The sequence below is a fragment of the Stegostoma tigrinum genome, chromosome 10 (genome assembly GCF_030684315.1).
Source record: "Stegostoma tigrinum isolate sSteTig4 chromosome 10, sSteTig4.hap1, whole genome shotgun sequence".
Lineage (NCBI taxonomy): Eukaryota > Metazoa > Chordata > Chondrichthyes > Orectolobiformes > Stegostomatidae > Stegostoma > Stegostoma tigrinum.
This window is the reverse complement of record NC_081363.1, coordinates 44,313,996-44,559,641: the sequence shown is the minus strand read 5'-3', so window position 1 is coordinate 44,559,641 and position 245,646 is coordinate 44,313,996. Positions and strand designations below refer to the sequence as shown.

Genomic DNA, 245,646 nt, shown 5'->3' with positions numbered 1-245,646 from the left:
AGCAAAAGTATTTATTTGGTATCAATAACATTCACAATTATGTTCATTGTTTATGAGCCTTATATATGTGCTGCCCCTAGGTGACCCTTTAATATGTGCTTTGTATAACAGTGTCAATACTGACTGGCTTATTCAATGTAAAAATGATTATTTGGGCACTCAATTGAGAAAGTTTCTATTTTCATGCATCTCTACAATTCACCATCTTCAGAATAAGACAAAATAACTAGAAAGGCACAGCAGACTCGTTTCTTCTTAAAGGGTAATTTCAGATTGTAATAAAGTCTGAAAAATCAGACCATATAAATAAATTGGACTTCACTGCACTTGTTTTGATCCAACACAAATTAGGTTTTCAAAACCATTTTCCTTGACTCCTAAAAATCTCAATCCCAAAATTTTAGAAGAATTTATCTTTTGTCCTACTCCTTTTTTAAAATGTTTTAAATGAGGAACAGCGTACATTCAAATCAAGCACTCTGTGTGATCAGTTTCTGCCACATTTAGTGGTGCATGTATAAATGCCACGCCCATCTATGTTCCTGAGCCCAATCTTAAAACAGCACCTCTATTTATCTTTGCAATATTCATTACGGCTTCCTTACACTGACATTAATGCCAGGCTATGGTAAAACTATAAACTGCCTTCGCTGCAGATCCATGCCTATGAGCAACAAAATTGAGACTATAGCAAATTATTGATAGAACATCTTTCACAGCAAAGATTTTCAGAGTTTGGTCTATATTTAAGTCCACCACCAAAACTTGAAAAACAATCCCATTCTTGAACTGCAGAGTTGCTTATATACTGTATTATGATTTAAATTTAGCATCAATAACTGTTGCAAATAATCACAATAAAACAAGAAATTATAGAGAAATTGTGCTATTAATTTAATCCATGTTTTGAAACCCAGTTTTTCGAAATAAAATGAATTAGGTTCATTGAAGTTAAGCATTCCCTATGCAGTTGGACTAGCTGGACTTACCCACACCGTTATTTGACCAACTTAATATTATTGATAATAACTAAAGATGAACTGAGTTGGAACTCTGCTTATATTCCTCGCAATTTCAATGCCAGATTAACTATTGTCCTCCATATTAAAAAAAAATTCAAGAGCTGTTTATTGAGGCTTTGATACAAACAAATTACAGTGCACAATTATTTATAACTGATGAAAAGAACATTTCAAATGCACAAAATAAAGTTGTTATGCATACCACAGATTTGCACTGTCATTGTCAGTAACCATATCTAAATTCAATACCTGCGCACAGTCTTGATAAAGTCTCTGAAATAAAGAAAAACAAAATCTGGTTATTCAAATGCAGTCTTTGTAATGTGAATCGAATAATCTGCACCATCTTTCAGAAAACCAAACTTAATGCTGAATTTTGTTCATTTAACTTTCTGATACAACAGCCACATCACACGGAAACAATGAACCAGTAAATAGAACATAGAACATAGAACATTACAGCACAGTACAGGCCCTTTGGCCCTCGATGTTGTGCCGACCTGTCATACCGATCTCAAGCCCATCTAACCTACACTATTCCATGTACGTCCATATGCTTATCCAACGACAACTTAAATGTACCTAAAGTTGGCGAATCTACTACCGTTGCAGGCAAAACGTTCCATTCCCTTACTACTCTGAGTAAAGAAACTACCTCTGACATCTGTCCTATATCTTTTGCCCCTCAATTTAAAGCTATGCCTCCTCGTGCTCGCCATCACCATCCTAGGAAAAAGGCTCTCACTATCCACCCTATAAAATAATCAGAGGGTTAGATATGTTTCAATTAAGTCATCTCTTAACCTTTTTCTCTCTAATGAAAACAGCCTCAAGTCCCTCAGCCTTTCCTCGTAAGACCTTCCCTCCATACCAGGCAACATCCTAATAAATCTCCTCTGCACTCTTTCCAAAGCTTCCACATCCTTCTTATAATGCGGTGACCAGAACTGTACACAATACTCCAAGTGTCACCGCACCAGAGTTTTGTACAGCTTCACCAATAACCTCTTGGTTCCGGAACTCGATCCCTCTATTAATAAAAGCTAAAACACTGTATGCCTTCTTAACAGCCCTGTCAACCTGGGTGGCAACTTCCAAGGATCTGTGTACATGGACACCGAGATCTCTGCTCATCTACACTACTAAGAATCTTACCATTAGCCCTGTACTTTGCCTTCCGGTTACTCCTACCAGAGTGCATCACAAAGTGCATGACTAATACTATTTTCTATTTTGGTGAGTTTATAATTTACTATTCTGAATTGCATACAAAGTTTCAAAGACCAATCAAATTCGTCAATATTTACATCTCACTAAGACAGAAGTACGCAGTTACAACATTGGCAGAAATAGCAAATACATATTTTGTTCCAATGCTATATTGTTCAATCTCCAGATCCTTGTACTACATAGGTATCCAGGTCCCAATCAATGCAGTAAAGACAACATACCAAACTCCCCAGAAATCATGCTGGCAGCAGATCAATTGGCAAGCAGCTGTTGAACTTGAAACAAATGCTCATGGTCACTGTTTCTGAATGTCATATGCATTGTGTTTGAAGAATCAGAAATACCTGCTATGCTACTTTACTAATATTGTACAGGGGTCGATGGAGATAGGGCTGGAGAATGAGACTAGCTGATAACTGTTTTGGGAGCCAATACAGACACAATGGGCCAAATACCCTCCTACTGAATTGTAAATTCTATGATTCTTAGAGATTGATCCGTTTAAGATGATATTGGACCTTACTGATTAGCGAGTGAGCTCCACAACAGCATGCACTAGAAGACAAGAATGAGCAATTATGTCTATGTTAGTGAAATAAGTAGGAAAAGGAAATCCAGTGTTCAAAATCTAGTTACTGACAGTTGAAACGATGAGACCTTTTAAGTTTAGGAGAGCCTCTGGGAGAAATCAACTTGGTCAACTTCTGACAATTACGCTTCCTTTATCACATTTATCTATTAAGATGTAAACTTTATCTTTGAAGAATTAATATTCTAAATACGTAAAACGGTCCATTAATCTAACTAAAAGGTTACAGTACTGAACTGTTAACTTTATTTCCCTCTCCACAGATGTTGCCTGACCTGTTAAACATCTTCAGCATTTTCTGTTTTTAATTTCAGGCTTCTGGCACTTTGTAAAACAAAGTATTCTCTCATTTGCTTCAGAAGTTCATACAAAACCGATCTTTGTCCTCACTCAAACAACTGCCATTTTTAAAATGTTTTAATTTATTTGCACCTGTTGAACATTTCCAAACGTAGGCTGCACATGCTTATTTCTCTGGGCTTGTCACATAGGTTCATGACAAATTCTACTATTTGCCACCAGTGACTGATGTTTTTCAGTAAGTGGCAAAATGACCATGCTCAGCGGGTGTCTCAAAGAAAGCGGTCCACAAAGATCTAGCTATTTTAAGTGGTGTGGCTTTGACCTTTCCCAATGTTAGTTTCATTCTGGAATCAGTCATAAGAGAACTCCAGCATTCAGCACCAATGATGTCATCACAAAGCCAATACGTAAGCAGCCAATCATATTTGGGAATCATCACTACAACAAACTAGGAAGTAAAAAATAGTTTAAACTTTACCTTTATGCTATTTTTACAGAGAGTAAAACAAAGATTGGTCATACACAGAGGATTAAGTTAAAAGCTGAAATATCAAATTTAAAAACTACTGAAACATTTTCATGAATAACAAGGTGTAGAGCTAGATGAACACAGCAGGCCAACCAGCAGAGGAGCAGGAAAATGGACGTTTCAGGCCTGGACCCTTCTTCAGAAATCCTAGGTCTAGGTCCGAAATGTCAACTTTCCTGCTCCCGTGATGCTGCTTGGCCTGCTGTGTTCATCTAGCTCTCCACCTTGTTATCTCAGATTCTCCAGCATCTGCAGTTCCTATTATCTCTGAAACAGTTGCATTTTTTTCAGTCAGAAAAGCAGTATTTATAATTTCATATTTGATAAAAACCCAGTTACAATTTGTACAAAAAGACATAACACTTTACAGTGTTTTAAAGGCAAGACTAACAGCATAAAAATTGGAAATACTCTCAAATCATGTGATGTAAGATTTCCATCTGCAAGGAGTTCAACTGTACACTCAAATGAGGAGCAGATATCTAGTGGGAAAATTTGCAACCTCACACCTTCATAATGCCAAATCTATCAGATTAACACTCATTAGGACCAGGTGCTCAGTCTCCAGCCATTGTCTGAGTGCCAGCAACCTGGGTGTTTCTTTCTTGAGCTGCAGAAATGAGGTGATCACCAGATTGTGCCCTCCACTGTACTCTAGTTAACAAATCCAGGAGGCAGCCTTTGCTGCTGCTTTCTCTAAGGATATTTGGCTTCTTCATCAAAAGTATAGGATGAGATGATGTCCGAAGGGGCTCCTCTCTTCATGGCTGAAACAATGTAGATGCCACCTGTACTTGCAGGAAACAAAAGAGAGAATAATTTGTGAAATAGGGTAGAATATGGAGCATATTTAAAATACATTCATAGTGGCGATAATAGGAGAGCAGTATAGCATATCACAATGAATCATACTTGGTTGCTGGCCCAGCCAATGATGTCCATGTCCTGTCCCAGAGGTGAAATAAAGTTCTAGGCATCATTACACGAGTGGTCTCTTATCAACTCCCACTAAGGGAAGGATTTTCTCCTTCTAGAGTTTGTAGAGACGAATGTCAAGTATCCCATCATGCATCTTGGCTTTCTGCAATCTTGTGGACTGTTCTGTACTGGAAGGATACAAAGGCCCAAGTTAAGTGAGACGTGGGTGGCCCAGCTGTTACTGCTTGTGTATGTAGGGAAAAGGAGGTGAAAGTGTCCCAAGTGAATAAGTAAGCAGCACAGAGGGCATGGAGAGTTAGAGTCTGGTTGGTTGGCATTGTCGAGAGCTAGTGAGGGAAGACATTACATGTAATATTGAGAGTAATAACCATGAGTAGGTGGTTCCAATAGTAGCAGAGTTACAGTGAGTGAGAAGTAGCAGAGAGAAGAATGTGGCATTTACCTTCATGAAGCACATCAAGTCATTAACCATCTCACTCCTCTGGACCATGGACATCACACTGACCCAGGTGGCAACTTTAATCATACTGGAAGGGCCAGTGTTGTAGTCTCCTCTGATCCTGAGGAAAGAGGATAGCTGTCCTCTGTGCCACCCCATCCCGTGTGACTCCAGGTCCCCATTGATGAAGCTGAGAGTTAGCCTCCCTTTCTTAACCATATCTGGGTAATTCTTCACGTTCATGAACTATGAGGGTATCTCCTGACCGAAAACGCTTGATCCGGAGCACAGCACTGTTTTAAATGTGGCATCAGCTCCGAGAATCCTAGGAAGTCCAGCACTGGCAAATACTTTGGCCGCTGGCAAGTGCGTGACAGCATGAGCAGTTACAGGCGCAGTGAACAGATAATGATGTGAACTAGAAGAATTTCATGAGAAAGCTAGATGGAGCTCACAGAGAAAAAAACCCCATGGAACTCCGCAAAATTGATACTGAGCTGATTTTTGGTAAAATTCAGCCAGTTGATATTCCTTTGGAAGTTTTTAATCAAACAAGTTGGTAATTTAATGACATTGCTGCCATATTAAGTCACCATCAAACAAGCGACACTAAAAATCTGGCATATGAAACAGAAGGCTATGACTTATTATGATACAAAATAAGCTATTGCAGAAGATGATTTTAAGGCAATGAGTTTAAAGCAATGATTTTAAAGCAATAAATTTATTATTTACTTGTCCTCAGCATGTTGGTGGACAAAAGCTTACTTTTATTTCAGGAGAAATAAAATTGAAAAGAGCTACCCTGGGACGCTGGAAAAGTTTGTGTTTTTAGGAATAAAAATTTTTCAAAAGATATCCTTCAGAATAATTTTGTTAACTGAATCTTAAGTTTTGATTGACAGACTAAACTAATGCTAAACAGTAAGTAAGTAGGATTATACAAAATCATGACCTTAAAAGGCAAGCTTTTGGAATGGTGATCAATATTTTCAGCGGGAGGACTCTTGCCAATATATATTTTGCGTTCCTTTTCACTGGGGTAACGTACCGGAAATCAATAACTAATAACTGAAGTAAATGCTTACTTTATTATACCCGGCAACTGTGGGTCCTTGTAAATATCATTATGCTTGAATCCAAGAAATGCAGGGAATGCAACAAACTTGACGTCTTTTTGCTATCCGCGAATCCAGTACACTTTCATAGAGCTATATAAACAAACGGAAACAAAAACAGGAAAGACATTTATGGGTGATGTGGATTGAAATTGCTTTAAGCATTTGGTTCTTCTAAGCTCATCCTTTTTTAAGCTCGAGTTTTAGTTTAAAAATACTAGAATTGACTGTGGTCCCCATACTGATCCCAGAAACAATAGCATGCTTTACTTGTGATGCGGGTGTCTTGCCAAAGGTGTGTTTTTTGCTCAACTCTCGCTGCCCTCAGAAAATGGTGGTGGAATTTTTCATTGAGCTATTTCAGGCCTTATGCTGACTGCTCTCATAATGTTGTTATGTACAGAATAAAAATTATGAAACACTTTGAGATGTCTTCAAGATGTAACTTAATGGCCTAAAAATACAAGTTGTTTTCCTTTAAGCACATAACCTGATAGAGATGTTCAAAAGAGAAAATATTACAGAAAATACTTCAAAAGATCAAACTGGCTAAAGGTAAATTTAAACTGTCACAAACTATGACCACAACTGGAACAAAACAGATTGATTAGCTGATGCAAAATTGGGAATCATTTCAATATAAAAGTTGTGATGGGGTTGGTGAATAGATCTTTTTCACAATGAGCAATCTTGCGAACATTGTTACAGGCTAGTAAACCGTAAGTGCAAGAATAAAATTTCACTTTTGCTTTATTAATAATATTGCAAAACATTACATCCAGTGTACCTTTTTGCCTAACTCAAATGGTATAACATTATCATCTTCAGCATGCAGAAATTGACTGCAAAGTCAAAAGAAAAATTTGGTTATCACCAAGAAGCTTAATAGTATGGAACAAATGTACAAATTTACATAAAATCTTTCAATACTGTAAAATAAGTCATATCTAAAATCATACAGCTGAGGCTTACAGAGCGAAAGTATGAGTTGAGTTGCATGCAGGTTTTGAAGTAACTGTAGGTCAGAAGAGAATCAGTGGCTTACTTTGTGAATTAATCAATACACCAGTACATTTAGAGCACAAGGATGTGATCATTATTCATGTGGAAGTGATGACCTTATGATCAATACACTTGCAACCAAATTACTTCTCAGACTAAGCCAATTTGCACAACATTATCAGGTAGTCTTTTCTACTCAATAATTTTGCAAGGATCATAGGAAAATACAACACAACGGAAAGCCATTCAGCTCAATGTCCAGTTGAAAGAGATAAACTTCATCTGTAGCATCATTCCAGTAAATCTTCTCTGGACCCTGTTTAATGATTTGACATATTTCTTAAAAACTGATGCTCAGAACTGAACACAGCAGGTTGAATTTTCCTAACCCTGAAAAAAAAAGTGGGCAATGGCAGTTCAGTTAGGAAAATATGGTGAGTTCAGAAAAATAAGATTCTTGACATTGAGAAAAAAAGTTGGATTCTACAACTAGGTTTTGAATGGTGAGTGGAGAATCTTTCTCATGAGCAGAAGAGGCCTATTGCATGTCATTATTACTGATCACACTTCACTGATATGTATTTTCCTCTCTTCCAGCAACATTTCTTAACATAAATGGTAGAGTAGGTTTCTGATAATCCAACTAGGCATTTACTACTCCAGGCTTCCATTTTGGACAGTAGTCCCCAAGATTTCAGGGCATGCTACATGGACAGCAATTGCCCACATTCTCATGTTAGCATACAGTCATCAACCTCACCATATCATTATGGCTCATATCTAAGCAAATTAGAATACACTTCTCTGATTCAATGATACACTTTGGAGCACACTGGCACCTTTCAGTAAGGATACTTTAGATGCAGGGATAAGTTCCAACCTAATGGATTGAATAGGGTCAGGCCTCCCCACTTATACTTTTAGCATTCACTCACTTTGTCTCTATTTGGATGCCCATAGCATTTCTGCCTTGCCTTTTTTTTAAAGCACGCTTTGCAACTTCATTCAGACCTTGAAGATTCACTGTACTTCTGTCTTGCCTTGTTGTTTTGCACATACACAAAGTGAGGCAGCTTGTCATAGTTGTCAGCAGTGATTAGTCAAATTGACATATTGCTGTGTAGCATCATGCTACATCAATGTCACACTTATAACATGTGCCCACAACTTACAAGGAAGACACATTAAAATGTGCTTCAACCAAAACGGCCACATCGCCAAATCTGAGGAAAGTGGTCTTCAGTCAAATTAAGAGGTACAATCAAGGTACAGTCAATTAAGGGCAGCATATGACCTCAGTCCGGGGGCTTGGATATGGTCAGCCTGCTCCTTGGGATAGTTAGGGTCAGGCATTACATATCACTGCAGTCCAGGGGATTAGGTTATGGTCAGTCCTGCAGGTAAAGTGCAACCAGTCCAAGAAGTCATGGTTTGTCACCTGGGGATCTCATGGAATTCAATCAAGGATGTAATCTCTCATGAGTAAGGGCTGTCTGTCTAAATTGGTCAAGGAAGTAGGCTACAGTCTGTCCTGGGGATCAGGTTAATGAAAAGCATGGGAAGGGGGTAACAAGAATTGCTGTTGGGGATTGGAGGCAACATGCAAGGAGGCTGAGCAGACAATAATTATGAAGGGAGGCAACTCAGTTATGAAGGTGGAAAATGGAGGACATGGCTTACTGGGCAATCAACAGTCACGGCAAATCTGGTTTCAATTTGGGGTGTGCGTTGGCACTGCAGAACAATGGTTGGCCTGACTAAGCTGTAGGGCCAGAGCTCAAGACTAATGGTGGGAAATGATGACGTAAATGCTCAGTAGAATGTAGAAGCTCAGTACTGATGGCCTCAATTTGGAGTGCAAGGCAGAATGGAACATGTAGGTTGAGGGGGGTGATGACTGATTACACGCTGTAACTCATTCTGCCAAGAGGACCCAGCGTTCTCTTCTATCCTCATCTGAATCATAAATGTGCAATGGAATTGGAAGATGGTTGCAACTACACCTAGAGTGGATGGAGCAAATATGTTTTTTTTGACTCAGCACCCAGACTCTGCTTGTGAGCAATGTGAGGCCTTTCAAAGGGTAACTGCATTAATTAGGCACTTACATAGGTTGAAGACATCGGTAACTACAGACTGTAATATGAGATGTAATGCAGTGTCCAACTGTGTGATACATAAATCTTGGTGACAAACAATCTTGACCACATCACTGGGTGATTAGGTAATAATGAGATGTTAATATATGCAAATAGGCCCCTCACCAACCATTGTTGAGACCCTCCAGTCACTGAAACTGTCGTAAAAGAATGGACGTTTTTCTGAATGTCGAGATTTTTCAACTCTCATCGTATTTTCTCAACTGTCTCATCATTGCTCGTATCGTTCAGAGTGTTTGAAAATTCAGCACTAGGTTACAGGTTATTGCATCATTGTCTCACTTTACCACTCTATCAAATGTTAATCAAGTAATTAACATTTTACTCACTTTTCAACATTATGAAAGAAAATATTATTTTCTGTTATTGCATCCATAAAGAACCATTCAAATCCAGGAAAAAGATTGTAATACTGTAGAAAGAATAAACTGTTAGAGTAGTAAAAGAATACTTTGTTCTGTGACTTAAACTGGCTCACTTGGTAGGTCTTCCATATTTGAATTATAGACTGTTGGTTAAAGCTCAATGCTAACACCTGAACATTTAATTTGGCTGCTCAGCAATTTTCACATTAATTCCCACATTTGAATTGTTTGAAATAGAGGTGATTGAGGGAGCTGGTGCAATTGCCAGTGCCTCACCAAAATAATTAAGCAGCTATATTTAAACAGCATGTCTCAACTCAGACATTAGTAGATCACCATTCCTTACAGGTTTTCTCACATCAGCTACTCTTTCTGTCTTCTTAATGAGAATGCTAATCAATGCCAATGTTGCACTATATGTTCATATTTTTAAATCTGATTTTAATTTGAATGATATTGTCCTAAATAACTTTGTTTAAAAGTCCATGGCTCTCAGATTTTTTTTAATGGATTAAGTTAGACTCAAACTGAGGTGAAACTTGCTGCACTATCAGTTCTATTTTGAGACAACTGCAATTTTCCAGCATTGACACCATACCCAAGGAATAGTAAAACAAGAACAAGAGCGTACACACAGTAATGGAACCGGCAGAACCTCCACAGAACAGGAGGCTCTTTCTGCCTTTCAGGAGTTGTAAAAGAACAGAGCCACTTCAGTATTTATATAATTTAATTCAACTACAACACAATGTTTTAACATTGCTTGTAAAATGTTACACTGCAGAGACTGTTGCTGTAGCAATGTATTCTTGGGAAAACATACTTTTCACAGAAATGTACAAATATACTCAAGTTAAATCAGAAGAAATTAGCAAAATTTGTAAAAGCAGGCATCCACTTTTTGATATATAAAAGGCAAACAACTTGCTAAAGAAAATAGAGATAGCAAGAATTGCAGATGCTGGAGTCAGGGATAACAGTGTGCAGCTGGAGGAACACAACAGGCCAGGCAGCAGAGGAGCAGAAAAGTTGATGTTTCAGGTTGGGACCCGTCTTCAGAAATTTCTTCTTTGAAAAAAAAACTTTATTCAAGTAAATGTAACAAAATAAAAACAAAAAAGGCATTTTGTTATTGTTGAATTTCTAGTCTCCACACTTATGCAGATCTATGATACAAACAAATGTTCCTACCTACCACTGCAAATGGATGATGCGCTACTTCTTCTCGCATAGAGGTAAATGGAACTTCCAGTATGATAGCATCAGCTGGGCTTCCTATGTAATAAATCACAGATTTCCAGTGGAATATTTAATTCAGTCTTCCATCTATTTCAGTAGTAAAATAGTCAACATGTCTTCTGATAACTCAGTGATATAGTTCAGAAAGTTCCCATTAAATTCAGAGTTTGTAAGCAGCTAGCAAATCTTAGTCTAGCCAACAGCAGAATTCTGACAAAAAGTTATTGATCAGATATGTTAACACTGTAATTCTTTCCACAAATACTGACCTGTTGAGCACTTCAGATTTTCATTATCTGCAGTATTTTGCTTTTGCAATCATTAGATTGTCCTTGGTAAAGGGAAGAGGAATTCCATCTGGATTCTCTTTCTAATCCAATGACCCTTGCTACAATGTTCACATCTTAAATAAGGGAAGTATTGCACTGTGGGGTTAATAAACTGTTAAGGGTTTGTTTTTAATTTTCATACATAAACATACCCACTCAAGTGATCTAGTAAAAGGACACCCATTAATCCTAGCCTGGGAACTTTCCATCATCTCAGGAAAGAGGAAGGGAGAAGTCTGACAGGGTAAAGTTTTCTGATGTTTTAAAAATGTGCTTCATAATATTTGTAAAACCTTTCATCATTACATAAAATAAATTAGTACTACTGAGTTCTAGAAAATGTCATGCCTTTACCTTTCTCATGTAGGATTCATGCAGCATTTGTGGCAACACTAAATAAAAGGAAAATGTTGGGAATTCACTCACTACATGATAGTTGATATTTTCTACACGCACATGGTAACAAAAACATGTTCTGCTGCAATACTCCTTTTAAATCAATTCATTGCATAATTTTTACATTAAAACTACCAATTTTCATTATAGGTTGATTCATATTGTAGATAATTATTAACCAGCCTTACCATTTGAACCCAGACTGCTTTATTTCATTGCGTTTATAAGGCTTCTTTGTGTTTTATTCTCCAGGCACTGGTTACACAGGTACCAAGAGTGGTTTGCTGGTTGAGCAAAGAACACTAAGGGGTAACTGTACTACGGACGTTACATGTAAGCTGGCCAAGATGGTCCAGCCTCGGCCATTAACTGACAATGAGTCACAAAGTAATACCGTTTTGATAACTTTCTTGCTTTTGTTAATTGTTTCTTCTTAATCAACGTGTTCAGATATGTTACTACACAACTCTACAAGAGGTGAGCTTGAACGCAGGCCTTCAGGATCAGAAATAGAGTCATTACCAGTGTGCCACAAGACTCTTCTTTGTTTTTTTCTCATATTTTCTATTGAATCTGATGAGTGATGTTAAAAACACACCTCTGGAGCAACTGAGACTTGAGTCCAGACCTCCAAGTTCAGAAGACAGGGCATTACCACCATTCCACAAGACCCTGTCATTTGTTTTTGTTATATTCTTGTTACATTGCTTAATTGTATGCTGGTGGCAAGCCATTACAAGGGATTCATTTGTTTTTCTTTGAATAAGAATAACTTTAGATTTTCTTTTACCCTGGATTTAGTTCAATGTATGAATTCAGCCTCACACTTTGCCATAATGGGAACTGAACACTATCTTTGGGTTGCTAGTCAGGGACAATAAATACCACACCACTGGAGTTTGATGATGTGGAGATGCTGGTGTTGGCCTGAGGTGGACAAAGTCTGAAATCACATGACACCAGCTTATAGTCCAACAGGTTTATTTGAAATCGCAAAGCTTTCAGAGCTCTGCTCCTTCATCACCAGGTGTGAATTCTGATTGAAGTTTAAAATGGTTAAGGTACAATGTTTTTAAATGTATTACATATACTGACTAACATGTTATTTTTATGTTCTCCACCAACAACTGTGTTTCCTGATAATCAGAATCCTCCACTTTATATAGGCTTAACACACTAAAGGGGTGATGCTAATACCTCTAATATAAAATTATTGAGAAATAGTGTGAAATCAATACCCAAATCTAGATAACAAAATGTTATTGTATATTTTATATAATGTGTATATATGTATTCATCATATGTTTTAATGTCCTTCCATATACATAAAGCAGACTTTTAATACTTGCCCACTGCCCAGAGAGTGTCCCCATAGACACACAGGACTTTTTCCACTCCGAACTCTGGTCCACTCAAAGAGGTACAAAGAATCTTTGGTGATTCCTGTTTCACTAGGTTCACCAGTAGAGTCTGCCCACCCTGATACAAATTAAAATCAATACATTTTACTGCTTAAATTTTATAACAAAATAATGCTGTCTTAACTTACTAAAGCATTTTTCAAACTGCTATATTTTATCACTAAACTGTTCAGATTAAACCTGTTTAGGGTGATATTGCTATCAAGTAAAATGGTTCATGATAGCAGTTACATTTTATACGCTTAACTAACAGCAAAATCTTTCTAACATTAAAATTTTTCATTTTTACCTCTGTAGTCTAAGGCCAATGTGTGAAATCCATGTGCACTCAGCATCTGTGGAAAAAGGCACTTTGAGGCGTTCACTCAACCATAACCCCAAAGTAGCCTACAAATTAAGTCTATTCAGAACTGTTTATTACATTGCACTGCATTTCATGGAAAGTAAAAGATAATATATTATTTCATTTATCTATAAGAAGTGATAATATGGTCCAGCTCTCTGAATATATTGTCAATGTTGTTCTTCCATCAGTCATCAATGGGTAATGTAGGACAGAGTTATTTTCAATAATTAATCATTTTAAATTGATTAAGCAAATTATGAATCAATTTATATTCTGTTTGACTGTGACTTAGATAGAAAATGTTTCTGTAAGAAAGAAAACCATGTGGGCACAGATCAGACCATGGGTAACAAAGTGTAGAGCTGGATGAACACAGCAGGCCAAGCAGCTCCTAAGATGTAAACTTAGGCCAACACACGAGAAAATGTTTTGAGGTAAAAGATTCTTATATGCAAAGACACAGCTATGTTTTAAAATGGTTCCATTTTGTAACTTCAAATCCTGAGACAGGCTATGAATATATACAAATACAAATCTATATACATACGTGCATAATATTTATTACTTTGGAGTTAAGGTTCTGTAGTGAATCTTGTAATCTGGATTCATTTTAATCTTTTCAGATGTATTATCTGAGATAGTTGGGATGGTATTAGATTACTGAGACGCTACATATTCCCAGGCAAATACATAAATGGACTCATTAGTGTCACCTTACCTTGGTAAAATTCCTTATCTATGGAATTGGGAAGCCAAGAGACATAAGCCTACCATTAAGAAACGGTCTTGTAATGTGATTTATATAATCTTATGATATGATTGACATTAATTAATCAGGAGTCATTAGAAAGTGATGTCAGTAAGATGGGCCATTACTTTCAGAGAAACTAATATCGGTAGGAAACTGCCTAGCCAAAATAAGACTTACCAAACACTAACAAGTCAACTGAAGTTCAGAATGTCGCTGATCATACGCAGTGGGTAGTGGATAACAAAGGGTTAGTGAGGTCTGATTCTTAGTATTTGGATGCAAAAAGGAAGGCCATAGATGGAAGAGGGACTTAGTCAGTAAAACAGAACAGGAGACCTATGCAGTCAGTGTTGCAAACACTAGTATCCCAAAGTAGATAGGTTGTATAAACGCTGCTTTTATCAGTAATATACACTATATACCAGCTATCATAAATTTAATAAAATCTGTAACATTTGTGAAAACAGGTTTGCACCTGGAATAGGTCTTGTGCCTAAAGAATCCAAAAGACGTACAAGAGGGAGGCCATTCAGCTCATCAAGTCTGCTGTGCCATTCAATGAGATCATGGTTGATCTGATAGTGCTAAATATTTGTCTTTTACAGACTCAAATATGTTTAATGACCCAACCTCAACAGCCCTCTGCTGCAAATAATTCCACCGATTCACAACCTACTGAAAGAAGAAATTCCTCTTCATCTCCGTCTTAAATGTGTGACCCCTTATGCTCAGATTATGCCATCTGATCCCAGATTCTCCTACAAGGGGAAACAAGTGCATCTTCCTGCATTTTTGCATCTTCCCTGTCAAGTCCCTGAAGAATCCTGTATGTGTCAATACAGTGTCCTTTCATTCTTCTTTATTCCAACAAGTACAGGCACAATCAACTCAACCTCTCCACATAAAAATGTCCCTATATATCCATTATCAGCTAAGTGAACCTCTTCTGAACTGCCTCTGACGTTAATTTATCTTTCCTTTGATTAGTGGCAGAAAACTATTCACAGTATTCCAGCTGTGGGCGTTTTTTAAAAATCATGGGATATGAGTGTTGCTGGCTGGCCAGCATTTATTGTCCATCTCTAGCCGTCCCTGACAAAGTAGTGGTGAGCTGCTTTCTTGAACCATTGCAGTCCATCTGCTGTGGGGTGACCTACAATACTGTTAGGAAAGGAATTCCAGAATTTTGACTAGGCAACAGTAAATGAATAGCGATATATATTTTCAAATCAGGATGGTGAGTGACTTGGAGGAGAACTGGCAGATGGTGGCATTCCCATGTATATGGTGCTTTTGTCCTTCTAGATGGAAGTGGCCATGAGTTTGGAAGGTGCTATCTGAGGATCTTTTGTGAATTTTGGCAGTGCATCTTATAGAAAGTACACTCTGCTACTCCTGGTGGTAGAGGGAGTGAATGTGGTCCCAATCAAGCGAGCTGCTTTGTCAAGCATCTTAACGGTTGTTGGAGCTGAACCCATCCAGTTAAGTGGGGAGTATGCCATCAAACTCCTGATTGTGCCTTATAGATGGTGGACTGGCTTTAGAAAAGTAAGTTAATCACCGTAGAATTCCTAGCCTTTGACCTGCTCTTGTCACTACTATATTTATATGGTGGATGCAGTTGATTTCTGGTCAATGGTGAACCCAAGGATATTGATAGCAGGGAATTCAGTGACTCTAACACGCTTGAACATCAGGGGCAATCGGTACATTTTTATTAGTGATGGTCGTAGCCTAGCATTTGTGTGGTATGAATGTTATTTGTCACTTCTCAGTCTAAGCCTGGATATTGTCTAAATTTCATTGCATATGAACATGGCCTACTTTGGTATTTTAGGAGTCGTGAATAGTGCTCAACATTGGCAAACATCCCCACTTCTGACCTTATGATGGAGAAAATGTCATTGATGAAGCAGCTGAACATACTTAAGCCTAGGACACTCACCTGAGGAACTCCTGCAGAGATGTCTTGGAGCTGAGATGATTGATCTCCAACTATCATAGCCATCTTCCTATGCGCCAGGTATGACTCCAACCAATGGACAGTTTGTCCCGATATCCATTGATTCCACTTTTGCTAAGGCTCCTTGATGCCACAATCAGCTGAATGCATCAAGGGCCGTCACTCTCACCTCACATCTGGAATTCAGCTTTTTTGTCCATGTTCGAACCAAAGCTGTAATGATGTCAGGAACTGAGTGGCCCTGGCACAACCTAAATTGGACATCACTGAGCAGATGTTGCGTGATAACACTGTTGATGTCACCTTCCATCACTTTACTAATGATCAAGAGTAGATGGTAATGGGCTGGGTTGGATTCATCCTACTGTTTATGTACAGGTTATACCTGGACAACTTTCCACATTGTCAGGAAGATACCAGTGTTGAAACTGCACTGGAAGTGCTTGGCTAGGGAAGCTTCAAGTTCTGGAGCACAAGTCTTCAGTACTATTGCAGAATGTTTTCATGCCACAGCCTTTGCAGTATTCAGTGCCTCCAACCATTTTTTGATATCATGTGGAGTGAATCAAGTTGGTTGATGACTAGTATTAGTAATGCTGAGAGTCACTGGAGGAGACTGTGATGGATTACCTACTTGGCACTTCTGACTGAAGATTGACGTGACTGTTTCAGCCTCAACCTTTGCATTGTTACGTCCAGCTCTTCCATCGAGGATGGGGATATTTGTGGAATTTCCTCCTCTAGGGAGTTGTTTCATTGACCAACAGCATTCACAACTAGATGTAGCAAGACTACAAAGGTCAGCTCTGTCTATCACTTGCTGCATATGCTGTTTGATAGCTTCACCAGGTTGGCACCTCATTTTTAAGCAGGCTCGGTGCTGTTACTGGCAAGCCCTCCTACACTGTGCATTGAACCAGGATTAATCTCGGACTTGTTGATAATAGTTGAGCGGAGTATATGCCAGGGCATGAGGTGCACGTTGTGAGGGAGTACAATTCTGTTGCTGTTGGTGGGCCAGGGCAGCTCATGGATGCCCAGTCTTGAGTTGCTCATCTGTTAGAAGTTTGTTCCATTTAACACCGATAGTGCCGCAAAACATGATGCAGGTTATTCTCAATGTGAAGGCGGGACATTATCTTCACAAGAACTATGCTGTGTTCATTCTTACCAATACTGTCATGAACAGTTGCATCTGCAGGTTGCAGATGGGTAGGGACAAGGTGGATAAGTATGTTTTTCCCTCATTACCTGCTGCAGTCCCAGCCTAGCACCTGCGTCCTTTAGGTCCCAAACAGCTTAATCAGTGGTGCTGCTGCCTAGCCAGTCTTGGTGCTAACACTGAAATCTCCCACCCAGAGTATGTTTTGCACCCTTGTCACCCTTAGTGCTTCCTGCAGGTGTTGTTAATAGAAAAGAATACTGATTCATTCGTGAAGGACGGTACATTGTAAACAGCAAGTTTCCTTGGCCATGTTTAGCCTAAAGCCATGAGACATCATGAGATCCAGAGTGAATGTTGAGGACTCCCAGGGCAACTCCCTCCCAACTGTACACTACTGTGCCACCATCTCTGCTGTATCTGTTCTGCCTCTGGGTCATATCTAGGGATAGTGATGGTGGTGTCTGGGATATTGTCTGTAAGGCATAATTCCATGAGGATGACTATGTGAAGGCTGTTGCTTGACTTGTCTTGAGGCAGTTCTCCCAATTTTGGTACTACCTCCCACATGTTAGTAAGGAGGATTATGCAGCATCAACAGGTGGTCTGACTGATTTCATTTCTTTGAGACTTTGTTGTGATCAATATAAATGAATGGTTTGCTCGGCTTTTCAGGGGAATTGAGATTCAACCACACTGCTGTGGGCCAGAAATCACTTGTAGGCCAGACCAGATGAAGACAGCAGATTTCCTTCCCTGAATAGAATGATTGAACCAAATAGGTTCTTACTTTAATAGATAATGGTTTCATGTTCATAAGTAAATTCTTAATTCTTGTTTGAAGTATTTACTCAAATTCCACTATTTGGGTGGGACCTGGGTCCCCAGAACATTAGCTGGGTTTCTGGACTAAAAGTCTAGCAATAATACCACTAGGCCACCATCTCCTCTTGACTAGTCTGACTAGCACTTCTATAATGCTAGTAAGTCTTCCCAACTTTTATGTTTCATTCCCTAAAAGCCAACATCTGTTTTGCCTTCCCTATTACTGGAGTGCTAGATTTTTGAGATTCATGGACAAGGACTCCCATATTCTTGTTCAGTAGATTTCTGCAATATATTTCCATTTAAATAATATTTAGCACCTCTATTCTTCCTTCGGAAGTACAAAACCTCACATTTGCCTACTATATGTTCCTTCTACCAACTTTTTGCCCATTCACTTTGCAGACTCCGTATCATTCTCACCACTTGCCTTCCCTATTTTTATGTCATTTGCAAAAAGGCTGCAGTCTTTCCTCATCTAGATCATTACTACATAAGGAAAGACAATCCTTTATTTTTTCATACAAAATATCTAAATTACTAACACTGAACATGTAAATCTATTATCAATCAAGACAACACATTTGAAAAAGACATCATTAGGCTTAGGGCTGGACCGAGGTTTAGTACGCCAGACAAGTATAATGCAGTAAAAGGTAGGAGAATAAATTATCTTAATCGTTATAACAAAGAAATCCCTTAGCTCCTTGCATTTATTAGCAGCATAGGTTTAAGACAGTGATAATGAACTACTAAACAAAAGAATCTGGGGTTATTTTCACTGCCAAGATGATCGAAGAATATTGAGCAATTTTCGTAGAGGTCAGTGAAGCCTGACAGTATTCAATATGACAGATAATAGGAACTGCAGATGCTGGAGAATCCGAGATAACAAGATATAGAGCTGGATGAACACACCAGGCCAATTAGCATCATAGGAACAGGAAGGCTGACGTTTTGGGCCTAGACCCTTCATCATCACCTGATAAAGGGTCTAGGCCCAAAACGTCAACCTTCCTGCTCCTATGATGCTGCTTGGCCTGCTAAGTATTCAATATGAACCAGCCAGATCTCCTGACGAATGGCTAAGCCAATTAGCCCCAGCTATCATCAGCCTGTCCACCTTGGACTTGAGGGAGCAAAATGCATACCATATTTTGAGATCAACCAGACTTGGAGTAGAGATTTTAAATGAGGACCGGGACATAAAATATCAAAGTGAGTATTCAGTTGAGCAGACAGATCACTACACGTTATTGTAGTGAATCTAAAGTCAAAGGCTAGGCAGTCAAGAGTTTGAAAGTACAATTCTAAGTTACCTGAAACATGAAGTGTTTCTCTTTCTAACAATTCTAAAAAGATCTGCAGGCATCTGTTCTGGGACCTCTGCTCTTTGTGATCTTTATAAATGACTTGGGTGAAGAAGTGGAAGGGTGGGTTAGTAAGTTTCCCAATGACACGAAGGTTGGTGGAATTATGGACAGCGTGGAGGGCTGGTACAGGTTGCAATGGATCAATGACAGGATGCAGAGCTGGGCAAAGAAGTGGCAGATGGAATTCAACCCAGTAAAGTGTGAAGTGATCCATTTTGGGAGGTCAAATTTGAATGCAGAACACAGGATTAATGCAGGATTCTTGGTAATGTGGAGGAACAGAGGGATCTTGGGGTCCACGCTCACAGATCCCTCAAAGTTGCCATCCAAGCTGATAAGGTTATAAAGAAGGCAGATGGTGTGTTGGCTTTCAGTGGCAGGGGAATGGAGTTTAAGAGCTGCAAAGTTATGCTGCAGGTGTATAAAATTCTGGTCAGACACACTTGGAATATGGTATTCAGTTCTGGTCACCTCATTACAGGAAAAATGTGGAAGCTTTAGAGAGAGTGCAGAGGAGATTTACCAGGATGTTGACTGGACTGGACGGCAGGTCTTATGAGGAAAAGTTGAGGGAGCTAGGGCTTTTTTCATTGAGGCAAAAAAAGGATAAGAGGTGATTTGATAGAGGTTTACAAGATGATGAGAGGCATAGATGGAGTGGATAGTCAGAGGCTTTTTCCCAGGATTGAAATGGCTATCACGAGGGGAGATAATTGGAGGAAGGTATGGGAGAGATGTCAGAGGTAGGTTCTTCACACAGAGAGCGGTTGGCATGTGGAATGCGCTGCTAGCAGTGGTAGTGGAGTCAGATACCTAGAGCCTTTTAAGCAAGTCTGGGATAGACACATGGAGAATAGTAAAAGATAGGGTATGAGGGTTAGATTGATCTTGGCAGGATAATACGTTGGCACAACATTGTGGGCCAAAGGGTCCATCCGGTGCCGTACTGTTCTATGCTCAATGCAGCTATTAGAATAAACAAATTAAACATAGAATGTAGAACATTACAGCACAGTACAGGCCCTTCGGCCCTCGATGTTGTGCCGACCTGTCATACCGATCTCAAGCCTGTCTAACCTACACTATTCCATGTATGTCCATACACTTATCCAATGACGACTTAAATATACCTAAAGTTGGTAAATCTACTACCGTTGCAGGCAAAGCGTTCCATTCCCTTACTACTCTGAGTAAAGAAACTACCTCTGACATCTGTCCTCTATCTTTCACCCCTCAATTTCAAGCTATGCCCCCTCGTGCTCGCCATCACCATCCTAGGAAAAAGGCTCTCCCTATCCACCCTATCTAACCCTCTGATTATTTTATATGTTTCAATCAAGTCACCTCTCAACCTTCTTCTCTCTAATGAAAACAGCCTCAAGTCCCTCAGCCTTTCCTCGTAAGACCTTCCCTCCATACCAGGCAACATCCTAGTAAATCTCCTCTGCACTCTTTCCAAAGCTTCCACATCCTTCTTATAATGCGGTGACCAGAACTGTACACAATACTCCAAGTGTCACCGCACCAGAGTTTTGTACAGCTGCAGCATAACCTCTTGGTTCCGGAACTCGATGCCTCTATTAATAAAAGCTAAAACACTGTATGCCTTCTTAACAGCCCTGTCAACCTGGGTGGCAACTTTCAAGGATCTGTGTACATGGACACCGAGATCTCTCTGCTCATCTACACTGCTAAGAATCTTACCATTAGCCCTGTACTTTGCCTTCTGGTTACTCCTACCAAAGTGCATCACCTCACATTTGTCTGCATTAAACTCCATTTGCCACCTCTCAGCCCAGCTCTGCAGCTTATCTATGTCTCTCTGCAACGTACAGCATCCTTCGTCACTATCCACAACTCCACCGACCTTAGTGTTGTCTGCAAATTTACTAACCCATCCTCCTACGCCCTCAAACAGGTCATTTATAAAAATGACAAACAGCAATGGACCCAACACCGACCCTTGCGGTACAACACTAGTAACTGGTCTCCAGGATGAACATTTCCCATCAACTACCACCCTCTGTCTTCTTTCAGCAAGCCAATTTCTGATCCAAACTGCTATATCTCCCACAATCCCATTGCTCCGCATTTTGTACAATAGCCTATTCGGGGGAACCTTATCAAACGCCTTGCTGAAATCCATATACACCACATCAACCGGTTTACTCTCATCTACCTGTTTGGTCACCTTCTCAAAGAACTCAATAAGGTTTGTGAGGCACGATCTTCCCTTCACAAAACTGTGCTGACTATCCCTAATCAATTTATTCTTTTCTAGAGGATTATAAATCCTATCCCTTATAACCTTTTCCAACACTTTACCAACAACTGAGGTAAGGCTCACTGGTCTATAATTACCAGGGTTGTCTCTACTCCCCTTCTGGAACAGGGGAACCACATTTGCTATCCTCCAGTCATCTGGCACTATTCCTGTAGACAATGACGAGTTAAAGATCAATGCTAAAGGCTCGGCAATCTCCTCCTGGCTTCCCAGAGGATCCGAGGATAAATCCCATCCGGCCCAGGGGACTTATCCATCTTCATCCTCTGAAGGGTTTCTAATACCTCTTCCTTGTGAACCTCAATCCCACCTAGTCTAGTAGCCTGTATCTCAGTATTCTCCTCGACAACATTGTCGTTTTCTAGAGTGAATACTGATGAAAAATATTCATTTAGCCGCTTCCCCTATCTCATCTGACTCCACACACAACTTACCACTACTATCCTTGATTGGGCCTAATCTTACTTTCGTCATTCTTTTATTCCTTAAATACCTATAGAAAGCCTTAGGGTTTACCCTGATCCTATCCGCCAACAACTTCTCATGTCTCCTCCTGGCTCTTCTGAGCTCTCTCTTTAGGTCTTTCCTGGCTACCTCGTAGCCCTCAAGTGCCCTAACTGAGCCTTCACATCTCATCCTAAAATAAGCCTTCTTCTTCCTTTTGACCAGAGATTCCACCTCCTTCATAAACCATGGCTCCCGCACTCTATAGCTTCCTCCCTGCCTGACAGGTACATACTTATCTAGGACACACAGGAGCTTTTCCTTGAATAAGCTCCACATTTCTAATGTGTCCATCCCCTGCAGTTTCTTTCCCCATCCTACGCTCCCTAAATCTTGCCTAATCTCATCGTAATTGCCTTTCCCCCAGCTATAACTCTTGCCCAGTGGTATACACCTATCCCTTTCCATCACTAAAGTAAACATAACAGAATTGTGATCGCTATCACCAAAGTGCTCACCTACTTCCAAATCTAACACCTGGCCAGGCTCATTACCCAGTACCAAATCTAATGTGGCTTCGCCCTTTGTTGGCCTATCAACATACTGTGTCAGGAAGCCCTCCTGCACACACTGGACAAAAACTGACCCATCTATAGTACTCGAACTATAGTGTTCCCAGTCAATATTCGGAAAGTTGAAGTCCCCCATGACAACTACCCTGTCTCTCTCACTCCTATTGAGAATCATCTTTGCTATCCTTTCCTCTACATCTCTGGAGCTATTCGGAGGCCTATAGAAAACTCCCAACAGGGTGACCTCTCCTTTCCTGTTTCTAACCTCAGCCCATACTACCTCAGTTGACGAGTCCCCAGACATCCTTTCTGCAACTGTAATACTGTCCTTGACCAACAATGTCACACCTCCGCCCCTTTTACCATCTTCTCTGTTCTTACTGAAACATCTAAATCCCGGAACCTGCAACAACCATTCCTGTCCCTGCTCTATCCATGTCTGCGAAATGGCCACAACATCGAAGTCCCAGGTACTAACCCATGCTGCAAGTTCACCCACCTTATTCCGGACTCTCCTGGCATTGAAGTAGACACACTTCAAACCAACTTCTTGCTTGCCCGTGCCATCTTGCTTCCCTGAAACTTTATTTCGGACCACCCTACTCTCAACCTTTTCTATAGTCGAACTACAATTTTGGTGCCCATCCCCTGCTGAATTAGTTTAAACCTACTCGAACAGCCTTAGCAAATGTCCCCCCCAGGATATCGGTACCCCTCTGGTTCAGGTGAAGATCATCTTGCTTGTAGAGGTCCCACCTACCCCGGAAAGAGCCCCAATTATCCAAGAATCCAAAACCCTCCCTCCTGCACCATCCCTGTAGCCATGTGTTCAACTCCTCTCTCTCCCTATTCCTCGCCTCACTAGCACGTAGCACGGGCAACAAACCAGAGACAACAACTCTGTCCGAGCTCTCAGCTTCCATCCTAGCTAAATTCTTGCTACTTATCAAATAATGTTTCAATATTGTATGTATGATGAAGACATCTACAAAACACTGACACTTTTAGCTCCATATATTTAAGTTTTAAGAATAAAACTCTAAAGATTTAAAGTATAAATTATGTGGCATAAACAAAGGTATTTTTTCCAGAATTGATACAAAGCTAGAAAAATATGCACAGATGAAAGCAAAGTAATGTTTACCTTTATCAATTCAACTCTGTGTCCTACAGCTCTAAATTTAATCAACAAAATGTTTAATTACAACACAGAAAAAATAAATGAAAACACCAACATGTGAGTTTACTAAGCACTATTAAATGTAACACAGGTTCTGGTGGTAGTCTATTTATTAAATAATCATTTGTACTTTTAAAAATGGCATCACCTACTGCCTCCATTTCCATGAAGATAAACAATTACTGGATATCATCTCCCAGTGCAGCTTCATACCACTGCTGGTCCTTCCCCTTAGCTTCTTGCCACCTCTTATCTGGTATAGTAAACCTAGAAAAAAACATCCTATTCATAATGAAGGAAAAAGTATCTAACTCTGCTAACATTTAAACATTAATCATGTCAAGGCAACTGTTTTCTCGATGACAACATCCGCTTTCACATAATAAGCACAGTTAGCAAAGCCAAAGAATATGGCCAAAGAAATATGCTTTGACAAAAATGTTTGAAAGTGGTCACAGATGTAGAAAGGTGGAAGAAGGGAATGTAAGTGCGGGGTTATTTGACTATTGATGGTAAGCAAATACACAGTTGACCGGAAGCTGAAGAATGAAGAGCTCTGTGAAATTCAGTGTTAGAATGGGATATAATGTTGACAAGACCTGTAAATAATGACAACAGATTTGAAATTGATTCATTGGAAGGCATGATTACTACTGGCAACATGAACAATAATAAGTGAAATGGTTTTTAGTTTTAGGATAGGAGGAAAGCAAACAGAAGGGAATTGGGGCACAATATACAGTTTGGCTCAGATAGAATTGGGAAGGCAGGAAAGTCTGTGCCTAGTGAGAATGAATGTAGGGATAGAAGTTTTGACTCGAAGTTGGTGAGATAGAGAGGAAGGGAGGCATTGTTACAGAAGTGGAAATAGTAGTTTTAGTACAGATTGACTGAAACTGCAAGTTCTGGTCAGAATCAAAGAGGACACAGAATAAGCATGTGAGTGGCTAGAAACTGTGATGGAACTGGGGAAAAATATGCAAATTAACAGACTTTAGTACAATATCTTTTGTAAGTTAAATTGCAGAAGTTCTGGATCACGTGGGAAGGCAGCCAAGCAACAAATACAATAGCATAGATTGTGGCATAAAAGCTGACCTTTGGTGTTTCAAACATCTCTCTGAAATTTGGGTGTTGACTTATAGATGAACAGAAAAAAATGAACCATCAGTGTGGGTATAGGCAAATCACTTTTTTGACATTTAACAGAGTAATTCAAATTAAAATCAATGCGTCACATTTCAGTTTCAATAATGCTACAAGTCTGAATAAATCATAAGATTTTAAAAAGTGTCAAATTTACTGTCTTCCATAAACTGGCTAGACCAATTACCTGTTCCCCTGAAATTGTGCTGGAATCAAGAGCATGATGTGGCCCACTTAAGTGCATGTATAGGATTGCAGTCTGGTGATGATGTAACCCTTCTGCTGATTTTCAAGGATCCATTCTAATAGACAGTTCTCCAGATCAGACTTGTGTTCACTCCCAGTTCTGATGACACATTTAAGCCTGGACATCATCTTCAGTGTGGATTCCTTCTTCCAGTATTGAACAGGTTTTAACAAACACCAAATTCCCTCACTGCAGTTATTTGACAAGTTAGTATAAATATTACAACTTTTAACGTGAAACCACTTGCATATTCACTTTTTTTTGCAGGAAGATAAATTTCTGGTTGTCAACTGCCATGAGCAGTCTGCTCTATTTAGGTCTGTCCTAAAATCTCATGGATTTCTTGACAATACAACCCATGTCATCCACTTGATCCCATGTACCATTTAAAAGATTGAATATAATCCTGGACATTTCTTTCTAAGCTGAAAAATTGTTGATGACTATTAATGTAATAGCCCTAAATATGCATTCATTAGTTGAAAATGTTCTAGAGTGGTCAATTTATATAGAGGCAAAAAAAAACTGCAGATGCTGAAATCCAAGGTAGACAAACAGGAGTCTGGAAGAACACAGCAGGCCAGGCAGCAGCTGGAGGAAAGAAGCAGTCAATGTTTCAGGTATTACCCAATACCTAAAACACTGAATGCTTCTTTCCTCCAGCTGCTGCCTGGCCTGCTGTGTTCTTCCAGCCTCCTAGTCAATTTATACACTGACTAATCCCAAACTTGCATTTTTGCACTGAAAAATAGGGTAGTTTTATACACCAGCTTGACTTACATGCTATGGTCTGTGCTATGTGCCTTACAACAACCGTTAGGGCAAAGCTCAAAATTTTAAGCTTACACAATTTAACCGTACCCCAACTATATGCGTAACATCAATAAAAGCAACACAGTCAAGAATAGGTGGGGGTCAAAAAATGGAACCTTAACACAATCAGGATTATACAATCATAAAAGAAGCCAGTAAAGATATCCAGAGAGTTTGTTATAAGTAGTAGGAGAGAAAGAAGGAAGAAAGTGAATTTATGTAGCATGTTTTGCAAGCCAGAATTTGCCAAGATATTTCATAATCAATGATATGTTTTCAAAGTGTAATCATGGTTGTGATGCTGAAAATGCTGCTGTGAAATAAATGACCAGATCATCTGTTTTTAGTCATTCCAAAATGGAGGAAAGAGAGTTTTTGACAAATTATCCAAATAAATACTGCTTCCTACAAGATAACGATGCATACAACTGATTTCAGTCGTGATTCATGATGAGATCTGCCTCCATTTCCAACTGATTGCATGAGTTTACATTAGAATTGTGCACTGAGCTGTTTTTAATACTTTTATCCAAGTTGACTGTTTCTGAGTTAAAGAGATCAAAATCTGAAAATTCGTTGACACCGTGCCCGTTTTATAAACATAGCAAATGTACTTAAGTGCCCAATATGGTGTCCAATAAGTGAACATATTCTCCAAGCAGCAAGTACAATACCTGCCATATTGGAAGAGGCTGCAGGTTTAAACATCAGGCTTCGTGAGTAATGCAGGAAATAGTCCTTTTGCAAATGCAAATAAGGAGTCAAATGCCTGTTTAAGTACCCCTCCCTAAGTGCCTGGCCCACTGAGTTCAGGATAACCAAGTTTATCATGTAGTTTTCGATGGTTGCCTGTATTTGAAGGTTGCCACCAAAAGAATAATTTTTGAAAAAGATGTTTACATTAATGTGAAGTCAGGGTGAAAGGGTGCAGAGAAATACTAAATGAAATGAAGAACCACCTAAAGGTCAGAGGAAACATTAAATTAAGACCAATGTCTCTAGTCTCCAATCGTTCTGATGTATAGGATTCAAAATAATAAGTGAGATTGAGCATAAAGGTCTCCTGGTTTGAAAACATTCAGATCACTCCTCCTGGTTTTTGGACTATCCTAGATGAAAACATCTGTCACAATTATTTATATAACAATAATTCATACACCAAAATAAACATATTTTTAACATCGATGAATTAAATGCTTTACAAAGTGTAAATTTTTATGCAATTTTAATAATATTCTACAGCAATTTTAAAAAAGAGCTGGCTTAAAGACAAGGTGATTTTGTTTGATCAGTACACTTATCTATTAGTTTTTCTGTAGAACTTCAGTAACTGGAACTTACCAAACCCCAAATGTAACTCCTTCTGGAGTGAGGTATAAATTTAGAGAGTGTGGTTCAGTAAATAGTTTGCAGGCTGCTTAAAATCAATAAATGGACGTCGCACTGTAATAATAAAAAATAAAATCCCAATGACAATGAAGAATGCTGAGTCTAGCACTTACTTTTAGAAGCCTCTAACCAGCTTTATAAAAAAGCAACATCAACATTTCTCCTCACAGTGATGTGCTGAATTGATACTCTGAGCTTTCACTTAACTATCTTCAGGAATTATACTACCAAGAGAAAGTGAATATTATAAAACTGTAAATGTAAATGTAAAATGTGAAATCTAAAACGGAATAGATTGTTCACATTCACTGGAAGAAAGCCACTGGCCTATCCAATAACATTTTCTCAATCAATATTTTAAATTATTAGGAACATAATTGGATGCTGCAAATTGTGACTTCACTTCTGAATCCTGGATTCAAATCAAATAGATTTATTTTACTAAACATTGGATGTGGTTTTCAGCCCTTCTCAAATGAAAAGCAAATGTCATCCCATATTTCTTAATCACACAGGACTGATGCACACAATCAAGAAAATTCAAACTGAGCAAGATTGTTCTTACACCAAGACTGAGGTTAGGGTATTTTGAAGCAAAGTAGTTTGATTGTTTCTCTCCACAGATGTTGCCAGCCATAGTTAAAGCTTCAGATAATTGTCTGCTTCCAATAATCATATTTCTAAAGAGCTTTCATTGATCTGAAACAATGGGAACGGAGTCTTCACTGCCCTGAAAGTGACATGCCTTTCACAATCTATTATTAGGAAAATAGAGTGATACCCTAACCGTATCGCAGAAATCACATTCTCAACATCAGGAATAACATCTGATTCTCCAATTAAGTTTTGAATGCAAAATAGGAATCTCACGAGTGAGTGTCAGAGGCCTTTTTATTCATCCGACTGCACACCATTGGTACCTCATAATCTTACCTCATTGATAGGCTGTTTCCTATTCTCACACCCACTAGATAGATACCAGACAGTGACAATTCCTGACATGAAAATCACAACAGGTACCTGACAACTCTTGCTCAGTACTTGCTTCTCTAGGCCTCCAACTTGAATAACAGTCATCACATATCAGGGCATGCTCCATGGGCAAAAACTGCTTGCACACTCATCCACCACAAAAGTTGACATTAGACACGTACCAGCTTCACCACATCTTCATGGCACAGTTCTGACCCACTTACAATACAGTCTGCACTTTAATGCTGCATTTGGCAGTACCATGGCACTCTTATTGTAATCCTGCTTCTTGCATGCAAGACAAGCATTGAACTCATGGAAACATGGGAAACAGGAAACATCTTAGGCTCCTCATCTGCTCTATTAGTTTTCTTTTATTCATTGATGGGATGTGGGTATTACTGGCTGGTCAGCATTTATTGCCTGTTCCTCATCAGCCTTGGGAAGGTGGAGGAGAACTGCTTTCTTGAACCACTGCAGTCCATGTGCTGTGGGTTGACCTATAAATGCGGTTGGGTGGGAATTTCAAGATTTTGAACCAGGAACAGTGATACATATTTCCAAGTCAGATGGTTAGTGATTTGGGAAGGGAACTTGCCATGTGGTGTTCCCTTGCATTTGCTGCCTTTGTCCTTCATGATAAAGAACTTATGGGTTTGGAAGATGCTGTTTATGGATCTTGGGGAAATTGCATCTGTGTACTATCTACAAATGTTGCTCCTGAATGTCAACAATGGAGGGAGTGGACGTTTGTCGCTGTGGTGCCAGTCACACAGGCTACTTTGTCCTGGATGGTGTCAAGCTTCTTGAATGTTGATGGAGCTGCACCCATCCAAGTGGAAATCATTTCATCACACTCTAACTTGTGCCTTGTAGGTGATGAATAGCCTTTGGGAGTCAGGAGGAGAGTCATGCAGTATTTCTAGCCTCTGACCTGTTCTTGTAGACACTGTAGTTTATGTGGTGAGTCCAGTTGAGTTTATGGGTGCTGAAAGTGCAGGATTCAGTAATGGCAACTCCAGTAACTGTCAAGAGGCAGTCGTTAGATTGACTCTTACAGGTGATGGTCATTGCCTGGCATTTGCATGGTGCGAATGTTACTTGCCACTCGTCAGCCCAAGCCTGGACATTGTCCAGATCTTCTTGCATTTAAAGATGGACAGTTTCAGTATTGGATGAGTCACAAATGGTGTTGAACATTGTGAAATCATCAGTAGGCATCCCCACTTCTGACTTTATGGTGGAGGGAAGGTCATCCTTGAAGAAGCTGAAGATGGTTGGGTCTAGGACACTGCACTGAGGAACTCCTGCAGAGATGTCCTGGAGCTGAGAATGACTGATCTACAGCACCCACAACCATCTGCCTCTGAGCCAGGTACAACTCCAACCAGCACAGAGTTTGCCCCTTGATACCCACCAATTACAGCATTGTTAGAGATCCTGGAAACTATGCTCGACTAAATGCACCTTGATGTCAAGGACTGTCACTCTCACCTCAGATCTGGAATTCAGCTTTTTTGCCACATTTGAATTAAAGCTGTAATGCGATCAGGAGCTGAGTGGCCCTGGCAGAAACCAAACTGGATGTCACTGAGCAGGCGCTGCTTGATAGCGCTGTTAATGACATCTTCCAACACTTTACTCGTCTTGTCAGATACTTTTAGAGACTTTAAAGTGACTCTTGGACAGGCACATTGAGAACAGTAAAATGTAGGGTGTGCAGGGTAAATTGATCTAAGTAGGATAATAGGTCAGCACGTCATGGGCCAAAAAGCCCGTACTGCACTGTACTGTTCTATGTTCAGTGATGATCAAGAGTAGTGATGGGGTGGTAATTGGCTGGGTTGGATTTCTTCTTCTTTTTCTACAAAGGACATACGTGGGCAATTTTCTGCATTGCCAGGTAGATGCCAGTGTTGTAACTGTAGTGGAGCAGCTTGGCCACATGTGTGGCAAGTTCCAGAGCACAAGTCTTCAGTGCTCTTTCTGCGGCTTAGTTGGTTAAAGCGTCTGTGTAAACAGGCAATCCTGCATTCAAATCTCAGTAGTGCTTATACCTTACATTGAAGCAGCACAGTGGCTCAGTGGTTAGCATGCTGTCTCTCAGCGCCAGGGAGCTGGGTTCAATTCCAGCTTTGGACAACTGTCTGTGTGGATGTTGCGCATTCTCTCCCTGTCTATGCGGGTTTCCTTCCACAGTCCAAGGATGTGCAGGTTATGTGGATTTGCCAAGCTAAATTGCCCATAGTGTATAGGTTAGATGGATTAGCCATCTAACAGAGTACAGGGAGGGGGAGAGTCTGGGTGGGATGCTCTATGGAGAGTCGGTGTGAATTTGTTGGGCCTTGTTTCCACATGGTAGGGGTTCTGTGATCTGAGGATCCTGTGACTGTTGTCAAGGTCCATAGCCTTTGTGGTATCCAATGCTTTCAACCATTTCTTGACATCACATGGAGTGGATTGAATAGGCTGAAGACAGGTATCTGCAATAATGTGGACAAATGGAGAAGGCTGAAATGGATCCATCTACTTGGCACTTCTGGCTGAAGATTCCTGCGACTATTTCAGTCTTATCTTTTGCATTGTTGTAACTTTGAAGATGGGAATATTTATACATGCTCATCCTCCAGTGAGTTATTTAATTGTCTCAACTGGATGTGGCAGGACTGCACAGAATAGATTTGATACATTCGTTTTGGGCTTGCTCAGCTCTATCACTTGCTGCTTATGCTGTACGGCATGTAAGTAGTTCTGTTTGGTAGCTTCACCAGATTGAGACCTCACTTTAAGACATGCTTGGTGCTATTCCTGGCATGCCCTCCTGCACTCTCCAGTGGACCAAGGTTGATCCTCTGATTTGACAGTAATGGTTCAACACAGGTTCAACAGATTTACTGGGCCATGAGGTTGCAGATTGTGCTGGAGAGACGATAGTATATAATAACCAACAGGAGGCTTCATGGGATTTGGAGTCAATTTTGAGGACAACCCCCTCCCAACTGTATAGCACCGTGCCACCACCTCTTTTAGGACAGATGGTGGGGATGGTGGTGTCTGGGATATCATCTGTGTGGTATGATTGGCTGTTGCTTTACTTATCTGTGAGACAGCTCTCCCTATTTTGGCACTAGCACCCAGATGTTAGTAAAGATGACTTTGCAGGGGTGACTGGTTGTCTTTTCCTAATGCCTAGGTTGATGCCAGATGGTTGGCCTGGTTTCATTTCTTTTATTTGACTTTGTAGTGATTAGTGGCTTACTAGGTCATTTCAGAGAGCAGTTTAGAATCATGTGGCTCTGGAATGACATATAGGTCAGACCAGGTGAAGGAAATCAGCCAGCCAGATGTGTTTTTCCAACAACCAACAATGGTTTCATGCTCATCAATAGATTCTTAGTTCCAGAAATTTTATTGAATTCAAATTTCAACATCTGCCATGGTGAGATTCAAACCCTGGTCTCCAGAAGATGAACTGCCTTTCTGGATTCATAGTCCAGCAATAAAACCACTGGGCCATTGCATCCCTTCACTCACTTTACACCTACTTGGATGTTCACAGCATCACTGCCTTTCCTTGCCGGTTTACACTTTGCCCCCTCAGCTAAAGTAGAAATGCTCACAGTACTAGTCATCTTGCCTTTTGTTTTAAGCACAGACAAAGTCTTACATCTCATTATGGTTGTCAGCAGCCATCAGTCAATGTGGTGGACATACAGCTACACAGTACCAAACTGTGTCAATCTCATATTTGCAACACATGCCAGCAACACAAGCAAATATACAATACATGTTTCAATGAAATAGAAATGCCTCAAAGTCTAATGGATCAATGCACGTTCAAATCAAGAAAAACAGCTTTCAGCCAGGGGATTCCAGTACAGTATGTCAAGGCCAGCAGCTGGTATCAGTCCAGGGGCTTGAGCACAGTCACTGCAAGCTTGGAATATCCAAGGTAAATGGGTCCAGAGCACTGCAACATGTAGAGTGGGCCACGGTAATTTTATAAATCTAGTACAACCAGGCAAGGGAACTGTGCAGATATCAGATAGGAGTCTCATCAGTCTTCAATCAAGGCTGTCCATCCAAGGGCAGCCTGGGGACCATCTCAACGAGTGAAAATCAAGGCTGGGGGGATGGAAATGTTTGTGTGCTAGTCATCAGGAACCACTGCTTTGGTACAGACGTCAGTTCTGGTGATCAAAGGTAGTGATGATGCTTTGGGGGCAATAACTTATGAAGGTTAGGAACTCAACAAGTATGGATGTGGGACAACAGTGAGGACACAGGTTATTGCAGATAGAATGGTCAACAATGGTCCGAACCACCCTATTTATAAGGACTTGTTCTGTTTCTTAAATTTCCCATTAAGGTCCACTGGATCCATGACCAATGGATCCAGCAACACATGGATTTTTTGTTGTTTTTGCTGCAGTGTAACAAAGGTGCTAAGAAATAGGAAAGGAACTGGCGCCCTAGCAAGCCTGGGACCAGCAATAATCTCCAACGGCTACCAAATAGTGTCTAAATTAAGAAATTACAGCTGAAGATCCCCTCAGGACGCAGAAGTGTACAGAAGGCCCAGAGTCCATCTTCTTCAATGCCATTTTCTCCATATGAACGAGATGCAGAGCTGCAATAGATGGAGGATGTCCCAGCACACTTTCTCAGAACAATGGTAACCGATAGAGTGGGGCCTGCGATCTGAAGAGGTGGACGGTCACCCTATCCAGTGGTTGTCAAGGCAGCACTAAATATATATGCAACTAGCTGCTTCCACAAAGCCACTGGGAACTTAAGAGGGATCTTTCAATCTTCAATCCCCGATTGTATCAAGACTGCTACTGATGCAATTGTGCCAAATCACACTACTTCATCTCATTTCCCCATGATGAGGTCGATGCTGCAGCCTGGGCAGGAGACTTTGCCAACATAGCTGGCAGGAGTGGGATGCTACAATCTATGCACGTCACATTGAGAACGCCTTAACTGACTTTATCGATAAAACAGGATTGATTCCATTTGGTTACTGTACAAGTCGCTTACAAAAATCAGTACCACATCTTAAACGTCTGCACCAAATTACCTTGGAGGCTGCCATGATGCCTATATCCTTGACAACTCGCATGTATGTGCTTCCTTTCAAGAGCTAGATGTCTGACAAGATGGGTGTGAAAAACTAGGTCTACCCTCTTCAACTGTGGCTGATGACTCCATTACGCAACCCTTTGACAGAGGCTGAGTGTAGACAATGCAACCCATTCCCCCACCAGGGTCATCATGGGGCAAATGAAAGACCAAATGAAGATGAGTTTCTATACTTTGAATCATCAGGCAGCTTGTGTTTTAGCCCAAATCCAATATAATTCTAGGATGTTGTGCACTACACAACTGGAACAAAGCGAGGATGTGTTGGCCTCAGAAGAGTTGGGAGTGAGCAATTGTCTTCAAGGAGGAAGATAAGGACATTGAGCCAGAGGAACATAACTATATGTAATGATAGGACCGAGCAAAATTGAGTGCAACATACCAGATGAGACTTAATTGACCAATGGTTCTAATAGGTGTGAGCGTGGTGCAGCGATCACTTATTGATTGCAAATTTATTGTTGTTCAAAAGGTAAGGTAAGACGTCACTGCCTGGTCTCCGAAGCAAATGCAGTTTTTCAATCATTTAAATGTTTACCATTATCCAATGGTCCCACAAACAATGAGGTGATGTTAGTCTACCCTGGCACTGATGCAGGATTAGCATGTTCTTATACAGGTTCTAAAATGCGATTAAGCTTGGGTAATAAGTGCAGCTTGTTCTCAAATAGCAACACGTTTACAAATATGTGCTTGTATTTGCAATGATGTGTCAGCCATGCCACATGGCTGGTTTCCCTTCCACTACACACATTGTGAGGAGCAACTTCTGCTGGCAGTCAGTTTGAGTTGCGCCAGGGTCACTCAGCTCCCAACTTCATTGTAGACTTCTTCCAAAAATGGATAAAAGAACTGAACTCCAGAGATGAGGTGAGAGTGACTGCCTGACATCAAGGCTGCTTTTGACCAAAAATTGAATCAAGGATCCTGATCAAAACTAGAGTCAATTAGAATTAGGGGAAATCTCACCACTGGTTAGAGTCATATCTAGCATAAAGAAAAACAGCTGCGGAAGTTGGAGATCTGTCATTGTCAACACCAGAAAAACAGCACAGGAGTTTGCCAGGGAGTTACTTTTAAAACATGCAATGATATACCTCTGCAGTAGGTTGGACTTGAACCCAATCCTTCTGGTTCAGAGGTAGGAATACTACCAATGTGCCATAAGACCCTCAGTTCCTCAGGCAGTGCCTTCAGCCTGTTTTCAGCTGCAATTTTTTTTTCCCATGGGATGTAGGCATTGCTGACTGTGTCATCATTTAACACCCATTCCTAATTGCCCTTGAAAAGGTGGCTTCTTGAACAGTCACAATCCCTGTACCATAGACAGATTCACAATGCCACTAGAGACAGAGTTTCAGGAGTGTGGTTCAGCAATACTGAAGGAAGGACAGTATATTTCCAAGTTAGGATGGTGAGTGTCTGGAAGGGGAAACTTGCAAGTGGTGATGATCCCATTAATCTGCTGGCCTTGTCCTTCTAGATGGAAGTGGGCCTAGATATGGAACATGACTAGAAGTCTTGGTAAATTTCTGCAGTGAACCTTGATGATGGTACACACACTGCTGCTAATAAGAATCAGTGGCAGAGGGAGAAGATGCTGTGTCAGTTAAGTGAGCTGTGTTGTCCTAGATGGTGTCAGCTTTCCTGAGTGTTTTTGGAGTTGTATTCATCTAGGCAAGAGGTGGATAGTACAACACATTCCTGAATCGTGCCTCGTAGATGGTGAACAGGCTTTAGGGAGTCGAGAGAGGAATTATTTGCAGGATTCCTAGCCTCTGACCTGCTCTTAGAGCCAATATATTTATATGGTTAGCCCAGTTCAGTTTCCTGTTCCTCCTGATCTACTCTGCCCCTAAACTCTCAGTTCCCAAAAAATATTTAAAAGTTGCATCTTTTTGTCTAAATACTTTCACGAGCTCCTCACCTTCTCCAGTCTCTTGACAATTCTCATTGCATTCCAAAACCCTGTCCCTAACACACTCTCCTACATCATACTTCTGGATCACGGCAATTTACAATCTACACCCCAGAATTCCCGCATAATCAATTTGCCTTAACACTTCATTCTTCTTTATCAAGCCCTCCTTAAAACCCAAACTTTTGGTCTAACACTTTCTTGTTTGTTGCAGTGGTCAGTTGTATCAGATTGCACTTCTAGGAATTGCGTTGAGACATGGGTCTACATTAATGGCATTATGTAAATGTAACTTTGTATCAACACATTTGAGAAAGAAAATGGCAAACAAAATAGCATTCTTATTTTACACTGTAAAAAGATCACTAGAATGGATTTATGAAATTAATACTTACAAAAATTAAGATATACGATTTTTGTCACTGTAACAGGTCACATTTTGAAGGCAAACGGAATGGTGACATAAATAATGGCAAGAGTCAAAAAAATCAATTTCAGTTCGGAGCCACGGTTTCGAAGTACTCTGTTTTAAAAAGAAAAGTCCTTCCGTGAACAACAGCATCTTCAATTATAAAGGTAACTGATATTTCAGAATCAGATTACATTCATTTCAAAACAAGTTTGACCACTAGGTGGAATAACATTACTTTCAAAATGTGAAGACCTACATCCTAACTTTACAAATAAAATTGTCATAGCAGATCTCCATCACATGTCAGCATAAAAGAAAAATCTTTGTGCATTTGTCATATTTTGAAATATTAGTAGACATATTGAATTTACTGTTATTGATGGGTAATAATAAAAAAACCTTACATTGCTCACACCACTGTTGATACCAGTGACATCTACAATCACTAGAAATTTAATCTCATGCTATACAACTCAAAATATTTTCTCTGGTTTCAATGCAGAGTCAAAAGACATTTGCTCCCATTTTGTTCACAATTGAAGGGCAGCTTATACAAAATTTCACTCATCAACCATGATACTTCATTAAAATCTAAGTATATAATTACTATTAACATGTGCTGCAATTTGTGTTCACCGCAAATCATGCTTTCCAAAACAGGATATAAACTGTAGTTGCATCAGCACACACACTTGTAGGATAATTAAAGTATTTGAAGCTAAAATTCTTTAAAACAGCTCTATTATTGGCAGACATTGTGACAGAGAATGAAGTTAACAGTTTTTAATGAGTTCATAAAGAGTTGGAAACTCAGTTCAGGGTTAAATAGAGTTCCATAGATAATGTGGTTCAATCAGTTTCTTTTTGACTCCCAGTGATAATGGGAATTGCAGATGCTGGAGAATCCAAGATAATAAAATCTGAGGCTGGATGAACACAGCAGGCCCAACAGCATCTCAGGAGCACAAAAGCTGACGTTTCGGGCCTAGACCCTTCAGCAGAGCGGGGGATGGGGTGAGGGTTCTGGAATAAATAGGGAGAGAGGGGGAGGCGGACCGAAGATGGAGAGAAAAGAAGATAGGTGGAAAGGAGAGTATAGGTGGGGAGGTAGGAAGGTGTTAGGTCAGTCCAGGGAAGACTGACAGGTCAAGGAGGTGGGATGAGGTTGGTAGGTAGGGGATGGAGTTGCGGCTTGGGGTGGAAGGAAGGGATGGGTGAGAGGAAGAACAGGTTAGGGAGGCAGAGACAGACTGGACTGGTTTTGGGATGCAGTGGGTGGAGGGGAAGAGCTGGGCTGGTTGTGCGGTGCAGTGGGGGGGGGGGGGGGGGACGAACTGGGCTGGTTTAGGGATGCGGTGGGGGAAGGGGAGATTTTGAAGCTGGTGAAGTCCACATTGATACCATTGGGCTACAGGGTTCCCAAGCGGAATATGAGTTGCTGTTCCTGCAACCTTCGAGTGGCATCATTGTGGCACTGCAGGAGGCCCATGATGGACATGTCATCTAAAGAATGGGACAGGGAGTGGAAATGGTTCGCGACTGGAAGGTGCAGTTGTTTATTGCGAACCGAGCAGAGGTGTTCTGCAAAGCGGTCCCCAAGCCTCCGCTTGGTTTCCCCAATGTAGAGGAAGCCACACCGGGTGCAATCGATACAGTATATCACATTGGCAGATGTGCAGGTGAACCTCTGCTTAATATGCAAGGTCATCTTGGGGCCTGGGATAGGGTTGAGGGAGGAGGTGTGGGGGCAAGTGTAGCATTTCCTGCGGTTGCATGGGAAGGTGCCGGGTGTGGTGGGGTTGAAGGGCAGTGTGGAGCAAACAAGGGAGCCACGGAGAGAGTGGTCTCTCCAGAAAGCAGACAAGGGTGGGGATGGAAAAATATCTTGGGTGGTGGGGTCAGATTGTAGATGGCAGAAATGTCGGAGGATGATGTGTTGTATCCGGAGGTTGGTGGGGAGGTGTGTGAGAAGGAGGGGGATCCTCTTTGGGCGGTTGTGGCGGGGGTGGGGTGTGACGGATGTGTTGCGGGAAATGCAGGAGACGCGGTCAAGGGCGTTCTCGAACACTGTGGGGGGGGGGGGAAGTTGCGGTCCTTGAAGAACTTGGACATCTGGGGCGTGCAGGAGTGGAATGCCTCATCGTGGGAGCAGATGCGGCGGAGGTGGAGGAATTGGGAATAGGGGATGGAATTTTTGCAGGAGGGTGGGTGGGAGGAGGTGTATTCTAGGTAGCTGTGGGAGTCGGTGGGCTTGAAATGGACATCAGTTACAAGCTGGTTGCCTGATATGGAGACTGAGAGGTCCAGGAAGGTGAGGGATGTGCTGGAGATGGCCCAGGTGAACTGAAGGTTGGGGTGGAAGGTGTTGGTGAAGTGGATGAACTGTTCGAGCGGGTGCCCATGGCCACCCCCTTTGTCTGTAGGAAGTGGGAGGAATCGAAAGAGAAGTTGTAGAGGGTTCCATATTAAGCAGAGGTTCACCTGCACATCTGCCAATGTGGTATACCGTATCCATTGGACCCAGTGTGGCTTCCTCTACATTGGGGAAACCAAGCGGAGGCTTGGGGACCGCTTTGCGGAACACCTCCGCTCGGTTCGCAATAAACAACTGCACCTCCCAGTCACGAACCATTTCCACTCCCCCTCCCATTCTTTAGATGACATGTCCATCATGGGCCTCCTGCAGTGCCACAATGATACCACTTGAAGGTTGCAGGAACAGCAACTCATATTCCACTTGGGAACCCTGCAGCCCAATGGTATCAATGTGGACTTCACCAGCTTCAAAATCTCCCCTTCCCCACCACATCCCAAAACCAGCCCAGCTCTTCCCCTCCACCCACTGCATCCCAAAACCAGTCCAGTCTGTCTCTGCCTCCCTAACCTGTTCTTCCTCTCACCCATCCCTTCCTCCCACCCCAAGCCGCACCTCCATCTCCTACCTACTAACCTTATCCCACCTCCTTGACCTGTCCATCTTCCCTGGACTGACCTATCCCCTCCCCACCTATACTCTCCTCTCCACCTATCATCTTTTCTTTCCATCTTCGGTCCACCTCCCCCTCTCTCCCTATTTATTCCAGAATCCTCACCCCATCCCCCTCTCTGAAGGGTCTAGGCCCGAAACATCAGCTTTTGTGCTCCTGAGATGCTGTTGGGCCTGCTGTGTTCATCCAGCCTCACATTTTATTGTCTTTTTGACTCCCACTTTGTTTCTGACTTTCGCTTTAGGCAGTAAGCGGAATTTGAATTGCAGGCTTTCCCTGCTCTCCATTTGTCACATATTCTTCAATTACATACTTTCCTCATCACCTCAGAGGTTTTTCACCATGTTTTCTGTTTAGCACCAAACACTAAGTTTCATGTCTGATGGCTCACTGTCATTTTGCTTTTTTTTTGACTTTGCTATTTAATGTCAGGTTTAGGAAAACTAAGCTTTGACCTATGAGCATGTTTGACCAACACAAACTCTTAAGGTGAGCAACTTGTTGTCGGCTATAGGACTATTCTGCAAGAGAACAGAAAATTATCAAGCCTGCGTTGAAGAGAATCATTGAAATTTCTGCCCAGCTTGTTACCTAATGAACACTTCTGCAAAGATCTCGTCACAACATCATGATCCTTTTCAGGGCTATTAATGTTTAAAGAGGAATCCAAACAGCTTATTTTAACTAATAGAACTGTGCCACAAGATTTCATGGTTTTAAACAGAATCTTTCATATAACATTACGTTTTAAAGTTACAAATATTATGCACACAGACTTACTTATCCCATGAGAATTAACTTATATTTTATATCTTAGAGTTATTTACTTCTGCCAGAACCACTCAAAAATATGCCACAGTCCCCTGGAATTTACTTTAATTCTCCTTGGTTCCAGCTATTACAATTAGATAGACATTGGATCCCCACAGTGTACAAAAAGGACCTTTGGCCCAATAAGTCCACACCGACCCTTGGAGCATTCCACCCAGACCCATCCCCTTACAACCCACCTAAGCTACACATCCCTGAGTACTATAAGCAATTTACCATGGCCAATCCACCTAACCTGCACATCTTTGGACTGTGGGAAGTAACCAGGGTACCCAGAGGAAACCCACACAGACATGGACAGAATGTGCAAAACGCCACATAGTCACTGAGGGTGGAATTGAACCGGGTCCCTGGTGCTGTGAGGCAGCATTGCTGACCGCTGAGCCATGGTGCCACCCCAAATTCTCCAAGGTAAAACTCTTTGTTTATATCACTTACTCTGGGTACTTCAATCCCTCACCATGGTTGCCTTCTGAATTCTTCCTGCTTAATTCTGTTCACTGCTTCTTTGCCACAAGATTATCTTAGAACTGTGGATTTCTTCCACTGGCTTTGAGCAGGCATAAATCTTCCAGCTGCTTTTCCTTCATAAGATCTAAATTGAGACATCAGGTCCTATCCACATTTCATAAGGAACAATGAAGGTAGTATCTTCTCAATGCAACTAAAAAGCCAAAACACCCTTTTGGCTTAATCTACAGGACACTCAAGAAGATAGTCAGAGTTGAAGATGCAATTGAAGTCTTTTGCAGCAAATGCCCAGAGGAATTAAGCAAAGGAGCCTCCATTTTCCCAGAGTTTATCTCCATATGTTTTGGGATGTCATCAAACAGATCTTTAAATTGATTATCCTTAATTTAAAGACTTTTCTGTAATTTGAACTATTAAACAGATTTTAGTCTTCCCTGTTTACAATCTGCAAATAAGCCATCCTTTGGCTGTGACATTTATACAAGTCGTTTCTATTTCTAGTGAATGTCGTTGCCATACTCTTGACTCTGACAAACAAAAAATATCATGTTTGTAAAGATTGTCTTAGCTTTCTTCTCAAAGTCCTATACATAATGTTGTGCTTTTTTTAAATCAAGTAAGTACAGACCCTTCAGCTACATCTCAGCATTAAGGAGGAGCCATCCATTGTTTAAGTGTTTGTGCCCTCTCTGACATTGCAAGATTAAAAAAAGGCTTTTGTGTAGTTACTGTAATATCAACTTGAATGAATTATGTCAACTTCAGGGCTTTTTAATCAGCTTCTCAGCCACATGAGTCCACATATCTACATTTAACCTTTCACCATACAACTTAAAAGTTATATTCCTAAACCAAATTTTTTGTCATAGAACACGTAAATCATGCGCTAAATATTCCTGAAAATGATCAGCACGGTTCTTACTTCAGCACCACTTGATGTTGGGTGGTATCAGGGTAAAGTTTGTCAGAACATATTCGATACCATTCTTCCTCAAAAAAACTTCAAACTCTTATGTAAACTGGTGACAATTGTATGACATCTATAAAAATGCACTGTCTGAAAACCAACTGTTCAAAACTCACCAATTTTAGCACTTGTAGTAGGGGGCACTGACTCAATCTGCTGTAGACCTCTATGACTCTGTTGCAATGACCACTTGTTATTTCTACTGCTACTGACCAAAATAAAAGACAGTCTTTTCTTCCCACTTCAAAGAAAGCACCATGCATCTGACCATAAAATCCCTACAATGAAGGAGGAAGACATTTGGCCCATTAAGTCTACACTGACCCTCTGAAGAGCATCCCACCCAAACCTAAGGTTGAATCAAACGTTGGCCACTGGCCCCTTGTGGCTGCAGTGCTAACCACTGAGCCACTGTGTGGCCCTGCTGTTTTCTTATTCCTACTGTTTCTTGTGTCAATCAAGGAACAAAAGGAATAAAAACAAAAACTACTGGAAAAACTGTGGCAACACCTGTGGAAAGAGGAACAATTAATGGTTCGAACCCAGGTGACTTCTTCAAAACTACTGTCAGACCTGCTGAGATTCTCCGCATTTTCTGTTTATTTCAGATCCAGCGTATTTTGTTACTATCTGATAAAATAAAAAGAATTTTGTTGAACCATTTTCTTAAACTGAGAGTTTTAAGAAACAAACAGTTAATTCCTACAAATTCTCCTGCAATGTCTCAACATTGAATTCTTTAGGTCATCCATTCATGACATAATTGAACACTTTGAGAACAATATCTACCTGGATTTCTTCACTTATTTCTCTAGCAGACACTGACCTTTCACAAGTATTTAAAGTAATTCACAGGTAACTTTGTGGCTAGAAATGAATCACTCTTTATGGGATCCATTGAAAGAATGCCCACATATGCATGATCTGCTACTTTAAATTTATTATTGAACATATGGAATCATGCCTCATTGGGTAGAGCACTGGAACAGCTGAGCTTGATTTCCCAGAATCGTCACAAAAGTTAAAGATTTTAAAATGTGTGCATAATTCCTCAAATTACCCGTCTAAGACCAATGCTTACAGAATGCACAGATCAGATTTCTGTACTAAACAAAAGCTACCATTTATTTCAAGTGAATACACTCTAGCCATAGGTAAAAGTTATGAACTATCAGCATATAATTCTCATTATTTCTATTTCCCCCGTACACACACAAGACGTAGACAAGATAATAAAACATAGGTTATGGACAGATGGAAAAGCTGTATAGGCAGTTCTGCGGTTGCTCAGATAATTCTCATGCTAGCCAGAATGTTGCTTCAGTTGTCTGTCTTTCTCCAGATGCTGGCGCTGATTTGCAAAATAATACACAATGATCCTTACGCACATTCTACATTCTTCTTTGTTTTCAAGTCTCTGTTTTCATTGTTACCTCAAACATCTCTTGCATTGTGTGAGAGGTGGTGCAGAAATGTTACATTTGACACCATGAAGCAATACTTGTGCTTTTGAAAGAGTACTCCAGAAGTCAATCTAAGGCTTTGTTCAACCCTACAATATGCTTTTTCTGTTTTGCTGCTAATTAGAATGTTGTCCAACAAGTAGCATACTTTTCACAGGCTTAATGTCTAACTGTTTCCCCTCTAGAACAAGATAATAAAATGTGAGGCTGGATGAACACAGCAGGCCAAGCAGCATCTCAGGAGCACAAAAGCTGACGTTTCGGGCCTAGGCCCTTCATCAGAGAGGGGGATGGGGAGAGGGAACTGGAATAAATAGGGAGAGAGGGGGAGGCGGACCGAAGATGGAGAGTAAAGAAGATAGGTGGAGAGAGTGTAGGTGGGGAGGTAGGGAGGGGATAGGTCAGTCCAGGGAAGACGGACAGGTCAAGGAGGTGGGATGAGGTTAGTAGGTAGCTGGGGGTGCAGCTTGGGGTGGGAGGAAGGGATGGGTGAGAGGAAGAACAGGTTAGGGAGGCAGAGACAGGTTGGACTGGTTTTGGGATGCAGTGGGGGGGGGGGGGAAGAGCTGGGCTGGTTGTGTGGTGCAGTGGGGGGGGGAGGGGACGAACTGGGCTGGTTTAGGGATGCAGTAGGGGAAGGGGAGATTTTGAAACTGGTGAAGTCCACATTGATACCATATGGCTGCAGGGTTCCCAGGCGGAATATGAGTTGCTGTTCCTGCAACCTTCGGGTGGCATCATTGTGGCACTGCAGGAGGCCCATGATGGACATGTCATCAAGAGAATGGGAGGGGGAGTGGAAATGGTTTGCGACTGGGAGGTGCAGTTGTTTGTTGCGAACTGAGCGGAGGTGTTCTGCAAAGCGGTCCCCAAAATGTGGGAGCAGTAGCCATCCTAAGCAGTAATCCTTCTTTCTGGTACAACCCTTTGTGCTTCTGAATGGGGTGCAGTTTTTTGCTGGTCAAATACTCTAATTGCTAAGTGATAATGGATTCTCCAGCATCTGCAGTTCCCAAGATAACAAAGTGTAGACCTGGATGAACACAGCAGGCCAAGCAGCACCTCAGGAGCACAAAAGCTGACGTTTTGGGCCTAGACCCTCTCTGAAGAAGGGTCTAGGCCTGAAACATCAGCTTTCGTGCTCCTGAGATGCTACTTGGCCTGCTGTGTTCATCCAGCTCCACACTTTGTACTCTAGTTGCTAAACTGCATTTGAAAAATCTCTTACTGAACATCATTCCTTTGACTAATTTAGAATGCAAATATTCACTGGTAGGCAGCTGGAGAAGTATCGTTATTGATCACCTGATTTACTGTTTGCAAATAGTCACTGCATGGAAGGACTCATCTTTTTTGAACTAGCATCATGGAAGCAACCTACTTACATCTCAGCACCTGCTTCATTGCCCCACTTCGATCTAATTCACCCAACTCTATTCACAGCTTCTTACAGTACATATAACACTGATCTCACCTCACATCATGGTGGATATACACTGCCCTGTCCTTTGTCTTGACTTCAACTTCATTACACCTAATTTTACTGTATCGTCTTCCACGCTGAAAGACCATTTTGTGCCGTCTTAAGATTTGCTCAATGACAAAAATTGCAATTCCTGTCACACACAGGGTTCAGCAGATTACTGTTCTTACTGTAAATAATTCAGCACAGTTTAACTGCAATTTTCAGTCAAATCCTTCTAATGGCAAATAAATGGCTGCATTATTGTATTCCACCCCCACTCTGGAATAGCTATTCAAAAATGAGACGGTTTAAATGAATTCAGATGTGACTTACATCTCCTTCCAAGATAATAAACTGCTGCAGTTGCATCAATTATGAAATTAAGCTAGGAATCTCAAACTTTTTTTGTTTTGAGAGTATTTTCTGTGTGTTGGAATGAGTGCGCTGGTATTAAAAACTTTCAGCCCTTTTACTCTCATATTCCATGTGCTGTTTTTCCCATGTGCTTTCCAAGTACAACTCTTGATCTTCCTGCTTAATAATAAAAACTTCTGTTTCCATTTCTATCATCTACAAATTTGAGGACTTCAAAATTTCTGAACTAGATGTACCAGGAAGTTGATCTGTTGCATGGCCATTACCTGGAATGTTACTACAACTTCAAAGCATTATTGTTTCTTTTACTCCTGCATGCCATCTGAATATGGTCAACTTTGTCATAGGAGAGCACATCGACTGGAAAGAGCATTTCATTGGATGGTGGTCACCAATGGCAATGGCTGCATCTAACCTTCGGACTTTGAGGCTGCAAAGTTTGCAGATATGACCTGGTTATGCTGAACTTTCCCTGCCAACTCAAGAATAGAGCTTTGTTGCAACTCTTTTTCTCTCAATCCCATAGCTTTGTCCTCATCACAGGCCTTCTTCCATATAGCTTATTGTCTCTGCCCAAAATCTTGGCCTGGACATTATTTTTAAGGGGCCTAAAAAGCATCACATTAAGTTTGTAGCATACCTACAGTGATGAGAGAATTTATTTAATTGGAGAACATAATCAACAGCAGCCTCACTTGGCAACTACTTCCTTTCAGGGAATGCAGCTGAATCTCAATTCCCTACAAGAGTCCAGAATTACACTAATTTAGGAATATTCCATCGAACTGGAGCTTCTCAATGTTTGTTAGAAACAAACAAAAGCATTTGGCCTTATAGCAAGGAAATTGTTATTCACTTCTAACTGCTTTGCTTTCAGCCAAATGTGAAACTTTCACTCGTAATTGTATCAGCCCCCTTTGTTGGCGTTGAAATCCCTCAATGCCCTCAAATATAACTTGAGACATTTCTTACAATTTTGTATCCTGCCACCCATTTACATGAACACAAAATCACACGGAGCAATCCTATAAATTACTCAAACTTCCTCAAAATTAACTCAATTAAAAAAACATGTCACTATGTCCTTCAGCTTTCAATGTCTCAATGAGGTATTTAAAAAAACTTCCATCCCAGTCTCATCATTGCCTATTATATATTGCACCAAGTGACATTATGTTCTGACACTGTAGATTTGCTCGCCAAGCTGGTGTGTTTGATTGCAGACGTTTTGTCACCCTGCAAGGTAACATCATCACTGCGCCTCCAGTGATATGTTGGTGTTCTGTCCTGCTTATTATTTATGCACCTCAGTTTGCTACAGTGGTTGGCATCACTTCCATTTCTGTTATCAGTGGTTTGTATATCGGATCCAGTTCAATGTATTTTTTGATGGAGTTCCAGTTGGAATGCCAGGCCTCCGGAAATTCCCTGGCTTGTCTCTGTCTGGCTTATGCTATTATGGATGTGTTGTTCCAGTCCAATTCATGTCCTTCTTTGTCCGTGTGTACCAAGATGAGTGAGAACTGGTCGTGTCTCTTGGTGACCAACTGGGGTTCGTATTATTGTCTGTTTTCTCCCAGTTTGGCCTATGCAATATTTCTCACAATCCTGGCATGGTACTTTGTACATAACGTTCAACAGATGGCGATAGACCCAATAGCACAGTCAGAGAAAAGAATGAAAACAATCCTGAAGAAATTACACAATTCAGCAGACATAAGCAAGACAGATTACCAACACACCCCACTTCTATGGACTCCCTAAGGTACATAAGCCAGGAGTCTCCCTCAGACCCACTGTCTCACTACCAGGCACATCAACATATAGACTAGCCAAAGAACGACAACAGAAACTTAAATACTTAGTTGACAACACTACCAACTCATCCACTCCTCCCAAAAATTTCTCAACATCGTCAAGGTCACAAGAATAGAGGAGGTCAAGATCACAAGAATAGAGGAGGTCAAAATAATGGTATCCTTTGATTAACAGCACTATTTACATCCATAAACATCAACCAAGCCAAAGAGACAATTGCCACACTGCGGGATGAATCAGGAAGGCAGGCACCCCACAACACCAACAGCATCAACAAGGACAGCACCCTGAAATTGCTAGAGCTGTGCTGACGAACCACTTCACCTTCAATAACTGTACATTCAAAAAATGCAACGGAACACCAATGGGGTTCCCAATATCAGGACAGATTGCAGAAGCGGTAAAGCAATGGTTAGAATGGACAGCGCCTCCCAAAATACAACCCAAATTCTGGGTCTGCTATGTAGATGACACCTTCGTGATTATCAAAATGTACAAGTCTAGAAGAAACCCACTGAAACATAAATAACCTTCCTCACTGGAATAAAATTCGCAAAAGAAGAGAAGAACCTACTATGCTTCCTGACATAATGGTAGAACACAAGAACAATAGGGAACTGTGGACCAGATACTTAAATACACTAGCATCCACTCCAACACCCATAAATGGAGCTACATCAGGAAATTATTCAAATGGACCACAACACACTGCAACAATCTAGAACAGTACAAAGCAGAACAGGAGCACTTATACTGAGTTTTTAAAAGGAATTGATACCCAAAAAGCATCGTTACCTCCACGAAAGACACAACCAAACACATTAGTCACCCTACCAAATGTCAGAGATGACCACAAGATTACTCAGACCCTAGTTATCAGGTTAGCCCACAAACCAACAACCACCTGCGACAACTACTGATGAACATAAAAGGATCCCATACCCACAACCCATAAAACTAACATAATATACAAAATACCACGCAAGGACTGTTAGAAACATTACATAGGCCAAACTGGAAGAAAACAAGCAATAAGGATAGACAAACACCAACTATCCACCAAGAGACACAACCAATGAGATTATGTCCATCTGCAGGCAGCCAATACTGAACAAACTTTATTCAAATTTCCCATTAGGGAGGAAGTATAACAAAATGTTCGGTAATTTTGATATAGTAAAACAAACCTAACAGGCACTTAAAGAATTTAAAGTTTTTTTTTCCTTTTAATGTCCACAACTATGTTTATGCGCAGGTTCAGATCTCATGAATAAGTGAAAAAGAGGTTTTTGTCAGACTGTTAAGAGGTTTAATATCTTTCCAATTAGTTTAAAATAATTCCCATTGTTACTGCATGGCTCCTGGGAACTGTGTGTCATACAAGAAGGGACTGATGTCATAATTACATAATTGTATTGTCACCAAACCAGTAATAAAAAGGCCTAGGCTAATGTTCTATTGATATGAGTCATGGTGCCATTAATTAATATATTGATCAATTAATAAAAAAGTAACCATTAAACTCTCATTAATTTCTTTTTTAAACTTTTTATAATGCCCTTATTTTATCTGGTGTGGTCTACCTATGTCTCCACAACCAGTGTAGCTGACTCTTCCCCTTGGCAATGGCTTAACAAGACATTCAGTTCAAGGACAATTAGGGACCTGCAGAGAATGCGAATCTTACCAGTAACACACACATCACATTACAGTGTGAGATAACAAGGTGTAGAGTTGGATGAACACAGCAAAAAAAATGAGCAATGGTTATTCAGAACAATTAGGTACCAGCTAATGGAAAGGTTCCAGCATAGCCCTCTAAAGGAATGCGCATTCAATTCTACCACAGTGTCAGGGAAGCGTACAGGTCGGGATTTCCTGTTTTAGAAACTCAGAACTTAAAATATTACCCACAAACAGAAAACCAATCAACCAAAGGGAAAGTTACAGCCAATTCCTCTCAGCCAAACTGAGGCCTGGTTGCAGCAGCTAAACTAGGTTTTCATTGGGAAATACAAAGGCTGGTTGAACATAGATAACCAAGTGTGTGGAGCTGGATGAACACAGCAGGCCAAACAGCATCTTAGGAGCACAAAAGCTGACGTTTCGAACCTTGACTGGTTGAACATCCTGTCTCTTTCCAGCAATAATAATTGTATCAGAGATAATGGGAACTGCAGATGCTAGAGAATCGGAGATTACAAAGTGTAGAGCTGGATGAACACAGCATCCTAGGAGATGCTGGGCCTGCTGTGTTCATCCAGCTCCCCACTTCACTATCACCTTCCAGCAATGGTCTTCCCACTGTTACAAACTGACCTGGTGGCCACTATCATGATTTCAACTCAAACAAAACGCCACCGGAAAACCACTAGGCGTCGACATCGAATCCAAAGTCACATCAAACCGCCGCCAACGCGACGACCCGAGCCAAGGTCACGCCCACTTCGAGACTAAACCCCGCCCACCAACCAAATCCAGCCCCGCCCGTGGAGGTGCCACGCCCCGCACAGAACCCGAATCCCGGCCACTGCCAGAGATAATGGGAACTGCAGATGCTGGAGAATCCGAGGTAACAAAGTGTGGACCTGGATGAACACCTGCGTCTAAGTCCCGACTCCGCCCCCCGGCCCGGGCTCAGAGAGCGCTCCCCTATCTGAGTCCAGGCTCCGCCCAGGCCCAGCGCGCGCTTCCCTATTCCGAGTCTATGCTGTGCTCCCACCTACACTTTTTCATCCACTACTCTATCCCTGCCGAAATGCCCATGCCGTTGCCTAAGTCCTGGCCCATACAGTTTAAAAAATCCCCACAACTAATGGTTAAAACTTAACATACAATCAAAGGTTATACAGTTGTTATATATGCACAGCAGCAATAGTGGTTGGAATGTACCACAAAGTATCATTGAAGCGCGGCATTGAAAAACTATTCAGCCATTTCTGAAGAAGGGTCTCGACCCGAAACGTCAAGCTTTCCTCCTCTGAGATGCTGCTTGGCCTGCTGCGTTCATCCAGCTTCACACTGTTATCTCAGATTTTCCAGCATCGGCAGTTCCTACTATCTCTGCAGCAATTGAAGCATTTGTGTGTACCAAATACGCTGTCGTTTTAGCCTGGTAAAATCCTGCTAGCCGGGGCAATTGAGAAAGCTGTTGAGAAGAATCCATTTCCACCTTGAATAAAATTTAGCAGCATTAAGATAATTCAGACTATGGACATGAAGCGTACAACCAATAAAACTGGCGTGTTCAGCCGTGCAACCAAAGGTATCAAGGAATGGAAGACAAAGGCATGTATATGGAGCTGATCACAGAAAACACATTGTCTCAAAAAGGGAGTAACTCACCAGGCCTTCTTCATTAGTACCTAGGAAACTGGTGACCTCTGCCAAGCAGTAAAGAGTGACAGACACATGGGAACTTTTAGCCACAAGAATTGTAATGGTTTAACGAGGGGAATTAGAAATGGGCAATACCAATGACTCTCACAAATAAGTTAAAAGGCTTAGATCTTATTCCATGTTCCTATTCTATATCTCAGGAGAACTATAGAAATGCTTTATGAATGGCCTTGTAGCATTCCTCAAGAGATCAAACATCCTTACTGACCCATGAGAGTCCCTTGCTGATGACTGACAACAATGGGGAAGGTTTATACTAGAAGACACTAAACACATAAGTTGACACCATCAGGAGCATACAGCAGTGAAGTCAATGCATGAGAGAGTACACAAACCTCCAAGCATCACATCTCTCCAATCCTTCAAGCATTACTTGTTGCATGTATGGCCAAGTTTGCAGATAACACATTGAACTAATTATCCATTTCAGAACTCAAATCAGGAGAAGCAAGTCACCTCAAACCTGAGGGACTGCCTAAGAAGAAGAATTCTATGCCAATTATATTTCAATTGAATTAAATTTTTAAAATGAACAGCAAGTGGTATCCTAAGCCAGCTGCAAATGGTTCAATTTAATGATAGTGATATTGATTTGTAAGGAATAGATGATATTTCCAGATATTAAATTCTGCATCACTGTGTTAAGTGGTAAAGCCGCTGAAGGAGCATGGGTATTCACAGAGGTGAAATACATGATGTAACCTTGCAGTTAGACACATGGTGGTGCTGATGAGCTGAAAACAATCTTGTAACAAAGCAAAGTGTAAGTATTATGCTAATTAGCTGTAAATTTAAGTCACATTTGCCAAATAAAGCAAAGTAATATTTTCATATGATTAAATTAAGACCATAATTCTTGGCTATACTGTCAAGAGATGGTTATTGATACCTTTATTTCTGTTGTTTTTATGGTAAACTTCTAAGAACTGATTCATATGATTAATATTTTTCTCACCACTTTTTCGTCTGTGCTAAGGGATTGATTCATTGCTAGGGTACAGCTTCATGAATGACTGGCCTGTGACACTATTTCAGTCATCTTGCAATTATTTATTTACATCTTAACAGTGAATTTTAGTAGGTTACTACACTGCAGAAACATCATACCCCAAAACAGTCCAAATGTTTCATAATTCCAATAAATATTTGCAATCAAATACAAAATCTTATTATAAAAACCTCATAGCCCATGGATGCTGTTAGTAATCATAAATCTAGATTTGTGTGTCTATGAGTCTATATTAGTCTGTGAGCCCTGAAATTCTACTAGAGTTCACCAATTCTTCCACCATAACTCTAAGAGACAGGTAGAGCGCCAGAAAAATATGACGTAAACAGCTATTTTCAGCTGTATGTGCAATTTCTCCTGGGCTTCTATCAGTCTTCTGTAGTGTTACATCAAGATAATAGTAAAATCCCAATAGAATTTGGGAGCCAACATGATTAAGCAGTTTTTCATTTGCTCTTCTATATTGGAAACTTCATTTGATATGTTTATAATATTTTTGCTGCACTTTTAAATATATTCTTAATTTTGAACTTTTTTATTTAGGAAAAAGGACACTGGGCTAGGATTGTTGTTATCGAGTATAAAGACTTCAAGCAGAAGACACAGCCCCCATTAGTTTGCAATTTACTACCAGCTGTCATTCGTATCAACCAAGAACATTCTGTTCATCATAGATGCTGTCTTCCCCAGCAAAAAAGAATATTGAGTTTCTATCTCATGCTAGACTTTTATTTTTGGTGATTAACAACATAACCATTTAAATTGTTAAAGTAATTTTTTTAAGGTTTACCAATATAAAGTCAGCAAGGCCCTGACTTTATACTCTATCACCAATTACGGACTCAAGAAATTCAAGTTTACATCCTTCAGGGAAAATTATTTTGATCTAGAGTCTGTAAATTTCTTGTAAGAAACATCCATTGCACTCTGGAATAGGTTGGTATTGGTTCATGTGGTTGGAAAAATAATTGGGTAAAGTGTGACCTAAATTTGCATTTTTTCTTATACATTCACAGGACTTAGGCATCACCAACTAGGCCAGCATTTATTGCCTGTCCCTAATTGTTAACAGTCAACCACATTGCCCTGTTTTTGGTGTCGTATGTGGGCCAGATTAGGTAGAGATGGCATATTTCCTTGCTGAAAGGAAATTAGATAGGTTTTTCCATTCGACTCTTAATTCCAGACTTTTTAAAAATTGTATTCAAATTCTGGCATCTGTCATGACATGATTCGAATCTGTTCTCTGAACATTACTTGGGTCTTTGGATTGTTGTGTGTTCATTACCACAAGTTATGTTTAATTTAGCTACTTATTCAGGAATCTCACAGACAAATACTGAAAGCGTTACTTAAACTTTATTGCATGTAGCAACTAAAATAAGACCTCTCAAGTAAACAAGTTAAGCCTCACAACTCAACATAGCTATTACCCAATTAATGGTGGAATTTAGTTATAGATACAACTAACAGTATCTGTCTTTGGATGTGTCCAGGTTTCGATCATTTGTGCAGTGTTTTTCTTCTGCCACTGCCGCTACCACAGTGGCTCAAGTTCTGCCACTGAAGAGTACTGGAGTTGAATTCTTATAGGATTTTCTGTTTGTGAAATTTCTGATGTGACATTATTGATGATCCCTCAGATCTGTTTATCCACAATATTGATCATACTCCTGGAGTCCTCAAGTTTGTAGCTCACCTTCTTATCAATAGTAGCTTCCCTGTTCTGATGAAGGGTCACTGGACCTGAAACGTTAACTTTGATTTCACTCCACAGATACTGCCTGACCTGCTGAGCTTTTCCAGTAATTCCTGTTATTGTGGCTTCCCTGTTCCTTGTTACTTTTGACATTGACTGTCTATTTGAAAACACAATTTTCCTGCAATTAACCCTTTTACTTCAGGACATTCCTTCTGCAGGCAATCTTAATTGCCCATCTGTCATGAGGCAGCAGGTTATCAAGCAGCGTTACCATCTCTGTCCCAGAAAACAGCTTGTATGTGTTGCTTTGATTTCTTCTTCCCAGGGATACAAAGAAAAAGAAAATTACAGCACAGGAACAGGCCCTACGGCCCTCCAAGCCTGCGCCGATCAAGATCCTCTGTCAAACCTGTCATCTATTTTTTAACGGTCTGTGTCCATTTGCTCCCTGCCCATCCATGTACCTGTCCAAATATATCTTAAAAGGACGCTAATGTGTCTGCGTCTACCACCTCTGCTGGTTAATCAGCATGTCACTTTTAATTCCTTTGTAACAGTTTCTCTTTGCACCTTTCATCTCAGGAAACAGTTTATTCTAGAAAACATTATTGTTGATGCTCTCAATCTCTGAGCTTTACATTATCTCAGGATTCCTAGTCTAGTGATAATACCACAGTAGGGAAGATGATGGTCTAGTGGTATTATCACTGGATTGTTAATCCAGAAACTCAGGTAGTGTTCTGGGGACCTGGGTTCAAATCCTGCCATGGCAGATGGTGGAATTTGATTTCAATAACTATGTGGAACTAAGAGTCTAATGATGACCATGAATCCATTGTTGATTGTTGGAAAAATCCATCCGGTTCACTAATGCCCTTTAGGGAAGGAAACCACCATCCTTACCTGGTCTGGCCCACATGTTACTCCAGACCTACAGCATCATGGTTGACTTTAAGAAATTAGCAATGGGCAACAAACAATGCCTAGCCAGTGACACCCTCATTCCAATAAAGAAGACAAAAAACCTAGACCTTCACCCTTCCTTAATGTCTATTGTTTTCCTCTTTTTAAAGTATTAACTCCTTACAGGGGATATGACTCCATTGGCAACATTGTCCTTTGAATAAAGTGAGGCAGCAATCATCTATGAGTGAGCAATTTAACCATAAGCACTATCACAGCCAAAACCTTACATCTGAACACGCAGACTTCCAGTGGGGATCACCAGACTGCAATTGTGTGTGTGAACACTGGCAGTTTTGCACAATCTATAATGGGGATATGAGGTTAATTATAATAATTCTATTATTATCCCGGCTTAATCTGGTGATTCAACACAGGCCCGAAGTTTAACCTGTGACCTGTGGGTGAATATAATGTTATGTACTCACAGCCACGAAAGGAACTAGCTCTTAAAATGTATCATAAACACAGTTACTGTAATCTGTTTTGTAAGTAGAAGTACAAAGATCATTTTATTTTAAATTAATCCATATAATTGGGAAAGCCACCAATTATTACCCATGCTCTTGGGAAGATTGTGATGAGTTGCCATCTTGAACTGATACAGTCCATGTGGCTGGGGTACAACTAAAGTGCTGTTAAGGAGGAGGTGGTTTTCGGGACTTTGACATTGTTGAAAGAATGCAATATATTTCAAAGCCAAGGAAGGTGTATGGCAAGGGAAGGTTTGGAGGTGGTGCTGTTCACCTACACATGTTGCGAGTTTGGGAGATGCTGTTGAGGAAGCTTTAGGAGTTCCCACATACTGTCTAATGGATGGCTGAATGTTCAAAATGATTAATGAAGTGCTGGACAAGTGAAACACAAAAAGAATTTGCTGGAAAAGTTCAGCAGCATCTGTGGAAAGAAAACAGAGTTAATGTTTCAAGTCCAGGTTCCCTTTTTCAGAACTGAGTTTTTTTTTGTTAGACAAGTGAGTTGCTTAGTCCTTGATGAAACAAAAGCTGAATTTTCTGAAGAAACTCAGCAGGTCTGGCAGAATCTGTGGGAAGAAAACAGAAAACATTTTGGGTCTGGTGACTCTTTACTAGAACTGTTAGTAGGTGGGAAAAACTGCTTATTTATGCTGAAGGCAAAGTTGAGGTGGGCAGTTGAGGTGGGTAAGTTGAAAGGGGAGAGGTGAGCAGCTGGGTGGAGACAGAGACCAGCCAGAGATACAAATGGTTAGGTAAACAAGAAGATAATGGATAGCAGGCCAGGACAGAAGAAAAGCTGAATAAGAGGTAATAACAGCCAAGAGTGAGAAGATGTGTTAGCTGTACTGAATTGAGCTCGTATAATTTGATAATGGACCTAGGAGTATGTGGAAATGGGTGACTGTGCAAAAGCAACCCATGTCATAACAGGACCAGGTGTAGAGCTGGATGAACACAGCAGGCCAAGCAGCATCAGAGGAGCAGGAAGGCTGACATTTCAGGCCTAGACCCTTCTTCAGAAATGGGGGAGCGGAAGGGGATTCTGAAATAAATAGGGAGGGGGAGGTGGATAGAAGATGGATAGAGGAGAAGATAGGTGGAGAGGAGACAGACAGGTCAAAGAGGCGGGGATGGAGCCAGCAAAGGTCAGTGTAAGTGGGGAGGTAGGGAGGGGGTAGGTCAGTCCAGGGAGGATGGACAAGTCAAGGGGGCAGGATGAAGTTAGTAGGTAGGAGATGGGGGTGAGGCTTGAGGTGGGAGAAGGGGATAGGTGGGAGAAAGGACAGGTTAGGAAGGCAAGGACAAGCTGGGCTGGTTTTGGGATGCGGTAGGGGGAGGGGTGATTTAGAAGTTTGTGAAGTCCATCATGTCCATCCTGGGCCTCTTGCAGTGCCAGCCGAAGGTTGCAGGAACAGCACCATATATTCTGCTCAGGAACCCTGCAGCCCAATGTTATCAATGTGGGCTTCACGATGCTTCAAAATCTCCCCTCCCCTAACCACATCCCAAAACCAGCCAAACTTGTCCTTCCTCCCACCTCTCCCCTCCTCCCACCTCAAGCCCCACCTCCATCTCCTACCTACTAACCTCATCCCGCCCCTTGACCTGTCCGTCCTCCCTGGACTGACCTATCTCATCCCTAACTTCCCACCTACACTCACCTTCATTGGCTCCATCCCTGCCGCTTTGACCTGTCTGTCTCCTCTCTACCTATCGTCTCCTCTATCCATCTTCTCTCCCTACTTATTTCAGAAGCCCCTTCCCCTCCAGCATTTCTGAAGAAGGGTCTAGGCCTGAAACTTCAGCCTTCCTGCTTCTCTGATGCTGCTTGGCCTGCAGTGTCGATCGACCTCTACACCTTGTTCTCTCAGATTCTCCAGCATCTGCAGTTCCTACTATGTCATAACAGGACCAGGTGTAGGCTGGGTAGGAAACATAAAAGTATGGAATAGTGTTCTAAAGTTATTGAACTCGATGTTGAGTTCTAGAGGCTGCAGGGTCCCAAGCAGAAAATCAAGTTGGTCTTCTATTTTGTACTGGGCTCGTTGGAACACAGTAATAGGACTCCAAAAGGAAATGTTAGCCAAGGAGCACAGTGGTGCGATGAAGTGACAGGGAACTGAAAGCTCAGGATCATTTTTGCGAACAGAAGGTGTTCTGCACTTAGCCCTTGACAATGTTGATTTTCTGAGCGTCGTTGAATCTGCACTCACAGCATTAGTATTGTATCACAAATTGCCTTGCAGATGTCGGGGGGGAAATGTTGGCAAGTCAGAAGTTTCTGAAGAAAGGTCTAGGCCTGAAACATCAGCTTTCCTCTTCCTAAGATTCTGCTTGGCCTGCTTTGTTCATCCAGCTCGGCACCTTGTTATCTGAGGAGTTGTTACTTCCCTCGATTTCCTCGCCATACCACCAATTGTGACCCACAGGATTTTTTGTTCTGAAAGTGGAGAATGACAATGTTGATGAATTTCAATGTCGACGAAGGGTGACTGGATTTTTAACGTAATGGATGGTCATAGTGTAGCGTGAATGAAACGTTAACTGGAAGCGTTAACTTTCTTTCTCCACAAATGCTGCCACACTGATGGATTTCTCCAGCATTTTCTGTTTCTGTTTCAGATTTCCAGCATCCGCTGTATTTTTCTATGAATTATCGTTAACTGCTCTAGTACAATAGATTTTTATTATCTTTACGATGTGGAGAATAGAGACAGAAGCAAAAGGAGGCTGAACAGTCTAACTACTTATTCCATTTGGGTCAGAGTACTAGTTTTACAGTCTGTGGAAAGGGCTGAAATCGGAGACATTGTGAAACATTTAATAAAGCAAACTGTGCGCCTGGAAAAGCCCATCTCGGAAAATGTCACATGGTTCAGTGCTCAGTCCTGACCTCTTACGTTTTAATGCGCAGAGGATGCAGTATGAGGCGCCTCCTCTGACAGAAGCTGCTGAAAAAGCCGCACTTGAGCAATGCAAGTGGCAGATCGCGGAAGGGAACGCGGGCAAGCGTAGAGAGAGTATCATCTCCCCACTTGCTGTCCTCCCTCCCGGGCTGAGCTCGTATCGATGTTCTGGGGGATGTGTGGCGCCGAGATCGACTTTCTCTGAGCTGCAATCGGGATCGCTGAGCAAACCGAGCAGAGGCCGGGGAGCGGCGAGAGACCCAGCCGCAGTTGGTAAGCTCTGTTTCAGCCGCTCAATGAGATTCAAAGCGCAAGGACCCCGATTGCACCTTGCCAGCAGCGAAAAGAGTTGTAGGAAGCACCCGTGTGAAGTTACTGTTCAATAGGGGGTTGATTCCCAAGGGCAGGGCGGGACATTTCTCTCTCGTCACCTCCTTTTAAAAAAAAGCACATTTTCAGCCTTAAAGTTGCCGGACGTTTTGTAGGATATGATGTTTACATTGATTGAAGATTGAGTTTTAATTTTGATTTCCTAGCCGAGATTCCAGCTTGCTGTGTGTGTGTGTGTTTGAAGGATGGGTTTTGGTGATTTTCTTGTTTGTGTAGGAAGATGGCAGATTTGGATGCTGAGTTTTTGAATGAGTCAGTTTCTTTGGCTGTTCCTCCACTGAGCTCCGGAGCTGCTGAGATTCCCCAATCTTATATGTGTGTGCTTGTTGCTGGTTTTGATGTTTGCCAATGTCTTTGTGTGGCAAGCGTCAACTTCTTGAAGCAGAATCTTGTTCATACTGTCTGATAACATTCATTAAGATCAAAAACAAGTGAATACTGTTTTGTTCCGTGACCAAGTTCAAATTCCACATTGTATACAATAACTGCCAAGAGATTTGATCAAGTTCCTAATTTGCAATAGTTTATCACTGCGTCCTTGTACACTAAAGCTGATGCGATTTGCAAGTATTTGCTTATCGCACTGTTGCTTCCATCCTGATGGCAGAAAACATTAAGATTACAATATATGAAAGTTATGCAAATAACAATGTCCAAGCATGTCAGTATTAATTTAATCTTGTGTATCTGTTTTGCGAAGGCAATTAATTTCTGCATTCTCATGGTAATAGACAGTGTTAATTGAATATAAGAGGTTGAACAGTAGATTGATAGGAAAATTGATGGGGTGGTAAACAATGAGGCCTTAGATTACAGTATGATATAAATGGGCTGATTTGTGGCAAATGGAATTCAGTCTGAATAAGTGTGTGAGGTGATGCACTTGCCAGGGCAAACAAGGCAATGGAATACATGATGAAAGTTAGGAAGACAAATGCAGTTAGCATTCATTTTGAGAGGGTGAGAACACAAGAGCAGCAAGGTATTGCTGATGCTGTATAATCTGGAATTTTGCGAGCAGCTTTGGACCCCAAATCTAAGGAAAGTGTTCTGTTCTTTGTTCATTCACAGGAGGAGGGCATCACTGACCAGACAGCAATTATTGCCCATCCCTAATTGCCCAGAAAGCAGCGCAGAGTCAACCACATTGCTGTGGGTCTATAGTCACATGTAGGCCAGACCAGGTAAGGTTGGCAGTCTCCTTCCCTAAAGGGCATTAGTGAACCAGATGGGTTTTCCAACAATCAACAATGGATTCACAGTCAACATTAGATTCTTAATTCTAGATATTTATTGAATTCAAATTCTACCATCAGCCATTGTGGGATTCGAACCCAGGTCCCAAGAACATTATTTGAGTGTCTGGATATAGAGTCCAGTGATAATACCCCAAGGCCATCCCCTCCCCAATTTGAGGGGTTGCAGAGAAGGTTTACAAGAATGATCCTGGGGATGAAGGGCTTGTTATAGGAGATATTCCAAGACATGCCTGGACTACAGAGTTTTAGTTATGAAGAAAGACTAGATAGACTTGGATAACACTCTGTAGAGCTGGATGAACACAGCCGGCCAAGCGGCATCAGAGGAGCAGGAAACCTGACGTTTTGGGTCAAGACCCTTCTTCAGACCCAAAACATCAGCTTTCCTGCTCCTGTGATGCTGCTTGGCCTGCTGTGTTCATCCAGCTGTACACCATGTTATCTCAGATTCTCCAGCATCTGCAGTTCCTATTATCTAGGTAGACTGGGGTTGTTTTTGTTTGGGGCACAGGAGATTGAGGGGGACATGACTGAATATATAAAATTATGAGGGGCAGAGACAGGCAAGGAAGGACAGAACTTTTCCCTTGATGGTGAGATCAATGACCAGGGAGCATAGATTTAAGTTGAAGGACTGGAGATTTAGAGGGGATTTGAGGATTTATTTTTCATCCATAGGCTGGTTGAAACCTGGATGGGTGTTAGAGGCACAAAACCTCATTACATTAAAAATATTCCCAAATATAATTGCGGCACCAAGACATATTCGACTATGGGCCAAGTGCTGGAAAATATAATTCGAATGGTCAGGTATTTGTTTTTGGCCAGCACAGATTTGATGGACCAAAGGGCCGTTTTCTGTGCTGCAGTCCTCTGAATCCAATATCATCTTGCGAGTGTATAAAAATTAGCTGTCTGGATTTTGTACAAAAGCATGGACTTGCATACCCTTCCCCTCTCCTAAACTTGTGCTCATCTCCCACCTGTGTCCATATTTGCACAGTGTGATTCCTTCATCACATCTGTGTTTACTAACTTACATTGTAATCCAGTAATGCAATACATCAACATTTAAATGTTTTCAAGTCCCTCCAAGGCTCATCCCTCCCTATTTCTGTGGCCTCCTTCAGCTCTATATCTTCACTCTTCAGTTCTGGCCTCATGAATATTGTTGAATTTAGTTACTGTACCATTGGTGGCTCGCCTTTAACTGCAAGGTCCAATCTGTGACATTCACTTTCAAAACTACTCCAGTTGTCTTTACTCCTTTACAAAACTCTTTAAAACTTACTCTTCCAACCAAGCTTTTGGTCAACGCTCCTAAAAATGCTTTATGGGGCCTAGTGTCACATTTTGTTAATGTTCTGACAAAATGCCATGGGAATGATTCATTACAGCTGCCATGCTATATTAATGTAGGTAGTTGTTATTAGAATGTTGTATGTTATTAATAATAAGATAAATCATATTACAGTGTGTTACACTAAAATTACTTTCAGCAGTTGGATAAGTTTCATTTATCTCTGCCATGTTGAGTTTTACCAAGAATGGAAACTTTGCTGTGCACCTCATAAGAGTTCACAAGACTGTATGTTAATCTACCTCCCATGAGACCATACCAAATAGCTCTATTGAAATTATAGTTTTAAATGACAGTGTTAAAATATGTCAGGTTTCTTCACCAGCAGTGATGAGAAACATTTGGTCGATACAGTGTTTCTAGCTTTTAACTGGCCTGTTCAAGTTCATAACTGGAAAAAAGTAGTGTTAGTGATTTCATCACTAGAGATCACTTTAAACAGAGACTACAAAAGCATGCCCCTTCTCCCACTGTGTCAGTGCTTTGTTTATAACTGCTAAATAAATGTAAGTTGTTGTATAATATCTGTGTCTATGGTCTCTTATCATAATTCCTTCTATAGGGTTGTTGTCAGGAAGAAAGATTCCTCTGCACCTTCTAGTCTTTCATCTATTCTTGATTCCTCAGGGACAATAGTGGTGATGTCAGTAGGCCTGATATCCAGAGACCCAGGCTAAGGCTAAAGGAATGTGGATTCAAATCCTCCTATAGCAGTTCCTCTGAATAATTTTTAAAAATTAATAACCTGGTATTACTGAAAAATCTGATCGTTGCAAAAACCCATCTGGTTCACTAATTTCGTGTAGGGATGGAAATCTGCAGATCTTACCTAGTCTCCATTTGACTCCAGATGCACCGCAATGTGTTTGATTCTTAACTGCCCTGACAAACCAACCAGTACAAGGGCAATTAAGAACGGTCAAGAAATGCTGTCTTGCTGGTGATACCCACATCCATGAAAGAATAAAGACAAACAAACTGCAAACTAACAGAAATAATCTTTCACTTCTAGTCTCCTCAAAATTTTGAAAACTCTATTAGATCCACTCTTTCAGCTTCAGTGCAATATAATGAAAATGGACCAGTCATATTTAGAACATAGAACAGTAGGCTCTTTGGCCCACGATGTTGTGCGAAACTGTTACCCTAATCCAAAGGTCTATCTAATCTCCACCCCTACCTTATACTATCATCCATATGCCTATCTAATAGCCGCTTGAATGCCCCTAATGAGCCCGACTCGACTACCCTCTGTGGCAATGTATTCCACACCCCGACCACTCTGAGTAAATAACCTACCTCTGACATCTCCTCTATATCTACATTCACTCACTTTAAAAACTATGCCCCCTCATAATAGCTACCTCCACCTTAGGAAAAGGTTTCTGGCTGTCTACTCTATCTATACATCTGATCATTTTGTACACCTCTATCAAGTTACCTCTCATCCTTCATCGTTCTAAAGAGAACAGCCCTAGCTCTCTCAACCTTTCCTCGTAAGGCCTTCCCTCCATTCCAGGCAACATCCTGGTAAATCTCCGTACCATTTCCAACGCATCCACATCTTTCCTGTAATGAGGTGACCAGAACTGGACACAGCACTCCAGATGTGGCTGAACCAGGCTTGTGTGTAGCTGGAGCATAACTTCACGACTCTTGAACTCAATCCCTCAATTAATGAAAGCTAACACACCGTACGCCTTCTTAACAACTATCCACCTGGGTGACAGCTTTCAGGGAACTGTGGACATGAACCCCAAGATCCCTCTGTGTCTCCACACTGCCAAGAATCTTTCTGTTAACTCTGCATTCTGCTTTAAGTTTTTCCTTCCAAGGTGAATCACCTCACACTTTTCAGGGGTAAACTCCATCTGCCAATTCTCAGCCCAGCACTGCATCTTATCAATGTCCCTTCGTAGCCTAGAACAGCCCTCCACACTGTCCACAACCCACCTTTGTGTTGTCCGTGAACTTGCTAATCCACCCTTCCACTCCTTCATCCAAATCATTTACAGACTCACAATTAGAAGAGGACCCAGAAAAGACCCTTGTGGCACCACTTGTAACTGAGCGCCATGTTGAATATTTTCCATCCACTACCACCCTTGTCTTCTAAGGGTCAGCCAATTCTGAATCCAATCTGCCACATTTCCCCCTATCCCATGACCCCTTACCTTCTGCATGAGCCTACCATGCGGAACCTTATCAAATCCATGTATACCACATCCACTGCTCTATATTCATCCACGTGTTTGGTCACCTCTTCAAAGAATATTTATTTTATTTCTCTTTGTGGGATCTAATTGTTTGCAAATGGGGTACCACATCACCCTACATATGAAGTGCTTTGAGACTTTTGATGTCATAAAAAGGTGAAGTCAGTGGATATGTACGCACAAATTCAAGCTTGCTGTTTTAAGCTCTGCCATCAACAAAAAACGGAGCCGCAAATTTGCCCTTTGCTTCCATGTAAACTTTATAGCTGGGAACACTTAGTTTCCATTTTTGCTCTAGATAAAGCCCAAATAATGTCAATGCCAAAACATAGTTATGTATCCATTGAAATCATCTAGTTTATTTAGTTGTTGTACTTTATGCGCATGTTTGCATATAAACTAGTAATTCTGGCTCGACCATTCTTCTCAGTCCCATTTCCCTTCTATTCCTTTGTTCAAAAATTCCCTTATGTACACACCCTTCCCCAAGCTTAATATTTTGACCTACTGATTGCTTCCTTAGTTCTGCAAACTAAGTAAGTTTGTTGTTGTCTTATTAAATAAAAGTATGCCCTCATAACTCTGTTTAGTGTGTCTGTGAGGACATTGTCGCTGGTTTGCTGCTTCCAAATTAAACCTTTTATGTAATGAGAATGACCTGGAGTTTTGCATATTGTACATATTGCATCTGATTCCATATGTATCATTTACTAATCAATTTTTCAAATGAAGAAAAATAACATTAAGCATAAAAGTGGAAGTCATTGGCTATTTACAAATTAACCAGTGTTCCTTCCATGTTTCATCACTTTCCTCTCAGGCATGGTAAGATACAGTTGAGTCATGGCTTTCCTCTTAGCTGCCTTCAATGTTGCATTATATTAACCATAAACAGCTGCCTTCTTATTAATCAAAATGGTACTTATTAGATATTTCTTTCCCTGAGGTCTCTTACTCCATTTGACACATGATGCTGTACCTGATGATTTTGTACCAAACCAAGAAAATTGAGAAAGGAGAGCACGGTGGCTCAGTGGTCAGCAGTGCTGCCTCACAGCGCCAGGGACCCGGGTTCGATTTCACCCTTGGGTGACTGTCTGTGTGGAGTTTACACATTCTCCATGTGTCTGTGTGGGTTTCCTCCAGGTGCTCTGGTTTCCTCCCACAGTCCAAAGATGTGCAGGCGAGGTGGATTGGCTGTGCAAAATTGCCCATTGTGCTCAGGAATGTGTAGATTAGGTGAGTTTACAGGGGAATGGGTCTGGGTGGGATGCTCTGTGGGTCAGTGTGGACTTGTTGGGTTGAAGGCCTGTTTCCACACTGTAGGGATTCTATGATTCACTTTCAGATGACACTGGAGCTTGCACAATGTGATCATGAGCTATAATCTATCACTGTAAGGCTATTTCTTATTTAGATTATATTTATTCACGTACTCACGCTTAGAGTCATTAAGGTATATAGCACAGAAATAGCTTCTTCGGCCCAACTTGTCCATGCCAACCAGGTTCCTTAAACTGAACTAGTTCCACTTGCCTGCATTTGGCCCATATCTGTAAACCTTTACCATCCATGTACTTGTCCAAATGGTTTTTATTAAAATGTTGAGATTGTACCCTCCTTTACCACTTCCTCTGCTAGCTCGTTCCATATATGCACCTCTGAAGAATTTGCACTAAAGCACAGCTTTGAATGAATATATTTGAAGCTACTCAAAAGCTGGATTCATTGCTGCACACATTTATTTTCTGATATTTATATTTTATTTTCACATGCTGTTTCAATGGTTCCCTGGACAGATGCACTGCATTCAGTGGTGGGATGGTGGTGAACACATATGTGTTCCCCCAGATTCACATTAATTTATGTTTTAAAATTATCCTTTTAATGGAAATGCCAATATTGTTGTGACTATATAAATCCCCTTTCTAACTGCCTCCAAGCTCATAATCCCCTAGCCCCACACAGCTCACTTCTACCTCCTTCTGAAAAATCGACTGCCTGGGCAGACCCATTATTTCAGTCTGCTCCTGCCCCACAGAACTCATATCTTCCATCCTTAACTCAGTCTTTTCTCCCCTGGCTCAGTGCCTGCCTGCTTACATCTCATGCTTTCTGCCAATTTCTGTATTTCCAGTTTGCAGGCTCCAGCCAACTCATCTTTACCATGGATGTACAATCCCTTTCAGTCCATCCCACACCAGGATGGTCTCAGGGTTGTTCAACTTCTTCCGGGATCAAAGGGCTGAACTGCACCCACCCACCACCACCCTCGTTTGCTTGGCGGAGCTTGTCCTAACTCTGAACAAGTTCTCTTCAGGTCAGAGGGGTGGCCATGGATACTCGCATGGGCCCCAGATATGGCTGTCTCTTCATAGAACATTCCTTTTTCCGGTCCTATTCTGGCCCCCACCCAAAATTCTCTCTCGTCAGTGCTGCTTGCTTCTCTTGTCTGGAATTGGAAAGGTTCATCGATTTTGTTGCAATTTCCAATTTTCCTCACTTTCACCTGATCTATCTCTGACTCCTCGCTTACCTTCCATGATATCTCTGATTCCATTTCTGGAGATAACCTGTCCACTGATATCCACTGACTCCCACAGCTGCCTGGATTATATGTCCACACACCCTGCAGCGCTGTTTTGACAGGGCTCTCAACTGGGTCCAACCCATCTCCCAAACTTCCGCCCTCACTTTGTCTCTTCCCTCCTGCAACAGCGATAGGGTTCCCCATGTCCTCACCTACCATCCCACCAGCATCCACATACAGAAGATCATCAGCTGCCATTTCTGCCACCTCCAGTGAGATGCTACTACTCGACTCATATTCCCTTGCCTGTCTTCCGCAGGGCCCATACCCTCTGGGACACCGTGGTCCTCTCTTTCGTCACTCCCATCACCTCCCCCCAGCCCCACGGCTCGGTTTCCTGCAACCTCCTGCCCCCTGGAGAAGGTGTAATACCTGCCCATTTACTTCCTCTATCCTCAATATCCAAGGACCCAAACATACCTTCCAGTTGAAGCTGCACTTCACACAATTTGGTTTACTGCTCACAATCTGGTCTCCTCTACTTTGGGGAAACAAAATGTAGACTTTGTAGAACATCTACATTCTGCCCACAAAAATGACTGAGCTTCCAGTTGCCCGCCACTTTAACACACCACCCTATTCCCTGGCTAACATCTCTGTTTTAGGCTTACTGCAGTATTCCAGCAAAGCTCATCACAAGCCGGAAGAACAACACCTCATCTTCCGCTTGGGCACCCTGCAGCTCTCTGGACTCATTACGGAGTTCAATAATTTTAGGGCCCAAACTCTATGTCCTAGCCCTCTACCCAACACACATCAGGTGTTATTATCACATTGCCTGCCATCACACACCACCTATTGTTAGTCATTAACAGCCCCTGTTAACAACTATGCACCCTCCTAGCTGGATCATTATCAACTCCTTTTTCTATCCAACTGCTTTTGTATCTCTTTGGGCTGTATCCAATCATTTACTCCCTACCCCATTCCCCTTCATATTTTCTGCTTTTAAACCAACGTTTTCTCAGCTATCATCAGTTCTGTGGAAGGGTCACCAGACCTGAAACGTTAACTCTAATTTTTCCTTCACAGATGTCACCAGACCTGTTGAGCTTTTCTAGCAACTTCTGTTTTTGTTCCTGATTTGCAGCATCTGCAGTTCTTTTGGCTTTTATTACATTGAGAGAATGGCTTCATAAAATATTTCCTAGTGTTTGTTGCTCCAGCTTGCTTATGCTGGTGAATCATTGACCTGTGGAGACTGGAGTTGGCTCAATCACTATAATCTGACCCACACAGATAGCATTATTTTCACCCTGGTAGAGACCAAACTAAAACTGACCCAAGATTGGACTTGAACCTCATTTCAATAACCTAGATGAGCTACAGGTGCCTGGTAACATTGCTATTTAAGATAATAAACTTTGGGCTGCTTGCCTTCCTAGTAGTGACTCTAAGATAATGGGAGGGGAAGAGGTCTGCAGCTTGCTGCAGTCAGAGTAGCCAAATTTCTCAGATGTCCAAGAGGCATTCATAAGGTATCTCCTTAACGATTGTCAGACATCAGCAAGTTGTCCAAGGCCATTCATGCATTAAACCTTTTTCAGCTGCCTTAGGGTGCAGGGTCTGCTCTCATGAAATTGATCACTTTCGCCTCTGTTGTACAAATATTGCCACCTGGCCAATTTACCCTGTAGTCTTTTGTCATAAAATCATGTAAGGTAGTCTGCTGTTTGAAATATCCAGCAGACATAACAGCTTTGAATTGTTGCCCCGTGAAATTACAATTCTAGAGAGTTGTTGGACAATCCAGTCTGTTCTAAATAAAGACCTATATAGGGTAGTTCCTCCTGTTAGTGTTGTTCTGTAACATTGGTTAAAGGGAACCCAGGAACTAAAATACTCTGACCTGAAAGACAAAATGCCTCTTCCATTTAATTGTAAATAAAATATCATATTGTTCACAGGAAAAATGTCTTTAAGTAGACCTAGTTTCCTAGTCATTTCAGTCAAAAACAAAATGTCATCATCTACAACAAAAGATTGCTAACAACCTCTCTGGTGTAGTTACTACCTGCTGTTTAGTAGGTGAAAATATCAATGATAAAATTCAACTTTCATGCAGAGATGGAATAATAAATGTATATTGATGCTAGATGCTAGCCTCAGATGTACATGGTATTTTAAATCAAAATTATGCAGAGCCATAGATTTTTTTTTTGTAACAAATTAAAGTAAGCTGCCACCATCATTTATTTAAACCCATCCAGTGGTAATCTTTCTGGATTGGGGGCCAAATTCATTTTGATAGTGGAACTGCAGGTGAAATGAACGAGCACAATAAATCAAAGTTTCTTTGTCTGGCATCATAATGGATGTCAAGATAATCACATATTTTAAAGCTGTGATTGCCCAAGAATAACAGACCTCTAAAACAGCCTCAGTTAGTCATTGCTTAATAGCAATGGCTTAATAGATTTCAAGATTGTGATTCACTAAAAATTCTTTCCAGCTTTATAATGTAGTATTCAAAGTGGTCAAAATCCAATTTGCATGTACTCACTGTAAATAAATAAACCAGTGTATGCACAGTGAAAATAAGATTTACATAACTTGAAGTCATCTTTGCCACCAGATATAAGTGGTCATAACTAACTCTGGCTCAGTGGACTTGTCACTAAATTAACTGAGAATACCACCACCTTTAAGTTTCTCTCCAAGCCATCACCATACTGACTTAGAAATATATCACCATTTCTTCACTTTTGTTGCATCAAAATCCTGGAATTCCCTCCCTAGTGGCATTGTCGGTCAACCCACAGCAGGAGGATTTAGCAGTTCAAAAAGGCAGCTCAGCACCAGGGCAATTAGGGATGGGCAAGAAACACTGGCCATGCCAGTGACACCCACATCCCACAAATAAAAAAACATGCTGTTGGTTCAAGACTCACTCCAGAGGTTTGAAAACAAAATTCTTGGCTGACGCTCTTATATAGCACTAGGAGTAAGCTACTGTTTCTGTCTTTCACAAAAGGTATGAAACCAAGACCCAATACGTTCACAGAATGCAGATGAAAGATTTTGTGGCACTGTTTTGAAGAAGAGTTGGTGTGTTATCTCCAATTTTCTTAAAAATATTTATCACTTCAAAAAGATCGCAAAAATGGATGATACATGTTATGGGAGTTTGTGTGCAAACAGTACCTAAGCTCCAAAAGTACTTGATTGGCTTTAAAGTCTTTGAGATATTCCTTTTTTATTCTTTTGTGGGATGTGAATGTCATTGGCAAAGCCAGCTTTTGGGGATCATCCCTGATTACTCTTAAGAAGGTCTTGATGAACTACCTTATTGGCCGCTGTAGTCCCGAGCTTGTGAAAAATACCTTAGAAATTTTTAAAAAGTAAGTGCTGGAGAAGCTCAGCAGGTCTGGCAACATCTGTAAAAAGAATAGCTGAGTTAACGTTTCAACTACAGTGATCCTTCATCAGAACGTTTCAAAACATTAACGCTGTTATTTTGTCAATAAATGCTGTCAGACCTGCTAAATTTCTCCAGGGCCTACAATCTTTGTTTCAGATTTCCAGCATTTGAGGTTCTTTGTTTAATTATAAAAGTACAATTTTTGCTTCTTTCTTATGAGGTGGTTTTATAATGAGGTCCTTATTCTGTAAAAGTAACCTGGGGTCTGCATCAACTCAAAGTTCACATCCGTACAGTTTCGTTTTAGTTAAAAAAAAGTTAATCCTCAAAATACTGATTTTTGATTAATTTTAAAAGATGACACCGTATCAATATTGATGTTAATGTTACAGCAATTTTTGAATGTTATAACAAGAGAGTTTAAAAAGTGTTGCTTTATTCATGGAATACTCTGAATAAATTGGAACTGTTGAAAAAATTTGACCATGAAGTTGAAAGGGCCCGAAAATACATGCAGATGTAGCAATGTAAAACTGATGCTCTTTACTTCTGATGCAACTAATTTGCAAAATAACTACACAAATAAAGTTAAACATGCTGCTAAGTGACTTCACCTCTGAGCAAGGGACAGTACCAGCCCAACTTTAAGTTATCTACTGAAAGCTGGTCTCTCCCCTCTTACAGGGGAGCTGCACTCTACTGTATTGGAGCAGATGCTACAATTGCTTACAGAATTGAGTGAGTGCAAGAAGGACTTTGAATTCTGACATAATAGGGTGAAGAGCTTGATCCAAGGTTCACTGCTTCTGCTCTAGACCACATGGTGGATGTTGTGGGCAGGAGCAGAGAGGCCCTTGATCTACATAAGAATAGGAAGCCCTGCAGACAAACTCTGGGGAATATATAACTGCAGTGATCAATGCCAAAAGTCTATCCCCAAAGACCTAGGTACATTGATCTTACACAAGCTGGTGCACCCAAAATTACTATATCCTATCACTTGTACCACTAGCCTCACAAACTGCTGAATGTACTAATGGCAAGTAGGATCAGACTCGGATAATACTGGACATGTGCTATCACAGAGTACTATGAATGTCAATCAGTAGGATGTCAAGAATGGAATCCTTTTCAGTTGAAGGACATATCAGAGTTGGTATGCAACACCAGCTAAACAACATCTGCATTGTGAGTGGTACCCTGCCACACATGGAGCCTGCAACCCTTATAAAACTTCATTCTTTGTCTGCCTGTTTCTCTCTAGCAAAAGACAATGAAACATATTCAGATCTCTTAGAATATACAGGTTCCCCACACCTCCCTACCACAAACTCGTAGATGTTGCAAATATCACGAGGTCATTATCAGGACAGGGGCCTAAATAACCATTCACGCCCATGGTCTCCTTCACACCACTTGCAGTGTCATCCTCACCTTATTCTTGGCTGCAGGAAATGGAAGATTATATTGCTGACCTCATTTGAATCAGAGACATCTGACATATTTGACATGTTGCTGACATTCAGAAAGGAGGACTGCTCCCTGAATACTCCAGTGGATATGTCTCCTTGCTGAGACTCATCTATCCCTCCTCTTTCCTTTCTCACCAGCATTTCTCAACTTGCATCATGGCTCATCCTCCCTGTTAGATTCTTATCCAAACGGGATACAAGCTACCACACCCACATGGGGAGCAACTAGTTTGCACAGCATGCTTAACATCAGGACCAAATCCCACATTATTTGCCACAGCACTCAGAATAGACCCTGGCAATTTCAAACATTTCTAGTCATAACAACAACGAGTAGAAAGCAACTGATGGTTCGTTTGTAAGTAATTGACATTCTGTTAAATAGTGCTGGTCAATGCATGTTCAGCTGTAAATGCTGCATTTTGAGGTGTTATCCTAATTTTGAAGTGTTACTTTGTCTCAAACAAATTGTGGTCTGCAACAAATGCATAGCAATTAATGATACAAGATGCAGTGAATGTTTTGAAATGGTTGTGGTCATTTAACTTGAAATATTATTAAACTAACTCTGTGGGAATGGTATGTGACAACTTGTTTTCGTTTCTGAAATGCAGAAGTGCCTTGCTGATTTTTGAATTAGTAAGACTTGCATTCATAAAATAAAACAATCATAGAAATAAAACCATGCAATTTAATACACACAAACTGTTGCTTACTGTAATTAAAATCTCGTGAATCATAAGAAAGAAACATTTTGTAGACAAATTGCTTTTAATGTGTGATCCTATTTCACTGATTTAGACCCATTCATAGATACAGGATGATAAAACACAGAGGATGCCATTCACTTTATTTTGTTGGTAATAGTTATTGGAAAGAGCTACTCAATTAACAGAGTCTACCATTGGTGTTAGTAGTCAGTGATAAGTTTCAATCATGGGTCCTCATCTTGATTTTTTCCAAGTTTGCACATGTGCATTATAATGGCAATTTTTTTAATAAAAATGTGTTTTACATTTTTGTGTTTGTTAGGTTTTTAAAACTATGTAAATTTAATGAAGTAGTTTTGTTGTTACTGCAGGAATAATTGAAGAAATAATTGACAGTCTAGCTGCACAAGACTCTTTGGGAAAGAGTGATCATAATATGATAGAATGAGATGTAGTTGGTTGTAAGACTAGGGTCCTCAGATTGTTTATTTAATAAAAGGGTAAAAAGAAACATATGTAAGGTTTAGGTTGCTAACATCGAACAGGGCTTGTGCAGAACATAAAAAAGCCAGAATGAACCCAAGCAATGAATTGGGAGAGCTAGAGGGGGCCATGAAATGACCTTAGCAAGTAGGGTTAAAGAGAACCCCAAAACATTCTATACATACCTTAAAAACAAGCAACTAACTAGGGAGGAAGTAAGTCCACTCAAGAATAAGGGAGGGAACTTGTGTTTGGAGGCAGAGAATGTGCGTGAGATCCTTAATGAGTACTTTATGTCAGTATTCACCCAGGAGAAGGATATGGAGGATGTGAGATTTGTGTGGAGCATGTAATATACTAAGGCATGTTGAGATCAAGAAAGAAGTGGTTGGATCTGTTGAAGAGCATAAAGTGGATAAGTCCTCAGGGCCCAATGGCATCTACCCCAGGTTATGAGAGACGCAAGAGAGGAGATTGCTTGGGCCTTGACCTACGTCTTTGTATCCCAGCTAGCCATTGGAGAGGTCCCAAAGGACTGGTAAGTAGCTAATGTTGTTTCTGTACTCAAGAAGGGAAATAGGGTTAATTCAGAAAACTATAGACCAGTGAGTCTCAATTGGTGGTTGGGAACCTATTGGAAAGAATCTCCAGGAGTAGAATTTACACATACTTGGAAAAGCTCAGCCCAGTTAGAGGCAATCAGCATGGCTTTGTGCAGTGCATGTCATGTCTTACTAACTTGATCGAATTTTTCAAGCTGAAAAAAGTGGTTGATGAGGATAGAGCAGTGGATGTTGCTTACATGGATTTTAGTAAGGCTTTTGACAAGGTTCCTCATGGTAGGCTGATCCAGAAAATTAAGATGCATGGGATCCAAGATGATTTGGCCATGTGGATTCAGAATTGGTTTGCCCATATTAGACAGAGGGTAGTGCTGGAAGGGTATTTTTCTGGCTGGAGGTCTCTGACTAGTGGTGTTCCGCAGGGATCTGTAATGGGACTTTGGCTGTTTTGATATATATAAGTGACTAATGAAAATGTAAATGGGTACGTTAGAAAGTTTGCAGATGCTACAAAGGTCAGGGCAGTTATGAATAACATGGAAGGCTGTCAAAGGATACAGCAGGATATAGATCAGTCGCACATATGGGTGGAGATAATGGAGAATGGCATATTCTCATTTGAGCTTAATCTGGGTAATTGTGAAATGCTGCACTTTGGGAGATCAAATGGTAAAGAAATGTTTTCTCCAGAGTTGAAATGTCTAATACAAGGGGATATGTATTTAAGTTGAGAAGGGGAAGTTTCAAAGGAGATGTGAGGGGCAAATGTTTTGCACAGAGAATGGCACTAGTGTGGAACATGCCGCCAGGAGTAGTCGTGGAGGCAGATAGGAAAGGGACTTTCAGGTAAGCACATGAATGTGCAAGGAATGGAGGGATATGGACTAAAGGCAGGCAGAAATAGTTTAATTTGGCATCATTTTCAGCACAACATCATGGGCCGAAGGGCCTGTTCCTGTGCTGTTCAGTTCTGTGTATTATGTTCTGTGTTCTGTCTAAATAAAGAAAAACATAACTGCATAAGCAACGAGCTCGGTTTTGTAAATTGGAGAACATTACTTGAAGGGATGGCGGTAGATAGACAATAGCAAACATTTTAAAAATATACAGGGGAGCTACATCAGTTGATCATTCTTGTCTGACACAAAAGTAAGACTTTGCTCACAAAAACAGGAAAGGTGGCCCAACTATGGATTACAAGGGATAGTATTAAAGCCAAGGAAGGAGCATACAAATTGATCCAGAAATAGCAGATCTGAGGATTGGAGCAGTTTATATTTCAACAGAGCACAAAGGGATTGATTAAGAGGTGGAAATTAGAGTATGAGTGTAAGCTTGAGGGAAACATATGAACCGATTGCAAATGCTTCTATCAGTACGTGAAGACAAAACATTTAGTGAAGACAAACGTAGATCCCTTACAAAGAGAAACAGGAAGTTCTAATGGGGAATGAAGAGGTGGCAGAACAATTAAATGCACATGTTGACTCTGTTTACACAAAGGAGAACACAGAAAATGTCCCATAAATGTAGGGGAACACAGGGTATAGTGAGAGAAGGGAATTGAAATAAATCGGTCATTTTAGTGGGGAATTTAATAGGATTAAAGGCAGATAAATACCCAGGGCATGATAATCTGCATCCCAGAGTTCTTTAAGAAGTGATCCTAGAAATCATGAATTCTTTGGTAGTTCAAGACTGTATAGACACTGGAATAGTTTCTATAGACTGGAGGGTAGTTAATGTAGCATCAGTATTTAATAAAGAATGTAGAGAGAAAACAGGAACTATGGACAGAGTCAGCTTGGACTTGCTAATGGTAAATAATGCTTGACAACCTACTGGAATGTTTTAAGGATGTAACTAGTACAGTTGATAAGGGGAGCCCATGGATGTGGTTTACTTGGACTTTCAGAAGGCTTTTGATAGGGTCCTACATAAGAGATTAACGTGTAAAATTAAAGTGCAGGGATTGGAGATAAACCACTGACATACGTACAGAACTGGTTGGCAGACAAGAAACAAAGAGTAAGAATAAACTTTTCCAAGTGGCAGACAGTAACCAAAGAGTTACTGGCAAATATATGTTAATGATTTAGTTGAGGTATCTAAATGTACTGTCTGCAAGTTTGCAGATGACACAAAGCTAGGTAGCAGGGCTAGCTGTGGGAAGGATGCAAAGATGCTTCAGTACGATCTGTGCAAGTTGAGTGAGTGCGCAGATGCACGGAAGATGAAGTGTAATGCAGATTAACGTGAGGTTATCCACTTTGCTCGCAAAAACAGGAAGGTGGAATATTGTCTGAATGGTGTTAGACTGGGAAAGGGGCATTACAGTGAACCTTAGTGTCCTTGTACCCCCAGTCACTGAAAGTAAGCATACGAGGCAGCAGATGGTGAAGAAAGTAAATGGTATGTTGACCTTTATAGCAAGAGATTTGAGTACAAGAGCAGGGATCTCTTGCCGTACTTATGCCGTGCCTTAGTGAGACCACATCTGTACCAGCATTCTTCTAAAGTTCTTCTCGGTTGTGCAGGCCTCCAAGGTGACATTTGGAACTGGAAGTCAATGATCAGCGCCGATGACAATTACTGTGTGGTACATTGAAGCAGCTTCACGTCTGTACAGCCATGCAGCTGAGAGGGAATGTTGACTTGGAGTATTGTGTGCAGTTTTGGTCTCCTTAACTAAGGAAGAATGCTGTGGCTATGGCAGGGATGCAACAAATGTTTATCAAACTGATTCCTCAGATGGCAAGAGAGACTGGATCAGTTAGGGCTAAATTCACTGGATTTCAGAGGATTGAGGGGAGACCTCATAGAAATGAAGAGAATTACACAGGGTAAATTCAGGATGTATGTTCCTGATGGTCGGGGAATCCAGAAACAAGGGTCAAAGACTAAGGGTACAGTAATTTAGATAGACAATTTAGGACTGAGATATGGAGACATTTCTTCACCCAGGGAGTGGTAAGCCTGTGGAATTTTCTTCCACAAAGCAGTTGAGGCAAAACATTGATAGTTTTCAAGAAGTAGTTTCATATAGTTCTGAGGACTAAAGAGATGAAAGGATATGGGGAAAGCAGGCATATGGCACTGACTCAGATAATCAGCTATGATCATATTGAATCAGATCCAAAGGGCTGAACGGCCTACTACAAGTCTTATTTTCTATGTATGGACATCACGGTTTCAGCAGACATATCTTCAGCTAATCCCACTCCCCTGCTCTTGCTCTCTGTCCCTGCATTTATTAATGATTTGTTATTGCTGATTAAGCCATGTGGCTCTGCTATTCAGCTTTCTTCCCATTGTAAATTCAGTACTAACAGTCTCCTGTGAATTACTAGTCATTGCTGGCCATAAACTCCATGTAACTGATAGTCTCAAGTAAGATATTATAGCATTAAACAAATATATGTCGATGTTATAAAATTTCACAGGCAGTGTAGTAGCTGTTCTGCTAAAGATAACAGCTATATGACTGATAGTAGAAGTATTTGAGAAATAGGGGTATCTAAGATTCACGGAAAAGATACATTCAAAAAATCACTTCAGACGGAATTGAGAGTGTGGTAAGAGGACACAAGTTCAAATTTGTAGAAGGCAAATTCATAACTGGTATTGGGACAGTACCTTTGGTATAGATTATAACCATAACATGAAATAGACTCCTACATTGAGTTTTGCAGCAAAAATTATGGCATAATTTAAGAAATTGATTGATGTACATTGAAGGAATATAGAATCTTCAGAGGAAGTTCTTAATCTAGATGAAAGAGAATTTTATTTTTACAGCTAACAGATATTTGAGATCCTTCTTTGCTGATAATTCGTAAAATCAAGATTGTTTAATTCCAAAACTTCTGGGTTATAAAATGGAAATTCTGAGTAAATACATTTGAATCTTGCATCACATTTCCTAGTAAACTTCTACTAAGAGATAATACCTTTATTAAAGGAATGAATAGACTCATAAATAATAAGTAAAAATCATCGTCTGTCTTGCTATTCTGGAATGTGCTGCTTTCAGAGATTTTCATGTATAATTTGTCACTGGGTTATCGCATGCCACAGTCGCCTGGATTCTGCATTAGAGTCATTATCATTAGTACACTTCTCATGAAAATCTAATAGAAGATGACATGCTCCATTTCATATTAATCTCTATGAATAATTCGTACATACTGGGGAGACTTGCAGGTTCCTAGTAGGAGGTAGGTCTGCTTTGTCTGAACTTGTTATATAGTTCTAAAATTTGTACTTTATCCAATATAACATCATATTCAATTAAATGTCATCTTAATTGATTAAGTTCACAGAGGGAAGTCTTAAATTTGTCTTTCGGCAATAGAAACTTTAGGTTATCTATTAACTTACAGTATAAGGACACTTAAATGCTATATAGCCTCTCAAACAGTGTGTTTTAAAAATTGTTTGTTGAGAATGAACAATCTGCAGAAAGGAAGTCATACTGATTTTGCCCCATGTTCCAGCATATTTAGACATACCCTGTTTATATCCAAATATAATTGGAATTTCTACAATTTGGAAGCAAACCATTGTCATTACCATTGCGACATTTCAACTTTGTTTACTACCGCATGACTGGAAGGTTAGTTTACTTCAATCGGTAATAGTGTGGTGCAGTATACAGTATTGGTTGGTTCCAGTTCTCATACCAACTGGGTATTTTGTCTCGCCTAGCCCCAGGGGGTAAGCCATGAATATTAACCTTTGGACAAGAGGAATTCAACAATGGAGAGAAAGAAAGACCACTGAACAAAATGATGTTTTTTCTGATCACAATTGATTTAAGCTGAGCTTTGATTCTGGACCCGTTCCCATTTGAAAATCCTGCTACTACAATCTATCTCATCTCTCTTGGGACCCTACATTTTGGGATTAAGTTCCAAAATGTTTGAAACCATTATCGTCCCACATTCACATTTCCAAAAGAAAGCCTGTGGAAAGCGACCAGGGGTAGCAACCTCATATAGTTCTCTCCTTGCCTGAGTGGTAACCCAATTGTAGCATGGCTACTATCTATTAGATTCTGGATTAATTTCGTAAGCATCAAGTTTGGTTTCTTTGAAACCACTGAGGTAAACTAGTGATTACAGGAGGAGAAGCTTAACTTGATGCAAGTCATCACTATTCAAGCTGACTACTGAAACATCCATAGGACCGCCTAATGCAAAGTTGAAGATGTAAGAGAAAGAGAACTTGTCTAAAGAGGAAGCAAATTAATTTCAGTCATATCCAACCAGAAAGACTTGAACAAATTCTAAGATGTTATGAATTCTGTCAATGGACCCTGGTATGCTAATTCAGCACTTCAGTGCTGAAAGGTGAGCACTGCTCACAGATAAAGCTCAAATTCTAGAAAGGTGGGCAGAACATTCTAATCACATCTTCAATCGGGTTTGATCCATCAATGAATAAGAAGTCAACAAGCTTCCTCAGGTTGCCATTAACTGCTGTCTTGCTAATCCTTCATAAGGCCTTTAGAAACAGTTAATACAATTAAACTCCTATCTACTGTCAAAGCTCCAGGAGCTGATGTAATCACAGTTAAAGTCTACAAAGCTGCATGTCAATACCTGGTCAAGAAGCTTTTCCCATCAATGTGGGGGGAAAGCAATCATCCTGCAAGAATTCAACAATGTCTCCATGCCTCACCAGTACATGAAGAAAGGAACTCACCAATCTTGTGACAGTCATGGAGGATCTCACACTTGATCAGCAGCACAATCTTTGCCAAAATATTTCTAGACTAGCCAGATCAGCATTCGGGCGACCAGTGGTGAGATGGCCTATGTGTCCACATGGCAGTCGGTGACAAGGTGTCTGGTGAGCTGGTCTGGACTCTAGTCGTCGGCGGTGAGATGACATTGTGGAGGAGATCAAGATCTCGTCAGGAGTGTGAGCCTTTGTGCAGAAGCTCAGCATGGTGCATCTGCAGGCCCAAGGCTGAAGAAGGACTATAATTCTTTATTTTTTTCTACTTTTTACTCAGAGTAATGTTTAAATTTTAATTTATTTCTTTATCTTTCTACTTTGTACCTAAGATGGCACTGGCAATGGTGACTTTGTACTCTTTTCACTGCACTCCTGTATCCCTGTACTTGAGTACATGTGATGATAAATTTAGTTCTAATTCTAACTCTATAATGTCTCGACCAGAATCTGCCAGAAAATCCTACAGTTTCAGAAGTGGGTAAGGTGACACCTAATTTGGTATTTACAGTCAGACAGTTCTAGATGATTTTCCATAAACAGGACACCTTACACCACATTTGTTGATTTAACCAAGGCCTTTGACACAGCCAGGCATGCGGGTCTTTGGGCAACAATGGAGAAGTTTGGCTACCCTGCAAAATTTATCTTAGTCATTCAACAGTTCATTGGCATTATGGTCATGCATACCCTGAATGATGTTGAGTCTTCAGATTCATTCCCAGTCAGGTCTGAGATTAAACAGGATGGTGTGCAAGCAACTGTGTGCTGTCCTCAGCATGTTTTTCTCTACTATAATTTTTAATGCTTTCCATAATCATAATCCTAATACTGAAAATAGGTATTGCTTAATGCATATCTACTCAATCTGAGATGAATCCAAGCAAAAACCAGGGCCTCCAATGACATACTTAATGACTTTTTTATTTGCCCAATGACTTTGCATCAGCTGTAGTTCAGAGATAGGCATGCAATGTATTATTGATTTGTTTTCCAAAGCTTGCAAAAACTCCAGCCTTACAATTATCAAAAAGAAAACTGAAGTCATATACCATCCTGCTCCAGGATAGCTGCAACACAAGTCCAAGGTTTTAGTCCATGACCAAGTCTAGTCAACAAGTGATGAGTTCACTTACCTTGGTAGCACATTTGAGCTGTCTATATTGGTAGTGAGTCACATGCAAAGATTACCAAAGCAAGAGCAGCCTTAAGCATACTTTGATCAGCAGTCTGGAAATGCCTGCAAATCTGAAAGTCTGTAGAGTAATAATCATTCCCACTCTGCTCTACGCTTGTGAAAATTAGGCTGTGTACCTATGCCTTGCCAAACCACTTTCACTGGAATTGCCTTTGGAAACCTTTGAAGATCATACAGTAGGACAAAGTATCTATCATGGAGCTGCGCATCAAGCTGGCATGTCAAGCATCTACACCATATTGAGATAGTCACAATTAAGTTGTATTGTTCACGTATTCCTCAGACCCAGAATCTGGGATGCATTGTTATCATTACAAAGGAAGCTGTAGCAGCACTTTCCTGAAGGCTTCATTTAGAAGTTCTAACATTAACATGAGGTGTTGGAGACCTCACTCAGGATTGGGGCATCTTGCACAGCAAAATAAACACAATGCAGTCTCATTTGAAAGCAAACATATTTCACAGGCAGGGAGAAAATGCAAGGACAGCAAATCCAGAGGCAGAATCCCATCCAAAACTGAATGATCTGTAATATTCTGTTCTATTAGCAACAGAGCCTGCAGGCACCTTAGAAGTTACCAACTTGCCCACCCTACCAGACACCTCAGATGATGGACATGGGCATCTTTGTCTCAAAGTATGAGCGAGAACTGCCACCCCAGCAGGGGGTTGAGGATGCATAACTTGAGAATCAAATCTGGATGTTTTCAGCTCCTCACCTCCACTATCCCACAATAAATTCATAGAGACATTAGGGGAGCATAGTCAAGTTTTCATTTTCTAATTTACACATTCATTTTCTTAATATAGAAAAAAAAGGTATGGTACTTACAAATTAGGAATTGTTGCCTTGAGGCAATCATGGTTGGAGGGGTGGATCCATGAAATGTTGTAGTAATTTGAGGAAACTGAGCTTGGGTGCTCCAGAGCACAATCAAGAGTCAAACATGAGACAATGACTTTGCCATTTTTGACAGTTTGATTTCTTAACCTATTTAAATATGCAGCAAATGCTTTCCTAAAAGATCCTTTTACTGCTGTTTACAGTACATATTTGTAAGCATCTGGTCATGCTGTATTTAATGGGCTGATTAGATTTCACACATCTGTACCCAGGAACCAGTAACAGAGGTGATATTATGCAGGGAAGCTTGTCATCCTTGTATGTTGAAAGTAAAGAAGCTTACATCGCCTTCTGAAGTAATCATCAGTGTTCAGGCTCTTTTGTGTTGTCTCCAGTTCCACATTATGTTTCAGCTGCTTTTATTTGGATATCTCAACAAACCTTGCTGACATTAAAAATGCAGTCATTACTGTTAAGTGTGTTCTCCAGTCATCACAGCAAGTGGGAGTGTATTTGCATCCAGCTGATGCCAACAAGCTTTTTGTGTTGTGATTAATGACACAGCTACCTGCAGCTGAGCAAGTGTCATGCTGAGATTCAAAGTAGAAATGTTTTCAGAAAGGCAGCGCCTTTCATGCAGCAGCCACACACTGTCACAGAAAGAATGTCATTATTAAGAATTTGCAAGTTTAGTAACTGTAGTGTTATATACATTTCATATTGTAATATTTAATTTGCAGTAAATTTCAATAAATTGGATAAAAACTTCAGTCATGGCATGATTGATGTATTTGCATCTGATTAATTATCCTGCTTGCTGGAATTAAGTTCTCTTTTCCAATTAACTTCTGCCCAATTGAGATACTACGCATTAACCAAGCATATACTCAGTAACCTTGCTCCTCTGCCTCCAGTCAAGGTGGGTACACAGCTTTCACTTGCTCTAATGATATCTCTTAATGCTCCATCCCCTCACTTTTGCTAGAATGGCGAACAATTGCAGTAGGTTCCTCCATATTGACTCAGACATGATGAGTCACTGGACCATTACTCTGTGCAACTGAACAATGGCAATGCTCCAGCTTACCTTCTGAGGTTGCATTTTAGCACAGAAGAAAATGCAGGCAGTATGCAGCTGTAGGAAATGCTAAAGGGCCAATGTCAAAGTTGGGTACATGTTGCTACACAACATAGAAGGTGATGCTTGTGTATGTAGTTTGCTGCAAACGCACTTCATGTGCAGGAGGGGTATCTGTAGACGTGAAAGGGAAAAGGAAGGCTTGATAAATGGTTTGAGGTTAGACCCTGGTCTGTACTCCAGATATGGACGATTTCTAATCTGGGGTTTTGTCACAGTTGGCCAGTTAGGAGCTTTGGTTCAGTGCAAGTCCAGGGTTTCACACTATTATGATCCAAGGATTGGCACAGACCTGGACCTGGTAGTTAAGCGAAATAAATCTAGGACATGCTAGTTGTTCAGTCAGGACCATCATGCAAATGGAGTGCATGGGAATAGGCCGTGGTCATTGAGGGTGGATGGATTATACGTAATCTGGTTTGGGATTTATGACCAGTCTGTAGCATTAGGAAGGTGACATGCAGCTCAAATCTAGGATTGCATTGAGTGGCTAAGCAAATGGCCACAGTTATAGGGGCAATGGAAGATAGTAAGTTAGGATCTGGTAGGATTTGGGAGAGGACACCATGGTCTCAAAGTGGGAGTCAGAGTAAGCCATGGTAACTCTGGCCTCCATTGAGGGTGCAGGGTCTGCAGGACATTGGCACTTGATTGTCAGCAGCTCTGAGGCTACAAGAGGGAAATTAGTGGCCACATAGCTCAATCTAAGTTGGGTGAAGGGTCACTGGGAGCGCAGGAATCACAACACAATGTGAGATATGAGGAATGAGTGTATTTCATGGGTCGCAAGTGAAACCTGAAAATCATTGCAGTAAATGCAAAGTCTAAACTTCTCTATGATGATTGTATAGTCAACCATCCAGTAAACTTTGGGATCAACAAGGCAGCACTTTGTTTTTGAAAGTGAATAAAGTTCAAGGCCGGAATATGAAACCCCTAACTTTAGTAATCACGAGTCCAGTGATTACAGAGTGTATTTGCCTTTAATTCATAATTAAACAGAATTTCATATTCCGCGCACCAGGGGGGTCTTGTGATGTAGTGGCAGTGCCCTGCCCTGAGCAAGAGGGTCTGGGGCTCAAGTCCACCTCTGTACATGGTAGCCATGGAGGTATGTTGTACCAAGTACAGACGCCCTCAATCTGACATCTCATGAAGGAGTGATTGAGTGGACATTGTGCTCTAATTGGCATTTTATGATCTCTGAGGCTAGCAAGAAATAATGGAGTAAGATACATTCACTCAATACCTTATCGCCCCTAGTTTCTAAGGCAAACAGACTTTTGGACTGGAACTTGTTCCTCCTGATTTAATTTTTTCACTGCATGGACCACTAATGTCTGTACATAGTAGTGACTTCCACATATGGATCTCGATGTGTTGGCTGCCAACCAGTTTGTGCAGGACCTTCACATGGCATTACTAATCTCATGCATCTGCTGTAATTTGATGAACAGAATAGAGGTCAATTTCAGCAGTTCTTCCTGTGGTCCTCCTACTGCACAGGAACCACCACAGAAGACATCAGAAACAACTTCATTTGTATTAACAGCAACAGCAGCCAATGGCTCCCATGCAGCCTCCATTTGAAAGAGCAGCAAGACATGAGTCACTACAGAAGACAGGAACTCATTCACAGAACAGGATCTCAGGCTTAGGAGGAGCAATCTGCAAATAAGTGAGAGCTAGTGCTGAAGACGACTAAGAATGTCCTGAGACATCATGTCATATCAATACCAGCTGCTGGAGAAGGACTGGTACTCACAGATCTGGTTAGTAATTTCATCCGAGTTGCCCTTAAGGTTAGAGCTGTCTTTTAATTTCTTCATCAGTGGATCATTTTAAAGAGCTCCTCGAGACCTCTATGGCCTTTCACAGTTCTCAACACGTAACTGAATCCAGATGTCGCCGATCCTGTCCTCACAAGAACCATTGCATTTCCCTCAATGTCAGGGGAGTCAGGCAGCAAGGACAGTAGGGTTCCCAGCTGCTTTTCTCCAGGTTCAGGAATCAATCATGAGTCAGTTGTCTTCATCAACAGAAGAGGTTTTCACTCCCGTTGTGCATAAATCATTTCTGACAACATGAACTACTGCAGAGATAGTAGGAACTGCAGATGCTGGAGAATCTGATGCTGCTTGGCCTGCTGTGTTCATGAAATACTGCAGATCTGTTCCATATATGTCCAAGGTCCTACCATGACTCAAATATCCAGGACTCCCCATAGGTGTCAGCCTCTTCCAGATGCCCTTGACCCATACAGCGATGGTTGTCGGACACTGAGGAATAACCCCTTGACAGCTGGCTGATAACACATCTTATAAATTCCAGACTGCAACCAATGCGAGATACAATGTTGCCTGCACTTTTACCAAGGCTGTGGAGAACAGACAATTGGTCTCCTGCATCTGAAGTTTCAATGTCTGGACCTGACTGGGAGGGCCATGTAGACATAGAGGTGTGCTGCACCCTCCTTAATCTCAGTCACCTATGGAGGATCATATTGGAAGAGAAGAAATACAGGAGTGAGAGGAAACATCAGGAGGAAGATGAGAATAAGGATCTTGCAATGGCTAGGAGGAATATCAAAGACCGAAAGATAGGGCAATGGGCCATCAAGGCTAAAAAGCTAGAGAAAATCTTTTACCCACCCCTACATCCAGGAAGACTGAGCTGTGTTGAGACTTATTCTGTTCTTGCTCTTTTTTTGCATGGTTGGTTATAAGCCCTCCATTTGCTCTATACCACATTCTTCAAGGATTGACATGTTTTGCTGTTTCATTTTTGTATCCATTTAAATTTTGACTTTTCATTTTGATTTTGACTCTGATTCCTCACCTGTGAAAAAGCTAAAGTATACGAGGAAGCCTTGCCCTGGCCCAATGTTAGCATTAAAGCAGCTGTGATACAGTGAACACTTATCCTACCTTGCATTCCTAGATATTTGGACTAAAATAGTCCTTGCAAAAAAGGCATATGACTCACATCAGGGAGTCCACTCCCTGTTGTCCACAACCTGAGAGAGCTCCTTACGTGACTTAGACCCTAACTATCTCTGTAGTACTTCATTGTATCCTCACAATGTGTGAGCATCCTCATTGATAACAGTTGCACAACAATGAGCTGTAAAGTGTGAATCTGTACTCCATACTTACCCATTTCCCACTTCATACCATTAAACTTTCCCAAGTGACTTTGAGAACCCTTGACATGGTACAGAGCTTTTTTTCCAGGACCCTTTAGATACAGGCCAGATTCTACCATTGTTCCCATAAAGTGCAAGTGCAAGGTTTTGCAAATGGACATTTCCGGCCTGAGCTCCCCCCGTAGACCTTACCATTACTTTCAATCTCCCTGAGATTCATCTTGAGAACGTTGACTGCAATCCCAACCAATAAGCATGGCGTTCCCTGGCAAATGCAGCTATCTCCAGTCATCTATTTTTCTGATTTATAAGCAAGGAATTTTAGCAATTGAAAGGATGCAGCACATCCTTTTAGTGTTTGAAGATACTCCACAACTTTCACTTTGGAGAACCTTCACCAACTAGTCATTTGACACCATGGATCAGAAACCTCTGAGCCTCTGCTCTTTTTTTTTTAATTCACTCATAAAACATGTGCATCACTGGCTGGGCCAGCATTTATCTCACCAGTGTCTTCATTTGTCTTTTGAAAGATGTAGAATACTGCAGTTCTTCAACTTTGCTAATGTAGAATGCAATTGATGTGACTGCACAGTATTTAGAACACAGAAACAAGCCATTTAATTCAACAGGTCCATGTTCATACTTATGCTCCAAATAAGCCTTCTCCCAGCTTAGTTCATCTAACTCCATCAATATATCATTCAGTTCCTTCCTTCCATTCTCAAATTTTCATCAAAATTTCCCTTAATTTTATCTATTTTACTTGTCTTAACTACTCAAGGTGGTAGTATGTTCCACATTTCAAACTCCGTCTGGCTAAAGACGTTTTTCTTCAATTGGATTTAGCAATGTTTATCTTGTGTTTATGGCCTCTAGCCTGGTTTCCATAAGGTAGGAAGATCTTCACTGCAGCTGTACAGTCATCGTTTTATCAGGCTAATCGTCAGTTCTCTCTGTTTTAGAGCAAGGTGACACAGCCTGTCCAATCAGCTTGGGTGTCACCCTCATGAATGTTCATGTTTTGCACTTACTCCAGTGCTATATCCTTTTAATGAAGCGGCAACCAGAACTGTTCACAAGTGCATTACAACTGAAGTTTCACTAATCAGCTCTATCCTTTTAGAAATGAACCCAGTGTTTTGTGTGATTTTCTAAGGACCTTATTAAACTGGGTCACTTCTTCAAATGATTGAGTTTCTGTAACCCAAGGATCCACTTCCTTAATTAAGCATTTATTTTCTTAATGGTATTTGACCTCATTATTCTCACCTATCAAAATTGATCACTGACCGCTCGTATGTATTGAAGTTAATGTCAATTACTTGCCCATGCCAAAAGTATATTAATATTTTGCTGTATTTAGTAGCCATTCTCTTCCCTATTAACTCCACTCTGTTTGGCGTTGCTGCAAATTTTGAAACTGTATTTCTGTTTCTGAAATTCAAATCGTTTATATAATGGTGAACGGTAGTGGTTCCTCTTTTGTTGTGTGGTTTTATGCTCACATCAATGAGTTTAGGTTCAAGGCAGTGGTCGAAAATAAGGCATGGTCAAGAACTGTCTTCAGGCTTGTTCTTCTATATATCACTGTTAAGTACGTATTGAGAATAAGTACTGTAATACATGGTCTTCAGAGATATACTGGACTGCAATTTTACTGTTACAGTTTGAAAGTCTGTTCCTGGGAGTCAACCTCCTAAGATTACTCAATCTAATCCTCCTGCTTTTCTGCACGTTTCGAGCATTCACATGGTGAGACAGCAAGCATCTGCCTCACTCCCCATGAGTTTTTCTTGACTTTGTTAACTCCACCTGCACTATGCTATTTATGACTAGTGAGGAGTAGCATCATGATAGCATGATGACAAGGTTGTTTCAGAGTCCCAAATCCTTTACACAGCAGTTCGACCTTGTGAAATGCCATCGCCCACATTTTATCGTCTTTCAGTCCCTATTGTATGTTTTATAGACAGCTCACTATTCATTCTAGATAACAAGGTGTGGAGCTGGATGAACACAGCAGGTGAAGCAGCATCTTAGGAGCAGGAAAGCTGACGTTTCAGGCCTAGAACTTTCACAGAAAGGTTTTTTTGATTTTTCTGATGAAGGGTGGAGGCCCAAAATGTCGGCTTTCCTGCTCCTAAGATGCTGCTGTGTTCATCCAGCTCCACACCTTTTTATCTTGGATTCTCCAGAATCTGCAGTTCCTATTATCACTATTCATTCCACTACTTTTCCCCTGCTTATTATGAATTTAATCTCAAGTCTCCAATGCAGTGATTTATCAAAAGCTTTTGTAAATCCATGTACAGGAATACTGAATGCTTATTTTGAGGAGGGACAGGAAAAACATGCAGAACATTTGTTGAAGTTTTTGTTTCATTCTTCAACAGGTTGCTTTCGTGCTGTGCTATGGGATGGATGAAGCAGAGCAAGATAAGTATGAGGCACGGTTGAAAGAGGTGTTTGACAGCTTTGACACCATAGGCACTGGGTCACTGGGCCGAGAAGAGTTGACTGATCTTTGTCATATGCTACAGTTACAAGAGGTGGCTCCCGTATTGCTGCAGTCTGTTCTTCAGGGAAACCTCTCAGGCAGGGTAAGGTTATCTTTGATTTTAGATAACAGTTTAAGGACTTAATTGTGCTGATAAAATTGTGACCATAATCCATTTATATAAGGCCATAATTTACATTCTTACGATTTCTTGACTGATACTTCAGAAGTACTAAAAGGTGAAATGATGGCAGAAATTTTAACAACAACAAGAATAAGGTTGACATTAAATGAAATGATAAAATTTTTAAAACTTCATAGTTGGCCCCAAGATGTCCCGTTATCCAGTTTTGATGGAGACAGGATGGAGCCTGGACAGGCAATCTACTTCCAGGATGCAGTCTAACCTTTCAAACAAAATAGGGTTGAGTACCTCACCTTCAAACTGACCACCAAATGTAATCCTGGCCAGACAGGAAAGGGAAAACTGCTTCTTGGAAATGGCAGCACTGCTTGAGGGCAAGGTGCTGCAGGTATGTTTTGTTTTTGACTTTCACTCTGGTCAGTTCTTCCCAATAAAAGTTGTTGCAGTAGAGATACCTATTGTCCTAGCTATTTTGCTTTTCCAAGGCAATGTGCTATGTTCTCTGTTCTAGAACTGCTTGGCTCCCCTTCTCATCTAATTCTTTGATCACACCGGTGCCATTACTCCTGAATGCAAAACGTTCACTAATTTTACTTTCAACTTCTACTGTTCCCTCATTTTACATGATATATCTCAGAATTTTCCATTTCCTGTCTCAATATTTCTTCGTCAATTTTTGCAGATTGGCTGAAGATAAATATAATTAACTATAAACACATTGGCTTCCACAACCACTTTGACTACTTTCACTCCTCCCTGCTCCCTATACAAACACCAATTAATTCTCCCAATTCTGAATTACCATTGCATTTGATCTTACAATACTACCTATATGCCACTGTTTCAGCAATTTCCCTTTTACTTTAACTGAGGACTCCTATCTATCATAGTGTACAGAGCCTCAATTGTATTGCATTTCTCGCTTTTCTGCTCTCACCTCTTCCCATTTATCTCAGAATCACACTAAAGTTTTCCTTGTTCTCACTTTCCCCCCCACCCGCCTTCGCATTCAACATGCCATCCTTTCCATTTCCACCACCAAGAACATCTTCCTGTCCTCTCGCCTTTCAGCATTCCAAAGGGACCATTCCCTATATGGACCTTGGTCTATCCTTTATTATTCCCAACTTCCCTCACTTTCCATGCAGGCATAGGAGATGCAACAGCTGTCTTTCTCCTTCTCACTATTCAAATGTTCCTTCCAACGTGTTATACCATAATCACTGCTCATAATGAAGATCATCCTACATTGGACAGACCAAACACAAGTTGAACAACTGCTTTACAGAATACTTCCATTAAATGAGCACACGTGACCTTAAGCCTCTGTCTGAATAATTGCCCACTTCACTCCCACTCTGACCTCTCTCTCTTTAACCTCTTGGGTGGATGACTGGTTTGCAATATAAAGTGACACCAACAGTCCAGGTTCGATTCCTGCACCAACTGAGGTTACCATAAAGGTCCTATATCCTCAACCTTGCCCTCAGCTGAGGCATGTTGACCTTCAGCTTGAACCACCACCACCAGCTATCCGTCTCCAATGACGGAGCAGCAGTATGATCCTCTGGGACTGTGGGCACTTTACTTACTTTACAATTCCAATAAACCCTAAAAGCACTTCAGCTTTCAGTTAGGAATGTACAAACTTCAAACTCAACATTGAGTTAAACATTTCAAATCATAATCTTAGGCCCCAAATGTTTTGACAGTTGTTGATGATTCCGCTTTTCTTACTTACATCCCTTCTATGACCTTTTTTATTCGTTTCTTTACTTACCCCATTACTACATCCTTTTCCCATGCACCATTGTCCCCATTACCATTTAAACTCTCCTGCCTTCCAAATTGTTATTGATCAACCGTGTTGTTCTTTCACCTGTACAGTGCCCTGCCTATGTTATTACATTAAACCTGTTACATCTCTTAACTTTTACCAGCTTTGCTAAAAGGACATTTACCTGAACTGTTGACTCTCATAGTTTCTGCACAGATGCTGCCTGACTTGCTGAGAATTTCCAGTATTTTCTGATTTTCGTTTCAATTTTCAGCACCCTCAGCATTTTATTTTTGTACTCGAGAAGTTGGCATAGCAGTGACATTGATTTTATCAATATAAATGAAGTGGCAAGTATATACATTAGCTCATTGTTTCTCCGATCCTGTAGTTCAGTGCAGAGAAGATGATTGATTCATCCATTTGCCAGAATGCTAAGGTTGCTTGAGGTCAGTTAGTCGGTAGTGTCAATTGAATTTGGACAGGACATTGGATAATGTTGTATACTGCATATATGCTGCATTTTAACTTAAAAATTGAACTGGTTATATTTCATGATAATGTAGTAGTAATAGCAAGTAGTAGAGCGAGGCCTTGATCAGAATAGGATTGTACATGTTTTTAATAAAAGTTTGATTTTATCAGAAACAATTAAAAGGAACAACGATCTGTTACACTATCCATTGAGATCCTTGAATTTCTAAATTCTAATTCTAAACTAATTTCTGAGGACCTTTTACAAATAAAATCTTTCTTTATAAGGACTTGACTGCTACAGAATCTGTAGCATTCTGTACCTGGTGCTCAACCATTGAAATTTATTGTACCTTCTTGCATTCAGTAACTTGTAAGTAATTTATTATGCAGAAAGAAATGTGTACCTCTCAGTGGCTATTGCATTGAATTTATTGCTGTTCAAAATATACAGGAAAAATGCAAGAAATTTTGTCTTAGTACAAAGTGAGAGGACTGCTGCCATCAGATGTAAGGCCCTGTGCCTGGTGGCTTAATTGAGAAATAGCAAGACCCATTGATTGATTGAACCATTGGGAGATAGAGTCTCAGAACCAGTAGCTACCTGACTGGTTGAAAATGTCATCAACAGGTTCAAGATCTGGTTAACAGAAAGTGCTTTACAGCTTATTAAAATGTATCAAAAATTAAAATTATATAAATCATTGTAAATGTGATTCTCACATTTGATTGCTCTATAGTATTTTATTGTGCAAAAAGTTTATGAAATTAAAATGCAGAATCTGAAGCAGAGCTCTTCTCTTTGAAAGTCTATATTGCCATTTTGTTCCATACCCACATGTTCTCCATACCTGCTGCCAGACCACCCAACCATTTAAAAGTAATTTATTGTAAAGTTTTTTCCTAGCTTAGTTTATGGTTTGACAGATTTACAAGTGTAGAGATTTTCAAGTACTGCAAGTATTCTTATGCCACTTAAACCGAATAGGAAAATCATAGCAACAGACGGCAACAAAACTACAGAGTCGGGAAATTTTCTCTAACCTTAATTTGGACTAAAAACTTCATCCTGCTGTTAACATTTGTCTTTGCCGTTAAATAAATACAAGTATTGTAAAATTCATTGATGCTTTTTCTTTCCTGCCATACTTGTCCTTTTATTGTCTCAGTTGTCATAAAGATAGAGACCCGTTGCGGTTTATTTAGATGAGTGCTCACTCACCTTTTGATACCTACCTGCTTGAGGTGGCAAACTTAGAACGACCAGAAATCAAGATTTCAGTCATCTGGTCTTTCATGATCTCGATGTCACACTGGTTTTATCAAAGCAGCCAAAAGCTTGCTCGTACAAATTCTTGGAGAATCAAAGCAGAATAGTCAAGGCAGAACATGTTCTTGTAGTAAATGTTTAGAATGATTTGATTCACTTCTGTTGAACAGTTTACAGCTATCTTACTTGTGCACCATAACAGATTTCTCAGAGGAACTTGAATACATTTTAACTTGATGTACCCAACAATTACATTTTAACACAATGTACTGAACAAAGAAAATGTTCTGTTTGCCAGACTTGGCTAACGTATAACATTTCCACTTGATGTGACATGGTTTGTAAAAATCAGCATTTTTGTTACTACTTCTTCAAATATCATAACCAATTTGATAAAACTTGCAATTGATATTTCAGCAAATTTACCTTTGTTTAGATTATACATAATAAAAAGAAATTTAGAGAGGCAAACTGGAGTTTTTGTTTCATGTATGTTTGGGATGAAAACAGAATCTTGCCCTGGAGAATAAAATATTTTATGTGGTGTTCTTGATGGAGTGGCTTGTATGTAATCTGTGGAAGGAACAAATTATTAGGCAATTAACCTTTTCAGTTATATGCTTTATTCTGCTCCCAGATGGCACGATCCCTTGTTAGAGTTCCATGGATAGATAGCCCTGGAGCAAAGTTAATAAGTTTGGCTAATAGTTACCCTGAGTAGGATATCTCAACCACGGGAATATTCAACATTAAGACAAAGTGCATAATCAGACAAAAATTGACATTCGACTAAAAGAGGAAGCATAGGGAGGGTGACACAGAAAGCTTTGTCAAAGAGATATATTTTAAGGGTAATAATAATAAAGGGTAGTAATAATAAAGGAGGAGAGAGGGTGAAACAGTTATGGAGGAAATTTCAAAACTGAGGCTGATCTCAACTGTAGGAATGATGGCCACTGGTGGAGGGGGCGGAAGTGGGAGATACACAAAAGGCGAGAGTTGGATGGATGCAAATTGTTGACTTTATTTAGAATCACACAGAAGAAACTGAGATGAGGGAGAGGAAGGGAATTCAATTTCAACTGTTTGCTTGGTTTTCCTGGAAGATTGAGTGAAAAGGACTTTGATTACAGCCAAAAGAAATCTGAGCTGAGAAATTTTAGAGGCGGTGTAGTTAATTGATAAAATAAAGGAATCCATGGCCCAGATTGTCTGATCTGAGTTGCACATGTTCACCACTAAGTTGCGTTGAGACTAAAAGAAATCCCCGACAGGCACATGTGCAGTAGTTGCACACCAATTTTGAACTTCCAATGGACAGACATATGCATTGGCCTTACATTGCCTCAAATCTGGACTAATCAACATGGGAACCTAAAATTATCCCAGTTAAAAGTTGGAAGATTCCAACCAATGTGTTCCTGTAATCACATGAGGTGCACCCAGAGTCTGATTTTGGAGAAGCCTTTTAAATAATTTTATCCTTTGCCAAAATTTATAAGTTGTCATTCTATTTGAGATCTGAAATTCAGAAAGATCAGGAATCAAGTTTATTGTCTTCCAATCTTTATGCTGGCATTACCAAAGCAGCCATCAAGTTGTTAGTAATGAAGTTTTAAAGAATCGAAGCAGAATTGTGTCACTTTTGATAGTATCCCTACCTCTGAGCCAGAAGACCTCGGTTCAGGTCCTACCTGTCTGTGAGTGGGTTGATTAGAAAATAGTTTTTTGACAAGATAGAATATTTCTTATAATGTATACTTGATTCACATCTTTACTTACTACTTAATATAATTTTTACAAAATATGTTTTTTTAAGATATTGTTCTCTTTCTAAAACAGATACGACATTACAAAAGACAGGAAGTTTATATTGTACTCGCTTTCAGTTTTGTCTGTCTTTTACAGTTAATTTGTTTCGGTACAAAAATGTAAATTTGGAATAAAATTATAAATTGGGCAAATGATCAAATGTAAAATTACATCATAAAGGTTCTGATCACCTGCGTTCAATAAGCAGTCAACACTCAAATGTAAATGTGGCATCAATCTTTGGTTCACTACAAGGGTCAGGTCTATCAAGCCACTCATCACTATGGAGACCTTAGAAACCATAGTAAACAAATGGTTACCTTCACCACATGTAACTTTGGCACAGAGGTTAATTTCAGTTGTAGCACCTCAAGCATTTGTTTGATTGGTAGTATATTATTCATTGAAGGGATACTTAGTCTGAGTGGCAAAGAACTATCATTGTTCAGCTTTTTCCATAAAACAAAAACTCTTTGTGTTTACTAACCGATACGAGATAGTAATCTTACATTAATGCTAAGTTATGTATAATGTATTGACTCGGTTGTGCACAGCTGCATATGCTGGAACACTACCAACACAGGGATTCAGTCCAGAGTTAACGCTTTAAGTACCAGAAAATATTTTGTTGACAGAAATTGTATTTTTTTAATAAATGACAGAGTTTGTTATTGTTTTGCTTTCGTTTTGATAAATTTAAGAAACTTAGAAACTAGAAGCAGCAAAGACCATTTGGCCCTTTGAGCCTGTGTTGTCATTCAATATGATCATGACTAATCCTCTATCTCAATGCCATATTCTCATTACTTCCATAACCCTTGATGTCTTTAAAATACAAACTTTTTTCCATTGCTTTCTTAACTTATCTATCTTTTTTAATTCGTCAAGGTTTTTAAAAATTATTTTTCTGTTTCTTGAAGAATTTGTGAATTTCTTCTTCCTGGCTGAATGTACTAACTTTCAAGTGGAGTGCATTGTACAGGTGGCAGCAGCTGTCCAATATTTCATCCAAACAACTATACTTCAAGAATAAGCGAAAGGATTTAGGAAGCTAGGAAGGAATGGAGAATTGGCACTTTTTTTGTTTCTAAATCTTCCACACTTGAGGGGTAGATGCTTCCTTACTTTGGTTCTGAGTCTTTTATAGATTACCTGACAATGTTTGATTTCCATAAGTTAGTCTTCAACTCCATTATTGTTATATCATGGGACTACAAAGGTGGTAGATTAAAGCAGATATCTTAGTTTAACATTTCTTCCGAAAGATAGCACATACAACATTGTAACATTTCTTTATCAGCACCGAAATTTCAACATAGGGTACCTGATAAAGCCTCGAGTGAGGCTTGAATGCACCAGGTTTGTGCCTTCTGTCTGAGAGATTCAAGTGCTACCTCTTCATTAAAGTAGCACCTTGGCAACACAGAATGTTCCAATTACTGCTCCAGCCTGCCCCACTTCCAATATGATTAATTCACAGTTACACCGAAAAAAAGTGTCAAATGTGACATACTACATAAATGTACTTTGTATCTGTGTTTGTTATTGATGTTGTAAAGAATCAGTAATACAATGCAAATCTAAGTGTAGGTTAATGTTGTTCCAAAGGTACTGAAGCAAAGCCACAAAGCACATAAGTTACTTGTGATGTTATCCTCACCAGGAGTGTCTGGAATCAAGTTTTTTCCAATCCACTTGGTAAAAATGGTTCAGTTGAGTAATTAAAAATGAACAGGTTACTTAGCATTCTGTACTCGGCTCTTCCAAATTGAACCTGCAGGATTCTGCACGTAGATAAAATGCCTGCCTAAGGCAACCTGGAGCATCATAAATTTGTGCACTTCAGAGACATAACAAGATTTCAGTTGCTTAGTACTGGGACTGAGCAAGGCAGGCTTTTACGTCAGATTGATGTATGACAGCAAACAGTGAGCAAGGTGAAGAAATGCTCCTTTGCAAGCTTAAGTTTAAAGCAAGAATCATGCTCTGAAATTCACAAGGACAGCCATTCATTACATGCACTACATTCCTTTTGACTTCATGAGTACTTCCTACAGCTCCCTCTCAACCACTTAACTGCAAACTGTGGGAGTCAGGGACTACCGTATCTTCTTTCCATGCTAGTAGCTTCTCTAACTATTGTACTGGGCAGTACTTGAACTTAAAGCACTTAAGTGAGGCCAAAAAGTTAAAATACACAACACAAAGATAGTAAGAATTGCTGATGCTGTAGTCTGAGATAACACAGTGTGGAGCTGGAGGAACACTGGCAGCATCAGAGGAGCAGGAAAGTTGACAGATCGGGACCCTTGTTCAGAAATTGGGGAGGGGCGAGAGAGTTTGGAAATAATTAGAGAGAGGAGGGGGTAGGATTGGGAAGGTAGATGGGATGGTGATAAGTCAGTGCAGGTAGGGAGTGGTAGGGACTGGTCAGTGAGCTGAGAGAAGCAGATACCTGTATGTATCACTCATCTGCTCCCTTCGGTCCAAAACCGACTGGCAGTTGAAATAGATTGCTTTGCTGTTTGTATTGCAAACACTCAGTCTGTTAATGTGGACAATTAAAAATCACATTTGCTTTAGTGCATGAGAAAGTGCAATGGCATGGCACAAAATCATGTTCCGTTAGGCCATTATTGTCAGGATCATCCCATTGTGTTTCTGAGATATTAATGTGTACTGTTTATGTTTATCTTTCTGTCTGTAAAGAAATAGCCTGTTTTATGTGCAATAATTACACTTCCAGGTAACTTCTATAAAAGCTAAAAAGTGCCAAATTTCTGAGGAAAATACGTATTTTTACTCCTCAGATTGATGCTTTCCTAGCACAATGCTGGCACTTACGATCTCTAATCAATTATTTTTCTGTTGTGGATGTAAGGTCCCTTATTTATATCTGGCAGTGCTGCACCACTTGCAGCCATGCAGATACCCTCTTCAAATAGAGAGTTGTGTATGTTTACGTTACCACCCATTATTCATTCCAACACTGTACCAAAACAAGTAAAATCATAATCAATTTCCATTTGCAATCCATGATAATATAATTGAAATAAACTGCTGGCATTCTTCAATTTGGAGACAGTAGCATTTCTTTAAACAAAGGGAAATTACTGTGGATGCTGTAAAACCAAAATAAAAGTGTAAAATGCTGGAAAAACTCTGTAGATCTGACAGCATCTCTGAAGAGAGAAACAAATTAATGACTCTTCTTTGAAACTTTCTTCCAGGAAAATGTCGCTAATGCATTCTATAAACTCACCTGACAGATAACCTTTGCCAGTTTCCTGAGGCTGCCGTTGCAAAGAAGTCATTGGGCCTGAAATGTTAATTTTGTTTATCTCTCAGCTGATGCTGTCCAGACCTGTTGAGTTCCTCCATTTGTGTTTTTCAGTATTACTTTAAATAAAAATTTATGTTTGGCAGATCTATTGTTTGAGTTGTGGGGAGAGTGACATTTGTTTGTTAGCTCTGTATTTACTGTAATTAAATCAACCAACCTATGTTTAGAGCAAAATTAGACTCCCATCTTTTGTGAACTTACAACAAAAGTTTTCTCACATAGCAAAAAGAATTTTCATGCTGGGAACAGATTGCTTCCCTGGTTAATATCTCTTGGTCAAATCTGGCGTTGCCAAAAACAGAGATAAGTTCCCTTATTACACCTTCTCAGTGAGAGGAGATTTAAAATTTGAAAATCAAAAAGAATATGCTGAGGCAATACAACAGTGTAGCAACTTGGGCAATAGCAACAGCATGGGACAGGAGCCTACATAAAACCCTCAAACTTAGGAGCAGAAGTAGGCCTTCAGCCCATCATGCCTGCTGCACCATTCAAATAAATCGTGGCTGAACTGATAAAACTCAACTCCTGTCTTTTCCCTATAATGCCTAATTCCCTTACTAATTAAAAATCTGTCTATCTTAGCATTGAATATACTTAATGACCTAGCCCTCTGTGGTATAGAATTCTACAGATTTGCTACCCTCTAAGAAAAGCGATTCCTCCTCATCTCTTGTAAATGTAGATCCTTTATTCTGAGGTAATGCTATCTGATCCTAGACTCTCTCACAAAGGAAACTACCTTTCCACGTCTACCCTTTCAAGTCTACTAAGAACCTAATGCTTCAATAAGGTTGCCTCATTCTTCGATATTCCAACAAGGTGAGAAATTCTAACTCCGTCTGTTCTGTAATTTTCCGCAGTCTTTCTCTACTTAAATACAGCTAGTCACTTGGCAATAACTTTTCACTGAATAAAGTCTATATGACTAATAATGGTAAAGAAGTAAGATTGGGGTCTCCATTTCTGAGCAGGAAAGCGTTCGAAGTAAGAAATATGAACTAATGAAACAGATAGAGAAAAATTAGGCACTCAATTGACAATCTCAGATTAATTAATATCAGCAGAGGTTTGGGGAAATTTAAAGGACAGAAATTTGACAAATCATCAGGAACTGATTGTATATATTGTAAGGTTCTAAAAGAGGTAGCCACAGAGATAGTAGATATGCTGGGTCCATGCTGATTACAAAACAAAATCTAGAATGGTTTCGGCAGAGGGAAGTTGGTGGATGCAATTCTGCCACACAGGATAATATGAAAAATATAAGCCAAAACTACAGAGAAATTAACCTGATACTCATTATGAAGGTGGTGAAATTAAGGAAAGTCTAAAGATTAAAAAGTTTAAGTTTAAAAGTTTAAAAATCCTGGAGTCAGGGGTAATCTAGTAGCATGGATAGAAGGTTGATTAATAGACAGGAAGCCCAGAGTAAGGATAAATGTGACGTTTTAAGTTCAAAGGCTATTGGTAATGCAGTGCTGTAAGGACCGTTGATAAAACTGGAGAAGCCTGAACTCAGTTCTGAAGAAGTCATACTGGATCTGAAATTTTAACTCTGTTTCTCCTTCCACAGATGCTGTTAGACCTGCTGAGTTTCCCCAGCATTCTCCGCATTTCTTTCAATTTTCCAGCATCCAAAGTACTTTGTTCTTATTGCTGGGATCTCAGTTATTTAAAATCAATGTTCATGACACAAATGAAGATATCAAGAGTAATATATCTAAATTAGTTCGTGATAACAGAGCTAGGTTTGAATGCAATCTATAAGCAGGACAGATGGAGGCTGTAAAGAGATATAAACAGGTTCGGTGATCTTCTCAAAACTTGCTAGGTTCAGTGAATAACATTGATACAGCAGATGGGGTATGAAATGGGGAAAAATGAGGTTATTCACTGTGTTAGTAAGAGTAGTAAACCAGAATATTTTTCAACGATGTGAAATTTTTATGTATTGATGGCCAGAGGGGTTTGTATGTAATCGTATGAGGAACAAAAAAGGTTAGCATTCAGGCATTGCAAGCAATTAGGACAGCAGATAGTATATTGGCCTTTATTGTAGAGAGATTGGAGTACATAGAGTACATAAAGTATTGCTACATTTGTGTAAGACTTTGATGTGACCACACCTGGAGTCTTGTGTGCAGTATTGATTTTTAAGGAAGTCATGACGGAGGATGTGCTGCTGAGGTTCACTGCACTGGTTCCTGTGATGAAAGCGTTATCTAATGATGAACGGTTGAATAACTTGGACCTATACTCTTTTAGAAGAATGAGAGCTAATCTCATTATAACATGCAAAATTCTGAAGGTTCTTGACAGTGTAGACAGTGCAAAGTTGCTTATCCTTCTGTTGAATCTGGAGCATGTGGCATGGTCTCCAAGTAAGGGATCAGTCACTTAGGTCTATGATGAGGAGAAATTTCTTCATTCAGAGACCTGTAAGTCTTTACAATTCACTACCATAGCAAGCTGAGTATGGAAATCAAGGCATATGGGAAGTGGGCAGAAAAGTGGATTAAACCCTCTGATCAGCCCTGATCAGATTGAACGGGGTGGAGCAAGTTTGAAGACATAACGTGTGTCACTACTGTGAGATTTTCACTTTCCCACATTAGCCATACATTCTTAAGCAAAATAACAGTTATTCACAGGTACTTTGCCAAATTAAAAATAGTTTTGAGCTGCAGGGCTGATGCCCACAGGTAATTCAGAAGAAATACAAGGTTGCCCAACGACATTTCATGCAGTCCCATTGTGCTCAGAAAGTTTTGTCTTGGCACCTTTTTCTTTGGTTTAGATTGCATATACCAAAATTCAAAGACCTGTCCATTAAACTGTGCCTTTCATTTTTGTAATAGCTTTTACATGGTGCCAGAATCTGTATTAGTAGCAAAAACAAAGTTGCTGGAAAAGTTCAGCAGGTCTGGCAGCATCTGTGAAGGAAAAAGCAGAGTTAATGTTTCAGGTCTGGTGACCCTTCCTCAGACCAAGTATTAGTAGCTCTGGCCGATAGAAACACATAGAGGTCACAACACAAATGGGTCATTCAGTCTAACCAGGAATCATGTTAGCATTTATTTTTCATGCAAATAAATGATTTTAATCACATGAACTCAACATGTTTCCATTTTGTTTCAACACCTTTTTCCTTCATCCACTTTTGTGGTTAATGCATGTTGATATAGCTTTGCCTTAGCCAGTGACTATGAAAGTGAGTTCCTCGGCCTCACAACTCTCTCCATCTATTTTTGTCATCCAGCAGAAAATCCTAGCAAAGACCTGCTGACTTCACTTAGTCCTCTTGATAGTTACTCTGAATGAATCTGTAAATTTACTACTAGGACGCAGGTAGCTAAATGAGACCCATCTTGCACAGCTTACGATTTCACTGCAAAAGAATCTAAAAGCTTGTTGATACTACTATGTACTCAAAATGGACCCTGATTGCCTGTACTCTTACATGCAAGAACATCTGGAACATGACTGACCATTAATTAATTTGTCCCATGATGCATGTTTTAAATTTTTTTAATCAACCTGATCAGAGATATTATGAAACAACTATTTGGAACAGGTGGAACTTGAGCAACCCTGAGGTAAAGACACTAATGGCTGCATCATAAGAACCCTCAGATATGATAACACACTGGCTAAGATCCCAGGAAATCATATAAATATTTTCTGATCTGCCTGTTCAGAGATATTAATACACATCTCAGAAACAGGTGGAAATTAAACCTAGGGCTCCTGGCTCACAGGTAGGGACACTGTCAATGTGCCACAAGATTCCCAAGATGATCGGTTTACACTGACATCTAAATACACTTAAATTTCTAACCATAAAAGTCTGACTGTAGGTAAACTTGAGGTTTACCTGCTATCAGCTGCAATATAAATATTTTATTGGACTTTGTGAATTGCAGTTGGTTGACTGTCAAGAAGTAAAAGAGTGAAAACAGATTCTCTCACTTTCAGCAATGACAAATTTATTTGAAGTTTCAAATGCAGCAGAAAAACTGGTGAAGAAACAGGAAAGAGTAGAACACACATATCCATCTCACTGTGATCACTTCCTCAGGAGTTCATGGCAAATGATAACACATCTTAAATATGATGAAGTATAAATTGCTGCAGTCCTTGAAGTAAACCATACTCCCTTCATTATAAGCATTACTCGCTGAACAGTGAAACTCTCAGTAGGACTGTATCACTGCATAAATTAAGCTGTTAACTTTTGTTGCAGTTACATTGATTATAATGGCATCTTCATATCTCTTTCTGTCACTTTACATCAATTACTTATGTCATGGAGAGCTTATTTAATGTACAGTCAGAATTCTAATAAGGTATATAGAGATCTTGTACTAAATATATTAATCGTTGCCAAGCAAGAAGCTTCTATTAAAACATAAGATTATGAATCCACTTGTTTTAAGTGAAACACAAGAGAGATAGTGCTGCCCTTTCTGTAATTGCAAAATGTTGGTGTGAATAGAATTGGATATTAGTTGTGATAAATGTCGGTCACAGTTCAGTATTGTATACAAATTGAGAGCAGTCATAAAGTAGAATTGTAGTAAATGCTTACTGGATATTAGTGTTTTTTGTCAGGTTAATATTTAAAAAATAAACATATAGCACTGTGTATATTTTTCTGTCTTTCTCATCTCTTATCAATATGTTCATTTGCATAGTATACCTCAGCAAACATTGAGGAGATGAGAGACACCGATGAATGTGTATCTACATATGGTATTGTGCATGGGAGGGGAAGGAAAGCAAAGTTAAAGTATGAATTTTCTTGTAAATCACTGACTCCACATGGCTGTTTTGGATTGATTGTACTTGTTACTGACTGTATTTGTTTTCTCTGTTATTCATAATTATATCAAGCCTTTATCAGGTCTTAGAATCCTATACCTGCAGAGCACTGGTTTTTATTAATCTAATTTTTGTAGTTACAAACTTTAGAAGTCTATTGTTCCCAATATTATTTACTACAGATATTGACAATTTCTTTGTAAATTTTGTTTATGAGTGAGATATATCTGTATACAGCAAAATTCTTGATTGTTAGCCAATCTGAAGTTTCTAACATTGATCAGAAGATCTAAGTTCACTCAGTTATCCTATTTAGGGTATGGTTGTTCCGACAAACTCAGAACAGAAGTGTTTTTTTTGTAAAAAAGACAAATATGTCAAATAAACGCAGAACAAATTATCCTCAGTCATTTGGAATCATGCTGGTCACAGTGTGGTAGAGAACCCTATTTTAGTTGGAGTCTGACAGATTCTGTTTGAATCCTTTTTGCAGATTAAAAGGTGCTGAACTATCATTGGCAGAGTTGTGATAAATCAGAAGGGACAGCTGCTGCCACAGATATAGAAAATACTATCCCAGCCCCCATTAACAGCTGGCCTGCTGGAAAAGAGAATAACAAAAAGGGAATAAGAAGCCAGGTGGAAATTATAGTATTTGAAAGAGGCTTCATTGTTGCTTAAACCTGTTGTTTTATTCATACAGATCAAATCGTATCCCTGACGAAAGTGTCTTCTTACACAATCCTTCAAGGTGGCAGAGCAAAATATAGCGTAAATGTCCTGCAATTTACATTTAAAGAACCCTATAAAGCTTACACTTCATGATTCAAATTCCCTTGAATGGCATTTTGAGGCCAAAAACTATTCCATGGTAAATTCACATAGTTTAAATTAATGTTTGGTCTTTAATTTCAGCACAGACCCCTTGATGTACAATCCTAATTTTCTCCCCTTTTCTATTATTCATTCCCCAGGGTACAATCATACATGTATTCTCAATCATTCAAAACAATTGACAATTCTTCTAAATGTGAGCCTAAATTGGAGCTGTTTAGTAATAGGACTGTGCATCACATTTTGTACTTGTCTAGTGTAGATGCATCTTGCAGTCTGGCCAGCAGTTAGGAGCCTGTGATGTCTTTGCATTCCCTTTTCTTGAGCCCAAGACAACACCCCATAGTTCTGATTGGCTATTGTAATATGTTTACATGTGTTACTTTCAAACTTTGTTGCCTTTTACCTACAGTAAAATTTATGCTGTAAACTTTGTTTGCTCAAACTCATACGATTGTTCTCAAAGAAGAGCAAAAAAAAATCCTGTTTTGGTAAATTTCTGTTCACCTCTACTCAGCCAGTTCCATTCAGATCTGTGAGGTAATGTACTTGAGTTTATTTAGAAATGTTGCTAATGAAACTGCTCATCGTTGAGAAAGGAGCCATCTGTCACTGTGCAGCTGCTTGTTTCAGACTCACATTTTGGTGATACAGCCACTCAGTGAATACATCACTCAGTGAATACACAGAATTACACACTGGAAAGCCCACGATATGGTCTGATTTTGTCCAACAATAGGTGTTCCGTTTCAATAAAGGAGGAATACACAGTGGGAATGTTTACCCCTGTTTTGAAGGCAGAGCATACGGCTGAAGTATTTTCTTTTGCCTGGTTATGCAACATCTGTTGTCGTCTCTGAAGAAGATCGGATCAGTGATTTGATGTTATAGGCTGTGCCCTGTTAGTTGACCTTGTTAGTGGTCTGTAACCTAAATTAAAAGCAGAGGTTATGCTTTACCGAACTGTTAAATGGTTTAAGGAAGTCCTAATGCTTGATAATAAAATGTTGCAATTATTCCATTCTGAGGAGGTGGTGTAAAGTATTGGGTCTCCAGTGAAAGGCAGTTTGCAGTCTAAAAATAGCCACATCTTGCCAAATGACAGAGGGATCCGGTGATGTTCTTTTGATTCAAATACAGCTCACAACTTTAAGTCAGTCAGTGACCAAAATATGTTCCAGTTCCTTCAACCATCTTATGATGAATGTAAACTTTCTGGTTCAGTGTGTGTGTAGTATCTTACGCAGAACACAACTGACATGTTTCTGATCAAACTCCAGTTTTTCATTAATTTGTCAGGTTCCTGTTATCTCAATAAAGCAGCTGCACATGTTGTGTTTTCAAGAAGCTGAAAAGATAGTGAATGGCCTGCTATGGTAATCAGGTCAAGTTCGCTCTGTCTGATCATTGTTAGTATCAGACTGTTTCAGTTCTTTGGCAAAATAGATTATAGTACCTAACTTTTAAAAGAAAACACAGTGATCAAAATATTCCTATCTGCTGAGTCAAGATTTGAAAACTATATCCATGCATGCGTATCTAAAGTACATTCCTCCTCAAAAACACAATATAATCTTTATTTTTAAGGAGTTGCGGAGGCTGGAAATCAGAAACAAAAACAGAAATTGCTGGCAAAGCTCAGCAGGTCTGACAGCATCTGTGGAGAGACAGCAGAGTTAATGCTTTGGGTCCAGTGACCTTCTTCAGAACTTTATTGAACTTGAGCAGTTTTTTCGTAAAATTCTTTTGCACAGTAATCAGCAATGATTTCTGTGATGGTTCTTCCACAAATTAATCTCCACTACGTGAGTGACAGGTTTTTGCTCTATGATGAAAGGCCACTTCCTAAGCAGAGCATTGTCAAGTGGCAGCTGCATTGCATCTAGCCTTCACTGTGTCCTATGTTTTTTTCAGGGCATACAGTTGCAAGTTGAATTCAGAAAATCAAACACATGTCAATGCAGTCTTGATTCACTGGGAACTTAATCGTAATTTGTTCCATATTGCAGCAGTGGTCAAATAAAATATGCATTTCATGGAACTGCTTTCTAGATTATCAGTTTAGTTTAGAAACATAGAAAGTAGGAGCAGGTGTAACTTGATTCCGGAATCAGTCTGGTAAACCTGTGTTGCAATCCCTTAATAGCCAGAACTTGCTTACCCAGGTAAGGAACCCTCACTGCACACGGTATTCCAAATGTGATCTTACCAAGACCGCATACAATTGCAGCAGGACATCTTTGCTGCTGTACTTGAATCCCACCACTATTTTGAAAAAAGGAGCTTGCGAGAAAACAAGGAAACACAGGCAGGATAGCCTGACCGCACCACTTTGCATCTTTACTGCCTGTTCCACTAGCAACTGGTATTTAAGGACTACATCATATTGTACCTCCATCTTTCCCAATCTATCTCACATTGTTTCTCCACCTTTCTTAATCTATCACTGTTCAGATAATAAGCTGCCTTCCTGTTTTTGCTACAATATTGGAAAACCCTACACTTTTCCACATTGTACTTTATCTGCCATGCATTTGCTCAGACAGTCAACTTGTCCAAAATACACTGAAGCTTCTCTACTTCCTCTCACAGGGCATTTTCACACCCAGCTTTGTGTTGTAAGGAAATTTGGGGATGTTACAATTAGTTCCATCATCTGAGTCATCAATATCTCTTGAAATAGCTGTGGTTCAAGCACTGATCCCTATGGTACTCTACAAGTCACTGCCTGCCCCTGAGGAAAAGGCCATTTATTCCTACTCTTTGGTTCCTGTCTGCCAGCCAATTGTCTATTCATATCAATAAGCAATCCCTAGTTCCATGCACTTTCATTTTACATGTTAATCTGTTATCAAAAACCTGATTGAAAGCCTTCAGGAAGTCTAATAAAGCTAATTCACTGGCTCCCCAATTAACTCTTCTAATTGCACCCTTGAAATATTTCAATAGATTTGTCTAGCATGATTTTGCTTTCGTAAATCCATACTGACTCTGTCCAACACTGTCGCGGTTTTCCAAGTAGTCTGCTGTTAAATATTTTATAATGGACTGTAGCATTTTCCCCATTATTGAGGTCAGGTTAACCAGCTTATAATTTTCTGTTTTCTGTCTAGCACATTTTTTTTAAATAGCAAGGTTATATTAGATACCTTTCAATCCACAGAAATGTTCCAGATGCTGTAGAATCTTAAACGATGACCACCAATGCATCCACTATTTCTGGAGCCACTTCTTTTTAACATGAATTAATAATTTAATTAATTAGTTATTAATCTGTCGTGGTGTAATGGTAATATCACTAGGCTCATAACCCAGAGATCCAAGTTATCATTATGGGCCACAGGTTCCAATCAAACTGTGGCAGATAATGAAATATAAATTTGAAACCTGGAATGAAAAACAAGTAGCTTAATGGTGACCACGTAGCCACTGTCGATTGTCGGGCACAACCCATCTGGCTCACGAATGCCCTTTAGGAAGGAAATCTGCTGCCCATACCTTGTTTGGCCTATATATAGTTGCAATATATAGTTGACTTCTAACTACCATCTGAGCAATTAGAAATGATTAACAAATGCTTGCCCTGACAGCAAGACCCTCATCTCATGAACATTTTTTTTTAAACTTGGAATTCTTTCAGTACAAGGTGCTGTTACCATCATTGTGTTATTTCCCCAGCTCTCAAGTACTTCTGCCCAGCTTTGGGAAATTGACATCATTTGATACCAAAGTATTATCTCTTTAACAATGATACTACACTGTATTGGAAAAGAGATGATCTAGATTTACTGCCACCCAGAGCCTTTCTGGTTACTCATTTCTAAATATCTGCCACACATCAGTCAACATTAAGTTATGAGCCATCTAACCTGCTAAGTTTGGTCTGAAAATGAAGTTAATGTATTTTAGCCTGTATAAACAGATAATATAAAGCATCAGCTTAATACTGATGTTGTTTCCTAGAACTTTTTTTTACTTTAACAAAGGACATTCATGTTTATTAAGAAACTCTACTGACTGGTCACTTACATTTTTCTCACAAGTGTTTAGGGAACTGCGAGTGGTGTTATTTTAACTGTAAGAGCAATAAAAAAGTGGTGGGAATGTAGAAGTATTAAATGCATAGTGGTAAGATGCTGCCTGAGATGAAAAGTAAAACAAATTTTTTGAGGACCTTTTCAAAGCAGAGGGGGGGTTGCCATTCTTACTCCTCCTTTTGCTCACACATTCATCCCTATTACCCAAACAAAAAACTTGTCAAATAGTTGACTTTGAAGACAGTTTTATGGGGAACTTAGTTTTAAGAGAAGTGGGCAAGAGTTTGAATGTGTCAGCTTTGCATATCATCACTTTGTAACATTCTGAAATCTATACTTTCGAAATATTTGCAGATGGGTTTTGCTTTTTAATTTATCAATTTGACACTTTTTTTTTCAGGTACATTTTGAACAGTTTAAAGAAGCATTAATCTTTACCCTGTCAACTACTATTGAAGGGAATTTCTCAGGCGATGATGGATATCAAGCACTAGGTAGGTGGAAGAAAGAGACTGTAACTTTAGAGATATACAGTACATCTTTGAATGATGTATACAAATTTTCAAGTATAGTGAAGTCATGGGTTGTAATCTTTCATAAGATTGATTTAAGTGCAATTTGAAACAGCATTGCCTTCAAAATGTCAGGTATTAGGAACAAAATATATTTTTCAGTTGTACACTATGACTGTTAGCCATTTTAATGTGCTTTGTAGGCAAATGGTTTTTACACTAAGACATATTGTAAAAGGCGTGACAGTTATTTTTGAAATAGCTGTTATGAAGGAATGCTCAGCCTGAATTGTAGTGCTTGCATAATTTATGGTCACATTCTGATAGAAAGTGGACCTCCTTAGCATACAAATATTCCTTCAGTATCAGCAGGCTAACATTCAGAAGATTGAGCAAGGGAATGATGCTTTTGTGTTAGCTTGCGTAGACAGCAGTGTTTTCATGCTTTCGACTTTGATCCTTCTTCTGATTGAAAATGTAAATTCTGCCAAGCTTGCAAATAAACTAGAATTGCAGAATCATTTAATTTGTAGCTTGTGGTAATGATAGGTCTTCAAGTAGAAATGCCTACTGCCCTTTTGCTTTTGTCTGTTCATTTCCAGTATTCATATAATTTTGTTTTAAATTGTTATTGTCCCATCATGAATAGCCAAGATGGTAAAGCATTCCATGTTTTATTGCCTTGCTGAACAAAAATACTTTTTAACACCCATTCCTTATGATAATTTTCATTCTGTATCTCTTTGTTATAATTTTTCAACCAGTGCAAACAACTTATTTGATTATTCTTCAAAATTTTGTAAATGTCTAATATGTCTCTCCTTAGACTAAGCTGTTCCAAAAACAACAAGTTCGTAAGTTTTGTCTCTTTGATGTGACATCATACTCCCTTGGAGTCTCTGTATACAACCTCTATAACATTTTAAAATTTATACTGTCTAACTTCTATTCAGTTCAAGAAATTAAAAGTACCCTTTCAAAATCATGATCCTTGTCCCAGATTAGCCTAAGTGCCCAGGTACTAGCAGGGATGGCAGTGCAGGTAGAGGAATGTTCCTCCTGCATGATGTTTGAGGTGAGGGACGCCATTAGTGTCCCATCCAAATACGTCTGCAGGAAGTGCACCCAACTCTTGCTCTTCTAAGACCGCATTAGGGAACTGGAGCGGGAGCTGGATGAACTTCGGATCATTCGGGAGCAGAGGCTGTGGTAGACAAGTAGCTACTCCTAAGCAGGAAAAAAGCTGGGTGACTGTTAGAAGGGGGAAAAAGCAGTCAGTGCAGGGATCCCCTGTGGCCGTTCACCTGAAAAACAAGTATACTGTTTTGGATACTGTTGAGGCGGGGAAGCGACTTACCAGGGGCATGCACTGGGGTGCAGTTCGCTGGCACAGTCTGTCCCTCTTGCACAGAAGGGAAGGGGGGGATAGGAAAGAGAGTATTAGCCATTGGGGACTCAATAGTTAGAGGGACAGATAGAAGGTTTGTCGGGAACGAACGAGAGTCATGGTTGGTGTGTTGCCTCCAAGGTGCCAGGGTCCGTGATGTCTCGGATCGTGACTTTGGGGTCCTGAAAGGAGAGGGTGACCAGCCCCAAATTGTGGTCCACATAGTTACCAACGACATAGGTAGAAAGAGGGATAGGGATGTCTGGCAGGATTTCAGGGAGCTAGGGTGAAACCTGAGAGCTAGAACAAACAGAGTGGTTATCTCTGGTTTGTTACCCGTGCCACGTGATAGTGAGGCGAAGAATAGGGAGAGATTTCAGCTGAACACGTGGCTGCAGGGATGGTGCAGGAGGGACGGCTTCAGGTACATGGATAATTGGGGCTCATTCTGGGGAAGGTGGGACCCCTACAAACAGGATGTTCTGCACTTGAACCAGAGCGGTACTAATATCCTGGGTGGGAAATTTGCTAGTGCTGTTCGGGTGGATTTAAACTAGCTCAGCAGGGGGATAGGAAATTGAGGTGTAGTTCCAGTATACAGGAGGATGAGCATAAGGAGGACATGGGCAGGAAGTCACAGGAGTGTGCTGACAAACCACAAGCTGGTTTGAAGTGTGTCTACTTCAACACCAGGTGTATCCAGAATAAGGTAGGTGAGCTTGCAGCATAGATAGGTACCTGGGACCTCGATGTTGTGGCCATTTCGGAGACATGGATAGAGCAGGTTCAGGAATGGATGTTGCAGGTTCCAGGGTTTAGATCTTTCATTAAGATCAGGGAAGGTGGTAAAAGAGGGGGAGGTGTGGCTTTGTTAGTCAAGGACAGTATAACGGTGGCTGAAATAACTTTTGACGAGGACTCGTCTACTGAGGTGGTATGGGCTGAGGTCAGAAACGGGAGAGGAGAGGTATCACTGCTGGGAGTTTTTTTATAGGCCTCCACAAAGTCCCAGGGAACCGGAGGAGAAGATTGGCAAAACTATTCTGGGCAGGAGTGAAAGGAACAGGGGACTTTAACTTCCCTAACATTGACTGGAAATGCTATAACTCTAGTACATCGGATGGATCAGTTTTTGTCCAATGTGTGCAGGATGTTTTCCTGACACAGTGTGTCGAAGGGCTGATAAGAGGGGAGGCCACACTGGATCTGGTACTTGGTAATGAACTAGGCCAGGTGTTTGATTTAGTGGTAGGTGAGCACTTTGGAGAGAGTGACCATAATTTGGTTTTGTTTAGTTTAGCGATGGAAAGGGATAGGAACATGCCACAGGGCAAGAGTTATAGATGGGGGAAGAGCAACTACAATGCGATTAGGCAAGACTTAGGAAGCACAGAATGGGTTAGCAAAATGCAGGGGATGGGAACAATCGAAATGTGGAGCTGGTTTAAGGAACAGATATTGTGTGTCCTTGACAGGTATGTCCCTATCAGGCAGGGAGGAAGCAATAAGGTTAGGGAACCGTGGTTTACTAAAGAAATTGCATCTCTTGTTAAGCAGAAGAGGGAGGCTTATGTGACAATGAGATGAGATGGCTCAGATGAGGCGATGGAGAGTTACAGATTAGCTAGGAAGGATTTAAAGAGAGAGCGAGTTTTGAGAAGATTTGTAGCTCAGGTTGAGTTTCTGGATGTGAGTTTGCTCGCTGAGCTGTAAGGTTAGTTTTCAGACGTTTCGTCACCATTCTAGGTAACATCATCAGTGAGCCTCCGATGAAGCGCTGGTGTTATGTCCCGCTTTCTATTTATCTGTTTAGGTTTCCTTGGGTTGGTGATGTCATTTCCTGCATTGGTGATGTCCAATGCAGGAAATGACATCACCAACCCAAGGAAACCTAAACAGATAAATAGAAAGCGGGACATAACACCAGCGCTTCATCGGAGGCTCACTGATGATGTTACCTAGAATGGTGATGAAACGTCTGAAAACTAACCTTCCAGCTCAGCGAGCAAACTCACATCCATTTGAAGAGAGAGTTGAGAAAAGCAAGGAGGGGACATGAGCAGACATTAGCAGGTAGAATAAAGGAGAACCCTAAAGCTTTCTATAGGTATGTGAGGAATAAGAGGATGACTAGGGTAGGAATAGGGCCAGTCAAAGACAGAAGTGGGAAATTGTGTGTGGACCCTGTGGAGATCGGAGAGGTGCTAAATAAATATTTCTCATCTGTTTTCACTCAGGAACAGGAGAATATTTTCGAGAAGAAGGTTGAGTTACGGGCTTCTAGAATTGAAAGGATTGAGGTTAGTAGGGAGGAGGTGTTATCAATTCAAGAAGGTGTGAAGGTAGATAAATCCCCTGGGACGGATGGGATTTTTCCGAGGATTCTCTGGGAAGCTAGGGAAGAGGTTGCGGAGCCTTTGGCTTTGATCTTTGAGTCCTCATTGTCTACAAGATTAGTACCAGAGGACTGGAGGATTGCAGATGCTGTGCCCTTGTTCACAAAGGGCAGTAGAGATGATCCAGGTAATTATAGACCTGTGAGCCTTACATCTGTTGTAGGAAAAGTTTTGGAAAGGATTAAAAGAGATAGGATTTATAATCATCGAGCAAGCAACAATCTGATTGGAGATAGTCAATATGGATTCGTCAAGGGCAGGTCGTGCCTCACAAACCCCACTGAGTTTTTTGAGAAGGTAACCAAGCATGTGGATGAAGGTAGGGCAGTTGACCTGGTGTACATGGACTTCAGTGAAGCTTTTGATAAGTTTGAAACAGTAGGCTATTGAAGAAAATACAAAGGCATGGGATTGACGGAGATTTAGCAGTTTGGATTAGAAACGGCTTTCTGTAAGAAGGCAACAAGTGGTGGTTGATGGAAAATATTCAGTCTGGAGTCCGGTTATAATGGTGTAACTCAAGGATCTGTTTTAGGACCACCGCTGTTTGTCATTTTTATAAATGATTTGGATGCAGGCATAGGTGGATGGGTTAGTAAGTTTGCAGATGACGCTAAAGTAGGTGGAGTGGTGAACAGTGTGGAAGAATGTTGCAGGGAGACTTGGATAAACTGCAGAATTGGGCTGAAAGGTGGCAAATGGAGTTCAATGCGGATAAATGTGAGGTGATTCACTTTGGGAAGAATAATAGGAAGGCAGAATACTGGGTCAATGGAAAGATTCTTGGTAGTGTGGATGTGCAGAGGGATCTTGGTGTCCAAGTACATAGATCCCTGAAAGTTGCCACCCAGGTTGATAGTGCTGTTGAAAAGGCGTATGGTGTGTTCGGTTTTATTGGTAGAGGGATTGAGTTCTGGAGCCGTGATGCCATGCTGCAACTGTCCAAAATGCTAGTGCGGCCTCACTTGGAATATTGCGTGCAGTTCTGGTCACCCCATTACAGGAAGAATGTGGAAGCATTGGAAAAGATGCAGAGGAGATTTACCAGGGTGTTGCCTGGTCTGGAGCGAAGGCCTTATGAAGAAAGGCTGAGGGACTTGGGTCTGTTCTCATTGGAGAGAAGAAGGCTAAGAGAGGATTTAATAGAGACATACAAGATGATCAGAGGTTTAGATAGGGTGGACAGTGAGGGTCTTTTTCGGAGGATGATGACGTCAGCTTGTACAAGGGGGCATAGCTACAAATTGAGGGCTAATAGACTTAAGACAGATGTCAGATGCAGGTTCTTTACTCAGAGAGTGGTAAGGGCATGGAACACCCTGCCTGCCAATGTAGTTAACTCAGCCACATTAGGGGCATTTAAACAGTCCTTGGATAAGCATATGGATGATGATGGAATTTTGTAGGGGGACGGGCTTAGATTAGTTCACACGTCGGCGCAACATCAAGGCTGAAGGGCCTGTTCTGTGCTGTATTGTTCTATGTTCTATGTATTATGGACTCTGGACATTTACCTGGAACTGAAGTAAAACTTACTGGTGTCTATTCTTTGGCTAATTCCTTTTCCTTTTCTTTGTCATGAATGTAATCTTTTCCACCCAGTACTTTTGGCAATATTCTTGTTTCTAAACCTTCTGGAAGATTATGTTTCATGACTTCATTATCTCCTTCCTGTCTTCCTTTTTTAATTCATGTTTATAATCACAGGGTTTGGTGACCTTTCTGCTTTCAGTCCCATTCACTTTTAATTATTTTCTTTCTAACATTTATATTTAACTCCCAAAGACAAAACTGCTTACAAAAACTTATTAACATTCCATCATTCTTGTACTTTCAAGTACATGGTAGTCATGCAAAATCTCATTGTCTTCTCATAGAAACCTTTATTGTTTCCTTTATAGTGATGATCATATTTTTCATGATCTTTCCTAGCCTTTCTAATACATTACTGCTTCCTGTTTAACTGTTCAATGTACTTTGTATTTTTACTTTGTATTTTGTATCTTTCCACATTTTCCCAAATATTTTCATATGAATTTTGCTTTTCACTTCATCAATAAGACTCAGCATTTGACAGCTATCATTGTCACCACTCAGAACCTATCTTATTCATTTCACATTTAAGTATTTCCGTGTTGCTATTCCGTTGTTCAATGTTAAAGAAGTTCGGAGATAATCTGAAGATTTGTCACCCCAAAATCTCTTTGTCAGAAGACTAGTTTTATAATATTAAGTCTAACATAACATATCAAAAATGATCTCAGCAATATACCCTATATTTATGGTTATCATAAAGGTGAGGCTGGAGAGAGATTTTTAAAATCAAAGTTTACTTCATTTTATGCACCTCAGCGTTGAGTGTGTCTATGTGCTGTGTTTATGTTTCTCCTTCCCTTGGGCTGAACAATTTACTAGATGAGGTAATAAGATGCCCAACTCCTTTAGTTTCTGATGGGAGATGCGTGAGGATCCCTCTGGTGACTTACTTTCCCTCCCCCTTTTCCATCAGGTCCCTAATGACTCCAACTTAGCAGCATCATTTTGTTTCTATCATACCATACTACTCTATTTGATTTTTTTTTAAATATGCTCTTTCTGTGTGCCACTGTATGAAAATAAAACACTGATCTTAACCTCATAATGTCTGAAACCTGACTGAATGCAGACCTTCTGTACAGGCACAGCTTGACTCGGTTATGTGCTAGGTAATGACTGGTAAACAATGGTGTAATGGGAATAGTTGCTAAAGTACTAAATATGTTGTGTTTGTTTTTAACAAGTTATATGTTTTGGCCTTTTTTGTATAATAAATGTATACTGAAACAAACCCAGGTAATTGACTTTGTTGTACCTAATCTGTTGGTTAAACTAAATGAAATAAATCCACTTAATAATGCTACATAGGCTGTATTTACATATGATATACAAATTAGGAGTGGGAATAGGCTACTTGGCTTCTCAAGCTTGCCCCACCCTTCAATAAGATCTTGGCTGATTGGACTACTCCACATTCCTGCCTATCCCCAGAACAAAGGTTGTTATTGATATCTACCTTAAAATATTTAACAGCCCTATTACTCCTAGATTTTGAAAAGGAGAGCTCCGAAGACTGAAAGCACCCCAAGAGAGGAAATAAAACACCATTGTCTGAAATAAGTGACACCTTATTTTTAAATTGTGACCTCTAGTTCTAAGTTCTCCCACAAGACAAACATCATTTCCATATTCACCTCATCAAGACCACTCAGGATCTTTAGTTTATGTTTTCACTTATGTTTCAATCAAATTGTCCCTTACTTTTCCAACTCTGGTTATTGCAAGCCTAGCCTGTCCAATCCTTCCTTGTAAAACAACCCTCGGCTCCCATTCATATTCATCTCGTAAATTTTTTCCAATACATTGACATTCCTCCTTAAAACAGGATACCAATATTGTACACAATATTCCAGAAATAAACTCACCAATGCCCAGTGTAACTGAATGATAATCTACCTATTCTGTATTTAATTCCCTTCACAATAAATAACAACATTCTATTAGTTTTCGTCATTGTTTGATATACGCACCTTTTGCAGTTCATGCAGGACTGTAAGGTTTATCTGGGTCTCAGAGCTCTGCAATCTTTCACCATTTAGACAATGTACTTCCATTTTATTCTTCCTGCCAAAAATAACACATTCACGTTTCCCACATAACACTGCATTCGCATTGGGAGTGCAGTTTGCCCAGGACTTGTGACACAGTGGTAGAATCCCTAACTCTGTGCCAAGAGACTTGAGATCAAGTCCACCTGCTCCAAAGGTATGTAATAACATCTCATTTCAGGCTAATGAGGAAAATATCTAGAAGGTGATCGTTCATCTTGTTTGAAGGTCTTGTGGTATAATGATAGTGTTCCTATCTCTGAACCAGAAGTGTTACCTTTTCGAGAAGTATGTCATTACACATCTGAACGGGTTGAGTAAAAATATTCCTTCCATTTGCCACATCTTTGCCCAAATCCATAACCTGCAGCCTCTTTTTTTATACTTTTCACAAGTTACTTTCCTAACTATCTTTGTGTCTTCAGAAAATTTAGCAACCCCGTATTTTCAGCCCCTTCATCAAATTTCTAAATTGTAAAACGTTGATGCCCAGGACTAATCCTAATACATTTGGCACACTATTCATTGTACCCTGCCAACCAGAAGAAGACCCATTTATCCCTATTCTCCACATGGTATGTGCAAGCCTGTTTTCCATCCTTTCCCACATGCTAGCCCTACACTGTGAGCTCGATCAAATGCCTTCAGCATATCTAGGTACAGTATATCAATAGGTTCCCCTTTATACACAACATATATTGCTGAAAAAGAACTCCAATAAATAGTGTCAACATGATTTTCCTCTCACAAAGCTTTTGCTTCTGCTTGATTACAAGTAAGGATATAAATATTGTTTAAAAGTATGCATTTAAACCAATACTGTTCTATTGGTTAACTGTTTAAATGTTAATAGTGTGATTATTTAAAAAAAAACAATTATTGATATATTTCTTTAAGCTCTGTAACTTTAGTTATATTCACCAAAAATAATAAAGACCAGTGAGTAATTCTATGTACTCAACTGTGACAGGGTCTTGTGTAATATCTCCAAACATTGTTACTAATGCCTTCGCAAAAAAAAAGTTGTTCTGTGGCATTTTTCTAACTTGTTATTTTTTTTTGTATTCATTCATGGTATTTGCGTGTCGGTGGCTGGGCCAGCATGTATTTCCCATTCCTATATGCCCTTGAGTAGGTGATAGTGAGCTGGCTTCTTGAACTGTTGCAGTCCATTTGGTGTAGGTATATCTATAATGCGTTTAAGGAGGGAATTCCAGGATTTTAACCTGGCAACACTGAAGGAACACTGATATATTTCCAAGTCAGGATAATGTGTGGCATGATGGAGAATTTGTAGTTGACAGTGTTTCTGCTGCCGTTGTTCTTCCACATGATACGGTAGGGGCAGCACGATGGCTCACAGTGCTGCCTCACTGCGCCAGGGACCTGGGTTCAATTCTAGCCTTGGATGACAGTCTGTGCGTAGCTTTTACTTTCTTCCCATGTCTGCTTGGGGTTCCCCTGGGTGTTCCGGTTACCCCCACAGTCCAAAGATGCACGGGTTAGGTGGATTGGCCCTGGCAAATTGTCCTGTAATATCCAAGGATGTGCAGTTTAAGTAGTTTAGCCATGATGAATATGAGGGTTACAGGTATAGGGTGAGGTATTGTGCCCATTTGAAATATGTGTCTGGGTGGGATGCTCTTCAGAGGGGCGGTGCAGATTTATCGTGTCGAATGGCCGCTTTCCGCACCGTTTGGATTCTGTTATTCTGTGATACTGAACGTGAGTTTGGAAGGTACAGTCTGGGAAAGATTAGTGAATTTCTGCCGTACATCTTGTCGATAGTACGTACTGCTGCTATTGAGTGTCAGTTGTGGAGAGAGTGAATGCTGTGGATCTGGTGCCAAACAAGTGGGCTGGTTTGTCCTGAATACGGTTGAGCTTCTTAAGTGTTATTGGAGCTGCACTCATCCAGGCAACTGGGGATTACACCATCACATTCTCGACTTGTGCCTTCAAAATGGAGCACAGACTTTGAGAGTCAGAATGCGAGTTACTTGCTACAAGGCTCTAGACTCTGGCTTGCTGTAGTAGCCGCAGTACTTGTACAATTAGCATAGCTGAGTTTCTGACCAACAGTAACCATCAACGTAAGTTTCAGAAGCTTTGGTTTTGCAGCAACCTGAACAGTAGGAGAGTGAAATCACATCTTTGTAGATGGATTTAATAAAGTAGTAATAAAGGGAGGTTTAGCAATTAAGGCAGCATCATTAGATTCCATGTGAGGTCTGTGGAGTTTCAAACAGCAGCCTTGAAATTGACGACTTTTCTGTTTTCATAAGGAGTTGCAATGCAGAGATGTGTTTGGAGAACAGTTGCAATTGGATAGATATTTAAAATTAAATCTGACCTCAGCAGACACATCTGTTCTAAAGTGAAAAGCTATGGTAAGATGTCCTCGGTTAGTTGCAGTTATTCATTTTGCAGTTGAAGCATTTGGATGTAAGGTTATTTTATCATTGAGCTATCTGAAGGTAAAGCTGTTACATCCCACCTTTGCTCATTGTGAACATGTTATGTACCAAATTCCAAAGTGTTTTACAAGGCCAATTCAGCAGGTGTTGTTCAACTTGGAATCAATCGTTTCCTTTTGACTGTTTTTATTGCCATGGTGCTGTGATGGCAGTGTGTAACTGGTCTGTCTGCAACCTCAAAAGTACACTCCACACTACCTAAAGAAAAGCCATTGTTTGTGGTTATCTGCAAAGTATGAGGAAAAATAATTGCCAGAGTCCCGTGTCACATATTATGATGCATTAGCAAGCATAATGCAGCTTGCATTATCATGCACACACAACCTGCAAGGCCCCATCTTTCCACTAATGCACTGTTTCATTTTTCAATCACGCTTTCTGCTCTATGTTGTTCTATCACACTTTTTGATTTCTAAAACTACAGGTCAAAACCTCCAATTCCACATGTATGACAAATAACAGTCATGTAGCTTTCTCTTGTTAATACTGCCCAGCTTTCAGTGGTGAAAGCTACTGTAATGTTGTGTTTCGGATTCTACTGCAAAGACTTCAGACAATACTCATAACATGTCTAAGATGTGAGGCCCCTGTCTGGCTCAGATGTGCACCATATTCTAGTTCTACAAAACTCATCAGTGCATGAAAATCTGTGCCCTCAACGACACTTATAATTAGCTTATCCATGGTGATCATAAAGCATATCAGCTCCATTAGCTTTTCAGTTCATTGAATGTTAAATTCTCTTAAACTGACAGAAACAAATGCTGTCAGTACCATATCATTTTTGCCTTCTTTATTGCAAGAGACAAAAGGATGTTTAAACTTTAAATGGCTCTGCATTGTGCCAGTGTTGTTTACATTGCTCAGCCTGAAAATTTTACGAGAATTCCTTGAGGAGGTAACAAGCAAGATAGATAAAGGGTAAACAGTGAACGTAACATATTTGGAATTTCGTTTGATAAGGTACCAGACATTAGGCTACTTAATAAGATAAAAGCCCATGGTGTTGGAAGTAGTATATTAGCTCAGAGAGAGATTGGCTGACTAATGGTGTCCATGTATATAGATCCCTGAAAATTGCCACCCAGTTGATAGTGCTGCTAAGAAGACATTCAGAGTGTTAGGTTTTATTGGTAGAGGGATTGAGTTCCGGAGCCGTGATGTCATGCTGCAACTGTACAAAACGCTAGTGTGGCCTCACTTGGAATATTGTGTGCAGTTCTGGTCACCCCATTACAGGAAGAATGTGGAAGCATTGGAAAAGGTGCGGAGGAGATTTATCAGGATGTTGCCTGATCAGGAGCGAAGCTGTTATGAGGAAAGGCTGAGGGATTTGGGTCTGTTCTCATTGGAGAGAAGCAGGCTAAGAGGGGATTTAATAGAGACATACAAGATGATCAGAGGATTAGATAGGGTGGACAGTGAGAGTCTTTTTCCTAGGATCATGACGTTGGCTTGTACGAGGGGGCATAGCTGCAAATTGAGGGGTGATAGATTTAAGACAGATGTCCGAGGCAGGTTCTTTACCCAGAGAGCGGCAAGGGCGAGGAATGCCTGCCTGCCAATGTAGTTAACTCAGCCATATTAGGGGCATTTTAACAGTCCTTGGATAAGCATATGGATGATGATGGGATAGTGTAGGGGGATGGGCTTAGATTACTTCAACTGTCAGTGCAACATCGAGGGCCGAAGGGCCTGTTCTGCACTGTATTGTTCTATGTTCTATGTTCTAATACAGGATAAAGAGTTGGGATAAGGGGTGCTTTTTCATGATGGCGACCTGTAATTAGTGGCATGCCCCATGAATCAATGAAGCCTCAATTATTTAGAATATATATTGATGTTCTGGATGAGGAAGGTGAATGTACTGGAGCCAAGATAGTCGATGACACAAAAATAGTGGGAAGGCTAGTGGCAAGGATGACACAAAGAGTCTGCAGAGGGATATAGAACAGGATAAATGTGTGGGCAAAATCTTGGCAGATGGCATATAATGTGGCAAATGTGACATTAGGCACTTTGGCAGGAAGAACAGATAAGCTGAATATTTTTTAAATGAAGAAAGATTGCAGAAAACTACAGAACAGAGGGATTTGGGATATTTAGTCCATGAATGACAAAAAGCTAGGATCCCATTTCAACTGGTAATAGGGAAAACAAATGGAACGTTGGCCTTTATTTCAAAGAGAAGCAATGCAGCATGCTCCTCACAGTTCATCCCCCTAACTAATTTTGTGTCATCTGCAAACTTGGAAATATTATACTTAGTTCCCTCATCTAAATCATTAATAGATGTGTAATATATTGCACCGTGGTGTCCCACTATTCACAGAGTGCCACTCAAAAAAAGACCCATTTATTCTCCTGCACTTGCAAAGGTGGAGATTTCATTTTGGAGTCAGGAGGTAACAGGAGTCTGGCCTCCACCTTCCAAAACAGTTTGGAGGCAGACACAGGAGCTACTGAGCGCGACAGCATGCTTATTATATATTTATAGCTGAGAGCCTAGACATCAGTTAATCTGTTGAAATAGTTGAGAGGGTGGTGCAGGAAGATGCTTTCACAACATTTGAGAAGCATCTCGATGAATACTTAAAATGCCAAGGCATTGTAGGCAGTGAACTAAGTGCAGATAAGTGGGATTAGCGTATTTTACTGTTTGTGAGTCAGCATAGACATGGTGGGCCAAAGGGCTTGTTATCTCTGTTAAGATAGTGGATATTAATTAGACATTCACTTGTGCTACTTTATATTCCTAAATAGGAACAGATCCACATCCAGGCATCCTTGGAGAGGCAGCCCATGGCGTCGACTGGTATAGTTGAGGCCTTCCACAGCTGAGGGATACTGTGAGGGCAGTTGTGCATATCCTCCACAATGAATGACAATTTTAAATTAATTTTGCTTTGGACTACTGATTGTGTTACAATGCCCTCTTAAAGGACTGTTGACTTCTAATTTGATTTAATTTAAATTTGGTATTTCAAACTGTATATCGGGATCGGATTCTAGGCTGAGCAGACTCTCATTTGGAGCAAAATTTGCATTGGCCCCGGGCTTCTAACTTTCCCCTTCGAACCCATTTCCCAGACCTGAATCCATTTGAGGAAATTTCCTCTGTGCCATTTCATTGGGCAGGTGGAGATTTCTCTCTGAGCTCCTGCAGCATGCTTTCTACTTCCTCACCCTTGTCAACTGTCTGGACACATCCATGGTCAAACTGCTCTCTGTAAGAGAAAGCAACCCCCACTTACACTGTAAGTGGGTGGGACTCAACACAGTAGCATGATGCAATGTGTGGTAAAGATCACTGTATATGTTATTTTGAGGTCTGACGAGTTTGTATTTCAGGTTGTGCACATTTACACTTCTATCTTTTGAAGGGGCTGCTAGTTAATCTTTGGCAGCACTTCAGCCTCACCTCTTGATCTTTGGTGACCTGGTGCAACTGTGTGGGGCGGGAGAATAAAGAAGGACAGGCAAAACAGCGGATCTACTCCTGGTTAAAGGTGGCTGTAGATAGCTCTTTGGAGCAGGCCATTGAGGGCTGGTTGTCTGCTTTACTTCTACCGTTGTGCCTATGTTTGGGTGAGCCTGGAGCAGATCCATGTGGTGTGGACTCACAGGGGCTGGATTGCATTATCTCTCCAGACAGCAGTATTTTAATTTAACTTTTATATTTAATTTGAGTTTTTTTGTTTCATATCCCTTTAAGTGGCTGTCACCTAAAACTTGTTTTAATTTTATTCGATTTGATTAATTTGCTTCAAAGGAGTACATAGGAACGGATTTGGGGGTGGGAGGCGGTGGTTGATGTTTGATATGCTATGTGTGCCTCTATAAATAAAACCTTCTAAATGTATAAATGGTGAGGTACAAACTGCATTCCATCCTTTGCCACCTCGCTATCTTGGTTCTAAAACCAAGCATTGAATTGTCAAATTCTTCTGAATAAAAAGCCAAATGATCTAAAGCAAGATCCAAATAAGCAAAACCAAATATTCACAGAAAACTCTGCAGTGTGCACTCTTGCATTTCCCATGTCTAGCCCACCTAATCTAAACATCCCTGGACACTATGGGCAATTTAGCATAGCTAATCCACCCAACCTGCACATGTTTGGACTGTGAGAGGAAACTGGAGCCACACACACACACACACACACACACACACACACACACACACACACACACACACACACACACACACGCTGAATGTGCAATGGAATCGAACCCAGGTCCCTGGTACTGTGAGGCAGCAGTGTAACCACTGAGCCATGATGCCACCCTTCAGTTTTTTGAGATCACCTGAATTTACAATAATATTTGAATTTACAATGAATGAGCTTAAACAGCATCCTTTTAGAGCACAATTTTCACAGAGAAAAGAAAAAGATCCTTTGGGCCACCTTGACTCAAACCTAATTATTTTTATAAATAGAGTCATTGGGTTGTACAGCATGGAAACAGACGCTTCGGTCCACTTGTCCATGTCAACCACATATCCTAAATTAACTAGTCCCATTTGCCAGCATTTAGCCCATTTCCCTCCAAACTCTTCCTATTCACATTCCCATCCAGATGCCTTTTAAATGTTGTAATTGTAGCCTCCACCAGTTCCTCTGGCTGTTTATTCCATACATGCACCACCCTCTGCATGAAAACATTGTCCCTTGGGTCCCTTCTAAATATTTCCCCCTCTCACCTTAAATGATTCCATAGTTTTGCCCTTGTTAAGCTACAGAAATCTGTTCCACGTGTCGATCACTCTTTCTGTAAGAGAAGGTCAGCTTCATTTATCATTGTGTTTGCCTTTAGCTAGAGTGAATCTGTACCTTCTGGTGTGCTGTCATGAATATATTTTACTCACATTATGCCGTTTGTATGCTTCATGCCATCATTCGTATCTCTGCGATGTTACATCTTTGTCACTTCTCAAGGCTGTGAAGATACTTTTTTCAACTGCTGAAAATGCAGCCTTTTGATGTAAGAGGTCAGTATTAAGGTTCCTTCCTGAAGCATGTCTAGGGCAATCAATGGAGTACTTCAAAAGTTCAGCTTGAGCCTGCTTTAGACCATAACAGTAGCCCGAAGAGAGGGTGTTTCACTACAGATAAAGCTGAATTCTGCTGACGTGTCTTGTTCAATTAGTTGGGTCTGTGTATGCAGGTGAAAGGAGAGAGTGAAAATTGCAGCTTGGAGCAAATTATTTGATCACCAGTTTATCCTGAATCCACTTTATTAATAGATACCTAATTAACATTTTATAAAGAATATTGAAGGATATGGAAATGACATTGGCAACATGCATGATATACCACATATGTTGTGTTTATAAGTATCCTACATACTTAGAATCATGAGAACAGAGGAGTTTAGTGGAACATCAAATGAAAGTATTTTAAATTAAAAGAGGGATTTGAAACCATGATGTGAATATTCACTGCCAAAGGGGCATAAATTTTGCATTATCGCTAGAAGCAGAAAGGGAGAGGTTAAAGATTTTTATTTACTGTGTTCATCCGTGACTGGCTTTGTAGCCTTGGGGACCATTCTGAAGATATTGCAGTACTCCTTTTGTTCTCTGTGTTGCTGGGATAATTAATCAGGTATTCAATACTCTCTAGCAACATCTTGAATAATGGGATATGGTGGTCGGTAATCCAAAATATCATTGCCTAACCTTGTATGGCTGAAGAGTATTGATAGAAACTATAGAGGATGCTTGGTTTGGTTATGAATTAATTTCAGTTACAGAAATCTAGGTAGATGCTAATTTAAGCTTGAACACAGTCCTGTAGAATTGTGTGAAACAAGGAGCAGATACTTTAGTTCATTTTCAATAAATGCAGAATCATAATATAGGTCAGTTGTGAAGCACAACATTTCAAAATAGTCATTGTTTGTCATTCATAACTCCAAGTTGTGCAATTGAGGGATTTCTCTATCCCACATGCAGTGTCCATGAACAAGCCTTCAAGAGATGTTCCGGCATGCTAAACAGATCCCCTGTACTCTGTGGCACCATTTATTTTCTATTCACTCATGGAAATTGGGCATAGCTGGTTGGCTATTTATTGGCCGTCTGTCATTGCCCATGAGAAGGTGTTGCTAAGCTGCCTTCCTGAACTGCTGCAACCCATGTGTTTTGGGTTGAGCTACAATGTGCTTGAGGAGGGAATTCAAAAATTTTGACCCAGCAACAAAGAAGGAACGGCAAAATATTTCCAAATCAGGAGGCCATTGACTTGGAATGCTTGCAGGCGATGGTGTTGCCATGTGTCTGTTGCCCTTGTCCTTCTAGATGGAAGTAGTCATGGATTTGGAAGCTGCTATCTCAAGAATTTATGGTGCGTTTCTGCAGTGCATCTTTTAGTATTGCTGCTACTGGCCATCAGTAGTGGAGTAAGTGGGTGTTTGTGGACCTTGTACCAATCAAACAGTCTGCTTTGTCCTGGATAATGTCAAGTTTCCTGAGTGTTGTTGGAGCTGCACCCATCCAGGCAAGTGGGAAGTATTCCATCACATTACTGACTTGTGCCTTGTAGATAGCATTTTTAGGGAGTCAGGAGATAACTTACTTGCCACAGTATTTCTAGCCTCTGACCTGCTCTTATAGCCACTGTGTGTATGTGGAGAGTCCAGTTGAGTTTCTGGTCAATGGTCACCCTAAAGACATTGATAGTGGGGATTCTGTGATGGTAACACCATTGATTGTCAAGGGGTGATGGTTAGATTGCCACTTACTGGAGATGGTAATTGGGTGACGTTTATGAGTGCCAATGTTACTTGCCACTTGTCAGCCCAAGCCCGAGCATTGTCTTGTTGCATTTGAGCATGGACTGCTTCAGTATTTGGGGAATCATGAATGGTGCTGAACATTGTTCAATCATTGGTGACCATGCCAATTTCTGACTTTAAGATGGGGAGGAAGGTCATTGATCAAGCAACTTGAAGATGATTGGGCCCACAACATTATCCTGAGGAACTCCTGCAGGGATCTCCTGGAGCTGATGACTGGCCACCAACAACCACAAGCAACTTCCTACATGCCAGATATGACTCCAACCAGTGGAGAGTTTGCCCCTTGATATCCATTGATTCCAGTTTTGTTTGGCTCCTTAATGCCACAGTCGGTCGAATGCGGTCTTGATGTCAAGATCTGTCACTCTCATCTTACCTCTGGAATTCAGCTGTTTTTTCTGTGTTTGAGTCAAGGCTGTAAATGAGGTCAGGAGCTGAGTGCTGTTGACAGAACCCAAACTGGGCATCACTGAGCAGATTATTACTGAGCAGCTGCTGCTTGATAGCATATTTGATGACACTTTCCATCACTTTACGGGCATTCGAGAGTAGACTGATGAGGGGGTGATTGGCTGTGTTGGATTTGTCCTGCAATTGGTGTACTGCACATATAGGGGCAGTTTTCCATATTGTTGGGTAGATGCCAGTGTTGTAACTGCCCTGGAAGAGCTTGGTTAGGGGAGTGGCAAGTTCTGGAGCACAAGTCTTCAGTACTATTGCCAGGTGTTGTCAGGGCCCAAAGCTTTTACAGTAGCTAGTACCCCCAAACATTTCTTGATGTCACATTGTTTGAACTGAATTGGCAGAAGGCTGGTATCGGTGATGCTAGGGCCCACTGGAGGAAGCTGATTCAGATTAACCACTTAGCACTTCTGGCTGAAGATTGCTGTAAATGCGTCTGCCTTATCAATTATTCTGATGTGTAGGGATGTTCATCATTGAGGACAGGGATATTTGTGGACCCTACTCCTCCAGTGGGTAGTTTAATTGTCAACACCGTTTATGACTGGATTGATAATGCTTGACTGAGGAATATGTGATCCATGAGGTTGCAGATTGTGCTGGAGTTCTGCTGCTGTTGATAGCCCACAGCTCCTTGTGGATTCCCAGTCTTGAGTTGCTGGATCTGTTCGAAATCTGTTTCATATAATCACACAACATGATGGACCGTATTCCTAATATGAAGGTGGGATTCAGTATGCACAAGGACCATGTGATGGTCACTTTACTGATACTGTCATGGACTAATGAATCTGCTACAATCAGATTGGTAAAGATGTGGTCACGTATGTTTTTCTGTCTTGTTGGTTCCCTCACTACCAGCTGTGGACGCAGTGTAGCATTTAAATACTTTAGAACCTGACCAGCTCAATCAGTAATACTGCTGCTAAGCCAGTCTTGGTGATGGACATTGAAGTCCTTCATCCAAAGTACATTTTATGCACTAGCCCTCCTCAGTGCTTCCTCCGAGTGTTGTTCAACATAGAAGAGTACTGATTCATCAGCCAAGGAAGAACAGAACATGGTAATCTACAGAAGGTTTCCTTTCCCGTGTTTATCATGAAGCCATGAGACTTCATGGGGTCCGGAGTGAATGTTGAGGACTCCCAGGGCAACTCCCTCCTGATTATATACCGTTGTGTCACCACCTGTGCTGGGTTTGTCTGCCAGTGGTACAGGACATATTCAAGGATGGTGATGGTAACATGTGGGATGTTTTCTGTAAGGTATGATGCTGACTATATCAGGCTGTTGCTTGACTCGTCTGTGAGATAGTTCTCCCAATTTTAGCATTACCCCCAGATGATGGTAAGGAGGACTTTGCAAGGTCAATGGGGGCTTTTTCTGCAATTGTGTTTCCTAGTGCCCAGGTCAGTGCCAAGTGGGGTGTCCAGTTTATTTGTGGAGACTTTGTAGTGATTGATACAACTGAGTGGCTTGCTAGACCATTTCAGAGGCACTTAAGAGTCAACCACATTGTTGTCAGTCTGGAGTTACATGTAGGCCAGACCAGGTGAGGATGGCAGATTTCATCTCCTAAAACAGAAACTCCATAATTGGGTGTAAATTTCCATTAGCTTGGATTGGGAATTTATAATGGTAATGGATTTTACTGTATGTTCGCAGTGGTAGAACAGCTCAAGGCCTCATCAGGCCTAAGATCACCAATGTCTTCCTCACAGTCTCTGTAGAAATGTCTAATACATCAGTATAACTTGTACATCGTTATTATTATGCAATAAATCACATTTTGTGTGAGACAACAGTCTTCTCTTGTTAGACAACCGAGTGGTTTTCCGATACAAATAAGCAGGCCCTGAAGATTCCTGATGTGAAAGTGGATATTGACAGCAAATCTGTCTTATATGGAGCATTGGTCTGGAGATTTCATACAGCACAATTACCAGTGATATGGATTAATCCATGGTGGAAAGCAATACAGATCCCATTTAGCTACCTCATACAATACTGGCAGCAATGGAGTTCTGAAGATACTTTTCTGACTTGGGTTCAAGGACATAACTCATGCAGATTGTCTGAAAGAACCAGCATTCACAAAGCTCGTTCCAGATTGAGCATGGGAGAATCTGAAGCTAAATCTGTATGAATCCGAATCTGCTGCTGCAAGAGATTTAGGATTTTTCAGAAACTGGTGTACTAATTGCTCAGAACTATCTACAGATTACAGCAGACAATGTTCATTTGTAGGAGTGGTCTTGAGTACGGGTTTAGATGGAGAATGAATGGACATCAGTAACTCCATGAGTAAAGGTAAGATCTTTGGTAGGCAAGAGAAAGTTTAAAAAATGGCACAGGTTGGAACAGTGCAAACTAAGAGAAGCATTCAGCTGATGAGGTTGTCTCCACCGTAATAACCAGGCACAATAACGCATGGCTACGGGGTCTAGAAAATTAATTTAAAATGAGGCGTCAGAGCCAGGAATCCAAAACTTAAAGCAATATATGGGGTACTTTAGAAGTCAAAGCAGATAAGATTCAATAGAGGAGAAAAGCTGGCAAGTTGTTGAGGCTGGAAAGAAAAGGATCCATTACCAAATTGTGGAAAAGATGGAAGCATTTATTCCAACTGCAGATGGTAGAGATCATCTCGTGAAAACCATTAAAGGAACAAGAACTTGTACATTTTTGCTGTCGTATAATAAATTACTTCTTCTATACAAAAAGAGCCTCTTCCCATGAAACTGCCAAGTGGTTTTCCTCTACCACATTAAACCAAGTAGATTATGTAGATTTCTACATTGAAAGAGAATGGTAGCTGCAAATCTACCTTATAGTGTACATTAATGCAGAGAGGCCACAGAACATCATGAACAATAGTAAGGATTTTTCATACAACAGGTGTCCACGTCGGTCAGAAAAAAAAAATCAATTATCTTGTTTCAGGAAGAATATGATACTGAAACAACTTCATAGGAATGTGCAAGCAGCAGGAAATTGAGGTAATTTTGCTCAGTGAACAATGTTAATGATCTGAGATGAGAATTATATTGGTAGAACTCATGGTCACCTGAATGAGAGCAAGCTTTACTTTTATTCACTCACAGAAGGTGGGTGTTGCTGGCTGGGCTAACATTTTATTGCCTGTCCCTAATTGCCCTAGTGATGGTGAGCTGCCATCTTGACTCAGTACAGTCCATGTTCTCCAGGTAGACCCATAATTAGGGATGGGATTCCAGGATGTTGACCCAATGACACTGAGTGAACAGCAATATATTTCCAAGTCAGGATGGTGAGTGGCTTGGAGAGGAACTTGCAGGTCGTGGTTTTCTGCTATTTCATGGTAAACTTCAAACTAGGTTTGAAATTGTTGAACTAAGAGATGCATCTCACTGTTGTATTGTCACACTTGTCAATGGCGTCATGTAATTTTTCTTAATGCTGACTCATGGGTAAAGGATATCAGTTATCGAGTCATGATGATAAATAGATTACGCTCACAAATGGTCTATTTATGCAATTCTTTAATAACCTCAACAATGAGTGTTTCTTGCAAGAATTCCTCTTTTCTGAACAAATTGTACTGCACTTGTGTTTAATGCTAAATTTTTACAGCGTATAATTTATTAACTCACTGATTTTTGCTTGCAGCAATGTTTTTCATTTACATGAAAGACAGTGCTCCCATAATTGTTCCAATCTTTTGATATCAGCATTACTAACCAACAAGTCCAGTTAAGAAGAAAAGGAGTTAGGATTGCATGGGGAGTAACTGAGCAGACAAAATGAGAAAACATCGTCCAGGTGACCATAGAATCCATTCAAGTCTTGGAGTGCTTTACGTTTACTGCTTTGAGGTACTCCCCCTGTGTCTGAGGGCAAGGTCTTGGTAGCTTACTACCTTGTATGTGCAGCTGGCTGAGATGCCCAGGGCTCCTGCCGGTGTTGTGTCGTTTCTCCTGCATCAGCACAAGGGTGTCGTCTGCCATAGGGTATTGTTGCAGGTGGTATACAGGGGCTGGTGCTAATACAGCACTGATAAATGTCCAAGATCACCACAGGACTCAGACACAGAGAAGTAATAGCAGAAAGGATTGCAGGGCAGGGAGAGTGGATGCCAAATAGATCAAGCTGTCACCAGGCCATCCTTCTTAGAACATAGAACATAGAACATTACAGCAGAGTACAGGCCCTTCGGCCCGCGATGTTGTGCCGACCTGTCATACCGATCTCAAGCCCATCTAACCTACACTGTTCTTCTTAAAGCTAGGTCCCCTCATTAGAAATTGAGTGCCGTTGAATTGAAAAGCTTTGTATGAATTTGCAAGCCACCCAACAAGGTTGGATTTTTGGGTTTCCCCATGGGTAAGTCCCCCACCAGCCACTGTGTAAATACCAACGGCAACAGATGATGCCTTGTGATGTGCATTAGTTCTCCAATTAAGGGCTCAATTGCATTTGGTATTAGATTGTCCATGGGCCTTCCTGACCCAGACTTAATCAAGACAGGGGTGAGAAATTGGTGGGATTGCTATCTGCTGCCAAACCTGCTATAAAGGAGGGCATTAAATTCCAAGATAACAAAGTTTGGAGCTGGATGAACACAGCAGGCCAAGCAGCATCTTAGGGTCACAAAAGCTGATGTTTCGGGCTTAGACCCTTCATCAGAAAAGGGGGATGGGGAGATGGTTCTGAAATAAATAGGGAGAGAGGGGGAGGTGGATCGAAGATGGATAGAGGAGAAGATAGGTGGAGAGGAGACAGACAAGTTAAAGGGGCGGGGATGGAGCCTGTAGAGGTGAGTATAGGTGGGGAGGTAGGGAGGGGATAGGTCAGTCCAGGGAGGACAGACAGGTCAAGTGGGCAGGATGAGGTTAGTAGGAAGGAAATGGGGGTGCAGCTTGAGGTGGGAGGAGGAGATAGGTGAGAGGAGGAACAGGTTAAGGAGGTGGGGACGAGCTGGGCTGGTTTTCGGATGCAGTAGTGGGAGGGGAGATTTTGAAGCTTGTGAAGTCCACATTGATACGACTGGGCTGCAGGGTTCCCAAGCAGAATATGAGTTGCTGTTCCTGCAACCTTCGGATGGCATCGTTGTGGCACTGCAAGAGGCCCAGGATGGACATGTCATCTGAGGAAAGGGAGGGCGAGTTGAAATGGTTCGCGACTGGGAGGTGCGGTTGTTTATTGCAAACCGAGCGTAGGTGTTCTGCAAAGCAGTCCCCAAGCCTCCGCTTGGTTTCCCCGATATTATACACTTCTATAAGATCTCCCCTCAGTTTTCTATGTCATAAAGAAAAAAGTCCTAGCTTGTCCAACCTCTCCCTATGACTCAGTCCCATGAGTCCTGCAACATCCACGTAAATTTCTTTAGCACTCTTTCCAGATTAATAACATCCTTCCTAGAGCAAGGTGACCAGAACTGAACACAATACTCCAAGTGTGGCTTCACCAACATTCTGTACAACTTCCCAACTTCTGTACTCAATCTCCTGACTGATGAAGGGCAGTGTTCCAAAAGCCTTTTTCTCTGCCACGTCGACCTGCGACTCCACTTTCAGAGAAACATGCACCTGATCTCCAAAGTCCCTCTGTTTCACTACATTCCTTAAGGCCCCACCATTCACCATGAAATTCCAACTTGATTCGACTTTCCAAAATGCAATACCTCGCACTTCTCTATATTGAACTCCATTTACCGTTTGCTGGCCCTCTTCGCCAGCTGATCAAGATCCTGCTGCAATTTCTGATTAACTTCGGACACCTCTTCAGATTTTCAGCATCCACAGCATTTTGCCATTACATGCAGAAGCTACACTCCAGCAATGGCACTAACATAGAGCAATACTTAAAAAGGCAGTCAACATTTTCACAACCCCCTCCTCCTGTCGTTTAGCATCAGGTACGTCTTAGCATTAATCACAAGTGAAAATGCCACTTGCTAGACAACAGCTAAAAATAAGCAAGGTGGGGAAATAGTCGAAATAATATTTATTTAATCCAGAATAGAAACTGCCAATCTAAACATATGAAACATGTCCTTGTGCATCCAGTAATCTTTATTCTTCATTTTCCTAATGCTTCTATGCTTCAAGGGTAGAACCCTTGTGCCTTCAGTGGAATTATACGCAGATCCTTCTTCTGACTGTTAAGATGTCCTTGGCCAATGTACTTCTAGGTTTTTAAACCCATGAAAGTCTGGCAAAACTGCTCCAGCTGTGCTGTGCAGAAGGTGATATGACTATTGGGACACGAGGCAGCTTGTGGAATATTGAGGTGGATAAAAGGGAATGGCTGAGAAGTGGATGTGTTTTGTACAGGGTCCTCACTTCCAAATCCCCTTCACCAACAACAATCTAATGGCCCATCACATTACGTTGCTAGCAATCTGCTGGAGAATATTGTGCTGTCATTTATATCATTTATCTTGCTTATGTGGGCATCTATAGTATGAGATACAAACCATTGCTGAAGGCTGCATGAACCTATTTGATTATTGTGTTTGATGAACTAAGCAAATAACTCCTTTTCTTGGATTAAGATGTAATCACAAGAGACTTCAACATCATACCACTCATGCTTGAGGTGGATTCCTCTCATAGCTTTGTAAGCATACATAGTGCAGCTAGAAAGCATGCCAGTACATCCTTTCTACTGCTCTTGAAGTATCTTTTTCCTTAATGGCCCTAAGTTGCAGCATATGTATTCAGTATCCTGTAGTCTCCCAAGTAAATTCTCCATTACTGTCTGTGTCTCAACGCTCTGCTGTTGCTCAATGTGTGAGACACCAGGTGAAAACACAACCATCCTCCTATTGGTTCCACCAAAGTGTAAGTATCTGAGTTGATGCATGAGCTTTGTGACGGCACATCTCCTCTGAGAAGTAATTAATGTCTTCCTGGCCATTCCTGCTGGACCCTGGAAGTTCCTACAGGAGATTGAATTAGCACTGACAAACTAAGCATGCTTTAAGTGATGATAAAGTATGTGATCTTAGTTCACCGACTCCAACATCAAATCAATATGACTGAATGTTGTATGCAAGGTGATGTTTTGTAAGCAGGTAACTGGGAGACTCTCACCTCCGCATCACCAATGGTCAGGCAATGCCAATGCCAAGAAGCCTCCAGTTGAGAGGTGACTCGAGGGCAATGATCACTCTAATTTTTGTTGGTGCCTGTGTGGACTGTGAGTAGCTGAGCAGTACATTTAAATGAGAATGGTAGTCATACAGTGGAGACTGATAGAGTGTACATGGGGCTTTTTTTAGATGCTGCATGTCCCAACATACACTCAACGTACAACCTCCGCACAATGTAGAACTTCCTCAAGGGTCACCTCCAGTTTGCTACGTCTCCTTTGTGTCCTGTGCTGTTCTTTAAGGAGGGACAAAGGAGACCTATGAGTGCCATATATTGAATGAATAGGTGGAACGTGACTACAAGGGAGAGACAGGAGATTGTATAAGGGTGAGGCTAGAGAGAAGAATAATCGTGGTTTCAACAATCATTTAAGCTCTAGTTACCATAAGGGTGAAGGTGAATGTCAAGGTGGAAGGACAGATGGATATGGAAAACATGACATTGGATTGGGTATGTCGGCATGCTAAATTGGTATGAGGAGTAATGTGCTGGAGTAGGCTTAAAAAGGCAGAGTGAAGATGTTGGGTGAGGCATATTTAAGAATGTGGATTAGTCAGGAACTGTGTTGACCTTACCTGCCCTGCAGATCATTAAAACCACAAATTTGATGCTATGCTTCTGCTCCTATTGCTGTTAACTTCATGGGAAATTTCAAACCATGACTTCTTACTTCACCTACTTCCTTCTATTAATAGGAAAAAATATTTTCCTGAAGGCTCCTACAACCTGCAACAGCGCATCCTAAGTAATGTCACTGAAACAAGGCACAGATTTTTGAACATCTCAGCATCTCTAGTTCTGCCCGTTCCTTCTATTGTGACGCCCAACTCCACCATCAGTTAATTGCTTGCTTGGAATATTCCTTTAAATACTGCAGGAAAACAGGGAAAGTATATAAAGAAGTCCCTGAAAGCAGATCCATACTTCTGCATTTCTCACGCATTACCGGATTGCTGTATGACATAATTAGCTTCAACCCCATGCCTCCACATTAACCTGTTATCTTCCCCTCCAGGACTTCAGGCTAACTGGCAGGGTCACCCATCACCACTATGCTCACTGAACTGCACTGGCTTCTTTTTGATCAACACTTTGATTTTAAAACTCTCACCTTTGTTTTAAAACTACTTCATGACCTTGGTCTTCCCTGTCTCTATAATTTCATCCAGCCTCACAGTGTTCTGAGATATATGCGTTCCTCCAATTCTCGCCTTGTGAGTGTTGCCAATTTTAATTGCTCCACAATTGGCAGCTGTCCCATCAGCTGTCAAGGCCTTAAATGCTGGAATTTTGTCCTTAAACCCTTAAATCTCTCTATCTTGCTTTCCTATTCCAAGATGTTCCTTAAACATACCAGACTGACCAAGCGTTTGGTTATCGGCCCTAATATTTCCAAATGTGGCTTGGTGTCAGATTTTGTTTTATATAGTGTTCCAGTGAGGCATTCTGGGATAATTTATTACTTTGAAGGGACTATATAAAAACATGTTGATGTTACTAAGCCATAACATGGAATTCCCCCTTCTGAATTCAGTAGACTATGTATTAGAATAGTATCGCTCTTAAATGTGGAAAGAAGGCTTGACTAATGGATAACTGTATTACCAATAATTCCATGTTCACCATATCATATTTAATAAAAAGGAATTCAACAGTTATTAAATGATGTTCCATTTCACCCAAAGTTGGTTTCACTCCACATTCTAAACCATTAGAATTACAATGTGTCCTCACCGAAAGTTTGAACACGCACTTCCAATAAGAGACATTCCATAGCATTCATGAATGACGCTGTGGTCTACCTATTTTTTTGTATAATCAACCTGTTCAGAGACCTGGAGCAGGCGGGACTTGAACCCAGGTCTCTCGGTCCAGGGGTAGGGACACTACCACTGCACCCACGAGAGGGCCCAAAATGTTAACTCCTCCCCAGCAGGGAATTGAAACCTGGTCCCTCCCCATGACAGGCAGGAATACTAAACACTATACCACCAAGGACCCTAAACACTAGTGTTTAGGGTCCTTGGTGGTGTAGTGTTTAGTATATATTGTCTATTGTAGCACTATGGTCAGACTGAGTATCATTAATTAAGTCATCACAGGCTGGATATTGGAACTAGGCCTCAGACATTTGTTGGAAAAACTTGAGTTAGTTGAAAGCCTCTAAAGCTATTGCTTTTGCAATTTAAAATGATTAGGCTGATCACAATGCATTTGTATGCCCACAGATTCTACCGAGGTACAACCAAAATATGTCAAAGATGGGAAACGATATGGGCGGAGAACAGCACCAGAATTTCAGGATTCAGAGGAAGAATTTATGGAGGTCAGAGTTACAGAACCTTTAGCTGATGAAACACAACCTGAAGATGTTCCTTCTGGGCATAATATTGAGGTGGGTTGAAATTATTTGCATTGATAACTGAGCTGTTTTTGAGGTCATTCCAATGAATTCAAACTCTGTTTTTAGGTCTGAGTGAATTTCTACGCTTTGATTTCTAATCAGTTGAATTCCATGTGAGTCCAAGTATGTTCTTCACCCAAAGAGGAATCAGAGGAAATGAGATAATAGACCAAGTATTTATGTTTATTTAGTCCCAACTGCAAGGCACATATTATGTTGTTTAGCAGGAGTGAAAAACAGAAATTGGTCCTGGCATTTTGCCTTATCTGGCTAGGAAGGGCAGCCAGCATTTAGCAATTGCTAAATTAAAGTTCTGTCTTTAACATCTTAGTATTAATTTTTATGCAGTTTAAGTTCCTTTCGTATTTGTACTCTGTCAGTGTGTGTTGGTGTGTGTCTCTTTCTCTGATCTTGCTCAGAAAATCAAGTAATGTGTCATAATTTGAGATGTTAAAAATTATTCCAAATTTTTCAAATGGTTGAATGTGGGTCTGATGCTAACTGACATCTTTAGGGATGTAAGCATTCTTTCTTAACCAAGTACAAACAGGCTTCATCTCAACAGATACACCTTTAATCAGAGCGTATACAATTGCTGGGCTCGCAAAGATTACAGTGTGGTAACCAAACAGGTAGCAAACTCATGGCATGCCTTGACATCATAGCAGAAGAGAAAGGCACTGAATAAATTTCAGTGTAAACGATCTGCATTGAATTAAAGCAACAGTAATACTATAGTAGGGAGAATGGGTTGTTTAAAACAATAGCTGTTTTAGGAACAGGGTCATGGTTACTGCAGACACTAGAAGCAGCTGCATGAGTTTGGTGGGAAAGTCATGGTTGAACTGCACAACAGCTGGGTGGGGAGGCTGGAGGAGAAGTTTATCTCATTTCACAGAGACCAGGTTTGGAGGCCTGGGGTGGCTGAGGAAAATATAAAGAAAGTTGAGGGAACCACAGCCTATATTTTAAATTTGCGAACAAGTGGAATTCACATGCTGAAGGACAGTAAGACCCTGAAATTTGGAGAAAATTAAAACAAGTTGGAGGGATTAATAAGGTAAAATATTATATGTGTTGGTATTCTGTTGGAAAAAAAAACCTTCAAAGCCACCGATAATTGTGACAAGTTTATATTGGCAATATCCTGTATAGAAATGCACATAGGAATTTAAAATAGGGAAGAGGAAAATTATTCAAAGTTTTGCACTGGGCGGTACAGGCAAATGTAGAATTTTAACAAAGCATAGATAGATACATGTGGAGTGATTTACTTCAGAAAGTGGACTCAAAACCAAACTTGTTTTATCTAAGTTATGTTTTAGCAAACATTCTTAAGTGAGACCGGGCTAAGAAATACTGCCTTTGAGGTTGCACTACTACACTGTGTCTAAAATAGACAAATGACAGCTGGAAGCTCCATTTACTTGGGTGAAATTTGAATATGTAACTCTTGCAGAATGAGTTGTTTGAACAATTAGCTACATAAAGATTAAAGACTAGATATTAGTTTAACATATCCAAAGGACAGCATGCCTGACAATGCTGAGCTCTATCAGATCCGCACATGATCGTAAAGCTTTATAATTAAGAATTATAAGTTCAATTCAAATAAGAGCCAACAAAGTTGACAATAATTAATCTATTAGGTTGTAGCAGTTTCCTTTCCCCGGTAAGTTACCAATTTTTTTTTGCTTGATTTTGATCCGTTTATGTCATCCATATATTTTACACTTTCACAATATGAAAGGGCCCTAATACTGAATTCATTTTTCATGGAGGCTGCATTGACCATTCTGATCTGGGTATTGTTACAGTAATAATTCCAGTTGAGTCAAAAATTTTGCTAATCTTGAAGAATTTTCGAACCCGACCCTTTTTCCACTTATTGTTCATTCTTTATCTTCTGTGTATACCATCACATATTTTAAGGTAACCATAGAGATATATCATAGAGTTTCACAGCATGGAAACAGACCTTTCATCCAACTCATCCACACCAACCAGGCATCTTAAAATGATCTAGTCCCATTTGCCAGCATTTGGTCCATATCGTTCTAAATGCTTCCTGTTACCATAACCCCATCCAGGTGCCTTATAAATGTTGCAGTTTAGTGGCCTCCACCACCTGCTGTCCAAGCTCGTTCCATATATGCACCACCCTCTGCATGAAAAAATTGTCCCTTATGTCCCTTTTACATCTTGCCCCTTTCACATTAAACCTGTGCCCTGTAGTTTCGGACTCCCTTGCCCTCGGAAAAAGACCATGTAGTATATTTGGATTCTAATAGGCATTTGATAAGTTTAATTGTCATTGTTCAAGATGGGAGCTCGTGGTATTGAGGTGTAGATGAGGAATTCATTAACACAGAGTCAGGATTACAGGGTCATTTTAGGATATGAAAGACATAACTAGTGAAGTGCCATAAGGGCAACAATTATTTACAATCTATATTTATGACTTGGGGGTGCAGAATGTAAAGAATGCAAAGTTGTTGATGATAAAAGCAAAGGTGGGAAGGCATGTTGTGATGTAGACATAAACAATCTTCAAGCGGATATAAATAGTGCAAGTGGGTAAAACCGTGGCAGCTGAAGTTTAATGTAGGAAACTCTGTGGTTATGTACTGGAGTAGGAAGAGTCAAATGGCAGACTGTTAATTGAATGGAGAAGGACTCCAAAAATCTGCAATGCAGAGGGATCTGGGTGTTCTTGTGCATGCAGTTAAGAAGGCAAATAGAATTTTGGCTGGTATGGATAAAGGGTTGAAGTTTAAGAACAGGGAAGTCTTGTTACAATTATCCAAGGAGTTAGTGAGGCTGCACCCAATGTGTTGTGAACAGTTTTGGGCCCTTTACTAAAGATAGGATGTACTGGCATGTCCCAAGGTAATGAATGTCTTTACCCGAGAGAGCTGTGGAGGCTAGATCACTGAAAATATTTAAAGAGGAGATAGATATATTTTTGAAATATTGGAGAATTGACAGCCATGTTGAGCTGGCGTGAAGTTTGAGTTGAGACCTGGTGTAGATCAGCCATGAACTTGTTGAACGGATGGTGAGGCATCTTGATGAGCCGAATGGCCTGCCCTCTTCCTGTCTTTCATGTTCTTACTTCCATAGAACCTCGAACTGTACAACACAGGAAAGGGCTCTTTGGCCCATGATGTTGTGCCGAATAATATGCCAAATGAAACGAATCTCTTCTGCCTGCCCTTTGTCCACGTCCCTCCATTCCTTGCATATTCATGTGCTTATCTAAAAGTCCGTTAAATGCCCTTATCATGTGTGCCTCCACATCACTCCTGGCAGTGTGTTTCAGACTCTTTCCACCCTTTGTGTAAAAAAAAACTTCCCTCGCTTGGCTCCTTTGAACTTTCCCCTTTTAACCTTAAATTTCAACGCTGGGGAAACGATTCTGACCATCAAACCTATCTGTGCATCTCATAATTCTATGGATTTCTGTCAAATCTCTCCTCAGCCTCCGTTGCTCAGTTGAAAACAACCTGAGTTTCTCCAACCTGTCCTTATAGTTCATACTCTTTAATCCAGGCAGCATCCTGACAAACCTCTTCTGCACCCTTTCCAAAGTCTCCACATCCTTTCTGTAATGTGGCGACCAGAATTGAACCCTAGTGTGACCCAATCAAAGTCTTATAAAGCTGCAACATGTCATCCTGACTCTTGTACATGGTTCCTTGACCAAAATAGGCAAGCATGTTACATGCCTTCTTTACTACCCTATCTACTTGCATGGCCACTTTCACAGGGCTATGGACTTGAACCCCAAGATCCTACTGTACATCAATGCTGTTCAGGGCCCTGCCATTGAAATTTGATCTCCCAAAACGCAGCATCTCTCATTTACCCGGATTAAACCGCATTTACCGTTTCTCCACTCATATCTGCAACTGATCCATATCCTACTATATCCTTTGACAACCTTCTTCACTATCCACAACTCAACTGATCTGTTTATTGTCTGTAAACTTTCTAACCCACCCATCTACATTTTCATCCAAGTCAATTATTTATATCGCAAATAGTAAAGGTCCCAGTATGGATCCCTGCAGAACACCATTAGTCACAGACCTCCAGCCTGAAAAACACCTTTCTACCACTTCCCTCTGTCTTATATGGGCTAGCCATTTTTGAATCTAAGCAGCCAAGTCACGGTGGATCCCATGCATCTTAATCTTCTGGATGAGCCTATCGTGAGGAACCTTGTCGAAAGCTTTACTAAAATCAATGTTAAAAACTGAAATTCATTTTCCACTGTGTACCATGGTAAAATTTGGACCCGGGTCCTCAGGATATTACTCTGATTTCTGGATTAATAGTCTAGTGATGATACCACTAGGCAGTGCCTAGAATGTGTCCAGGTTGCAAACTCTCCATCTACTGTTGCACCATTCATTTGTATTTATTTTGGAGCATCTACGCTATTTTTCTCCTCCCCCCATTTGCAGCCTTTTTTCTCAAGTATGGCCATCCATTGTGTTTTTCAACAAGTTATGTTAAGGTTATCCAAGTCATGACTTTATTCAAATAATGATAACATACTGCAGACTCTGGAAATCTGAAATAAAACAGAACATGCTGAAGAAACTCAGCAGGTCTGGCAGCATCTATGGAGAGAGAAATAGAACAACTATTTCAAGTCCAAAATGATTCTTCTGAAAAACAGTGCTAATTTTTAAAAAAAGTTAAAACTACTTGTACTGTGATTTGCAAGCTACTCACATATATGACATCTTAAGAAAATCATCTCACATAAACAATAAAACTATTTCCCCATTCTAGACTGCCCTACTTTCATCTGTTCCTGCATATGCATTGCACACACAAATATTAAAGCATTCTGATTTTCTAATAATACGTATGCGAGTTATCATCGGCTTTTTATCTAGTGTCTGCTGATTCCTGGGGTGATGTTGCCTCTCTGGGAAATGTAATTGTGGTGAGTGTTGCTGCTGTGGTAATTGGTGCTGCTGATCCACTGCATTTGGTAGAAAACATTCAACCTTTGAGACTAATGTTCATTCATTTCCTTGTTCAGCTGGCAAAAATCCAGTCTACCCATCAACTTTCTGCATTGAAAGAGCAGCTCCTTCTGATTGTATGTACATGTCTGTGGTTATGACATCAAAATTGTTCTCTCATTTTCACAGTGTACAACTAAGGTAACAACTGCTGTACACAAGGTACACATTGCCAAGTGGGTTATCTTTTGTTGAGTGTGTCAAATCTTTGCACTCTGACTGGCTCAACAACTCGCAGCTTTGATAAAGCTACCAGTTTAGAGTAAAGAGACATCAGCAGAATGTATAATGGCGATAATGTAAAATGATGTATTGATTACATCAGTCTCATATGATTGTGTAGAGTGATCTGGAAGGGAGTAGAGGTCTACTAGAATCTAAGAGAACGCCTGTATCTACCAAGGTGTAAAAGCACCTTAGACCCAAGCATTAGTATTTGGAAGACTAAAGTCAGTTAAACCACGTAGACGTAATCAAAATGCTAGAAACAGAAAAGGCAGCAAAAAGCAATGGCATCAAATGTTACTTTTGAAATAAAACATATGGTCAAGATGGAGAAAAAGAAAAATTTTCAGGTCTCACCAGGCACTCATTGCTGACATAGGCTACAAAATGGGCCCAAAGACCATACAGCAGTAAATATTAACTGAATTTGCAGACAATTGGACAAGTTCGGACATAGTCAAAGGAGCAGCTCCAGAGTTCAATTCAGTGAGTCACACAATTACTATAGTGCAGAAAGAGGTCATTTGGCCAATTATGCCTGCATTGGCTCTATTATCTAGTCTGGCTTGTTTGTCAAGTGCCAATCTTCTGCCTTTTCCCACATCCTCGCATACCATAACTATCCAAAAAAACCATCCAGTGCCCTGTTAAATGCCTCAATTGAATCTACCTGGCTATTCCCAGTGCCATTTCAAACACACTGCACCAGATTCAGGAATGGGAGATTTGGAAAAAAACAATTTTCAAGATTCAAATTGCTTAGAAAAATGAAGGGCAAGTAGACCACGTCAATACAGTGTAGAGGGCTGTTGTAGGCTGCAGCGGGACATTGACAGGATGCAGAGATGGGCTGAGAGGTGGCAGATGGAGTTCAACCTGGATAAATGCGAGGTGATGCATTTTGGAAGGTCGAATTTGAAAGCTGAGTACAGGATTAAGGATAGGATTCTTGGCAGCGTGGAGGAACAGAGGGATCTTGGTGTGCAGATACATAGATCCCTTAAAATGGCCACCCAAGTGGACAGGGTTGTTAAGAAAGCATATGGTGTTTTGGCTTTCATTAACAGGGGGATTGAGTTTAAGAGTCGTGAGATCTTGTTGCAGCTCTATAAAACTTTGGTTAGACCGCACTTGGAATACTGCGTCCAGTTCTGGGCGCCCTATTATAGGAAAGATGTGGATGCTTTGGAGAGGGTTCAGAGGAGGTTTACCAGGATGCTGCCTGGACTGGAGGGCTTATCTTATGAAGAGAGGTTGACTGAGCTCGGTCTCTTTTCATTGGAGAAAAGGAGGAGGAGAGGGGACCTAATTGAGGTATACAAGATAATGAGAGGCATAGATAGAGTCGATAGCCAGAGACTATTTCCCAGGGCAGAAATGGCTAGCACGAGGGGTCATAGTTTTAAGCTGGTTGGTGGAAAGTATAGAGGGGATGTCAGAGGCAGGTTCTTTACGCAGAGAGTTGTGAGAGCATGGAATGCGTTGCCAGCAGCAGTTGTGGAAGCAAGGTCATTGGGGTCATTTAAGAGACTGCTGGACATGCATATGGTCACAGAAATTTGAGGGTGCATCCATGAGGATCAATGGTCGGCACAACATTGTGGGCTGAAGGGCCTGTTCTGTGCTGTACTGTTCTATGTTCTATGTTCTATGTTCTAATACATTATTGTATGCAGCATGGGCCATTATGAACAGTGATTTTGCAAGACAAGGTGTTGATGAACGTATTGCATTGTATGAAAAAGTACTGAGGACATTTGATACATACGTCAATGTGTGAAGAAATATAACAATAGTGTGCGAAATTTAATTGGAGAAAACAGAGGCCTGAAAAAGTGTGGTTTCATTCAAAAGTGACCCTTACAGGTCAACATAAAATTGCATTACCAAGGTACCAAAGGCAGAGCAAATTCATGAGTGAATCGTGTCTGGAGTTTCCAAAGAAGCATCATCATACCTTTGACAAGTTAGGGAGGATTTGAAGCAGTAAAAATCACATCAGATAAGAACGCTGAAATGGGTGTTTGTTCAAGGGGAAACTGAAGGGCCATGGAAGAAAGCGATTGAGCCAATTCAGCACATGGGCTGCAGGAAAGAAAGTTCATGGAAAACACAGTCCACTGAATCCAGGAAATGCACAACAACTGTCATTTTTAAGCATTGAAGTTTTAGAGGGAACAAATCAAGCAAATTGGACAATTGACCAGCAGACTCAACAGTCCCAACAGCAGGAATGTGGGACATTTTAGAAAAGTCTGCAGAATTCCAATAGAGAATACAGTGAACAAATAAAACTTATGAAACTAAAACAGATTCAAGTTGAAACAACACACAATGGGAATTAAGCAATTTCATGAGAAGTCAACAGTGTTGGAATTAGTTACTGGATTGTTAAATGTGAAGTAAGTGGGTGGAGTGTGGAGTTTAAAATGGATGCTGCAGTAAATTTCTCAGTGTCATCAGACCAGTTCAAATAACATTTAAAAAATACAAAGTCAGACATCTTCAATGAAGGAACAACCTCAAGATTAAAAGATCAATAGCCAGCAAAACAAGGGTACATTCTGAAATTGATAATAGACATCAGACAAAAAGAACTGTCAATTAAACAGGGGCTCAGGTGTTTCAGCCCTCTAATAGTTGTTTTGGCTCACAATCAATTCTTATTATATATTTGTTCACAGAAGGTTGAAACACCTGAGCCATCAGCTGATTCAAAGTTTTGATTGTCATAGTCTGCTATCAATTTCACAGCATTTGGTCATAATTAACCTCTTTATGAAAGATTTCTTAACACGCAATATTGTCACTATGGAATTCATTCATTGTAAATGAAAATGTCATGTTTTGGCATGGAAGCATGATTGGCCACTGGGTGGGCAGGAGGGGAGAACTTGAGCATGGGAGTGTGTGATAACACATGGTAGGGTGTTTGGGATGCGTAAGCTATGCTGCATTGGGAGTGTGTGATGTGGGGAATGAGGACTGTAGGGCTTTTCTTCTTACAGGATAAGGCAAAGCCCCTCAGCCCAAGGTAGGTCTTTTAAACAGGTTACTTACACAGCTATTTCCCCAAATCACACCTGGAGGTGTGAAAATGCAAATCACCCCTACAGAGTCAATATTAGCCAAGATGGGTGTTTGGGAATTTTCCCAACTCCCAATTTGGGGATTATTATCTGGTCCTAAGTTTCTCTTTTCTCAGCAAAAATACTCTCAGTGTGGGATTCCTTGTTCCAGTGGTAACCATGTCTCTGATTAGATTATCCTTCTGTTGCCCAATTTTGCAAAATTCATCTAGATGTCTGAGTACAGCCACGTACTCTCCCCCTGTTCCTGCGTTGTCACATTAAACATGTAACATTCATAAACAACAGTAGTTGAGGGCTCAAAGTGTTTGTTGAAGGCCTGTAAAATTTCACAACTCTGTCTTTTCTGTTTCTCAATGAAGTCTAGGAAGCGGTATAACTTGTAACACTTTCTCCAGCTCTGATACCTTATTGTTCAATGTTGTGTCAATCAAATAGTTCTATTATTGAGACTGAAAGAATTTCTAATTCAGTCTTAACCTCTCTTACATCTCCATAACATCACATGGTAGAATATTCAAAGCCAGAATGACTCACACAACAGTCGATATTTTGTGCATAGTTGAAGACTGAAGTTTTAATTATTACAGCTATAGAATCATGGAAAGGTTACAGCATGGGAAGAGGCCGTTCAGCCCATTACATCTGTGTTGGCTGAATAAATTAGTCACCCATTCTGTTTCCACTTTCCAGCACCAAGTCCATAGCCTTGCAGTTTGCAGCACTTCCGGAATCTGCCCAAGCTCCTTTTACGTGAGTTAAGGGTTTCTGGCTCAGAAACCAAACTGGGCATTGAATTTCAGGTATTCCCCACCCTCTGGGTGGAAAGGTTTGTCCTTGTGACCCTCTTCTCTTTATACCAATCATCTTTTAAACCTGTGCCCCTGGTAATTGATCTCTCCACTAGGGAAAACCAATCTTTCCTGTCCACTCTATCTAAGGCTCTCATTATTTTTCAATTTAATCGCCCCAAAGGATGCACAGGATAGGCATTTTTGAATAATGGTACAATGTTTACAGACCTCCAATCTCTGGTACCTCACCTGCATCTAGTGAAGAAGGGAAAATGACCCTGAGACCATTTGCTATTCCATCCCGGCTTTCTTTAACAGCCTTGGATATAATTCATTCTGGCCCTGGTGATTTATCCACTTTTAAGGAGGGCAGGCCCTTCAGCACTTCCTTTGAACATACCCTTAATGGATCGAATATTTCATACTCTTCTTCTTAAAAGTAGGATGCCACTAATAGGCTCTACCCTCTTGCTAGTCATCCTCTGCTCTTTGCAGACTGAGAAACCGTCTTTGGATTTTCCTTAATTTTACCAGCCAATATATTTTTGCACCCTCTCTTTACTTTCCTAATTTTCTTTTTCACTTCACCTCTGTATCTTCTATGAAAGGAAATTCCAGACTTCAAAAAAAAAATTACCCTGGGCCTCACACAAACCAGCTCTCTGTGCTTTTCTCGACAGCCTTTGGCACTAATATAGCTATGAAAATTCACTAGTCCCTTGTGCAGTGACACCATGTTCCACGTAATGTATAAAATGCCTACTGCCTTAAAACCAATTACAAAAGACGACATCAGAGGCGACATGAGTAAGGCAAGCTACAATGTGCAGAAGTATTTTGCCAAACCGTTATGATCTGGAATGCATTGCTCGAGACTGTGGTAGAGCAGATTCAGTCTTGGCTTTCAAGAGGAACTTAGATGAACACCTGAAGAGAAAACAGTGATAGGGAAAGAGATGAGAGACTGGACTAGTTGAGTTACTCTTACAGAGAACAAGAATGAGGACAACATGCCGAATTACCTCCTCTGATGCTGCAACCATTCTACCATTCTTTTCCTGCCACAAAGCACCAAGCTATTGTTTTTGAGACCTTGCCTTGCAAAAAATCCAGCATATTTACCTATATAACACTAATGCTTCAAAATAATTCACTGTATGAGAAGTGCTTTATTGCATTTTTAAAGCTTTGAAAGCTGCAGATGATACCCCCTCTGCAATTGTTCTTGCTGCTTCTGATTGATAGGAGGCATAAAGCAAGAAAAGAATTGCATTTGAATGGTACCTTTCACAATTTCAGAATTTTGCAAAGTGCTTCAAAGCAAAGGAAATACATTTTTGAGTTCTATTCTCAGCTGAAGTATAGATTTTACCATTGTTTGCAATACCAATTCAACTGGCTAACCAACATCATTATTTCTGTTCACATATATACTTGTACATTCTGCTAATCATGTGAGGCATTTTCTATGTTGGGATCAAATGTCATCAATAGTATTCTGTTGTACATTCAGAGGGACTTGTAGTTAAGTGACCATTGCACTGATGAGAGCGTTCTTTACAATAACAAGAGTAAAGCAGTGAAAGGAATCTATCACAAACAACATGAGTCATGTGTTGCAGTACTCAGCTCAAAGAAACCCTGGAGATTTGTTAACTGAAATATTGATATTCACTGCTTGAAAAGGCCTGAATGTTTGCTCAACGTCTCGGAAGAAACTGCTTTGATTCCTTGGCCATTTTTCTACCTTTTATCGAACAATTGGAAGCAGTTGTGAGCTAATTGGAGTTTCCTTTTCATCAAAGGCAAACTACTGAGCAAAAACAAAGATGGCAACAAATCTCTGATTATTCAACCACAAATTGTGCGTCGGCACAAACTGAAAAGGAGAGCGCCAAGTATACATAATATTACTTGTGGACGATGAACTCATTCAGATCACGGTCCTGTTATGCACAGTACAGAATTATTCAAGATAACTCAGAGGGAAACCTTTCAAATTAGTAGTGTTTACACAGTGTGTAATTAACACAGCACTGGAAACAGCAGAGATGCTTGATGGTGGCACTCAAGTGACAAAACATGTTCTGTGACCACAATGTGCAGAAACGTATGTATATATTTTGAAAGATAATTTGATTTATTGCTGGACAAAGGGGCTTTGATCAATGTAAACCAAAATACGTTGTCATTGAACATGTAATTACTTTTGCTAAATGAGGGCAAAAGTATATGCATCTATGAAAGCTTTTGAAACTGCTAATTTGATAAATCACACTGGTGTCGAAGACATATGCTTGGATTGCTGGAAATGAATTTTTTTGAAGAAATAATCCATAATCAGCTCCCCTGCTCTGCAGATACAGTAGATGGAACCCGCTCCAAATTGGAGCCTTTAGCCTTGGACATTTGGTTGGGTGATCCACACAGGTGGTTATGTCTGGATGGTTGAGATATGTCCTGAGTCTTGAACCCTCATTGGCTGGAACTTCCAAAATCAAAGTGGGGCAGGCAGGGTGGCGATAGAGAGTGCAGGCACCCCCACAATGTCCCGAGTGAAGACTATAGAAAGGGCTGTGTACAGCTTCTCTGGCTGAGTACCGCATGGCACTGCCCTGTATCCTTGTGAAGAGGAGATCCTGGACTAAGATCAATTCTCCCTGACTTACTGTCACTGTGCCATCAGTACCTAGGGCAGTGGGATCAGGGATTGTTGACTCTCCAGCTGACCTTGATGGTATTGGGCCACTGGGCAGCCACTGACTTGTCCATGGAGGCAGTCAAACAGTGGTGGGTGTGCCAGCAATGTACGTCATTCCAGCTTCTCTACTATGATGGCCAGTGTATATCTGTCTGTCTGCTGCTGCTCTTCTCTGAACATTTGAACAGTCTGTCAACACCCAAACCACTGAGTCATCTCCCGCTGTGGTTTCAGCAGGTGCCTGGCCTCTGACACTTCTCTGAGTGCCATTGCCCATGGGCATTTTCCCTCATCCTATCGGAAGGTCAAGCTCAGTTTGCATAGTTACTTCCTCACTCCTTTCATAGCCAAGCAGCACAGCTACAAGTGGCAGCACACTTGCAGGTGCGCAGATGGTTTTTTAACATGGCATAGACACAAGGGATGCTAGTCTGGGAGTTGAACCTACAGTTAAATTAGTCCTATATGGGGTGATAGTGAAGGGAATTCTCACTGGTGTGACCACTGTAAATGAATGCTTTTGGGATCAATGGGATCATATTCTTGTGTATCAAAATATTTTAAGCGTGTGTTATATGTACATAGATTAGCTTATTCTATTTTATCTTCATTACTTTTGCATATTAAACTTCTGTTTTCGTGTTAAAGCTAAATCTGCAACATTACATACTTATGCATCAGTGAGAAGTCACCTGATTAAAAGCAGAAAAAAAACATGATTTATCAAGCCAGATTTCAGTCTAAGATCAAACTTGTCCGGTGATAACAACAGCTAGACAATTCGACTTACTGATTAGAGTTTTAAAGGAGCTGTTCAGATAAACATAATAATGCTCTGATGTAAAGAAAATTTGCTTGTAAATATAAGACTAAAACCTTCTGAAAGTGAAGAAAACCTAGCCTGTTGATTTGGAATGGTGCCAACTTGTTCCCACATGATACTAAAACAGGGATTTACCAATTCTGCTTTTCCAGAAATGATTGTAGATGAATGGCACAATAGACTCTTTAAAAGGCCTAACCTCATTCTTAACTTGAGGTCTATAAATAACAATGAGTAACCTTTTATATCATGGAAAACAAAATGGAACAAAGCAGAGGTCCCATAGGTATCAATTAGAACTATTTTGCATTGGTGTTTAAAGATTTGGGTACATATAGGGATAGGACTGAAATGTTTTCCCAAAGGTTTACAGCATTCAATGTGTAAATTTGCAGCTTTTCCACGTAGGCATAGAGTTACACCTGGGAGAAACACAGGTGGAGAGATTCACGAGCCAATGACACAGCCATCCCATTTTTTTTTCTTAATGTAAAAGGAAAGGAACTCATACTCATGAGGATGTTTGACCTCTGTGCTTCAGTGGATGTTTTGAACCAAAGTGGCAAATATGAAAATTCACATTGAACTGTCAAAATGCATTGGATTAAGTCTGATTTCAGGGCAGAACCATCAGACTGTTATAATCCATTATTTTCTAACATTGAATCAAAAGTAAATAAGAAAAGGAGCTTGTGAAGTTTTACGAATGCAACTTTCCAGAAAATTAGGCTATTACATTTATACCTTTCCTAAAAGTAACTATCATAGAAAGATCTCTAACTGGTAAAACTACATCTTCACATTGTGATGACGTTTCAGCTCTCGTAGGACAACGATATTCTTATGGGAGTGATTGCTTAGAAAAATTTGTTGCATCAAATCTCAGCAAATTCAAATCAATGTGAGCTGAGACTTATCTCAGAGATTAATAGTCTTGTATTTTACATTTAAAAAGCCTCATTGCTAATTTTAAGTATAAAAATATAATTAATTAATAGAAGGAGAAATATTTTCTTTTGGAAGGCTTACCTCCTACATACATGCATTTGTTATTAATTTGACAGTTCAGGCTTGCCAGGGGCAGACCAATAGACAACAATGTTTCGGTTTTTTTATTCAGTTGTTTCTTTGCTTTGGCTGAGAATTGTGCATAAGTCAGCAAACATTAGTATGGGAAAAAATGTTAACTTTTTATGGTTTAATGTAAAAGATTGGGTGTTGGTTTCTGGGTCCGAAGGTAACTGTAAAGTGATTGACTTGGACACGTAGCAGCCTTGATACAATGTGGTTTCCATTTAAGATGAAATAAATCAAACTGCACTGTTGCAGCCAAATTCATAAAAATCACATGATTGAATAGCACTTCCATTTTCTATTCCCATCAGCACCATGCTCTTGCTGGGGATAGGAAAGAGGTCAGCAGCATCTTTATTAGATGTCTGCTAGACCATGACTGTCCATTTTCTATGCGTATAACATATTTAGATGGCGATTCAAACATGTCCCATGAATAACTATGTCTAATGCCATCCTGAATAACACCATCCTTAATAGCAAGAATAAAATCCTGCTGTTTAAAACAGCTTGCGAAGCCATGGACCTTGGGTGCCTCAAACAGGTCATAAATTGAATCTTAAATTATTCATTTATAGCCACAATTTTAAGATGATTTAGGAAAGTCGGGATTCATTTCTATACCAGATGCATAACTTTCATTCTTTGTCAAGCCATATTACAAAATTGTGTTACTTGCAATGCAATCGAAACTGTTTGTCTCTAAAAACAATAGAAATTTATCAAAATACATATACTTCTGGTATAATTCTATGGTTTTACATTGTCATTTATGTTAAATGGAGAAGTGCTCTTGTGTTGTACTTCTGGAAGTAGTATTTATCATATTTTGGAATGAACTTTAATTAGCCAAATGCTAAGATGTTTACAGTATTCAATGCGTTGAACTGCGATTGATGTTGTAAATAGCAATTATAGTGGTTGATACCAGAACAGTAAAACTGTACAGCCAAACATCATCTACCCTCACAAAGGAATCCAGATAGGGTTTTAATGTTGCAATTCCAAATCCATTTGAAAATGCAGGAATGTATTCACAAGGTATTTTAAAAATGTAAATATTACATTAAAGGTTCCTAATATTTAGTTTTTCCCTTATTTCCAAACATGTTTGTGATTGTACTGCGTGCATTGATCATTGCATCTCTAATGTTATGTTAATGAAATGCTGACAAAGGCAGGACTTTAGTAACAGTTATTTGGGTGTCTCTAATTTATGACCAAGAATCTGATTCTATGAAACAGATGGTGAAGTGGAAAGAGTTGGTGGGTTTATGTATAAAGGGTGAAAGAGGCTATGACAAGTAAACAATAGTAAGTGTAGCATGTGCTTTTCTCAGTCCAAAAGATATGGCCCAGAATACTAAACTGTGCCATCTGTTCTGTGGTTCAGCTGTGCATGTGTCCATCTGAATAATGTATTTGCAAAGCTCTGTCTTCCACGCAGGTGTCAATAAATACTGACTTGTATCAAACCAAGCTGCTGTCTTGATCGTGCACAAAATGCCCAACATGACATTAAAATACAAAGTTTCCTTGCCAGTAAGAGCTCAGTGCTGATGTTTGAAGGCTAGAACCATTTTGTTCCTATCTTTGTGAAAATTTTAATCCACCTTTATATAACTAATTAGTTATGAGTAGATTTATGTGTTAACCAAAGTGCAAATGCCTGGATGCTTTTTGCTACATACCCAAGGACAATAGTAAATACTAAATGACAGCGATAAGTTTTGAATTTTGGCTAGTATAGGATTCTTGTTCAGGTATTGTGTAATCATGCTGTTTATTGATCAGACCTTTTTAAATGGTATTAGTAAACTAATTCAGGCAAGTTTTGAATTTTTAACTGTATTTTTTGGAAAATATGAGCAGGCTTGTTTAGAAAAAAGCAACAGTTCCACTATTAAGATATCACAAGGTGTAGAGCTGGATGAACACAGCAGGCGAAGCAGCAACAGAGGAACAGGAAAGCTGATGTTTCAGGTCCTACCCTTTACTGAAGAAGGGTCTAGACCTGAAACGTCAGCTTTCCAGCTCTTCTGATACTACTTGGCCTGCTGTGTTCATCCAGCTCTCCACCTTGTTATCTCAGATTCTCCAGCATTGGCAGTTCTGACTATCTCTGTCACACTTCCACTATTAAGTTTACAGTTATATGAAATGCTGAAAGCTGGTGTGATTTTTTTTCTCTCCCTCTGTCCCTTTGGAAACTGCATTTTTACCATTGGGTGCAAAAAATCATAGGAAATGAAATACCAAGTAAGTATCTCTTTTAATTGAAAACAGTAAGTGCTCTTCAGTAATTTATCCAATTGTGTTCCCGACCACAGCCACTACACCTTTTAAGATATAAATTTGAAGTAAAAATAAAAGTTAAAAAAAGTATAAATCTGCCTGATTACCTCAGCTAATTACCCATTTGCTCTATTTCTCCCTAAATAAGCTGCGACAGAGTCTGTCACTGTCTGATCTGGTACTCTGCATCTTATCTCTCTGCAATTGCCTGTGAGGTAGCTTTGTCCAAGAAGACAAATAAAATGTTACTTTTAAAGCAAGAAGGAACTTGAGCCAGATAGATCCTAAGTGAGAGGTTTGATTGCAATCTGAGTGAAGGTATTGAGTGGAATGCTGAATGGTCTCGGTCCTCAGTCCCTGATGTTTCTAATTATAGCAGGGACCTGTGCGCTGAAATGAATTCAAGGTTGTCAAATTTGCCAAAGATAATTAACAGATGAATGCTATGAAGCCAACAGTTTGCAGAAAACTGAAATCACTTGTACATTTTCTTGTGATAAATGGCATATTAATGCACAACACAATGTCCAATGAATGTAAGACATGTTTTGGTAGTGTAATGGTTATAATACTAGATGCAAGGTCATAAGTTCAAGACCCAACATGACAAGTTATGGAATTGATTCGATAATCTGCTTACTTAGTATTAATGCCAGAATTGTTTCCTGCCTATTGAAGGCTGGTGGTTTGACATTAAGTCCCAATTGCCTCCTGAAGAGATAGAGTCTTGATATTTATTCTCATCAACATTGCTTAGCCTAGGTTGCTGGTGAGTGTCACCCCAACTGTGTGGCACATTACACAATAGAAATCAGAAAAGAAATCATAGAATCCTTACAGAGATAATGGGAACTGCAGATGCTAGAGAATCCAAGATAATAAAATGTGAGGCTGGATGGACACAGCAGGCCAAGCAGCATCTCAGGAGCTCTCTGATGAAGGGTCTAGGCCCAAAACGTCAGCTTTTGTGCTCCTGAGATGCTGCTTGGCCTGCTGTGTTCATTCAGCTCCATACTTTGTTATCATAGAATCCTTACAGTGTGGAAGCAAGCCATTCAGCCCATCTAGCCCACACCGACCCTCCGAAGAGCATCCCGGCCAGATCCACATACCTACCCTATCCCTGTAACCCTGCATTGCCATGGCCAATCCCTGGGCACTATGGGCAGCTTAGTATGGCCAGCGCACCTAGTCAATAAGCCATTCAATTATAAAATCAGTCACTACAATAAGAAATTTTCAGTGCATCTAAGGATCAACAGTAAATGTGATCCAGCCAGCATTTAAATAGAATAAACTATATTGAGGTTGTAGACATGCTCACCAAGCCGGTGGGTTTGGTTGCAAATGTTTCGTCACCCTGCCAGGTACATCGTCAGTGCACATCCAATGAAGCATTGGTGTTCTGTCGAGCTTGTTATTTATATGTTGCAGTTTGTTCAGGTGTTTGGTACCACCTCCGGTTCTGTTTCTCAATGTTTTGTACACAGCGTCTAATTCAATGAGCTCGTTGTTGGATTTCTGGTTACCAACACCAGGTCTCCAGGAATTTGCAGATGTGTCTCTGTTTGGCTTGTGCGATTATAGATGTGTTTTAACCCATCAAATTTGTGTCCCTCGTTGTCCTCGTTGAATTAAACCCTGTGTACAAACCACTGAGAAACAGAACTGAAGTGGTACCAAACACCCGAACAAACTGAGGCATATAAATAACAAGCGGGTCAGAACACCAACACTTCACTGAAGGTGCACTGACAATGCTACCTAAAAGGGAGATGAAACATTTGCAACCAAACCCACTGGCTTGGCAAGCGTGTCTGCAACCTCATCCACAACCCAAGTTACAAAGCCCCTCAAAATCTTTAATAAACTATATTGTTTCTTGCCCAATAATCTTGCTAAGCAAATTAGATCCTTGATTAATTCAAAGCATGATATATTATGCCAGTCAATTCTTACATATTTGATATGACGGGGAGCTTTTCAATTGGGGGGGAGGAAATAAGAATGTAGCAGTGGGTAGGGTATATTATAATTATGAGCATAGATACTGTTCTCTGCAGCCGTGATCGTGGGTCACAATGCAATGTTGCCTGCCTAGCTAAGGATCTCCCCATGGAAATGTGGAAGAACTGAGAGTGAGACTGGAGAGATTCATTTGTTGGCACCTACATTGGTACTAGGACTGGAAAGGAGGCTCTGCTAAAAATCTTGAACAGTTAGGAGCTAACCTAAAATGGAGAACCTCCAATGATGTAATCTCAAAATTTCTATCTGAGCCACAGGCAAATTAGTGTAGGATAAATTAAGTCAGGGAGTTAAATGCATTTCTTAAAAATTGGCATGGAAGTAAAGGGTTTCAGTTCATGGGGCACTGGCACCATACTATGTAGAAGGGAGCTGTTCCAGTTTGATAGGCTTCATTTGACATGTGTTGGGAACAAGTTTGTGAATTGAATAATAGGTCTATAGAGAGGGCATTAATCTAATTGGGGAGTGCAGGTAAGATCAGGAGGGTGAAAGCATAGACTTACAAAGCAAAAGCATTTGGAGGCATTGCATGCTGCTGGGCCTGCTGTGTTCATCCAACCTCACATTTTATTATCTGGAGGCATTGCATGACAACTTTGACAATGATACCCAGAGTGGGACAGGAAGGGATAGAATTACAAGCATTTTAGAAAAGCAGCAAATAGGGACAAAGGGGGAACAGAGGTAAAAAGGCAAAACTAATTTTGCTTTCCTTAATTCCGCGTAGTGTTCAGAACAAAATTAATGGACAAAATAGGTTAATGTGCACGAACTTACAGCCATTACAAAGCCAAGGTTACAAGTAAATTGAATCTGGGAACTAAGTATTTATATGTATGTGGTCTTTCAAAAAGAGAAGCAAGAAATGAAATGTAGTGGAGATAATGGGAACTGCAGATGCTGGAGAATCCAAGATAACAAAGTGTGGAGCTGGATGAACACAGCAGGCCAAGCAGCATGATGCTGCTTGGCCTGCTGTGTTCATCCAGCTCCACACTTTGTTATGATGAAGTGTAGTGGATTGGTTTTGTTAGTATGAGACAGAATGAATGTATTAGCAAGAATTGGATGTTATGAAACAGGTAAGAAAAAAACAACAGGAAGAGACACTGGTGGGAATAGCCTATAAGTCCCCTAATAGTAGCTGCTCTAAACTTAAATAGGAGTAATTACATGGGAACTGGGACAGAATTGACTTCTGCACTTGGAAAGGATTAAAGCAGAGAAAATGGTTGATGAATAATGGTGGATGTTTACAAAAGACATTTAATAGCCTACAGTGAAGATATATTCTGGTGAGGAAGAAGGATTCTAAGCAGGGGATAAACCGAGTATGCTTAACTAGGGAAGTCAAGGACATTATCAAAGTGAAATAAAAAACATACAATGTGGCAAGGCTTATTCAAAAAGGGATGGAGACAAAAAAGCAGCCAGTTAGCTAACATCTGTCATTGGAGTCTGTTCTACAGCATGTAATGGCAGAGTTTAAGAAATGCATAAGCTAATCAAGCAGAATCAGCATGGCTTCTTGAAAGAGAAATCATGCTTGGCAAATTAATGCAGTACTTTGAAGAGGTAATAATCAGGTAGATAAAGCATAACAAGTAGATGTAGTGTGTTTGGATTTCCAAAAGGCTTTCAGTAAGGTACCACACATGAGGCTGCTTACCAAGATAATGCATGGTGTTCAAGGTCGTGTGTCAACATGGATAAAAATTGGCTAACTAATAGAGTACAGAGACTTGGAATAAAGGGGGCATTTTGGGCATGATAACCTGAAATGAGAGGAGTACCACAAGGGTCAATGCTGTGTCACAACTATTTACGATAAATATTAATAATTTAGATAACAGAAGTGACTGCTGTAAAGAGTTTGTAGATGATACGAAATTAGGTGAGTAGGCAAGTGTTGAGCATGATGCTATGAGTCTGCACAGAAATATAGACAGGTTAAGTGAATGACAAAAATTTAGCAAGTGGAATATATCATGGGAAATAGTGAGGTGATGCACTTTGACAGGAACAGTAGAGGAGATGAATATTATTTAAATAAGGAAAGACTGAAGAAAGCTTCAGTCCTTGTGTTTGAATCACGGAAAGTTAGCATTCAGATTCAGTGGGTAAGAAGGAATTTAAATGGTATGTTAGCTTTTATTTCAAAGAGAATAGAGTGTGAAAAGGGATAGATCTTGCTAAAACTGTACAAAGGGCTAGTCAGACCACAGCTGGAATACTGTGTACAGTTTTGGGTCTCCTTATCTAAAGAAGCATCAGAGGCTGAGGGGTGACCTTATAGAGATTTATAAAATCATGAGGGACATGGATAGGGTGAATAGCCAAGGACTTTTCCCTTGTGGGGAATCCAAAACTAAAGGAAATAGGTTTAAGATGAGCAGGGAAAGATTTTAAAAATATCTGAGGACAACTTTTTCACATGGAGGATGGTGTGAGTTTGGAACAGGCTACCAGTGGAAGTGGAGGAGGCGGTTATAATTACATTTAAAAGACATCTGGATGGGTACATGTTTAGGAAGGGTTTACGGGGATATGGGCCAAATGCTGGCAAATGGGACTAGGTCGGATTGGGATGTCTGGTTGGCATGGCCAGGTTGGACTGAAGGATCTGTTTCCATGGTGTATGGCTCTTTAACTCGATGGAGAGACAGGAACCATCTCATAGATCTTATGCTATTGAAAAGTGGCAGAAGGCAGATGGATCAGAAAGCCAGATTATGGAAGGTAAGACAAATTGGAGATCAAAGCTGTCAGAACAAAAGACAAAATGAGTGTAATGTTTGCAGAGAAGGTGAGGCACGGGTACAGATAAGATTCTGATAACAGAATAAAAATGAGATCTTATAGAAAGCGTAACTATCAAAAGCAAGATACAGACCCTGCAGGGTGGGACTAAGAGGGGTAAAATAGCAAAATGCAGAACAGGCTTCATGGTGTAATGTTGTTGAACTCAGTGTTGAGTCTTGAAGGCTGTAAAGTGCCTGAACAGAAAATGAGGTTCTGTTTTTACATTAGGCTTCTCTGGAGCACTGCCGCAGGCCTAGAACAGAAATGTCAGCATGAGAGCGAGATGGTGTATTGACGTGGCAAACAGCTGAAAAGTCAGTATCATTCTTACAGATTGTGTGGAGGTTAAATCAAAAGCAGTAACTCAGTTTGTGTTTGGTCTTCCCAATGTAGAGGAAACAATATTGTGAGCAGTGAAAACTGTAGATTAGATTTGAAAGTACTAGTGATTTGCCTGGAAGGTGTGTTTGCAGCCATGATCATTGTGGAGAGAGGAGGTGAAAGAGCATGTGATGCACCTTCTACAATTGCATTGAAGGTGCTGTAGAAAGAGGTGATGTGTTGAGGATGCAGGAGGATTGGACCATAGTGTCTCAGGGAATGGTCCCTACAGAATACTGATAGGAGAAGGAAAGGGAAGATGTGTTTGTTGGTGGCAACATGTTGTACTCTTTGGAAAATGCATAGAAAGATTCTTTGTAGGCAGATTGGGCAGCAAGTGAGGACAGAGGAATCCTATCTTGGCCTTGGGAGGCAAGGGAAAGAATGAGGGCAAAGTGCAGGAATTTAGTCTGTCAAGGCTGAGGGCACATCTTTTGTTGAGGAAAAACAAAGACATGTCAGAATCTGTGGAAGCTTGCATCGTTGGAGCAGATCCAACAATGATAGAGAATTAAGGAGAATGGAAATGAGTCCTTACAGGAAGCAGTGTATGAGGAATAAGTAGCTGTGGTGATGATACCTTTGTAATAAATGTCAATGGAGAGGCTATACTTGGAAATGGTAACAGAAAAATCAAGGAACGGAAGGGAAAAGTCAGAGAAGCACTAGGTGAAGGTGAGAAAGGATGGAAATTAATAGCTAAATTGATTCATTCTTTTCAGGTCCAGACAAGAGCTGAAAGCGGAACTGATACATTGATCAATGCACTGGAGAAAGAATTGTTGAGGAAGGCCCTGAGTAGAACTGAAACAAAGAATATTCCACTTATCAACAAAAAGTGGGACCCATGCAGTTATCCAGAGCCTTTAACATGGAGACATTGAAATGTGTTCAAGGAGAAATTGTCGTGGGAAAATGCGAGAGAATGCACTTAGCCAGATAGAGGACGGTAGTGGAGGTGGAGTCTACGCTTGCCTCCATTCAAGGGAAAAGAGGAGAACTCCATACTAAAGAGAAGGCACGTAGGGCCAGGAAACTGGAAATTGTTGAATGGACATAGGTGTGGAGAAGAGTATTGAGAATAGGTGAAAGGGTCAGTCAAGTGGAGAGAAGACTGTTGCCCAAAGAAATGAGCACAAAGGCACAGGCAACAGAAGAAGGGGTTAACATTGTGTCCTGCACCACCTCATTGAGGTGGGAGTCATAAGGGGATAAGTGTTCTGTGCTGAACACAGTTCATTTAGCATTAGATAGTGGAAGGTCAGATAATTTAGTGAATACGTGGTGAAAAGTGGCATGACAATAAGGGATGGGGTCAGATAAAATGTCATTTACTGTACCCTGTGTATAGAAAGTGTATCTTCTAATCAGTGCACTGAATAATGCAGAAATGCTATTCACAAAATCAGTTTTTTTTATTGGATTATTATGTTCTTTTTATTTTCCTAAAGCAAATAATCATGATCTCACACTCACTTCCATTACACACTGTGTATGTTCTTGAAGGACAGCGCTCAAATTAGGTTTACAGCTTTAACATTGGAGATGCTGGTATTGCTCAGTAACAGGGTAATTGAAATATTCCACCAGCTGCTGCAATTTTTAAAGCCACTATATTTAATCTTGTTTCTATGGAAACCACACAGATTGAATGTTGCTTCTGTTTTCAATTAGTTAGGTGCCCAGCTACAGATACTCTGTATTTATAGCCATGCTTTCACAGACTGCAATATTGTACTGGTGCATGCAATCTTTCTAGGTTACTGAATGGTTTTATCAGACTGCCTGCCTAGACGTAGGGCGTATCCAATTTAATTCTATGACTTGTATATGTTCTGATCACAACTGACTGTATTTCAGTTGATTGGGTAATTTTAATACTAGCAGCAGCCAAAATGAAGTGGCTTGGCCAAGAAGCCACTACTTTGCAATCACAATCAGTGACAATCCCTGCTTTGCCTTTAGAGCCTCGGAACATCATCAGTAAGAAAAGCTTTGACACTTTGACTTTGAAATGCAGTGATCCAAATAAGTAAGTTCATAAAATTCTGCATTTGAATCATGCCGGTGCTGGGATTTATGCAGGTCCCACATAATTACATGTTGCTGATTTATTCAGTAATTTACTTTCTAACCAGATTCATTTAAAAGTCTTTTAAAATCTTGAGATGAAAACCAATCTCACAATTATGAATGCTATTAATGTGCAAATAGTTGATTCATAAGGGATAATTCCTATTATTTTTGCAAGTACTTTCAGAGAGTAAGGGAAGGTTATAACTTCATTAACATTTGCTTCATCAAAGAAATGTTTAATGTTTTAGTGCCATGACTTTGAGGGGGCCTATACTAGTACCCTCTTCACTTTTGTACTTGGAGTCCTAATATATCGGATTTAGTTGACATAAGGTATATTGATTAATGAAACAGCATTTAGAGCTCTGGCTAAGAGTATGCATTGCATATTACTGTGCTCAAATCTGTAATTGATCTAGCTAATGATTATGTGCCAGCATCAGGTAAGAACATATCTGGACTCCAGAGAGAATTTACTGTGCTTAGATACATCAAATTCTGGTTTACCTTCATCACACAACTATTTCTTAGAATCTCATTCCATATTGTTATATTGCTGAACATTTTTTATGTATAGCAAGTGAATCTTAGGCAATTTCCTCTTTCACCAATTTACACTTCCTACTTCTTAAAAACAACTCTTCTGCAAATTTGTCCAGAGTTCCTACTTAATAGATATTTACAATCATCTGTTGAAAGAGATTTAAATAAAAGCAAAATACTATGAATACTGAAACAAATACAGAAAGTGCTGGAGAAACTCAGCAGATCTGGCAACATCTGTGGAGAGAGAAAAACAGAGTTCACGTTTTGAATGATATAATTTCTTCCGAACTGGTGAAACATTAACTCTGTTTCTCCCTCCACAGATGCCGACCGACCTGCTAAGTTTCTCCAGTATTTTCTGTGTTTGTTTGATGAAAGAGACTTGCTTATTTTTTTTCGCCTACGGATGGTAAATGTTTTTTGTTGTACATTTGGCAGTTAAATCTCTGTGAGAATCACTAATGAAAGAGTGTGCTTGAGTGCCACCCCATGCACTTCAGGAAATGCCCTACAAATGCCCATGAATACCTTTAAAAATGAAGTAAGTCCTTGTAACTTATGCTTTTCTATTCACTTAAGGCATCAGCCAAGGCTCATTCATAGCACTGTCACCTCTGAATCAGAGGGTCAGGAATTTGAGCCTCCCTCCAATCAGCACGTAATCAAGACTGGCACTTCACTGTTGTACTGAGGGAGTGCTGCATCATCTGAGATATTATTATTAAAGTGAGACTTTAAACCAAGGCTTTGTCTGCACTCCTAGTTGGATGCAATAGATCCATTGGTTAGATTGGTAGAAGAGCAGGGTGTTCCCTGGACATCTTGATCAATATTTATCCTTTAACCAGCATCCCTTTATAAATGTTTTCATTAGTGTTTGTAGAAATGTGCAATATATAAATTAGGTGCCATTTTTCTTACAACAGTAGCTAGACTTCAAACAGTTACTTAATTGACTATAAAACTGCTTCAGAACATATTGAGGATATGGAAAATAAATTCAATTTATTTTTCAAAAATGTAACAAGATTGAAGGTTTTAAGCTTTCTCATGTCCTTAATAAAATATACGCTTTGTCATATTACCCTTTATTCTTCTCACTGGGTCTTGTTACATTCACACATTTTAAAATGTTGTTTGCAATTCATGAAAATACAAATGAATGTTCACATTTTTTGACTTAGTTATTTTATTTTTAGAAATGGAAAACTTCCACAGAAGGTGAAGAATATGAAGCTGAAGGTAAGGATGAACTGCAAACTTCAAATATCTTGCAAACACTGAGAGGCTTAGTTCAATTTTTTTAAAGAATACATATTTTGGTATTTTTTAAAGCTGTGCTCCTCTGATAGTATAGTCAATTTGATTTGTGAGTATCTGAGGTGTTTAGACCAGGAACTTTAGAGTTTCATCTGTAATTGTTGAAGTCACTGTGGTCAGATAAAAGTGGGGTACCATTGAGGCAGAGTACTCCTGAGTCAGGGATCTTACCTCTGACCACTGGGTGATGTGAGCATATGACATGATGTGAGGACATAATTGGGCTCAGTTATGGTATCCCCCGGATTAGATGCTGAGCTGGTGCTACCCAGAACTGATTGGATCCATTATCCACCAAGGAATCAACAATTTCAATGTGGAAAGAGTATTTGAGAGAGAGGCGGGGAAATTCCCATCTGTCACATGCTGTCAGAGTATTTCATAGCATTGACTAGCCTTTCATAAGAACCAGGAGCAGGAGTAGGCCATCTGGCCCCTCGAGCCTGCCCGCCATTTAATAGGATCATGGCTGATCTTTTTCATAGCATGCCTAAGTATCCATTCTTTGGTCCAGATTTCCCTTTTGTTTGTGGGGGCGTGTGTCTTTAACAGTGAGTCCCCACCAAACTATTTCCACCCTTGACAAACCCCACCAGACCAATCAGGCACTACAGTGGTAGTCTGACAGCTTGATGGCTAATCAATTCCTGCTTGCCCTGCCCTGTCTGAAGCTGCTGGACAATCACAGGCCAGCGATCCTTATGAGAAGTGATGCTGCTTTGAAGGTTTTGACTGCTGTCTGCAGATCAGGAGCAGCAGGAAGTCAAGTGATTTTTGGGAAGTTGTGGTCTCAGGAATACAAGCACAACATCTAATAACTTAAAGCAATCAGAATTAATGTGTATATATTCAATGGATTTTTAATTTTACAAATTAAATGGTAGATACTAACTGACATTACAAGTGATCTTTGACTTCATTAGTCAAAGACCATGTGGAATTTGCCATGCAAAATGGTGAATTTTATTCACGATAATAATAATAATGTTTTTTTCTGATAAGCCGGAAGTCAGGATTGCTGTGTGCTGCTCAAATCTGGACGTTCAGGAATACAATTGACACATATTTAATGAACATTTGTTGAAGTTTTCTCATTCAACCCTGCCAAATCTGTGTTTTTACATTGTTGTTAGTGAAAGAACAGACGTCTTTGGGTGAGAAACAAAAACAGAAATTGCTGGAGAAACTCAGCAAGTCTGGCAGTATCTGTGGAAAGAAAGCAGAGTTAACATTGCGAGTTCAGTGGCCCTTTGTTGGAGAATAGATTGCGTTAAGATACAAGAGTGAATTCTTCTGTGCCTCAGAAACTTAAAATAATGGTATGATTTTATGTGGGAGAGTGGTGTAAAGCTTTACCCATCTCTCCACAGTAGAAAACATAGACTTTAAACAAAAATCCCCTGGAAGCAGTGTCGACAAACTCAGACCCTAAAGGAAAGAACATCCTGCCCTTGAGAGCTGGTTGGCCAGCAGTTGTACAGTCCCAGCAGTGCTGTAACTTAGTAGTGGCCACTTCTGGGGCTACAGGGAGTCCTGGGGATGAAAGAGACCAGACTATGGTCTTTTTCTGATCAGAATTTTCTGATGAAGGGTCTAGGCCCGAAACACCAGCTTTTGTGCTCCTAAGATGCTGCTTGGCCTGCTGTGTTCATCCAGCTCCACACTTTGTTATCTCAGACTATGGTGAGTAGTTACTTCTGGGTGCAGAGGAATAGTGGAGCTGAGGGAAGGAGTCAAATATTTAGATCAGGATGCAGGGATGCACAAGGTAGAAGTTGCCCCTGATATGCAAAGTTTCCCCTCCCCAAAACAGGAAACATCTTCATCCCCAAGCCCAAAAAGGAGATGACACCCCTTTCCCCTCTCTCCCTTTCCAACATATGTGAAAATGCAGGCTGGCCTCTTTCCCCTGCCTTTCAATGATCATTATATTCTGGCAACAGACGCTGAATTTGGTCGATGGGCCAAGTGCCCTTCTTCTGTGCTATAACCATTCAGTGTTCAATTTGGTTGACTGCTAGATGGGAAACGGAAGATGAAAATATATTGCTGTCATACCGTTAATATCAACAAATCCCTTGTTCTAGGTTTTAGGTACACCACCCTGTCATCCCATGTAAATATCAGGGCACTGGCCTGAATTATGTAGTTGGCAGCAATGACAGTCACATTGCTGTTGACCATGAAGATTTTGCCAACCTAACAATAGTGCACATTTCTTCTGGTATGCTTCAATCTGGGCTGAAGAAGAAATGCATAGTGCAGAATCTCCCATCAAACTCCCCTTTTTGTATTGTACTAATTGCCAAATTCCTGCAAGTATTCAAAAGCCCAGTTTTTTAACAGATGATTGAGGGTTCATGACTGAGTGAGTTGGTGGATGACATCGATGAGTGGGTGAGTCAGGGTGGAGATATCGTCAGTTTTTCAGGGGGTCGTCGCAGTTGTTGTGTCTGGCTGAGAGGTAGTCAGGTCTGACTGGATGGGACGGTAAGGTAGGTCGGGAGTGGTAAGACAGTCAGAATCAGTTGGATCGGATCAACCCCCGACACTTCCGCTATCTGCAATCCAACCCCACCACCAAAGACATTTTCCCTCCCCACCCTTATGTACTTTCCAAGGGGACCACTCTCTCTGTGACTCCCTTGTCCACTCCACAATCCCCTCCAGCCCCACCACACCCGGCACTTTTCCCTGAAACTGCAGAAAGTGCTACACCTGCCCCCACACTTCCTCCCTCAACCCCATCTCAGGCCCCAAAAAGACTTTCCACATCAAGGAGATATTCACCTGCACATCTGCTAATGTGGTATATTGCATCCACTGTTCCCGTTTGGCCTCCTCTACATCGGGGAAACCAAGCGGAGGCTTGGGGACCACTTTGCAGAACATCTACTCTCGGTTTGCACTAAACAACTGCACCTCCCAGTCGCGAACCTTTCCACTCCCCCTCCCATCCCTCAGACGACATGTCCATCCTGGGCCTCCTGCAGTGCCACATGTTGCTACCCAAAGCTTGCAGGAACAGCAAGTCATATTCCGCTTGGAAACCCTGCAGCCCAATGGTATCAATGTGGACTTCACGAGCTTCAAAATCTCCCCACCCCCTACATCATCCCAAAATCAGCCCAGCTCGTCCGCACCTCCCTAACCTGTCCTATCCTCCCACCCCAGCCCCACCCACATCTCCTACCTACTAACCTCATCCCGCCCCCTCGACCTGTCAGTCCTCCATGGACTGATCGATCTCCTCCTACCTGCCCACCTACACTCACCTCTACTGGCTCCATCCCCACCTCTTTGACCTGTCTGTCTCCTGTCCACCTATCTTCTCCTCTATCCATCTTCTATCCGCCTCCCCCCTCTCTCCCTATGTATTTCAGAAACCCCTTCCCCTCCCCCATTTCCGATTAAGGCTCTAGGCTCAAAGTCAGCTTTCCTGTTCCTCTGATGCTGCTTGACCTACTGTGTTCATCCAGCTTCAGACTGTGTTATCTTGGATCGGACCATTAATTGACCACTTAAGGACCTCAAATGGCAATAGGACAGGAAATTCCTGTTTGGGCGTTCCCACCCAGAGTTTAATTCAGGCAAGGTTGGGAAGGAGGCAAATTTCTCACTCACCTAATGAATTTCCGCCTGTAAATGATGTTTTCTGACTTCTGTCAGATTACTTAGCCAAAATGGTTCGCCATGTAAAGAGCTCAGACGGAGGAACAGCAGGAGAGTGAAAATTGAATAAGAAAGGACCTAACTTATTTGTTTCTTGCCTCCTTGTAATCATTTTGCATTGCTCCTTCACGGACTGACAGTCCGTTCCCTAAAGAAGTGATATTGACTCCTTGCTGAGTCATTCTTGTTAAGTAATCCATCAATCATATGTGAGGCAATTTGACTATATGATGGTTATGATGTCATAGTGTTCAAATTCAAGTTCAAATCTGCCCTCATCCATTACCCATAAATGTATTTTTAAGCAGAAATTAGTTGCTGGTGAATTTCTCTCCTCTGTGACTGAGGTCAAAATTAGTGCCCTATTATCCTAATGCATGCCTCTGTATGAATCAAGAACCTACATCATTTACCATTTTTATGATTGTGTTCGCAAGAATAAAGGTGATGAACAATGTCAGAATATTACACTAGAACCACATGGGAACCCAGATAATGAGTGTAAAGATCTGAATAAATAAATTGGAAGTCTAAATTTGGTTTCAAATTCGTTCATCTTGTTTCAGCTTGGTTGAGATTTACGCCAGAAAAAGCTTGTGAATCAACCAATTGCTTCACTAAGTGTGTATGGATTCAGATTCCACATATGACGCTATGACTCTACGTGTATGTACTTGATAATGCAAACTGCATGACTGACTGTCACTACATGCATATTGCTTATGTAGAGGAATTGGCTGAAATAGAAAACTATCTCAAAACAACTTTACAAATTTAAGGAGTGTCAGAACATTAAAACAAATTTAGATTTTAAATTTCCACTTTCAGATCTTGATTTTTATAATCCAGTTCAATATTTCTTCATAGGGTAGAGCTAGGATGTGCTTCGAAGGGCTAGTGTAGACTTGTTGGGCTGAATAGCCTCTATGTGCATTCTAGGGATTCTGAGTCATGGACTCATAATACATAAATTAACTTCCTAAAAATTTTGATTCTTCTGAGTCTTCCTTTGCCTCATGATAGGTTTTTGGTACATAGTGCAGTTGAAAAATAATATATTGGATTGTCAAATGAAAAGCATATACACATGGTGAAATGGAAGATAAACATATTAAGGTATGGAAATATAGTGCTTATCATACACAACAATAAATAGCCAAATAGGTGCCCTTAGCGCATTCTTTCTAATGTCCTTACTCCAAAAGCACATTTGTGGTTGCTTATTGATGCATCTATCCTCATTGATTTTTTTTTTCATCCTGCACTAAGTAATTAGAAAATGATACATTTTTCAGGTCAGCTGAGATTTTGGAACCCAGATGACTTGAACTCTTCCCAATGCGTGTTTGGTGCTGACCCCAAGTATATTGAAGAACGACTTCAAGCAGTATCTGAAGAACTCGGAGTCACCAAAGATAGCTACTTGAGTAGCAAAGAGTTGATATCTATTTGTGATCAGTGTGGACTTAAGAATGTAGATGCAGAGGTGAGGTCGTTTGGGTTGAATGCGGTTTTTAAAATGGATGTAGGAAAATTGTCCTGAAAGGTTTACACTGTTTTTCAAAGGAGTATAGTTCTTTTGTTTTAAATGTAAATAGAAACAATACTTTAAGTTCCATTTCCAAAGATCAACTGTGTACTTGTTCACCACCGAGCAGATTGAGATAGATCACTTCTGACTTCTCTTGTCAGAGATGCACAAGAATTACTTCTTTTCTTTTCATCAGCACACATTTTTATTTCCTTCCCATCACTTTACACATTTCTGATTGTGATACCCTGTACAGCTGTGAGAGTCAACCGTGAAATTTTGATGCAACACAATTTCCTCATTTCAGATGTAACCATTTCCTCGCTTGACATTTTTTTATTTGTGTATGAGATGTGGGCATAATTGGTTAAGCTAGCACATATCATCTATCCCTAAGAGGAGGTGGTGGTGAGTTGCTTTGTTTTAACCACTGCACTCTCGAGGTGCAAACATGACAACAGTGCTGTTAGGAAGGGAGTTCCACATATTGGACCCAGTGACAGAGAAGCAACACTGATATATTTCCAAGATGAGATGGTGAATGGCTTGAAGAAGAACTTGGAGTTGGTGGTATTCCCATGTTTCTGCTGCCTTTCTCCTTCAAGTTGGTAGTTTTAGTTGATTTGGAAAGTGCTGTTGATGTAGCTTTGATGAGTTACTGCAATGTATTTTGTAGATGGTGTACACTGTTGTCAATATGCAAGAGGGAGAAGGGAGTGAATGTTGAAGGTGGTGGATGGGGTGCCAGTCAAGCAGACTGTATTTTCCTGGATGGTGTCAGGCTTCTTCAATGTTGTTGGAGTTGTGCTCATCTGGGCAAATAGAGAGTATGCCATCATACTCCCGACTTTGCAGATGGTGGCCATGAGTTGGGGAGACAGGAGGTGAATTGATTGCTACAGAATTCCTAGCCTGTAACCTGTTCTTATAGTCACAGTATTTGCTTAGTTTCTCATCAATGGTAACACTGGGATGTTGATAGCATGAGATTCAGCTACTGTGAATCTGTAGCATAATGAGTGATGGTTAGATTTTATTCTGAAGGAGATGGTCATTGCTTCAACATTTCGTGAATAAACTACAATTTGCAACTTAATAACCCAGTTGTGGATGTTGTCCAAGCTTTGAAGCATGTGATCAGAGACTGCTTCAGTAACTGAGGAGTCACACATAGGTGTAGGTTCATAGAGTCTTGGAAATAGACCCTTCAAATCATCCATGCTGACCAAGTTTCACAAACTAAGTTGGCCCCATGTACCTGCATTTGGCCAATATCCCTCTAAACCTTTCCTATTCCTATTAATCCAAATGCCTTTTAAATGATGTAATGGTACCCTCATTTACCCACTTTCTCTGGTAGTTCTTTACATGTACGAACCACCCTCTGTGTGAAAAAATTGCCCCTTAGGTCCCTTTTAAATCTTACTCCTCTCGCCTTAAAAATATGCATTCTAGTTTTGAACTGCCCTACCCTAGGAAAAAAACTTTTGCTATTAACTTTATAAGTGTCCATGTGATTTTATAAAACTCTCTAAAGTCACCCCTCAACCTCCTACATTCCAGTGAAAAATGTCCCAGCCTATCCAACCTCTCCCTATAAGTCAAAACCTCAAGCCCCAGTAGCATCCTTGTAAATCTTTTCTTCACCCTCTCCAATTTAGTAATATCTTTCCTAGAGCAGGGCAACCAGAACTCTACATAGTACTCCAAAAATGGCCTCACCAACATCCCGTACAACCACAACATGACATCCCAACTCCTGTACTCAATGGCCTGAGCAATAAAGCCAATTGTGATAAATGCCTTCTCTACCAACCTGTTTACCTGTGATGCAACTTTCAAAGAAATGTGTAAATGAACCCCTAGGTCTCTCTATTCAACAACACTCCCCAGGGCTCTACCATGAACTATAGAAATCCTGCCCTTGTTCATCTTACCAAAATGCAACACCTCGCATTTATCCAAATTAAATTCTAACTGCCACTCATAGGCCCATCAGCCCAAATTATCAAGATCTCTTTGTAATCTTAGATAACATTGCACTGAACATTATGCAATCATCAGCAAACATCCCCACTTCTGACATTTATATTCGAAAGAAGGTGATTGATGACACTATCCTGAGAAAGTCCTGCAAAGCAATCTTGGTTTAAAATTATTGACCACCGATAATCACAATCATCTCTTCCTTTGAGGCAGGTATGAATGCAACCAGCAGAATGTTTTTCCTGATTTCCATTGACTCCACTTTAGCTGGGGCACCTCGATGTTCAGTTCATGTGTTCCATATTTGGACCAAAGCTAAAACGAGGTCAGAGCCAAACTGAGCATCAGTATGCTTATTATTCCCTTGCAAGAACAACTTGATAGCCCAGTCAAGAGCGCTATTCCTCACCTTGTTGATGCTCGAAATTTGACTGATAAGGCTGTAATTGACTGGGTTGGATTAGTCCTGTTTTTTTTTGTGTAGTACGTATCTAGGCAATTTTGTACATTGATGGGTAGAAGCCAGTCTTGCAAGATGTAATGGAACAGTTTTGCTAGGGGTACAGCAAGTTCAGGAGCATACATCTTTAGTACTATTACCAAAATGTTATCAGGGCCTATAGTCCTTGAAGTATTTAGTGTCTTCAGCCAGTTCTTGATATCACACGGAGTGAATCAAATTGGCTGAAGGCCAGCATCTGTAATGCTGGGAACTTGGTAAGCCTATTGTAGATACATTGCTATAGATATAGGGCCAGAAGTTAAAGATCATACAAAGGTATAACCTGGATACATATGTACTTATAGTATATAAGCTCATCACTGGAGTCTAGGAAACTGATGTAATGTTTTATATTTCTATCAAGTAAATGTTAATTTTGGAAGATTTTTTTAATGATTTATACTGACCAATTTAAAATATGTGACTGTTATAATTGTTGTGTTAAAATTGGGTATTCGTAAAAGCTGGTATGTTTGTGTCACAGCCTTTATTTGTAAAATTTACATTTTTTTCAGTCAGCTTGGCTTAGGAGTTCTAATGCTTTGCAATAATTTATTGAATGTCTGTGTGTTTAGATCATATGGGTTTGTACTAATGCCAGTGAATTGCACACTGACACAGTACAAAAGATAATTTCATGAAACACGCTGGAGATGATGGCACACTGTAGCTTTAGTACACACCATGCTAGAATATTTTTGCCCAAGGTCTTTTTCAAAGTGTTTGACAATATGCTGCCTGACTTTATCATCCTCCTGCTGTGTGTTTAGATGAGAAATTTTTCAGTATGTCTTCTAATTGTTTCCAGTGGAGCCTGACAGTTCCAGTGAATAAAAAGCTAAGATTACACAATCCATCTGGAAGTTTTAAATAAAGCAATTGACACATTTTACTTTTTTCAGTAGGATATACAAACCTGACAATTTCAAATTGTTTTCCAAGTCAGTCATTTGAAATGTTCAAAGTTGATTCTGAAAAAAAATTTTAGAAGTCCTGTGTTATCTATTATGGTGAATGTTTTTCAGTCCTTTTGTAATAGAACATAGAACATAGAACATTACAGCACAGTACAGGCTCTTCGGCCCTCGATGTTGTGCTGACCTGTCATACCGATCTCAAGCCCATCTAACCTACACTATTCCATGTACGTCCATATGCTTATCCAATGACGACTTAAATGTACTTAAAGTTGGCGAATCTATGACCATTGCAGGCAAAGCGTTCCATACCCTTACTACTCTGAGTAAAGAAACTACCTCTGACATCTGTCCTATATCTTTCACCCCTCAATTTAAAGCTATGCCCCCTCGTGCTCGCTGTCACCGTCCTAGGAAAAAGGCTCTACCTATCCACCCTATCTAACCCTCTGATTATCTTTATATGTCTCAATTAAATCACCGCTCAACCTTCTTCTCTCTAACAAAAAACAGCCTCAAGTCCCTCAGCCTTTCCTCGTAAGACCTTCCCACCATACCAGGCAACATCCTAGTAAATCTCCTCTGCACCCTTTCCAAAGCTTCCACATCCTTCTTATAATGCGGTGACCAGAACTGTATGCAATACTCCAAGTGCGGCCACACCAGAGTTTTGTACAGCTGCAGCAATAACCTCATGGTTCCGGAACTCGATCCCTCTATTAATAAAAGCTAAAACACTGTATGCCTTCTTAACAACCCTGTCAAGCTGGGTGGCAACTTTTAGAGATCTCTCGTAATCTGTGCACAAAATGCATTTTTGAAATGGATTATGGAGAAATGTAACACATAGTTGTCTTGCTTTATTGAAGTACTTCTAGAGGTAAAATAAGCCGTTGAAATTTACCTTTTATAGTGGTCAAATCAGAAAAAGCAAGCTTCAGGGTTTTTGATTAAGGAATCTTCTGAAGGTGATGGATGAAATCAAAATTCAAAGCACTTGTCTCTGTTATGTTACCCAAGAAGTGGTAAATAATAATGTAAATTTAATACACCATGCTGGTGTGCTTTGAACAATTTAAATGATATACTTTGTGAATTAGCTTTGAAACTTGATGAAAGAAATGTTATAAAGCCATGGGTAAACCACATAATAAAATAAGCTAAATCTACAACATTGTGGTTGGTTGGCTCGCCGAGCTGTTTCATTGTTGCTCCGCAGATGTTTCATTACCATGCTGGGCAACATCATCAGTGCGGCCTCCAATGAAGCGCCGTTGTGTTTTCCCACCTGGTATTTAAACTCTGGAGTCTGCATTAGTCTTGTCATCATCAATTGGCTACACTCAGTCACGAACATCAGTTGGCTACAAAAAGACACGACCAATACTCACTCATCTCTCTCCACACGGATAAGGTGAACCACCAATTCAACTGGGACAACACCAAGATCTTGGGACAAGCAAAGCCAAGACAAGCACGGGAATTCCTAGAAGCCTGGTACTCCACGAAAAAAGCCATCAATAAACACATGGAGCTCAGCCCCATATCCACTCCACTGTGAGGAAAACTGGAAGAGAGGTGATCCAGCTCAACAGACTCCAGAGTGTAAACACCAGGTGGGAAAACACAACGGCGCTTCATTGGAGGCCGCACTGATGATGTTGCCCAGCAGGGTAAGGAAACGTCTGCGGAACAACAAACCAGCTCGGCGAGCCAACCAACCACAACATCCACAACCCGAGCTACAAATCTACTGTAAAACCTTAGAAAGTGTAGAGCTGGATGAACACAGCAGGCCAAGCAGCATCTTAGGAGCAGGAAAACTGATGTTTTGGGCCTTGACCCCTCTGAAGACGCTGCTTGGCCTGCTGCATTCATCCAGCTCCACACTTTGTTATCTCAGATTCTCCAGCATCTGCAGTTCCCGTTATCTCTTAGAAATCTAGAATGTTTTTTCGAATCAGTCAATTAATTTGTTTTTGGTTGCAGTGGGGGTGCTAGTTGGTGGTGGTATTGATTTCGCTTTCTTGCTATTTGGTCACAAATCTCCTGGGCCATGAACGGGAAGTAACCTAATTCTGCCCAGCAATCTGGCTTCAAGCTTGCACACATTTAGAGTTTTGCAATCCTGTTAGGGACTATTAGCATTTAAAGAAAAAGTATGAAAACCAAATAACTAACTGACAAAACTGCTACAAGCTTTCATGATTTTAATAAAACTGAACTTGGTTGTCTATATCGAGAGAAATTAAACAAAGCAAGCACCACCAACTTAACACAGTAGCTTATAAAGACTTGTATTATAAACTCAGGTTTCTTTTAGTTCTTCCAAGGTGTTTGCTTAACTGACAAAATCCTGGTGACTGATTCACTTTCCTGGGACCAACCCTGAGGATATCCACAGCCCCCCAGAATTTACATTAATTCTTTGTACTTCATAAAATCTTTAACTTTTGTAACAACTTGGCAATAGCAGGGTTTGATTTCCAGCTCATTACCCTAGTGAAGTGTAACATCTATAACCATAGGAGTAGCTTACAAACTAAAAGCTATATTCTAAAACAGATAAATTATGAACTAGATATTCACAAAAAGAAGTCAAATAAGATTAAGATAATGAAATGTGAGTCTGGATGAACGCAGCAAGCCCAGCAGCATCTCAGGAGCACAAAAGCTGACGTTTCGGGCCTAGACCCTTCATCAGAGAGGGGGATGGGGTGAGTGTTGTGGAATAAATAGGGAGAGGGGGGAGGCGGACCGAAGATGGAGAGAAAAGAAAATAGGTGGAGGGGAGAGTATAGGTGGGGAGGTAGGGAGGGGATAGGTCAGTCCAGGGAAGACGGACAGGTCAAGGAGGCGGGATGAGGTTAGTAGGTAGGAGATGGACAAGAGAGTTGCAATGGGAGGGAGATTCCCTGAGGTTGGTCCGGAGGGAGGAGGGTAACTTCTTCAGGTTAGGCATCCCTGGAAGAGGCTTCGCAGTGAGCCGAAAACGTCAGCTTTTGTGCTCCTGAGATGCTGCTGGGCTTGCTGTGTTCATCCAGCCTCACATTTCATTATCTTGGATTCTCCAGCATCTGCAGTTCCCATTATCACTGATACAATTTTAACCTCACTGCGAAGCCTTTTCCAGGGATGCCTAACCTGAAGAAGTTACCCTCCTCCCTCCGGACCAACCTCAGGGAATCTCCCTCCCATTGCAACTCTCTTGTCCATCTCCTACCTACTAACCTCATCCCGCCTCCTTGACCTGTCCGTCTTCCCTGGACTGACCTATCCCCTCCCTACCTCCCCACCTATACTCTCCTCTCCACCTATCTTCTTTTCTCTCCATCTTCGGTCTACCTCCCCCTCTCTCCCTATTTATTCCAGAACCCTCACCCCATCCCCCTCTCTGATGAAGGGTCTAGGCCCGAAACGTCAGCTTTTGTGCTCCTGAGATGCTGCTTGGCCTGCTGTGTTCATCCAGCCTCACATTTTATTACCTTGGATTCTCCAGCATCTGCAGTTCCCATTATCACTATCTCAAATAAGATTAAAATTGGGATTGACTGAGATCCCTCTCTGTCAATAAATAACTTATTGAGACCACATATAAAAGAAGAATGTGGTCTTTAAACACCAGTACTACAATAGATGGAGAGCTCATCATGCAAGATAAGTTTTGGAGTTTCTAGGTTACGAGGAAATCAGATTGTGCAGATTAAGTGAAATTTACTCCTGTAGATTTTGGGAGACCTGCCAGCTATACGTATTCAGAAATATGAAAATTAGATGTGAACAATGATTCAGCAAAGATGTATCCTGCCTGAAGGAAGATTCTCGGGGAAATGACATGTAATATGCATTGTCTATACAAAGCCCAGCAACTTGCTGTTGCTAAACATCTAAGAATTCATTCACCAAACTACCATAGTAAAGGCTGCTAGAGAGGCCAAAAGATAAGCATCCAAGGTAAAGCTTCCAGCGAGTTTAGAAATCAGGTAAGGGTAGGAAATAGCAATTTTTAGTTAGAGGCTGAATGATTTCCATAGGATGTAGGTTTTGCTGGCCAAGCCAACCTAACTGCTTATTTGTTACTTCCCTGGAGCTGAGTGGCTTGCTAGGACCATTTCAAAGGGCAGCTAAGTGTCTACGACAATGCTGTGGGTCTGGAGTCACATAAAAGGCCAGCCCAGGTGAGGATGGCAGATTTTCTTCCCTCAAGAACCTTAGTGAATCAGTTGGATTTTTACAACAATCATCAAAAGACTAGCTTTTCACTTTAAATTTTATTGAATTCAGATTTCACCAACTGTTGAGATGGGATTCAAATCATTGTCCCTAAAAGATTTGCCTTGGCTTCTGGATAATTATTCCATTGACATTACTACAAAGGTTCTTTCTGATAAAAGGTAAATTGAAGCCTAATCGCAGAACGATATTTATACAAGGAATATCAGCCAAGTTTCCCTTCATGCCATGACATTAATACGGTCATCCAAAACACATTTATGGATGTCAAGAGCCCAAAGGGACATTCTGGAGCGAGGCCTGAAGAGGGATGATGAGGCTTGATCCTGTGCAGGAGCCACAGAGTATGCAGAGGAGTTGCAAATAGAACAGGAAGGAAATTGGCACCAGACATGTTGGGAATTAAATTTTACAAGAGAGTAAAATGGGTCATTTGAATTTAATGCATTTCCTATGCAGTACCATTTCAACAATCTCCAAATAATTTATCCCTATGATTGCCTAGTAACCTGGAAACTCCAGAACTTATCTTGCATTTGTCAAATTGAAATTTTAGTTTAGTTTTGAAATCCATTATCTCTGAGCATCATCTTTTTAGCCAGAAATATCTATGGGTACTTAGCACAACCTCTTAATATTAGTCGTATAACAAATCATCAACAATTCATTCCTTAATGGGTGGAGATTCTTCTACAGACGTTAAGTTGCTAATTTCCATATTTAAATAGCCTAATGCCTAAGCTCTGTCCAGGGGACCTGACACTACTATTGCACAAGTACAATAGTACAATATTATGCTTGTGCGCGTTAATATTCTTTTCACCTAATCAAATCATGAATGCAACTTGTACCCCATTAACTTTTGATGAATTTCCGATTCAAAGTGATAGAAATCATCTTAAGAGGGTGTATGTTGTAAAAATGAGATTACTTTTAACTCAGTACGCAGGCTATTGCAAATAAGGCAACCCTGTGCTAATGCAATTGACAAAGAATGTTATTCCGAAGTATGGTATTTGCTTTATTGAGATCACAGTGAAACTAGAATGCTTACAATTGTTATTTTTGAAGACTTCTTAGCACTGCTATTTGATTCACAAACATAACATTTTGGATGACTTTATCTTGAATAATTTTGTAACTCTTTCAATTTTTCTAATCAACCTGTTCAGAGATGTTATTACACAAAAGGGCGGCACAGTGGCTCAGTGGTTAGCACTTCAGCCTCACGGCGCCAGGGACCCAGGTTCAATTCCAGCCTCGGGTGACTGTCTGTGTGGAGTTTGCACATTCTCCCTGTGTCTGCGTGGGTTTCTGTGAGGGTGCTCCAGTTTCCTCCCACAGTCCAAAGATGTGCAGGTTAGGTGGATTGGCCGTGCTAAATTGCCGGTAGTGTTCAGGGGTGTGTGGGTTATAGGGGGATGGGTCTGGGTGGGATGCTTCAAGGGGCAGTGTGGACTTGTTGGGCCAAAAGGTCTGTTTCCACACTGTAGGGAATCTAATCATCTCTGGAGCAGGTGGGACCTGAACCCATGTCTCTCGGTCCAGAAATAAGGACGCTACCACTGCGCCATAAGAGTCCAAATAATTTCCTTTCCAATCTAATTTAAGTTTAAACTGTAATTTAAATTGATTCAGCTGTAGAATATTCTTACCAGAATAATTAAACAAGAGATACTATTACCAGAGCTCCATGGGCACAATCAAATTTTGGTTTAATTTTAAATGTTTTCGTTTGTAACGTTCCTTTCATGGTAGGACTGTTGGCTCCCTCTAGTGGTTAAAACAGAAGCTTATTGGCAATATGCTACACAGCTCACACTTAAGAGATAGTAAAAAATGCCGATGCTGGAGTTTGAGATAACACAGTGTGGAGCTGGATGAACACAGCAGGCCAGGCAGCATCAGAGGAACAGGAGAGCTGACGTTTCGGGTCGGGACCCTTCTTCAGATTTTCTGAACTTGTTGCCTCCACAAAATATCATTGTAGAGGAGCAGGCATTTTTTTCAACATTGTGATTATTTTGTTTCTTAAAGAACTCCTTTAGATTCCAATGCAGACTACTTTCTAAATTAACTCAGCAGAATTGGACAAACCAAGAGAGAATATTAAACAATAAGACCAGATGCACTAAACGCTGGGAAACACAGCACAAATTAAAGAATAGTAAGTTAATAGTTAGAGTTGGAGTAAGAGAGAAAGTAATGAAGTCTGCATGTATGTGAATGCACAGAATATAATTAATAAAACTGGGGAGTTACAGGCGCAGATTGCTTGGTTAGATTATAATATTGTGGCAATAACAAAAACCTGGATCAAGGAAGATTAGACCTGAGTGTTAAATACTCCAGGCTAAAAACAGATGCACATACAAAACTCACTGGATAATAAAGGAGTTGGAAATTAAGTTACAGAAGCAAAAGTATACTTAGGACAAGCATCAGATTAGGTACCAAGTTGAATACAGAAGTTTCAGAAGATGGGGTGAATACAAGAAACAAAGTGGGACTATGAAAAAAGACTGTCAACTACTATGAAAGGAAATCCCTAAGTCGTCTTCAGCCCATTAATTCCAAACCATTCATTTTAACTTCCCTTGGGCGGGGGGTTGCAGGCGTGTATGGGGATGGTGGTCTTCCAGAAAGTACTTATTTATGATAGTTTTGCATGTGACTATTAATTCTGTCATTTGATTTGGAAAAGTCAATATGGATTTGTTGAGAAAAATTCATGGCTAAGTTGCTGGAGTTGTTTTGAAGATGCAATAGAAACAGTTGATGCGGGAAGACTAATGGTGTGCTGTACTTGGACTTCCAAAAGATTTTCAATACAATGCTACATTACAAACCTGTGACAAATACTCTAAGTAATGGAATAAAAGGGACAGTACAATTTGGGTACAGAATTGGTTGAGGAATAGAAAACAGAAAATGACGTTGGCTGAAGGGAGGTTTGTGGCTGAGTTCCCCAGGGGTTGGTATTTGGACCCTTGCTTTTCCTGATATATAGTTGATCTAGACCTTGGTCTGTAAGAAGCAATTTCAAAGTTTGTGGATAATACAAAACTTAAGAATATGATTAATTATGAGGTGAACAGTATCGAACTTCAAAACAGCATTGACACATTAGTAGATTAGGTGGATAGATGGCAGCTGTTGACAGCACACTATTGGAAGGATGTCACTGCTTTGAGAGAGTGCAGAAGAGGTTTAAGAAAATGTTCCAGAGATGTACACTATGAGGAAAGCTTGGAGAAGTTGGAACTGTTTTCCTTGGAGATGGGAAGGCTGAGAGGTGATGTTGGAATTTTTCAAAGTCATAAGGGCTCTGGACAGAGCAGATAGAAAGAAACTGTTTTCACTCATAAATAAATCAAGAACCAAAAGCACAGTTTTAAAGTGTTTTGCAAAAGAACCAAACAGAAGGTGAGGTAAAAACACACTTCGACTAGTTAGGATCTGGCGTGTACTGCTGGAAGTATGATGCATGTAAGATTCTCTGAGGTAGGGAAGACAGCATTGAATGATTGTTTAAATAGAAACAATGCAACGGATTATAGGGAAAAGACAGGACATTGGCAGTAAGCTCAAAAGTTTGGAGAGCTAGTGCAGATGATTGGCCAAATAGCCTCCTTCTGTGCCTAAAGAATTCTGTAATTTTCATAATATTTTATTTTGATAAAGTCCAATCCATAGGATTGACCCAGTACTTCCTAATGCATAAGATTTTGATCGATCCCAGTATACCTTCCCCGTATGGTGCCCAGATTCATTTTTGTTATGCTTCTGTGTAAATGGATAAAATGTATTGATTTTTGTAGAAAATATAATAAATGCTGCACATAGCACAGCAAAAGTAATAAAACAGTGCATTTTGTGTTTAAGATAATTGAGTTAGAATATTGTTCAAATCAGTCTAAGTTATAGTTTCCCATGCTTCTTACTTCTGATTTAACACTCCTATTCCTTTTTTTATAAAGAGCCTCTATTTTAAGTTTCTTCAACACAAATTTATTCCCCAAGCAGAGATTGATGCTTAGGTCTGCCATAACTGTTCTTGAGCCGGGTTATGGTGATTTATCTGGCCTTCAGGATTAATTCCCATCCATCAACGTTCTTTGAGGTTTAGTCCCTGCTGATGGAACAACAGAATAGCAACCCTGTTTTGGTAGCTTACTAGGGATGTAGCACTCCAAAGTCTGGACATGCATTATTCTTGCGTAATTTTTAAGAATATTTACTGACAGAACCTAAGGCAGAGGCCCCAATAGTTAATAAACTCATGGTAAGAACAAGACATTAAGCAGATCAGCAAAGTTGTAACATGAGAAATGCAAAGAACAAAATATTACATAAAGTCATTTTGATCATCTGAGCAAATTCAGAACTTTATTGAGTTAAACTATAAAGTGAAATCATAATATCTTAAAACAGGATCTTGTGTATTTGTGATTGAACATAATAAATTATAAAATAGGTATAATATGTATGTTTTAAAGGCGCTACGTTTTTATACAGCTACAGAATTTGTTACTACTGCTGTTATTTTGTTGTATTGTGTTTCTGAAAACTTGATTTTGTATTATAGATTCTGGATGACATATTTCAAAAACTAGATCAAGATGGATTAATGCGTCTTGAAGATTTCATTTATGGCATCTTTAAAAAATCAACTCCTTCATCTGCTTCAACTCCTTACAGGCAACTAAAGAGGCATCATTCTCAGCAGGTATTGGAACCTCAGACAATTGCATGGTATATTGCAGTGGTTTCATAAAATGCATTCAGTTGGACTAACTTTTCAGTTGGTATATTTTCTAAAACATTCATTTAAGATTCCAAGAAGATCACTTTCTCCCTCCACACTTGATAGCATTTCACTGAGATAAGCATATCCTTTCTCCCAACTCCCTCATTATCCTTTCCATTTATGGTTTGGTCAGTATTTTCTGAGTTCAGTGAACCCAAAATTTCAACAGATAAGTGGAAGAATAAAGAAAGATGTGTTTGTAAATAGAAAAGCGTTAGGAGAAATGGGGAGCAAAGGCAAGGAAATTATCTAAACTTGGAGAACATTGATGGTATAACTTGGAGGACTGGGTCATAAACCCCTCTCTAAACCGAGGTTCCAATTTTCATTTCCTAAGGGGAGGTGATCAGGTCTAAACCTTTGCTTGCCTGGGCCCTTGTAAAAATTTGAAGAAGTTCAAGAAGATGAAGAGTCAATGGAGTCAAAACATTGACTCTGCTTTCTCTCCACAGATGCTGCCAGATCTGCTGAAATTCTCCAGCAATTTATGTTCCAAATTTCCAACATTTGTAGTTTATTTTGCAATAATCTTCATGAATTCGTAGTCAAACTAGGCAACTAACATAAACTGCATTCACCAATCAGTGAGACAGGTTGATGGGATTAAACATTTCCCTATCCTCTAAGTATGAGAATTTGGGAGTTGTGGCTAGGCTGAGCTCAACCTTTCCACTCCCAGATGCTGAAATTCCTGTCAGTAGGAAAAGGAAGAGAAACTGTGGAGTGAAACATGTGTTTCATTGAGACATGAGAATTCCTAGCAGTGAGCGGGATGAGCCTCATCATTTGCCCCCCTTCAAGTAAATCTGGTAATTAGTTACACGTTGATGCCTGGAAATCTATATCTTCACCTTCTCAATTGCTTCTCCAGCAAAATCCTTGGTGAGAGGGACAGATGCTAAGATGGACATGTTAGTTCTTTATGGGAGTTCAGATTCATATAGCAGGGTTAAGGGGGAGGTTTTCCAGCGCATTTGGAAAGCCAGCGAAACATGCTTTGTTGCTAAGTCACAGGTTCAAATCAATAAGTAAGGTCATTGTATTTTTCTCTCCCTGTTCATCTGGTAGCCATTTGATGAAAGTGGCCGACGCACTGCTACCCCATCTGCTATGACAAGTACAATTGGTCTTCGTCTGTTTTCATGTTTGGATGATGGGACAGGTTATACATCCACAGATCAGATCTTGGATACCTGGCAAGATGAAGGAATTGAAAATGGCCTTGAAATTCTAAAGGTATGACAATGGATTAAAATCCTGGGTGCAAAAATGCTTAATTGTATGTAATTGCTTACATTTTAGTTTGATCACTGTAAATGGGTGTGAGTGTTATGTACCTCTCATTGATGGTGATGTGCTTGATGGATTCTGCATCGTGGCCAACATAAGTGCTCACTGTTTTCAGACCTTGGATTTTGCTCTGTATGGGAAGGTCAATCTGACAGAACTTACCCTGGCTTTGGAGAACGAGCTCCTGATAACAAAGAATGGAATCCACCAAGCTGTTCTGGCCAGCTTCAAGAATGAGATTAGGCATTTAAAGTAAGTCACTTGTTTCTTTTCTTTCAGCAAGAACAAAAAAGTTCATATACTGATTTACGGACACTGATTACATTAGTGTCATTGTGCTTTTAGCTGAGACCACTTCTGAAGCCTGATATAGGTCTACTTAATTCTTTCTTACTCATTTCTTTTACTCTATTTTTTCAGTTTTATTTTTGTTTGAGTTTTACTTCTGGTAGAAATGCAGTGTGGAATCTTAGCAGGCTCAGAGCGACGTGGGCTATGATAAGGCGAGTGATAGAATTGGGCAAGAAGTTCAGCAAGGCCCATCTCAACATAGAGATCACTTTGCTGCACCTTGTTCACTTTTTTCAAGTGGTGCAATGAGATTTTCTCCAGGCAATGGAAAGGTCCCATGTAATTCTGACTATTGCTTGTTAAATGCTTTGCTAACAGCCCAACTTGCCATAGGTTGCAATCTTGACAAAATCACCATCAAACGATAGCTATCAGGCTATCAACATGGAAACAGACGCTCAGCGGGTACAACTTGCTACTAGCTCGAAAAGATCTCCATGTTAGACACTGAGCACCAACATCTCCGGCAAACTCCGAGGGCACTGATTACATGCACCTACGCCCATAGGCGTTGGTATCCAACACGTGCTAACTTCTCTGAACCTTTATGGCACATCTCTGATCCATTTACAGGATGCTTCAGGATATCAATGATTGCATCTCAGGCTACACTAACATCCATCACTCTAATACTGCAGCAAGAACACTGGATGCTCAGGGACCTGCACCTAGCCTGTGGTCTGGACCAGGCTGTTTGCTGACGAAGCATTTGCTCTCTCTGAGCCTACCTGAATGCTCATAGTATTTCTGCTTCGCATTACCTTGCCTTGCATTTTTGTGCATTGCCCCTTTCAGCCAGAGATACCAGGCTCATATTATTAGTATCTTACTGCGCCGTAAAGCACAAAACAGAGTCAAGAAGCTTGTCATCATTGTCAGCAGGCTTCAAACTAGTCAAGGGGGATAACGATTGCTCAGAGTTCCCTGGACTGTAAGTCAAGAACAATTTCTGAGATCAGTCCTGGTTCTGCTCAGGACAATCAGAATCAGAATCCTCGGTTGATAAGGGATGAGTAGCTGAAAGATGGTGGCACAACCCGTCTTATTATGAGCTGTTTTTCTCCTGGACTGAGAGAAATTGCAAATATTACAGAAGATGGAAGTGGGTAGCACAGCTGTTACTGTTGATGCAAGTGAGAGGGTTTCCTAAATAAGTAGGCATGCAGAGGGCATACTGGGTGAGTGGTGTTGCTTGTCGGGTCGATCAATTGGGCAAGATGTTGTAAGCAGTGGGGAGTGTGGTTGAACATGACCTAGGAGGAAGTGGATCCGGTAACAGAGAGAGAGCGAGTGTGGGAGAGGATGGTGGCACTGTCACTGACAGGGCGGAGAAAGACATTGACTTTCTTCTTACAGTGTTGGGCATTCTTCCAGATGGCTTAGACTGCTGTAACCTGGGTGGCAACCTCAGACCAAGTTGCCTTGGCGGTATCCACTGCTAGTCCTGGTCTTAGCTACTATAGCAGTGTGGATTCCACGGTAATACTCAACATCATCCAACGAAGGGTAAAAGATTGGATAAGATATCTGATAATTCCAACAAACCTAGCTGTCAGGTACTTGGTAATCTTCAAAGTTAGGATATCATTCTTAATGTTAGAAACTGAGTTGTCCAGAAATGTCCTGATACAAATGACATTGTGAAAGGAAACCGTGGATATGGGCAGTACACTTCATTTGCAAAATCTTTGGAACAGTACTGCCGAATGTAACATAAGGGTACATTCTATACACAATCTCTGCTTTCAGTGTTCCGATAAACAGTTGTTGCAAACTGCACCAATTGTATACTTACAACACTTCACAGCAATGAGGGATCACAGAGCAACTCAATATAATCAATTTTCCCTTAAAGAAATTTAAATCAACCATGTACAGGACACCCCATAACATCCTTGAACTCATTACTATTTTCTGTACAATGATTCTTTAAGAAAGATTCTTTAATTTCAGTTAAGTACATTGTTTTCATGACAGTTTGTCACAATTACTTCCTCTTTTAGGGAGCGAGTTGATCAGGTTTTAAGAGAAAAAGAAAAACTTCGAATGGACTTAGAAAAAGCAGAAAAGCTGAAAAACCTGATGGCTTCTGAAGTAGATGATCACCATGCTGCTATAGAACACCTCAATGAATGCAATCTCCGGTACTTAACATATTTTGTGACTCAAGTCCATGCACAAGCGATCTTCCCTTTAAAGATTTAACTTTTTTTTGTATTTGTTTTGAATCAGTTACAATTATATTACGATTGTTGGTCAGTTATTTGCAAGGCAAACTCATGTCCACTACCATCTAGAAGGACAAGGGCAGCAGATATGGGGGAATACAACCAGTTTCAAGTTCCTCTCCAAGCCACATACCATCCTGACTTGGAAATCCATCACTGTTCCTTCACTGTTGATAGGTCAGAATCCTGGAATTCCCTTGCTAACACCATTGTGTGTGTACCTATACCAAAGAGACTATTGTGGTTTGAGAAGGCAGTTCATCACCACCTTCTGAAAGGTAACTAGGAACAGGCAATAAATACTGATGCGGCCAGCAAAGCCCCCAAAGCCCTGAATGAATTAGAAATGGAAGAATGGAGACCACAGGATGCTCTCTCTAGACCAGTACTCCCTTGAATTTTTTTTTTGGTGTACAGACTTCTGAGGTCCATGCATGACAGCAGCAGCTGAAACCAGAAGTCAATGCATTGGTATGCCCGTCATGCCAATTGGCATGCGTGGAACCTTGGAGCAGCTGCACAGGACATGGTTTAGAAAGAATGTTGTTCTAGACTATTGTCATTCACCACTTTGAGCCTGGCCCAAGTAAAGTATTAGCAGAAGCATGGAATCAGATGCTAGTTTTCCTCCATTTAAGTTAGTAATTCAACTTTAGCTCAGTAGGGATTGATCAGCTTCAATACAGCTGTAGGAGAATGTATTGAGCACCACATTGCATATAAGACATTCCTGTCCTTCTAACAAAACACAACATTCAACATGGAATGTAACAAGTTTCTTGCGTTATGTGTACCATATGATTAAAGCAATTATAGCAACTCCAAACAATTATTGATAATCTGTTCCAGATAAACATACCATTTGCACCAGTACATGAAAATTAGTTTATGTTTAAGATGAATTAGTCTGCAGTTGCCTTTAGTACAATAGAAGACAATAAACACAGTAAAATTGATTCAAAACGTCTACCCCATATCTTTAAATACAATTTCTGGGGGAGCAGATTCCATCGGCCCATGTATTATTCATAGATATAAAATTCCTTCTGAGAAATCAATTTTAGACCTTTGAACAAGAAAGTGGTTCTATAACAATTATAAGACCTGCCCTCATGAGTTTTATTAGAATTAATCAAATGAGTCACCAGATAATGTGTTACACTACTGTTAAATGCTCCCTAAAGTTTTTTTTACGTATTTGTGGGAACAAGAGAAGGAAAAATCTGTTTGAGGCAACACTGAACAGAATAGTTGAAAAGGTCGTATAGTGGGTAACAGGAATGAGAAAAGAGCCACTACACAGATTGTTTGATCTTGTGTTGGCAGGTAGTATTGTGAAAGATATAATGCATAAATATGAAGTAGGTCAGTTTTAACACAGCAGTACTTTTAATATGCTGCAAATCTTCACGTCTGGATTGTGAAAAAGTTCAAAGTAAAAAGAAACTTGATTTTCTGTTGAATTTCACCATGTACATAAAAATTTAATGGTAACTATTAAAGTCTCATTTCTTTTGTTTTTTGGCTATTAAGTATTAGTCTTCAAGCTGAATCGTCTGGTTTGTTTGTATCTGTTTAAAAAATATTCTGCTACCCTAAAGCACCCAAATTTAAACTAACACAACAGATAAGTAGTTTCACATTGTTCATATTGTTGTGCTCTTTATTGTTTAGCAAGCTGGACCAAGAATATAGAAATCGTTTTGCTGCTTTGAAGGCAGACCTCACCAAAGAAAAAGACCAGATTTTCCACCAAGCCAGTAAGCAAAGAGCAGAACTCGAGAAAGAGATTGAGAAAATGAAAGTGGAAGATGGATACCTCAGGGATCGACTTGCATTGTCATTGAAGGTAAACATTCCCTTTTTCATTCATAATTTGTATGTTTTATATATATATAGATAAAAGAAAGATAAACTACATAGAGTGGTTAGATTCATATTTCAGACCTTATGGCAAATGCCAAAGAATTCTCTTTCGGCTGTAGCAAACAACTGAATATTACTGTTCAAACTGAATTTGTGATGAAATACTGTGAAGTGATGAATATTGGGGTTGTTATCTCTTCGTGGGCATGCAATATCAGCCTAAATGCACTACTTTCTTGTTTGTGAAACACATTTGAACACTGGCTTGATTCTTCTATACTCATCTAAAGAACAGCAAATGACGCTAGATTCAGCAGTCTTGACAATTAATTTAGTATTATACACACTTTGCCAAAATGCTGTTCCTCACATACTGTACATTGGAGCCTAAGTGAATGCAAAGCCATCATCATTAGATTCTGTTGGATTTATGATGGAGGAAGGAACAACTTATCACAATTCCTTGCTATACAAACACAGTATAAAAAATATAGATTCTCGCCATGTGATGGCAGAGGGCACTGACACAGTGATAACAATATATATGAAATGTGCAGCATTTCTGCATTAAAATAATTCCTAATATTTCCAGTGTGCACCCAGCAAAGCTGCAGTAATTAACTCTTCAAAAGAATAGCAAAATTTATTTTCCAAATTTGTTTCTATTTAACTTTTCAAAGTACAATTGGGAATGTTGAATTTCTTGCTAGAAAGCTAATTTTATCATAAGACCATAAGACGTGAAGCAGAAATGGGCCATTCGGTCCATCACCTCTGCTCCACTATTCAATAAGATCATGGCTAATCTGATAATCTTCAACTCCACTTTCCTGCCTTTCCCTTGCAATCCTGGATTTCCTTACTAATTAGAAATCTGCCAATCACAGCCTTGATTCTACTTAACAGCGCAGCCTCAACACCTCTCTGCAGGAAAGAATTCCATAGATAGTCTACTGTCTGAGGGAGAGAATTCCTCCTTATCTCTGTTTTAAATGGACGACCCTTTACTCTTAGATTGTGCCTACTGATCCTAAACTCTCACACAAATATATTGAAGCATTATAAATGCTTCAATAAGGTCACCCCTCATTTTCATAAATTCCAATGGGTGCTTGCCAAATCTATTCAACCTCTCCTCATAAGAACATCCTCCATCCTGGAATCAACCTACTGAACTTTCGCTGAACTTGCTCCAATACCAGTATATTTTTCTGTAGCTAATGGGGCAAAAACTTTCCACAGTATTCCAGTTGTGTTCTAACTAGTGCCTTCTGGAGTTTTAGCAAGACCTCCATATCTCTATACTATATTCAATAGGAAATAAAGGCCAACAGACTATTTGCCTTCCCTATTACCCACTGAATGTGTATGCTGCAAAAACAGAACTTGCTGGAAAAGCCCAGCAGATTAGGCAGCATCTGAAAGGAAATATCAGGGTTAACGTTTTGGTACAGTAACCCTTTCTCAGAACTGATGGTAGCTAGGAAAATGTTGGTTTATATTCAGAAGCTGGGAAGGGGGTAGGGAATAAACGTTAGGTGGGCTAGAGCCCAAAGAGAGAAAAGAACAGTTGGACAGACAAAGGAGTTGATAACAATCTGGCTAGGATGATGAATAGCTGTTAATGGAGACTGTTAGTTGCTTAACAATAGGTAGCGTGTAATGGGAGGCTATGTGATAACAAGGCCTGACGTGTAGGATGGGGGCTAAAACATGGGAGAGATCAGGCCCTAAAATTATTGAATTCAATACCGAGTCCGGAGGGCTGCAGGATCCCCAAGTGGAAAATGAGGTGTTGTTCTTCCAGCTTGTACTGAGCTTTGCTGGAACACTGCAGTAAGTCTGAGACAGAGATGTTGGCCAGGGATCAGGGTGGTGTGTTAAAGTGACAGGCAGCTGGAAGCCCAAGATCTTTATTGAGGTCAGAATGTAGATGTTCTACAATGTAGAGGAGACCATATTGTAAGTGGCTAATGCAGTAGACTAGATTGTGGGAAGTGCAGGTGAGTGTTGCTTCACCTGGAAAGTATGTTTGGACCCTTGGATTCTGTGGAGGGAGGAGGTAAATGGGCAGTTGTTAACCTTTGGCATTTGCAGGGGAAAGTACCATAGGTCCTTAGAGGTGGTGTTGGAAGTGAAGGAAGAGTGGACCAAGGTGTACTGTAGGGAGCAGTCCCTGCAGAAGGCAGACAAGGGAGGGGAGGGGAATATGTGTCTGGTGTTGGCATCTCACTGGAAGTGGCGGAAATGGAGGCTGATGATCTTCTGAATGTGGATGGAGGTTGGATGGTAGATTAGGATGTGGGGATCCCTACTGTTGTTCCAGGAGGGAAGAGAGGGGGTGAGGGCAGAAGTGCGAGAGATGAATCGGACCCGGTTGAGAGCCCTGTCAACAACGGTGCTGGAGAATCCTCGGTGAGGAAGAAGTGGACATTTCAGAGGCTCCCTTGTTGAAATTGTCCTCACTGGAACATATGCAACAGAGACAGAAGAACTGGGAGAATGGAATGGAGAGTTTACAGGAAGCGAGGTGTGAGGATGTATAGTCCAGGTAGCTGTGGGAGTCAGTGGGTTTATGGTGGATATTAGTGGCCAGTCTATTCCCAGAAATAGAAACAGAGATGTCAAGGAAGGGAAGGGAGAAGTCAGAGATAGATCAGGTGAAAGTGACGGTGTGATGGAAGTTGAAAGAGAAATTGATGAGGTTTTCCAGTTGCGGCTGAGAGAGGGAAGCAGCGCCAATGATATTGTTGATATATCGGAGAAAGTGTTGTGGGTAGGGGCCAGAATAGGACTGGAACAAGAAATGGCCGAAGCACCCCACAAAGAGACAGACATAACTGGGGCACATGTGGGTACCAATGGCCACCCCTCTGACCTGAAGAAAATGACGGGAGTTAAAAAAAAAAGTTGAGAGTGAGGTCGAACTTGGCTGAGTGGAGGAGAGGGGTTATGGGTGGGGATGGTTCAGGACTTTGCTCCAGGAAGAAACAGAGAGCCGTGAGACCATCTTGATGGAGGATGGACACGTAAAAGGATTGCTCATCCATGGTCAAGAGGAGGTGACTGGAGCTTGCAGTCTGAAAATTCTGAAACTGGCATGACGTGTCAGAGGAATCATGGACGTTCATGGACAGGGACTGGACCGGGGAGAGAAGTGTCAGAGGAATCATGGATGTACATGGACAGGGACTGGACCGGGGAGAGAAGGGTCAGAGAAATCATGGATGTACATGGACAGGGACTGGACCAGGGAGAGAAGGGTCAGAGAAATCATGGATGTACATGGACAGGGACTAGACCGGGGAGAGAAGGGTCAGAGAAATCATGGATGTACATGGACAGGGACTGGACCGGGGAGAGAAGGGTCAGAGAATTCATGGATATACATGGACAGGGACTGGACCGTGGAGAGAAGGGTCAGAGAAATCATGGATGTACATGGACAGGGTCTGGACCGGGGAGAGAACGGTCAGAGAAATCGTGGATGTACATGGACAGGGACTGGACCGGGGAGAGAAGTGTCAGAGAAATCATGGATGTACATGGACAGGGACTGGACCGGGGAGAGAAGACTGAGTCAAGAAAGAGATGGGTTTTGTGGGGCATGAGCAGGCTGTGACAATGGGTCTGCCAGGCAGTCCTGTTTGTAGATTTTTGGAAGGCAGTAGAAACGAGCTGTGCAGAGCTGGGGTCTATCAGCTTGGAGGCAGTGGGTGGGAGATCACCAGATGAAATGAGGGCAGTTACCATAAGTGATACAATAGCCTGATGTGTCATGGTGGGGTATTTGTCCAGGGGAAGATATGAGGAGGTATCTGAGAGCTGGTGCTTAGCCTCTGCAATGCAGAAGTCAGTGGATCAGACTACATCAGCACCACCCTAAGGGGCAGGTCCAAGAACAAAGTCATGGTTAGATCCAAGCACACGGAGTTCAGTCAGTTTGGAGAGAGATAGTTGGATTGGGTGAGGGGTGGGCAGAGAAATTGAAGTGACCAATGTCACATTGACAGTTCTCAATGAACAGATCTAGTGCAGGTAGAAGGCCATAGGGAAGGGTCCAGGTGGAAAGAGAGCGTTGGAACTGGCCAAAGGGATCAGTGGAATGGGGAGAGGACTCTTGTCCAAAGAAATAGACATGGAGGTGAAGATGGTGGAAGAAGAGTTCAATGCCATGTCATGCCCAAAATTCGTTAAGTTGGGGATGCAGAGAAATAAAACTGAGACCTTTGCTGAGTACAGAACATTCAGCCTTGGAGCACGTAAGGTTAGGAGAGATGGGGAATACCCAACAGGAGGTGGGGATGGAGTCAGAGGGAATGGGAGAGGAGGAAGGTTCCAGAGTTGTTGCAATTTGCAAGTCTTAATACCTAAAAGGAAAAGAAGAAGTTTCGTGTTAGCCCAGTGTGTGAGCCGTAAGATGAAGTGGAACTGCAGAGTGGTACAGTCCTGAGCCAGCATGTTGCAATGCTATTGGAGAGTGAGGTTGAGAGCGTGCATGTGGCGCCGCATGGCACTGAGTGTGGATCTCAGGAAGCGGGGACAGCAGCTATCTGTGGAACGTTGAACATCATGAAGATACCTGTGATCCTGAGAGGATTCAAAACATGAGGGATGAAACTTCAGTTGGAATCCATGTGGGGTGAGTCTGAGCCAGAGGCAGTCACTAAGGAATGTGATATGGCCATGGAAGTGAGTTTCAGCAAATACCTGGTCAAACACCAGGAGTGATAGTGAAATTAATATCATTGCACAAGAAAAAAAGAGGAGAGGAACAGAACTTCTTCAAGGTGGGCGTGCCTTCAAGAGATGTGGCAATTAATTAAATACTAAATAAAATCCAAAAGAACTGTGAATGCTGTAAATCAGGAACAAGAACAGAAGATAACAAAGTGTACAGCAGGCCAAGCAGCATCAGAGGAGCAGGTTGGCTGATGTTTCGGGCCTAGAGCCTTCTTCAGAACAAGAACAGAGGTTGCTGGAAATGCTTAGTAGGTCTGGCAGCGTCTGTGAAGAAAAATGTGAGTTAACGTTTCGGGCCTGGTGACCCTTCCTCAGAACTGATGGTAGCTAAGAACATGTTGGTTTATATGCAGAAAATAAGCTAAGGAGAGGGTGTAAGCAATAAACAATAGGTGAGATAGACTCCAAAGAGAGAGAAGACCAGTTGGACAGATAAAAGAGTTGATAATGATCTGGCTAGGAGCATAAATAGTTGTTACTTGAGACTGTGAGTGGCTAAAAATGCATAGCGTATAATGGCAGGCTATGTGATAACAAGGCCTGGTGTGTGTGGGGTAGGGGGCAATGACATATGAGAGTTCAGGCCCTAAAGTTATTGAATTCAATATTGAATCCTGAGGGCTACAGGGTCCCCAAGCAAAAAATGAAATGTTCTTCCAGCTTGTGCTAAACCTCTCTGGAACACTGCAACAAGGCTGAGACAGAGATGTTGGCCAGGGAACGGGGTGATGTGTTAAAGTGGTGGACAACTGGAACCTCAAGCAGATGTAGATGTTCTGCAAAGCAGTCACCCAATCTATGCTTCATTTTCCCCAAGGTAGAGGAGACCACATCACGAGCAGCCTGTATGCTAGTTATTTATGAGTTTTATCGTATTATGCATAACAATTCAAAATCCCTTTGTGCTGCAGCTTTGTGCAGTCTTTCCCCATTCCAATAATATTAAACTTTTCTATTGCCAAAGTGCATAGCCCCATATTTTCCCACATCATGTTCCATCAGCCAAGTTTTGGCCACTTAACCTGCCTATATCCTTCTGCATAGTAAAATGTGAGGCTGGATGAACACAGCAGGCCAAGCAGCATCTCAGGAGCACAAAAGCTGACGTTTCGGGCCTAGACCCTTCATCAGAGGCTCTGATGAAGGGTCTAGGCCCGAAACGTCAGCTTTTGTGCTCCTGAGATGCTGCTTGGCCTGCTGTGTTCATCCAGCCTCACATTTTATTATCTTGGAATCTCCAGCATCTGCAGTTCCCATTATCTCTATATCCTTCTGCACATGCTTTGTGTCATCCTTCCTCCCCGTTCTTGTATAATCTACAGACTTGGCATAGGAACATTCATATCTCTCATCCAAGTCCTTAATATATAGTGGCCCCAGCCTGATCACTTTGGCACTCTACTAGTTACAGGTTGACATCCTGAAAATACCCCTTTATCCCAACTCTCTGTCTTCCGTAGCCAATCCTCTATCCATGCAAATATTCTATTCCCAACACCATGGGCTCTTATCTTATTGAGTAGCTAATGTGGAGTACCTTATCCAACACCATTTTGAAATCCAAATGTATGATATCTACAGGTTCCCTTCTGTCTACCCTGCTGGTTACCTCCTCAAAGAACTCTAATAAATTTGTCAGACATGATATCCCCCTCATGAATGCCTGTTGATTCTGTTTGATTTTATTATGCTTTTCTAAATGCTGTGCTGTTACATCCTTTATAACATACTCTATCATACTCCCAGTGGTAGATGTGAAGCTAACTGGCCGATAGGTACCCGTTTTATGTCTCACTCTCTTTTTGAGTAAGGAAGTTACATTGGCTGTTTTCTAATCCTCTTGGATTTTTGCTGAATCTAAGGATCCCTAAAAGTTTACTATCAGTGCACCTACTATCTATGTGGCTACTTTGTATAAAATCATAGGATGCAAACCATCAAGTCCCTCACCTTTTAGTCCCATTTATTTCCCTAGTACTTTTTGTTACTGTATTTCTTTCAAATGTCTTTTGTTTTATCTTAAAGGAAAACAGTCGGCTGGAAAAAGAACTTATAGAAAATTCAGAGAAGTTGTTTGAGTTTGAGAACAATGCAAAGAAGTTACAAAATAATTTGGATACTATATTAAAAGAGAAGGTAATTCCATGTGGTTTTTCAAGGTTTGCCTTGTGCCTAGTTTTGAATGATGCCAGAGGTTTGACATATACTATGACATTAATTAAAACCTTTGATTTTTGGAGGGATGTGCGTTAATCCTTTGCAACTAAGTTAGTTTAATTTTCTCAAATATTGTAACTGCTGGAAATCTGAAATAAAATCAGGAAATGCTGAAAATACTTTAATGAAAGGTCACAGATCTGAAATAATAGTTCTGTTTTTCTGTTCAAAGATGCAGCCAGACTAAGTATTGCCAGCATTACCTGATTTTATCTATCATTAAGTTGCATTGAAAATTCAAATTTGTGCTAGTTGTGTGAATATCTTTAACATAAATAGAAATATTGTTGAGACTATGGTAATCATTTAGACCAATAGGAAAAAAGTTCCATTTTTGAAATAAATTTGCTGGGTCTGTTGTTTTAACCTTTTACATTTTGATTTTTTAAAGCAATGCATTATAGGATATACGCACTGAAAACTGCAAAGCAGATTCACTGTGCACATATACAAAAGATAAGACTCAAAATGAAGCTGTAAATTCTGGAAATATTTTCTTCCCATTTATTGCTTACAGTTTGGAGACCTTGATCCAACCAGTGCTGAATTCTTCTTGAATGAAGAAAAATTTACACGGATGAGAAAGGAATATGAACAGCAATGTAGGGTAAGTAAACTAAGGTCTGTACTTAATATAATGTGTTAAGCTGGACTTTGGCTATATTTTTAAGTGATAAACTAAGCCAAAACTATCCAAACAGATTGGTGGCTAGTGGTATTTACAGACCAACCTCCAAATTTGTGGCTTGATTCCATTGTGTCTTTCCTGTTTTTAAGTTTAACTTTCTCACCGTGTCATGTTTGTAATTGCTTTCATCTGTTTAAGCTGGCAGAGATTTAACAAGGCTTCCAGAAGAAACTTTTAATAATAGTCAGAGTGACTGTTTCTGAAAGCATCAACATTTCCAAAGGACAAATTACCAAAAATGCAGGGTACTGTTGATGACATGCATTTACAGCATTTAGTCCCGAAAACAGGAGCTGCCCCAAACACCAGCTACCAGGCCATCTATTCCACCATTATTCCGCTGGTATGACTATCTGTAGTGGACACTGCAGGTGAATGCTGCACTTTCTGAGTAAAATTCATGAAACTTTCATGTTTGGGTGGTTCAGCTTGTAGCTCTAAGCGATGACCCATCCACACAATCGTTAAACAGCAGGAGAGTTTAAAAGTGAAAATGTGTATCTTTCGATCAGATCGATTATTGAGGACATCGTAGGCATGATAAAGCAGAGATACCAGTGCCTTAGTTCTTAGGTGTGGTCCCAGTTCAATCAAGCCTTGCATGCAGGATCATAATAGTTGGCTACATTCTCTATAACCTCTCAATTCAAAGAGGCATCCACATGAAACAGCTGGAGCAAGAACTTTCCAATTAGTAGCTAAAGGATGTCATTGATAAATGTGAGGAACCTGAGAATGTAGAAACACAAACGCCGTAGGCATCTGTAAGATACATTTGGCAGGCTTTCTCCTAATCGCCATGGTGTGCTTTTACAGTGCCACGCGGTATTTCCCATGTGTTCATGCGTGTGTGTTTGCATATACTGAATTGAAAAGAATGTAGTGATTTAGGGAAAAGGGTAACTATTTTGCTTAAACCGAGATGAGACAAATAGCAGTGAAATGATCTTCCTACTTTTCTTTGAATATAATTGGGAGATTTCTTCATCTAGCTGAATTGGGCCTTGTTTCTTATCTCATCAAAAAACTGCATCTCCGACAATGTAGAATTCCCTTTATACTCCACTAAATAATTAACTTAGCTTGAACTTTGGAATGGGGTTTGAACCCAACTCCTACTGACATGGAGAAAGCAGTGCTATCAATTGAATGAAGTATCAGAGATATAAGAAAGCAGATAGGTATCAGTTGCCTTTCAAAAAGCGATCAGGCAATGGCCTTCATCTAGCTCCTAAGACTGTTTGTTGATTTCCACTAGCGTAGTTCTGTAAAATACCCTGTGAAGCCCGTTAGCAACATTAAAAGGAGGAATTCAAGCCAATCTTTTTGTGTTGTAGAACTATAATAAATTCACTTCTACCTGTGCAGAATTATTCAGAAATCACTTTATAATTATTTATCTAATATGTTTATCTAATTTAGGAGCTCCAGGACCGGATTGATGAACTGCAGTCTGAGTTACAAGCATATCAGACACAGGGGAGAAGTCTTAAACCATTGATGAGAAGTCCCTTGTCAGAGGAAATGGAGACTGGGAGTGATGTTGGCGACTGTGATCATGGTACTGTAACATGCTAAGACTAAGGGAATGATGTTCTGGAATAGTGGCAGGCCTAAAGTGGGAGTGAACTTAATTGTTAAGCAGACCATGTTGAATCAGACTCCTCCCAAACCTACCTAAATATGAATGGACCTTATTTACTCCGGTAGCCATTTAAAGCCACATTCTTGCTTTCACTTCTGACCCTCCTGTGCCCCTCACCTAATGCCAGAAACCCTACTCCAAATGACACTCAGCCTTTTCAACAGTCATGCTTCATCCTGGGAGTCTAGGTAGTATTTTCCTAGCAGCAGCCACAGACTGCGTCATAGTTGTCATGAGTTCTCAGTTACAAGCTTCTGGGATTGGCTGGCAGATCCCGATGGGGGACTTCCTGGGCTGGGTCCTAAATCCAGCAAAAATTTCGCTGGCAGCTAACGAACTGCCTGATTCCAAAATGATCTGACAGGCTTTCTCACCTTTGGTGGCCACTGTTTCCTTCCTGGGAACTCCTGCTTTGGAGTCTTGTTCAAAAATTGAGCTTTCAAGTTTTTTGAAATCGATTTGGTTTCTTATATTATGCTAGCACACATTAGAAAGTATATTTATCATCTGACGAACCCTGATGTGGCCTAAAACTTCATGTGGAATTTACTACATTTCAATAATATTTCACAAGCAGAACAAACACTTTGGTTTATTTAAAAAATCTTCTTTGCTTAATTCTAGTGTGATATTTAATACTTGTGTAAATATATTCTTTATACACTTCCATGGGCTGGATTTTCATGAAGTCAGGATGACTTTGTGGAAGCAAAATACGAGCAGCTAGAACCCAATTCCAGGATTCCAAAACCCATTCCTGAAGCTTCTGATCTTGACCAATCTGAATTAAGGGCGCAAGCTATTTCAGGTCATAAGCTTATACCTTGTTCTCCTGACTTGGCCGGCTGTATTGTGGGGAGTGGTATCTCTTAGCCTGCCTCAATTTACATAGTGTCAGGCCTGCTTCTGAAGATCTCGTGGTTGACAGCCCCTCAGAGGTATCATGGACCTGAGTTTGAATGATGCAGTATTTTGAAGGGCAAGTTCAAAAGGCCTTACAGATGTCTCCCATGTCAAGCTCAGGCCCTCTAATGTGCCCTATGGTCCGTCATGCTCTCCATGACAATCAATGAAATAGCCAAATTCTCTTCAGCCCAAACATCCAGTACTCAGGTTTAAACACCTGAATCCCAGGAAACATTGCTTGATTGACAGATCTGTTTCTGGTCCATTCTATGAATCGCACAATACACATTTACACTTGATAAAAATGCATTTCAGAGTGTTTGTACATTTTACATTTTTAAAGGATCTGGACGATTGACACTTTCATAGGGCCTGAGAAAAATGTATGCTTTTTAAGTAGAAAATTACAGTTTATTGACTTCTTAAAAAGCCTTTCCACACACAGTTCTATACGGAGTATACAGCAGCTGAATAGATATGGAAATACCACAGTTTGGCATGGAGGCTATGAAGGGACATAAATGCAAGTGAGTGGAGGATTATAGGATGTGACTACCATTGGAAGTCAATGAATATGCTTGGCATGGAGGATACAGGGAGGAATGAGGCCAGTTGGGACTGATATGGTTGCATGAGATAGCATTGATGGGCAAGTGAAGGGACTGTGAGGGGTGCAGGCTAGGAGGCTGTTCTTTGCTTGACTGGCATTATTACAACTGGGATGAAGTTGCAGAGTACTGAGGTAGGCCTCTTAAATGGCCCAATAAAAACCAAAAGAACTGCAGACACTCTAAATCCTGTTCCAGGGAAGGGTCACCAGAACCGAAACATTAACGCTATGAGACCTGCTGGGCTTTTGCAGCGACTTCTGTTTTGGTTCCTCTTAAACAGCCCACATTGGTATCCAGCATCCCTGTGGCTCCATCCTTTGTAGAATGTCCACTGTAGAGACCTTCTTTACAGTGGGGTGAATAATTCAGAAAATCTCCCAACTCATTCTCCCTACCTGTAGGATGTAAAGTCAGTCCAATATTCCTGATTTTCTTGAAAATGAATGACTGTGTTTGACATGAAATTCATTTATTTGCCTTGAGGGTAGAATCTTTTTTAAAAAATCAGCACAAAGGCCTTGACTCCTTTTGGCAAAATGCCATATCTTTTTCAGGTTTTGTTTCTGAAGAATGTAATCCATTGAACATGAGTTTGGAAGCAGAAATGGCCATAGAACAAATTAAGGAGCAACACCATCAGGCAATTGATGGTTTGAAAACTGAGCTTGATGCTAAGGCAAGTAAATGGAAAGCAAGATAATTGATTATTGGGTGAAGGTTATACAAATACACTCAAAGCCTCATTTCAGTGTTCCTGGGCAAATTGCATCTGAGCGTTGCTTGTTTAGATATTTCTTGAAGAATTCCATTATCCATTATTTTAATAGTCATATATATTGGTTTGCCTATATTATTTGTTAATCGTATAGGAGTACCACTGGTAAGAAGGGCAAATACTGTCCAGTCCTAATTACCCTAGAAACGGTAATGGTGAGCTTCCTTCATGAACTGCTGTAGCTCATACTATGCAGGCACACCCACAGTGTCCAGGATATTGGTTTAACAGGCGTATAGGAACGCTGATATATTTCCAAGTAAGGTTGGTGCATAGAGGAATAACTAGCAGGTGGTGATATTCCCATACAGTTGGCCTTCTAAGTGGTAATAATTTGGGGTCTAGTAGGTGCTATTGCAGGAGACTCAGTGAATTATTGCAATGCATCTTGGTAAACAGTAAATGGTACACACCACGGCCATTGTACATTGTAATGAAGGGAGTAAATATTCAAGGTGTGGATGGGGTTCCAATCAAATGGGTTGCTTTATCCTGAATGATGTTGAGCTTCAAGAGGCTTGTTTGATTAGTAACCATAAAGTACTAGTAATTATATAATATTATTTTGCTGCCATTTCTAAATATCATATTGGATGCAGTGTTCTTGGTTCGGGTAGATTTGATAAATAGAATAGAATTATAGAATACCAACAGTATGGAAGCAGGCCATTCAGCCCACTGAGTCTACACCACCCCTCTGAAGGGCATCCCGCCCAGACCCACTTCCCCCACCCTATTCCTGTAACCCTACATTTCTCTTGGCTAACCCACCTTACCTGCACATCTTTGGACACGATGGGGCAACTTAGCATAGCCAATCCACCTAACCTGCACGTCCTTTGAGTGTCGGAGGTAACCGGAGCACCCAGAAGAAACCCATGCAGACGCTGTGTGTGTGTGTGTGTGTGTGTGTGTGTGAAAATACTTGCAAAGTATGACAATATTGGTTTTTCCCAATATTCCATTTTAGGTAAATTATTATGAAGAGCAAATAAATGAAATTAAAGCCAAATATGAATTGGAGAAAGAAGATATTAACCAAGAACACAAAAATAAGATTGCAAAAATGAATGATGAGCTCAACAAGCTCAGAAGCCATATTTCAGAACTTCAAGAGGCGATAGAGACGCTTAAAATCTTACAACATACAACAGAATGTAAACACAAAGAAGAAAAGGAAGAATTGCAGAATACGTTCAATGTAGATAAAATGCAGCTAGAGAAGCAGTTGAAACAAGAACATGAAGAAAAACTCCAAAGCAAATTGAAGGAAATAAGCCACTGCTTCCATAATGAGAAAGAAGAATTGTTAAAAAGGTTGATTGCTGCTGAAATGCGACTGGAAGACCAACAAAAAGAGCTGAAGGACGTATTCCTAAAAGAAAAAATGGAACTGGAGCAAATTTACCACACGCAAGTTTCTGAAGTCACAGAAAACCTTGAACAGGAGAAAGAAGAGTTGCAAAGGAATCTGTTACATGCACAGCAAAATGAACTGCTACAGGAAAGGTAAGGATTAGAATGAAGACTATAGTGAAATTTCACAATCGTAATTGGGAAGGTAACTTAAATATTGAAGGCTGATCCAGGAAATGTAAACAGGATACCAGGTGGTGGATTGAGATAAACTGAAATCAGAATTTACAGTTCAGACTTTGACAACTTATAATCGAAAACGCAACTTAATTTTTGAGTTTTTACAAATTATGGGGAGCAGGTCTAATTGGCACATTTTTTAAAGGCATTAATTGAATTTTCTGTTCAAGTTATGCTTAGATTTGTGTTCATTGAATATAATGTTGATATGTGTAACAGAAGATTAATAGGAGTTCATTTGACTATGTTTTATTTCCTGAAGTCATACTGATAAAACTAGTGAAAACATTTGGAATGTGGTTTGGAGATTACATGACCAGCCTTAATCAAAAGAGTTTAAGCACTTCTTTCAGGATATTATCCCTAATTGCTTATTTTTTGTGTTAAGTAAAAATCTCTAATATTTTTTGTTCAAATCAACTTAGCTTTGAGTTTAACCTTCAAAACGTACCTGTTCATTTGAACATAGATGAATCAACATTTTCTGTTACATTTTCCACGCGATCCTTCTAATTTTGCTTGCTGGATTCTCTCCAACTTCCATTTATAGTTTATTTTACAGAACTTTTCTCTTGACTAATTGCTTGCCTCAAAACTATTGACTGCAAAATTCAATTCATTCACATCCTTTCTCAAGCACTACAAATGCTATTTTGGCTCTAACATGACAACTGTGGTGTCCGTGTATGCTTCTGGTGCAAGAGGGACCTCTCAGGCACCACAGACCATCAACCTGAAGAGAATCTGCAGAGTAGGCAGATTGTAATGCAAACCACTGCGTGATGCAGATTTGACAACGGTGGTTGGAACTCAGTGTTCCAGTCAATCCCATGCGCAACAAAGTACGCATTCAGTTTCAGGATGGAATGACCAACACTACTGACAAGGATCATCAATGAATTGCAGACTAGATTCTGGTTGATTTCTGCTGGCTATTTCTGCTTATTACAGAAGTGTTTGGTACTTTCTAGGGGTCTATAAAGTTGCTTAAGTCTACAGGGAGTAGACTCAATTAGATAGGCAGGGTGGCAGCTTTTGAGCTACAATATATTGACTTCAAGGAGTCTTCACAAAGCAGTTATTCCTCAATTTGATGTCCTCCCCCTTGGAATACAGAATGGCTAGAACAAAGAGCTCACGAAGCAGGGCAAGCTGATGGAAGAGTTGGGGTTGGGAGGGGAAGAAGGACTCTCAACAAGAGGTTATATCCACCAAGGATACTCCAAGAGATATTCAACTATTCAGAACCTAGCAAGGAACACTGCGTTAGATATCTATGGCTCAGTTAGTTGTCACAGAAATCTGTCACGTGAAGCTGCCATAACTATAACCTTAAAGCAAAGAAGGGAATACATTGCTCATGGCTATATAAATGACAATGATCATGAACTTTTTATGGGCTAGTTTCCTTTCAGACTGGAGCACAAGCTGTGTTTCGTGCTGACTGAATATAGCAATCATTTAATTTAGATGGCGGCATCATTTAAACATGCTGCCTGCATCAGATACAATGGGTGTGACTACACTTTGTGGTTTACACTTCCACTTTTGAGAACTATTGGATTTCCCCCTCCCTTTGAATTCCTGGCAGACACAGGATTTTGGATATTACCCGTTATTCATGTGATCCTGTGTGTAGCTGAACCTGAATCTTTCCTCACCCTACAACTGGTAACAGTGGATAGTAATCAGAAATTGGCACCATGAATGATTTTTATTCTCCTCTATTACCAGAGACACTGCCTCAACTGATTTGATTTGTAATTTTTCCAATTTTCTATCACATAGGAAAAGCATGGAAAACAAATTTAACCAGAAGATTGCTGAGATGGAAACCCAGTTTGCCAAGGAACATCAAACAATCGTACTTAAATTCAAAGCAGAAACATCTGAACTTGAAGAAAAATACCAACGTGAACTTTTGCAACTTGAAAAACAGCTTCAGGAAGAGAAAGGGCAGTGGGAGTTTGAGAAAGCGGAGCTTTTCCAGGAAAGTGAAGATGACAAAGAAAAGCTGAAGGAAATGTTAAAAGAGAAAAGCTTAGTTGCTCAGATGCTTACTGAAGAGAGAGACAGATTAGAGAAATCTTGCAAAGACGAACTAAATAAATTAGCTTCTGAACATCAGCAGCTTCAAAAGGATCTGAAAGAGTCTAAATCTGCTGCCTCAAAAAAAGAGCGGACTTTGACAGATGAAATTATAAGCTTGAGGGAGGAATTGAAGGTACAATTACAAAGGAAAGAAGAACAATTGGCCAAGGCTGGCGATAAGCAGGAGCAGACCAGAATATTGATTGAACAGATGGAAGCAGAATCTGAAAAAGAAATAAATAGACTCAAATTGGAAAATCTTCAGTTGGAAGAAAAACATTCAATGGTTTCTGTTCAGCTCCAGGCTGCACATGAAGAATTTGTCAAAGAAAAGGCAGAACATTGTTCTGAAATCTCCAGACTGCAAGAGAAAATCAAAAATATGGAAGAGGACATGGTGTTCCTTCGTGAAAAGCAGAGGTCCAACAATGAACTGGAGGGGGAAAGTAACAAGATGAAAAACAAAATTGCTGACTTGCAGGAAAAAACACTACAGCTGGAAGTGCAAACATTATTACTTCCAGACTCGAAAAAGGTACAAGAGGATTTCAAAAAAGATTATGTAAAGATGAGAACTGAAACTTCGGAGTTAGAAGAAAGTTCTCAAGAATTAAAAGGAAAAATTACAGATCAGCCAAACCTGCAGAAAGCCAATGAACTACTTAAAAGAGAAAAGACAGAACTAATGAATGTGAACTTTGAACTTCAAGCAAAGATTGAACAACTCCAGGGTAAGTTGATGCCTTTTACAAACTTGGAGAAAGTATCTGTATCATCGGAGAAAGAAATAAGGTCAGAAAACTCCAATCTGAACATGCAAATAAAGGAACTAGAGGAAGAAACACTGAATGTTTCAGAATTACAGAAAACAATTGAGTTGTTGAAAAATGAAATGGGTAAAATGAAATCAGAGAAGCTGGAATGTCAAGATAAAGTTGAACCATTACAAGAAAAAGTTGAAGTTCTCACAAAGGTGCTTGAACAATCTCAGAACGAACTGGCAGAAGTAAAATTACAAAATGTGAACTTGAAAGATAACATAAATGAATTTCAGGAAAAAGCTCTGGAGTTGTCAAATTTACAAAAAGCTATTGAACTGTTTAAAAGTGAAAAAATAGAAATGATACAGGAAAGAGTACAACTTCAAGAAAAAATTAAACAGCTACAAGACAAAGTTAAGTTATTTTCAGACTTAGAGACTGCATGTGAAAGCTCCGAGAAAGAAATACTAAAAGTAAGGGCTCAGAACACGAGGCTACAAGAAAGGACCAAGCAATTGGAAGAGAAGATTGTGTCAATTTCAGAACTTCACAAGAGAAATGTTCAAACTGAGAGAGAGAATGCTGAGTTAAAAGTCGTCGTCGCCAGATTGCAAGAGCAATTAAATCAGCAACAAGCCAGAACGAACAGGTAATGTTTATGGTTATTTTATGCAACTTCAGTAAATTCCCAGTCTTTTGTGATAAAGTCTTTTCGCCGAAATGTGAAATTAACATGCTTTCATTTCCAATGCTTGCTTTTCCAAACATGTGGACAGCTGACTTCTTTGAAATGTGGTAAGCTGATAATCCTAGAGATTTAAGATGGTGCATTTTCAGTTAAAATTAAACTGTGTATTTTGTTTATAGTATCAGTTAGACTTTAAAGGCTAGATTTTCCATCCCTCGATTATGAATGGGTGGATTTCTTGCCCTTTTTAAAGGCTTGTATTGTCGTTCTTTATAAGTTCCTAAAGGTTGATGTGTGAACCATTGTGAAAGCTAATTATGCTTTGAATCACATCAGTTCCAAAATTCGAAGTGACTTATTGTGCAACAGATGATTACCTGCATTGAAATTGGCACATTATAAGAAATGTGGAGGTTTAGTCCGTGTTGAGATACAACAATTTCATTAGGTTTCTTGCAGTTTTTTTCTGAAATTATTTATTTTTTGTTTTAAACTTTGCTGCTATGACTCTTGTTCAACATTGTTTTAAAATGAATACATCTTTGAATATTGTAAAGTAGATTTCAGTCCAGCGTGGAAAGGAGGCTTGCACAATATATTCCTCTTCAATATATTCTAGGAGTATTTGAACTGTGCAAATTTCCAAAACGGCCATCTTATTTTTAGCTGCTAAAACAGCTGTGTGTTAAATGAATTCAATTTATAAAAAGGCATTGAAAAATTGGAACAAAAACAGTGGTTGCTGGAAAAGCTCAGCAGGTTCTAAAGAAGGGTCACTGGACCTAAAGCGTTAACTCTGATTTTTTCTTCACGGATGCTGCCAGACTGCTGAGCTTTTCCAGCAATTTCTGTTTTTGTTCCTGATTTACAGCATCCGCAGTTCTTTTGGTTTTTATTGAAAAATTGGAATTGAGGATTGAGGAATTTTCCTTCAAAATTATCAACTATTTTATTTTATAGGTTTGTTTAAAGTGAGCTTTTAATGCAAATTTTTGTTACTACTTTGTTGCTTTGTTGATGTGTCAAATTAAGAGCAAATATTCTTATTGTAATCTATAACATATATTCCTGTACAAATGTACTGTATAGAATTAGATCATGCAAATTTAGTATTCTGAATTACTTGATCACGGGAAGAGAGTACACTTATGATAAATGAATCTCTGAAATTGGTAAATTTGAATTACCTTCACTAAAAAACAGATATCGATTAAAAACTGCAAACAAAGAAACATAATGGAAAATTACGTCAAATGTTCATTCAAAGCATATTTCAGAATGGGAGAGAGTTTTTCTTTATCATAAAACTGTTTGCTTGTATACTGTCTATATAAAATGCGCCACCTTCTGCATTATTCTTGAAGCATGATGGAATGGTGAATGTTAATGGTTTTGTTTGTTGCTCCATGAGGTGAAATGCACCATTGCATGTCTAGCCTTTAGCCATTTTCTCATTTGCATGCTCACACCTTATTTTAAAATTAAGTTAAGGCCATAACTGTTCTTTAACATTGATAAATACAGAACTAAATAACAAAATATTTCAAATGCACCAATTTTAATTTCAACTTTTCCAATTTTTCATATGTTTGTGTCAATATGCACCACCATCACTCCATGATTCTAACACCCTTCCCCCTTGCAAATTTGCAGCAGGTCATAGAGAGCATTTAATTAGATAACGCAATTATGTCCATAGTAGGAAAGGCTTGAACAGCATTCCTGCCAGAACCATACCAACTGTGAAGCAGGCAGAGACTCACTGTGTGGGAGCATTGGAAGCAAACCTGCATGGTCTGCCATGTGGGTATCTGGAGGTAGTGGAGGGGGTGGCTTGTTCAAAGGCAGTCTGCCTGATCAAGGGACCCAGGCAGAAATGGAGGCCTATTGAGAACCTCTCACTCGCTCACCCACCAACCTTGCCACGTAACTGCCTACTTACCTGCCAACCTGGCCCTAAACGTCAGCTAGATGTCCTACTAGCCGCAGCCAGCACCGGCCCCAGCAACTCTCTGCGGACAGTGCTTTTGTTCCTTGGTCCTAGATCTGGAAAGAGACCTGTTTCTGCCCAGTACAGCACTTTTTCAGTTAGCAAAACAGAAAACATTATCTTGTGCCTACATCTGTTAATCTTGGCTCAGTAGTAGCAGTTTCCTCTCTATGCCAGGAGGTCATGGATTCAAGCCTCAATTCACAGATTTGAAACCATTGTCTAGGTCGACATATTAGTGCAGTAGAACAGTGCTACAGTGTTGGAGGAGTTGTCTTTTTGATGAAAAAGCGAGGACCCCTTTTGCAAGTGCATATGTACAGTTGTCTTCCAAAGATGCCAGCTCTTTTGAAAGACTCTTTGATGAATAATCCTTGACAAATATCCTTGCAGGGAAGTTTGCTCATGCCACTTGTGTGGGTTTAGACCAATGTGGCAGGAGTGTGAGAAACAGAGCAATAGGTCAGTATGTGGGGTGATTGAGGAGAAGATAAACATTAAGACTAGTCTAATAGGCAGAACCAGCAGGGCCAGGTCAATGAACATGAAGGGACAGGCTGTCTGAAGTATATTTATTTTAAGGAGTAGGTAAAGCTTAGATAACAATCTTGATCTTAGACAACAAGGAGTAGATCTGGATGAACACAGCAGGCCAGGCAGCATCACAGGAGTAGGAAAGCTGACATTTCGGGTCTGGACCCTTCTTCAGAAAAATCTTAGAGCCTTGATTAGTTGATGGAGTTATGATACTGTAGAAATTACAGAAATTTGGTTGAAAGAAGGACAGGACTGGCAGCACACCGTTCCAGGATTTAGGTGTTGCAGGCAAGTTACAGAAAGGTGTAAAAGGAATGGGGGATCTGCTTTACAAAAGAAGGAGAATGTCACAGCTATACAAAGGATATCATGGCGGGCTCATCCAGCAAGGCCATATGGTTAGAATTTAGGAATAAAAATGGTGCAGACCCTATGCTGTGGTTATAATACAGTCCTCCCAATTGCCAACGGGAGATACAGGAACTGATATGTAAGCAAATAATAGAAAGTTATGAAAAAGTTAGTGTTGTTCTAATGGGTGAATTTAACTTCTCCATTACTGACTGAGACTTCCTCCATGCCAGAGGCTTAGATGAGGATCCAGATGCATTTCTTGAAACAACATGTAAGTAGTCCTACGAGTGATGGGACCATATGAGACCTTGTACTGGGGAATGACCCTGGCCAGGTGACTGAAGTTTCAGTTGGAGAGCATTTTGGGAACAGAGATCATAATTCTGTAAGTTTTAAGATAGTTATGAGTCAAGATAAGACTGCCCCTCAGGTGAAAGTGCTAAACTGGGGAAGGCTAATGACAACAGTAATAGGCAGGAACTGGAAAAATTAGATTGTGGTGGCTGTTTGAGGGTAAAACACATGGCTGCAGGAGTATTTTAAAGGCCAGTTGATCAGAGTTCAGGACCAACATCATCCTGTGAGGATGGAAGATAAGTATGACAAGATTCAGGAACCTTGGAATGACAAGAGATGTTGAAAGGTCAGTCAAAAAGAAAAAGGAAACAAATGTAAGGCTTAGGAAACTGAAATCAAACAATGTCCTTGAGTATAAACGAAGCAGAAAACAAATTAAACACAAAATTAGGAAAGCTAGAAGGGGCCATGAAATGCTCTTGGCAAGTAGGATTAAGGAGAACCTCAAAGCAATTTATATGTGTATTAGGAGCAAGAGGGTATCTAGGGAAAGGGTAAGTCCACACAAGGCCATAGGGAGGAATTTATGTGTGGAGCGAAGGAAGTGGGTGAAGCCCTTAATGAGTACCTCCTATTGGTCTTCACCAAGGATAAGGACATGGATAATAGTAAGATTAGGGAGGGGTATATTCTTGTTAGGGCATGTTGATAATAAGAAAGAGGAGATGTTCGATGTTTGGCGGCACGATGGCTCAGTGGTTAGCACTGCAGCCTCACAGCACCAGGGACCCAGGTTCGATTCCAGCCTCGAGCGACTGTCTGTGTGGAGTTTGCACATTCTCCCCGTGTCTGCGTGGGTTTCCTCCGGGTGCTCCAGTTTCCTCCCATAGTCCAAAGATGTGCAGGCTACGTGGATCGGCCATGCTAAATTGCCCGTAGTGTGCAAGGTTGTGTGGGTTACAGGGGGATGGGTCTGGGTGGGATGCTTCAAGGGTGGTGTGGACTTGTTGGGCTGAAGGGCCTGTTTCCACACTGTAGGTAAACTAATTTAATCTTGAAAAACATTACAGTAGATAAGATGCAGGGTCTGATGGGTTCTATCACAAGATAGTGAAGGAGGCAAGTGAGGAGATTACTTGGCCTTGAAAGACATCCTCTTTGGCCACAGGCAAAGTCAAAAAAGACTGGAGAGTAGCCAATGTTGTTCCTTCCTTTAGGAATGACAAAAGGGATATTCCAGAAATGATAGGCCAGTGAGTTTTACATCAGTGGTTGGGAAATTGTTGGAGAAAATTCTTAGGGACGGGGTTTGCTCATATTTGAAGAAGAATGGACTTACTAGGGATAATCAGCATTGCTTTATGTGGGGAGGTCTTCTCTCACAAACTTGATTGAGTTTTTTGAGGAAGTAGTGAAGATAATTTATAAGGTTTGGATAATGCATGTTGTCTACATGGGCTTTACTAAAGTATTTGTCAAGGTACATCATGGGTACACGAAGAATACACCTCTTCTCACCCACTTTCCTGCGAAAATGCCATCCCCTATTTCCAATTCCTTTGCGTCCGCCACATCTACTGCCAAAATGAGGCATTCCAGTCCCGAACATCCTAAATGTCCTTGTTTTTCAAGGACCACAACTTCCCCTCCACAATGGTCAAAAACGCCCTCGTCTGCATCTCTCCCATTTCCCGTAACTCAACCCTCACACCCCGTCCCCAACAAAAACAGAAGCCCCCTTGCCCTCACATGACGCCCCAACCAACCTCCGGATCCAATGCATCATCCTCCGGCACTTCTGCCATCTGCAATCTGACACCACTACCAAAGACATTTTTCCCTCCCCACCCTTATCTGCTTTCCAGAGGGACCACTCTCTCCAGGACTCCCTTGTCCACTCCACACTCCCCACCAGCCCCACCACCCCGGCACTTTTCCCTGCAACCACAGGAAGTGCTACACCTGCCCCTAAACCTCCTCCCTCACATCATCTCAGGCCCCAAGAAAACCTTCCACATCAAACAGATGTTCACCTGCACATCTGCTAATGTAGTATACTGCATCCGCTGTTCCCGATGTGGCCTTCTCTACAATGGGGAAACCAGGCGGATGCTTGGAGACCGCGTTATGGAACACCTACGCTCAGTTTGCAATAAGCAACTGCACCTCCCAGTTGCGAACCACTTCAACTCCCCCTCCCACTCCTTGGATGACATGTCCATCCTGGGCCTCAAACAGTGCCACAACGATGCCACCCGTCGGTTGTAAGAACAGTACCTCATATTTCGCTTGGGAATCCTGCAGCCCCAATGGTATCAATGTGGACTTCACAAGCTTCAAAATCTCCCTGCCTCTGACTGCATCCCAAAACCAGCCCAACTCATCCCTGCCTCCCTAACCTGTCTGTCCTTTCTTCCACCTATCCACTCCTCCCACCTCAACCCCCACCCCACTCCTACCTACCAGCCTCATCCCTGCCTCCTTGACCTGTCCATCTCCTCTCCACCTATCTGCTCCTTTATTCATCTTCCAACCGCCTCCCCCCCCCCTCTCTCTCTCTCTCTCTCTCTCTCTCTTTACTTCAGAGTTCTGTTCCCCTCCCCCACTTCTGAAGAAGGGTCCAGACCCAAAACGACAGCTTTCCTGCTCCACTGATGCCGTTTGGCCTGCTGTGTTCATCTAGCTCTATATCTTGTTACATTATGGTAATGCTAGGACCTCTGTTGTTTGTAAGATATATAAATGATCTGGATGAAAATTGAGGTGGTCTGATTAGTAAATTTGCAGACAACATAAAAATGGTGGAATTGTGGATAGTGAGGATGGTTTTGGTAGTGTATGGATCAGTTGGAAAGTTAGAGAACTGACAAACATGAGATGATGCATTTTGGGAGGTCAAACACAAGAGGAAAGTATACAGTGGATGGCCACATCCTTCGGAACATTGGCATACAGAGAAATCTCAGAGTGCAAGTTCATTCCTCCCTGAAAGCAAAACAAGTAGATCAGATGGTAAAGAAGGTGGACAGTATGTTTGGCTTCATCGGCCAGGGCACTGAGTGTAAAAGTTGGCAAATCATCCCACAGCTGTACAAAACTTTAGTTCAGCCATATTGGAGTATGGTGTGTAGTTACACTGTAGGAGGATTCTGGAGGTGTTAGAGAGGGTGCAAAAGAGATTTACCAAGATATTGCCTGGATTGGAGTGTATTAACGAGAAGGGGAGGTTGAACAAACTTGAATTGTTTTCGCTAGAGCATTGAGGTTTGAGGGGTGATCTGATTGAAGTAGATAAAATTACAAGAGGCAGAGATATGGTGGATATTCAGAGGCTTTTTCCCAAGGTGGTAATGTCAAATACTAGGGGCTATAGGTTTATGGTGAGGGGAAAAATTTAAAGCAGATGTGCAAGGAAAGCTTTTTACACAGAGGGTGGTATCTGCCTGGAATGCGCTGCCATGAGAGGTAATAGAGGACAAGGCACTTAAACAGTAATGTGAAGAAGCAGGAACCAAAGAGATACAGACCGTGTGCAGGGAGCTGGGATTAGTTTAGAATGGCATCATAGTCAGCACTGACATGGTGGGCCAAAGGGCCTGATCCTGTGCTGTACTGTTCTATGTGTTATTTAGTTCCACTTTCCTGTTCTTTTTCCTAGCCTTTTTGTCCCTTTTCAAATATAAATCAAAATATGTTTTGTCAGCTACTACTGAATTTGCTTCCTTCCAAGTAGAACATTTCAGATATTAAAAGCTTGTGGTGTAAATAAATTTCACCTTAACTCCTCCAAGTGACTTTTATAATTAATCTTCTTTATGATGTGCTTCAGGGTGCTAACCCTCCTGTCAGTGGAAATGTTTCTCCTTTTCTGATCTATGAAAGTTCTTCATAATTTCAAATACCCCTTTAAATAGAGTTATAGAGTCACCCGGCACAGAAACAGACTCGTCCACACCAACCAGACATCCCAATCTGACCTAGTCCCATATGCCGCACACCTGAATTTTCTCTGCTGTGAGGATAACAACCCCGACTTCATTGCCTCCCACAAAACTGAAATTCATTATCCCTGGTATCTGTCCAGCAAATCCCTTCTATACCCACTGTAAAGAATTGATACCCTTCCTAAAATAGCTGGCCAAATTGGATATGATACTCCAGCCACAGTCGAATGTACAAACATCCTCTTTTTCCAGTACTTTTTACATTTCTTTCAATCCTTTATTTTTTCTTTTCTTTATTTTCCTAAAATTGGCAGAATTAAACTCAAAAGTATTTTAGCATTTTCTTTTTGTTCTGCAGCGGTGAATCTGAAGAACCCACTGGTACAAATGACATCTTAAAAGATCAAAAGGCCACATTGAGGGAGGAAGAAGGAGTTTATCATGAGAAAATCATAGAATTGAATGAAGCGCAACAGGAATTAAAGTAAGTTACTGTAAAGGCTACTCGGGGTCCCCAAAAATATAAAATAGTTAAAAGCATAGCCACAAAACTCAATAAGTTCAATGATTTGTTTTAAAAAATCTTTTGTGGTATGTGGGCATTTTTGGCAAGGCTGGCATTTGTTGCCCATCCCTAACGACCTTAGAACTAAGTGGCTTGCCAATCCTTTTGGAAAGCAGTTAAAAGAGTCAAATATATTGATATTGTTCAAAAGTTACATAAAGGCCAGACCAGGTGAAGATGGGAGATTTCCTTTTCTGAAGAATATTAGTGAAGCAGATGGATTTTTATGACAATCAATAGTAATGTCATGACTGAAAACAAATGCTGGAGAGCAGACCGGATCGGGCAGCATCCATGGAGACAGAGCAAGTTAAAGTTTTGAATCTAGATGATTCTTCTTCTGAGCTGACATCAAGTGTGGAGGGGGCAGCATTTACGCAATAGTGGGAGAGGGGATAGAGTGCTGGGGGAAAATGATGTTGATAGTTCAGATTAAGTGATCGGAATGTGAGAATGGCAGAACAATGATGTGTCCAAGTGCCAGACTGGAAAGAACAGACTGTCCCATTGGGGTAGCAGGGAGGTGGTGGGGGGTGGGGACGATGTGGCAGCTAGGGGGGTGCGCAGGGCAGAGGGGGTTGGGGGTGGGGAAGGGGAGAGAAGACATGGTGACAGAGAATGTAACAGGTAAAGCTAAAAAGAAAGGTAAGGAATAGGAGTGGATTCACAATCTGAAGGTGTTGAACTCAATATTGAATCCAGAATGTTGTAAAATGCCTAATGTGAAGATGAAAAGTTGCTCCTCCACTTCGCACTGTGATTCACTGGCAACATGGCCACCATTTACAGGCAGTAACATTCAATTCCAAAATGATCATTTGAATTTAAGTATTTTAAACATTCAGGTTGTCTGTTTCAGTGATATTACAATAATTCAAAAAGGTAAATAATTTAAAAATTTAAAATAATTTAAATAATGACTGCCCAATTAATTAGTATTTATCTGTGTGTTTTAGAGCATTTTTAAACTTTGTTTTGCAGTTTTCACTTGTTGCATTTTCTTGCTCGTATAACCACAATATATGTATAAAACCTCTGCTTGATAATTGCTGTATAGATATACATAACCTAAGACAACAAATAAGAAATACTAACAACATGTGGATATAAACCATGACATTACACTTAATTTTGTACCTAATGCTAGCAGTAGTGGAGTGTTATGAAAGTGTTGTGATTGACCAGGACATCCTGCTTTTAGACAGAAAAAACGCTGTCTTTGTGAATGATGCCGAATTCAGTCATGACTTCAGGACAGTGGTGGGGCTACTCGTGAACATTAAATCTCAGCCATGCTTTCTGTTTTAATCAATAAACCCTGCACAGGATTCTAAAGTCATTGCTGCAGTCTCAGAATTGAAACTGTGTTCTCCTCAGTGATCCTACCCAAAATAATGACTGCCCAATTTACTGCTTCTTGGGGCTGGAGTGAGTAAGTTACCAGTAGGCCTAAGCAAGCAGTATTAAAGAATTTGAGGTCCCACAATCAAGGAAGAGGTCTTGGAGCAGTCTCCTCTTGTTTCAGTTCAAACTCAACACTTAACTGGCTGATTTATTGGAGGTCATCTCAGGGTTAGTGAATCACATTGGGGGATTACCCTCTTCATACAGTAACATGTTTCTTCTCAGAGAGGGCCCTCCATGCAGTGTAAATAACCTCCCATGGAAGTGCTTTAAGGTTGGGAAAATTTGTGGCATCAAATAGAAGTCCTACCCCATTGCAACACCATTCTGAACCTCAGCCTCAGTGTCTTGAATTAAGTGTAAACTACATCAACAAGATAACACAATGGACAGGCTTTGTACCAGAACAAGATATCAGCAAACTCAACTTGGTCAATCACGCAAGGTCCTCCTCATGAGCAACTAGCACTGGATCCCAAAATGGGAAATCTGTGCTAAGGATGGTCAAAAAACAATCTGATGTAGTCACATTCACAGCATCATGATTATGGCCTCATACATACCTGGGTTTGTCATATTCCTCCTCAAATGATGCCAAGCAGCATCATCTGTTCAACATTTTTCGCTGAAGATTTTTTTTAAACCTATAACTGCCTCAATCTTTGGAAACTAAAGCTAGGGTTTTAAACATACAGCACAAATCGAAAATTAGTGTATGAAGTTGCAGACTTTGTTGTTAATATGATAAAGGTATTCAACTCTATCTTTCTTCTGTTGGTTAGGTGTGTTAGTGAGGCTATGATTTAAGGTACAATATTAAAAGGTTGAATCTTTACAGGCAACAAGTGGAGATTTTGAAGAACGACAAAATAGCTGCTCAGAGAATTGTAGAACTTCAAAACAAACAGGTAAGTTATTATTCCTTCCAAAGATTTAAATTTAACTATCCATTAATTCCTTAGTATTAAATGCATAAGTTGAGATGCTACAGCAGCCGTGGAACATTGATTTGGAAGTTGTTTACAAATGGACACAGTTTGCGCCACATGTGCTTCACATCTTGTGATGGAGCCTCGGGTTCATATCTTTTGAAAAAGCCGTCTAGTAATACATTCAAGTCAACGGTCGAGAAGCCATCAAAGGCCCATTCTCTGGGAACAGAAAGTGTGCAAACACTTCCCACCCAGTCAACAGCTAACAGTTCTTTTGAACAACAGCCCCACCTTGGAGACAGTAACTGCTGCTGGAACAGCATCAATCTAACATGCAGAACCCAGGCCAAAGGTCACTGATTGCTGGAGGGGTAGGAGTCTTAGACTGAGGCAGTAGGGGAGCTGACAACAAGAGAAAGAGGTGGCTCTCAGTGGGCTCAAAACCTCCATTCCTTGACTTACTAATTGCAGGTCCCTCTTATAGGCAGTATGTGCTTTTAAACAAAGGACTCCCACTGGGAGTCATCAAATAATACACTTCAGGATTTGCTTTACTTGAAAGTTGCTACAATATACCAACAATGGCAGATTGAGGTCTCTTTAAGGCCATTGAAGGGAGGACAGGAATTACTACCCATGGACCTGTTCACCAATGAATTGGTCTGGAGACAGGAAGGCAATACGGTCTGCACTGACCATTCTCCCATCTGACAAAATTCCCACCAACACCATCACCAGCAAACCTGCTTCACAGAAGAGTCGAAGTTTTTTCCCATTGTTATTATGAGGGATCGAGTTGTCTAAATAATAATTTATAAGGGAATGCCAGAGATCTTTCTAAATAATTGTATTATATTTTATATTATTATTTTTGTAGGCTCAGGAAGGCCATTCTCATTTCTAATCCTGGAAGGTTAAAACTGAAAAATGTCCTGTTTGATTTTGACTGCCACACAGTGAAACCCCCCCAGCCCCAACTCTGTTATCATCCCATCCCAAAAAAACACCCCTCCCCACAGATTTGCCTGCCAACTGAAACAGTTCATTAGCTGTACAATATCCCAGCTTCCCTGAGCATACAACTACAGTATGGCATCCAGGATGGGTAAAATGGCCTCGGGGTGAGTGCAGCACACATTCAACAGACTGAAACCAGGGCTAAAGCTGTTGAGTTATGAGGTCAGGCTGGAAAGACAAGGATCCTATGCCCTTGGATCAATAAGATTAAAGGGTTTTTATTTCTGTGTTCTACAGCCTTTGTCACTCTTTGTAAGTTGATTCAAATAACTTAGCTCATAGAAAGCTGGAATAAATCATAATGGTTTGCCATATTTCCACTAAAGAAAGAATGAATTTGCTTTTATATAGTGCCCTGTAGAAGCTCAGTGCCTCTGAGAGCACTTAAAGTCAGTGAAGCCCTTTTAAAATAATCATTTTTATAATGTAGGCGAGCTTAGGAGAGGACAGATCCCCCAATACATTAATGTATTTTAATAAACATGCAGGCATTTTGATAGCTATGAAGTAATCAGCTGGTACAGATTTTATTTGAAAAGACACCCTGCGGCCAAAGGAGAAAATAAATCAGCATCAATATGTTTATACATAGCATACCAGCACTGAACTAGAAAGAAAATGTAGGCCATAATATTCATCGTCATCAAATTAAACTCAGTGCATTAGGAGATATTGATCTGTTGTCACTGAGTTTGTTCTGAAGATCATGACACTCCATTTAAGGACCATTCTAAAGCCTTTGTTGGTAATTATATATGGTTAATTCTAATTCCAAATGATTCAAGCAGGAACACTTGCTCTTTTCTTTATCAGAGACATGTGTATATTGTAATTATTTGAGGGGGTGATAGTTCCTACAATTCTGAATATCTTTTTGTTCCATTCGGTGCTATAAAATAGATTGCAGAGCTGAGATCCCAGAACAAAAAGCTAGATGCAGAGAATGAAGATCTTTGCCACAAAAACTCAAAGAATCAAGCTGATGTACTAGAATTGAAGCAGCGGTTGGCTGAACTAGTTCGCCAGAAGGAGAAAAAGGCTGGGAACTTGGAGAAAGAACGTGAACAAGAAAAAATGCACATAATGCAAGAAATTGAAAATGGCCATGTAAGATTACATTTTTCACTGTTAACGTTGATCTTATATTTCTTATGATATTTAAAATGTTTCCATTTCATTGAACAATGTGAAATTCAACAGAGAAACACGGCCTGTACCGCATCACCTCACTCAGAGGAATCTACACAATATTCCCTGTGTTTTTTCATGCAACCATTGTAGCCATTTGATTCCAGAATTCCTAGCCCCATGCTTGGTGAGCCCAATTTTCAATTTGGCAGGATAAGAGTACGAGCTGGTGTAAATTAGAAGATCCCAAACTGCCCTTCTGACCTGGCCAACTCAATTGCAGGGAGTGGATTTTGAAGATTCATGGTTTATGGGCTCCCTCAGTTGTGAACCATATTCTGGATCAGGGAACTATTTGAAAAGTTGTTTCTCAAGAACTTATCCATGCACAACCACTCACCGTCCCACCATTGCCCCACATTCTCACCATATCAATCTCTGTGCATCTACCCACCTTAATGGTACCTCACACACTCCTTGCCAGTGTACGGCCGTCCAACCTATTTTGACAGGAACATCTCACTCCAACTTTCGTGCTTTTGCCAAACAGAGAGACGAGTTTCTCACTAGGCAGTGACAAGTTGTTAATCAAGGAGGATTATTGCTTGTTCAATACCTTATTAACAACCAATCTCACCCCATTAATACTCTGCTTTCTATCTTACCATACACACCAAACAAGCTAGGCATTGAGAAATCTCAACATTGAAATCAGAGCGGGTACCTGGAGACTTCAGCTCGCTCCTGGCTACAAACCCGTCTGCATTTTCTCAGGGCCAAGCAAAATCTCAGGTCACAATCCATGAGTATCAGCCACATGCACTTGTCCGCAGATATTGATATCTCATGTTTATCAACCCCTCATGACCATGATGGCACCCCTCCAACATACTGAGAGGATTATTTTTATTTTTATGATATATGGGCATCGTTGGCTGGCCGGTATTTATTGCCCATCGCTAGTTGCCCTTGAGAAGGTGCCCATGAGCTGCCTTCTTGAACAACTGTAGCCCACCTGCTGTGATTTTACCCACAACACTGTTCATGAGGGAATTCCCAAATTTCGACCCAGTGACAGTGAAGGAATGCTGATATATTTCTAAGTCAAGATGGTGAGTGGCATTGAGGGGAACTTGAATGTGTTGGTGGCGGTGTTCCCATGTGTCTGCTGCCCTTGTGCTTCCAGATGGAAGCAGTCATAGATTTGGAGGGTGTTGTCTGAGGATCTTTGGTGAATTTCTACAGTGTATCTTGTAGGTCATACACATTGCTGCTACTAACCATCAGTGGAGGAGGGAGTAGATGCTTGTAGATGTGGTGCCAATCCAGTGGGCTATTTTATCCTGGATGGTGTCAAGCTTCTTGAATGCTGTGGGAACTGCACCCATCCAGGCAAGCGGGGAGTATTCCATCGCACTCCTAACTTGTACCTTGAGATGATCGTCAGGTTGAGGGGAGTCAGGAGATGAGTTACTTGCTGCAGTATTCCTAGCCTCTGACCTGGTCTTATGGCCACTGTGTCTAGTTGAGTTTTTGGATAATAATAGCCGCAGGATATTGATAGTGGGGGAATCAGTGATGGTAATATCATTCAATGTCAAGGGGTGATGGTTAGATTGTCACTTTTGGTGATGGTCTTTGTGTGGCGCAAATGTAACTTTCCAGTTGACAACCAAAGCCTGGATATTGTCCGGATCTTGTTGCATTTGAACATAGCAAATCATGAATGTTGCTTAACATTGTGCAATCTTCAGCAAACATCTACGTTGCAGTCCTTATCTTGGAAAGGAGGTCACTGATGAAGCAGCTGAAGATGTTTGGGCCTAGGACATGATCCTGCAGATGTATCCTGGAGTTGAAATGACTGACTTCTAACAACCAAGACCATCTTCCTATGTGCCAAGTATGACTCCAACCAGTGGAGAGTTTTCCTCTTGATTCACATCGATTTCAGTTTTGTGAAGGATCCTTGATGTCATACTCATTCGAATGCAGCCTTTATGTCAAGAGCTGTCACTCTCACCTCACCTCCGGAATTCAGCTCTTTCATCCATGTTAGAATCAAGGCTGTAATGAGGTCAATAGCTGAGTGGCCCTGGCAGAACTCAAACTTGGCGTCACTGAACGGGATATTGTTGAGCAGGTGCTGCTTGATAGCACTGTTGATGATACCTTCCATCACTTTCCTAATGATCGAGAGTAGACTGATAAAGGAGTAATTGGCCGGGTTAAATTTGACCTAATTTTTAATGTACAGGACATAGTTAAATAATTTGCCACATTGTCAGAAAGATGCCAGTGTTGTAACTGTACTGGAAGAGCTTGTCTAGGGGAGCAGCGAGTTCTGGAGCACATGTCTTCAGTACTTTTGCCAAAATGTTGTCAGGGCCCATAGCCTTTGCAGTATCCAGTGTCTCCAAACAAACAGTGAATCTAATTGCCTGAAGACTCAAATCCGTAATGGTGGGGACTAGTGGATGAGGCTAAATTGAATCATCCACTCAGCACTTTCAGCTGAAGATTGCTGCACATGCAATTCTTATCTTTTGCACTGATGTTTTGGGCCCTTCGATCATTGAGGATGGGGATATTTATGGAGCTGCCTCCTCCAGTGAGTTGTTTAATTGTTCACCACCACTCACAACTGGATGTGGCAGGACTGGAAAGCTTAGATCTGATCTGTTGGTTGTGGGATTGCTTAGCTCTGTCAGTTACTTGCTGCTTAAGCTGTTTGGCACACAAATAGACCTGTTCAGTAGCTTCACCAGGTTGACACCATGCCTGGTGCTGCTCCTGGCATGCCTTCCTGCAGTCTCCACTGAACCAGGGTAGATCCCTGGGCCTGATGCTAATGGTTGAGTGGGCCAATATTCCAGGCCCTGAGGTTGCAGACTGTGTTGGAGTACGGTTCTGCTGCTGTTGATGAAACAGAGCTCCTCATAGATGCCCAGTCTTGAGTTCCTAGATCTGTTCAAAATCTGTTTCATTTAGCACAGTGATAGTGCCACACAACACAATGACGGGACTGTGTGGTGGTCACTCTTACTGATACTTTCATGGACACCTGGCAGATTGTTAAGGATAAGGTCAAGTATTCCATCGAATCCCTACGGTGTGGAAACAGGCTACTCAGCCCAAAAGGTCCACACTGATACTTCGAAGAGTATCCTACTCAGACTCAACCCACTACCCCATTCCTGTAGTCCTGAATTTCCCATAGGTGATCTACCTAGCCCACACATCCCTGGACACGATGGGCAATTAGCATGGCCAATCCACCTAACTTGCACATCTTTGGACTGTGGGAGGAAACAGGAGCACCCAGAGAAAACCCACGCAGACATGGGGAGATTGTGCAAACTCCACACAGACAGTCGCCCAAGGCTGGAAATGAACCTGGGTCTACGGTGCTGGGAGGCAGCATTGCTAACCACTGAGCCACCGTGCTGCCCGTGTTCATTCCCTCACCACCTGCTGCAGACCCAGTCTAGCAGCTATGTTCTTTAGGAGCCAACCAGCCCAATCTGTAGTACTGCTGCCGAGCCACTCTTGATGATGGACATTGAAATCCCCTACCCAGAGTACCTTTTGTGCCCTTGCCATTTTCAGTGCTTCCTCCAAGTCTGTTTCAACATGGAGGAATATATATTCATCGGAGAGGGAAGAAGGTGCGCCATAATCAATCCTTACCCATATTTAACCTGAAGCCATGAGATGTCATGGGATCCAAAGTCAATGCTGAGGACTCCCACGGCAAATCCGTCCCAATTGTATACCACCATTCCACCACCTCTACTCGGTCTGTCCTGCCGGTGAGACAGGACATAATCCAGGAAAGGTGAGCAGGGGCCTGTTCTCAGGCAATCCTCTGAGTGCTAGCGGCTTGGGGCATTTTCTCCTCAGCCAGCCACAAAGCGGTCATGTAAGGTGTTCACCAGATTATGCTCACACACATTCTGAAACCTGATTTTCCCACTGAGGTGACTACATTTCAACAGGTGGACAGTGTACAAGGCCGCGTTGCCATTCTTCCCCTGCAACCTCAGTACTTTTGCCCTCAGAGGCCAAGGAGGTGGCTTCTGGGAGAGCTGGCCATCTCACTGCAGTAATGGTGGAAATGCTTATGGTAGCTGCAAAACAGGTACAAGAAAGCATTGTGGCCAGTGGTTATAAGTGGCTTGCCATAAATGACATTGACGGATGGGTTACTGTGAGAGTTGCCATGGAATGAGGAGTAGTACTTACTTGGTTGGCAGGACATAGATGTTTTTGCATCTCCACAGGACCAGCCTGTCTCCTCCTGCAAGGGCCAGGATTCTCATCTCATTTCGAGTGCAGAGCCTAATGCCAGGCATCCCTCAGCCTTTCCTGGCCTGCTACTGCTCTGTTGTTGTATGTCCTCTCCTTTAATGAGAGCAGGGGAAGCACTGAGTGTGGTGAAAGTGGGTGGCACAACTAATTAGTGCTGGGTCAGGGAGTTGAAAGTTAGTGAGGTGTCCCAAATAAGGAGGGAGCACAAAGGTCATGCAGAGTTAGTGGTGTGGTAGCCGGGTTAGGAGATGCTGTTGAGCATTAGTTCAGGGAAGATGTTGTAGGCATCATTGAAAGTGGTAGAGCAAGATCCTTGGTGGGAGGTTGGTACTGTTACTGGGATAGAGTGAGTGTGAGATAATAGAGGCAAGAATGTGACACTTGAACTGGTGGACCAGAGAAAGTAATTGACTTTCTTAAAACACTGCTGGCTGTTCCTCTGGACCATTGAGCTAGCACTGACCTGGGTGGCAACCTCGGACCAAGCTGCAATGGTCTAATGATGCAGCCTCCTTTGCTGATTCTTTGGTACAGGATTCACCTTTGATCACCTGCTTGACCGCAGAAGCAGAGACATCTATAGCACAGAAAAAGGCCCTTCAACCCATGTAGCATCCACACCAGTCAAATGCAACCATTAACTATTCTAATCCCATTTTCCAGCACTTGGCAATTCGCCTTGTGTGCTTAGGCATTGCAAATGTGCATCCAAATACATCTTAAATGTTATGAGAGTTTCTACTTGCACCACCCTTATAAACACTCTACCAGGACTCTCCAGGTCCAAGAATTACAGCACCATGTTCTTCTCAGACAGTTTTAGAAAATGTACCAGGCTATGCTGGCTGACTCCGAATGCCAATGCTTATCTAGGTGCAGAGCGGTCTTTCAACTATGGCATGGGTCTTTTGATGATTATCCAGTGAGTAGCAAATTGTCCTGGGAACAGTGCATAGTATAATCAAGTTAGAATAGGACTTGAGAGACGCCATAGGGACAGGTCATTAATGAGGCGTGTTCGGCTAGAGACAGCAATAAATCCCATGGCAGAAATCTCTCCACTAGAAATTGACTAGTAATTTGCACTTAACCAAAAAAATCCATCATATTATTTTAATTTATTCATGCGCCGAGTGTATTACTAACATATATTACCATCATTAAGTGGCATGATAACTTGGTAAGCCAATCAAAAAGGCAATTAAGAGCCAATAACTTGGTTGAATGTCTGAAGTTACCTGTCGGCCAGATCAAGTACAAATAGCAGATCTCCTTCTCTCAAGGGCATTAGTGTACTAGATTGGTTTTTGCAACAATCAAGTCATGGTTAAGTCATATTTACTGATAATAATTACTTTTAAATTACACACTAATTGAACTGGATTTCGATTGCTCAAATGCTGTAACATGATTTGAAATCAAGTGTTTATGGTATTAGTTCAACAACAGCAATGCTACATATTTTATATATTCAAAAATCCTTCATGTTTGTAGAATGAAAGTGATGAATAGATTTGAATTTTCGAATGGATCAACTTTGTTGACAAAATTCCATATACATTTCTCACATTTTCAGTTGTCCAAATACAACAAATTGGAGGATGAAGTCACTGCTTTAAAGCGCATAAATGAAAACTTGACAAGGGAGAAAGAAGCACTGAATGATGAAAAGAACCAGTGCATTGGCAAGGTTTGAAAATTTAATGTAGAGTATATAATTGGATTCAGAGCACTGGTTAGTGGTCTCTAACTGTCTTTTAACTCATCAGGGGCAGTTGTTTTAGAATATATTTATAACTATACATCTATAAATGCTTACATTCAGATTACCAAAATGAACATTATGGAAAAGCAGGCAGAACATTTGAGACAAGAATGGCAGACATCGCTGCAAGAAGTCCAAAAGTTATCAAGTCAGCTGATGACATCACAAGATAAGGTAATGTTGGAACAATGTTTGTGATGCGGAGGCCCTGGCTTGTCTAGCATTTATTGCCACTCCTAATTACGTCTAATTACTATGGATGTGGAGTCACATATAGATTAGAGAAAGCAAAGGTGACACATTTCCTTCCCTCAGTAACATTAGTGAAGCAGATGGATTTTAACCACAATAATAATGATTCTGTGGTTGCAATTAAGCTAGATTTTAATTCCAGGTTTTCTCATAATGAGTGATCTCTTCAAACTCCAGAGTCAAAAGAATGGACAGGACATGTTTATCAGACATCTTTCTGTGCTGTAGTCTCAGCTACTACATTTTGTTTTTTATTTTATTGCTTCATGGGGTATAGACATCGCTGGCAAGACGAGCATTTATTAGAAATCCCTAAATGCCCTTAAGAAGTTGGTAGTGGCCTTCTTGAACTACTACAGTCCATGTAGTTAAGGTATATCCACAGTAATGCTTCATCTAACTTCTGTCTGCTGTGTATGATTTGTTTGTTATGCTGCATGGCCTCTTTAATATTGCCATGCATGTGTGCATCTGAAGAGACCTTTGATTGTGCATGGCTCGTTCCATGCATAGTACGTTTTAGCTGCACATCTAGAGGGAGCATTTTCCTACAGTTCTGCTAATGTAGTCTGCTAATGTAGTTAATTCCAGGATTTTGACTCAGTAACAGTGAAATCAAGATGGTGTGTAACTTGGAGAGGAACCTTGCAGAATCTGGTGCTTCCCTGCATTTGTTCTTCCAGATGGTAGAGGTCAACAATTTGGAAGATGCCGACAAAGAAACCTCGACAGGTTGCAGCAGTGTATCTTGTAATATGAAACACACTACAGCTACTGTGAGCCACTGGTGGAGAGAGTGAATGTTTAAGTTGGTGGTTTGGATGCCGATCATGGCTGCTGTTTTGTGCTAGATGGTATTGGGTTTCTTCAGTCTGCTTGTCATTTGGTTAAGTGGTAATTATTGTATCACACTTCTAGTTTGTACCTTGAAGCCAGTGGAAAGGCTTTGCGGTGTCAGGTTAGTCACAGAATATGTGGCCTCTGAACCGCTTGTGTTGTCACTGTATTTGTATGGCAGGTGCAGTTTGGTTTCTGGTGAACAGTGATCTGCCCAGGATGGTGATAACGGGGAATTTGGTGATGGTAATGCTATTAGCTGTCAAGGGAGATGGTTAGAAATGCCCATCTATGGAGATGGTCATTGCCTGACACTTGGGTGACACAAGTAAAACTTGTCATTTATCAGCTCATGCCCGAATAGTAGGTGGGTTGATTCTCCTAATTCCTCAAACCCATCAGAAAAGTAAAAACTGAATTAACTGTGGATGCTGGAGATTAGAATCAAGAACAGAAATTGCTGGAAAGACTGAGCTGGTCTGGCAAAACCTGTGGAGAGAAATCAGAGTTAACACTTCGTGTTCAGCAAACAATTCCTCAGAACGTATCTTGCCTCACTTATACTTACCCAGGGTGGAAAGTCTTTGCAATCCAGTTTTAAGTCAGCTCATGATGTTGTTTTCCTAATCACTTATTGAAAATTATCCCTCAAAGAATGAAATTAGTTGTGTGCTCAAAATACTAGGTGAAAACCTCAGCTTGAAAACACATCAGCCACAAGAAACGGGCCTTCTATTTTAATGAAGAGAGTGTTGTAAGTTGTACCTATTTTTCTGTTGTTAGTACACATCTCTGGAACAGGTGGGGGTTGAACCTGGGCCTCCTGATCCAGGCATAGGGACACTACCACTCCTTAGGTTATAATCGTATTCTGAAAGACATAAATTTTAATGGCTGAATTTAACATTTGAAATGTAAACAGAGAACATTTTATATTTAGATACAAAGTTTGGAGGAAAGCTCACAAAGTGTCAACCTCCAGACAGCAAAATTGAAATCAGACTTCCGTGTAGCTCAACAGGAAAATGAAGCATTAAAGCAGGAAGTTATGTCATTGCACAAACAGCTACAGACCACCAAAGATAAGGTAAAATTCATTTCATATTGCTTGAATATTTTTCCACGTAAAAATTTTAACAAGTTTAGCATATGTATAACATTTTATGAGTATACTTTTTAATTGTGGGATGTGGGCATAACTGACCAGGCCAGCATTTACTACCCATTCTTAATTACCCAAAGGGCAGTTAAAAGTCAGCCACATTGTTTTAGGATTTGAGCCACATGTAGGCCAAACCAGGTAAGGATGGCAGATTTCCTTCCTTAAAGGACATCATTCAATCAGATGGGTTTTTACAAGAACCAGTAGTTCCCATTAGAAGTCCCTCTGGTTCAGTGTAAATGTGCAATGATAGCATCAGTTATTCGCTTTCACCCTTCCCGCTTCTCAGTGCAAATTATGACTCTTGCTGTAATTGGATGCATCACAATGCCAGGTGCTTTCTGACATTCAGTTAAACGTAACTTCTTTAGCAGTAAATTTACATCATGAATGCCAATGGGAACATCACAACCAAGTACATTCCTGTTCTCCCTGTGATGTGTACATCCGTTTACATATGACCAAAGTCATGAACTCATCCTTTCCCATCCAACCATCCACTTCTCTTTCATAAGTGAGCAGTAGTTACTTGAAGGTGCCTCATGCTGTTATATCATATACATTTCAGAAATTGTTGTGATATATGTGAAAGCGGCGAAGGGAAGGCCTCTTTCAAAACAATCAAGAGGAAACATATTTCTGATAACTGACAAAAAAGTGTGTGTTTCCTTTCTGTGACTTGCAGAATCAGGTGCTAGAGCTGACTTTGCAGTCTGCAGATTTTCAGCATCAGCAGAAAAAGTTTTACCAGGATGACCTGGCTCGGCTGGTGGAAGAGGAGCAGAAATTAATGCGACAGGAAAATGAGAGGCTGCAGAAAGAAGGACAGCACACAAAAGGAGAGCTTCAGCAGGCCAGGGAGAAGGTAACTGAGAAAATAAGCCAGTGGGTTCCTGAACCTTGACTGTCTTTACAGGCCTAGATTTTTCCCTGGAGTCTGGTATCCCACCTTTGGGACCAGAAATAAGTTGGGGCTCCTGTCAACAGGGGAGACATAGGACTAACAGTAATATAATTGAACTAGTAATTCTGAAGTCCATGCTGATGTTTTGGGGACACAGGTTCAAATCCCATAATGGCAATAAATTTATTTAATTAATTTTTAAAAATCTGAAATTGAAAGCCAGCCTCATTAATAGAATCACAAAACTATGATCAGTGTAAAGACCCTTCAGTTCACTAATTTTCCTAAAGGTGTCTACCATCTTTATCTGGTCAAGCCAATGTGTGACGGTGAACCTATGCAAATGCAGCTCTTAAATGCTGTCAAGGACAATTTTGAATGGACAATAATACTGATCTTGCCATCAATGTCCACATTCAATGTTTTTTTTTAAAACAAATTACTTTTGTCTTTCATAGAGTTTACAAAACTTCTTTTTATTTTAGCCAAGTCACCCATCATGGCTTGGTGTTCATTTCATTATCTCTTTTAAGTCCTCTCTTCCCTGTAGCATTCATTGGAATATTTTTGATATTGAAAGTCTGGTATGTATTTAACGTACAACTGATATTTTGTTTCCTAATCCAGTGGTGCAGAGTCGAGTTTTAGGGTTCCAACAGTTATCTGTTTGGATTATGCTAAATTAGCACAAATTGGGAATCAAACCAATTATGCTCAGATATTCAGTGAATGATCTTTCTGAACTAACCTGCAAGCTTCTGCTTTGGGTTTCTTCCACCATAAATTATTAAGGATGCTGTGACAGCCACCTATTAAACAAGAATTACAAAAATCCTCTCTCCGAAGATGCAGTCTGTAGAGCTGTAAGACTAATGCCCTGTTTGCCACTAGATCACTTTTAGAAGTTCAAGCAATACCTCACCAATGCATGTTTCTAGCAATCATTTGCATACAATAAGGATATCTATGTAACAATAAATCGGTTACAAATTTGGGTGTGGTCAAATTTTTGCACAAGGGTAAGATTGCATATTTTTGAATAAGGTCAAAAGCCAAACAAACTCAGGTTGACAAAGGGGCAACACTCCAAAAAATTGTGATTTCAAATAAAACTATAGGATTATTAGCAGGTGTTGTCTGACTTCTGACCTGGTCCACGCCAGCCCAACATCGGCACCTCCACATCATAACTTCTGGATATGAGTATATTTTCTCTTTTTCACAGATCAAACATTTGGAATCTGCAATTTTGACACTCAAGCAGCAAAAACACTACAGCAAATCTGCCATGCTGAAAGCTGCTGAACAGGAGAAACTCTGTTTGAAGAGGGAATATGATCAGCTTCAGAAAGATCTCAATCGGAAGGTAAACTAAAAACACGAGAAAATCGATATAATTCTTTTCTGATTAGGTTACAGTGGACTAGAAAAGTTTCAACCTGCACACCACCCTTCATACAACAACGTGGGTGAATTGCCAAAGTTGTATTTTTCAGGGGAGTCTAAAACTAGAGAGCATAGGTTTACGGTGAGAGGGGAAAGATTTAAAAGGGACCTAAAGAGCACCTTTTTCACACAGAGGATGGTGTGTGTATGAAATGAGCTGCCAGAGGAGGTGGTGGAGGCTGGTACAATTGCCATTTAAAAGGCATCTGGATGGGTATATGAATAAGAAGGTTTTAGATATAGACCAAATGCTGGCAAATGGGACCAGATAAATTTAGGATATCTGGTCAGCATGAATCAGTTGGACTGAAGAGTCTGTTTCCGTGCTGTAAAACTCTACGACTCTTTACCCACTGCGGTGACAGTCTCTGAGCTGCTGGACAGGACATCCTCTGATGTTTCATTATCTTCCTCCACAAAGACAGTGCTGATCAAAGGGGCTCAGGTTCCAACCTCTTTCTCCGTATGGGGATGTAAATAGCACTATAAGAAGAGAGTGTATTAATTTCTAAAGGTGCAGAAGAGTTTGCCTTCTTGTACACCTGAGAAGGTCAGAGCACAAAAATGCTTACAGGCCATTGGGGTCTCCCTGTCCTCAAACAAATGGTACCAATTTTACCTAGCTAGTTTGACGGCCGTTTCCTCAAACAAGGTGAGGATCTTGACAGCTGGATCCAAGCCCCACCCCCTCATCCCTCCATCCAACCAGTTTTAACCCACCCAGCTCAGTTGAGAACCAGTTATTCCTGCAATTAAACCAAGAGAAGGATTTCACATGATAAGTGTGAGCAGCTTGTGAGCATGCATAATCATGAGAGCTGGTGAGATGTCCCCAGTAAGGAGGATTCAGTGAGAAAGAAATGTTTTGAAAGGTTGTGCTAGGTGTAAGCCTAAATCATGCATGTGATGCTGAGACTTTCAGGTTATGAGACTTTCTGAGATGCCTGCGCAAGTGCACAGTCAGACTGAATGATGCCCCTGTGACTATGTGGGTAGCAGAGAGCAGATGGTCCCACTTAGCCTTTCAGGAGATCGTTGACTTCTTCCTGCACTGCTTTCCAGTCCTTCAGTGCAGGCCAGTAGCAGTGACTCTCACCGCGATTTTGGCCCAGATTTAGTGTCTGTCTCTGAGATGGCTTCCTCTCTCAGTCACCCAGGGGAGAGGATATCCCTCCTTCTAGTGACCCTGTCCAGCAGTGCCTAGAGATCAGCGTTAATGAACCTGGGAGTCAGCTTGGACTTCTTAGGATGCATCTCTAAGTTTCTAGGTGTGATCACCTTAAGCTGAGGTTAAGTTCCTATCTTGAAGCATGTGAAGTGGTGTCCAGCTGGCCTTTAAATATGAAGTAGAATCTTCAATACCAGAAGTTCTGGCTAGTGGCAAGAACTTGTAGTCTCACTCCTGACTGGTTCATCTATCATAATGAGTATACAAGCACTTGATCATGTAAGATAGCTCATCCTGGGCATTGGGGATTTAATGCCATCTAACACATTTGATGCTGTACTTTGACGTCAGAATTGAAAATCTTAGTCATTGTGTTGGACAAGCAAACGGACAAGTTGGGTGATGTCAGCAAGGCTAGTGTCAAAGGTATAGATTTAGTTGCTTTGGCATACAAAATCCTTGCTGAAAGGCATGTCATGAAGATAAATATACAAAAAGAGGTATGGGATGGTTAGAAATGGAGCATTGGTGTATACCAAGGTGACTGTTCTGCATTGCAACCACTACAGGAAATGTACAGATTTCATTGGGTACAAATATAAATCATAATGAGTAATGTCACAATGGACTGTGGAGGAGAGGCATCCAATAATTGATTATTTCAAATAGCACGAAGAGATCGAAAAGAAATAGTGCTACGTAAGTTGCACTTTTACAGGGTGGAATTGATGCTCATGGATGAGAGTTAAAAACACAGGCAAAATCTTGCCATGAAATTTATTATATGCTTTTGAAAAGTTGCTGCATGTAATTTGAAATTAGAGTTTCATGAAGTCCTGTTGAAATATGTTGTGGAGGTGCATGTGTTGGACTGGAGTGGACAAGGCCAGGAATCACACAACACCAGGTTTATTTGAAAACACAAGCTTTTAGACCCTTACTCCTTCTTCAGGTGTTACTGAAAGAGGTAGTACCAGACTCAGAATTTATAAGTAAAAGATCAAAGTGTCACACACTGATGAGGATGTACTAAGTAAACCTTAGATATTGTTAAATCTTTAATCAGTTAGAATCTGTCCCCTTGTTATTTATATGCCTTGGTTTGCTGGGATGGTTGGCATTACTTCTGGTGCGGCTTTTTAGTGGTTTGTATATTGGGTCCAGTTCATTGTGTTTGTCGATGGAGTTCTGGTTGGAATGTCAGGCCTCCAGGAATTCCCTGGCATGTCACTGTTTGGCTCATGCTGTTATGGATGTGTTGTCCCATTTGAATTGCGTCCCTCTCTGTCCATGTGTATTGAGACCAGGGAGAATTGGTCGTGTGTCTTGGTGGTTAGTTGGTGTTTGTGTATCCTTATTGTCAGTTTTCTTTCAGTTTGGCCTATGTAATCTTTCTCACAGTCCTTGCATGGTATTTTATCTGTTACGTTAGTTTTATTGGTTGTGGGTATGGGATCCTTTACATTTGTCAATAGCTGTCGCAGGGTGGTTGTTGGTTTGTGGGCTACGCTGATACCTAGGGGTCTGAGTAATCCTGTGGTCATCTTTGATGTACAGAAGGGTGACTAGTGTGTCTGGCCATATTGTGTCTTCTTGTTGTGGTCTGTCGCGGAGGTAATGGAGGATTGCTCTTTTTGGGTATCCGTTTCTTTTAAAAACTCAGTATAAGTACTCCTGTTCTGCTTTGGCAGTTCCAGATTGCTGCAGTGTGTTATGGCCCATATTAATATTGGATGTTGGGGTGGTTGCTGGAGTAATTAAATATCTGATCCGTATGTATGGTCTTTCTGTGTACGCTAGCCTGGAGTTCCCCATTGTTTTTACATTATACCACTATGTCTAGAAAGGGTAGTTGGTTATTGTTCTCTTCTTCTTTTGTGAATTTTATTCCGATGAGGATGTTGTTTATGGGTAAGTGGGTTTCTTTCAGTCTTGTGCATTTGATAATTGCGAAGATGTCGTCTACATAGCAGACCCAGAGATTGGGTTGTATATTGGGAAGCGCTGTTCGTTGCATTACCACTTCTGCAATCTGTCCTGATATTGGAGATCCCATTAGCGTTCCATTGATTTGTTTGAATATATGGTCTTTGAAGGTGAAGTGGTTCATGAGGCACAGCTCCAGCAGTTTCAGGGTCCTGTCCTTGTTGATGTTGTTGGTGTCATGGGTTGTCTGCCATCCTGATTCGCCCAGCAGTGTGGCAATTGTCTCTTTAGCTTGGTCAATGTTTATGGGTATAAATAGTGATGTTACATTGAAGGATATCATTATCCTGTCCTCTTATATCCTGGTGTCCTTGATGATATTGAGGAATTCTTAGGATACGCATATACATATTAATCAATTAAAATCATCTAACTGATTAAAAATTTAACAGCATCTTAGGTTTGTTTAGTACATCCTCATCAGTGGTGTGATGCTTTGGTCTTTTACTCTGTGTCTGATGCTACTAAGAAGGAGTAAGGCTCCAAAAGTTTGTGTTTTCAAATAAACCTGTTGAACTATAACCTGATGTTATGTGATTTCTGCTCTTGAAATAGTATCTACAAAAAGAACACCAAAAATGGATCTTCAGAAATGCTGATGTTGTTACTTAAGATTCTGACACCTCTGTGCCCTCATAACCAGAAGCCAAAACAGACTGTTGTCACAATATCAAGTAACTTTTTTGTAAGAGTTCAACGTACCCTATGTTTCTGACGCTGAACTATTTCTCCTGACAGATTAAATTAATTGTCTCACTTGAACATGAACTGAAAATCCTCAATGTGGAGAATGAAAAGCTGCGAAAAAAACAGTCAAACCTGGAGAGTCAATTAATGGAGACTAGTGACAAGGTATGCACTGTAAAATTCAAAAAAACATTGTAGCCTGGACTCAAATGATGGTGAAGCTGTCAGTGTTGTTTGCCATTATATCACTGAGCTGATAATATTGTGGTGCAGCCTCTGGGCCAGAAGGTCTGGGATGAAGAGCCGTTTGTCCCAGTCATGTGGTAATATCCCTACTTCTGAACCAAGAAGTCAAGCTTCAAGTCTCACCTGCTCCAGGTGTGTGATAACATCTCTGAACAGATAGATTCAAAGATATCAATGTTTCTCCAGAGGTTGGAGGATTTTCCGTGATGCAGAAAACAGGAAACACATCTAAACTGTAATTTTGTGGTGTGACCCTGATAAGGTAGACTTCTTCATCCAAACTCCTGTGGGTATAAATTTCATCAATAACTTGGTTCCTTCATAACCGAGCCATTTCTTTGCACAGACGCTTGTTTCCATGCGGCCTTTCAGTGCTGATCAATTAATGAGAAATCTCAGTTGTATACAATATAGCTATTTTTATTAAATGGTCACAGTGTCAGGAGTGAATCCTGACAAGGCCAACAAGCCTGCCCAAGTGGAATAGCCAATTTGGCCGATACCAGCAGGGCAGGCAAGCAAAAAAAATCTCAGCCTGAGGGGGTGGCAATGGCCTAGTGGTATTATTGCAGGACTCTTAATCCAGAAACCAAGTAATGTTCTGGTGACCCAAGTTTGAATCCTGCCTGGCAGACGGTGGAATTTTATTTCAATACACATCTGGAATTAAGAGTCTAATGATGACCATCAATCCAATACCGATTATTGGAAAAGCCCATCTGGCTCACTAATGCCCTTATGAAGGAAACTGCCATCCTTACCTGGTCTGCCCTACATGTGACTTCAGACCTTTCTTTTGATTCTTCTGGGCAATTGAGGATGGGCAGTAAACGCTGGCCTGGCCAACAATGCCCACATCCCATGAATGAATGAATGAAAAAAGGAAAGGGGGCTCAACTCAAAAGAACATTTTTTGTGTTTGTGTCCTGTGCCTTACCAACTTTTTGTGAATAGCTGTCAAATTTGTCCAGTCTCCTAGTTGTGATGAAAGATCATTGACCTGATGGTACATGAAATGCTGATTGATGCAGCTCCATTTGTGATTTGTGTGTGAACCCTGGCTGACATCTGAGGGGCAGTACCACTCTGGTACCACAGCACTGGTAACTGATTATTTCGTACCTGCACTGAAGTGGCAGATATTGATTGTACATGAGATATCAAATGAAGATGCCTGACACTCATCTCCTGTGCTGCAGTTCTGTGCAATGGCAATCTTTCAATGCTCCCTTAAACTCACCAGAGTTTGAACCATTGACTAGAAAGTGGTGCATTCCCTGTCAGAGTGAATCCTCTTGTCACACTGGACCCAAGTCCACTTGAGCTATCCACAGTTACTGCCCTCTTCAGCCACCTCCGTGCAGACTGCCTTCTGAAGTCAATATGGCCTGTAATTGTCATCCATAATGCATCTTGTTGCCATGCAAAGAAGTTCCTTTCTCTCAATGACAGTCTTCAGGAGAATATTCTGTCAGCTGCTCACTTTACATTTAGCTTATATGACCGCATGTTATATGCCAGTGACAGCAGTGAAACCATTCAGAGAAAAAAGTAATTAATTTTGTTCATCATGTCTTATTGACTGTACAAAGTCACACTTTAGCTTGTAGGTAGTGAGTACTATTTGATGTTGCGCACAAATACCATTTATGTTTGTGTATTAGAAATTGTAGCACTGGCCTTCTCCAAACACAAGGCACCAAAGTGTACAATGGTGAAAGCTGAAGTTTCTGGTCACGTTACTTTTGCTGGAACATGTAATTGAAGGAATCTGAAACAGGTTCCCTGTTTAGTGCCAGAGCTACAAATTTAGCTAGAAATCAGAACAACAATTTAGGAAATCAAGATCCTTTTATAGTCTGCATAGTGGAAGTTAAAATATCTGCAAAGAGAGAATTAATAAAAAAAAAGAGTTTATTTTGAAGCTCATTTTTCCAGCATCTGTAGCATTTTGCCTTTATGCGTTTTCTTATTCTGTTTGTCTGCTTAGTTGCTACAGTCAAATTCAAGCCTGACATTTAGCCAGGCACAAAATCTTCGAGAACTGCAGCAACTACGAGAACAGATCTGCACCATGGTTCCTAAAGAACAATTAACACAGCTTCAGCAACGTCTAAGCCACGAGGAAGTTCAATATCATCAGCTACAAGAGCAACTAGACAAGAAAGTCATGGAAAGCAATTCACAGCAGGTAAATACCAAGCAATTAACTACATTGTATGCACCCTATCAATCATTTCGTCTGCATGTTTAGAAATAATCCAGGTAATTTTGAAAAATGTAAGTTACTATGCTGATGTAATTGGTGTTCTTACTGATAATTGTCTTAAGTAGACAGTAATCCTTTGCTAATTACAATAAGAGCATTAAAATTCTAAATTATTATGGCAATTTGTTCAATAATCTTAGATTTCTCTTAAATTTTGTGTTCAATTCTTTAAAGGAAATTATTTAATTTTTGTACCACAAAGTAAGAGATTAGGTGTGCAGTTTATTTACTGATGCTTTTCAGAGACCACGTGAATAATGTTCAGACGATAGCTGGAATATTATGAGCGGTTTGGGCCCCATATATACGGAATGATGTACTGGCTTTGGAGGGACACTTAAACGAACAATCCTGGAGATGAAAGGCTTGGCATTAGAGGAGCTGTTGAGGCCTGTGACCAGTTGGGGGTCTATACTCAATGAAATTTAGAAGGATGAGGGAGGTCCCATTGAAACTTACAGAATGCTGACAGGCCTGGATAGAGTGGACATGGAGAAGATGTTCCCACCCGTAGGAGTGACTAGGTACTGAGAATGCAGCCTCAATGTGAAGGGACAACTCTTTAGAACTGAGATGAGGTGGAATTTCTTCAGCCTGAGGGCAGTAAATCTGTGGAACTCATTGTCGCAGAAGGCCATGGAGGCCAAGTCATTGAGTGTAATTAAGACAGAGACGGATAGGTTCTTAATTAGTAAGGGGTTCGAAGGTTATGGGGAGAAGACCGGAGAATGGGTTTGAGAAACATATCAACCATGATTGAATGGTGGAGCAGATCTGATGGGCTGAATGGCCTCATTCTGCTCCTATATCTTAAAGTCTTATGGTCAATGTGGTATGAAACAATTTTTATTCCAACTTCAATGAAATATTTTTACTTTAATCCTTAGAACACTGAAAGTGTGGTTTACCTAATTCCATTGATACCAGCTTATTTACATCAGCAAAAGGAATGCTGTTGATTTAGTTCAGAATTTGTATGTTTTCTATATAGTTTTGCATTTGAAGAAAATTGCAGTGGTAGTAGGCATGTTTTATACCACTTACATTGCACATATTGCAGGATGCACTTGATACACTTGACAAATGAGATTTTATTCCAGAATTTTTTTTCTGAAGGCATTATTGATCTGTTAGAAAAGTATACGTCATGAGTGGTGCATAACTAAGTTGTGCCATTTTGTTCTTAATTTATTCAGTGTTTAAATGTATTTAATTGTAATCAGCAGTAAGAACACAAATGTTTTTGCTTGTTATCAACAAAGAAAAAATTCCCTGAAACTTAGAATATGATGGAACCTCAATTGTCAGGGAATCAACTATTTTTCATCTTAATCTCATGAAAGAATGGGATCTTTAATTATTAGCAACCCTCCTATTAACAGTTGATCTCTCAGCTCACAGCTATATCATGCATCAACCCAACATTCCAGTCACCAGAATCCCACCGCCTTTCCTCATCTCGAGACGAGTGCTATGTTTGATATTCAGGTACTCCCACAAAACCTTTAAAAGCACTAATGTCTGTTAAACTGACTTTAAACCCAAAATAAAACATGCCTGTTTAACTAATGGAACAGCTGTTCTAGCAATAACCAGTAGATCTTAGCAGAGGTAAGTGGTCTTGCTGAAAATGTCAATTCTGGTGAGTGGAAAAATCAGAGCATTTAATGTTCAGAGCAATAATCAGCAGTGTAATTTGGCAATTCTTGATTATTCATGAATATTAAGCATGCCCTAAACTTAGTATACCAGGATTTAACAGGCCATATTGATTTCGTTTTTCAACTGTATTGACATGAGGAAATGATGAATAAAGGCTGATAAATCAAGTTAAAGGAAATCAGTCATCTGTAAGCTGTTTTCATCTGCATACCACCAAATGTAACACCATTGATAAGAGATACCCTCTTGGTTTTCAGTTGGAATATGGTCCAAGGAAACCTAGGAATTATAACTGCAGATGAAATACTTTGATACCAACTTTTCCTGTAATTGTGAGGCGTCCCACAAAGATCCAAGTGTGCCATGCACAAATGTTCGCCTTTTAAATTGCCAGTGTGTGGCAGTGCAAAAGATTTCAAAGAGCCTGAATAGCTAAACATATCAGCAGCACACACACCTGCTAGAGGCCCAGAAAAATCATGAAATCCAGCAACTGTTTAAAAGTGAGTATAAAGAGACCTCTTTCTATGTGAACTAACAGCATAGGTGAACTCTTGAGAACAAAGGATATTCAAAGGATTGAACGCTTACATCTGAAAGCTGCGTTGATTAAAATTACTCATGAGAGTTCTTCCAGTGACTCAACTTAGCTGATTAAGATGATAATAACTAATCTGTGCAGCTCAGAAAGGCCACACTTTGACCTTCAATCTGCTTGCGTTAACTGCTTACAGCCAGGAAGGTGGTAATGTTGGCCTTGGTGCCTTGTTTAAGGCAGTGTCATTTGCCAGAATTTGACCCATGTTAAGGGATCCCTGCTGAAAATATAGATAATCACGTACATAATGATAGGATCCAGCTTTGGTGGTGATTATCATCTGTTCCTATGCATAAAGAACATGCTTTCATCAAAACAAAACAATGCAGTTTTCTGGTTATAGTTTAAAATTTGGTGCAGGTAACTTTATTGTAATAGGTAAGAATTTAATTTGTTTTTGCCCACAGTGATTTTGTATTGGTAATATGAAACAATGAATTGTGTGGGCAGTTGTGGGTATTTAGACACTTCTTACATTATACAGGGTGAAGTGTACCACTTCCATTCTTTCTATAGGCCCTACCACCGGAGCAACGAGCTGTGCATGCTGATACCTACAGGAGGATTGGGCACTTGTGAAGGTTTTCGTTGTAAACAGCTTTTAATCATAAGTAGAAATGGTTCTCAGAACTGAAAGAATATTTACACTTATGTTTTGGAGAAACAATATGGTGTTATAAATTATTCTTATTTATTAAGTATTTGATGTAGAAATGTGATTTTTAATAAGACCAATTTTTGTACAAGTGTCCTGTGTAATATGTGTGTTGAATTTTATTTAAGATAGTGTTTAACTTTTCCAGCATTGTAGATATTTATCACACCTCTTAATCATGTATTTAAGTTTTGAATTTCCGCTAAAAATTAATTTGTTTTAATTTATTTCATGTCTTTGAGAACAAATTGTTTACATTTATTTGCAGCCTTACATTTTGGACCACGAGTTATATTTGACAATATTACCATAAGTATTTTGGAGAATGTATGAATAGTCCTAATTTATGCCAGTTTTGAGAAGCAAAATGAATTATAAATGTTAGTCTCTCATTTGGCAAATTTATTTTTCTTTTCTGTACCTACACAACAGTGTTGATGCCATTTATTAATAATTTGATTTCTTGCATTTTGTACACCTGCTGCCCAAATGGGAAAATATTTTTCTTTTTATAGTCATTTCCACTTTTCTGATTGACATGGATCCCATCCTTTCATTTTTTTCTAGTTTTGCAATAAATGTATGATTTTTAATTTGTATCTGTGTGGTTTTTATACAATTTGATGTTGCTTTGTTATGGATGCAACATTTTAATTAATAATATAATGCAATCAGTTTGGATTATGTTGTAGCAAGGTGCAGAGCTGGATGAACATAGCAGGCCAAGCAACATCAGAGGAGCAGGAAGGCTGACATTTCGGGCCGAGACCCTTCTTCAGAAATGGGGGAGGGGAAGGGGGTTCTGAAATAAATAGGGACAGAGTGGGAGGCGGACAGAAGATGGATAGATGCACCTGCACATCTGCTAATGTGGTATACTGCATCTGCTGTTCCTGATGTGGCCTCCTCTACGTTGGGGAAACAAAGCAGAGGCTTGGGGACCACTTTGCAGAACACCTATGCTCGGTTCACACTAAACAACTGCACCTCCCAGTTGCAAACCATTTCAACACCCCCTCCCATTCCTCAGACAACATGTCCATCCTAGGCCTCCTGCAGTGCCTCAACGATGCTACCCAAAGGTTGCAGGAACAGCAAATCATATTCTGCTTGGGAACCCTGCAGCCCAATGGTATCAACATGATCTTCACAAGCTTCAAAATCTCCCCTCCCCCTACTGCATCCCAAAACCAGCCCAGCTCGTCCCCACCTCCCTAACCTGTCCTTCCTCCCACCTATCTCTTCTTCCCAAGCCCCACCCCCATCTCCTACCTACTAACCTTATCCCGCCCCCTTGACCTGTCCATCCTCCCTGGACTGACCTATCCCCTCCCTACCTACACTCACCTCTACTGGCTCCATCCCCACCTCTTTGACCTGTCTGTCTCCTCTCCACCTATCTTCTCCTCTATCCACCTTCTGTCCGCCTCCCCCTCTCTCCCTATTTATTTTAGAACCCTCTACCCCTCCCCCATTTCTGAAGAAGGGTCTAGGCCTGAGACATCAGCTTTCCTGCTCCTCTGATGCTGCTTGGCCTGCTGTGTTCATCCAGCTCTGCACCTTGTTATCTCAGATTCTTCAGCATCTGCAGCTCCTGCTATCTCCGGATTATATTGTATGCAGTATTCTGTGCTATCAAATCTCCCAATTTATTTATTTATTTTTGTCTCAACCATTGTACACATTAACACCCGTAAATCGATTTTTGCTGCTGTGGTGATGCTCGTAACTCCATCATTAATCAGCTAAACCTCGATTCCAGGACAATGTCTACCCAGGGTTACAGGTTTCTTCTTTTGATCTTCATGTGACTAACCGGGCTGATTCTTAAGCCACAGATCTTTGGGCCTGTAGGACAGGATATCCACAAATATCTGCAATGCAGCATTTGCACCCTTTCCTTTCCTAATTGGATACTGCTCTGCCTCATCATTAAGACATTGGGATTCAAAGTATGTTGCAGCTTGTGGGGCAGGTGAAAGATTGGGAAAGGTTATTGTGAATGATTGGTAATAAGTGTCTCACAGTCATTAACATCAATGGTGCAGTATGTCAGGATAGCATTTTCTTTGAGCTGCGCTGAAACATAGCCCATTTAAGATTTGAGAAAATAGAACCTGACAGCAGAGATGTTTTTCGGAATGGACAGTGTTCAGTCTATCAAATTTGGTTTTGCAGGAATTTTAACCTGAAAGCTTGTGAGTGTTCATTCAATGGCGCTTGGCATTGGATCTGCAGAATGTGGAGAAGAATTTCTGGTTGAATTTCTTTAAAACCTTTATGTGTCATGGATACACAATGCCAGCCTCTCTGCAACACAATCACTCTACTGAATTTATTTTTTCAAATTTTATTTCTTTTAATTTATCTCATAAATGTTTATATTAGTTACAAGTTAATTGTTTGAACTTAGAATTCAATTTCAGATGAATGTTGGAGCAACTCAAAAATGTGGTTGACCTGACTTGCTGACCTCCTATTTCTAACCTCAACTGACCATATTTTCTCTCACTCTAAATTTTAGTCAGTTAGTGATGTTTTAGAGAATGTTTCAGCAAAGTGTATAATACCATAGGCAAATTGCTTTCTTTTTTATGTTGTTTTGGCAAAAGTTCAAACATCTCCCTTTAGAATTCTTCTTCCCTCAAATGTTTATCTACATTTTAAGGCTTTTGTCATATAATGGAATGATGCATGCAGGTTTTTTCCACAATTAGGAGTTAATTTAATTTTTAATATTTTTCTTTTAGGAGGCATATGAGCGACTGCTAAAAAAGATGGAAGAAAGAATGCAAGATGTTGAAAATAAGTTAAGGAACATGAAGTTACTTCTTCAGGACAAAGTCATGCAACAGAAAGAACAAGTAAGTTGTGCTTGATAATTGGGTCTGTTGCTTTAATGAATGCAGTTGGGTTGCTAATCTTCTTTGATTACTGTTAAAACATGAGGTAATGTTGTAACAGGTTTCAGTTCTATTACTTTCTTTTTTAAAAAAAAAGAATGTGCAATCCTTTAACCCGGCAGTTCTTTTTAATTAAAGAAAAGCGTAAAGCTGGATTTAATGCTCCTTCACCGACACATTTGAAGTGGGCTGGTGTGGGTTTACACTAAATCGAGCAGGCACACGTCCACTGCCAATCTGCCCACCTACCCCTGCTGCAATTTACCTGGAAATGGGACTGATTCATTTTCAGGCCCTAAGCAAACAGTCAATGGCCACATAAGTGTTTCATGTCACTGCTGCCAGGATCTAATCGGTCAAGGAATGCCTACACTTAGCAAGCGGTCAGGCAGCTTTCCGAGCAGGTACAGGATCTGGTATCGGTCCCCCACTAAAGGATTGCCTCCCCGGTGTCTTTCTACAGTGGCCCTTCAATTCCCTAGTACCCCTCACCCTACCAGCTTGGCACTGGTGAAATCCCCACACTTAATGCAAATCCTAGAGCCAATGCAGCTTGCTCCTTTAAGCGGTGATTGTCTGGCAGCTACCTGCCACATGACCTCCTGTTGCTGGATGCACAGGTTTCACTTCAACTTACTGAATGGCCAGTCAGCTGTTTAATTCCTGCCAAGCAGCCATCTGTGTCTTGGGTGATAACAAAATTATTCTAAGGTAGTCATATATGTTGCTAAATACAATTAAGAAAAACTTTGGAGATGAAACAAGAAGATACATTATAAAAGTTTTTTTTTAAAGTAAGTCTGTTTAAACAGCCAACAAAAGATAATGATGTGTTTTTTAAATAACTTTAGTCACTGTTGCTTTGCAGCTGTCCAAGAATGCTAAAGCAGATGAAAAAGTCAAAGATTTGTATGTTGAAAATGCTCAACTCCTCAAGGCCCTTGAAATGTCTGAACAGAGACAGAAGACAACAGAGAGAAAAAACTACCTGCTTGAAGAAAACATTGCAGGCCTTAATAAAATTCTCAAGGACCTATCAGCATCATCATTGTCTACGGCCTCAACCCGTTATGCACCCTAATACATTCTATAAATAATATCATAAGATACAGAGCAAAGAATTGCAACACTTGAAACACTAATGCACTTTATTGGTTGAATATTTCTGTAAGCAAGTGCTTAGTTTTTCCAGGACTTATTTTGTAGGCTTTAGAAGGAAAATCATAGAACAAGGTGCTGGACAAGGATTACAAAATACTGCCCTAAAATTACCATTGGCTTGAAAAGACTGGTGCACTTCACTGTTCATTATTTAATTTCGAAAAGAAATTATACATTCAACAATCAGAAATGAACTGCTAGTTACTCCTTGGAGATCATGTGGATTTTTTTAAGAAAGCTGTTTACAAGTGAGATATTTGGTTTGATTATTTTTTAAACGTCTTGGGCCAAAGAATACTATAACTAGGGGTAAAAGCCAATCAGAAGCAGTTGATATGCTGGCATTGTGAAACTAAATGTATCTGTGAATATGACCAACACCAGTTTCTGTATTATCTAAAGTATTACTGCTGATAATTTAAACATAAAGAAAGATTATGGTATGTGTAACTTGTACAGTTTGGATGTCAGAATATAAATGTGAATCAATGAAAAGGTCATATGTTGTTGAGAAAGTAATGTAAATACTGTTATTTAAAGTTATACTATGCAGAACAATCCAGTTGAGCCTGTGACAGTATTCACGTTTCAAATTCCTGGAAAATCTGTTAACATGCAGAATTTTAAAAAGTGTCATACCTAATATTTAATTTTATACAAAATAAACATTATTTGTGTTACAGAAGACAAAACCTCTTACCTTCCAACTAATATAATGAGTTGCTTTTATATGGTTTTTACAAACTTTAACTATAAAGTTTGAACAATGTAGTGTCTCTGTTGATGAAGAATGCAGTACTCCTTATGACTTGATCCTGGATGATTAAAATCCCAGCTGTTTAAAGCAGTGGTTATTCCCATAAAATTAATACCAGCTGCTGGTTCATAGAAAAGCAAACAAACATTTTCAATTGCATAAAACCCAAACTTGAAGCTGCATGAAACAGCTTTTTAAATAAACTTGTTATTTGTAAGAGTAATATATTTATATAATATATATATACACATAAATAATTATGTGCAACCTGTATTTGCAGATTCTATATCTACAGTATTTGAAATCATAAAAGTGAAAGTCGCAGTGATGAAGAAAAGATTATTTTTCCTATTTTTCTTTGCTACTCGGTATTAAACCCTCCAAATTGAGATGGGACAGTTTAGAACTTTAGACATTCGACTTAAATGAAGATGATACCAAGTCTTAATTTATGCATCCTTCAAAGGAGTTTTCACAGATGTGATATGGAACTACAACATGAAGTTAAGTTCCAAAATTCAAAAATTTAAGCTCAAAATTCATTGGGATTGTGCCTTATGGACAAAATGTTAGATTATGGCTATCTATTCATAACCAGATTATCTCTACCACCAGGTTCTCTTCCCATTTTTACAACATCATTACATTGAGATGTAGCGTTGCTACTTTCAATTCAAATGCAAAATTCAGTTTTTAATTTGCCTTTAAACTTCTCAATTGTCTTATTTTTTTCTAACTTAGAGCAAATCATTGTCCAAAAAGACCTTTCTTGTGCATAAATGAATGTTTCTCTGATTCACACGATGTGATGAATGACGTCTCGCAAAGATCTGTGCAGATGCCTCAATTTTTACATCAATTACTTAGATGAAGGGAATGAAAGCATAGTAGCTGAATTCACAGGTGACACCAGTATAGGTAGGAAAGAATATTGCGGAGGAGACATTACCAAGCTATTGGTTGCAGACAGATATAGGTAGGCTGAGTGGGCAAAAATCAGACAAGTGGAGCATGATAAGGAAAAATGTGATGTTGTTCATTTTGGAAGGACAAATTAAAAGCAGAGTATTATTTAAATGGATAATGATTGTGGAATTCTGAGGTGCAGGGGGATTTAGATGTTCTAGCACATGAGTTACAAAATGTCGATATGCAGCTACAGCCTCTAGCCAAAAAGACCAACAGGGGATGTTTCCTTCGTCACCAGGGGAATTGAACATAAAAGTAAGGATGTTATGCTTCTTTTATACAAGGCACTAGTGAGGTCTTGAATACTTTACATAGTTTTAGTCTCTTTGTTTAAGGAAGTTTATAAATGAATTGGAGTTTGTGCAGAGGAGTTTTACTACATTGATACATGGAATGAATGGGCAATCTTATAAGAATGGATTGGACAGGCTGGGCTTGTTTACACTGGAGTTTAGAAAAGCGAGGGGTGATTTGCTTGAAGTATATAAGACCCTAAATGGTCTGAACAAGATGGATATGGAAGGGATGTTTCCTATTGTCTTAGGGGATCGCCCTTTTAGAACAGAGATGAAGAAATTTTTTTCTCTGTTGGTTGTGTGACTTTGGAATTCTCTATCTCAGAATGTGGTGCAGGCCAAGCCATTAAATATTTTTAAGACGGAGGTAGATAGATTTGTATTAGGCAAAGGAGTAGATGAGAATTAGAATTCAGAATACAAACATATCCATGACCCTATTGAATGGTGGAGCAGGTTTGAGAGGCCATATCATCTACTTCTGCTCCCAAGTCATTTGTATGTTTCTTCTGATGCTGTTTTTTTGTCTACATTCTCCCTTCTACCCATTTATGCCAGCCAAGGTTTCAACAGCCTCAGCACTACACTCTGGACATCTTTCCCTAAAGACTTCATCACCCATCTTTCTTCTCCAAGCCCTTCCTTTAAACTTGTATTTCTTATCGAGCTATTGGCCAAATTTCTATACCCAATTGTTATATTGTGTGTTGCTGTGAAGCACCTCCAGACATTTCTGGACGTTGAAGGTATTATTTAAGTATAAACTGTTAATTATGCAAACTCATGGATGATTGTCATTTGAAATATTCACCTTGAGTAGAGTTCTCAAGATGTGCTCTTTGAATTCTGTTTTAAATGTAATCAAGAAGATGGAGTTCTGTGAAGAAATTGAAAAGGTATATCATTTAAACAGCTGATTAGGGAGATGACATTTAAATTATAAAGTCTTGTTTGTTGGTCTTGTTAATATTTTTAGAAACTGCATAAAGTTCTTCCTTAATATTAACAGCCTGTGTGAAGACGCTACATAAATGTAAGATCTCTTTTACATAAAGATATGTGTAATCATGTGAAAAGTATTAAATTGCCAACCTAATTATCCAATAATATTACCTAATTGTTCCAAAGATGACTTTTGAGTCCTGTTCCATTTCTCTAATTGTGTTCTCTGTCAAAAACCAGATGTCTCATAGAAATGTAGAAGATAGGAGCAGGAGATGGCCATTCATTCCCTTCGAGCCTGTTCTGCCATTCATCACGGTCATGGCTGATCATCCATCTCAATAGCCTAATCCTGTTTACTCCCCATAACCTTTGATACTATTTGCCCCAAGTGCTATATCTAGTCACCTCTTGAATACATTCAGTGTTTTGGTATCAGCTACTTCCTGTGGTAATGAATTCATACTCTTTGGGTGAAGAAATGTCTCCTCATATCCGTCCTAAATTGTCCATCCCGAGTCCTCATTCTGTGACCCCTGGTTCTGGACACAATCACCATTGGGAACATCTTCCCTACAGCTACTCTGTCCAGTCCTGTTGGAATTTTATAAGTCTGTATGAGATTTGTCCCACCTCATTCGTTTGAACTCTAGCAAAAACATTCCCAACCAAGTCAATATCTCCTCATACATCAGACCTGCCATCCCCGCAATCAGTCTGTTTAACCTCCGTTGCACTCCCTTGAGTGCAAGAGCATTTTTCCTCAGAAAAAGAGACCAAAACCGCGCACAATAGTCCAGGTGTAGTCTCACCAAGGTCCTGTACAACTGCAACAACATATCCCTGCTCCTGTACTCAAAACTTCTCGCAATGAAGGCCAAATGAGCCATTTTCTTGGCGATTTTTATTAGTTGACCTTTTGTTCTCAGATGCAGGGTGAAGAGACAGGTCCCATATTTACCTCAGCCAGAGTAGGAAACATATCTCTGCTGTTGGCATCATCTTGATACACATGCTAGCCATTGATCCAACTGACATAATCGGTTCCTTCAATTCACCACTGTAGCTGTGCTATTTCTTATTCATAGTAAAGTGAGCAATATCTTCTTACAATATGTGTGTATATATATATATGGTAATATCTACTTTGTAATTTATTTTCACAACTTATTGTCAATTTGTTCCATGTTTGTGGTAGAAGGATGTAACAGGCTGAAAGTGTTAATGCAGAGATGCACCCACCACTCTGATGGTGTCATTTAGGCATGGTGGGGGAACAACTTAGGATCTTAAAGGAGTGAGACATAACATCTAGACCTTCTTCATCATCTCTAACAATGTTTAACATGTCAATGTAATGTGTACCTAGTTGCTATCATGCAATAAACTACATCTTGTTTAAGACAAGAGCCTCTTCTCTTAAGACGATCAGGTAGCTTTGCTTCATTACACTAGACCAAGCAATCCCTTTATGACTATACACAGACAGGATTTCGGCAGCAAATTGATCTAATCGTAAGCAGTAGTACAATACACATACAACATTACAGTAGCAGATTGGATTTCTCAATCAAAATTGTTTGAATTAGAAAGCAACATTCTAAACTTGACATGCTGTAATTCTTTCCTTTCATAATTGAAGCATAAAACTAAGAACAACGTGTAAAACTTCATGATGTAACTGCTTTACATTCATGCTTTCCAATCCAATAATCTCCATACTTCACCATACATTCTTCACCACAGCACCACAGTTAGTCCTATGCTCTGCCATAGGAAATAGTTTGGTAATAGTACCAAAACTATCACATCTGTGCACAGATAACACAGTGTGGAACACGAGGAACACAGCAGGCCAAGCAGCATCAGAGGAGCAGGAAAGCTGATGTTTCAGGCTGGGATCCTTCTTCAGGAAAAGGGCCCAGACCCAAAACGTCAGCTTTCCTACTCCTCTGATGCTGCCTGGCCTGCTGTGTTCCTCCAGCTCCACACTGTGTTATCTCAGACTCCAGCATCAGCAGTTCCTACTATCTCTGATATCTATGTATATCACTGCTCTGAATATGTAACTAGTTTCCATATTTTTGTTGCATTATCAGCCTAAGAAAATAATTTATATTAATGTCGAGGTGTGGAGGACTTTAAGTTTCCAGTTTAGTATCAAACATTCCTAAGTTCAGGTTTAAGCACACCAATTCTTCCTCCATCTCAATCTTAGTCCTGCATTTTGTCCATTTTCATATTTAGTGCTATATTGGATTGAATTAACAAAGTGTAGAGCTGGAGGAACATAGCAGGCCAGGCAGCATCAGAGTTGTTTAGATCAACATGGGGTGAAATCCACACAGCCTCTAAATACTGTAGCAATGGTCAGTAAAGACAAAATGATGAGATCAAAAATTGAAATTCTTGATGTCAAGAGAAAACATAGTCTGATTGGGAATCTCACAACTGAGCAGCCTATATACATTCAGTTACACCTCATTATTTCTGAACCTCATCTTGCTTAGATGCAGTTTGTTAACTTCTCAGGCACTGGAGAGAAGCTAGATAGCAACAATAAAAATCTGCTCAAGTACCAGGCGGTTGCAGATCTCAGTTTGCCCATCTCAATTTGCATTCTCCAACATCTCAGGCACACTCCATGGACAGTGACCGCCTGAACACCCAGATTTCCAAATCCTACCCGCATTCTTGGAAGTTGGCATTGGATATGCATTAAGACACCACATTATCCTGGTGTTTAAGCGACTCACTATAATAGAGTTCACCACTTCAGTATTACACTCTGGAGCCCACCAGCACCTTACATCCTACTGCCAAACTCATAGGGACACCCATTTCATGCATCTAAGAGCTTCTCACTTGCTGTTTTAGTGCTCACTCATTTTGCATTTACTTGAATGCTTATCTTTACTTTCTTTTGCCTTCTTGAGCATTGCTGCTTCAATAAGAATTCACAGTAGTTCTGAAACACCTTTTAGTGCAGACACAAAGCCAGGCAGTTTATTGTGGTTGTCAGCAATGATCAGTCAACAGTAAGATACCATGCTTTATCAATACAGTATGCGCCAGCAACGTATGCAACATGTAGTGAAAATTGTCGGATGCCCAGAGTCTACCTTTGTCTATACTACTTCCTCTAGACAAATGAATCACACGTTGCCACAAACTGAGGATGTCCTGGGACACTGTCATTGAACTGCCTCATTTGCTGGAGCAGGACTTGTAATGTGACTTTGTAAACTTCAACCAAATGGCTGTGACTCAATGTTTAAGGAAAATAGTCCTCAGGAGGACTGTTATCAGTCAGTACTGCCACTGTCAGTCAAGAGCATTGTTTGATCCCAGTGTAAGAATTGGGCACGCTTAGTTGGTTGCTTGGAGTGTTCAACAGTTCCAAATCATTACAGACTGGGAAGTGGTCCACTGTCAGCCCGGCAGGTCAAATGCAACCAGTTCAGGGATTAACGTGTTAGCTGGGGAGTTCATAGAGATCAGCTAGAAGTCTAATCGCTCATCAGACAGGCCTGTAGTTTAAAGTTTGTTGGGTGGTGGGCCATGGCCAGTTCTGGGGGTCTATTCACTCAAAGACTAATGAGAATATCGGGAGCATTATTGTGGCGAGGAAGTTGAAGTCAATTGTGGGGATTGAAGGCATCATGCTAAAATGGACAGGAGACAATAATGGGGTAAAGAGGGGCAGCTTGTTTAAAAGGATGGGAGATGATAGATCACTGGTGGACATGGGCTACTGCAGGACTGTCACCAGTGGATTCAACAGAGGAGAATGCATCATAATCCAACTGTGCTGTGGGTCCAGGATCAGAAGAAAGGAACACGAAGATTACTTTTTGATGGGGAGAGTCACCTAGATTAACAGCCTGTGGCTTATTTTGTGAAGTGCAACCTGTGTTGCCTTCCAACCTCACACAAATTACGAGCACACAATGGAAATAAAAAATGGTTGCCATCATACATGGTAAATGTGGAGTAATTGTTTCTGAGGAAGCAGGCTCTATTTTAAGCAATGAGGCCTATCAAGGGACAATTGCATTAATCAAGCACCTATGCAATATGAGCTAAAGATACCCATAATCACAGACTTCTGCATGTTGTATATAAAATCCCAGCCACAAGAAAACTTGACCATGTTACTGGTCATTACAAATTCATCAGTCATCTCTGTGAAGCAGAAATAACCACTGGCAACCTTTAAATGTCACATGCATTCCACGATTCACAAAAGAAAATCAAAGGTCTTAATTGGTCCACAAGGGTGTGGAGCTGACTTCCTCTCACCTTGAACTTCAAGTCTTTGCCAACATGAAAATTGAGAGGAACTGAGGAACAGCAAATGATTCTGTAATCCTAGGACCTGCAGCAATCTCTATTGGCTACTAAGCAGCTTCCATATGAAGAATTCATTGTGGACGTCCCCTTAGGATATAAAGGAAGTATAGGATGCCCAGAGTCTACCTTCATCGTTCACAGTGTTGTCATAAATGAGGATCTCCTGGGACACCATTATAGAACTGTGTTATCTGCTGGAGCAGGACTTGTAATCTGAACGTGTGTGTGGCCATCCTCTCCCTTTATCCAATAAAGAGACAGTTCAGCTAATTTTTTATGCAACCAACTGCTTCCAAGGACTCACTCTCTGTATGAGATCCATCAATTGTCAACCTATAAATGTATCAAGCCTGTTGCTGATCCAATTTGTATCAAATTACACTGTTTCATCTCTTTTCCCCTTCATGACACAAGTGCTGCCACCCAGCATTTGGCTTTGGCAGTAAAGCTAGCTTCTCCCATTGCAGGGCACTAGAGACCCCACAAACATTGTGCGGAGATCATGACTCCACCGTGGCACATCAGACCATTGTATCAGCACAGTGAAAAGAAACTAAAATGATATATTGCTCGATAAAGTAATCAAGATGTTGACTTTGTCTCAGGATCTAATTTCAAAGCCTTTAGAAACCTCATTTCAGTTGTTGGGGTGCTGTAGACTTATGGGTCTGACAGTTGGACTGTGCTGTATACAGCTGGTAAGTTCCACTCTTCTTGATTGGCCCCCTTCAGGTAAGGAACAGAATCCTCAGTTGTGCAAATGTACCTGTGGTTGCAGGGATTTATCTTGTTATTCACATCACCATGTATGATTGAGGTCAAAATGCTCAATGCAGGAACCAGGGTGCCATTTGGAATGGCATCAGTTAAAAGCATTGAATGTTCATACTTTGTATCCAGTTCTCCAATGCTCAACTCTGGCAAAGACTTAGAAGTCTTGTAAAAATAAAATTGGCTTTCCGCCATTTCACACCAATGTTGTCACTCACACTTGGTACTACTTCTGGCTTCAGTAGCTTTTTTGCTATTCGAAGGGTAATTTAAGTGTGGCATAACATTAGCCTTTGTACTGGACCACTTTCCATGCCTTCAGTAATTATTTTCTCCACTCAGGATTGTTTTGTATACATCTGTGATGGATTTGATTTATTTTTGATTTCTTTGACAATTTTCACTGCTGCCTCAACCTCTCAATTTGGCTCGGGATAGTTTGGAAATTATGTCTTGTGTTAAATTTTTCCATCATTTATGATCTGGCTGAATTTTTGACTTGTGAAATGAAGGCCATTATCGCTCTTCACAATGTCTGGAACATTGTAATGGCTGGATTGTGTATACCGGCATTGTAAATCTCATTTGTATTTGTTGAAGTCAGTTGGATCACCTCCCTTTGGTCAGAACAGTGATCTATGGTGACAAGATAATCAGTTCCTGTGAGTGAAGAGGTCTACCTCCAATTTTATGGTCTGTAGGAGTGTAATGGGTCATCACCAACTCTATAGCTTGATTAACTATATGTATTATAAGCACTGAACTGACTATTGTGGTCCTTGATTTCCTTGCTCATGGTTGGCTAGTGGAACACATCTCTTACCTTCCTCAGACTTAGTTCAATTCCTTGGTGGCCTGTATAGATGTATTTTAGCAACTGTCCTTTAAAATCCTTCAGAATAATTACTCTATTTACTTTGTACAAAAAGCCATCTTGGGTTGTCAATTCATATCTGTATTCTTAATTCCTGGCAATCCTTTCTTCATGACTTCTTGCAACACTTGGAGAACTGTACCTTGTTGCGTAGTTCACTGGATCTGAGCAAGGTGCTCTTCTGTTAAAGCCAATCCTTTTGCTGGGTTGATGACTTCCAGAGCAGGTAGAGATGTTGCTTCATACTGTATCTGAAAGATTTCATACCCCGTCATAGCATCATCCAATTTCTTCATAGCAAGAGGTACTTTTGACAACATGTCAGCAATGTACATTTGTTTCCCTTGCTCATATGTCACATCCAGATAGTTAGTCTGTAATTACAATAATATTCTTTGCTGACATTTTACAGTAGATAGTAGCAGCTTGAGCAAAATGTTTTGTGACTTGTGATCAGACTCAATTGTTACATGTCCTTTCAAATAGATATTGATAAAAATGTTTTCAAGCAAAGACTCTTTCTTGAGCTGAAGATAGATCACCTAGCAAAGCTTCCACTCCAGGAGGATCACAAACTATCTCATATTGTCTATGTCAATACCCTTTTGAGCCATGGAAATGCAAAATTGCATGTCTAACCATCAGTATTTTCTGAAGGGTTTTCCTGTAGTTAGAGAGCTGTTGCTTTAATCCAGCTTCACCTGCCAGTAACTATCCTTTGCACCTTGAGAAGTGAAGATTTTTACCTTTGCAAGTTGTGGCAAAAGTTCTTCAATAGTTAGCTTGGGTGCCTTAGAGCTTTATTTAGATCATTTTGGTTGTTGTATACTTATAGCTTACCAGGTTATTTTACTGCTACCATACTGCTGGTCTAATTTCATTTTTTCATTGAATTCTTACAGTGCAGAAACAGGCCCTTTGGCCCAAAAGTCCACACTGACCCTCACAGCATCCCACCCAGACCCATGCCCTATTACCACCTAATCTACACAATCCCTGAAGACTACAGGTAATTTAGCATGGCCAATCCACCTAACCTGCACATCTTTGGACTGTAGGAGGAAACCAAAGAATCATGGGAAGAACATGCAAACTCCACACAGACAGTTGCCTGAGGGTGGAATCAAACCCAGGTCCCTGGCACTGTGAGGCAGCAGTGCTAACCAATGAGCCATCGTGCAGCCCCAATCTGCAGAAGTTGTAATTTTCTTAACCACTCCCTTCTTTTCCAGATCTACTACCTGGTCTTTCGAGCAATTGGAACTTTCCTTAGCAATGCTAAATTTGTCTTATACCTTTATCTAATTGGAAATAACATTTTCCTGGAAGACATTATAACCCTGTAAAGCCATTGTACCCGTCTAGAATTGGTTCTGCAATCAATGTTGAGTACCCTGCAACATGTTGCAAATCTCTTTAGAGATGTTGAGGGCACTAATCCAAGTTTTAGACTCACTCCAGCTAAGATGAGTAGACTTTGCTTGCCATCCACGATGCATTAGTCTATCAGTCAGCTATTCTCTCAGCACAAGTGTAGTGCTTTCACATAGCCTCATCCTTAGTTTCAAGGGTTTCACTTTATCTTCACCACGTTAGAGGACATCATACATCTGTTGAGATCATGACATTTGACTAGTGTAAATTTGGCACTTTTTATTGACATGGTGTACTCCTTCTGCAACCCATGCTGATTCCAACAGTCACAAACCATTTCTCACACATCAACCTGACTGAACCAACCCTGTTGTACAACGTAGAGTTATTTGTTAGACTCTTGCGCTGATATGACTGCCATAACCATATGTACTTGCTTGTTGCACTTTCTTGTAGCTTTATGCTTGAGTGCAAAACTTAGTGCGATGAGAACACTGCTTCCCCTACATGCCTTCTTTTCCTTTGTGTGTTGTCCTCTGCAATGTTTGCATCCTGCCCTTTTTTCTGTAATCATTCTCTCCTTTTTGCATGAAAAAAAATCAGTATAATGCAAAATCTGGTCTGTTCTACCATGGTTCTGCTCTAATTGTTGATTTATAACCACAGTGCTTCTGCACATGTTCACTGCTTTCCTGTGAGTAGATTTCTCCTCTCTCAGTGGATCTACTTTCATTGTGGGATCTCTTATGCCCAATACAAACCTGCTATTAATTAAATCATAGTTTAGTAAAGCAAAGTCACAAGATACTGTCAGCTGCATTTATGTCATTGCTTGTTCTCAAACAAACTTGTTGGGCTATAACTTGGTGTCATGTGATTTTTGACCTCACCCGGAAGATGTGTTTGTGCCCTTGGATACTGAGTAATAAACTGGTACGTATTACACCTTCTCTCAGTGCAGGGGAAGGTGCCATGGGGCTGTGTGGAGGTGTTGGGAATGAAGAAGGACTGGACCAGCATACCCCAGAGTGAACAGTCCTTGCGGAAGGCTGGCAAGGGGACAGAGGGTAATATGTGTCTGATGGTGGCATCCTGCTGGAGGTTTGGCTGAAATAGCGGCTAATGATTTGCTGCATGTGGGTGCTGGTGAGGGAGGGAAGAGAGGAGCATGAGGGCTGAAGTGTGGGAGAAAGGGAGGACCCAGCTGAGAGCCCTGTCAACTAAGCTGCTGGGGAATCCTCAGTTAAGGAATAAGATGGACATTTTGGAGTTGGCATCATCAGAACAGATGCAAGATGGAGGAACTGAGAGAATGGAATAGAGCCTTTACAGAAAGCAGGATGTGAGGATGTTAGTCAAGGCATCTGTGTGAGTTGGTGGCTTTGTAGTGGGTGTTGGTGGCCAGCCTACCCCCAAACATGGAAATAGAGATGTTGAAGAAGGGAAAGTAGGAGTGGAAAATGGGCTAGGTGAAGATGACAGCAGGGTGGAAATTGGAAGCAAAATTGACAAATCAATTCTGGATCAGAGAGGGAAGCAGCACTGATGATATCATCAATATACTAGAGAAAGAGTTGTGGGTGGCATTGGAATAGGACTGGTACAAGGAATGTTCCTTGTACCCCACAAACAGACAGGCATAACTGGGGCCCATGTGAATACTCATGACCACCCTTTGACCATAAGAAAGTGAGAGCATATAAAAGAGTTGTTTAGAATGAGGACAAGATCAGCCAGCCAGAAGAGGGTGGTGGTGGTGGTGGATGGGGAATGTTTCAGGCCTTTTTTCCAGGACAAGGCAGGCAGTCCTGAGACTATCCTGATGTGGGATGGACATGTAAAGGAATTGCATATCCATGGTCAAGAAGAGGCAGCTGAAGCCTGCAACTGGAAATTCTGTAACTGATGTAAAACATCGGAAGAATTGCTGAAGAGACTGGGGAAGGGAAAAAATTGACTCAAGATGGGAAGAAATGAGTTCCGTAGGGCAGGAGCAGGCATAAACAATGCATCTGACCCGGCAGCCCTGTTTGTGGAATTGGGAAGGAGGAAGAGGTGAGCAGTGTTGAGAGTCTATGAGCTTGAAGGCAGTGGGTGGGGGGTGGAAATCACTAGATGAAATGAGGTAAGTGGCCATTCTGGACACAACGGCCTGGTATTCTATGGAGGGGTCATGGTCCAGAGGAGATAGGAGGACATATCTGACAGCTGGCACGCAGCCTCCGCAATGTTGAGGTCAGCAGCCTAGACAACAACAGTACCACC

General features: G+C 40.5%; 1 protein-coding gene and 2 long non-coding RNA genes across 6 annotated transcripts; 1 reads left to right on the top strand and 2 right to left on the bottom strand.

Moving 5' to 3' along the window:
* Positions 1-3,915: 3,915 nt before the first annotated feature.
* Positions 3,916-6,251, bottom strand: LOC125455577 (uncharacterized). Its single transcript, XR_007248275.2, has 3 exons — positions 6,140-6,251; positions 4,586-4,779; positions 3,916-4,461 (listed from the first exon to the last, which is right to left on the bottom strand). It is a non-coding gene; the product is annotated as an uncharacterized LOC125455577 (long non-coding RNA).
* A 4,639-nt stretch (positions 6,252-10,890) lies between these two features.
* LOC125455576 (uncharacterized) lies at positions 10,891-48,811 on the bottom strand. Its single transcript, XR_007248274.2, has 4 exons — positions 48,719-48,811; positions 36,006-36,133; positions 27,528-27,629; positions 10,891-10,970 (listed from the first exon to the last, which is right to left on the bottom strand). It is a non-coding gene; the product is annotated as an uncharacterized LOC125455576 (long non-coding RNA).
* Positions 48,812-56,890: 8,079 nt separating this feature from the next.
* Positions 56,891-237,368, top strand: nin (ninein (GSK3B interacting protein)). Of its 4 annotated transcripts, XM_059649149.1 has the most exons (30): positions 56,891-57,127; positions 58,316-58,428; positions 85,719-85,925; positions 104,739-104,832; positions 131,384-131,550; positions 156,638-156,680; positions 161,726-161,916; positions 174,188-174,328; positions 175,478-175,645; positions 175,815-175,951; positions 178,054-178,194; positions 179,953-180,127; positions 186,913-187,023; positions 187,622-187,711; positions 189,215-189,353; positions 191,509-191,630; positions 192,700-193,238; positions 195,114-196,826; positions 204,346-204,471; positions 206,795-206,864; positions 208,806-209,012; positions 214,921-215,034; positions 215,170-215,283; positions 217,139-217,285; positions 218,046-218,225; positions 219,490-219,630; positions 223,603-223,716; positions 225,788-225,988; positions 231,732-231,845; positions 232,753-237,368. In XM_059649149.1, exons 3-30 carry the CDS (start codon positions 85,743-85,745, stop codon positions 232,963-232,965), a joined length of 5,895 nt encoding a protein of 1,964 aa, XP_059505132.1. In that variant the 5' UTR covers positions 56,891-57,127; positions 58,316-58,428; positions 85,719-85,742; the 3' UTR covers positions 232,966-237,368. The 4 variants fall into 4 exon arrangements, with proteins under 4 accessions (XP_059505132.1, XP_048394182.2, XP_059505133.1 ...); XM_048538225.2 differs by lacking the exon at positions 58,316-58,428; XM_059649150.1 differs by lacking the exon at positions 178,054-178,194.
* Positions 237,369-245,646: the final 8,278 nt, after the last annotated feature.

Excerpts from the sequence above, each read along its gene's own strand:
- nin (XM_048538225.2), top strand. The coding sequence starts at position 85,743 with ATGGATGAAGCAGAGCAAGATAAGTATGAGGCACGGTTGAAAGAGGTG. Across the intron at positions 131,551-156,637 it reads CTTCTGGGCATAATATTGAG|AAATGGAAAACTTCCACAGA; the intron begins GTGGGTTGAAAT and ends TTTTATTTTTAG. Across the intron at positions 191,631-192,699 it reads AAACTGAGCTTGATGCTAAG|GTAAATTATTATGAAGAGCA; the intron begins GCAAGTAAATGG and ends ATTCCATTTTAG.